Source organism: Chrysemys picta, chromosome 5 (assembly GCF_011386835.1).
Source record: "Chrysemys picta bellii isolate R12L10 chromosome 5, ASM1138683v2, whole genome shotgun sequence".
In the NCBI taxonomy this organism is placed as follows: domain Eukaryota; kingdom Metazoa; phylum Chordata; order Testudines; family Emydidae; genus Chrysemys; species Chrysemys picta.
This window is the reverse complement of record NC_088795.1, coordinates 24,075,221-24,363,578: the sequence shown is the minus strand read 5'-3', so window position 1 is coordinate 24,363,578 and position 288,358 is coordinate 24,075,221. Positions and strand designations below refer to the sequence as shown.

Sequence of the window (288,358 nt, the reverse complement as noted above, 5' to 3'; positions counted from 1 at the left end):
CTTCCTTAGAGGTGACCATACAGCTCAACTACTTAAAAAGAGAAAATTAGAAGGATGGGTGGGAGGGAAGTTCACACACACTTTACTGTTGCCTTCTTAGAAAGGGAGGATAGGTGGGCATGATGTCCTTAGAATTGGGACAGCCAGTACTCTAAGATATTTAGAAACATCAATTTCTCCTCAGATTCTATAAAAATAATACACCCTAAGAGTGTACAAGGGTAAATGTTACAACAGAAAAATGTAATAGATTATAAAGTAACCTCATTAAGACATTAGCTAGGAAGGTATGCTCTTGTAGAGCTCTTAGTTTCATAGAAAAGATCTATCATTTCTCTCTTTGGTGCTAATATAGTCTATACTTTTGGACAGAATATAGAAATATCTAATTCCTTTCAGTTTCATTGCAATGTGTGGTCTCTCTCAGTCACATCTCCCCAGCAGAGAGCCTGTCATACCAATCTCTGAGCTCTTCTTTCTCTGTGGGAGGGATGAGTCACTATCAGTTTATTAATCTCATTCTTATATACTATAGGAAGAGTTTTCTTTGATCTTTCAGGGATGGGTAAAGGAGCAGTCCTTTCCTATATCTGTTTGGCTCTCACTTGATAACCTTATTCTAAAAAACAACCAAAGAACCCCTGTTTGATTTTAGTTTTACAAAAAAATTCATTTTTCAGGCATGTGGTTTTTTAAAATCTGATCCAGACTTTCAGTGTGAAATGATTGAATTGCATTAGTATCTAACAACAATGTTCACCGAGTTAAGAGCCTAAATACCATTGTGGATCTGGGCCTATGTAAACATTACGGATACATTTTTAAGTCACTTCCCTTTTAGATCCCATCTAGGAAACTAGCTTAGAAAATCTTCCTTTTTATATGCTCAAGAAGGCAACCAGCAGGTTGGTATAAAGAATAGATGATGAGAGTCAAGTTCCACAAATTTGAGAAGAAAACATTTGCCCCTTACTTGTGAAACACATTTCCTTTTATTATCTGTCTACTGATCAAACTTCCTGGCTATCATTAAATTCATTCTAAGAAGATATTTATACCAATTTAACTTTATTTAATTTGATAGTCCAATTGTCCTGCGGTGTCAGTTTGAAGAGTACTATGTTACAACATGAAACACATTGGATACATATTTCTGTAGAGGTATTGTTTCTTTAGATGAAAAGATGTAGCGATTATACAGTAGAAGATCCATCATATCTGAGAAATACTTTTGCAGTGGCGTATCAGATGGCTCTTTAAAATTAATAAATAATAATCGCACTAGAAGAGCATATGCCATAGCTGAAATATTTGGCAGAGTCCCTTCAAATTTTCTGAGCACAAATAAGGCCAGATCGTCTTCTGGTTTTAATCAGCTTAGCTCACTTGACTGGATTTGCCCAGGCAGAGGATCTCACCCCTAGTATGTAAGCGCTTGATCCTACAAAGTGCTGAACACCTTCACCTCCTACTAAATTAGTGACAGCTACAGACTCTCACAGCACTTCCAGGAGTTGCTCAGTGCCTTGGTGGATGGAGTTTTCAAAGAATATGTTAAAGAAATGTATTTATGTTTCCAGGAAGTCCCTTTCAAGAGTCTGGATTTTCATCTTGCATTAAACCGGGAGCGCTTCATTTGGTATTCTGTACATGAACGACTATCATCATACAATCTTTGCTAAAAATGTTGGCTAGCACAACTGGAGGGCAGCCTTGCATGGAAAGATGAGAGGGGAATAATTAAAAGGATTTCTCCTTTAAGTGAACACTACATGTGGATTTTAGAAAGTGAGACTTTTCAGTAAAGGGAATGTGACCATTTTGTCTATAATTAATCTAGCACAGAGATAAAAAAACTAAATCATGGTGCTTCTTTATGCTTTCCTTCCTTTACATGAAAGTAGATAACTACTGACCTTTTGCCAGTAGCTCAAATAAATTGGTATGTTCTGTCCACTGTTTATAAGTAACAAGAAGAAATGCCCTATAACATGTACTCAACAGCATCCACCCATTTTAACACTACTTCAGACTGTATGCTTGTATGACTAAGGGCCTGATCCAAAGCCTAGTGAAGTCAATGGGAATCTTTCCATTTATTTCAATACAATTTGGAGCAGGATTTAAAGATTTTTATAGGTACAAAAATTCAATTGTCAGGATTTTAGACCCTCAACACTTCACAGCCCCAAAAGACAAATCAAAGACTGGTCCAAGATCAGATATTCCATACTCCTTGGGTAGACGTGGGAATCAGAGCTTTAGCGATAGCAGATGGATAATCCTATTTATCCAGGTGACTTAAGAACACAACTTGTTTCTTTCCTGATTTGGTTAATTTCTTTCCATTCCGGTATCTGCTATGGTCATAGCTGATGGCTGTCCATGCATTCTGTTACCCCCAAGTGTTCTTCCTGGATTATTGAGCATTTCACGGGAACACATAATAGATGGAAAGTAGCTTGTAAACTGTCTATATTCCTTTCCACCACCATGTTGGTACAATGGACCAAATTCTGTTGTCCCTTACAACCAATGTAATTCCAGAGTAACTTCACTGACTGCAGTCAGGTTACTCTGGATTTACACTGGTGTAACTGAGATCAAAACTGCCCCACTTTTGGCATAGTCATTTCAAAAGATATAATAGTTTAAGACATGTAATGCCCTCTATCATCTTAGTGCTGGCACAGAAGGGGGCTTTCCTTACAAAAAAGGATGGCCCTAGTGGGACTAGGTAGTGCATGAGGCTAGGGCAGTGACCTTTTATGTCTGGGGCATTGAATCCAAATCCCAGTTTATACTCTCACTGTAGTTCCTATTTTTTTTTTCAGATTAACACTGCCCACCCCTCCAAAACACAAAGTAGCATAATTGATTGTCTATGTTTATCAAGGGTCACAGGCAGACCTGGATTTCAGTAACACTCATTTATACCAGCTGATGGTCTGGCTTTAAATTTTTGGGTAAATTGTCACTGACTTCATGGGAGCTGGGTCAAGCCCATGTACATGAAGTGCAAGTTGATGGCTGTGTTGGAGGAAAAGATTCTTGGATTTGAGGGGCGAGTTGAGATGCCACTGAGAACCAAAGAAGCTGAGGAATTCTTGGTGTCACAGTTGGGTGGCCAGACTTAGTAGTCAGAGCCAGATTCCAGAGTCACAAGACAGGGGTCAAGAGTTGGCTGGGGAAGGATACCATGAGGTTAGAAGCAGGAGACAAGCCGGACATCACAAGCACAAGTCAGGAACCAGAGTCAGGCCAGGTCAGGATTCTAGGCAGTGAGAGGCAGGAGACAAACTGGGGATCAGAATCATGAGTCAGCTGCCAGGAGTTACGCCAGGTCAGGATGCCAGGAAATCAAGCCAGGGGAGCAGAAAGCACAAGACAAACAGTCCAGAGCACAATGGAGCCTGTTGTTCAGACAGCTTCCTAATTCTGCAGCTGGCTTAAATAGAGCCAGTGGGCCAATCAGACCTCTGGGTGGAGGCTCACACTGGGACTAGGCAACTTTCATCAGGCTGCTAGGTGGAGGTTTGGAGCATGGCTGCTCCCACGAACCCTGCAGACCTGGGTTTGTAGACCTGTCAGCCATGACTGACAGCCAAGTTCAGGAAACACTGCAGGTACTGCAGTACCACAGGTTCAAGGAAGAATGTAGCTGGCCACCAAGGAATTGGAGAGAGAGCAAGTCAGACAGGAGTTCTGGTGGTTCCTAACCAGTGGAGGTAGGAGGTCACAGCGGCATTCTACATGGCTGGAGACAGATGAGGATGGTAGGCTGTGGCTATCAGAGAGAAAAGGACTGGAAGGAATTCAACACAGCTAGAAGTTTCAAACCAATACCTGGTCCTCAATGTGGAAACTTTGGAAGATATTTCTCAAGATCCAGCAGGTCTCCATGAATGGACAGATGAACTGGACACACATGTGGATGGTATCTTGGCCCAACCTGTAAGAAATCAAGCTTCCCTGCAAAGAGTTCAACTGTCCAAGGAAAACAAATTATCCTTGTTGGAGATTCAGTACACAAAAATTCTACAAGGGACAGGAAGACAACAGGAGAGTGTGCTGCCTTCCTGGAACCAGGACATGAAATGTCACTCTAAGACTGTCACTCTGAAATCAATGGGCAAGGATCCACTGATGATGGTTTGTATCAGTAATATCTTACAGGCAGTAGATGACTTCAGGGGACTTGGAAATATGCTGAAGAAGAAGAATGTTCAAACAATCTTCACCCAAGATCCTTGCTGTCCTAGGAGCAAAGGAAGGCAGAAGATTTTGGCAAGGGTTTTGAAGCATTAACCTGTGAAACATTAATCCACCTTCTGTGGGGAGAGGGGGCAGTATAGTTTGCATGGCTTCCACCTCATTAGAAGGGGGACCAATCTCCTTGGACACAGGCTGGCTGGAGTCAGGAGCGGGTTAAGCTAATAACAGAAGGAGAAGATAAAAGATGGAAGATATGAGCACTCAGCACAAAATTGAGATGTTAAGAGCAAAATCAAGGAACCAAAGGACATGAAGAGAGAAGAAATTTTTGAATTAGCTCTACACCAATGCTAGGCAGCTGGGTAACAATCAAGATGAATTGGAATTGCTCATTTATGAGAATAAAGTCAATATAGCTGGTATTACTGAAACCTAGTGGGATGATTCCCATGATTGGAAAGTTAGAAATCTATAGTTATAACTTCTTTAGGAAGAATTGAGTGGGCAAAAGCAGAATGGGAGCAATATTCTATGTCAAAAATGGCATTGCCTCTTTCTGAGTCACTGATAACTCAGGAAAAAAATGATCTTGAATGCTAAGGGATCAAAGTCCTAACAGATAAAGCGAATGATGGAATATTAGTTGGTGTCTGCTACAGACCACCAAATCACATAAGGGAACTGGATGATTGCCTCCTTATACACCCACCCGTAACAAGCAGGAAAAAAACAATGATAATGGGGGACTTTATTTTTGAGTGACATATTCTGGAGGTCTCCTGCTGTGAGTACTAAAACATCCTTGGAATTTCTAAACATTATAGATAACAATTTCCTAACTCAAAAAGTGTTGCAGCCAACATGGGGGAATTCTTTATTAGATCTTGTCCTAACCAATAAAGAGGAACTGATCACAGCACTAAAAAATAACAGTAGCTTATATATAAGTGATCATGACTTGATCAGATTTATAATATGCAAACAGAATAAACTTCAGACCAGTAACACACACACACAGTCTTTATGGAGCCAATGTCACAAAACTGAAAACAATTACGAGTCAGATCAGGTGGGAGGAAGATGTTAATCAGAAACATGTGACTGATAATTGGGAATCATTTAAGAACACCTTACCAGATGCCTAAAAAGCCACAAGGCCACAGCTGAGGAAGACAGCTGTGCTGGTTAAAAAAAATGATCGTGCTTACAAGGGAAGTGAAGATATATTATTTTTTTTAATTATAACTAACAAATAGATAAAAGGAAAATTGATAGTAATATAAATCAGAATTTAGGAACTGTACAAAATTGATAAGCGAAGCAAAGGTACACAAGAAAAAAAATCTATGGCAAGCTGCGTTAAGTACAACAAGGAGAAGTTTCTTAAATATATTATAAACAAAAAGAATCCTAACAAAGGTATTGGCCCATTACAAGATGGAAATGGTAGAATTATTAGTAATAATGCAGAAAAGGTAGAAATGTTGAATAAATATTTCTGTTCTGCATTTGGGGGAAAAACAGATGATGTAATCATATCATAGAACACTCTTTTCATTCCATTGGTACCTCAGGAGGATGTTAAACAGCAGATACTGAAGTCAGATATTTTAAAATCAGCAGGTCCAGATAACTTTCCAAGAGTTATAAAAGAGCTGGTTGAGGAGCTTGCTGTACCACTACTGATGATTTGCAATAAGTCTTGGAACACCAGAGAAGTTCCAGAAGACTGGAAGAAAGCTAATGTTATGCCAATATTTAAAAAGGGTAAATAGGATGACCAGGGTAATTATAGGCTTGTCAACCTGACATCAATCCCAGGTGAGATAATGGGGCAGCTGATACAGGACTCAAGGAATAAAGAATTAAAGGAGGGTAATGTACTTAATGCCAATTGACATGAGTTTAGGGAAATAGATCCTATCAAACTCACTTGATATCTTTTTTTGATGAGATTACAAATTTGGTTGATAAAGGTAAGAGTGTTGATATAATATACTTAGAGACTTCTGTAAGGTCTTTGAGTTGTACAATGACATGTTGATAAAAAATAGAATGCTAGAAGATCAATACGATACACATTAAATGGATTAAAAACTGGCTGATAGGTCTCAAAACTTAATTGTAAAAGGAAAATCAGCAACTGGTTCTGTTTCCAGTGGGATCCCACAGGGATCGGTTCTTGGCCCTACACCATTTAACATATTTCTTAAGGACCTGGAAGAAAACATAAAATTTTCACCGATAAAGTTTGCAGAGGACAAACATTGGAGGAGTGGTAAATAATCAGGAGCACAGATCACTGATTTCGAGCAAACATTATATATTTTTTAATACAGCTAACTGTAAATGTATCTCTCTAGGAACAAAGACTGTAGGCCATACTTACAGGATGGGGGCCTCTATCCATGAAAGCAGTGATTCTGAAAAATATTTTGGGGGCGAGGGTGGATCAACAGATGAACGTGAGCTCCCAGTGTGATACTGTGGCTAAAAGAGCTAGTTAGATCCTAGCATGCATAAACTGGGGAATCTCAAATAGCAGTAGAGAGGTTATTTTATATCTGTATTTGGCACTAGTTCAACCATTGCTGGAACACTGTGTCCTGTTCTGTTGCCCACAATTCAAGAAGAAAGTTGATAAAATGCAGAGGGCTTAGAGAAGAATGGTTAAAGGATTAGAAAACATGCCCTGTAATGATAGACTCAAAGAGCTCAATTTTTAGTTTAACAAAGAGAAGGTTAAGGGATGACTTGATTACAGTCTATAAGTATCTATATGTGCACCAGATGTTTAATAATAGGCTCTTCAGTCTAGCAGAGAGAGATATAACAATGGCTGGAAGCTGAAGGTAGACAAATTCAATTAGGAAATACAGTGTAAATTTTTAATGGTGAGTAATTAATCATTGGATCAATTTACAAAGAGTTATGGTGGATTTGCTATCCTTGGCAATTTTAAAATCAAGATTGGATGTTTTTCTAAAAGATCTGCTCTAGGAATTATTTCGGGGAAGTTTGATGTCCTTTGTTATACAGGAGGTGAGACTAGATGATCACAGTGGTCCCTTCAGACCCTGGCATTTATTAAAGGAAGCAGCCGATAATTTCTAGCTAAGTGACAGAATATCCTATAATGCTTATCTATCTCTACAGTGGATTAAATGATGGATGCACAGGTGGAGGATCAGCTGGGGGCATTATTCATGGAATGGAAAGGTATTTAGATACATTTTTCTTTGGTCTTTCCAAGAAACAATTTAATACAAGCTTAGGTGACTTTTAGCAGAGCAGGTCAGCAGACTTTAAAACCTTATGTTCAGCCAGCTTCTGCATATGTAAAATTTAGTGTGCAGAACCCTATGGGCCCTTCAAGATACAGAAAAGATCTGAGCACAATGTCAGAATGGAAAAGTAATAACTGAGGCTTTCAGTTTGCATTTACTTTTCAGGTCTTACAGTTTTCAATAAAAAGATAACCAAGGGCCATTTCATACAATTCCCAAGTCAGTGTAAAATTGCTTTAACCCTGTAGAAATTTACTTTTTGCAAGATCCACACTACTTCACTTCTTTTACACATCAACTCAGTGGGAAACCATCAAGGAAAATGTTCTTAATAGGACTAAAATGGTGCAGAAAATGGATAGGGTTTTGCCAGTTTTCGGCAGAGACAATCATTTCAGTTTTGAGGTTTCGCTCTTGCAGTTCTGAGCAAAGGCCAATTCCACTAAACAATATCCTCCACGAAATGTGTCAATATGAACAAAAAGCAACACTGCTTTATCTACGACAGTCTTAAAATGAATTTCTGTTCTGAACTGTCAAAATAGTATCTTCTTACTCAGTGCAATGGGGTGTGACTCACCACTGCGGTGCCTCCTGCTGGCTGTCCTGGGGATTAGCTCTGCTAGCCAGTGCGCCCTCTTCCGGTGGTGTCTCGCCACCATCACTTCTGCGCCAGGACCCCATCACTCTCAAGATCATGGCATCCTCTTCATGACATAGCCCTCTGGCTGTGCCACATTCTGTTCTCCCCCCTTCCAGGGGAACTGCAGTCTGGTGTCCAATCACTTCCTTCAGAGGCAACTGTAGCCAATTGTATGGCCACTTCCTCAGTGGCTTGGGTGGGGACATGGGCCTGCCCACTACTCCGGGTCCTGGCCAAGAGACCCTGTTAGAAGTCCACCACTTGCTGGGTCCCCTCCGACTCCTCAGTTCATTTCCCTGGGCCATTTCCCTGGGGCCCCCAGCACCTTCTTTGCCCTTACCTGAGGGCTTCAGCCTGCCAGTCTTAGCAGCTAGCCAGGAGCCCTCTCTAGCTTCTCCCGTCCCTGCTGGGAGCACTGCTCTGTCCAGGATGCTGGCACTCCTGCCAGGAGACTGATTTTTCGTCCTCGAGCTCAGGGCAGCTACTGAAGCTGCTCTGCACTGCCCTGCCCTGCAGCCCTTCTTATATAGGCCTGCCCAGCCCTCACTGGCTGCTCCTGGCAGCTCCTCTCCTATTGGCTGCTTTCTGTGCAGCCTGCCTAAGGCTCTATTAACCCCTTACAAGCCAGTGTGGGGCAGATGCCCCTTCACACTCAGCATGCTTGCTCCCTGTGTGTATTCAGATTCTTAGGTGGCCACTAGAATGACCAAAGAATTTATTACATTTTACTCCCATCAGCTCTTCAGAACCCACATATAAAAATGAGAGTGAACTGGATTCTTTTCCAGCTTATGTATCAGAATTATTATCTGTCCAGTGGAGCGCCCCCTCCTGGTGGCGTCCCGTCCATCGTCTCGCCCTCGGTTGGCGTGCCCAGACCCGCGTTGCTCCCAAGCTCATGGCGTCCTCTTCGAGCCACTGCCCTCCGGCAGTGCCCCTTTGATCCCCCCTGGAAGGGGGCGAGGCTGGACTATCAGCTGCCTCTCTGCATCCTGGCCCATGTGTCCAACTGCACCCTCAAAGTCACTCCCCTCTTGGCAGGGGGTTGGTGCAGCTCTAGATGGTCCGCTCCTCCGGGTGCAAGGCAGGGGGGAAAGAGGGGGACCCAGGCCTGACCACTACTCTGGGTCCCAACCCAGGGACCCTCTAGTGGCAGCCGTCCTGCCCTCTTTCTCTCCCTCCATCTGTCTACGTCCCTGGGCCGCTTCCTCTTCAGCCCTCGCACCTGCTAGGCCCGTCCCTTCAGGGCCTGCAGCCTGACAGACTCCGGGCTGGAGTTACCCTCTGCTCCCTCGGGCCTGCCCAGCACTGCACTGTCCCAGGTGTTAGTCTCCCAGCCTGGAGACAGACCTTCCCCTGTCAAAGGCCTAGGACAGATTGACTGCGCCGTGCCAGAGCAGCCTTCTTATAGGGCTGAGCCTGGCCCTGATTGGCTCCCTCCAATCTGTCCTCTGATTGGCTCTCTATAAGGCCTTTCCTGATTGGCTTCCTGTCTGTGCAGGCCCATTGGCCTGCTGCAGCCCAAATTCAGGGAGTGAGGTAGCTGCCCCACTACATACCCTCCCGCTTAAGATCCCTCTCAGGGGGGATTCCCTAGCGCCCCTGTGTTCCTCGCAGCTGGGCCCTCAGGGAATCTCTTTCAAAGCGCAGGCCCTGCACTAACTGGAGCAACCTGCCTCTTTCCTCTATTGTCTGGGTCCCCACTGTAGATCTCTCTGGTCCTACGTGGGTTCCCAGCTCTGTTTGGGTTCCCACATCAGCCCTCCCGGCCCCTATGCGGGTTCCCTTTTTAAGGTGGGGCCTCCCTACCCCAGCCCCCTTCTCTTTGGGGGCCTCAGCCTAGACTACCCCTTCCTGGCGGCTTGTCCCAGATCGAGCCTTGGCTTCAGGCACTCCCCCTTTCTCCCTCAGGAGGCAATGCCTTTTTATGTGGCCCTTGGTGTGGCAGTGGAAGCACCCTCGGCGCCTTCCCCTGCCACAGCCCTATCCCTACTAGTTTGGGCCCTAGCCCTTCCTTCTGGGCTGGCCCGGGCCTTGGGAGCCCTGTAGGGGCACTCTCTCCTTAGGTGTCCCTGCTCCTCACAGACCCAACAAGCTGGGGGGCCCCCCTGTTACTCTCACAGGGGGGCTCCTTGTCTGGGTGGGGCCTCTTTGCTCCCTCCCAGTAGGGACACTCCTGCTTGAAGTGACCATTTCGCCCACAGGCGTAACATTTCTTGAGCCCAGGCCCTGGCCTCTCGCCCTTGGTGCCTGGTGCCCTACAGGGTCTGGGTGCCCACCCCCACAGCAGCCAGAGAACCTCTCTCTGCTGCTCGGCAAGCCGAGCCACCCAGGCTCTCCAGTACAAGTTTTTCTCCACCATTTTGTCTGTCTCTTAGTCTCTATCTGTGGCACAAACTGCCTAGTCCTTTCCTCTGCCCCTAGTGTCAGGGGCGGACCGCTATGCCCACATTCTCCACCACGTGTGACGGGGTTGGGACTCACCACCTGGCGCCTCCTAGTGGTTGTATCGGAAATTAGCTCTGTCCAGTGTAGCGTCCCCTCCTGGTGGTGTCCCATCTGTCGTCTCGCCCTTGGTTGGCACGTCCGGACCCGTGTTGCTCCCAAGCTCGCGGCGTCCTTTTCAAGCTACTTCCCTTTGGCAGTGCCCCTTAGTCCATCCTCGCCCCCTTCCGGGGGGGGGGGGGGGGGAGATCAATCAGCTGCCTCTCTGCATCCTGGCCGATGTGTCCAACTGCACCCTCAAAGTCACTCCCGTCTTGGCAGGGGGTGGTGCAGCTCTAGATGGCCGCTCCGGCAGCCGGGTGCAAGGCAAGAGGGAAAGGGGTGTTGCCGGCACAGAGTGCCCGAAGAAAGCAACAGTGGGTTTCATTGCCCAGTGTGCATCGTGCCAATGAGCACACCAGGGTGGAGAAGCAATCAAAGTTTATTTGAGATCTCAAAGCGATGCAAGGAGACTTGGCACGTCTCAGATCAAGCACACCAACATAAGCAATTTTTCTCTCTTTATACTTTACTGTAACTAAGCTCTTCCCTTCCCCTCCTCCCCCCTATAATAGTTATATTAAGCAGGTAGCAATTACATTTAAGCAGTTAAGTCATCTTGGCGGCTATAAGTCTAGCTCGTTAGTAACTCTTTTTTGAACCATTATTTTGTCCTTTTCCCTTTCATCTGTTATCTTGCCTCTCAGCCAGAAGCATGCAGGCCTTATTACTTCCGCTTCATACTGGTTTGAGCGGTGTTGTAACTGATAACTGACTGTTACACATTCCATTCTCCGTTGCTGGTTTGTCAGGTCGATTAAAGTTCAAACATGGAGGAGCTTTGGTTCATTTCGGCCTAGTGCAGGAAGGCTTCATCGACACTCGGGGTCTTCCACCCTCCTGAGTTACATAGGGTTATGCCTAGTGACACCAGCAGGGGGGGACTCAGGCCTGCCCACTACTCTGGGTCCCAACCCAGGGACCCTCTAGTGGCAGCCATCCTGCCCTTTTTCTCTCCCTCCGTCTGTCCACATCCCTGGGCTGCTTCCCCTTCAGCCCCTCTCACCGGCTAGGCCCTTCCCTTGATGGCCTGCAACCTGACAGACTCCGGGCTAGAGTTACCCTCTGCTCCCCCAGGCCTACCCAGCACTGCGCTGTCCCAGGTGCTAGTCTCCCAGCCTGGAGACAGACCTTCCCCTGTCAAAGGCCTAGGACAGACTGACTGCTCCTTTCCAGAGCAGCCTTCTTATAGGGCTGAGCCTGGCCCTGATTGGCTCCCTCCAATCTGGGCCCTGATTGGCTCTCTATAAGGCCTTCCCTGATTGGCTTCCTGTCTATGCAGACCCATTGGCCTGCTGCAGCCCAAATTCAGGGAGTGGGGCAACCGCCCCACTACAGAGCTGCACAGGCATAATTTATAAAAATATCTGGTCAGCCAAATTTTGTTACTAGAGATGATGCATGAGTCAGAAAAAAAAAAAACAGCTGAACTTTCAGTTTGCTGAACTGCCAGTTAGACAAAACAGAAAAGGACCAACTGATCTCACAGCCTCCAAACATGCATGGTTCTCAAAATGCTTCGTTCTACAGATCCTCAGAAAAAGTACTATGGCCTGCCAATTGAGAGCCATGGGCAAAAGTTTGAGAAAGCTGCTCTCGTAATTAATATCATTAATTATATGAGCTAATGATTATTGTTTGATGCTTTTCATCCTGAGATCTCAAATTGCGTTACAAAAGGAGGTAAGTATCTTATCCCCAGTAACAGCAGATTAGTGATGGATCCAGTAATAGTTGCGATTTAGTAAACTGGCAGCAGAGTTAATAATTATACATCACTACAGAGAGAAACATAATTAGGAGGAATATGGTTTATTCTGGCTGAATAGCTCCATATTTGCTGAATATAATGAAGTGGGAATTCATTTTTCTGTTTTCAAGAAACTTAAGCAACAATATTTACTGAGAACAGCAATACAGAGAAATCTAATATAAAATATCTTCCTCCATCCCCCGAGTTTCATAATCAGTTTCAATATGTCATCTTATTTTTAATTCTAATCAGAATGTAGCTTCAGATCAAACAGGATTATTTTTATACAGAAAAGTTATGCTGTAGACCAGCAAAGCTGGTCTAGATGTGTTTGGGTTTTGTTCTCTGTCATTACATTTCATAGCCTCATACCAGAATCAATATTACAGGCAGTCCATGTGCCAATTTTTTATCAGTCCTTTATTGCTATTTATCTGGCTTCTCTTCAGCTCCTTTCTCTTTGCACCTCTATAAGCTACTGGAACTAAACTCTGCTCTCAGGCACATGGGCATAAATCTATAAAAACTCACTGGTGTAACTGACAGCCACGCTTGGCCCATTGTGTTCAAAGTTCCTACTGATAACACTCATGGATTCAGGCATGAGTGTGCTAACCTGTATCCCTGTCTACATTAGGGTTTTACACTGCTGCCCAGCACTATGGCATACATGTGAAACGGATAGCAATAGTCTCTGACATTTCTCTGATGCCAGTAGAATTATATGAGCCATGAATCTGTTCCTCTTTGTTTTATCTAATATTCTTACCAATTCCCAGGCCTGCCAGTGACTATTTCAGTCCTTCAAGGCTGCTCTAATTTATCCCATCTTGTAACAGCACCCTCCCAACCCGGCATGCCCCCTACCCTGAGAGTGGTCAGGATTTGGCCCATGGTCCCATCTTATGTTTATCTTCCAGGCATTTCAGCAGAAACATTTGCTGTGTGCCTTAATAATTTCCCCCAGCATGTTTCCTTGAACCCTCAGATCCAACTAAACTAATCTATAACTATAAAATAATATAAAGTTAAAATAGAGTCTCTGAAAACGACACACACGGTAGCTACTTATGAGGCCTGTGCCAATGGCTGCCCTGTGGTAAATGTTCAAAGCAGTGCTCAAGCCCTACAGCTCCTTTAAAAGGTACTGGGAGTTAAAAAGTTGAATCCCATCTCACCACTTTGAAACCGAAGGAGAAAGGGGCCTTCTGCTGAGAATTCACTGCTAGCTGCACCCATACACATTTAGTAATCACTAAATTTCTACCCTCAGCTGTTAGGGTAGAACACAAAGAGAGAGATGAGCTCTAAAACACACACTACCCAAGCCACGGAGAGCTATCTAGATTAGAATCAACACCTTGAATTATACCCAGCAACAAACTGAAAGCTGCTAGAAGGAATCTATGTGCATAGGCATAATATGATTCATGGACACTGATGAGTTAACATGCTGCAACATTCTGTATTGTCTAAAATGTGAGTGGTCTTCATCGATAGCCCCCTCCTAGAGTAAACACTGCAGCAATTTAGTCTGGAGGTGACAAAAAGGGTAGTGTGGATACAGGACTGGGAGTCGTGACTTGAGCATATAATCACTCTGTTCTACGTTTACCTCATCTGTAACCTGAGGCTAATGAACATAACATTTACCTGCCTTTGCAGAATGCTTAGAGAACTACAGATGAAAAATTCCCTATATAATTATTAAAAATTATGGACCACTTGATAACTGTAGTGAGATCCACATAGTGAGGATACAAACCTCATAGCCAAGTGCAGAGTTAGACAAAAAGACGTGTGTATTTACTTCCTGTAGCTCATCATTTCATAGAGGACAGAAGGGACTACTATGATCATCTAATAATCTGACCTCTTGCATAACACAAGCCATAGACCTTCCCCGAAATAATTCCTGTTTGAACTAGAGCAGACCGTTTAGGAAAATATCCAACCTTATTTTAAAAATTCGTAGTGATGGAGAATACACCGCAACCCTTGATAAACTGTTTCAACAGATTATGGTTAAACATTCACACTTTATATCCAGTGTGAATTTGTTTAGTTTCAGTTTCTAACCATTGGATCTTTGTCTGGCTAGATTGACAAAATAATTTGTTCCCCATGTAGGTATTTACAGGTTGTGATGAAGTCGCTCCTGAACCTTCTCTTTGTTAAGCTAAGTAGGTTGAGCTCCTAGAGGCTATCACTATAAGGTGTGTTTTCTAATTTTTTAATCATGTTCATGGCTCTTCTGTGAACTCTCTCCAAATTATCAACACCACAGTACAGGATTTGCTAGTTTAGACTATTGCCTAAGTGGTGCTGTTGCCCTTTAAAATGGCACCATGGGTAATCATGTCAATTAGCAGTGATTGACTAACATGGTATGTAGTCAGTGATGGAAGTGTATGGTAGCTTCCTCTACTGTTCAACATTTTCATGTATTCATAGGCATGTGTCCCCTATAATTTTGCAGGAGAGGGTGCCTCCAAAATCTAAAAACAGAGCCCCAAAAGAATAAATACTGCACAATAGCAGCACATTTTTTAAGAGATCCTCTGCTGCTGTAACTGACACCTTCAAACATTTCAGGCATATTGACTTTGAATTTCTCATTTGCTCCAGTCTTACCATCCCAATTTTAATAGAGACATCAATTGCATCTGACTCAGTCCAGTGGTATGACATTGATTTTTTAGCAGGCTTGTAACCCTGAGAATCATATTAGGGAAAGCTGAACATCAGTGAAATCAGAGACTACATTTTAATGGGGTTATAGACAACATCATTAAAGGGAGATGACGCCACCATTAAAATCTCCTGCTGCATTCTCTCTCTCACAAAAGTGAAGTAACAAAGCCAATCCTGATAGGTGCGCATGCACTTTGTTTCCTTGCTTCAGCTGCTAAACATCACCGATCCATTTCAATCTCTGCCATACTTCTGCCCTTTCAATGGCATTACATTTTCTGGACAGCCTAATGAAATGAGTGATCCTGTTAGCAGCTTTTTGGTAGAGTTCACAAGAAAGCCAGAGAGATTTTTCACTTGCCTTTAGACCACAATGCAAAATAAAACTGACAGAAGAGTCTGTCAGAATCCAGCATTTCAGGATATGTTCCTAATTATCAGAATGACCTCAGAAGCAACAGTAATTTCTTCTACTTCTTTCTGTCTACTTGTACCCAATCAGTTTCCCAGGAACCTTTTGAGTGCATGCAGCCAAGTGACATCTTCCTATGGCATGCTTTCCATGTGGCGGAGAATCTCTAATAATAGTTGTTCTTATACCATTAATGATCTGTGCTGCCCACAGAGGCTTCTGTAAAATTTGGACCTAATCCTGTTTCCATTAATGTCAATGAAAAGATTCCCATTGACTTGAATGGGAGCAGGAGCAGGCTCTAAATCTGATACCAAATATTTTCTCCAATTCAGAATCCCCATGCTGAACCAGTAACCTCTCAGAGGCTTGTGCCTTTGCATAAGCCCAGGAAACTAGAGAGGCTGAGCCAGTAACTGTGTCTATGCCTTGCTTTCAGCACACAAACTGAATGGCCTGTGTCTTGGTTTCAGCACACAAGGTACGGATGCAGAGCAAGAGATCTTGCTACCATAAAAGGTAGCCATCTTACAGCAAAAAAACGTCAGGACCAGACTCCAAAGAGAAACTGCTGAGCTCCAGTTCATTTGCAAATTTGACACCATCAGATCAGGATTAAACAAAGACTGTGAATGGCTATCCAACTACAGAAGCAGTTTCTCCTCCCTTGGTGTTCACACCTCAACTGCTAGCAGAGCACCTCACCCTCCCTGATTGAACTAACCTCATTATCTCCACACTGATTTATACCTGCCTCTGGAGATTTCCATTACTTGCATCTGAAGAAGTGAGGTTCTTACCCACGAAAGCTTATGCTCCCAATACTTCTGTTAGTCTTAAAGGTGCCACAGGACCCTCTGTTGGTTTTTAGAAATGCTGAGTTATTTACCTCAGACACTTTTGTCTTCACATCCGCTCAACAAGATGCCAATGCTTAGTCAGGAGTCATAAACTCTGTACCTTGATATTAGTACAGCTAAATACAGATACTTAACCAGCAACCTCTCTGCATTGACCTCAATGAATAGAATGAAGCAGCGGAACTGGTAGCTTCGCAGGGGCCTGTGTCTTCTTCACATCGGCCCAGCAATCCAGCGTGGCTGAGCAGATGTTAAAGGGGGAATATGTGGGAATGCAGCTTCCCCTTATCTGCTTAAACAAGAAAAAGAATTTCCCTCCATTCTTTCTCCTGGATTTTGAGAAGCTCAGCTCCCACTCCTGCTGCCTCTTCACTGCTGGGTGAAATGAGGATGCAGATGACAAGAGACTCTGAAGTGCAAGCAGCAGGAGGACTTCATGCTCCATGCTCTCCCACAGCAGGTAGAGGAGCACAGGCACCTGACTGGAGAAGAAGAACTGTCCAAGCTGGGATTCCCCTGTCTACCTCCTTTCTTTTACCCCTAGCAATTGAATCCCAGAATATTTTGCCATGTCCGACCATAAGAAACTATCAACAGAAGCAACGATGTAAGAAAATAATTCCAAAATTCATACTAAGTTTGTAATACTTTAATATAAAGGGAATACCATGTAAGTGAAACTGCAGGGGGAAATTTAGGCAGGATAAATGGGGACACTGGGGTTTAATGCTCGTAACTTTTTGACAAGTGCTATGGGCTCTTTGATGACCTGTGCTTGTGTTATCCTATGAAATAAAAGACTGGCATGATTTCAGTAAACAAAAGAACCATGGTGAAATCTTGGCCCCATTGAAATAAACTGAAATTTTGTCACTGAGTCCAATGGGACGAGGATTTCATCCCATCCTTTATTTAAAAAAATATATCTATATCTATATCTATATCTATATCTATATCTATATCTATATCTATATCTAATCTATCTATCTATCTATCTATATATATATATATGTAAGCAGAGTCAGGATGAGCTCTACCATGGCGAGTGTGGAAAGGAACTCCAGGGGCTGATCTTGTTTGCATAGGCACACCCACTCGCCTGGCATGAAACAACAGCAACTGAAAGTGGTTACTTTGGCTGGTGTGGGATCCCCAGTTTCTTTGTTATTGGGGCAGGAAGAATAAAGTTTTGTTACCCTGATTCTGTGAATCAAGGCCAGTGGAACTGTTGTATGACAGAAGGACTAAGTGAGTCCTTCACCATTACCTAAGTAGCACTTGCTTGACAAGGGGCATGGGTTACAAAACCCAGTGAATTGAGGGGGGGGGGGGGGGGGGGAAATGTGGACAGGTATTTGTACCTGATGGCATGGGCCCCCTCTGAGGGCTTGAAACACCAATTGCAACATCTCCTCTCTCCACTGTTGAAGGTAAGAGCTAACTTTGATTCCATTAGGAGTCTAGTTACAGGCTGCTGAGCTGAATTCACTTTGGGCCAATGATGCACCAGCCCTAGGGCTCCCCTACTCTGAGCTGAAATCACACAAGAGTTAAAGTTATTAAGTGGGGGAGCCTGAAGCTATATTGCTAAGCAGCTGGCGGAGCAATTTGTGGGGACGACTGGAGGAGCAGAGAGCGGCGCGGAGCCTTGTGGGGACAGTTGGAGCGGCCCAAGGAACGGCGAGCGGAGCTGTTTGCAGGGATGGCTGGAGTGGCTCACAGGTCGCAGAGCGGAGCAGCTTGTAGAGCAGAGCGGTTCGTGGGACAGCAGGAAGTGGACTGGCTCGTGGTGAAGGCTGCGGTGCAACCCCACGGAGAGACGGCCAGTCAGCCTCGGATCACATAAGGTGCCCCTTAACACCCTGCGTGCCTCCCCCTTTTACTCTGGGGCTGCACTGACCAGGGATAGAGACTTTGGGGGTTGTTGGACTTTTGGGACTTTGGGTAGTTGCTGGTCCCAAGAGACTTTGGGGGTGTTGGACTTTGGGGATTCTGGGTGATTTTTGGGTTGCTGGATTCAAGAACCAAAGGGAAAGGACACGGCCCAATTTGCTGGGGTGGGTTTTTTTTTTTGCTCATGGTTTGTGTTATGAATCCTGTTTGTGGTGTTTTTCCAATTTAATGCTGATGTTGTTTACCTCATGTTATTAAACATTTTCTGCTACACTCAGACTCCGTGCTTGCGAGAGGGGAAGTATTGCCTCTTAGAGGCACCCAGGGGGTGGTATGTAATTGTCCCAGGTCACTGGGTGGGGGCTCGAGCCGGTTTTGCATTGCGTTATTGAAACGGAACCCCTAGATACAGAACCCGGCCCTTGTTGCTGCCAACTTAGGTGGACAGAAGGATTACATATATATATATATATATATATATATATATATATAGGCAGAGGGCACAGATCCTCTCCTGCTGTTGCTATTGGTGTTATCAGTTTGCATTTCTCTCAGGGTATGTATACACTACGAGAGTAGTTCGATTTTACTTAAAGCGAATTTGTGGAACCGATATTACAAAGTCGAACGTGTGTATCCACAATAAGGACAGTAATTCGACTTTGTGAGTCCACACTAACGGGGCAAGCATCGACATTGGAAGTGGTGCACTGTGGGCAGCTATTCCACAGTTCCCGCAGTCCCCGCTGCCCATTGGAATTCTGGGTCGAGCCCCCAATGCCTGCTGAGGCAAAAAATGTGTCGAGGGTGGTTTTGGGTAACTGTCATCATTCAACCCTCACTCCCGCCCTCCCTCCGTGAAAGCGCCAGCGGGCAATCAGTTCGCGCACTTTTCTGGTGATTGACAGCGCAGACGCCACAGCATTGCGAGCATGGAGCCTACTGCGATCATCGCTGTAGTTATGGCCGTTGTCAACACCTTGCACCTTATCATCCACCTTTTTCAGAGGCAGATGCTGAGAAATCGGACGAGAAGGCTACGGCAGCGCGGTGAGGACATTAAGTCTGAGAGGGGCACAGACCTATCACAAAGCACGGGACCCCCGCCGTGAACATCATGGTGGCAATGGGTCATGTTGATGCTGTGGAACGGAGATTCTGGGCCCGGGAAACAAGCACGGACTGGTGGGACTGCATAGTGCTGCAGGTCTGGGATGAATCACAGTGGCTGCGAAACTTTCGGATGCGTAAGGGAACTTTCCTGGAACTTTGTGAGTTGCTGTCCCCTGCCCTGAAGCACAAGGACACCCGGATGCGAGCATCCCTGACTGTCCAGAAGCAAGTGGCCATAGCCCTCTGGAAACTTGCAACACCAGACAGCTACCGGTCAGTCGCGAACCAATTTGGAGTGGGCAAATCTACCATGGGGGTTGCTGTGATGCAAGTAGTCAACACAATTGTTGAGCTACTGCTCTCAAAGGTAGTGACCCTGGGAAACGTGCAGGTGATCATAGATGGCTTCGCTGTGATGGGATTCCCAAACTGCGTCGGGGCTATAGATGGAACTCACATCCTTATCCTGGGACCGGACCACCAGGCCAGCTAGTACATTTACCAAAAGGGCTACTTTTCAATGGTGCTGCAAGCACTGGTGGACCATAAGGGACGTTTTACCAACATCAACGTCGGATGGCCGGGCAAGGTTCATGATGCTCGCGTTTTCAGGAACTCTGATCTGTTTAGACGGCTGCAGGAAGGTTATTTTCTGGTCCGGGAAGTAAATACTCTTGGGGCTGTGGAGATGCCTATAGTGATCCTCGGGGACCCAGCCTACCCGCTAATGCCCTGGCTCATGAAGCCCTATACAGGCGCCATGGACACTGAAAAAGAACTCTTCAACTACCGTCTGAGCAAGTGCAGAATGGTGGTGGAGTGTGCTTTTGGACGTCTGAAGGGGAGATGGAGAAGCTTACTGACTCGCTCTGATCTCAGCGAAACCAATATCCCCATTGTTATTGCAGCTTGCTGTGTGATCCACAATCTCTGTGAGAGCAAGGGGGAGATGTTTATGGCGGGGTGGGAGGTTGAGGCAAATCGCCTGGCTGCTGATTACGCCCAGCCAGACAGCCAGGCGATTAGAAGAGCCCAGCGGGACGCACTGTTCATCCGGGAAGCTTTGAAAGCTAGGTTCCAGAGTGAACAGGGTAACCTGTGACTACTGAGTTTGTTTAAACAGAAGCTGAACCTGCCCCCGTTTCTTTACCCACTTAATGTCGACTATCCTCTCCAGTTACCAACCCCCTTCCCCCGCTTCCAACACACCTTTAAAAATAAAATAAATGAAACGTTGTTCATTAACACCGTTTTCTTTATTAAGGATTTCATGGTAAAGTGTTGAAACTGGGACGCAGACTGTGGTGGGGAGCGGGTGTAGTGATGGAAAGGACGCTTCTAAACTTGAGGAATGACAGGCTCCTGCTCCTAGAGCGGTCCGCAGTGGTGGACTGGTTGTTTCAACAGAGCCTGCCACCCCTCCTTTTTGGGACTCTGTGTGTGGGGGCTATGTGACTTTGTGGCAGGGGAGGGCGGTTACAGATCCCCTGCTGTGTGGCTCTGTCATCCAGGCTAAGGACCGCTGCATAAGATCTGTAACTGCCCTCCCCCGCCACAAACTCACATAGCCCCCCCACACAGAACATGAAAACCACCTACCAGACTGACCAGGGTGCCTAGTGATTGCAATGTGTGTGTGACCTTCTGCTGAACCTGCCCCCGTGTCTGTACCCTGGTAAAGGTGACTGTCCTCTCCAATTACCAACCCCCTTCCCCCCCTTCAAACACACTCTCCTCTAAAAGAACATGACGGAAACAGTAATTAACAGAAACATATTTTTTATTAACAACTACACAGTTAGGGGATGAAACTGGGACAGGGGCTTGGGTGAGGTGCTTTTGGAGTGAAGGAAAGGACTTATCAAATCTTTGGGAATGAGAGCCTTCTGCTACTTGAGCAGTCTGCAGGGGTGGAGTGACTGTTTTCACGGCCCCTACCGCCTCTCCTTCTTGGGACTTTGGGTGAGGGGGGGATGGGACTTTGTGGCGGGGGATGGCGGTTAGAGATAGAATGCAGCGGGGCTCTGTCCTCCTGCCTCCGGTCCTGCAGAACATCTACAAGGCACCGGAGCGTGTCCGTTTGCTCCCTCATTAGTCCAAGCAGCGTTTGAGTTGCCTGCTGGTCTTCCTGTCACCACCTGTCCTCCCGTTCGCTGTGTGATCGCTGGTATTGCGACATGTTCTCCCTCCACTGGGTCTGCTGTGCCGCCTCGGCTTGGGAGCAGCCCATAAGTTCTGAGAACATCTCGTCCCGTGTCCTTTTCTTTCATCGCCTGATCTGCACCAGCCTCTGGGAGGGGGATGCCGGGGTAGCTCGGGAGACACTCGCAGCTGTGGGATGGGAAAAAGGGAGTGAGTTCCTCACAAAGATATAGTTTTGTGAAGGAAATATAGTCTATAGAGATGAATATAGTCTTTCTCTATGAACAAGACCATGTACAGTACCTATCACATGCGCACTCAGTACAAGGTCGAATTTTCGGCCTTCCCATTGAGTGCCTGGGGTCTTGCTGTACAGATCACACAAGTGGGGCCGGACAACGGAATTCGGCTAGCAGGCGGACATGGTAAGCCGTAGACTTTTGGCTGCTTAAAGCTTAATTTATAGCAGTGCCCTCCTTTCCCGTTCCAAGCAATGCTCCTAGCGTTGGCCAGTTCCTGCTGCCGGCAATCCGGCCAGCATGAACTCTGCCCCTGTCCCACCCTGCTAGCGGCTGTCCCCGGGAAAGATCCCTGCATGCTGCCCCTGTCCCGCCTCCATCGCGTGGCTGTAAACCGCCGGTTACAGTTATGTAAAGGAACAGGCAATCAGTCCCAATACTAACATTCCCCTAATGCAAAGCAGGTCACCATGAGTGATATCACTCTGATGAGGATTTCGGAGACAGAGAAAGACCGCATGCTGCGTGAATGCCAGCAAACACCAGGGCCGTATGCTGCCATGCTTTGCGAGGCAATGATCCCGGAGTACTTGCTGCTAGCCTGGCTCGGAAAAGTTTCCTACCATGGAGGACACAATAAGGCCGCTCTCTCCAGGAACCTGATGCAAAGGCTTTCACAATACCTCCAGGAGAGCTTCGTGGAGATGGCCCAGGAGGATTTCTGCTCTATCCCCGGACGTATTGACAGAATTTTCCAGTAGCTGCACTGGCAAGGACTAAAAACTAAAGCGCCTAGGGCAAACTAGTCATGAAAAACCCATTGTTAAGATACCATTCCTATTCTGTTCAAAATAAATGTTTAAAACACTTACCTACTGATCCTTCCCCTGATTCACGGTCCGGGTTACCACCTTGGGAGGGTTGGTAGGGGATCTCTGTGAGGGTGATGAAGAGATCCTGGCTGTCGGGGAAATCAGCGTTGAAAGCGCTGTCGACTGCCTCGTCCTCCTCATCTCCTTCCTCATCTTCCCCATCCGCGAACATCTCCGAGGAAGTGGCCGTCGACAATACCCCATCGTCAGAGTCCACGGACAGTGGTGGGGTAGTGGTGGCGGCCGCACCTAGAACGGAATGCAGTGCCTCATAGAAATGGCATGTCTGGGGCTGGGATCCGGAGCGTCCGTTTGACTCTTTGGTCTTCTGGTACCCTTGTCTCAGCTCCTTGATATTCACACGGCATTGCGTTGCATCCCGGCTGTATCCTCTCTGTGTCATGGCTTTTGAGATCTTCTTGTAGATCTTCGCATTCCATTTTTTCGATTGCAGCTCCAAAAGCACGGACTCATCGCCCCACACAGCGATCAGATCCAAGACTTCCCGATCAGTCCATGCTGGGGCCCTCTTTCTATTCTGCGATTGCATGGTCACCTCTGCTGGAGAGCTCTGTATCGTGGCCAGTGCTGCTGAGCTCGCCACGATGTCCAAACAGGAAATGAGATTCAAACTGGCTAGACATTCCATAATTCCAGAAAAGGAATTCAAATTTTCCTGGGGCTTTTCCTGTGTGGCGGGTGGCTGGTCAGAACATCCGAGCTCGGACTGCTGTCCAGAGCATCAACAGAGTGGTGCACTGTGGGATAGCTCCCGGAGCTATTAGCGTCGAATTCCATCCACACCTACCCTAATTTGACATGGCCATGTTGAATTTAGCGCTACTCCCCTCGTCGGGGAGGAGTACAGAAATCGATTTAAAGAGACCTCTATGTCGAAATAAATAGCTTTGTTGTGTGGACGGGTGCAGGGTTAATTCGAGTTAACGCTGCTAAATTCGACATAACCTCCTACTGTAGACCCGGCCTCAGATGCAGAAAAAACAGCTAACACTCATGAACGTCCTTTCAGCCTTACTTCCTGAAAAAGGACCGTCCCATCTGGGAGGAACCACATCTCTAGGAGATGCCACTCACCCAGCTACCATAGTAAACTCCATTATGACAATGTGTCATTGAAATAAATACAGTGGTTTCAAAACTAACTCAAGAGTTTCACCTACTCACTTGCAAGAAAATATATACATGCTGCTTATCTTGGCCAAAGGGCCATAGTAAGACCGGAAGTTAATATACTGATGTTGAATCATGAGCAGATGGGAAAAGGTTTAGGTTCTTATTCTAGACATGAAAAATTTGTAAGCGTGTGAAGCAGTGTTCCAAAAAGCAAAAAGAAGATGTACGGAATATGATGAGAAAAAAACCCTACTGAAAATGTTAAAAAAAGTAAAATCATAAAAAATGCTCTCTTGGAACAACAGGGTTCAAATTGTGAACTACCTCTGTCTCAAAGAGAATATACCACAAATAGGAAGTGTGTTAGAGATGGGTGTAAAACTGATGAAAGGCAGAGAAACTTCCATATGAAAGAATGAAAAAAATTGGTGGGACTGCTTACAGAGGACCGAAGAGTGTTTAGTGTAGACTAAATTAAAAAAATGGGATGAATGTAGTAAAAATAAGTTGTGAAAATCCTGATGCTTCCAAGAAACAACCAAACTCTACTGGAGAGGGTTATAGAGCTAATATTTCCAAAACACAAATGAGACTACAAAATGAAATTTCAAAGTTTATTGGCAGGTGGCATTGTTCAAATGGTAGCAGGTTCCTTGCATCTTAGGAAGTCATTGCTGGATGTTGTCGCGGAAGGGTTGTTTGTTTTTGCCTTAGCAGAAGTTTCAGAATGCTGGGTCCATGTCATACACAGGAGAAAGGGAGAAATTGGGAAATTAATATCTCCTCCTTCTCCTTTGAGTATGATCTCTATGACCTCTCCTCCTTGGTCCATGTCGTCGTCTTCTCCTCCTTCCATGTCGACTCTGGCGGACTCCCCTTCATCGCCTTCTGTGACGGCTCCTGCTTCTGCTCCTGCTGCGTCTGTACCTTGCCATTTCCGGGGAAGATTTTGGCTTTCAAGATCTCCACAGCGGGAGCACAACCTCCGTAGGAGGCAGCCAACCTGTCTGGTGAGATGTCCTCAGCTTGTGAGTTGAGCTGGAAGCTCTGGCCTTTATATAGAGGGGCTGATAACTATGACAAAAAGCTACCAGGTCACTCACCTGTGATGAACTATAATGGGCTCGTTCACATATGGACATCAATTTTACTGTAGAGCAAAGTGTCCATATAAGGAGAAAAACAGCTAATGTGACCACATATGCCCCCTACATATCATTATCAAACAAAATGACTAATTAGGAAAAGAGACACACTTTGACCTTTTATGGCCATAAAATGTCTCATTTTGTTGAAATGACAATGTATGTAAAAAACCTGAAGTATGGATAGCAAACAACTACATCTTTTAAAGTGACCACATAACGGAAATTAAATAGACTTTAATATAACTTTTATTAAAATAAGTGATCAATGCTCATGTGATTTAGTCTTAATATTAGAGACATTTGATCAAGGTCCCAAGTCTGGTGGAATGATAAATGCTTTATCAATCTTCAAAAGAGGGGGACCACTGTTGATTCCAAATATTAAATGAAAAATATCTTTAAGACTCTCTAAAGAGCATAGGCATTTAGGATCATTTTTAAAACTGAGTATCCTTACTATAAATGAGATTAAGGGGAAAAATCTGTAGGAGTGAACAGAACACACCTTGCAGAATAACCGCAAGAATTGTGTGTGTGTTGATCTGATTACTTGATGGGCTTCTCATGTTGCAGAGGGAGAAAGAATATTCTGGATCCGGAATGCTTACAAAGGAGGGATAACTCACTTTACCTTTAGGGAGAATGCTTTTGAAAAATCTCTCCGCAATGATCATGACATCTCTTTGCAGAGAAAAGAGAGGAGAATTAAAAGTAAGTAAAGTCCAATTAAAAGAAACATGGTGAAAATTCAGGTAATTTTGCTAGGGACAAATATTTTTCAATTCAGTTCCAAAAGGGATTATTTTAAACAGATATCTCAAAATTGCACAATACATTTATAAAACTGTCAATAATATTTCTACTGGGAAGAGCCATCACTAAATACACTCCCTAGTTAATACAGATTTATGTTTTCCAGTTTTTCCTAGACAAGTAATCTTTCCCCTCAGAAAATTGTGCTTGGTTAGACGACTTGGGAATGAATGTCTGTCTTTATCCCAGATGGAACAGATTTACCCCTGAAAATATTATAGCTGTTCTAAGAGAAAATTCCAGAAAGATATTCCAAATTAACTGAAGGTGTGAATGTAAAGTGGATTATGTAAACTGCATTGCATTCTGAATTAAAGCGGCTTTATTCAGTTTAGATTATTTTAGTTTAGCTAAACCAAATTAAGGCCAGCCACTTTAATTCTGAATTAGAGTATCCACATAGGGATTTTATGCAATTTAACTAATCCTCATGGCCGATGATGGAGGGGTGGCCAGGCAAAATTTGAGTGAGTGGGTGCTGCTTCAGGTCACGCTGCCACTCTCTCAAATTTGTCTCATTGTCCTTCCATCACTACAGAGGTGCAGCTGTGGGAAAACAGTGTGCTGTGACCTCATGGACCAATTCACAATGCCTGGAATGGGGAGTTCAGCCCAGCCCTGTAGAAGAGGAGCTGCTGCTGTGGGATGAGTTTGCTTTCCAACCCCAACTCCTATGGCCTTCCCTCCACATCAGGACCATGAGTCATGTGGAAACTTCCCACAACCTATTGTTTGGGATACATATTGCTTTAGAGGATGTTTTTGTGGGTGTGTCAAAAAATACTGACTTACCCAGCCAGCGAAGTAAACAGTTACATTACTGTATCATTCAAATAATTACAGAGGGTTCAGAACTAATTGCTATATTCATGGTACATGGGTCACTTTTCTGCAGGCAAACAGAGAGGAATAAAACTGGTAATTTTTCGTGTCTTGGCAAGGCCATATACTCCATAGTAAGGCCATAGGTCAATAGATTGACCTGAAAATATGCATATGTTGGAGAATGTATATAGGCTGTTTGTCAGGAGGTGTTCTGTTCCAAAACATCTCAAGATGGAATGGAATGGATAATACTGAAAATATGCCATCATCAAATCATAAGACCGTCTAACATCAGTGTTCAGATTCTGGGCAGCTTATCTCATCTGGCTTTCCGAGATGGCTGAAAAAATGATCAAAGGCAGAGAAACTTCTTTATGAAAAAAGAAAAAATTGGGGACAGTTTATTGAGGAAAAAAGAGGTACATGAATGATAAATATTTAGGCAGAAGGTGGTAAAAATGATATAACAATCCTGATCCTTCCAGGAAATAACCAACCTCTGACTGAGAGACTAGGAAGAAACTGTAAACTGTCATAAATACACCCAATATTTCCAAACCTATGCAAAGACCCAATGAGACTGCAAAATGAAATTTCAAAGTTTATTGACAGGTGGTATTGTTGAAATGGTAGCCGGTTCCTTGCATTTTAGGAAGTTTTAGGAAGTTATCGCGGGGTGTCACTGAAGGATAGTTTTTTTTTTGCCATAGCAGAAGTTGCAGAGAGGTGGGTCGATGACTGGCACAGGAGAAATCAGGAAATTAAAAACTCATCCTTCTCCTCCTCCTCCTCCTTCTCCTTCCAGTTCGCTCTCTACCTCTACGACCTCTCCTCCTTCGGCCATGTCGTCTTCTCCTCCTTCCACGTCGACCCCCGCGGCCTCCCCTTCGTCGCCTTCTGCGACGGCTCCTGCTTCTGCTCCTGCTGCGTCTGTACCTTGCCATTTCTGGAGAAGATTATGGCTTTCAAGATCTCCGCAGCGGGAGCACCACCTCCGTAGGAAGCAGCCAACCTGTCTGTTGGGATTTCCTTAGTTTGTGAGTTGAGCTGGCAGCTCTGGCCCTTATATAGAGGGGCTGATAACTGTGACAAAAACCTACCAGGTCACTCACCTGTGATGAACTATAATGGGATTGTTCAGATATGGGCATCAATTTTACTGTAGAGCAAAGTGTCCATATAAGGGGGCGGGGGGAAGCTATGGTACGTAAATAGTATAATGGCCAACAGGGGTCAGGCTAGAGACTCTTGCCTACATGCTCGGGGTCTTACTGATCGCCATATTTGGGGTCAGGAAGGAATTTTCCTCCAGGGTAGATTGGCTGAGCCTCTGGAGGTTTTTCGCCTTCCTCCGCAGCATGGGGCAGGGATCACTAGCAGGAGGGTCTCTGCCGATGAGGTCACTGAAACACAGGATTGGGGACTTCAACGGCAGAGTCCAGGGAAGGGTTTTGTGGCCTGCAGCATGCAGGGGGTCAGACCAGATGATCATAATGGTCCCTTCTGACCTTAAAGTCTATGAGTCTATGAGACTATGTATGTCCACTAAATACCACTATCAATTGAAATGACTGTATAAGGAAAAATCTACACATTTTGACCCTAAATGACCATCAAATGGCTCTTTGCTGAAATAACCATACAGGTACAAACCCTGAAATGTAGAAAGGAAAACACCAGCTGTCCTGATCATGCTATTAACTAACACTTTCCATTGAAATGACTATATAAGGACAAAGCCACAAGTTTTGACCCTATATGGATATAAAATGGTTCTTTGTTGAAATGATAGTATAACCACAAGAACAACAACACAAACACTCTGAAGTTTGGAGGACGCAGACAACTATGAAGCTATGAAATTGTTTGTCTCTACATTACCCTTGCCTTGTTGGATTAATTTTGTCAATTTTGGGTGACTTTATTAAACTGTAGATCTATCCAGCCTACCTGTCTTTGGTGGAATTTCCTAAGCTTGTTAGTTAGGCTGGCACTCTGACCTTTATATAGAGAGGCTGATAAGTATGGCTCACATTGCCATATTATTCAGCTGTGATAAACTAGAATTTAGCAATATATGGCCCTCAAATTTACTGTACAGCAAAGTGTCCATGTAAGGAAACAAATAGATTTTTCCCCTTTTATAAACACTTTGGAAGTTAATTTATGTAGGTCACACTTATAAAAGGGGAAAGCAGTGGCCAGTTAATAGTATCATATCTCTTCACTAAATAATGGCAACTCCCACCATGACACCCAACCATCAGAAATGAGAAGCTACCCTTCCTAATTTGATCTATTTTGATTACTACCCATATGTTCATTTATGAAGTCCAGGAGAAGGCACTAACTCAGTCCTAATTGTGTTTTCTTGACTTTGAACATTTAGGTACCTAAAATGGTTGTTTTTAATATCATGTGAAACGTTTTGGATCTAGTGCCATTTTTTTTTGCAAAGTGAGAAAAAGTAACTTATGGCCCCAAAAGCTTTCACAGTTGTTTCCTGAGGGCAATTGAAACAGTATGTGAATTACAAGTTAAAATAGATGGCTGATTTATACCGTGTGTAACATTTTTCCTGCAGCAAATGAATAACTTCAATATTGTTGTCAAATGCACTCTGTAGTATTTTGGGGTGATAAAATAATTAAGTGTTGAGATGTTGTGATCCGTGTGTCATTGAGAGGACTAAAGCTTTGTGAAAAAATGCTCAAAAGCCTAACACCAAACCCATGATTTGAATACAGAGGGTCGAATTCCCCTTTCCATTTCAGGCAAGCAGGAATGTAACCCATTACATTGCTAGTAAAAAGGAAGGTATTTTTGCCACTAGGATGAACGGTCTTTCAATAGCAGCTGTTACAATTTGAAAATAATGGGATTGATTCTCCATTCACACCAGTTTGATATCACTATAACTCTATAAACTCTTATGGAGCTAACTCCCAATTGACACTGGTATAACTGAGAGGATGATCAAGCCAATCCTTTTGCACTGGAAATGTCTAAATTCAATATGTTATAGACTTCTCCCTTCATATTCTACAAAATCTTCTTGGCTTCATCCCTCTTCTCAGTCACCTGTGTGATGCGTACCATTAGTCATGCACTCACACTCGCTCCTGTAATGCCTTTATTACATCTGACCAGGCAAGTCTCAGAATAAGGAAGGCTTTCAATAGAATCAGTGCTGTGTGTTCCATTTGGACAAGGTGGTCTTTCGAACTGATGTGGCATTCACGCCCAAAGTACTCTGTCTTCCATAAATCCCAAGGTCGTCCTGCTGTCCTTGTGCTTATCCAAAGCATTCACAGTCAAAGAAGAGACTCTAGAACTTGCTGGATGTTCACTGGCTCTCCAAATATAGATTGAATGTACTCAGTTCCTCAGGAAATCCTAGGCCCATTCATGTTTTTCCACTCATGTATGAAAGCTGAGAAAGCTGCAAATCAACTATCTCATGATGCATTAGATGGAGCATCTTGGAGGCACAAAGCAAAACACCTTACCTCTTCATTAAATGTCAAGGTCCCCTCCCTAAGTGAGGGGTGACAATATATGTTTGGGAGGGCTAGTATGCACAAATCACCTAGTCACTGGCAGTTTTAATCACAAGAAACAAACAGGCTCCAAAAGCAAATCCACCTCAATAACCAAACAGGCTTCTATAGAAGGAACTGTTTTGAGATGAATAAATGGTTATATGAGTAGAAAATTGTTAAGAGGCAAAATATTTCTCTCCTCTGTCATAGGTAAAGGTCATCTCCCCCATCCTCCATCCTAGATATCGTTGGGTATGTGGCTCATTAATTGGCTGTCTCAGTTGGCGGCGGCTCAGTTTGGTTGCTATGTTTTATTGATTTTCATACCTCTCTGAGCCTTCCTTCTGTTTCCCCACATTCCCTACACTCCACTCCCCCCAGCCTGTTTCCTCCTTCCCATGTTTTCCTGCTCCCTCATCGTTTCCTGTCCAATTTCCAAACAACAGAGCCACACTACAATCACATTCTCTGAGGGCAGCCCTGGTTCAATTTCTTCAGGAAAAAGATGGGAAACATCAATCAACTTTACTGCACAAGCCTTCTTTCTCCACATTGTTTCTCTGGCTTTCACTGAAAAAATAAAACAGTGCAGTATGAAGCATGTGGGTTACCCTTTGACTTCAGTCCAGCAAGCCAAAGCTTCTGACCTAGTAAGCTCAGAAAGGCCTGCACTAGAGACCTCGCAAAAGCCTGTGGCTTAACATTAGCCCAGAGATAGGGTTACCATATTTCAGCAAGCAAAAAAGAGGACGGGAGGAGCCCCGCCCTAGCCCCGCCCCTGCCCCTCCCACTTCCCGCCCCCCCAGATCCCCCAACCCTCCCCCCGTTCCTTGTCCCCTGACTGCCTCCTCCTGGGACCCCTGCCCCTAACTGCCCCCCAGGACTCCACTCCCTATCTAAGCCTCCCTGCCTCTTGTCCCCTGACTGCCCCAACCCTTATCCACACCCCCACCCCCAGACAGACCCCTGGGACTCCCACGCCCCATCCAACCACTCCCCACCCCCTGACAGCCCCCCCCCAGAACTCCCAACCCATCTAAACCCCTCTGCTCCCTGTCCCCTGACTGCTCCGATCCCTCTCCGCACTCCTGCCCCCTGACAGCCCCCCCCCGAACTCCCAACCCATCTAAACCCCTCTGCTCCCTGTCCCCTGACTGCTCCGATCCCTCTCCCCACTCCTGCCCTCTGACAGCTCCCCCCCAGAACTTTCAACCCCCCACCCCGCTCCTTGTCCCCTGACTGCCCCCTCCTGGGACCCCTGCTCCTAACTGCCCTCCAGAACCCCACCCCCTACCTAAGACTCCCTGTTCCTTGTCCCCTAACTGCCCCCTCCTAAGACCCCCCCCCAACTGCCCCCCAGGACCCTACCCCCTACCTGTACCCTGACTGCCCAAAACTTTCTCCACTCCCCCCAAAAAGCCCCCCCCCGTTTCTTGACTGCCCCCTCCAGAACCTCCCTGTCCCCCTTACCCTGCTGCTCAGAACAGTGTGTTGGACTCTGTGCGAGCCGGCCACGTGGCTGAGCTCCCCAGCACAACAAAACCTGGTCCCTGGCCCTGCACAACAAAACCCGGTCCCTGGCCCGGACCGGGCTGCAGGGGAGAGCTGTCCTTGTATCAGCACAAAGTGCTCTCGCTCCCGTTTTGCTACGCTGCATGGCAGAAACCGCTCCCAGTTGCAAAAGGGGAGGGCTGCACTTTGTGCTGAGACACTTGCTCAGAATGCAGGGGGGAGGTCCTCTACAGCTGCTCCGGAGTCCAGCCCGGGACTTTCCTGCAGCCCTCCCAGCCGCTCGGTCTGCTCTGCCGGGGGAGGGGGGAAATCCCGGACATTTTGAGTGCTTTACGAATTCCCCCCGGACGCTATTTTTAGTACAAAAAGGAGGACATGTCCGGGTAAATCCGGACGAATGGTAACCCTACCCAGAGAGCCAGAGGTGCTGATCTAGCAAACCTTAAAAGACCTGTGCTTTGACAAGAGTCAGTAGCCTCACAGAGGCCTGACCTTTGATATTACCAAGTAAGGTAGAGGTGCTGTGCCAGAGACCTGAGCCCTGTGTCCAGACATCATCCTAGGAAGATGGAGGTACCGAGCTAGTATCTTGAGAAAGTCCTGCTTGGCTTCAGCCAGGAGCCTGGAAGTCCTGTAGCAGGAACTCTGTGTCAGTGCTTTGACTATTACCAACCCAGCATGTCATATGTGCTGAGCCAGTGACCTCATAGCAGCCCATTCTTTGATACCAACCCAGTATGCTACATTTGAGGAACAAGTGACCTCATAGAGGCCTGTACTAGGACATAAGCCCAGAAACCTAGAGTTGCTGAACCACAAACCACATAAAGGCCTGTTGCCTTGGCGCCAGCCATCATTCTAGAGTGTGTTCAGATTTGACTTTATCCCAGCAAGCTAAAGGTCCTGAGCTGGTAACCCTCCAAGGCCTGTGAATTTATATCAACCCAGCATGCTATAATTGGTGAGCTAGTGACCTCACAGAGGCCTTTGCACTGAATTCAGCCCCTAGTGATCAGATCAGCATGGGAAAAAGAATGAGCTAGTGAACTCACAGAAAATGCTTTAAGTCCCCTTTACTCTTCTGGAGTGATACAATAGGAATTTAAGAAGAGCTGAGGAGCTGGCCTTCTGCAGTTATAAAAACTCAGGACCTCTTTATGTGGAATGACTATGTTGCCTGCCCAGAACTGGGCCCGAGATGGCAAACAGGGGGTTCGTCGCCCGGTGTGCTTGGCACCAATAAAGACACCGAGGGGAGAAAGCAAGCCAAGTTTATTTCAGAGCTCTGAAATGGCAGTAGGAGACCAGCATGTCTCAAATCCAGTGCAACAAATACAAACAACTTTTACCTTTTATACTTCAAACTGTTTGCATACATCTCTTTGTCTGGCTGTTCCCCCTTACCCCTCCCTTCCAGACAACTGTTACAATAAGCTCTAAATAAGCTTGTGAGAAAACTTTCCCAGTCTTTGCGACCTTGGATTAGACGCCTGCAAACTAACTACTCCGCTTCTTATCTCTATTATTTCTGCTAGTGTGAGTGAAACTGCAGCCATCTGCTAAAAACGCTGACCAATACATTTCTGCTTCAGCCTGCTTCAGATCATGTAAGCAGTTAGCATAGAAGTAGGTGAGAGTTCCCAAGATGGAGTCACTGTGGTTCACAGACCTAGAGCAAAAGAGCTTCATCGGCACTTTTGGCCTCCCACTCTCCCGAGTTACCTGGTAGCTATGCCTAGTGGACCCCAACAACTACAACATTTGAAATTTATTAAAAATCAATAATATTGGTGTTTTAACATGTAGTGGCAAATGAGACATACAACTTTTCTCAGTTGGCCATCTTCACAGATTAAGGCTATATAATTCAAGCCTTCATTTGTTTTGACCACAATAGGAAATTCTATCTCTCCAATTACTGAAGCTTGCAGCAACTGAATAGATTTATGAACTAGCAGTTACAATTTTATACCCTGCATTTTGAAAACTTTAACCCTCAGTCTCTCAGGATGCTGTGTTTTGTGTAAAGCTTCACAGGCCAACTGGAACCCATCATTTAAGCAAATGATTCTGTCTTGAACAAGAAATACATGCCTTCACTTGACAGAAACACTTTTCCAATTTGCATTACTGAGAGTTTTGCTACAACAAATGTACAGATAGAAATGGCATTTTGTTAAATACAATTGCTTGGGCAAGTGTGACACATACTGAATAAAACAACATGAAAGTAGGGTGGATATTTTTTGGGTTTTTCATTTTCACAGGTAAAGGTTATATTCTGCCTCCGTTACATCTAAAATTACAGTCTGTCTTAAAGTAAAGAAAAGAAAATACAAAAAAATAACTCTCACAACGAAAGAGAGTAATGTCAATTTAAGGGGAGTAAAATTTGAATAAAGGTTTCCTAACACACATTAAAAGATGAAGATGCCAGCATACATGTAATTGTTTTACTAAACAACCATTTCAGTAATTTAGTTGATTTTCAGTAGTACATCACAGCTATAAACATTATTGGGCCAACAAGTGATTGAATAATGCAAGTATTGTACATTTGTAATGCATATATTGGGCCATATTGAATTAAATGGAAGTTGTTTGTAAGTGTTTTAGAATACATTTCCGGAGAAGATTTTGGCTTTCAGGATCTCTGCAGCGGGAGCACCACCACCATAGGAGGCAGCCAACCTGTCTGGTGGGATTTCCTTAGTTTGTGAGTTGAGCTGGCAGCTCTAGCCCTTATATAGAGGGGCTGATAACTGTGACAAAAACCTACCGGGTCACTCACCTGTGATGAACTATAATAATAAATCCATAGTGTGCATGAGCTTGAAGGATGGGGAATCTGTCGGAGGGAAAAGAACACACCATAGAAAATAACTGCAAGAATTGTGTGTGTGTGCTGATCCAACCTATTTCTTAATAGTCTTCTTGTATTGCAGAGGGGGAAGGAGTGTTTTGGATCCTGAATGCTTACAAAGGAGGGATAGCTTGCTTTTAATTTTGAAAAATCGCCTGTGACCATAACATCTCTTTTCAGAGGAAAGAGAGGAGAATGAAAGGTGTGTAAGATCCAATTAAAATCCACCCCGACAGAATCCAGCCATGGTTTTAGGGACAAATCTTTCTTGGTTAAATTCTAAAATGGATGATTTTTAACACATCTCTCAAAACTGCACAATCTGTGTCCTTAAAACAATGAAGAAGGTTTCGCACTGAGAAGAATAATCTCAAAACATACTCGCAAACTAATCTGGATTTGGATTTTCCATGTTTTCCAAACCACTTTCCCCTCATGAATATTTTTCCTTGGAACGCTTGCATAGGAATGAATGGCTTTCCTAATTGGCAATGTTGTTGTAGCCATGTTGGTCCCAGGATATTAGGGAGACAAGTGATTGAGCTACATAGGGTTCCGCTTCAGTTTAAAAGAGTTTGTCTCTTTCACCAACAAAAGTTGGTCCAATAAAAGATATTACCTCACCCACCTTGTCTTTTCTTATGACACATACAAGTTTCATACCGCTATCACACTAAGGAAAGATTTTCAAAGTGGAGAGTTTGTTTGTTTTTAGCAGGGATTTGGAAAATCTAATCTCACGCTGATTTAATTTATGTCAGCGGGACGGATTCTCCCACTGCTTATACAGTGGTGTCATTCCACTGACCTCATTACAGTTATACCTAATACATATATGATAATTTTCAAACACAGCAGTAGTGGGACCCTATTTTAGACCTCCTTATGATGGATAAAAACGAACTGATCACTGGATTAGAAATTGGTGGTCACTTAGAGATGAGGGATTAGGACCTGATCGTCGTCAATATGAGAAACTGAAGACAGTCCCAACTAGTAAAAAAAGATATACATGCTGCTCAAAAGGGCAATTGGATAGATGCTGCAGTATTGTTAATGGCGATGAAGAAAAAAGCAGAGGTGTTCAATCAATATTTCTGTTCAGTATTTGGGAAGAAATCAGGTAACGAAATACTTGACCATCCCCCCATAGTCACTGATGGAGGGGAAAAAATCATCTACTAGTGAGAAATATTTTTAACTCAGGAGGCCCAGATAACTTCAACTCAAAAGTCCTAAACGACCTGGTTGAGGAAAGATCTCGAGTCCATTGATATTACATTTTAATATAGCTTGCAACACACAGGGAAATTCCAGAAGTGTTCTGATGCTGTACCATTATTCACAAAAGACAAGCTATATAAACTGAGTAACAATAGGTTGCTTAGCCCGAAATCAGAACTGGGCAAATGAACAGAAAAACTGATATGAGATTCAATCAGTAAAGAAGTAAAGATTGGGAATATAATTAATATCAGTCAACACATAAGTTTGTAAAATCTGAGAGGAACCAAAAGCTTTAGGGAATGTCTGTGGGTGTGCCAAGGAAGACCCACTCACCCACCCAGTCAGCATAGTAAACTATTAGACAACTATATCATTCAGATGAATAGAATGGTTTCAGAACTAACTGCAGTGTTCTTTACTGGAGGCAAATATCTAGGAAGAAGTGGTCAATATTCATCTCAGCAAAACGTCTTAACCATAAGTGACACAAGGTTCCATAGTTAGACCGAAGGCTAAGAGACTGAACTAGCAATATGAGATGGGAAAATATTTAGGGTGTTAGTCTCAACCTCACGAATTTGTCAGGATGTGCAACAAAATGACAGGTAAGTTAAGGAATGGAATATTAGTGAAAATATAATGCTGTTATAAAATCAGAACAAACCAGAAGTATGTTGTAGCACTGTTCAAATTCCCCTCCCCAAGGAATGGAATGGACAATAGTGAAAATATGCCATAATGAAATCAGAAATGCTTTCTCCTGGAACAGGGCAGCCTGTCCCATCTGGGGGCTCAGAGTCTTGTGAAAAAATATGATCAAAGTTGGAGAAATTTCCATATGAAAAGATGAAAACATTCTTTATAAAGAAAAACACAGATACACAAGAGTGCAAATTAGAGAAAAATGTAGGGATGAGTGTAGTAAAAGGATGCGAGAAGCCTGATGCTTCCAGGAAACACCAGCCTCTGAGAGGATGCTTGCTCCTACCTACTTCCTATCCCACAAATGGCTCGGAGTCCTTCCGGTAAATCACCTTGTGCAATTTACAGTGTTCTTTTCCACCACCTTTACAGGCTATGCAGCCTCATCCCGACAGTGAAACGGACTCCTAAGCTTCTCAGGCAAGGAGAGGAGAGGTCTCTTATGGCTCTGACTCTACAAGGCTACTAGCCAGACAGACCAGCCGGCCTGCCTGCCTCGGTCTCACCCCACTCACCCTCTTCCTCCCCTTCACTTCCTGATTTGTGTCTTTTGTACCATCTTGGCTAAGGAGTTAGTTAGCCTTTTAACTCTCTCAAGCCCATCCCAATCTATCCCCTGGGTGTATTTCCTATAGTCAGATGCACTCAGGGCAACCAAGTGGAGCTTCAGTGATCATAGGGTGGGTTCAGCTGCTGTCACAGAGGATTAGGAAGAAACTGCAACTTGAGAAAAATACAAGCCCTATTTTCTAAATCCAGGCAAAACACAAAGACCCAATGAGACTGCAAAATGGAATTTCAAAGTTTATTGACAGGTGGTATTGTTGAACTGGTAGCAGGCTCCTTGCATCCTGGGAAGTCATCACGGGGTGTTGTCACTGAAGGGTTGTTTCTTTTGGCCATAGCAGATGTTTCAGAGTGGTGGGTCAATGACTCGCACAGGAGAATGGGAGAAATCAGGAAATTAAGAACTCCTTCTCCTCCTCCTCCTCCTCCTCCTATGAGTTTGTTCTCTACTTCTACGACCTCTCCTCCTTCGGCCATGTCGTCTTCTCCTCCTTCCACGTCGACCCCCGCGGCCTCCCCTTCGTCGCCTTCTGCGACGGCTCCTGCTTCTGCTCCTGTTGCGTCTGTATCTTGCCATATCCGGAAAAGATTTTGGCTTTCAAGATCTCCGCAGCAGGAGCACAACCTCCGTAGGAGGCAGCCAACCTGTCTGGTGGGATGTCCTCTGCTTGTGAGTTGAGCTGGCAGCTTTGGCCCTTATATAGAGGGGCTGATAACTGTGACAAAAACCTACCGGGTCACTCACCTGTGATGAACTATAATGGGCTCGTTCACATATGGGCATCAATTTTACTGTAGAGCAAAATGTCCATATAAGGAGAAAAACAGCTAAAGTGACCATGCATGCCCCCTGAATGCCACTATCAAACAAAATGACTAATCAGGAAAAGAGACACATTTTGACCCTATATGGGCATAAAATGTCTCACTTTGTTGAAATGACCATATATGTAAAAATCCTGAAGTATCGATAGCAATTACATCTTTTAAAGTGACCACATAACGGAAATTAAATACACTTTAATATAACTTTTATTAAAATAAGTGATCAATGCTCATGTGAATGTCTTAATATCAGAGCTAATTTTTAAGGTCCCAAGTCTGGTGGAATGCTAAATGCTTTATCAGTCTTCAAAAGAATGGGACCACTCTTATTTCAAAACATTAAATGAAAAAAATATCTCTAAAACTCTCTAAAGAGCTTAGGCATTTTGGATCATTTTTAAAACTGAGTATCCTTACTATAAGTGAGATTGAGGGAAAAAATCTGCAGGAGTGAACAGAAACACCATGCAGAATAACTGCAAGAATTGTGTGTGTGTTGATCAGATTTCTTGATGGGCTTCTCATGTTGCAGAGGGAGAAAGAATATTCTGGATCCTGAATGCTTAGAAATGATGGATCGCTCACTTTACCTTTAGGGAGAATGCTTTTGAAAAATCTCTCTGCAATGACCATGATTTCTCTTTGCAGAGAAAAGAGAGGAGAATTAAAAGAAGTAAAGTCCAATTAAAAGAAACATGGTGAAAATTCAGGTAATTTTGCTAAGGACAAATAATTTTCAGTTCAGGTCCAAAAGGGATTAATTTAAACCGATATCTCAAAATTGCACAGTACATTTATAAAACTGTCAATAACATTTCTACTGGGAAGAGCCATCACTAAATACACTCCCTAGCTGTTCCAAGAGAACACTCCAGAAAGATATTCCAAATTAACTGTAGGTGTGAACGTAAAGTGGATTATTTAAAGTGCATTGCATTGCATTCCAAATTAAAGCGGCTTTATTCAGTTTAGCTTATTTTAGTTTAGCTAAACCAAATTAAGGCCATCCACTTCAATTCTGAATGAGAGTATTCACACAGGGGATTTATACAATTTATCTAATCCTGTTTAAATTAATACTTGTAGTTAATTCAGATTAACTTTCCTGAGTGTTCCTGTGTAGACAAGTCCTAAAATTCTAGTAGCATGCGAGGTGTACCACAACTCAGAGACAAACATTTCAGCTGCGAGGCCTTGTAAGGCACCGGCCCTCATTGGTTCCCCTAACAGCTTTAATGCATGGTGAAAGTGAAGAGATATTTTTCTAGAGCTGACAAAAAAGGGAAGGGGTGTAAATACCCCAAGTGCTGTGTCTTCAACAGTTACAACTCTGGAGAAACAATAGCAGTTCTTATTTGGGCCCCTGATTGGGAGTGGGGTGGAAGAAGTGGCAATCTAATAGAGGATTTAGGTTCTTCAGGCCTAGTCACTACTGGAGAGTCCAGTCCAGTCTCTTATTCCAAGCAAACAGCAGTTTACAGGTTTGCAGTTAGTGGTTTCTCTCACTGGAGCCTGTCTGCAAGGATTACCTGCTTAGTCGCTGCTGCTTCCACACGCACAGACCAACTCCCACTTGCAATCTCCTTCAGCCACACCCTATTCCATATGCAGTTCTCCAGCATCTGATGATGCCTGCCCTAGACACAGTTCCCTGGGGATTTCTCCATGGATCCAGCTTCTCTGATGCTCCAGGCTTCCAAACCACAGCTGTTTCCCCCCTGCTCCCCCCAAGAACGAGAGTCCTGCCTTAAGGTCTTCCCTTCTACCTGGCCAGAGGAAGGGAATGCACCATGAGAAAAAGGATAATGGAAATGGTTTCTTCCATACCAGGTGCATCACACCCTTATCACCATAAGGAAAGGTTTCAAAGTGGAGGTTTTTTTTGTCAGTTTGTTGGTTTGTTTTCAGCAGGGATTTGGCAAAATCTAATCTTACATTGGTTTAAATTAGGAATAACACAAGTCCATGGACCTGATTCTGATCTCACGCTGTTCATACAGTGGTGTCATTCCAGTCCCTGAGAGTAGTTACCCTAATTTATAGATGTTAAATTTCTAACACAAAAGGTATTTCGCCCAACGTGGGATAACTAGTTTAGACCTCAGTATGATGGGGGTGGGGAATTGAACTGATCACTGGAATAGAAATTGGTAATTGCCTAGAATCTTGTCTTCATAGCATAGTCTCAACCAGAAATAAACATACATGCTGATGATGGAGGGGTGGCCAGGCAAAATTTGAGTGAGTGGGTGCTGCGACCCTGTGCTCCAGGTCATGCTGCCACTCTCTCAAATTTGTCTCGCTGTCCAGAGGGGCAGCTGGGGGCAAACTGTGTGCTGTGACCTCATGGACCAATTCACAATGCCTGGAATGGGGAGTTGGGCCCAGCCCTGCAGAAGAGGAGCTGCTGCTGTGGGGTGAGTTCGCTTTCCAGCCCCCACTTCTATGGCCTTCCCTTCACACCAGGACCGTGAACCATGTAGAAACTTCCCACAACCTATTGTTTGGGATACATATTGCTTTAGAGGATGTTTTTGTGGGTGTGTCAAAAAATACTGACTTACCCAGCCAGCGAAGTAAACAGTTACATTACTGTATCATTCAAATAATTACAGAGGGTTCAGAACTAATTGCTATATTCATGGTACATGGGTCACTTTTCTGCAGGCAAACAGAGAGGAATAAAACTGGTAATTTTTCGAATCTTGGCAAGGCCATATAGTCCATAGTAAGGCCATAGGTCTTGACCTGAAAATATGCATATGTTGGAGAATGTATATAGGCTGTTTGTCAGGAGGTGCAGCAAAACTGATAGGTGAGACAAGGAATGGGATATTACTGAAAATATAATGCCCAATATAAAATCAGAAGGCACCGGAAGAATGTTGCTGTTCTGTTCTGTTCCAAAAAATCTCAAGATGGAATGGAATGGATAATACTGAAAATATGCCATCATCAAATCATAAGACCGTCTAACAACAGTGTACAAATTCTGGGCAGCTTATCTCATCTGGCTTTCCGAGATGGCTGGAAAGAATGATCAAAGGCAGAGAAACTTCTTTATGAAAAAAGAAAAAATTGGGGACAGTTCATTGAGGAAAAAAGAGGTACATGAATGATAAATATTTAGGCAGAAGGTGGTAAAAATGATGTAACAATCCTGATCCTTCCAGTAAATAACCAACCTCTGACTGAGAGACTAGGAAGAAACTATAAACTATCATAAATATACCCAATATTTCCAAACCTATGCAAAGACCCAATGAGACTGCAAAATGAAATTTCAAAGTTTATTGACAGGTGGTATTGTTGAAATGGGAGCCGGTTCCTGACATTTTAGGAAGTCATCGTGAGTTGTTGTCACTGAAGGGCTGTTTCTTTTTGCCATAGCAGAAGTTGCAGAGTGGTGGGTTGAAGACTTCCACAGGAGAAATCAGGAAATTAAAAACTCATCCTTCTCCTCCTCCTCCTCCTCCTCCTCCTTCCAGTTCGCTCTCTACTTCTACGACCTCTCCTCCTTCGGCCATGTCGTCTTCTCCTCCTTCCACGTCGACCCCCGCGGCCTCCCCTTCGTCGCCTTCTGCGACGGCTCCTGCTTCTGCTCCTGCTGCGTCTGTACCTTGCCATTTCTGGAGAAGATTATGGCTTTCGAGATCTCCGCAGCAGAAGCACCACCTCCGTAGGAGGCAGCCAACCTGTCTGGTGGGATTTCCTTAGTTTGTGAGTTGAACTGGCAGCCATCGCCCTTATATAGAGGGGCTGATAACTGTGACAAAAACCACTCACCTGTGATGAACTATAATGGGATTGTTCAGATATGGGCATCAATTTTACTGTAGAGCAAAGTGTCTGTATAAGTGTGGGGGGAAGCTAATGTGATTATGTATGTCCACTAAATACCACTATCAATTGAAATGACTGTATAAGGAAAAATCCACACTTTTTGACCCTAAATGACCATAAAATGGCTCTTTGCTGAAATAACCATACAGGTACAAACCCTGAAATATAGAAAGGAAAACACCAGCTGTCCTGATCATGCTATTAACTAACACTTTCCATTGAAATGACTATATAAGGACAAAGCCACAAGTTTTGACCCTATATGGACATAAAATGGTTCTTTTTAAAATGTCCTCTGCTTGTGAGTTGAGCTGGCAGCTTTGGCCCTTATATAGAGGGGCCGATAACTGTGACAGGGTCACTCACCTGTGATGAACTATAATGGGCTCGTTCACATATGGGCATCAATTTTACTGTAGAGCAAAATGTCCATATAAGGAGAAAAACAGCTAAAGTGACCATGCATGCCCCCTGAATGCCACTATCAAACAAAATGACTAATCAGGAAAAGAGACACATTTTGACCCTATATGGGCATAAAATGTCTCACTTTGTTGAAATGACCATATATGTAAAAACCCTGAAGTATGGATAGCAACTACATCTTTTAAAGTGACCACATAACGGAAATTAAATACACTTTAATATAACTTTTATTAAAATAAATGATCAATGCTCATGTGAATGTCTTAATATCAGAGCTAATTTTTAAGGTCCCAAGTCTGGTGGAATGCTAAATGCTTTATCAGTCTTCAAAAGAATGGGACCACTCTTATTTCAAAACATTAAATGAAAAAAATATCTCTAAAACTCTCTAAAGAGCTTAGGCATTTTGGATCATTTTTAAAACTGAGTATCCTTACTATAAGTGAGATTGAGGGAAAAAATCTGCAGGAGTGAACAGAAACACCATGCAGAATAACTGCAAGAATTGTGTGTGTGTTGATCAGATTTCTTGATGGGCTTCTCATGTTGCAGAGGGAGAAAGAATATTCTGGATCCTGAATGCTTAGAAAGGAGGGATCGCTCACTTTACCTTTAGGGAGAATGCTTTTGAAAAATCTCTCTGCAATGACCATGACATCTCTTTGCAGAGAAAAGAGAGGAGAATTAAAAGAAGTAAAGTCCAATTAAAAGAAAGATGGTGAAAATTCAGGTAATTTTGCTAAGGACAAATATTTTTCAGTTCAGGTCCAAAAGGGATTAATTTAAACTGATATCTCAAAATTGCACAGTACATTTATAAAACTGTCAATAACATTTCTACTGGGAAGAGCCATCACTAAATACACTCCCTAGTTAATACAGATTTATGTTTTCCAGTTTTTCCTAGACAAGTAATCTTTCCCCTCAAGAAGATTTTGCTCAGTTGGAGGATCTGGGAATGAATGTCCGTCTTTATCACAGATGGAACAGATTTACCCCTGAAAATGTTATAGCTGTTCCAAGAGAACACTCCAAAAAGATATTCCAAATTAACTGAAGGTGTGAATGTAAAGTGGATTATTTAAAGTGCATTGCATTGCATTCCAAATTAAAGCGGCTTTATTCAGTTTAGCTTATTTTAGTTTAGCTAAAGCGAATTAAGGCCAGCCACTTTAATTCTGAATGAGAGTATCCACACAGGGGTTTTATGCAATTTAACTAATCCTCTTTAAATTAATACTTGTAGGTAATTCAGATTAAGTCTCCTGATGGTTCCTGTGGAGACAAGTCCTAAAATTCTAGTAGCATGCGAGGTGTACCACAACTCAGAGACAAACATTTCAGCTGCTAGGACTTGTAAGGCACCAGCCCTCATTGGTTCCCCTAACAGCTTTAATGCATGGTGAAAGTGAAGAGATATTTTTCTAGAGCTGACAAAAAAGGGAAGGGGTGCAAATACCCCAAGTTCTGTGTCTTAAACAGTTACAACTCTGGAGAAACAATAGCAGTTCTTATTTGGGCCCCTGATTGGGAGTGGGGTGGAAGAAGTGGCAATCTAATAGAGGATTTAGGTTCTTCAGGCCTAGTCACTACTGGAGAGTCCAGTCCAGTCTCTTATTCCAAGCAAACAGCAGTTTACAGGTTTGCAGTTAGTGGTTTCTCTCACTGGAGCCTGTCTGCAAGGGTTTCCTGCTCAGTCGTTGCTGTTTCCACACTCACAGACCAACTCCCACTTGCAATCTCCTTCAGCCACACTCTATTCCATATGCAGTTCCCCAGATTCTGATGATGCCTGCCCTAGATACAGTTCCCTGGGGATTTCTCCATGGATCCAGCTTCTCTGATGCTCCAGGCTTCCAAACCACAGCTGTTTCCCCTCTGCCCCCCCCCCCCAAGAACGAGGGTCCTGCCTTAAGGTCTTCCCTTCTACCTGCCAGAGGAAGGGGATGCACCATGAGAAAAAGGATAATGGAAATGGTTTCTTCCATACCAGGTGCATCACACCCTTATCACCATAAGGAAAGGTTTCAAAGTGGAGGTTTTTTTGTCAGTTTGTTGGTTTGTTTTCAGCAGGGATTTGGCAAAATCTAATCTTACACTGGTTTAAATTAGGAGTAACACAAGTCCATGGACCTGATTCTGATCTCACACTATTCATACCGTGGTGTCATTCCAGTCCCTGAGAGTAGTTACCCTAATTTATAGATGTTAAATTTCTAACACAAAAGGTATTTCGCCCAACGTGGGATAACTAGTTTAGACCTCAGTATGATGGGGGTGGGGAAAGGAACTGATCACTGAAATAGAAATTGGTAATTGCCTAGAATCTTGTCTTCATAGCATAGTCTCAACCAGAAATAAACATACATGGCTGATGATGGAGGGGTGGCCAGGCAAAATTTGAGTGAGTGGGTGCTGCGACCCTGTGCTCCAGGTCACGCTGCCACTCTCTCAAATTTGTCTCTCTGTCCTTCCATCACCACAGAGGGGCAGCTGGGGGAAAACTGTGTGCCGTGACCTCATGGACCAATTCACAATGCCTGTAAAGGTGAGTCGGGCCCAGCCCTGCAGAAGAGGAGCTGCTGCTGTGGGGTGAGTTCGCTTTCCAACCCCCACTCCTATGGCCTTCCCTCCACACCAGGACCGTGAGCCATGTAGAAACTTCCCACAATCTATTGTTTGGGATACATATTGCTTTAGAGGATGTTTTTGTGGGTGTGTCAAAAAATACTGACTTACCCAGCCAGCGAAGTAAACAGTTACATTACTGTATCATTCAAATAATTACAGAGGGTTCAGAACTAATTGCTATATTCATGGTACATGGGTCACTTTTCTGCACGCAAACAGCTACGAATAAAATAGGTAATTTTTCATATCTTGGCAAGGCCATATACTCCATAGTAAGGCCATAGGTCAATAGATTGACCTGAAAATATGCATATGTTGGAGAATGTATATAGGCTGTTTGTCAGGAGGTGCAGCAAAACTGATAGGTGAGACAAGGAATGGGATATTACTGAAAATATAATGCCCATAATAAAATCAGAAGGCACGGGAAGAATGTTGCTGTTCTGTTCCAAAAAATCTCAAGAAGGAATGGAATGGATAATACTGAAAATATGCCATCATCAAATCATAAGACCATCTAACGAGAGTGTTCAAATTCTGGGCAGCTAATCTCATCTGGCTTTCCGAGATGGCTGAAAAAAATTATCAAAGGCAGAGAAACTTCTGTATGAAAAAAGAAAAAACTGGGGATAGTTTATTGAGGAAAAAAGAGGTACATGAATGATAAATATTTAGTGCAGAAGGTAGTAAAAAGGATGTTAGAATCCTGGTCCTTCCAGGAAATAACCAACCTCTGACTGAAAGGCTAATAAGAAACTGTAAACTATCATAAATACACCCAATATTTCCAAACCTATGCAAAGACCCAATGAGACTGCAAAATGAAATTTCAAAGTTTATTGACAGGTGGTATTGTTGTAATGGGAGCCGGTTCCTTGCATCTTAGGCAGTCATCGCGGGGTGTTGTCACTGAAGGGCTGTTTCTTTTTGCCATAGCAGAAGTTGGAGAGTGGTGGGTCGATGACTTGCACAGGAGAAATCAGGAAATTAAAAACTCATCCTTCTTCTCCTCCTCCTCCTCCTCCTTCCAGTTTGCTCTCTACTTCTACGACCTCTCCTCCTTCGGCCATGTCGTCTTCTCCTCCTTCCACTTCGACCCCCGCGACCTCCCCTTCGTCGCCTTCTGCGACGGCTCCTGCTTCTGCTCCTATTGCGTCTGTATCTTGCCATTTCCGGAGAAGATTTTGGCTTTCAAGATCTCCGCAGCAGGAGCATCACCTCCGTAGGAGGCAGCCAACCTGTCTGGTGGGATGTCCTCTGCTTTTGAGTTAAGCTGGCAGCTTTGGCCCTTATATAGAGGGGCTGATAACTGTGACAGAAACCTACCAGGTCACCCACCTGTGATGAACTATAATGGGCTCGTTCACATATGGGCATCAATTTTACTGTAGAACAAAGTGTCCATATAAGGAAAACACCAGCTGTCCTGATCATGCTATTAACTAGCACTTTCCCTGGAAATGACTATATAAGGCAAAGCCACAAGTTTTGACCTTATATGGACATAAAATGGTTCTTTGTTGAAATGACAGTATAACCACCACCGCCACCACTACAAAAACAACACAAACACCCTGAAGTTTGGAGGACACATACAACTAATACCTGGGAAATTAAACAGACTCTAATGCCTACACAAAGGGCTATTTTGTTGCTATGCTCCTGAAGACCCTCACTCATCTTTGATGAACCATTATAGGTTTTGCAATATCGGACTATCAAATTCATCTGTGTATAAGACTGAATATATAAAAATATAAACTGTTTCTTTGACAAGGGGAATATGTTCAAACTTTTTATGAAACATCTTCTTGTAGACTGTAATGAAATAATAAGAGAGAAATAGAGCATATATTCTAATTCTAGAAAGGCAGGGTTGTTTCCTTCTGAAGGTTCTATGGGCAATATCTGGGGTGTGTGTGGGTAAAGTGAAATTGAATAAAGCCCAGGATTATCAAGAGTTTTGAATATTAATCCACCATTATATTTGTATGTTGATGAAAAGAGGATCACAACATCCATTCCTCTAGAGAGAAATTCCCATCTGCAAGCACTATAATGTTGTGGATTTGCCACATCAAGAATTACATGTATCTCGAAATATGTAAAATATCTAATATTTGGATGTTAAAGTAGCTTGTTCCTTTTCATAAAATAAGTAATTCATCATAATGAATGTTTATTATTTTTTCTTAATGTTAGAGGAATCCAGTATTGTTCCATATATGATGGAAAGATGAATGCTTTAACCAGCTTCAAAAGAGGGACCATATTTTATTCCAATTCTTAAATAAAAATATCTTTAAGGATCTCTAAAAATGATCCTAAAAGCCAATGCTCTAAAGCCCAAAATCCGTAGTGTGCATGAGCTTGGAGGATGGGGAATCTGTCGGGGGGAAAAGAACACACCATGGAAAATAACTGCAAGAATAGTGTGTGTGCTGATCCAACCTATTTCTTAATAGTCTTCTTGTATTGCAGAGGGGGAAGCAGTGTTTTGAATCCTGAATGCTTACAAAGGCAGGATAGCGTGCTTTTAATTTTGAAAAATCACCTGTTCTCTGTATGACCATAACATCTCTTTTCAGAGGAAAGAGAGGAGAATGAGCGGTGAGTAAGATCCAATTAAAATCCACCCCGACAAAATCCAGCCATGGTTTTAGGGACAAATCTTTCTTGGTTAAATTCTAAAATGGATGATTTTTAACACAACTCTCAAAACTGCACAATCTGTGTCCTTAAAACAATGAAGAAGGTTTCGCACTGAGAAGAATAATCTCAAAACATACTCGCAAACTAATCTGGATTTGGATTTGGATTTTCCATGTTTTCCAAACCATGTGTCTTTCCCCTCATGAATATTTTTCCTTGGAACGGGTGTATAGGAATAAATGGCTTTCCTTATTGGCAATGTTGTTGTAGGCATGTTGGTCCCAGGATATTAGGGAGACAAGTGATTGAGCTACACAGAGCTCCTCTTCAGTTCATAAGAGTTTCTCTCTTTCACCAACAAAAGTTGGTCCAATAAAAGATATTACCTCACCCACCTTGTCTTTTCTTATGACACATACAAGTTTCATACCGCTATCACACTAAGGAAAGATTTTCAAAGTGGAGAGTTTGTTTGTTTTTAGCAGGGATTTGGAAAATCTAATCTCACACTGATTTAATTTGCTTATACAGTGGTGTCATTCCACTGACCTCATTACAGTTACACCTAATACATATATGGTAATTTTCTAACACAACAGTGGTGGGACCCTATTTTAGACCTCCTTATGATGGATAAAAAAGAATTGATTACTGGACTAGAAATTGTGGGTCACTTAGGAATGAGGGATTATGACCTGATTGTCATCAATATGAGAATTGAGGACAGTCCCAACTAGTAAAAAAATATATACATGCTGTTCAAAAAGGCTATTGGATAGATGCTGCAATATTGTTAATGACGATGAAGAAAAAAACACAGGTGTTCAATCAATATTTCTGTTCAGTATTTGGGAAGAAATCAGGTAACGAACTACTTGACCATCCCTCCCATAGTCACTGATGGAGGGGAAAAAATCATCTACTAGTGAGAAATATTTTTAACTCAGCAGGCCCAGATAACTTCAACTCAAAAGTCCTAAATGAGCTGGTTCAGGAAAGATCTCTAGTCCATTGATATTAAATTTTAAAATAGCTTGCGACACACAGGGAAATTCTAGAAGTGTTCTGATGCTGTACCATTATTCACAAAGGACAAGCTGTATAAACTGGGTAACAATAGGTTGCTTAGCCCGAAATCAGAACTGGGCAAATGAACAGAAAAACTGATATGAGATTCAATCAGTAAAGAAGTAAAGATTGGGAATATAATTAATATCAGTCAATACATAAGTTTTCTTTTCTTTTCTCCCAGATACCGAAAAAAAAAGCAGGTGACACCCATGAGCTTCTCCCTCAGTGAGACTCGCTGAATCAGGTTGTTAAATCTGAGAGGAACCAAAAGCTTTAGGGAATGTCTGTGGGTGTGCCAAGAAAGACCCACTCACCCACCCAGTCAGCATAGTAAACTGTTACATTACTATGTCATTCCAATGAATACAATGGTTTCAGAACTAACTGCAGTGTTCTTATTGGAGGCAAATATCTAGGAATAAGTGGTCAATATTCATCTCCGAAAAAGGTCTTAACCACAAGTGACATAAGGTTCCATAGTTAGACCGAAGGCTAAGAGACTGAACTAGCAATATGAGATGGGAAAATGTTTAAGGTGTTAGTCTCAACCTGACGAATTTGTCAGGATGTGCAACAAAATGACAGGTAAGTTAAGGAATGGAATATTAGTGAAAATATAATGCTGTTATAAAATCAGAACAAACCAGAAGTATGTTGCAGCACTGTTCAAATTCCCCTCCCCGAAGGAATGGAATGGACAATAGTGAAAATATGCCATAATGAAATCAGAAATGCTTTCTCCTGGAACAGGGCAGCCTGTCCCATCTGGGGGCTCAGAGTCTTGTGAAAAAATATGATCAAAGTTGGAGAAATTTCCATATGAAAAGATGAAAACATTCTTTATAAAGAAAAAAACAGATACACAAGAGTGCAAATTAGAGAAAAATGTAGGGATGAATGTAGTAAAAGGATGCGGGAAGCCTGATGCTTCCAGGAAACACCAGCCTCTGAGAGGATGCTTGCTCCTACCTACTTCCTATCCCACAAATGGCTCGGAGTCCTTCCGGTAAATCACCTTGTGCAATTTACAGTGTTCTTTTCCACCACCTTTACAGGCTATGCAGCCTCATCCCAACAGTAACATGGACTCCTCAGCTTCTCAGGCAAGGAGGGGAGAGGTCTCTTATGGCTCTGACTCTACAAGGCTACTAGCCAGACAGACCAGCCGGCCTGCCTGCCTCGGTCTCACCCCACTCACTCTCTTCCTCCCCTTCACTTCCTGATTTGTGTCTTTTGTACCATCTTGACTAAGGAATTAGTTAGCCTTTTAACTCTCTCAAGCCCATCCCAATCTATCCCCTGGGTGTATTTCCTATAGTCAGATGCACTCAGGGCAACCAAGTGGAGCTTCAGTGATCATAGGGTGGGTTCAGCTGCTGTCACAGAGGATTAGGAAGAAACTGCAACTTGAGAAAAATACAAGCCCTATTTTCTAAATCCAGGCAAAACACAAAGACCCAATGAGACTGCAAAATGGAATTTCAAAATTTATTGACAGGTGGTATTGTTGAACTGGTAGCAGGCTCCTTGCATCCTGGGAAGTCATCACGGGGTGTTGTCACTGAAGGGTTGTTTCTTTTGGCCATAGCAGATGTTTCAGAGTGGTGGGTCAATGACTCGCACAGGAGAATGGGAGAAATCAGGAAATTAAGAACTCCTCCTTCTCCTCCTCCTCCTCCTCCGAGTTCGCTCTCTACCTCTACGACCTCTTCTCCTTTGGCCATGTCGTCTTCTCCTCCTTCCACGTCGACCCCTGCGGCCTCCCCTTCGTCGCCTTCTGCGACGGCTCCTGCTTCTGCTCCTGTTGCGTCTGTATCTTGCCATTTCCGGAGAAGATTTTGGCTTTCAAGATCTCCGCAGCAGGAGCATCACCTCCGTAGGAGGCAGCCAACCTGTCTAGTGGGATGTCCTCTGCTTGTGAGTTGAGCTGGCAGCTTTGGCCCTTATATAAAGGGGCTGATAACTGTGACAAAAACCTACCGGGTCACTCACCTGTGATGAACTATAATGGGCTCGTTCACATATGGGCATCAATTTTACTGTAGAGCAAAGTATCCATATAAGGAGAAAAACAGCGAATGTGACCACGTTTGCCCCCTGAATGCCACTATCAAACAAAATGACTAATCAGGAAAAGAGACACATTTTGACCCTATATGGGCATAAAATGTCTCACTTTGTTGAAATGACCATATATGTAAAAATCCTGAAGTATGGATAGCAACTACATATTTTAAATTGACCACATAATGGAAATTAAATAGACTTTAATATAACTTTTATTAAAATAAGTGTTCAATGCTCATGTGAATTAGTCTTAATATTAGAGCAATTTGATCAAGGTCCCAAGTCTGGTGGAATGATAAATGCTTTATCAATCTTCAAAAGAGGGGGACCACTGTTCATTCCAAATATTAAATGAAAAAATATCTTTAAAACTCTCTAAAGTGTGTAGAATAACTGCAAGAATTGTGTGTGTGTTGATCTGATTTCTTGATGGGCTTCGCATGTTGCAGAGGGAGAAAGAATATTCTGGATACTGAATGCTTACAAAGGAGGGATCGCTCACTTTACCTTTAGGGAGAATGCTCTTGAAAAATCTCTCCGCAATGACCATGACATCTCTTTGCAGAGAAAAGAGAGGAGAATTAAAAGTAAGTAAAGTCCAATTAAAAGAAACATGGTGAAAATTCAGGTAATTTTGCTAGGGACAAATATTTTTCAGTTCAGGTGCTAAAGGGATTATTTTAAACCGATATCTCAAAATTGCACAATACATTTATAAAACTATCAACAACATTTCTACTGGGAAGAGCCATCACTACATAAACTCCCTAGTTAATACAGATTTATGTTTTCCAGTTTTTCCCAGACAAGTAATCTTTCCCCTCAAGAAAATTTTGCTCGGTTGGAGGACCTGGGAATGAATGTCTGCCTTTATCACAGATGGAACAGATTTACCCCTAAAAATATTATAGCTGTTCTAAGAGAACACTCCAGAAAGATATTCCAAATTAACTGAAGGTGTGAATGTAAAGTGGATTATTTAAACTGCATTGCATTCCGAATTAAAGCGGCTTTATTCAGTTTAGCCTATTTTAGTTTAGCTAAAGCGAATTAAGGCCTGCCATTTTAATTCTGATTGAGAGTATCCACACAGGGGTTTAATGCAATTTAACTAATCCTCTTTAAATTAATACTTGTAGGTAATTCAGATTAAGTCTCCTGAGGGTTCCTGTGGAGACAAGCCCTAAAATTCTAGTAGCATGCGAGGTGTGCCACAACTCAGAGACAAACGGCTGAAGTCATTTCAGCTGCTAGGTCGTGTAAGGCACCAGCCCCTGTTGGTTCCCCTAACAGCTTTAATGCATGGCGAAAGTGAAGAGGTATTTTTCTAGAGCTGACAAAAAAGGGAAGGGGTGCAAATACCCCAAGTGCGGTGTCTTAAACAGTTACAACTCTGGAGAAACAATAGCAGTTCTTATTTGGGCCCCTGATTGGGAGTGGGGTGGAAGAAGTGGCAATCTAATAGAGGATTAAAGTTCTTCAGGCCTAGTCACTGCTGGAGAGCCCAGTCCAGTATCTTATTCCAAGCACACAGGAGTTTACAGGTTTGCAGTTAGTTGTTTCTCTCACTGGAGCCTGTCTGCAAGGATTTCCTGCTCAGTCGCTGCTGTTTCCACACGCACAGACCAACTCCCACTTGCAATCTCCTTCAGCCACACTCTATTCCATATGCAGTTCCCTGGGGATTTCTCCATGGATCCAACTTCTCTGATGCTCCTGGCTTCCAAGCCACGGCTGTTCCCCCTGTCCCCCTAGAGCGAGGGTCCTGCCTTAAGGTCTCTCCTTCTACCTGGCCAGAGGAAGGGGTTGTACCGTGAGAAAAAGGATAATGGAAATGGTAGTTTCTTCCATACCAGGTGCATCATATCATTATCACCATAAGGAAAGGTTTCAAAGTGGAGGTTTTTTTGTTAGTGTGTTGGTTTGTTTTCAGCAGGGATTTGGCAAAATCTAATCTTACACTGATTTAAATTAGGAGTAACACAAGTCCATGGACCTGATTCTGATCTCACACTGTTCACACTGTTACAAAAAATCTCAAGAAGGAATGGAATGGATAATACTGAAAATATGCCATCATATAATCATAAGACCGTCTAACAACAGTGTTCAAATTCTGGGCAGCTTATCACATCTGGCTTTCCGAGATGGCTGAAAAAAATGATCAAAGGCAGAGAAACTTCTGTATGAAAAAAGAAAAAAACTGGGGACAGTTTATTGAGGAAAAAAGAGGTACATGAATGATAAATATTTAGTGCAGAAGGTGGTAAAAAGGATGTAAGAATCCTGTTTATTGAGTAAAAAAGAGGTACATGACCAACCATCAGAAATGAGAAGCTGCCCTTCCTAATTTGATCTACTTTGATTACTATCCATGTGTTCATTTAAGAAGTCCAGGAGACGGCACTAGCTCAGTCCTAATTGTGTTTTCTTGACTTTGAACATTTAGGTACCTAAAATGGTTGTTTTTAATATAATGTGAAATGTGTTGGATTGAGTTCCGTTTTTTTTGAAAAGTGAGAAAGTAACTTATGGCCCCAAAAGGTTTCACCGTTGTTTCCTGAGGGCAAATGAAACAGTATGTGAATTACAAGTTAAAATAGATGGCTGATTTATACCGTGTGTAACTTTTTTCCTGCAGCAAATGAATAACTTCAATATTGTTGTCAAATGTACACTGTAGTATTTTGGGGTGATAAAATAATTAAGTGTTGAAATGTTGTGATCCGTGTGTCATTGAGAGGACTAAAGATTTGTGAAAAAATGCTCAAAAGCTTAAAACCAAACCCATGATTTGAATACAGTGGGTCAAATCCATTTCAGGCAAGCAGGAATGCAACATTATGCATTACATACATAGAATGCATTACATTTCTATTAAAAAGGAAGGTATTTTTGCCACTAGAATAGCAGCTGTTACAATTAGAAAATAATAGACTTGATTCTCCATTCACACCAGTTTCATATAACTATAACTCTATAAATTCTTATGGGGCTCTCAATTGACAGCCAGAGGTGCTGATCCAGCAAACCTTACAAAGACCTGTGCTTTGACAAGAGTCAGTAGCCTCACAGAGGCCTGACCTTTGACATTACCCCAGTAAGGTAGAGGTGCTGTGCCAGAGACCTGAGCCCTGTGTCCAGACATCATCCTAGGAAGATGGAGGTACCGAGCTAGTATCCTGAGAAAGTCCTGCTTGGCTTCAGCCAGGAGCCTGGAAGTCCTGTAGCAGGAACTCTGTGTCAGTGCTTTGACTATTACCAGCCCAGCATGTCATATGTGCTGAGCCAGTGACCTCATAGCAGCCCATTCTTTGATACCAACCCAGTATGCTACATTTGAGGAACAAGTGACCTCATAGAGGCCTGTACTTGGACATAAGCCCAGAAACCTAGAGGTGCTGAACCACAAACCACATAAAGGCCTGTTGCCTTGGCGCCAGGCATCATTCTAGAATGTGTTCAGATTTGACTTTATCCCAGCAAGCTAAAGGTCCTGAGCTGGTAAACCTCCAAGGCCTGTGAATTGATATCAACCCAGCATGCTATAATTGGTGAGCTAGTGACCTCACAGAGGCCTTTGCACTGAATTCAGCCCCTAGTGATCACATCAGCATGGGAAAAAGAATGAGCTAGTGAACTCACAGAAAATGCTTTAAGTCCTCCTTACTCTTCTGGAGTGATACAATAGGAATTTAAGAAGAGCTGAGGAGCTGGCCTTCTGCGGTTATAAAAACTCAGGGCCTATTTATGTGGAATGACTACAACACTTGGAATTTATTAAAAATCAATAATAATAGTGTTTTAACATGTAGTGGCAAATGAGACATACAGCTTGTCTCAGTTGGCCATCTTCACAGATTAAGTCTATATAATCCAAGCCTTCACTTGTTTTGACCACAATAGGAAATTCTATCTCTCTCCAATTACTGAAGCTTGCAGCAACTGAATAGATTTATGAACTAGCAGTTTTAATTTTAATTATAACCTGCATTTTGAAAACTTTAGCCCTCAGTCTCTCAGGATGCTGTGTTTTGTGTAAAGCTTCACAGGCCAACTGGAACCCATCATTTAAGCAAATGATTCTGTCTTGAACAAGAAATACATGCCTTCACTTGACAGAAACACTTTTCCAATTTGCATTACTGAGAGTTTTGCTACAACAAATGTACAGACAGAAATGGCATTTTGTTAAATACAATTGCCTGGGCAAGTGTGACACATACTGAATAAAACAAATTGAAAGTAGTGTGGATATATATATATATATTTTTTGACAAATAAACTTTAAATTCTGCCTCCGTTACATCTAAAATTACAGTCTGTCTTAAAGTAGAGAAAATAAATACAAAAAAATAACTCTCACAATGAAAGGGAGTAATTTCAATTTAAGGGGAGTAAAATTTGAATAAAGATTTCCCAACTCGCATTAAAAGATGAAGATGCCAGCCTACATGTAATTGTTTTACTAAACAACCATTTAAATAATTTAGTTGATTTTCAGTAGTACATTACAGCTATAAACATTATTGGGCCAACAAGTGATTGAATAATGCAAGTATTGTACATTTGTAATGCATATATTGGGCCATATTGAATTAAATGGAAGCTGTTTGTAAGTGTTTTAGAATAAATTTTAGCTCAGAGTATTTTAGATTAATCATTTCATAAGAATAGGAAAATTCTATCAGCAGGGAAATGCTATTTAGGGCAACCTGCCTGTCTCTAGTATAGCTCATATTCAGTGGACAATGTTAAGGTAAAAATCACATTTCAAAATGCAAACAGATATCATTACCTCTGTTACTAATTGCACTTTAAATTATTACAACTGAAAATCAAGGCACAGATTTTTACAGATAAGCAGAAATGAAAGTGCAATTACTATGCTCATAGAACACGTGATTCGCACGTGCTGTCATAGTTACTGTGCATGCAAATTACATACAAGTATTTTGTGTGCACCGTTCCAAAAATCTGTGCTACGGTTCACTTTTCACTAATTGTGCTTTTTGTTTATGTATTTGGCTGATTGGGCAATAAAAATAGACCAGTTAATTTCATTATTGTTTATAGTCACTTTCTGGATAGTTTCAATTCCAATTTCAATTTCTATCATACCAGCACAAATCAATTGTATGTTACAATCCTCCAAACCCTTACACAGTTCAGTAGTCCCACCACAGACAGTAAAATGGATATATTCACATGCATAAAGTCAGTCCTGTGTATAAGTGTTTCTTTCAAGGCTTTGTTTTGCAAACACTTTAGGAGGATGTTTATTTGCTTTTTCTAGGAAATTGTTTCCATTTGCTTTAAAGGAAAACAAACAATTTCTACTGGAATTAGGTTATGGAAAGGCTTGTTTCTGCAGAACTTAAATTGAGAGCCAAATTTGACCTGAGTGTGTCCTTTTCAGCATATTTTCCTGCTCGTTCACTATACCCCTCAATATCTTACACCATAAAATAAACCTCTTGAGCCCATTCCACTCTTTACTCCAACTGCTTTTCCCAATAATTTATTTTATCATTTTAATCTCCCTTTGGGTGAAGTAGTACTGCCTTAATACCTTATTTATTCCTGTGTTCCTACCACTAGTTTCTCCAGCTCTATCTAGAATTCATCAGGGATGTTCTTTTTAGGATTTGAGTTATCAGTGGTAAAGCTGACTTCATGGGTTCGCTTACCCCTTACCATATCTCTTACATTAACAATTTAGTGCTCTGAGCAAGGGACTGACAGTATAAAGTCCTCCCTAAAAAACATCCTTCTTTTTAAAGTATCAGAGAGGTAGCCGTGTTAGTCTGGATCTGTAAAAAGCAACAAAGAGTCCTGTGGCATCTTATAGACTAACAGACACATTGGAGCATGAGCTTTCGTGGGTGAATACTCACTTCGTCAGACACATGTGGTGGAAATTTCCAGAGGCAGGTATAAATATGCAGGCAAGAATCAGTCTAGAAATAACGAGGTTAGTTCAATCAGGAAGGATGAGGCCCTCTTCTAGCCGTTGAGGTGTGAACACCAAGGGAGGAGAAACTGCTTTTGTAGTTGGCTAGCCATTCACAGTCTTTGTTTAACCCTGAGCTGATGATGGCCCAGGGGATTAGCGGGGAGCCGGGAGCAGCCCGCTCCGCTTCCCTCGCCCCGGCCCCAGTCATGTCGCTCAGCGTAGGGGGCTTGGGAGAAGGGATCCCCCACTCACCGGTAGTGGTGGGAAGTGGAGCAGCCCAGCCCCAGCCCACTCAACTCTGCCAGCTCCCAGCCGCGGCGCTCTGCTTCCCGCCACCGGTGAGATCCGGGAGCAGTCCTTTCCCCACCCGAGTGACATGGCTGGGGCCGGGGCAAGGGAAGCAGAGTGGGCTGGGGCCGCGTCTCTCCGCTTCCTGCCACTGGTAAGTGCGGGGGGCGATCCTTTCCCTGCACTCACCAGCGGCGGGAAGCGGAGCGCCGCGGCTGGGAGCTGGCGGAGTGGAGTGGTCTGGGGCCGGGTTGCTCCACGTTCTGCTGCTGCCGATGAGTGTGGGGTCGCTGGGGAAAGACATGGAATGGGGGAGGGCCGGGGGCGGATCGGGGGGGAAGGGTAAGAGGCAGGGTGGAGGCAGCTGTCCGGGGCCCCACACTCCCCCAGGGACGGCCGAGGGATAGGGCTGGTGCTGTTGCGTATGCAGCACGCAGCTGCCTAGGGCTGGTGCTGTCGCGTATGCTGCCTATGCCTAAGAATGGCCCTGAGCAGAGGTGTTAACGGTCCACTTACCTTGAATGGTCCCTTAGAATATGTGCTAACTACCTATGCTAAACAATCAGTTCCTCTTTGCATTTAGCTGTGATGCTGGGAATATCTTTCCCAGTCCTGAAGAACAGCTCTGTGTGACTCAAAAGCTTGTCTCTCTCACCAACAGAAGTTGGTCCAATAAAATATATTACCCCACCTGCCTTGTCTCTGGAAAAATAAAGCTTTATCAAACAATGCGGTGGTGCAGTAGAAACAATTGAAGCTCTGGCATGGTTATTTGTTTAGGCACAGAGCCAGATCCTCAGCTGGTGTTAACAGGCATAGGTCCTTATACCAGCTGAGGTATAAGGACCTATGCCTGTTGTACTGCCTACTTGGTTATTACTGGTCAGGAGTTTTCAAAGTTGCTCACCATCATTGGCCTAACTTTGCTCCTTCTGAAGTCACCTACCATTGAAAAATCCCACAATACATGTTCAGCTAGCTTTTTCCTTAACCTAGGTCACATGATGTTGCATTTTAACATGAAGGTATTGAGGACTATAAGTAGAATTTTCAGATTATAATGTTTTGTTTTAAGAAGCATTTTAACCACTGTTCTGCTTCTAAAGTTTTATGGAGTTTTAATATATTTATTGTATCTCATGATCATAAACATTATTATTTGCTGACTCTGGCAACAATAAAAGGGAAGGTCTTTGGAGCTTGTAGACAAAGGTGTTTGGGCCTGGCATGTCTATTTAATCCTGCCCCACATCCAAATATATATATCAAACAAAGGGTTAACTGAAATGCAGGAAATGGGTTTATTTGCTCTTCACCCTCATGGAGATGCCATGAGCACAGCTTGCCTCCTTCCCTTTCTTTCTCCATCTGTGGAAAGGGCAGGGTTTAAACAACCTTTTTTCATCATGCTGAGCCCCAGTTTAAAACTGCAACACGCCCTCCCTGTGGACTACAGGGGCAAAGTGGTGCAGTGAGAATATGCTAGGGCCAGAGTTCAGAGATTGATGGACATAAATCACCCTCTGCTAGGTGCTAGTTCCCTTGGAACAATTTGTTAGGTGCCCAAGGACATTGGGGATGGGCACAGTGTAAAATCCTTAAATGAAAAAATATATATATATTCCCAATGTATTGGGTGGTTCCAGCCAGTCTCTCACTCTCCTGGTTCTGAGAAAGAGAGAGGCTGGAACCACCAGGAACCTGACTGATTCCTTCACAACTGACAGGAGAAGAGAGTTCCTGCTCATGGAGCTCTATCTTCTGGCCCTAAAGCTGGGGTCAGCAGCGGAATCATCTTTGTAAACCCTAGACTACTTCCCCAAGACTGCTTCCTCGCCCTTACTAACCTCACCCGTGAGTGGAAAAGGTTCATGCTGAACCCAAATGGTTTCCCTCATCAGTCTTTCAATCCTCATACAAGTCCTATTATGCTTACAAAGCAGTAGCTGGACAATGTTGTCTTTTGCTTTTCATATTCAGCCAGCATTTTCTTTTACTTAAGCTTCAAATGCCCATTACAATTTACATCTGTGTATTCAGTTGTCTTGTTTATTCTGATTGCTAAACTATTATTGTTTCAGAGATGCTATCTTGGAGGTTGTTCCTGCTGATTTGGTTACTTACACTAGTCAGTCATTCACAATCACATCCTCTCTTTAATTTATTCCTCTATTTAGGGTAACTAGCATTGTTAAGGATCATCAGTTGACTGATATGATCATTTCATCCATTTCCTCTCTTTTGTGAAAGGCCAGTATTTTTATTAGCATCACAGCAGCTTGCTTGCCAGCGGGAAGTCACTTCTCTGGGGTTCATTGTTTTGGTCTGTTGACCCTATGATCTCCGCAGCGCCTTTTGCTGTGATCAAGGCCTCTGCCATCCCAAATCTCTCCACTGATTTTTAATAAAAATAAACTGTAGCTAAATATCCATTCTGTTGAACATTTTCTGTGCCTGCAGTTATCCAGAATGATACATCTTATCTGCCAGCACCTCAAAACCTCCATTCTGGAACCCTTTACATCTCGATACTTACTGAAACTTAGCCAGGTATATGCACCACTAAATAATTAACATGTGCATCAAAAGTATTCTCTTTGCTGCCTTTGAAACCTAGCTTCACTCCTTTCTCCTCAAGACCATATCTTCCCTGGGCTTATATGACTCTGATCTCTTGGTTCTTCTCATAGAGCCATTCATAGATTTTAAGGCCAGAAAGGACCATTGTGATAATTTAGTCTGTCCTCCCACATAACACAAGGAAAACAACCTCACACAGTAATTTCTACTTCAAACCCATAACTTCTAGTTGAAGTATGGCATATTTTTTAGAAACATCTTGACTTTAAAATGTCAAATGATAGCAAGGTCACTGTATCCCTAGATAAGTTGTTCTAGCGATTAATTACCCTCCTGGTCAAAAATGTGTTTCTTATTTCTAGTCTTAATTTGTCTAGCTTCAGCTTCCAACCATTGGATCACATGATGCCTGTTTCTGTTAAAGAGCTGACTACCAGAGATCAATTCCCCATGTAAGGACTTGTAGACCATGACCAAGTCACCACTGAAACTTGGTTCAACCACATAGATTTGTCACTACTTGCAAACAGCAATTGCAAAGACTTCAGTAATGTTATCATAGAACTCCCTACCAAGTGTGGGAAATGCAGCAAGTGGCACAGTAACATCAATTAGGCAAAGGGCAAATTTGTAAATATTTTAATTTCAACCACTATTTCTTAAGGGCCACTCAAGTGCCTCCTCCCTTGTTCTCCCTGCGGACATGCCTAGGGTCTTGTCTTTGGTTTTTATCTCTACACATTGCCAGAAAATATTACCCACTCTGACAGTTTCAGTGAGCAAATGACTCAAAAATCTGCCTCTCCCCCCCCTCTCCTATCACACATCTCTTTCATCCCCTGGGTAACCCAGTGTGCTCTCAAACTCAACTCCACATGAAGTTCTGATTTTTGTTCCAAAACCCTATCTCCTCCCACTCATATTCAGGCTCCTGTCGAATTCTGACTGTGATGGGTTGGATCACAGAAACCTCCTTGGGAACTGCCAACTGATGTGCCAAGACTACCCCTGCTCCTGCTTTCCCTGACAGCTCGGGACCCCAGCACCCTGTCTGCTGAGCCAGACAGGCCCGTCTGCTCCAACACAGACCCAGGGTCTGAATTACTTGCCCCAAAGCTGCAGACCTAACTGAAAGCAGTTTACAGAAGTGTTCTTTCCTTTAACACTCAGATGCCCAACTCCCAATGGTGTCTAAACCCAAATAAATCCATTTTACCCTGTATAAAGCTTATGCCGGGTAAACTCAAATTGTTCGCCCTCTATAACACTGATAGACATGCACAGCTGTTTGCCCTCCCCCCAGGCATTAATGCATACTCTGGGTTAATTAATAAATAAAAAGGGATTTTATTAAATACAGAAAGTAGGATTTAGTAGTTTCAAGTAACAGACAGAACAAAGTGAATTACCAAGCAAAATAAAATAAAACACGCAAGTCTAAGATTAATACAGTAATACAACTGATTACAGATAAAATCTCACTCTAAGAGATGTTTCAAGAAGTCTTTCATAGACTAGGAGACCTTTCTAGTCTGGGCACAATCCTTTCCCCTGGTACAGCCCTTGTTCCACCTCAGGTGGTAGCTAGGGGATTCCTCATGATGGCTGCCTCACTTTGTTCTGTTCCACCCACTAATATATCTTTTGCAGAAGGCGGGAATCCTTTGTCCCTCTGGGTCCCCCCCCCCCCTTCTCAATGGAAAGGCACCAGGTTAAAGATGGATTCCAGTTCAGATGACATGATCACATGTCACTGTAAGACTTCATTACCCACCTGGCAGCACACACGTATACAGAAAGACTTACAGGTAAAACAGAGCCATCTGCAGTCAATTGTCCTGGTTAATGGGAGTCATTAAGATTCCAAACCACCATTAATGGCCCACACTTTGCATAATTACAATAGGCCCTCAGAGTTATATTTCATATTTCTAGTTTCAGATACAAGAATGGTACATTTATACAAATAGGATGATCATACTCAGTAGATACCTTACAAGAGACCTTTTGCATGAAGCATATTCCAGTTACATTAGCATATTTTCATAAAATAATATAGAATGCAATGTCATACTGACATTTCTTCTACAGCACTTAAATCCATTCCTCCCCTTCTTCCCAACATCTTGGTTATCTCTTGTTTTAGTAACTGTACACTGAATACTCTACACAGCACCACCCACACTAACACGTTTGCTCTCATTTCCTCTTACAACCTCTCATGTTTTGCCCAATCCTTTCTCTTTAGTTCTCCATTTATCTCTTGATTCACATCTTTGGGCCTTCTTCATGCTGTTCCTTACACTTGAAACAGCTTCCCTTCTCTTGCACATCAAAGACAAATATCATCCTTATGCAAAGGGCCAGTATAGGGCCTATGAACTCCTCAAAGCCCACTTAAGTGCTATTTTGAGAACGTAATCACTTGGGACTTACATGGTGGATAGGTCTTGTGTTGGTCCTCTGCATGGGGGTGAATTTCACCTGCCCATCTTCATTCACATCCTAACTTAAAACATACAGATGCTCTGGTTAATGTACTTCCATTCTAGTTCTCTGTTTTCAGTTGCTCATATAAGTTTTTCAGCAACAAAATAACCACTGTGGTTTTAAACTTTTCATGCATAGCTGAAGACAGTCATGAACTTCCCTTATTGGGTTATGCGACTGGATATCGCAAATAAACTCCAGCAATCATTACATAGTTTAGCTTTTTACATATAGTAAATCCTGTTAGTTGAATCCTTTAATGTTTGTGCTAAGTTTTCCTTACATGAAGCCCTCAGATCACATCAGAAATGATGGTGGGTAAATTTATTTTTTTGTTAGTAGTAGGATTTTTCTTACTATAATGCATTGACACAAATACACACACACTTTTATAAGGCTAATTTACCACCACCCAATAGATTCCAGGGATATGGGTGCAGTATAAGAACCTAAATAAAACAGAGCAAGACACATAAAACAGGGATACCAGGAAAAGAATGGTAACAGGACACCTGATTGGCAATAGAGCATTGTAACAGATCATTCAAGTTATCTTCCTTCTCTTTAATTGAGAAAAATCATCATAATGACATGCACAGACGAAAGGAGATCTATAATTTTTCTCTGATTTTTGAATTCAGATGAACGGACTATATAGGTTGTGTTAGGAACAAAACCAAAGCTAGTAAGTTACACATAAATTAGGGTTGTTATCTGACATGCACATTTTCATTCAAGGGAGAGAAAGTGCATGAATAATGTTATTTCTTCTGCATACTGTATTGTATGAATACTCTGAACTGGTTTATTCCAAACCAAAATATTATCACTAATGACTGACAGGTCTCCTCCACTAATATCTGCCAACATGAAAGACTTGAAGGTTCTGCACAGCTGTATTTTTACCATTTCTAGAAAGGATTAGATATTTTGCTATTCCTATGCAGGCTTTGGTGCATCTCAAAAGTGAACTGCCAATTAATTACTTCCTGAGCACTCTGGAGAAATTCACTCAAACACAAACTGCAAGCATTTTTTCCTGAACTAAAAATACTTAAGTATCCTGCATTTTTAGCTTGTTTGGAAGCAATCAATTGTCCTATATACTGAAAATATTGAGAGGTTGTTTTGTAATGTCCACTTTTAAAAGCTGAATTGGAAATTGAATGGCATAGAAACCTCAAAAGGAAGATTGACTCCCTGTGGGTAGCAATAATAATTTTGCTTCATACTTACATAACACTTTCCAAGCTCAAAGCAGTTTGCAAACATGTGCTAATTAATACTCACTATACCCCTAAGGAAGTAGATAGACAACAGTATGTGGACAGAGTTCAGGTCAATATAGTGGTATTGAAATCTTTGCACTGAAATTCCTCCTTCGAATTTTTCAAGTCTAGATATTTAAAAGATGTCAGTTCATTATGCCTGGTTGCTAAGTGTTTTGGTCACATGACTTCTCAGAATCTAAAGATGTTCCATGTCTTCAAAGGATGTAATCAGCATGAAGGGAGCAATGTAATTTGGGCAACTAATTCTATTGTGTACTGGGCATTTCTTACATACTCAGTCATTCAGGGTTTTGGCTTCTGAAACAGACTTTGATGAGGCCTATAGCTTGTTCATGAACCAAACTCCCATAATTCTCTATTGTCCTGCTAAAAAGTGAAAAATACAAGCTTTGGTAAACTCAGTAACAGTGATAGTGACCTTTAACATAGTACCTGCTCTTTCAACTGAGCAAACAATGTTTTAACCACAGTAAGTAGGAATACATATAATATACCAACAACAAAAATAATGAGTAAGTAGCAGACGTTAATTACAGAATTAGGAAATTTATGAAATATGACAAAGTCTGGAAATATACTAACATAAGATATATTTGGGGGAGAAAAGAGGAACTGCTAGGAGTCAAAATTGTAAACCTCCTCTTCCCCCAAGAATTTAGGTGACAGGCTGAAAGCAGGCAGATAGAACAAGGAAGGCTGAGAGCGACTTGAGACCAGATTTGCTGCTGCTGCAGGGATCAGTTCTAATGGATTTGATCTGGCAATATATATCTTTTCTGTGAGTGCTGACTAACAATTGCTTAGTAAACTTAGTCAAGCAGGGTTATCTGAGGCCTTTTTAATTGTTGAATATATTGAAACCCATAAATTGTTTATTGATTTGTGATTATTCATTACGGATTACAAGGGCTCCTCCAACAGGAGAGGGACCTGGGCCTCATTGTAAATAGCTCAATGAAGACCACTGGTCAATATGCAGCTGTGGTTAAAAAACAACAACACCCAAACAAGATACTAAATTACATAAGAAATGGGATGATGACTATTATAATGCCTTTTAAATAAGCCAACGGTGTGGCCTTATCTGGTTACCTCATCATAAAAGGATATTGCTGGAATAGAGGGGGTTCAGAAAAGAGAGATGAGACTGAGCAAGGATATGGAAAAACTCTTATGAAGAGAGATTTAAAAAAAAATAGGACTTGTTTACCTAAGAAAGGAGATAAATAAGGAGAGACATGATAAAAGTATACAAAACAATTAATGGTCTATTGAAGGTAGACTGGGAACTTCTGTTCTAGCTGACCCATAACACAAGAACAAGGGTCAGAGTAGCAGCCGTGTTAGTCTGTATCCGCAAAAAGAACAGGAGTACTTGTGGCACCTTAGAGACTAACAAATTTATTAGAGCATAAGTTTTCGTGGGCTACAGCCCACTTCTTCGGATGCATATAGAGTGGAACATATATTGAGGAGATATATATACACACACATTCAGAGAGCATGAACAGGTGGGAGTTGTCTTACCAACTCTGAGAGGCCAATTAAGTAAGAGAAAAAAAACTTATGAAGTGATAATCAAGATAGCTCAGTACAGACAGTTTGATAAGAAGTGTGAGAATACTTAACAAGGGGAGATAGATTCAATGTTTGTAATGACTCAGCCATTCCCAGTCCTTATTCAATCCTGAGTTGATTGTATCTAGTTTGCATATCAATTCATTCTACTTTCACAATTCCTGCTTTTGGTCAAGCTATGCTATGACCAACAATTACTGGGTTCCACATATTAACCGTTCTTTATCTCTTTGTTCATCAGCGATATTCAAAATCATCATATTAGCACTCTGTTTTGGAGCAGTCACCTGGGTGGCATACCTTACACAATTCTGGATACAACAGGAGATTAACCGAAAACATACAAAAATTATTAGGATTCCAAACACGATAGTCAGGGCTCCCTGAAACAATCAGTTTCCTATGCCAGAGAAATTGAACAGGTTACTTAGCCACTTCCATAAAGAACTCGGCTCTTCATGGGGAAGATATGCGATTTGTTTTAAGTGGCTAGCGCGATCTATTACCTCATTGGTGTCGTCAGGTATAAACACACAACATTCTTTTCCAATGAGAGCACAGGTCCCGCCTTTGGCCGCCAGCACTATGTCCAATGCCTGACGGTTTTGGAGAGCCATCTGTCGGATCGCCCCTGTTTCTTTGGCCAGGGCTTTTAAACTCTCTCTGGTTTCATTTGCCATTATTTCAACTACTGCTTGTAACCTCAGGAGCCTTTTTGCATGGTGTATTACTTCCCCAAGTGGGATAAGGGAACCGCCAATGGCCTCTTCCCAGGTTAAGGGGCTTATGTTATTTACATACCATTGGGCATCTGGTAAGTCCCTTCTTCTTCGCCTGAAATTACGAAGGCGTTCTCGTGGGAAGGACCCTAGCACTCGGAATACTGGGAAGAGTCGGGCGGGATAACAGATACCTGATCAGTTAGCTGGTAACGCAGTATAAGCTTTGGTCCCACAAGCCCAATGATGGCCTATTAAGGACGGGAAGGGTCAGTTGCACCCATTTGTCACATAGGTGCCTGCAAAGGAGGAGTAATATCCTCCAAAGGACACAGGGTAATTCTCCTTACGAGGAGTGGTGTTATTTGCATGGCATTGAAAGATTGTATTGTTTTCACTAAGACTACTGTAAGGGGAACATGAGATTAATTTTTCTGTTTGATCCCAGGTTGAGAAAAAATTCATATCCCCAGACCCGGCCCGCCATTCTTTAGTTGTGTTCGAATAATCCTATACACCATTGGCCACAATATGCTGAAGGCAACGGCTTTTTCCCAGAGCCAGCCCTGTCCCATTACACACCCAACACCAATGACCTTTTCCCTCCACCACACTTATCCATTTAGATACATTTATTTCCACCACTTCCCAAGTGTCATTGCTGTTCCATGTTTTGTTAAACGGACGAGGTCCTCCAGTGAGGTCTGGGGAATTGAGTGGGATTGCCAGGACAGGAACACCAGTTTGAGAGTGGGCTGGGATCCAGCATTTAGAAATATTAAGGTCTGAGCTATCCACACTTGCTGCTGGATAAAAGAATTGTCATTGTGGACTCCCCAGACCTTAAGACACCAGCAGCCGAGGAACAGGCAGCACCAGAGGCGCATGTTGGAAGCAAGGCCCTTCTGGTTCTGACAACCTCAACTGAGGGAACTGCAGTCACAGTTTTACGTCCACCAGGCAGCAGGCGCTAGGCTCACTACTGCTCCTTCTTGGGCCTTGCTTTAGGTCGTCGGCAGCTTCTGGCAACCTTTAGGAGAGCATAGATTGTAAAGTATTGCAGGCTGTTCCTCTAAGTCTTCTTCTGGAGTCAAAATTGACTCTGCGTGGTCCTGAGGTGATGATTGGTTCGCTGGGGGGTGGTGCCTTCTTACACTGCGAAGCATGTATCCACTCTGTGATGCCAGACAGTTTAACAGCCGTCTGGGTAGTAAGCAGTACCTGATGATTCTTTTATGTCCTTTAAATCTCTTTACTTCTTCTTCCTTGACTCTGGCTATTACAATGGCCTTCACACCTTATCTTTTCCTGATGCATACATTCCTCATTCACACAGATTGAGAATACAAACAGTAGTATTTTATATCGAGCAAAAAGGCATTGCAAATTAAACCTTGCTAAGTTTTACAATCAATAACTAAGACAATTTACATTGAGACCCAGACCTTTAATGTTCCTCTAATCTACTTAACATAGACACAATAGAGAATCCTGTTTCTTATTTACTAAACCTTAAAACAAAGAAATGTATATTTAACTAGAGTGCCTACTTTGTAATACATATAGGAAACCATAGTAGACATTATAACTTATCCTAAAACAAAAGGGTGACCATAATCAGTCATAAGGATTGTTCTGGTCTGTCATTCCTTTCTGCTATTCAAAAAGGGTGGCTGACAGGATGAAATCAAATCATATATTAATTCTCATAGTACATTATAAAATCCAGCTCCTACATATCCCCCTTTTGACACTAAGATTATGAATCGCCAGTGTCACTTCTTATTTAGTTTGCGTAATAGAAAATACTGGGAGGTGATTTGGGCCTGTGGCTCTAGCTTTGCATACATTTGTTTTATCCAACAGCACATTTCAAACATTCCAATTAAACACATACAATTTAAAATCAAAACCAATTAGGGTTAGTAACATTAGTATGCCAGTAGTTGTGGGAGACCATTCAGAAAACATGTTATACCAATGGTAAGCTGTTATGTCTTTCTGCAGTGGCAATTCTTAACATGTTGCCATTTGCATGTATAATATGAATGGTTCGGTTTCCCACATTGCCTTTTTGTTTGTTTTAGGAACTATGTTACCTTTTTACCTTTTGTAAACACAGTACTGACATTACATTTACATTTGTCTATTGGAAGGTTGCTAACACTTCCATTCTTTTAAAACACTTTTCCCCAAGAATTAACACATACACATAGCCCATTATACAGTACTTTGGTCTCATTATTCATTTTATCCCAAATACAGGATCCTAGTGAGATGTCTTTACTACAGGGCTTTGGAGCAACAGGCATGGATAAGCATACCCACTTTTGAGGAGTCCACTCCCTCTCTAGCCCACTGGCTCGAGGTCTAGGGGTAGCTAGAAGGATCCCATGTGCAATATGGGGAGTGGGCTAGCTTTCCATAACTTTGCTTCCAGAGCTTGTTGATGTGCAATTTTAACAACAATCTTTCCACTTAACAAATCTGGTCTCACCGCACTGGAGAACATACTGCATCCATTTATATTGATAGGTATCAAACAATGATCTTTTCCTTTGCTTTAACAAGTGTATCAAAACCTTAGTGTTTCCTGATATTATCCAAAACATTGTGTTCCAAGGTGGACAAAGCAAGTATCTGCTTATCAGTACATTCCATAGCTATAGTAGTATGTGTTGTTGTTTTTTTTTTTAACAAATACCCTTGCTGATTGCAGGCAAAACAAGAGGAATTATCCCTATATTTTCATGTGTTTTTGTTCTACAGGCAGGCCAGGTTTCAATGGCTTCTATCTTTTAAGAGTTATGGGGAAATTATCCCACTGTTCAGTCATTAAATCCATGAGGTGGTGTACCTCAGTTTTTCCTCTACAGCAGACCAAGTTTACAATGTCTTTCCTGCTGCATTAAGCTTTAAGTCATACATCTCCTCTGTTAGCCACATGCTCCTTCCATGGAATTCATCTGCATATCTTAAAAATACCTTTCTATACACAATGGGCCTGATTGTTCAGTCACCCTTGTTCACACCCCCTGAAGGCAATTGGTTTACACTAGTGTAAAATGTGCATGAACACACAATCAGGCCCAGCGTCTGCTCAGTGTATTGAGATATTTGTAGGTATATTCATGTACGTGTGAAAAGTGGGGATGATGTTAATCTGCCTTTTAAAAAAATTATTCAGTAAAATATTCTGATAAAATTTTTGTCAGATCCCAAATGCATGTCATAAGATGGAGCTCAGGGACCATATCTACTTGTGTGTTTGTATAATGCCCAGTACAATGGGGTCTCGATTCTGATTAGAGACCTTAGGTGCTTTTACAATACAAATAAAGAAAGACCATATGCACACCCCTATATATTATTTACTAGTCAAAGCGGTCTTTATTTTAAGGTAACATTTTAATTTTCATTGCCATGATCCAACTGAAGTGTATTTTATCAGCCCAGAAAGCTAGCATCATGAGCAATTTATAAGTATCCTTCCAGCTCATCTCATGGGATAACCACTCTTAACTGCTTGGGATTGTGAATGACAGGCTCTGCCAGGATCCATGCAGCTGATTTAGGGCCTGGACTTCACCTTCTCTCAGCAGAAAGTGAGCAGAGCCTGTCTGTCCTCTAGTTAGTTTTTCATTATATAATATGGTATGGCCCTCCTTGCCACCATAGTCTGGGAGAGCCAATTCTCAGGGAAGCCCTGTCATGCTGCACCTTGTGCAGGTTGGAAACAGCAGCAGAGGCATGCTTAAAATGGCCTACCAGCTTCCAGACAAGCAGTATGTCTGCTACTCAGGCTTATTTTAACAAAGTGGGCTGTGTTAATGAGGGGCACAGTTTAGGGTGTGTTACCAGGTGTGGGCAAAGCACCCCAAACTCAGCACTTAACAGACAATGAAAGCTTTCACTGTGCTTACTACTACTATTAATCATATTTACTACAGTAGTACCTAAGGCTCAACCAAGAATAGGGCCTCATTGTGCTAGGCAGTATGCAAACACAGAGTAAACGATTGCTTCACTGAGAAACTCTCATACAGTGCTTCTCATTGCCTTGCTCATGTTCTTCCCAGAGATGGAGCCTTTGCAGAAAAGAGAGAGAGACTGGCTGATTTTAAAGACTGACCCCAATATGCACACAGATAATATGTAGGTGACTATTCAACATCTGTGCATTTATGGGGTCTGCACGTGAATGATTCCAAATAGTTCTAGAGAGGGATGGATGCGTGATCTAGGGTGACCAGACGTCCCGATTTTATCGGGACTGTCCCGATATTTCCTTGTTTGTCCAGTGTCCCGACCTAACATTGGTCGGGACGCGGGACAAACAAGGAAATGCTCCGGAGCCCGGAAGTGCTCGCGCCCCCCTCCCGCCCCGACTCCGTCCCCTCCTCCCCCCATTGGCTCCCTCCCCGAATCCCCGCCTCTTCCCCAGGCTCACCATTCCGCCTCCCTCCACAAGCGCTGGAGGGAGGCCCGGGAGACGCAGGGGAAGTGCGGGGCCGGGGTGAGTGAGAGTCCGGCCTGGCCCCAGTGCAGGCAGGACTCAGGCGGGCGGTTGCGGCTCTGGTGCCCGGGCCCAGCAGCGCGCATGCTGCACCCAGCCCGGCCCCTGGCCAGTCGCGTCTGGGCTGCTGCCCAGCTGGTGCTACCCTGTGGCGGCCCCGGAGTGGAGGCATCAGCAGCCCAGGTCTGTTCATTCCCCTGCGGGACCCGAGCGGGATGGGAGAGCTGGGGCCTGCCCCACTCCGGGGCCACCGCAGGATTGCACCAGCTGGGCAGCAGCATAGATGCGACTGGCCAGGGGCTGGGCGCAGCGTGCGCGCTGCTGGGTCCCCGCAGCAGGCCCAGGCTCGGGGGGTTCGGGCCCGGGCGCCAGAGCCGCAGCCGCCGAGCTTGGCCATCGGCCGCTTCCTCCCCCCGCGGCAGTGGGAGCTGCAGCAGCGGCTGCTCCCGAGTCCTGCTGTCCGGGGGGGAGAACAGCCACTGCCTGGCACCGCGGGCCGCCCCCCTTCTCTCCCTACCGCCCAACTGAGTCCTGCCTGCTCGGGGCCAGGCCGGACTAGTCTCACTCACCCTGGCCCCGCACTTCCCCTGCGTCTCCTGGGCCTCCCTCCAGCGCTTGTGGAGGAAGGGCGGGGTTTTTTTGCCCCGCCCTCTCCCGCCATGCCCCCCTCCCCCACCCGCATCCCGATATTTGACTTGGGTGATCTGCTCACCCTAGCGTGATCACTGAATCCACTTTGGGTATTGAACCCACCCCTGCAGAATATACAGGATATTTGAACCAACAGGTTAAAAATTAGATGGTTCTGGAGAATGGATGGTGGCACTTCACATGCAATTCTTCTCCCAACATCAACAAGACATCTTGGAAGCTAAGTCTCTACAGGACTATCATGTGGGCAGGTGATATTAATGAACATGACTAGTGAGAAATACATGACACAAAAAAGATATGCTCATAGTTGTACATTTGTCTTGGGTAGATCCTTCTCCAGTTTATGTATGAAGTTGTTTTCTGAAGCAGAATTTGGGTAACAGGTTGCTGTAGCATAGTAGGACACTCGGTGTATTCATTTACATATTAATACCCAGAATGCTCTGCCAACTGCACCACATTCCTAAGGCAGTGCTGTCATCTGGCAACAAATCGAAAAAGGTAGGTGTGTTTATGTGTGCACTGAGCTCCCTCCTGCACCGTGCTTGGAAACAGAAGGAGAAAGCCTGCATATTTTCATAAACTGACATTGCTCTTTTGACTAGATGACAGCCCATTCTGAGTTAGGATGAGAACATGCTTTGTATAGTTCTTTTCAAAGCAGTTCTCTTTTAGAATGTGCAGATTTTCAAAATAGGTAAGAAACATCATTTTAAAGCCAGCATGTACCTTTTCTTCAGAATGAGAGAACTAGAGAGAGAAAGAAAAAGAGTGTGTGTGTGAGAATTAGACAGAGGAAGGGAAATCTTACGAATTTAAAGGCTCCCGATTTTACATGGGAAGTAAGTAGAATCTTCTGTATAAAATATATAAAAACCATATACCAAATACAACTAGAGGATGAATGAGCATGTAGTTCAGGTACTGGCCTGATACTTAGGAGATCTGGGTTAAATTCCTGATTCTGCCAGTCTTGTGAAAGTCACTTAATTTTTTTTTGACTTATTTCTTTATCTGTAAATGGGATACCAATGCTTCCTTTCTCCTATTTTTAACCGTCCTGTCAATTTATATCGGAAGCTCTTTTGGAAAGGGAACATCTCTTACTCTGTGTTTGTTCAGTATCTGGCACCCTGGGGCCCTAATTTTGGTTGCAGTCTTTAAACATAAACCTAGCGGGTTTATTCACTTGTTGGGGCAGGGATCATCTTTTCACTGTATGTGTGTACAGTACCTAGCACCGTGGGGCCCCAATCCTTAGTGGGATCCTCTAGGTGCTACTGCAATAATGAATAACTAAACTATATCTTAGGTAAAGTTATTTAAGTATTTGTATATTAGGGCCTGGATTTACTGAAATAGCCAGTAGGGGCATTAACAACATGTTAAATCTTAATCTCTGCTGAGGTTTTTACACACTGCCGCTGAAGATGAAATCAGGGCAGATGCACTTCAAGCTACAGCATCTCAGGGCTTGCCTCTGCATGCAGTTGTTAAGCATTTCAATTACTGAATAGTTTGAACCAAGTTGATAGAATGCATCTGAACAACAGATGATAAATTGGTCAAGCATGAGGAATTCCTCTTTGTTTTTCTTACAATTCACATCTTGGGGACGGGGATTAATATTAATTGCTGCCTCTCTCTCCCCTCTTCCTTCTCCCACACCATAAACATATATTCAGACATGACATATACACACACATCTAATGGTATCTAAACACATACATCAACACATTTATTGGGCCATCTTTTCAAAGAAGCCTCAACACAGAAACACATTAGGTGAGCAATTGTGTCCGTTATTGGCACACACAATTACAGTGACTTTATGTACTATGATCCTGCAAGATAAGGAGCACTGATCCAACAAAGTACTTAAGCGTGTGCTTAATTTTATGCATGAGTAGTTGAACTGAAGCCAATGGGACCAGGCCCAGATTAACCATGTGCGCTCAGTACACTTGCACAGGGTTCACATCTCATTGGGGAAAGAAAAAAAAAAAAATCACACACACAAAACCTACTCAGGGCCAGGAAGGGGGCAGGGTATTGTGTGGGAGGGGACCCACGGCGGCCCTGCATGCTGTGGCAAGAGCCAATGGGCCAGAGCGGAGAGCTGGGCCAGTCCCATGAGACAGTAGCTGCTGCAGGGTAAGCAGGAGGCAGGCTCCCTCTCCAACCCTCCCCTGCTGGGGCCTTCCATAGTGCACAGGGCCCCAAAATTCTTTAATATGGCACTGAACGACACTACTCCCATAGTCACAGTCTCAAAGTCAAGGATGCGATTCAGTGCTTTGCTGGCTTGAGGCCAGAATACTCACCACTTTTCAGAACTGAGCCTAACTTGGTTTGCAGGACCTTGCACATAGAAGCACTTGTACAGAATAACATAGTACTTCCTTGCCTAACTTGTTCGATAGTATGACCCTACAGGCCTATCTGACTCGTGAGTGCAATCAGATCACTAGACATCTAGGATGGGATTTTCAGAAGTGCTCAGCATTGGCCTATCTCAGATCCCATGGAAGTCAGTTTGCCCATTCAGAGCAGAGTCACCCCTAAATGACATCCCTATTCAGTTGCAGGTACAAAATTTGATGCTGTTTAGGTAGCAGAGAAGTCTGTTTTACCTTAGCATAAAAAGTTAAAACCACTATACTTCAGTGTTGTATTCATTAAAAAATATCCTGTCCTATGACATTACAATAGAAGACTAGACAAAGACAACGCACGCTTCTTGCCTTTAAGACCAATAGGAATACACAGCCATGATTAATGACAGAAGACAATTCCCCAAGTGTTTTAGTTTATAGTATTTTAAAAAGGACGCAATTTAGGCTTGTGAAAATGAAGCCACAGTTTGGCTGGTGTTAAGGGAGTTCAGAGCCCAGAAATCAAAATTTAATAATGTGTTGTCCATAAAAACACTTTGCTAAAACTACCACTAGCTACATTTCTATTGCAACCCTGCTTTCTAAGGAGATATTTTGCCTAATTATATCTAACTATGAAGGCAATAGCATCTGATGAGGGTGCCGAAGAATTCTAATGTGAGTTGCATAATGCAAAGACAAAATCAGTTGCAGGATAATGTTAGTCAACATCAGAAGTGTTCCAGGGAGTGGCTGGAAAATAAAAATAAAATAACCCAGCAATCACATACACCATGTTTCAGAGTGGTAGCTGTGTTAGTCTGTATCAGCAAAAACAAAGAGGAGTCCTTGTGGCACCTTGGAGACTAACAAATTTATTTGGGCATATACTTTCATGGGCTAGCACACGAAAGCTTATGCCCAAATAAATTTGTCAGTCTCCAAACAAAGACTCCTCATTGTTTTTACATCCACCATGGTTCAGGAGCAGGAGTCACTGCTGTATTTCTAACGCTGGGTTGATTGTACAACATTACAAGCCGTAGTTTAAGTGCATATTGTAGGCCTGATTTTCAGCGTTGCTCCATTGGCTTGCTACACTGACTGACACCAACTGGCTATTTGTCCCTTTGTATGCAAGCTGAAGGTGATCACAGATGCCACACTTGCGGCAGAGTCACTGGGAATCAGCTGGCCCTGTTTTTGTTTGGCTATCACTTTAACCATCACACACTGAAATAATCCTTAAAAATCATAACACAGCTTCAACTCATGGTGTTAGCAAAAGGTCCAAGGGAAGGTAAGGGACATACACAGACACTCATCTAAACATTAGTGGTGTTATTTAAATTAATATAAATGCTTTCATTTTAAAGTACTATAAACTTGGAACCAACAGTTTTTACATGACACTGAAGTGTAGTGATGTATGAAATGCATTATGCATGAGACCACTGGTGGGGAAAGGTTATCATTTAGCTTTATAAAGGACAGCACCTTTCACCCAGAAAGATCCTAATGCACTTTAAAGACAATGGGCCAAATTTAGACTTAGGCCCCAATCCTATACTAAGAACCATGCAGCACCTCTCTACCCTGGAGGCTGCTGGAAAGCCCCTTTGACTTCAGTGGGGGTTTGTTTGCCCAGTATAGTGATGTAAATTAGATGTTGGTAACTGGGTATGTGAGTCCAAAGAAATCAAGCTAGTAGACCAAATACTGAAGTAGCTAGAAGAGGTGCAGGTTAGGTCTATTTAGATTCTCGTAGACTCACCTTTGAATTTGGTGCTATATTATTATATATTGGGCCAGCCCCTCTGTTTCCCATGGCTACCCTGATGTATACTGACTCACAATCTGGTCACAAAGCTCAACCACTTCCCATTGATGCAGCCAGTTCTGGTGTGGAATGTGGCAGATGTTGTGCACTAGCAACATGACAAAATAAACTTTTCATAGGGGAAAGTGCCTCTTATTCAAAGAGGTAATGAAAAGAAACATAAAAATAGTGCAGAGTACTGTAGTGACATTCATTAAGGAGCAGTCCCTTGTTTTCTGCACTGATTCTTCCAGTAGTGTTAAATGGTGAACTTGCTAACAGTTTGCGAACAATGGAATTGCTTCAAATTTTTCAGAGGTTAATCCTGTTTACCCCTTCACTTCTTGTTTGTTCTCAGACATGATGGATCAAATTCAGACATCATAGAACCCACCTGGCTTCAGAGAAGTTGAATGTTCCTTACAACTGGGCTCATGTTGTTCCTATATTCCACGTTTCCTCTTTCCTGTTCAACATCAGAGTTATTGTCCTGGCTTTCAGCTCAGTTCTATGACAACAATTGCTGCATAAAACGTTTTCATTGTCCATTTGTGATGGCTGACCTTCCTCTTCCTTTGGCACGAGTCTTCAGATTATAGCATATTCTTTCAGAGCTGAATTAATTTCAATACACAAGACTAGAGCAGACTGGAACATGTATCCTTTCTATTCAGCCTTTCTTTATAGACTGTAACTTTATTATGAGGCATTAATTTAAGAGCTTTGAACAATTCATTACTGAAACAGGAGGCCATTGCCAAGTTGTTCTCATAGCTGACACATTTTCTACTACTATAGTTCACTGTGGCTATTGGCCAAGTAAGGTACTATTCAGTGTGAGTAAGGGGCAGAATATGGTTCCTAAGTATTTACCAATCACTGGTGGATAGATTATTATTACTTGGATTACAGCAACAGAAATCAGGGCCCCACTGTGTTAGAGTACATACATATACCTTTGCAAGGTGCATCTTAGTTTGCTTCACTGTTTGATTATGCCCTAGCCCTGCCTTCTCGCTAAGCCACAAGAGGCTGGGAGAAGGCATCTCTCTTTATGACCAAGGGCCCCACTGCACATCCACATAAGGGCCTAGCAGCAGCTTGCGCTGAGTTATTTTCTCTTTAGAAATTAATTCTATTTTTACCCCAGCATTGGAAGCAAAATAAAAAAAAAGGTCTACAATGGAAATTGTTTATTTCACAAATAACTGTCTAGTTTACTGCCATAACTTTCAGAGTCTGTGTAACATATCCTAAACAACATGGCAGCAAAACGAATTCAATCCCGCGGTGGCCCCGGGGCGGAGGCATCGGCAGCCTAGCCCCTTTCGTTCCCCTGTAGGACCCAAGCAGGACAGGGGGGCTGGGGCCTGCTGCCCCCACTCCGGGGCTGCCGCAGGATAGCACCAGCTGGGCAGCAGCACAGACGCGACTGGCCAGGGGCTGGGCGCAGCGTGCGTGCTGCTGGGTCCCCGCAACAGGCCCGGGCTTGGGGGGCTCGGGCCCGGGTGCCAGAGCCGCAGCCACCGAGCTTGGCCATCGGCCGCTTCCTCCCCCCGCGGAGGTGGGAGCTGCAGCAGCGGCTGCTCCCGAGTCCCACTGCCCGGGGGGGGAGGGGGAAGAGAACAGCTGCCGCCTGGCCCCACGGGCTGCCCCCCTACTCTCCCTACCTCCCGACTGAGTCCTGCCTGCACTCGGGGCCAGGCCGGACTCTCACTCACCCTGGCCCCACACTTCCCCTGCGTCTCCCGGACCTCCCTCCAGCACTTGTGGAGGAAGGGTTTGTTTTTGTTTTTGTTTTTGCCCCTCCCTCCCCCGCGTCCCAATATTTGACTTGGGTGATCTGGTCACCCTAGACAGAAGTGGTTTCAAAGAGTGCACTTCAGTCCAGTTAATTCACTTCAAGGGGGGAAAAAAAATGTAATTTCTCCAGTCACAGATGTTACCACCACTTAGCTTTCCCTGCCCTTTCCTACAAGAAAAATCCTTGGATTAAATTAAAATAGAATGCTAACTAACATAGGCAGCCCTTATATTTTTTCAGTACAGTCAGAAGGCTATTACTGCTACATTAAGGACACACAAAAAATCCACCCCCGCTCCTGCCTTGTTTTATAAGCTCAGAACACCTGTTACTCAGTTGCTAACTGAAGATAATTACATTCCAATTATCATGTATAGTTTTCACCTGCAAATTCTTTGATGTTATAGTTTCTCTACTTTAGTCTGTTCTGATTTTCCACCTACTGACAGTTGAGAAACAATGCTTCCTCTAGAGAAATAACTCCTTTTCTACTGTTCTGGAAGCTTTGCCTCAACTAGCATTAGACTATCTGCCAAAAAAAGTACATTCCTTATGGTAACTATATGGAGTGGAAGGCTGAATGGGGCTGATCCTATTTGGTTCATGCTTTGGGATACTGTCTAGGCACCCTGTAACACTCATAACCATAGGAAAGACATTGTTATGGGCACAACCATAAAATCGTGAAGTTTCCCCAGACACAAAGAGTAAACAAATGCACTCATTCTAAAAGTACTTACATTTAGATGAAGAGAGAACAGCAAAACAGAAGAAAAGCGATATCTGTACTGAGCTGTGAGAACATGACAGCAACACTCTACCTGTGGAGAGACTGCTGCCATGTTTAAAGGTGCGGTAGACAAAAGGAGCTGCAATGTCATACCTACATACATTTCACCTCTTACGGACTGTTCTCCTTCCTACCACATCCAGCACTCACGTGGGGCTTCTCATATCACAGTTACCTGGGGTAGCAGAAAGCTATCAAGTGTGATCAGGAAAAAAGACCTGACCCTCTTCAAGTTCCTGCCAGACGGGTCTTCCTCTTTGACCTTACCAGTGGTGATCAAGCATTCCATGTTATCCTTTAAACTTTTCATTTAATTATGTTTTTTGCGTGTCCAAGTGCTTGGATACAATGCTGGAAAAGCAACCAGGAAGCTTTCCCCTCTAGGAGTTAAAGTCTTGTAAGCTCCCTGTGGTGCTGTGTTTCCACCTCTCCATGGAGATCTTGTATGGAGCTCCCTGGTCCCGCTTCAGCTTGCCTGAGCCATGCTGTCTTAGGCTGTACATCAGCCAAGCAGTGGAAAGGAACACTCTTTCCAGCCAGGCTGTAAAGGGATGGGAAACAGACTGTTGACATCCTCCTAGTATTGAATTAAAAGGACTCACAAGTGGACTGGGAATCTTCCATCTGTTTCAAATCTCCTATGGAGGGAGTGACATAAAAACACTGTAGGATACGAGGGCAGGCCCCAACGTGGGAGAAAGGTGGGTTATGAGGCAGCAGCCATCTTTTAGAGCTGTTTACATATCTCAATTACAGCCATCTACTTCAAGGCTCAGATTTTTAAAGTCACCTAAGGGATTTGGCTCCCCAGTTGGGAACTGGGAGTCTAAATTGTTAGACAGCTTTGATATTCTGAAGGGAAGGATGGTCCAGAGCTTTAGGCGCTGCATCACTGCCACGAGTAGTAAACTATATATTCCAAACATGGTTTGAATGTCTTCCATGTCTCTGTCAAACGTCCTTCAGATTGGATGACCTCACTGAAGTCTTTCCACCAAGCTTTTTTCCCACCCAACATTTCTTCTGTCACATCACAGAGAAAATAACTAGTTAGTGTAAAATTTTCAAAAAGTGCCTCAGTGACTTAACATCCTAAGTTCCATTTTCAAAAACATGTAAGTCACTGAGCCTAAGTCCTATTGACAGACAGTGGGACTTAGGCTCCTCTTAGTGACTTATATGATGTTGAAAATTTTACCCTTAGTCTCTGTCAAATACAATTTTACTACGTCAGCTGTTCCACCACTAGGTGTCCTCTGTCAATCACACTATCAGTTGAATAGAGGATTGCATTATCATATTATTCTTAACAGTTCTGAGCATCAGCTAGACACAGCTGTACAATTTTTTATATTCAGTCTTTGAAAAAGAAAATGAGAATCCAAATTACCAGTAGTAAATGACTTAATGATTACATTATAGCAGCAAGACTCATTGGTCTATAAATAGCCAGAACCAGAGACATAGTTTCTCTCCCATTAAAATTTGTCTTTTAAAAAAATGCACCTATTTCCCCAGAATAGCCTCTAATTGCTTATTGTGCAAGCCTGATGCCTTTGCTTTTGAAACTTTGCCTCGTAGGCCATTATCGGGAGACAAATAAAAAAAAAAAAGATTTTCTAGTCTCAATTCTAAATATTTTTCTATTTGGTCTGCTCTGGTTTTTCACATGTTTTCCATTCTTTGGTCTTCCAGCACAACCCAATTACTGTTAAAGTGATGTCATAGAGTTTAAGGCCAGAAGAGACCACCAAATCATCGAGCCTGACTTCCCGTACGTCACAGACCCAATGGCAGGGGACTGACTAGGTAAAATATACTCAGATAATCCCAGCAAGTAACCCAGACACCCAGCTGCAGAGAAAAGCAAAAAACGAAACAAACCTACACACACTCCCCCAATGTCACTGCCAATCTGACCTGGGGAAAAAATTCCTTCCTGACCCCACATATGGGGATCAATTTGACCCTGATCTTGTCTTATGGTGCATTAGTCCATGGGAGGGGGGTAAATTCTAGTGTGCACTGACTGGTTACACACTAACTGACCTGTGTAGACTCTGCTGACATGCACCAAAAGTTCCCTGGTGTGTGTTAATGTGGTCCTGTTTCAAACTGTACTACATTAACTCACCCTAGAGAACTTTCAGTGCATGATGGTGTGCTCCATAATCGGCCAGTTAGTGCGCAACCCACACGTGCCCACCAGAATTTATATCCCTCTAGTGCAGACTAATGCATCATGTAGACAAGCCCCGAGAAAGACAGGGAGATGGGAAGGAGAAAAGGAAATGTACTGAAGACCAAAACATTGATTGTAGCAGAGCCATTGACAGGGAAATAGTGGAGAGGACTGCATGAATTAAGCCCTTAAGTAGAATTATTTTAGACATAACAGACAGGGGGAAATGAGAGTGTGTGTGAGAGAGAACTGCAGAGTAAAATGGGAAATATGGAATAAAATGTGCACAAAACAATCCTTACAACAGCCGCTATTAATCAAATATTTTCCTATTTTACAGTAAATTGGGTGGGTCTAATGGATATTCCATTAACATTGCAGTTTGCCAATCTGATTCTCTCTCCTCATCTGCATTGCACCTACATCATCATCAATTGCATACTTGTCTTCTGATTACCATAAATTAATCTACATTTATTATTCCCCTACCTAAAGAAATAAATATGTTGAATATTGTGTTTCTTGCTCACAGATGTCACTCTCATACAGTTGGTAATAAGATATGGCCAGAGTTACCATCAAACTTCCCTGAATATCACGTACTGTCCCCAAAACAACAACACCGTTTGTGGGAGTATCCCTACTTTCACAACGTGATGGCTCAAAACCACAAATGCTTCTGGGACAAAACCAACACCTCAAAACTCTTTCCCCTTCAGTAGGTCTTCTAGGAATAAACATAGGCAACATATGGAATGGGGGAGATTTAGATATTATTAATCCTATCTTCATTGATGGCCAAGAAATAATAATTAAACTTGTCCATATCTAATAGACACCAAACTTAGAAAAATGAAAACAAAGTTAATTGTTTGAAATGGGTGAATATGACACAAACTGAGTGGTCAACTTAATAAATGACATGAAAGATTGTTCCAGTGTAGGACACTTGAATTTGAAAGATTAGAACTAAATGGCCATATTAATGAAAGTCTCGACAGAAAGCAATTGCTATTTTACAAAACTGCTCTTCTAAACCATACCTCATACATAATCTACACTTAATGAAGACTTCTTTCATTTGTAAATGTAATTGTCTTAGCTCCTTAGATACATCACTATATGAACAGCAAGTAAATATTCCTTTCTGGCTATAGGAGAATCATATATTATATATGTCTCATTCAAACCATGTATGGGTAAATCAACATTTGAGCTAGGAGATGCGATTCCCAGCTCGGCATAGACATACCAGTGCTAGCTTTGCTTGAGCTAGTGCTTAAAAATAGCAGTGTGTCTGCAGTGGCATGGCGGTTGCTTGGGATAGACACCCTGAGTACAATCCTACCCGATCCCTGGGATATGTATTTGGGCGGCTAGCCCTAGCCTCTGTCCTTGCTGCCATGGACACGCTGCTATTTTTAGGTGCTAACTCGAGCAGAGCTAGCACGGGTAAGTCTATGTAAGCTGGGAATCACACCTCCCAACTCAAATATAGACATACCCTATATGTGATTCAGATATATTTAGAACATGTTGCACTAAGGGACTGAAGACTTTAGGATGATGGTTTTGGAACAAAGTAATATGGTTTTGTTTTCTATTATTATACATAGGCAGGGCCGGCTCCAGGCACCAGCCCACCAAGCTTGTGCTTGGGGTGGCACCTGGAGGGGGGCAGTGCGGTGCTCCGGCTCCGGCCGCCAGGGAGAGCGGGGCCACGGCTGGGACTCGCCGCCCTCCCCTGCCGCTCGGGGGGGGGGGAGGAGCGCGGCCGGAGGCTTTTTTGCCTGGGGCAGCAAAAAAGCCAGAGCCGGCCCTGTACATAGGAAATTAAATGCATTTGCAAAATGACAATATCCAGGTTGCCTGCACAACCATAACTGAGCGCTCTCATACATATCTAGAATGATGGTTTTTAATTGTATGATCACAATTTCCCTCCCCAACAAGTCTTCTTAAACTAAAACAGACAATTTAATTCATCAGACATGTTTTCCCCCCAATTCACTAGAGTCTAGAACTAATCACTTCTGAGAGCACGTTTCTCTGTATTGTGTCTTTACAATAGAGCATTTTTCTCTTAGTCTAGTGTTTACATAATCAAGCTAAATTCTGGGATCCTTTTGTTTTGATTTCCCAAAGGTCACATGAAATACTGTCCATTATTTTGGGTCAGTTCAGTCACTGGTATATTAAGCATTGTATTAAAAGATATTTGTATACACATTAGTCAGTTTTGAACAAAGAATATTTACCAAAGGAATGCCTCCAAGAAATTCTCTGCAAAACATTGGAAGTCAAATTTAGCTTTACAATTCGTGAAATTCCCAGAGGCACAGGTTTATTCTTGTTATTATGACTCAGTAAACTATAGTTTTTATTATACTGGGAAATTGTTCATAAGAACCACCAATGTGACTCATATTTTTCTGGCCATTATAAGAGATGTCTGCAGAATTAAATGCAACTAACATGGAGGAACTCTGGATACCAAGATCAACAGGTGACCATTAGCAGAGATGTCAGCAAAGTCTACTATTTTACTTCATTTCTTACTCTACCTTCCAGAGGTGCACAAACCTCAAAATGTTCATAGATTGATTCAGTTCACATAAGCACCTCAAAGTCCTGATGCTTTTCTGAATTTCACAGGTCTAAATCACTAGGCTGGAATACTTACTAGGTAAAGCTGATGGGAGTTTTAATATTTCATACTTCTGAATGGACTGGAAATGCCATGAGCCTTTCTTGTAGTTAGAATTGGTCACTCATCTTTGCTAAAAGCAACAAAGAGTCCCGTGGCACCTTAAAGACTAACAGATATATTGAAGCATAAGCTTTCGTGGGTGAATGCCCACTTCATCAGAGGCATCTTTGCTAAAGACTCAGAGATTTCCACTGATCTTGAGTATCTGCAAGGTAAAGTTTTACAGTTCATCTCTTATAGTCTAGGGTTACCATATTTTAATTTTTAAAAAGGAGGACACTCCATTGGGCCCCGGCCCCACCCCAACTCCGCCCCTTCCCCACCCCAACTCTACCCCCTCCCCTGAACGCTCCACCCCCTGCTCCTCTCCCTCCCCTGCTTCCCGCGAATCAAATGTTCGCGGGAAGCCTGAAACAGGGAGGCAGCAGGTAAGCTGGGGCGGGGTGCGGCGCGGCTCAGTCCGGCCCCCCTGGCTGAGCGGCTCCCTTTGGCGGCCGGCCGGCCCAGGCCAAGAGGCTCTGGCCCCGGTGTCTCCTGCCTGGCTGGGGCCCCCGGGCAAGTGCCCGCACCCCCGGCCCAGGACTGCGCCGGCCCCTGGCCCAGCACCACGCCAACCCTGGTCCCGGCCCCCGGCCAAGTGCCCGTGTCCCAGGCCCAGGACCGCGCCGGCCCCGCACCCCCAGCCCCAGCCCCGGCCGAGCACCGCGCCAACCCCGGTCCCGGTTCCGGCCCCGGCCCCCGGCCAAGTGCCCGCACCCCCGGCCCAGCCCCCGGGGCGGCCCAGCACCGCGCTGGCCCCGCGCCCCCGGCCCCAGCCCCTGCCGAGCACCACGCCGGCCCCCGGCCCCGCACCGCCGCGCCCTACCTCCCTATTTTCCCGGACATGTCCGGCTTTTTGGGATTTCCCCCCAGACGGGGATTTGAGGCTCAAAAAGCCGGACGTGTCCGGGAAAATCCGGACGTATGGTAACCCTATTATAGTCTGTCTCTCCTAATGAACTTTGTCATCATCTGTGATGATTGGTACAATGTGTTGAAAATTTACTCATTCAGCAGGTTTCTCGTATTTATTAACTTTATAAACAACAGTCTTATACTCTAGAATACAACCTTACATGGATGAACAGCATTCAGTACAAAATATTTAGCTGTTAAGTTTAAATAGCTGCCTTGTTTAGCCCAACATTAGCACAGGCCCTGCAAGTGATCATAATAGAACACCTTGACCTCCCAGCTCTTCCTCTCCCCAGATTCGTAGGAGGAAAGATGCACTTTGCAGTATGCCTGGAATGTGAAAGAACCAATTCATACTCAGGCTGATCAAGGTGGAAAGTGAGTTCTAAAATTGAGAGGGATACACAGAGAATGCACTGGCAGGGGCCTCTTCTCATGTCAAATGAGGGAGCTCTGTTATTGGTACCTACCTCCACCAATTGCAACTGTGGTAAGTATGGCATGAGAGGGGATGCTCTCTCTCAGGTAACAAAGCCATTTGTGCAGAGCCATTTGTGCTCTATAGGTATCTCTAGAGCTCTAAAGATACCTCTATTACTGTAAAAACACCTTGCATTCTTATTGGAAATTTACTGGCAGCTAGAAACATGATTTTAGATTTCTTCTTTCCTTCTAGACTGACTCCCTGTGAATATTTTATGTGATTTATTGTGCTTAGGCCTTTTTGTGTGTAGAAGGAGACAGAAGATCATCAGCCAAATCAATATGTCCTGATGAGGTGGGGGAGATTGTTAAGGTCCCTCAGATATTGGTCTCCTTATCTGCTTTTCCACATTAACTGATACGTTGTAATAAGAAACTCTAAATCTTGGAGCCTTAGAAACAGTTTCCACTCGTTAACGATTAAAACTACTGGAAGATGCTATTTTAGTCACTCACTATTACCTTCCCCCCCCCAACGTAGAGAAGTCAGCGTGCTGTCCAGCCATACTGAAAACCATCCATACTTTCCCTTCGCATGAATTTAGTAATCATGAAAGGTGCTCTACTGACAGCTCTGAAGACCAGAGTCCTCTACTAAGCCACAGAACAGGCAGTCTCTGTACAAGCATCCCCAGTGTGTCCTTCCAGTGTTTCTAAACCTGATCTGCAAGGGACCGTCTCTAGCTCATACAGGGTAGCTCTGTTCCATACATGTTTAGTCCTTGGCCTCCATGCTAAAACTGCCAACCAGTGTGCCAGTGTTTGGAGATATGGGCATTTGTCCCTTGGGAACTGGACCAAGACAACCAAATTAATTGAATAAAACATGTCAAACAGCCATCACTACCTAAGCACTAAAAGGAAATTGGAGACATTAGCTGTACTAGTATGGGATGTGTGTGTTAGTGTAGGAAGCTGCATTCTGTACCAATAACTTAAAAAATTGGAGACCAGCCATCTCTTTTTTTGGTCTATTAAGTGACCAGTCATTTATTGGCTGAGGTGCTTAAGTTGCTAGAGCAAATACAACATTAAAGCAGGAAATGTCACTAAGGGTGGGAAAACTCAATTTTGCCAAATGCAGAACCTACTCCAAAGTTATTTGTTGTTCTTGCACTTCACACAGATCTCTGAGCGTTCGAGCTTTTGGACTGCTCAGGCAGAAAGTGTTGACGTGCTTTGGATCAACTGCCATAGCTACACACCCACATCCAGCACTGCTCTCAGTTGAAAAGCCAGAAGTTGCCTTTCTTTTCTTAAATTAAATTTTCCTTGGGGAAAAATTGTTTAAATTAAAGGAGGAAACAGTTTTGTGAAACCCAAAACTTCTGAAGAAAGTTCCAGCAGTTTTGGAAAAACTGCAAGGTCTCTTGTCACTGCTTATTCCTGTAAATCTGGGGACGGTGGTGTCTGATGACATGCCAGCCTGTGCTTACCACCGGTTATTTAATAATTGGTCTCTGAGTGTTCAGTTGTGTCCTGCTCGCCAGAAGCACGACTTGTGTTTGTGCGGATCCATACTGTGCACTTTGAAGACAGCCACAGTGACAAAATATTTAGCATAATTAAGAGAGGGTATATCTATATAGCCATACTCCAGGAGAGGAGTTACTTGCCCTGGTCCTTGGCAATACATTCAAAAATTACCTAGTCAGTTTCTAATGCTCCTTTATGTAAGCTACTCCAATCTGTCTCCTTTTCAAGGATCTCATTTTATCATCTGGTCTACGAAGGAGGCTAAAAACCATGTAAATCAAGCAAAAGTCAACACTGCAATGCACATCCGACTCAGTTACAATTTAGGTTGGTTGCTATTAGGAAAGCCAATAGCCCTTTAAAAAAATGGCTGCAATGTGTCAAAATAAAATGAAATGCGTGCAGAGCAGTGATCTGAGCCTGCATAATGAGCGGCAGAATCATATTCCATCTCAGATACACAATCGTACAGAAATATACACAACTGATTACACTGCAACTCACACAACTGTAAACTAAAGTGTATTAGCCACTTCAGTGCTGGGTCTCCATCCCTGCATTCAGGCCATTTTAACTGAGGTCACACAAAGGAGAGCTACAGCTCAGGCTGCCTAAATCGTGTTGCTTTTATTTTGCCTGGGTTTTGCAAACGAAGCCATGCAGCTTAGATTTGCAGAGGTTCACAGCCCTTCACTTTCAGGTGCTTGTGAGCACAGAAAGGCTAATTCAAGTTGGCCCAACCCAACCCCTCCCGCCCCCCGCACAATTGGCCAGTTCCAGGCACAAACTAAGGCTAGGTCTACACTACCCGCCTGAATCGGCGGGTAGAAATCGATCTCTCGGGGATCGAATTATCGTGTCTCGTCGGGACGCGACAATCAATCCCCGAATCGACACTCTTACTCCACCAGCGGAGGTGGGAGTAAGCGCTGTCGACGGGGAGCCGCAGAGGTCGATTTTGCCGCTGTCCTCACAGCGGGGTAAGTCGGCTCCGATAGGTCGAATTCAGTTACGCTATTCGCGTAGCTGAATTTGCATATCTTAAATCGACCCCCCCCTGTAGTGAAGACCTGCCCTCAGATTTAATGATTTCCCCTCCCACCCCCCCAGGCTATTCCCCACCCCCAGAGAATGCAGACAGAGCATACCACTCAGCCTAAGTGATCTTATGAGGGGAGAGGAAAGCTCTGAAACCTCTCCTAGTTCATATCTTCTGGGGGAGTTAGGTATCCTGCTCAGATGTAGTAGTCAAAAAATTCCCATCCAAACTTTTAGTCAGCAGAAAAAGACTTTTTGACCAAAACAAAAATTTTCATTTGGGTCATTAAAAAAGAAAAGAAAAATGTCATGATATTTGGGTGGGGAAAAGCCCACTTTCACCTTTTAAAAAAACTTTTTTCTACTTGGTAAGGTGCTGTGGGGGAGAGAGGGAGAGAGAGAGAACACTTACTCTCACTTTTTTATTCTCCCCATATCCTTTTTGCATGTGTGCCTTTGTGTGTGTGCATGTGAGAGGTGGGGAGAGGGGCAGTTAAAAAGTGAGAGAAAGCAGAGGTATTTGTAACCAAAATTGAATCTTAAAGAGTTGAAAAAAAATTCATTTTGAAATTTTCTCTCGGATATACTCCCCCTTTTTTCTGACCAGCCCTACTGCTCACCTCTTCTACTGTCTGCAGGAATGCTGCTGCTCCCACCTCCCATCCTTCTCTCAAAGCGTGTCAGGCTTGCCTCTTCCCCATCTTGTGTAAGTTTCCTCTTTCGGCTGCTGCCTTTGTCTCCCTGAGGCCAGAGTTCTATACGTGGCACTGAAGGGAAACCCAGGAAATGACTTGTAGTCACTACCAACGTGGGCTGGAATTCAACTTAGTTGTCCCTAGCTAGGGCCTTAAACTAATTGAGTCAGAAGCAACAGGGGAAAGAACCAGACCTGCTCCACTGCTGCAAGGCAGCACAGCCTCCCATCCTGAGAAACTTGCTGCTCTTAGGAAGCAGCAACCCCACCATGCCATTCTACCAAAGTCTGGTTTTGATATCAGGGTAGATAGATGAAATCTGATGGGAGAGGGAGTCATGCACGGCAGGGTGGTGCGGCGTGGGTGTTGGGAAAGTTGTGTTGGTTTGCAGAGGTAGTCATGGGTCAGCTCTGGACAAGCCCAGATCATCTTAGGTTCACAGGAACCTCCCCCCTCACAGCCATAAGCTTGAATAAGAGGTTCCCATGAATCTTATAAGAGTTTAACTAGGTCTGGTTTCTGGTTTGTCTCAAAACATCTACCTAACGCTTCTCAGGACATATTTTGTATATGTGTACACACATACATCAGTGGTTTCCTGAGCTGAAATCACCACTCTGAATAGTACTTGATGTGAGAGCTGGAGCTGAATTTTTTTTCCAGCAATCTGAGTAAGAAAGTGTGACTGGCTCCAGTGGAGTGCTCGCTGTAGCCACCAGATGGTGATGTAGTGTAAGTAAAATTTATTGCAATTAACTGCTACCCGCACTAGGTGATGTTCTATGTAGAGCATCCATCTTGGTAAGTAAGCACATTAGGCATAATGTCTCTGAAGTGCGCTGCCCTTCAGGGTGCACCTTTAGTAAAGTTAACTATCTGATAGTGCTGGATATTTTATCCCCCTCCACATTCTTTTTGTGAGCATAATATATTTCTGTCACAATTCAGCATGGACCCAGCTCAATATGATGCACGCTTTATTCTTCACACCCACCCTTACTTATTTCTCCACTCATGTCCTGAACAATGTACCCAGACAAAACTCCTACTGAAAGTATTAGTTTTCCCAGCATGCAGAATGACAGAGTACTGTATTCACTATATAAACTGCTGCAGGCAGTGAGGAGTAGTTTGTACCATGTAACAGGAACAGGTATGAAACTTCATTGGAACCTGAGTCACTGTTACTATAAGCTGATTGAATGTGACTAGCTAAAGTCGGACTTCCTGTGAGTGGTCTTAGCCTTTGTGGAAAGAGTGCTCCGGGACATAACCTTCTCTCCACCACACATCAGCTTTCTCATCAGAGTTCACAAATGCTTAACCATCTCAGCTGACATTAGCAGACTAGCACTGAAAGTCCTGAGAGAGATCTGAGCCTATTTAAGTAAAACTGTACTTGAACATTTTAAGACTTAATAGAAATTCCTCCAGTTACTTTCCTCTTCTGTAGGTGTAACCCATGTCTTTTGGTCTTCAACCCAGGAGATGTTCTGCCACCAAAAGCAGAGGTGGTTGAGTGAGCACCCTTGTTTCGGTTGCTCTGCTCATACTCCAGTTCCAACACATTACAGCCATGCAGACAGGTGTGAACTAGGTTTCTGAGATGACCTAACTTTTTTTAGGACACATTAAATGAAATACTCCTGCATTTTCATTATGCCCATTTTTGAATACCATAAAAAGAGTATGTCTCTGCAATATCACCATAACTGTCACGGGGCTGTGAAAACAGGTGTAATAGGGATATTGCATAGATTCAAGCAGTCACAGTAATTTCCCCCCAAAATGAGTTCAGTTTTGCTGAAAGGGGTTGTATTTTACCACTAAAGTTCATGAAAACAGGACAATTTCCTAATGTGTATTGAAATGCAGAAGCCCTCCACCATTTATGATTTCACTACAAGTATTTTGCTCATCTCTAGTGAACACAAGGGGACCTGATCGGTGCATAGGACTTGTTCTGAGCCTCTGAATGAGGAAGAGTGCAGGTTTGCCGATGATAAAGGAGAAAAGAAAAAAAAGTTAAAGTGATTAGGAAGAAAAAAAAATCAGATGTTTGGCCAGACTCCATTTGACATGGCTGCAGGGCATCCAAGAACAGATATTGAGAGACAGTCTGAGATGCAAGGCTACACAAAGGGGTAACAAAATTGAGACAGACAGGTAAATTTGGAAATCAAAGACGGGGTGGCTGGTACTAAGGGAGGGGGAAGAGGACATCTAGCAAGAATGAGAGTTATGGTGTCTGGGTAGAGGAACAGGTGTGAGGTTCACCAGAAAGGGACAAAGGGGAGAAGAACAATAACGAATAGCTCAAACCTTCTCCCCAGGTGTGGCTACTCCTAGGATTCCCCTCATGACTGTGCAGCCTACACCCAAGGTCCCCTCCTCCTTGGAGAACCACTCCCTAACCCAAGTTGGGTAATGAATCCCTTGCCTCAAGGAGTCAGCAGAACCCACTTAATCCTTTCCAAGCAGATTTAACACCAGCTAACATGGCAAACGCTCATTCCTATAAATCAATCATGTATTCAATTGTTTGGTTTTTCTTTATTCTAATTACAGTATATAACATTTAGGAGGAGAACCAGCAGACAAGATCATCACAGAAGCCCTGAACACAGAGAAAGTGAAGCAGGAGGGAGTGATCCGCGGTGCTGAAAGCCGCAGAGTTCAAAGAAGAACAGAAAAATTGTTTCTTAGAATTTAAATACTAGCAAGAGGATGCTGAGCTTCGTTCTCAGGTTTCAGAGGAACTGCAACTAGCCAAATTATGAGAGTCACCAGAATGATATGTGAATAGTACAACGGCACATATTCATCCGAATGGCTCGGAATTAAATGATCTGCAGTATACATTGTGTGGAGGGGGGGGGCAGAGAGAGAAATGAAACCATTGTCAGAAGAGCTCAGCATCCACAGCTGGAGTTGGATTTCTAAGAGAACTTGGCTTGGCTCCCATTTAGGCACCAACGTAAGTGGCCAGAGTTTAAGAAGAGCTCAAAGGACCCTGGGGCCCTTTTGAAAATCTGGCCCCAGTTGTGGTATTGAGCACTTGAAAATCTGGAACTACAGCACTCCGTCTTCCCCTGCTCCTTTCAGTTACACCAGTCTGTGTAAATCCATTGTGTGTTTAGTCTGTCTTATAAGTGACTTCTTTGTCTAATACAATATGTTGTGTGTGCTACAGGAAAGGGCAAAAGTTGCAGAGTTTAAATTAGACGGAAGTCAGTGGGAGTTTCTGCTTTCATCTACATGGGTGACTTTGTCCTGAAGTGTTTAACTCCCTTTAACTATTTATTTCATCTGTACTTCAAAGCCATGCTATTTTTCAAGAGCGACAACTTAAAAACAATGGGCAATGTTGGCCTGCCTCCATCGAAATTACTGGTGTTGTTCCAGGTATCTGAGATCGGCTTGTTAGCTGATATAAAAAGAATTTGATTTTCTAACACTGTAGTATAAAGAGAGGAATAGTTTATTCAGAACTTAATATCCAGCCATTGATTCTTCATATTTTAAATCTGGAATCTGCAAGAATCTCCTTAAACTAGGAGGTTGACTTAAAAATTCTGAAAGTAGAAGAACAGGCCTGAAAATACTTTAGGGCTCAACCTCACCACGTATGTTAAACTCTCATTTACATTAATGGGAGCAATATGTTCTGTTTATAGAAACATGAAGATGAGGTGTACATTTGTGCGCCTGGATCTATGGTACGGGTTTTAAAAGCACTTAAGTACAGACAGACATGCCAGAGTTGGACTCATTTATAATGGATGCACATTCTGGGTCACATGTATCATGGGCTATTTCTGTACCATGTAAAAATGGAGAGAGCTGAAGCTGCAGTTCCATTCATATATTTATAATTTTGAATGGACAATTGCTATTCCTGCCAGGCAAATTCAGAGAAATGGATTTTCTAAGGAATTTTTTGCTACTATGCTATATCTTGTATGCATCTAAATTAAAGCCTCTTGGTCATAATCTGAGCAAACTAATAGACATTCTAATCACTATTGATTTACAATAAGTCTGATAATGAGCTGCTGGAAGAAATTTACTAAGCTGCACATAAGTGCCTGGAAAAGACTCAGTCAGTTTACAAAGGAGAGAGAGTATCACTGGTAGGGGGAAAAAAAACAGATAAACAAAAGGTATTATGGACAAACAGTCCCAGTTTTCATGGTGAGATAAATTCTCACTTTGCCACAAGTGTGAGTAATAGGTAAAGTTTGTTGTCCCAGGAGTAAGCCATGGACCATATTGTGACTCCAAGATTCCTTCTGAGGGGGGGGGGAGTGATTTGTGCCAGCCCCATACCTGGTGCTAATTTCTCCCTCCTCCACATTGGCTTAATTATGATAGCTGCCATGGTGAGGGAGGTAGAGCCAAGGCTCCTCCCACTTCCCATACCTGTCCACCCACTCCCCACCCACCTGCACAGCCCTGTGGAGACTGCTCTCCCCTCCCATGCTGTTACCAGTATATAGGTAGCCCATCCAGGGGACTAATGGCACCCCATATACCCCCTTATTCCCCTGAGGAGGCACACAGGGCAAGTAATGATCTCAACATTTATTTTGAGAAGGAAAAGTTACCTACCTCAGAGGCAGACTGTATAATAATATGGCAAAATGCTCTTTAACTTTGTTAAATTTGCAAACATCGTGTTGCTGGAGGGTATCTTTGATGGTCTCTTTGTTCTGGGTGTATATAGTCTTTTGCCCAATGGGGGCTGGCCTCTAGGCACTACTGTAATACAAATACATAATGATTAAATAATATATATAAGAATATACTAATAATAATGTAATAAAATAATAAGTCTACACACTACGCTGGTTGAATAACATTTATTCTCTAAATTTCACATTATTTTTCAAGTACATTATTTAAAAAGATAAATAAATCTAGGTCATTCATTCCTCTTAGAGATTTATGCCAAGGATCCAGGGTGGGACAGAGAATCTGACCCATAATCTTTGATCTCTTTATCAGGAAGTTTTTTTCAAGTGTCATTAGCTATTGTTTTAAAGAGAAAAAGATACTATGGCTCAATCCCGCCAATGCATATGAACATCTTTACACATTAGGAGTAGTCCCACTGACATCAACAGGACTAGTTAGAGTGTGTGGAGTTGAGCATGTGGGTAAATGTTTGCTAGATCAGGCACTGAATTGCTCGTCTTTTTTCCCCAGGTCCAGATTGTCAGATAAATTGGCCTGGGCTACTGGCAACGGATGAAATTCACATCCTTGCTCTAGCACCTTTAAGGCAAGTACATGGTTTAAAGCAGAGAAGAGGGGCTCTCCAGACCTTGGACCTGGCCAGGATAGGATTTCCTTTGTGCAGGAACTGAAGAAGACTGTTACAGTCCAAGGACACCCTTCCAAGCCTTAGAGTAGTGTTAGCACAGAGCTTCAACAGGAAAGTCAGAAAGGAATCCTACAAAGATTGGAAACATAGACAAACTGCTAAGGAGGATGTCCTAGGGTGCATCGCTCACCGTTGGGCTAGCATCTCCTTGTGGTACTCTGAGGATTAGCTGAGGCTGATACCCCTCTCGTCCGCAGCTCAGACACCATCAGTCTTTCTCTACTATCTGCTTGCAGCCTCAGGAACCACAGCATCCTCTTTGTGGTTCAACTCTCCAGCCATGTCACTATCAGTGTTCCTCCCCTTCCAGAGCAGATTTAGCTTCTCAATATTCCTAGGTTTCAGAGTAGCCGTGTTAGTCTGTATCCGCAAAAAGAACAGGAGTACTTGTGGCACCTTAGAGACTAACAAATTTATTTGAGCATAAGCTTTCGTGGGCTGTAGCCCACAAAAGCTTATGCTCAATTTTCCTAGACAGTTTTCCCACTCACTACCTCCAGGGCCACTTGCTCAGTGACTGGTAGGGGAACCCCAGCCCACCCTCTTCTCTGGATTCCAACCCAGAGATCCTCAGCTCAACAATCTGAACTTCTCTCTGGCCTCAGTCTCTTCCTACTGCTGGTTCCCCTTTTTGTCCTGGACCTACCAGTTTCTAAAGCCTTCTCCCCAAAAAAATAACTGTAGCCTGCAGCCTCCACTCAACACTCCCTTTCTCCTAGGACTGCCTCTCTTTTTTCCCCAACAGCCCTTTCTGCTCCTAGACCTCACCTATTCCTGCCCAGCTAAGCCTCCTTAATTAGCTTCCAATTGGTTAATTGGCCCATCTGGTCTTTATTAAACCACGCAGAGTGAGTGTGGGATAGACATCCCATCACAGAGGAGAACAAAAGACTAGCATAAGTATGCAGAGAGAAAAATAGAAAGGCTAAGGCAAAAAATAAGTTATACATAGCAAGGGGCATAAAAGGCAGCATAAATAGGTTCTTTAAATATATTAGGAGCAGGAGAAAGATGAAGGAAAGTGTAGGTCCTCTACATAATATGGAAGAAGAGCTAATAACTGATGATATCAGGAAGGCTGAGGTGTCTAAAGCCTATTTTGTTTCAACTTTATTAAAAAGATTAATGCTAACCAGATATTCAACACAATTAACATTAACAAAAAGGGGGAAGGAATGCAAGCTGGAATAATGAAAGAACAGGTAAATGACTATTTAGATAACCTAGATTAGCTGAGGGAGGGATAGCTCAGTGGTTTGAGCATTGGCCTGTTGAACCCAGGGTTGTGAATTCAATCCTTGAGGATAGGATAAAAAAATCTGTCTGGGGATTGGTCCTGCTTTGAGCAAGGGGTTGGACTAGATGACCTTCTGAGGTCCCTTCCAACCCTGATGTTCTATGATTCTATTCAAGTCAGCAGGGCTTGATGAAACTCATCCTAAGGTACTTAAGGAACCAGCTGAAACAACCTCAGAACTGTTAGCATTTATCTTCAAGAGCTCAAAGAGAATGAATGAGGCCCCAGGAAATTGGAGAAAGGTACTTTTTTTTGCCAATCTTTAAAAAGAGGACCTGGGAATCATATACCAATCAACATAACTTTAATACCTGTAAAGATACTGGAACAAACTATGAAACAATTTCTAAGCATCTAGAGGATCACAGAGTTATAAGAATAGACCACATGGATTTGTAAAAAACCATGACAAACCAACCTAAATTTCTTCTTTGATAGAGTTACTGGCCTACTGGATAGGAAGGAAACACTAGACATGATATAACTTGATTATAATAAGGCTTTTGACACAGTCCCACATGATGTCCTCATAGGGAAATGCAGTCTAGATGAAGTTACTATAAGATGGGTATACAACTAGTTAAACATTGTCAAAACAGGGAGTGTATATCTTGTGGGGTCCCACAAGGATCAGTCCTAGGTCTCTTACTATGCAATATAGTCATTAATGACTTGGATAACAGAGTGGAGAGTATGTTTATAAAATCTGTAGCAACCTGGGTGGGGTTGTCAGCAATTTGGAGGTCAGGATTAGAATTTAAAACAATCTTGACAAAAATTGGAGATTTGGTCTGAAAACAATAAGATGAAATTCAATAAAGACAAGTGCACAGTACTTCACTTAGGAAGGAAAAATCAAATGCAAAGGACAAAATTGGGAATAACTGGCTAAGCAATAGTAATGCTGAAAGGGATTTGGGAGTTACAGTGGATCACAAATTGAATATGAGTTAATGTGATGCTGCTGCGTAAAGACTAATATTCTAGGGTGTATTAACAGGAAAATTGTGTATATATAAGAGGTAATGGAGTTACTTGTTCCAATCCATGCAGCAATGGTGAAGTCTTAGCTGGAGTAAGTACTATGTCCAATTCTGGAAGCCACACTTTAGGAAGGAAGTGGACAAATTGGATAGATTCTAGAAGAGAGCAACAAAAATAATAAAAGACAATGAAAAGTTAAACCTGAGCATGTTTGGTTTTGAGAAAAGACTAAGGGGAGACCTGATAAGTCTTCAAATATGGTGAAGTCTGTTATAAAAAGGACAGTGATCAATTCTTCTCCATATCCTCTAAAGGTAGGACAAGCTGTAATGAGCTTAATTTACAGCAAGGGAGATTTAGGTTAGATATTAACAAAAACTTTCTAGCTATAAAGGTAGTAAAGCTCGGGAACAGGCTTCCAATGGATGCTGTGGAATCCCCATCCTTGGAGGTTTTTAAGAACAGGTTGGACAAACCCGTCAGCGATTGTCTGTTTATTTGCTCCTGCCTCAGTGGACTTAATGATGACTTGAGGTTCCTTCCAGCCCTATCCTTAAAATCAAAGGATAAAAATCAACTCTGGCAGCAATATGTTAGAATTATTCAGAGAAGGAGATGAATGCTATGGTACCATGTTTGAAGAGAATTGGTTTGTTTTGTAAATTTCACTGAGACTACAAAACTATGAATGATGACTATATACTGTGAAATAACTTGTCCTACATGAGATTGAATAAGGAAGTCCTATAGCATATAGGCTGTTACAAGGCAAATAATTTAAAATTATATACAGAAAGCCTATAAGTTTTAAAGGTATAAACACAAGAGAACAAAGTTAAGATTGCAGTTTCTTTTTAACTGTATAATTCATGACTTCCGAGTTCTTGATTACTTGATGTTAAAGTTCATTAATATGGAGGGGGGGAAGGGCATCTATTTGTTTTGGGCTTTTGGGTATTGAATCAGTACATATGCAATGAAGAGGTGATTTTAATCCTCTGTCAGATACTGGGGCCTTGCACATACCCATCCTGTTGGAAAAGCAAACAGTGACATGAAGCCTGGGTATATTCCTAGTTCCACTTGTTTTATTTACCCAACCAGGAACAGAGAAGGTCACAAACAGAACATAGGCAATCCCCTCTTTAAGGGAATGTCACCCAACACCAATGCTCACTTCCCAGAGAGCAACTCCACCTGACAAGTTAGAGGGAATATGACAGCAAACTCCCTTGCTGCCTGCGACAGCTCCCTCAAAAGGAAATTGCAACAGAACCAACAACACGGTATTTCAACCAAAACTAAATATTTACACACACTCTTACAGGTTCTTTTTCTTAGAGTTTGAGCAAAGGCACCATCTGTTGACCCCTGCCATAATATAGTTAATTTGCAAAAAGAACAGTTAATGTATATTTCATTAAAATATACATCACTGGGGGACTGGATAGCTCTGGGGACTGTAACGGAATACAGAGCCTTCCACTCCTGTGTAGCTAGTCTAAGTCCAGCTCATATGAAGAGTGATGGAAAGTTGCTACCATCTGGTGGCCTAAAGGAAATGTAATTTGTTGAGTTATTTCTGTGCCCAGTGGACAGGGAGCCAGGTTACAAGAGAAACAACCACCACTGGAATGAATTGGCTCTGATTTTGATTGTCTCAACAGAGAGGTGGAGTATTCAATGGGCATAGAGAGTGGATTATCCTCTCATCAATCCAAGTCAGGGCTGAGGCATGTTGGCACAGTGCTGTGCTGGATGTTTTCCCTACCACTACTTTTGCTGCACCTGGTTTGTGGATGAACAAAGGACCTTTCTCAGCCATTGCATAGACAAAAATAATTTTAAAATATATTCTTTTAAAAATTGTCACTAACAGCAATGTCTGGCATGGCAAAAAAAGGGGAACCCCCTGGATTTACTACCAATGGCTGTTAGCTTCTTCACAGGGAAAAACTAAGTTCAGTAAACCTCTATAGAGGACATAAACAGACATGTTTTTTTCCCAGCTATTTCTGAACTGGGCCATGTCCCTAAAGAATTTCAGTTTCCTGTTCAGTGGCGTCTCAGCAAAATGATTGCAATATACACAAAGATCATCTGGGAATTGCTTGAAACCACTTACCTTCCTGCATTCTGTTTTTGCAATACAATATAAATCTGCTGTAGCAAAGTGCAGCTGTGTTATCCAAACCCTCTCCTATTTAATCCTGGTAATTTAAAATGTGGCTTGTCATAACTATAAAGGGAAGGGTAACCGCTGTCCGGTGTACAGTACTATAAAATCCCTCCTGGCCAGAGACTCCAAAATCCTTTTCCCTGTAAAGGGTTAAGAAGCTCAGATAACCTGGCTGGCATCTGACCCAAAGGACCAATAAGGAGACAAGATACTTTCAAATCTTGGGGGGGGGAAGGCTTTTGTTTGTGCTCTTTGTTTGGGAGGTGTTCTCTTGGGACTGAGAGGGACCAGACATGAATCCAGGTTCTTCACACCTTTCTAAACAAGTCTCTCCTATTTCAAACTTGTAAGTAAATAGCCAGGCAAGGCGTGTTACTTTTCCTTTGTTTTCTCAACTTGTAAATGTACCTTTTACTAGAGTGTTTATCTTTGTTTGCTATACTTTGAACCTGAGGCTAGAGGGAGGTCCTCTGAGCTCTTTAAGTTTGATTACCCTGTAAAGTTATTTTCCATACTGATTTTACAGAGATGATTTTTACCTTTTTCTTTAATTAAAAGCCTTCTTTTTAAGAACCTGATTGATTTTTCCTTGTTTTTAGATCCAAGGGGGTTGGATCTGTATTCACCAGGAGTTGATGAAAGGAAGGAGGGGGGATGGTTAATTTCTCCTTGTTTTAAGATCCCAGGGGGGTTGGAATGTATTCACCAGGAGTTGGTGAAAGGAAGGAGGGGGAATGGTTCATTTCTCCCTGCTTTAAGATCCAAGGGGTTTGGATCTGTATTCACCAGGGAATTGGTGAAGAGTTTCTCAAGGCTTCCCAGGGAAGGGAATCCATTTGGGAATGGTGGCAGCGGACCAGATCTAAGCTGGTAGTTAAGCTTAGAAGTCTTCATGCAGGCCCCCACATTTGTACCCTAAAGTTCAAAGTGGAGAAGCAGCCTTGACATGGCTCCTGCTGGGATTGAGGCCAAATGGAAATTTGGATAACACCCCTTTTTGTGTATAACATTTGTATTTTGCTTTGGGTTCCTATATAAAGTAGATAGTGTTGCCCCTGCTTCCAACATTAATGTTCGATCTTTCCCCAGTGTTGTCCCTCTGCCATTCTACAGCCTTGCAGGTAAGCTGTGCACTGGAGGAGAAATCAGTGATGTGGAGTCCAGGTATATTCTAAGAGTAACTTCCTTTTTATCTATCCATACACCAGTCCTGGAACAGAGGCAGTCACAAACAGCATGCAGGTAATCCCCTTTTTCTGAAATTGCAGGCCACACATCACAGCCTGGTTCCCAGGAAGCACCTACACCTTCTCTCCCCGCCCCCCGCAAGAACTGCTTCCAAATATAGAGAATAAAGCAGAGAGCAAATGTTGCTATCTGCCCCAGTTTCTCTTAAAGGATAACTGTATAACAAACAAAAATACAGCAATTCTTCAAAGACTAAAAACTTGGCTCACATACTAAGAAAAATTGTTCATAATAGAATAGTATGTGTAACAATAATATCTGGTGTCTCGCACCACAACAATATTGTGGGAAATTACAGTACAACCTGCTTAGTGAACATGTTTATAGCAAAGTTCCACTGATAAGGCCAAATCCTGAGGTGTTTACTCCATTTCTACTCAAGCTAATTTCTAATGAAGTAAAAAAAAAAAAAAAATCTCAACAAAACCTGAGAAGGGACCTCAGGATTTTCAGAGAAGTGGAATAAGTGCCTTACTTTTTTCTTTGGTGTTTCAGTGATCTTTTGTTTGTAGGGCCTGGTCCAAAGCCTGTTGATGTCAGTAGGAGTCTTTCCATTGACTTCAACGGGCTTTGAAACTTGGCTCCACTATGAAAAAGTTCCACTGTGGTATTCCCAGTGGAATGAAATAATCTACCTACAAGGCAGGTGCAAATGCTGCATTACAGTTGGAGCTGGTCAATATTTTTTAACAATTGTTTTAAATAAAGCAATGACTTTTCCAAAACTACATTTTTTTTGTGTGTGAAAGATTATAAACATTGTCAACACTTTTTGGTTGTCATAACAATGTCATGGCTTTTTAATCTCCCTCCCCCCACTCAAAATTTGTATCAGGCTACAAACTGAAATGGCTTTTTAGTAAATGAAATATTTCAATAACCTTTTTGGTACCATTTTCAATAAATAAAAAGCAAGACCTGCATGAAGCACAACCCTAATGAGGAACCTAGCGAGGATAGAGCCAACCACTTCTGTTGTTTCCTTCTGAACTGCTTCTGTCTGCTCTCTCTTGATGTTCCTGAGCTACTGACATGGGGGGGAGGGCAAGGCAATCATTCATGCTGCTAAAAATAAGAATAATACCTAAGTCTTATATAACACATTGTATCTGCAGATCTCAAAGTACTTTACAGAGGAGGTCAGCATCATTATTCCTGTCTTTACAGATGGGGACTTGCCCAAGAGCTCGCTTTGTTGATTGTCCACCAGCACTGCAGGCTACACCTCTGCTAGACTCCAATACATTGTGACATGTACCTAGCACCCAGAATAGCACATCAGAACCCAATGCCCTACTGAGGAAATGGGGGGGGGGGTGAGCTGCCTCCCCATGTATTTGTTTTTATACATCCCAGCATTTTGCAGGCTTTTAGACTGCTGAGGAAGCAAGTGAAAATTAATGGAGCATCTAAAGGGGGAACAGAGTGAATGACATTAGAGCCATGAGGAAGATAAAGAGAGAGAGAACTTTGAGGACAAAATGCTGAGCATAACAAGGCAAACACTCACTGGAGAATGAAAGATGCAAAAGAGTCAGAAAAGAGTTGTCTCTTGACGGTTCTGGGAAGCTGCATTTCTTTTATTAAAATAAGATGTCAGTCAACTCCATGAGAGGACTGAAGTCCTGAAGATGAACGCTACAATACTTCAATCCTTAGCAGATTCTCTTAAAGAGGTACCTTGAGACTAATGAAATCCAATTAAAATAGAACTTAATTATACCACACCTGGAAATCCAGTTACTATTGGCCCAGTTCATAAGATCAAATTTCAGTTTCTAGCATTAAAAACAGAATCCAAAAGCTGGGATGAAGCATATGTATTATCGTAAGAGGATTGACTAAGAAGACTTCAATGAGAATTAAATGAATCATTGAAATAGATAAAATTAACATGAATGGTATATAGTTGATACAGCTCTACCGGTCCACAGATTCACCACATGGGAAAATGGGATTCACAGACAGTTTGGGATCTGCCTTGTCTCTGAGCCTGAGGAGAGCAGGTGTCTCATGGAGTTACTGGGTAAGGGTTGTGCTGAGCACAGAGCTCCTCAACACACTGTGATTGGAGGTGAACTACCAGTGGAGATCAGGGGCTGTTTCACACAATGTTACCAAACAAGGAGATGCCATGGGGCTTCTGGGTTACTGGGTCCCTAGCCCACGACAGGCAGAACTGCTTGTGTGAAGTGTAGTGCATACTCCCTAATGCAGGATGAAAAGTTTCTGGCTAACGCAGCTTTGTGAAAGTAGCCTGAATGCCTTATTTCTTCTCCTTTATCACAAGCCCTGGCTAGGGCACATCTCAGGTTTCGCTTTCCTCCTCTTGAAATAGGAAAGCTCTCGTAATGGGGTTTACAAAACCCTATACTCAGCCTAGGCAGCAGGAAGAGGAAATTCTTCACTGCTTACAGGCAATCAGGCTGACCACACCCTCACTCAGGTGGCAGAATTTGAAATCCTGGAGGCCTTTGCCCACAGCTGTGACCAACATAAAAAACAAGCCCAGGGGGAAAACAGAGAGGGAGGGGGTAGAAAGGTAACAATCCTGGCCCAGGCTGCTGCTAAGAAACTGATAAACTCCAGGTCTTGCACTCTTCTTTTAAGTGCTGATAGACTCAGTTTAGGATAAGAGTCTATGGACTGGTCTAATTGCAGGCAAATTGAAGGGGACTAGTTAGGAGAAAGCTGGGACCCCTAGAGAGATGGCACCAAGAGCAGTTGACACTTCTATCCATTCTTCTCCTAGTTCCTCATACAAACACATCCCAGCTCTGGGCACAATAGCTATTATTCCACCCCACTTCTACAAAACTGAGTATTTCCTCCAGCTGGAATGGCATAGTAAACTAGGACAAAAATTTAGGTAGGAGAGAAGTTTGAGCATCACAGATTGGGGGATGTGGCAGTAAAATTGCTTTGCAATGAGCCCCCAAATGGCTTGAATCTGCCCTACTAGAGATTGCATTTGTCAGCACTTCTGGCTAGACATAAAATCACATGAGTTAAGAAATGAGAGGCTGAAAACATCTTCAATACGAAAGTGTTACCATTGCTGATATGTAAGCAACAGCCTCAATGTTGTCTTGATTTTAGTGCATAAAAACACCTCCAGACCATAACAATCTCACTACTACAAGATTAAGAGAACTCTACACAAGGGACTCATTCTAATGTGATCACATTGTTTCCAGTTGGAGAGGATGAGCTCCAGATTTCATTGACAATTTAGAGATATCATTTGAAATACCAATAAAGCAAAAAGACTAAATGAAATATTCAGTTAATTGTTTTAGTACATTAGTTTCATAGACATTTTTGTGTGATTTACTGCATCCATTAAAATGCTAGTAAATGTTATCTACATTATATAAATTAGAGGTGAGAAGGGGAATTCACAAATTTTTGTTTGGTCTTGCGTTACTGTTGGCACAGATGTCTTTAGACTACGATTCATGAGCTATAGTCTCAGGGTGGGTTTACTCTTAGCCTGGAGGTACACTTATATTAAATGAGCACTTCGTAATGCATTCACGACAGGTGTGGGGAAAAAAAAAGAATGCCAATGGTTAAAATCAACTCTGGATTTCAGACCTACTGTTTTCTCAGCAGCCCTGGCACAAATTAAAGAGATCCTAAAATCTGGGGACAATAGGGTAGGCAAATCAGGAATATTTATTTCTTATGTTGAACACCCCTTAGAAACATTTAATATAACTAAAATAATGAATTTTTAAAAATTGCAATTTTTTTCTGATGCCCTTGTAGGTGATTGACCATGGGTTACATGAGGACATGTGAGGCTCTTCTGATATTTCAACTTGCTCATTAATCTGTATTCAGTTATTAAATTTCAGGGACACAGAAGAGGAAAGAGAATACTTTTTTCCAGTATCAGTGGGGTGCTAAAATTTGATTTAAGGTTTCTATTAAATCTTTAATTGAACATCTGCTTATATTAAATTATAATACTCTTTCCTAGGACATTGGGAATTTGTAACTTTAGGATATTGGGTAGATTCATTAATGTTTGTACATCACTTTGAAGATGAAATCCCTTAAATCATAAGCGCTAAATGTTATTAAAGTATTGTTAGTAGTGTTGAAACAGTGTTGGTCCCAGGATATTAGAAGCAGAAGGTGGTCACCTGACCTAGAGCTCTGTGTAAACTCATTTCTTTCATCAACAGGAATTGGACCAATAAAAGATATTACCTCAGCCACCCTGTCTCTTTAATTAACATATTGGTAATTCCAAAAGTTGAGCCTAGCAACCATATTCTTTGGAAAACTTCAGATCCAGATCTGGATTAGAACTCTGGGGCACAGTTCCTTCCACCACCACAGAAAATTTCAGTTTTTGGCAGAACATAAAAAACTAACATTTAAATCCCCCAGGGGAACTATAGCTCAGGTGCCTCGAGTGCCCATCTGTCTCTATCAATCAAACTACCTCTCACAGAATGCAGTGAGGTGATGCACCATGGGAGATGCAGTCCAGCTGGAGAACCTACCCCATCGAGAAGAATGGGTATATGAGGCAACTGAACTGCAACTCCCATGACGCATAGCATTTCCAAAGTGAAATATTTTGGTATGTGGGAGTTCAGTTTTTCAGTGCTGAATCCATTTTCCCTGGAAAGCAAACACTTTGTGTAAAAAACATATTTAATGGAAAGCCCAGTTTTACTTGAAAGAACAGTTCTAATGAACAATCTTCAACTAGCCCTCATTGCACCCTACTGGTAGTCTGAATATGTAAAGCCACAGCTTCCAGCCATTGGATCTTATTATGTCTTTGTTAAACTAAAGAGCCCTCTGCAATCAGAAATCTTCTCCTCATGCTGTTACTTATAGAGTGAGATAAAGTCACCTCTTAAATTTTTTCTTTGTTGTGGTTGTGGAGGTGAGAGATGGCCAAAGTGTCAACAAGGGCTCTAACCGCAGAGATGGGCTTCAGAGATTCTATAGAAGGAAAAATTGACAGGATACAGAGCAGAGAGTGAGATAAAGAAGTTCAATATGACCACTGAGGTTGTGAACTAGGATAACAGGAGATATTGAAAGCGATGTATTAGAGAGGGAAAGAGCAGGGTTTGGAAGGAAAGATAAGCAATTCAGTTTAAAAGAGAATGAATAACAATGCAAATTGCAACCAATTTGTCACTACAAAGAAGGAGGCCATTGTATTTAATTAAAACACACTGCTATTTCATGTAAGAACACTCACTCTGCATCTTGCCAACATGCTGCCTGCCTAATTGGAATATAAAAAGAGCTGGTAGTACTGAGATAAAACAGAAGCCAAAGCAACAGCTGTTTTTAAAAATTGCCTGTCCACCTCATGATTTTTTTATACGCCGTTATTAAGCAGCCCTATACTTTATGAAATAAGGAGATTAGATCATTCAACTTGGAATTCTACAACAGCAGGAGTTGAATCTAGAGGACAGATGGGGTTTCAGTGAAGACATTTGCCATTGCACATCAGGCTATGTTGGAACAAGAGATTGTTGCCAAATCCCTGAGGTCTTTTCTCTGTTTTCCCCCAGGCAAATTTCTACTGGGTTAACAGGAGTAGAAACAGTAAGGATGATAGGGACTTGGTCCACTGAATTTTGTGTCTAGCCCTATAAAAGCAAGAGAAAGGAGATGCTACATATTGCAGAGTCTCACTAAGTCCTTTTGTAGACAATGGGTCTGATCCAAAGACTTCTGAAAGCATAGGAATCTTACCACTAACTTTGATGGTTTTGGGATTGAACCCAGTAGGCCGTTTGGAAAGCATAACCAGGCAGTGCACAATTCTGATATGTGAATTTCAGCCATGCAATCTTCTCACGAGTGAAATTACCCATGAGAGCTGGACAAAGCACGTACAGTGAAGTGCCTTGCTCCCAGTTTATTTCTATTTTAAATTTTCCTAATTTGTATAAATCAGAGCCAGTGGCTGAGAGGTCAAGTGGGTCTGTGTAATCCAAGTCCTGTCATTATGTGAAGGAGTTTATGGAGAGATTTACATTGCTTTGAAATGCCAGAAGGTGCTTTTAGCACCATTATTTATATGGTCTAGTCTAGCTTCTCTTTTTAACATGCAAGGACATTGAGAAGGGGAGGCGAAAAATGAGAAAGCATAACACCACAAGTATGAGCAAGTTTATTTTCAAATGCAATTACAACACAAAGCTAACAAGTTGGAGTAAAGCAAATTAAATGGTTGAAGTACTAGTACTTTATCCACTGATTATGCACAAAAGGAAGCCTTGAAGGAAAGCTGTGTAAGTTATACAAAAAGGGTAAGAGTACTAGTTTAAATTCTATTTCTTTTTTCTTTCAACCCAAGGTTTGCAATTTGCCCAGCATTAGCATGGAAGAGAAATTGTATGGGTACAAAGGTCTGTAAAACAAAGCCGTTAGACACTGAGCCAACAGAAGTTGCATAATTCATAGAGTTAATGATTTTTGTGTCTGGGGAAGTCTGGCATCATGTACAACAGCTTCAAAAACCAACTGGACAAGTATCAACATTAATAGCTGCAATATCAGTGGCATCTGATAGAGGAGCGATGCATAATAGTTAGCGTACGTGCAAAAGTAATATGTATAGGAAGAGTGGGGTTTCATATTTATTGAATTTAATCTGCATATGTAGATTTAATTTTCCCCTCAAAGTATTAGCATATGTCTTACTTTTATTATTTTTCAACAAGCATGTGGACAAGAGTGATCCGGTGGATAAAATGTACTTAGATTTTCAGAAAGCCTTTGACAAGCTCCCTCACCAAAGGCTCTTAAGCAAAATAAGCTGTCATGGGATAAGAGGGACAGTCCTCTCATGGATTAGTAACTGGTTAAAAGATAGGAAACAAAGGGTAGGAATAAATGGTCAGGGTAAGGAATAAGGGTAGGAATAAATAGTGGTGTCCCCAAGGGATCTGTACTGGGACCAGTACTATTCAACATTCATAAATGATCTGGAAAAAGGGGTAAACAGTGAGGTGGCAAAATTTGCAGATGATACAAAATTACTCAAGATAGTGAAGTCCAAAGCAGACTGCAAAGAGTTACACAGAGATCTCACAAAACTGGGTAACTGGGCAACAAAATGGTAGATGAAATTCAATGTTGATAAATGCAAAGTAATGCACATTGGAAAACATAATCCCAACTATACATACAAGATGACAGGGTCTAAATTAGCTGTTACCACTCAAGAAAGAGATCTCAGAGTAAATGTGGATAGTTCTCTGAAAACATCCACTCAATGTGCAGCGGTAGTCAAAAAAGCTAACAGAATGTTGGGAATCATTAAGAAAGGGATAGATAATAAGACAGAAAATATCATATTGTCTCTACATATAAAGCCCTGGTATGCTCACATTTTGAATACTGCATGCAGATGTGGTCACCTCATCTCAAAAAAGATATATTGGAATTGGAAAAGGTTACAGAAAAGGGCAACAAAACAATAAGGGGTATGGAATAGCTTCCAAGTGAGGAGAGATGAATAAGAGTGGGACTTTTCAACTTGAAGAAGAGAGATGACTAAGGGAGGATATGATAGAGGTCTATAAAATCATGACTGGTGTGGAGAAAGTAAATAAGGAAGTGTTATTTACTCCTTCTCATAACACAAGAACTAAGGGTCACCAAATGAAATTAATAGGCAACAGGTTTAAAATAAACAAAAGGAAGTATTTCTTCATACACTGCACAGTCAACCTGTGGAACCCTTTGCCAGAGGATGTTGTGAAGGCCAACACTATAGCAGGGTTAGAAAAAGAACTAGATAAATTCATGAAGGATAGGTCCATCAATGGCTACTAGCCAAGATGGGCAGGGATGGTGTCCCTAACCTCTGTTTGCCAGAAGGTGGGAATGGGTGACAGGGGATGGATCACTTCATGATTACCTGTTCTGTTCATTCCCTCTAAAGCACCTGGCATTGGCCACTGTTGGAAGACAGGATACTGGGCTAGATGGACCATTGGTCTGACCCAGTACAGCCGTTCTTATGTTCCTTCATGTGATTCCCATGCATGAAGACTCCCGAATTGCTAGTTAGACATGTTTCAGGTTCCAGAGGACTAGATTTGATCCTGTATGGAGATCTGGTCAGCAGGTGGCAAAGGATGGGTGTCAAAGAGTCTCACTGATTCTGAAGGCATAGCTACTCCAGCCCTGATGTAACTTAGAGCAGTCTAGGGTCTTGTTCTAATTTGTGACAATCAGCTCTGACCCAATGGACCATATACCAGCTGAGACTTCGCACAGCAGAGCTGTGTTCCACCCCCCTCTACCTATCCTTCCACAAACATGCCTTGATCTTTCACCATCACACCCTCTACAGTCCAGTAGGGAAGTTGATTGCTAGATGAACTAGTTCCACCTGTTTTAAGTCATCCGAGAGCTCCCCACACTGGAGGAATTTTCAGCTGGCCAGCTGCAATCAGATTCCAGGTTCTTTGGTCCCACTCAGCTGACTCAAAGGAGCCAGATCATGAAAGAGAATCCATCCCAGCCAGTTCATTCTGCTTGGTATTGCTGAGCCAAATGTGTGGGGGGAAATGCACCTAGATCAATAAATGACCATCTACAGATATCAGCACATCTATGGGTAACACAGATATAGTGGTCAGACTTGAAAACGTTTCCCCATTTTCAGAGATTCCACCATTTTGTGAGCTATTCCCTTTATAGTACTCAAAACACGGAATGCTTCAAGAGACAATTGCCTTTCCCCAAATGGACTGAACTTTTAAGGTTTGCCTTCAGCACAAAAAACAGATAAGGAAAGCTGCCATTTCTGAAATTCAGAACAGAAAGGTATCTGCTTTTACACATTCTTTTTTAGTCAGCTGTTCCTCACCATAACAGCAAGTATTGTAATCTCTGCCATGTTTACCCCCTCAAGTTTGCAGCCTACATTAGAGCTGGAGAAAAGAAAGATGAAGCTCTTGAGGCTCCTTTATAACACTGAAAAAGCCAGTGAAAGAGAACAGTGTGGTCAGCTGTTTGCGTTGGGAAGTTAATATTCCATTTCTATTTTAAAATGTGGTGCTAATGGGGAAAAGACGACATTAATTTATTTATCAATATATTCTATATTTTCCAGGGCGTGCTTTTGTTTCATAGTTCAAGAACGGAGCACAATGTGTTTCAGGTACAAACTCTCTCAACACCAGGAGAGCACAGGAGAAGTGTGGGCTGCTGCACCGCCCGGGCAGAGAGTGCAGAACACACTCCCTCGTGTGCCTAGCCGGCTCTAGCCCCATTCCTGCTCACCTGCCTCAGAGAGCAAGCAGCAGCGTTAGCGTTATGTCATCTTTGCCCTGACTCTGTCGTGGCCTCATACCATCCCCTCCCATCCCACACACCCATCCAGTGCCAGACACAGTATTGGCCATAATCCTTTGTAGGCCAAAGCACTGACCCTGCAAAGGAAGCTGCAAACATGGACCTTTCCTCCTGCACTAATTCCCACCAAAATCAATTGAGCTCCTTATGGGAGTATAGATTCCATGCTTAGAGATCTCTTTTGCAGGATGAAGGCCCAACTCTGTAGTCTCTCCACACACCAAGTCCTAGTTAAGTCAAAAGAATTTCCACATCTGGAGTGCTACAGAACTGGGATCACAATGAAACCCTTGATTTCAGTGATGTAGATAATTATTAATCAGTCTCATAACCAATGCAACTGCAAGCAGATGGTAGATCTAACAACATCAGCCTGGACAGCTGACCTTAATCCTTCACCAAGCGATCACCCAGTGCAAACAGTGGCATCTCTGTGACAAACCCATATCTAGGCACCAGGAGAGTTGTCTCACCACAGAAGTTTTTGTAACCTTAACGCAGAAGGGAAGATTTGAAGTTGGGCAGTAATTATACAGACTGCCAATGGTCAGTTAAGCAGAGGCAGCACCCTCTCTAAGGGAGATGCTAATAGTCTCCATTAGCAATCTCTCTTATGCTGCTCTTACCTCAGAGCCATCCTGCTCCATCGGGCATTGTGAAGCCTGAGCTTCAAGAAAGAAACTCCACTGATTTGATTTGTGTCCCATTGAATGACACTACACAAAACCCATCAAGTGACACCCAGTGAGTGGCCATGTTCCATCTTTAAAACAACTCACTTTTCCTTTGTCATGCTCACAGTTTAAAGGGAGAATTGGCTTTCTTTTCTCAACCTTCGAATGCAGCAACATTTGATAATTTAGGGTGAGATTTTCAAAACCACCCATTGGAATTAGGCATCTCAGTCCCATAAATTCCAACCTCACTCCCTCACATGCTTTGGAAAACCACAGCTCAAATATGATCCACAGTGTATCTCTATAAAAGGAGCAGCCTTTTGGACACGAGTCACTTTAGAGACTAAACGCAAAGTGCGTTGGGGCATGAATAGTACACCACCTAGCACATGGGGAGCCCGCAGTTTTCATTGAGCCTTTGGGTGCTGCCGCCATGATCAAAATAATAGTGAAAACATGGTCTCTGTTATGAAGAGCACACAAGTTAAACCACCAACCCCACCACGTGTTGCGTTGATAAGCAAACAGTTTAATGTTGACTTAAAATGAAATATTTTCTTTTTTCCTAATGGAAAAAAAAAACAAAAAATTCTAGCACAAAATTCCCAACCAGCTCAATCTGTAGGTTATAGATGTGTGTGTGCACACTTGTACATGCATGCATACATGTGGGTACATACACACACACAAAATACCCCCTCTTCAGGAAATTACCTCAGGACATGAAGTCACTGGGACTCTACACATGCTTAAATTTTGGCACATGCTTAAGTACCTTCCTGAAGAGGGGCCAATATTAGTGAGTGACAGAAAGGAAATGAGTATAAAAATTAATTATAAGAACAATTAGGTTTGCTACAAAAAGCAAGCTCATTTGGAGAGCAAGATGTATTGATACTTAATTTATCTTTTGCATTCATCTTCATCTTAACTAATGATGCTTCAAATTGTAGATGTATAAACAGGAAGTGAGGAAGAAAAATAAAATGAACAAACATTTCCCCATGAGTCAGATATAAACAAAAAAAAATGATGATTAATTGCAGACCTTTCAGAGAATAAATTTGCAGTCTGGACAGAAATCACTCAAGCTCTGTTCCTGGTTAAAAATAGTGTAATAAATCAGGATAAACAGATCAAGGTGCAAAAGGATAAAATACATGCTTTGCTGTGTCAAAAATATAAATACCAGGCAGGACACAGACATGGCTGTCACAGCAAGGTGATGTATGGACTTCCTCTAGTTCATGTGATCGCTTGAAATTACAATACGTAGTACTGTATCTGAGTTTGCCTGCATGTTCCCATTATCGAAGATAGGATGACAGAAGCTACTAGGTCTCAATGTTTATGATTTTTTTTAAATTCAATTGCAGGGCACAGGGCCTGATGCAAAGCTCACTAAAGTCAATGGGAGTCTATTGACTTCGGTGGGCTTTGGACTTTATATTAAAATAGCATTTCTTCTGGAAAAATACTTTCTATGAAAGGATACATGTTAGCAGGAGCAACCACATCTATTATTCATAGAGAGAAGAAATTCTAGTGGGACCTGCTTGATCATCTGTTATTCGTATATTACTTGTCAGGAAGTCTAAGGCACAGATCAGTTGGTCTTAAAATCAAAGTGGTTGTTTCTTCTTATTTAAACCACAAACAAAACACCAGCAGCTGAACCTCTTTCAGACTTTAGTCACATTTCAGAAAGAGGTGGCCTCATGAGGAAATATTTTGTGTGAATCACAACAGGCACAGATAGGATACTGCTTCTTTGAAAATTTGAACAAAAAATGCTGAAGGTGAAAGAGCAATTGTATTGCAATGATGTTTTCAAGGATTTTTTAAAAAAACACCTCTGCATTAAAAGAAAAAATGTTAAGAGGCTAACATGATTCATTTTCCCGGCACTTAGCGTATGGGTTTTAATAAAGCCACCTCAGTTAAGAAGTCCTTGAGCCTTTATTTGATGTTCTTTAAAAAGTGAAAAGCAGGAATTGAAATTCCTGCCCAGCTATCTAGTATTTCTTTCATTCACTGTCTTCTCCAAAAGTATCTCACCACCCACATGGGCTACCCGGAAGGCTGACATCTCTCTACATCACTCCATGATTATTCCTATTAGTGCCTAGAGCCCAGATGAGATCATAGAAGATTAGGGTGGGAAGAGACCTCAGGAGGTCATCTAGTCCAACCTCCTGCTCAAAGCAGGACCAACCCCAACTAAATCATCCCAGCCAGGGCTTTGTCAAGCTGGGCCTTAAAAACATCTAAGGATGGAGATTCCATCACTTCCTTAGGTAACCCATTCCAGTGCTTCACCACCCTCCTAGGGAAAAAGTTTTTCCTAATATCCAATCTAGACCTCCCCCACTGCAACTTGAGTCCATTGCTCCTTGTTCTGTCATCTGCACCACTGAGAACAGCCTGGCTCCATCCTCTTTGGAACCCCCCTTCAGATAGTTGAAGCTGCTATCAAATCCCCCCTCACTCTTCTCTTTTGCAGACTAAATAAGCCCAGTTCTCTCAGCCTCTCCTCATAAGTCATGTGCTCCAGCCGCCTAATCATTTTCATTGCTCTCTACAGGACTCTCTCCAATTTGTCCGCATCCTTTTTGTAGTGGGGGGCCCAAAACTGGAGGCAATACTCCAGATGTGGCCTCACCAATGCTGAATAGAGGGGAATAATCACTTCCCTTGATCTGCTGGTAATGCTCCTACTAATGCAGCCCAATATGCCGTTAGCCTTCTTGGCAACAAGGACACACGTTTGACTCATATCCAGCTTTTCGTCCTCTGTAATCCCCAGGTCCTTTTCTGCAGAACTGCCGCTTAGCCAGTCGGTCCCCAGCCTGTAGCTGTGCATGGGATTCTTCCCGTCCTAAGTGCAGGACTCTGCACTTTGTCCTTGTTGAACCTCATCAGATTTTTTTTAGCCCAATCCTCCAATTTGTCTAAATCACACTGGACCCTATCCCTACCCTCCAGTGTATCTACCTTTCCCCCCAGCTTAGTGTCATCTGCGAACTTGCTGAAGATGCAATCCATCCCATCATCCAGGTCATTAATGAAGACGTTGCACAAAACTGGCCCCAGAACCGACCCCTGGGGCACTCCGCTTGATACCGGCTGCCAACTAGACATCGAGCTGTTGATCACTACCCATTAAGCCCGACGATCTAGCCAGCTTTCTATCCACCTTATAATCCAGTCATCCAATCCATACTTCTTTAACTTGCCGGCAAGCATACTGCAGGAGACTGTACCAAAAGCTTTGCTAAAGTCAAGATATATCAGGTCCACCACTTTCCCTATATCCACAGAGCCAATTATCTCTTCATAGAAGGCAATCAGGTTGGTCAGGCATGACTTGCCCTTGGTGAATCCATGTTGACAGTTCCTGATCATCTTCCTCTACTCCGAGTGCTTCAAAATGGATTCCTTGAGGATCTGTTACATGATTTTTCCGGGGACTGAGGTGAGGCTGACTGGTCTGTAGTTCCCTGGATTCTCCTCCTTCCCCTTTTTAAAGATGGGCACTATATTTGTCTTTTTCCAATCGTCCGGGCCCTCCCTGATCGCCATAACTTATCAAAGATAATGGCCAATGGTTCTGCAATCACATCAGCCAACTCCCTCAGCTCCCTTGGATGCATTAGATCCTGGCCCATGACTAGTGCATGTCCAGCTTTTCTAAATAGTCCTTAACCTGTTCTTTCATCACTGAGGGCAGCTCACCTCCTCCCCATACAGTGCTGCCCAGTGCAGCAGTCTGGGAGCTGACCTTGTCTGTGAAGATTGAGTAAAAAAAAAAGGCATTGAGTACTTCAGCTTTTTCCACATCATCTGTCACTAGGTTGCCTCCCTCATTCAGTAAGGGTCCCACACTTTCCCTGACCTTCTTCTTGTTGCTAGCATACCTGTAGAAACCCTTCTTGTTACTCTTCACATCCCTTGCTAGCTGCAACTCCAGTTGTGCTTTGGCCTTCCTGATTATACCCCTGCATGCTCGAGCAATATTTTTATACTCCTCCCAAGTCATCTGTCCAAGTTTCCACTTCTTGTAAGCTTCCTTTTTGTGTTTAAGGTCACCAAAGATTTCTCTGTTAAGTCAAGCTGGTCGCCTGCCATATTTGCTATTCTTTTTGCACATCAGGATGGTTTGTTCCTGTGCCCTCAATACGGCTTCTTTAAAATACAGCCAGCTCTCCTGGACTCCTTTCCCCCTCAAATTAGCCTCCCAGGGGATCCTGCCCATCAGTTCCCTGAGGGAGTCAAAGTCTGCTTTTCTGAAGTCCAGGTCTGTATTCTGCTGCTCTCCTTTCTTCCTTTTGTCATGATCCTGAACTCAACAATCTCAGGGTCACTGCTGCCCAGGTTGCCACCCACTTCTACTTCCCCTACCAATTCTTTCCTGTTTGTGAGCAGCAGGTCAAGAGGAGCAAGGGCCCTAGTTCCTCCAGCACTTGCACCAGGAAGTTGTTCCCAGCACGCTCCAAAAACTTCTTGGATTGTTTGTGCACTGCTGTATTGCTCTCCCAGCAGCTCTCAGGGTGATTGAAGTCCCCCATGAGAATCAGGGACTGTGATCTGGATACTTCTGTTAGTTGTGCGAAGAAAGCCTTGTCTTCCTCATCCTCCTTGTCTGGTGGTCTATAGCAGATGCCCACCATGACATCACCCTTGTTGCTCTCACCTCTAAACTTAACCTAATGACTCTCAACAGGCTTTTCTCCAGTTTCATATTGGTGCTCCGAGCAATCATACTGCTCCCTTACATACAGTGCAACTCCTCCACCTTTTCTCCCCTGCCTGTCCTTCCTGAACAGTTTATACCCATCCATGACAGTGCTCCACTCATCTGAGTTACCCCACCAAGTCTCTGTTATTCCAATCACATCATAGTTCCTTGGCTGTGCCAGGACTCCCAATTCTTCCTGCTTGTTTCCCAGGCTTCTTGCATTAATGTACAGGCACCTAAGATACCTAGCCGATTGCCCTATTTTCTCAGTCTGAATCAGGAGGCCTCCCCTGTTGCACTCACCTCCTTGTGTTTCCTCTCAGTATCACACTTCCTCACTTACCTCCAGGCTTAGGTCACCATCCCCCAGTGAACCTAGTTTAAAGCCCTCCTCCCTAGGTTAGCAAACCTATCTACGAAGATGCTCTTCCCTCTCTTCATTAGGTGGATTCCATCTCTTCCTAGCAATCCTTCTTCCTGGAAAAACATCCCATGATGATTAGGGTTCCGTTGTGCTTGCTTTACGAATACGTGGTAAAAGACCACCCCTATCCTAAAGAGCTTACAGTCTAAACAGACAAGCCAGAAAGGAAGTATTATGTTTCCCATTTTAGACACGTGAGCTGAAACATGGAGAGATTTGAACCCAGCTCTTCTAAACCCCAGGCCAGTGTTTTTAACACAAGAGCATCCTTACTCCCAATGTTAATTAGTTTCTCTGTACACATTCCTAGAGGTAGTGACATTGGGGGAGATTAAAATCAGTAGGTGAGAGAGTGGTGTTAGCCTGAGAGCTAGAAGGGTTAGAGGGACAGAACTATCCGCTCCCTCTAGAGGGGAAAAGCCAGTTCTGGCCAGCCTCATTTACATGAATTATATAGAATTTCATGTATTGTGCTTGGTTACTTTAGCTGGAATTTGTCTGTGCTCTGATGGTATAAGTAAGATTGCTACTGAAACTGTACTCATGAAGGGGCATAACAATTGTGGAATATAGGCCCTGGTATAAGTGGGTCACCCTCACTCTATGGGTATTGAACTGTGTAATTTTAATTTGGCCACCTTGTGCATATGCATTATGATACCATCTTTAATGACATGATCACATAATACTTTTTCCACAGGACCTCTGACTTGGATTACTCTCTTATTGGATTACCTCCCTTACTCTTCCAGTTTACCTTGTTGAACAAATGGAGTCCTTGTGGACTTGTTTTTTGTATCATTCTCCCAGAGACTTGAAAATTGTCCGTGCACATCTGACATTATTATCTACTGGAAATGGTTAATAGCTTTAAAAAAATTCCGTACGTTTTACTTACTCAATTCCAAACATTGAATTCCCTTTGGCTGTATTCACACAGGCTGTGTCTGCTTTCCCTGAATATCTTAGTGAGGGAGTACGTTGTCAGGTGTTGTCCATCATTTTTGTGTTCTATGATATACAGGCTTTTATACCACGTCCAGCATCATGGTGCTGAAATCCTAGTCTAGAATGTGTCTTTAGACTGAGCAAGGAGAGGTGCATAAAATGCACTGCTCCAGGATGTTGTTCCTCAGAAATACTTCCTGGCTTCCCTCTTGCTCCAGGGATGAGGGAAGTAGTAATTTACTGGTGGCCTATGCAGTAGTAAATTATGACATGCCCATCACTGGCTGCTCTAGGGAAGGAGTAAATGAGCACAGATCATTTCCCCCTACACTCTCAGACCCTACAGTCAGGTAGCCCATACAAAGAGATGAGGGGAAGGTGGGTCTCATTCCCCCCATGTAGGTGTGTTATCCAACTCCCAATCTAGCCCCCTGAGAGTCATGTGTACATATCAAAGGGCTGACTTTGACCCCAAAGAAGCAGTTTAACTTTAAAAACCAGCATCTGATGTGTTATATATCCCTGCATTCACATTCCAATGCAATCGGACAGCCCTCCCTCCAAACAGTGTATACAAACACAAATATAGATTTACCCCACTAGCTATGGAAACTGCTTTGCTATACTAGTACCTGTTCTAGCAAAGAAATGTTATTAGTCTTTACAACTAGAAAACATATCCCGCACAGGTAAAATAGTTACTAAAAGCAGCATTTAATTTTCCATTTAAAAGCATTACAAATCAATTCTCTGCCAGGTCTGTAATTCCCCTATAGCAAGATTGGCTTTGTCATTTCACCCGGGTCTTAGAAACCGAGTTAATCACAAAATATTAATGGACCTCTGAAGTTCTACTGCAACAGAAGAGAAATTAACCCTTAGCATTTACTTAACACACTAAGGCTGTGATTTTCAAAAGGGCCTAATAGGACTTGGGTACCTAAATCCCAGATGCTCCTTTGAAGATTTCAGCATACACGAGTGCAATGATGATATAGCCTACTCATTATTTTTGCTTTTCTGCATTTTTTTAAAAACATTAAGAGTCACTGATCAAAAAGTACAGAGCATGACTCTTAACACAGGCACTTCCCTTCTGTAGTAAGGGTAATTGAATATACAGCAACTCATTACATAATGGAAGCAGAATGCCCTGACCCTCTTAAATAAGGGGGTCTTCTTTTCTTTAGAATAGAAGGGGATATTCTATTCTTTAGACTAGAATACAGCATATTGAACAGTCTGGAATTTTTTGTAGTTGAATATAATATATGCAGCCTATGACTTGCATTTGATTCTTACTGCTGTTAAAGAAATACCGTGAAAGAAATTCTATCTTTCTTACAAAGGTATACCTTCTGAAGTCCTACCCATTCCTCATAGTCATATATTTTAATGGATCTGCTGCATATGTGAATATCTGTAACACTGTATGGTTACGTTGTGCAATTACAGAAAATGCTGTTCTTGTGTTTATACCGAAGTTCTGTTTGACAGATCCTGTATGTTAAGGCCCTGTAAACTGCTCTGGGAGTGAAAAGAGGCCCAAATGTTGGTGTAAATGTAATGCAAGGCCACTTTACACTGCCAGAGCAATGTACAGGGGCCGTAGCATAAATGTCAATGAAACCCATTGTGGCTGCAAAGTACCTGTTTACAGGAATTGTGCACTTTTAATCAAATTGTTGCATAGGATCTTATAAAATACATTCCTACAAGTCAAGGACTGGCTCGGGACCCAAATTCAAAAGGGCAGAGAAATGCATTGAAGGACATAAATCCACACCGTGTAGAGGTCAAAGCATAGGGGTTTATTACACACAGCGCTGGCGGAGTGTCACCTGGCTTATCAGGCTTAGAGACACTGTCAATCAATTGATTACAATGGAATATATAGATTTACCATGGGCGGGGGAAAGTGATGGGGTAGGCAGTTCCACACCCCGGGAGAGGTTTTGCAGCAAGACAAGATAGCACAGTAGCCAATGGTTAAAAAGGTTACATAATGTCTCCGCCCACGGTCTCAAGTTAACATTTAATTAATACTTTGATATATATTTTACACTAATAACATTTTATGTTGAATTCTGATTTGGGGTCCATAGGAATGGAGCAACTCCTTTGATTGTTCAACAGGTACATTCCTAGGGGTTAAAGCAAAGAAACAGTGAAAGGATATGTTAATACAGATTGTTTCCTTTATGTATTAAGGCAGGGCATTGGTCCCTTGGAAGAGAGGTGGAAGCATGCCATATCATTATACTGACATGTGCCAATTTTCATAAACTCAAGGTTGGATCTGTGGGAAGACTGTTTTCCCTTCAGGAGAAACACAATAGGAACAGGGATTCTTTGTTCAGTTTGAAACATTGGATGAAACATAATTATTCAGTTATTGCTTCAACATCTGGCATTTCTACTGACCAAGCATATCTTAGCAAAGGCAATGTTATCTTGTTTATTCTGCTTTCTCTTAGCTAATCACTATTAGCTAGGCCTCTGGTCTCTTAACCAAACTCTGGACTTCGGGTCTGAAAAAGAGCTGGCACAATCCATATACCAGGTTGTTATATAAAATGCACATGGATTTTAACCCTTCAGCATGTTTGTCTGTTTTTTAAAAAAGGATGTAATTGGAAAAGAATTATGGATTGGAACTGCCAGTTTCACACAGCCCTGTTCCAGTGTCCCTTGTCATTTCCACAAACTATAATTTTTCTTGTTGATTTTTTTTTAAATAATTTTTATCTTTAAAAACGTACCTTAGTGTTGGGAATTTCCTGAGACCCCAACCTCGTGGGTCCCAAAGACTTAACTGAACTCCAGGCTTGTTACTCAGGTTTCTTTATTCGCATACAGCAAAGCAAAACTGAGTTGATTAGGCTCAAGTGCAATGGGGTGGGTATAGGGTGTACCACAGCTCCCAAAAGCAGGAATATTAAGCAGTGTTTATACATATTCTACAACAGGCTACCACATGCGCATTTCAGTCTACATCATACTATAAGCTCTATGATTGGTTTACTAATTTTTGTAGTCAATACCTGTCTAGCTCTTCACATGCTGCACTATATGCTAGACCACAACTACAAGCTATCACACATTCCTTCCTCCTCTACTATTCTTCATCTACTAGCTACATATTATTTACAAGGCCACTGTGAATTAATGCTTTGTCCATTGTTAAACTCAGTTTTCATCCTTCTGCTTCCCTTTGTCATTCAGGCTAGGCCTACACTTATCTGCAAAAAAACAACCAACAAAAAAAACCCCACAACCCTATGCCCGCCCTCCCCCCCCCCACACACACACACACCAAAAACCCAGAAGGAAGGAATATCAGCAGTCAAGAAAGCATTCATATACACTTTATAAACTAACTAGGGAAATTGAGCTGATAAATTATCACAAAAGTATGTTTGAACAGGATTCTTCATAGAAAATTGCTACCAAAGCCCGCTGTAGACAGGGCGTATTTGTGGGCCTGATCATGCCCTGGATGCACAGATATACCTCCCCACACACAGAGGGAAAAAAGGCTCTCAGACTCTGTGGCTGTGCCCGCACCCCTATCAGAGAGATGAGGGAGAGGACTTAGGAGGGGCCAGAAGGGATGCACTTTCTTATCCACCATGCCAATCAGGAAGGAAAGATAACACACAGGGCCGGCTCCAGGCATCAGCCGACCAAGCACGTGCTTGGGGTGGCACCTTGGGCCGGGGTGGCGCTCAGGTTTTTATTAATTTATTTATTGGGCGGGGGCTGGCGCAGCGCGGCGCTGTGGGGGGGCTGGCGCTCAGAGGAGGGGCAGGGGCTGGCGCAGCGCGGCGCTGGGGGGGGCTGGCGCTCGGAGGAGGGGCGGGGGCTGGTACAGCGCGGCGCTGGGGGGGCAGGGGCTGGCGCTCGGAGGAGGGGCGGGGGTTGGCGCGGTGCTCGGAGGGGGCGTGGCGTTCTGGGGGGCGAGGACTCAGGCGGCGTGGTAGTGGGGGGGCGGGGATTTCGGTGGCACTGGGGGGGTACGGCGGCGTGGCGCTCGCGGGGGGGGGGGCGGCACTCTTCTTTTTTGTGTGGGGCGGCAAAAAAGTTAGAGCCGGCCCTGATAACACAACTCCTGACCACTTCTGTAATGAGGAAACCCCACATTAAAGTACTGCCAGGGAGGTGGGGCAAACCATTGGGACACAGAGTGGTCCTGGAGACATGGGCCTTTGGGCATGTATCCTCATGGATCCTTTGGGATACATACAGATCACCAGGTATTTGTAGAGGTGGGGGCTGACCCACAACCTGTTCTGTGACAGTCAAACTCCATGCCTCCTATATGGGGACAAACGACTGAGAGGAGACCCTCACAGATGATATTTCCTCCCTGTTAGCTCCATCCCACAGGGTTTTACATGCGAAGGGGCAAGCAGCCACTTTCAACGGTTGACAAAACTCTTCTACACGTGGCAAAGCCTCATAGCGTACAGCACAGTACTGTAAGTGATGGGCCAGGGAAATGGAGTTACCCCTAATCTGTATTTAAAGTCACAGCGCTCTGGGAAGCTATGACAACAGTCTCCCCAGACAGAATCAGCACCAGCTGAGCTGCTCTAAGAAAATGAACAGCAATGTCAAAAATAGTCTTAGTCTAAGAAAATGAACAGCAATGTCAAAAATAGTCTTAGTCTATCTAAAGATGAGTGAAAGCTAAGTCTGCACCTATTAAGCATGAAGTTTGAACCATTAAAGTACAGAGGAAATAATGATTGTGTTGCCAAACAATCCATAATTCTTTAAATGGTAAAGCACTGGGTACAAGCGCCGTACTGTAATAGAGCCTGAACCGAAACTCTATGATCTGCAAAACTGTGCTGGGAATCATGTAAGAACAGGCTTTCTACAAGATATTGCCAACACTCATGGATTTGTGGTGACAATGTGATTTTGGCCTCTGCTGCAGAAGCTGTTGCTAGAGGACCCAACTAAGATCACATTACAAATATGTATAAAATTACACAAATGTGTACAAAGTGCTGCCTGGTGGTGCAGAGTTTCCAGCTTCTCCCCAGACCTCAAAATGCCAATTCATTCTGTGCCTTCCCAGCCACACATCAACTAATTTTGTTCCTCCATAGCCCTCATCTGCTGCATGCCCATGTTACTTCTACCTCCTGAGCCATAAGTCACTTCTGCCTCCTTCCCCACCCTGCCTCATACCTGCCCCTCTCCCCCACAACTGCATCCCTCTGCAGTTTAAAATTTCTTCATTCCCACCACCTCAGACCTAGTGGGAGAGCAGCTTCCGGGGCTTTTTCTCTCCTTTTCCAGAAGGGGCAGCTCCAGCAGAAATTCTCTTCTTCCCGTTCCTACACCTTGTATTTCAGGGATAGAGAGGAGAAGAAGTGGGAGAGGAGATGAAAGCTAGCTCAAGTAACAATAGCAGTGAAACTGTAGAAGTACAGGTGGCTGCCACTCAAGTTTGTACCCAGGGTCCTGGGCAGGTAAGGGCAGAGAAAAAGCCCCTTCTGTTAACTTTGTTAGAGGTAGTGGATGGAAGGGTTTTTCAAAAGTATGAGTCATTCTAAGGCTGGGCCTAAGCCACAAAACTCAGATTTCAAACTCGTTCTCTCACCCTCTTTCAAAAACCCCAAACGATGTTGAGGTTTTTGGAGCCAGGGTCTTCATTCAAACTATTCTAGAAATGGAGGCCAAACTGTGAAATTCAGAACCAGATTCCAAACCTCAAGTTTTGGGGGATGTTTGATTCTGTGATTTTGGTTTGGTCTCGTCTCTGGTCTATATACTGTGCTACTTCTTAGCATTCCTGTTGGCAATCATCATGCTGTGGGTGACATAGATGGAAATCAGACTTCCAGCTCTCCCAGAGTGACATAATATGTTAATATGAATGTATAGGAAATATGAGCTGATGTAGCCTGGATTGGAATTAGACTATAAAGTGACCAAATGATAAGGTGGATTGGGTCTTTAGAAGGATTTGCATAATGTGATGGTAGTGTTTCAGGGCAGCTGGATATATTTAATGCATGCTGACTAATGCTGAATGCTGAGTAATGTTAATGGCTGATGGGGGGATTGTAAAGTGTTCAGGCTAACTGTGTCTTCCTGAGCATTTCCTAATACTTTCTTTCTAATACCTTCATGATCATTATGTTGCTGAGACATTTGATATGGTGTGTTAAATCCTAAACCCAACATTTGTGTATTATCCTCTGACCGTCTGCCATAGTTCTTTTGTCAGAAAACACAGAACTGCTTTTGCATGCTTTCAGATTTCTCTAGTCTCCAAGAATCAGATCAGTCTATTCAATTGTGAATATTTGTACAGTAGCTAGAGATACCAACAAATATTGCCTAGAAATGGCAAAGATGTTCCACTGAACCTCATTTAGTGATGGTGGAATCTCACAACATTTGAAAGTTACAGCTGGCTAAATATGCAAATATGTGAATACTTATCAAAACTCTGAACCTTTTAGGTCTAGAAGTTATGCTGGAAATGTCATGAGAATAGGCTTATGCACAGGCTTATTTGTTCTTCACAGTTCTAGTCAGACTGGAAATATAATAAGAACAACCTCCGTGCACTAGAAAGGAACCAGATTTGTCCACTTGGGGACTGACACCCTCTACCCACAGAACAGGTAGTACATGTTCAGCATCCCTCCCCCGCCCCCACCAGTGTCCTTCTGAAGTGCTGCAAAACTGAATAAGAGAGACATAATTCACCTTTAGGCAATTCAGTTTCAATGCCTTTTAAACTGCTCAGCCTAACCAACTTGGGCGTCATTGGGAACAAGATGGTAATAAAAAAAATGTATGTCCTATAGACCACCAAATTGTTATCACAGTAATGACTTTCTGTCCCTTTACTGACCAGGGTCACATCTGAGCTAGTGATCTAGCAATGAAAAGCCCTGCCCACTATGAATCTCCTGAGCTATGCAGTTCTCCATCAGTTAAACTTTAATCAAGTTAATATTAAATGTCATAATTGTATTGCATGCTCTCACCCATCTCCTCCTCAAATATAAACAAACTCATTAGTAGAAATTAGATATAGTAATAAAAAAAATAACAGAAAGACAAAAATAGGAAAATCAAAATTTTCAAGAGGGAACTATACAACCTTGGGAACAATCTAATGAGTTTTGTAGAAGTAGAGAAAATAAAGATAATTAAACAATGTGCAGACATGATACCGCTATAATAGCTCCTCTTTAAGAAGATGCTGTGTTCAAGAGCTATAGTAATCTATCAACTTTAACATCTAATGTATGTGGCTGGTGGGAACACTGTTTTTTATGTCTCTACCAGCAAAAACAAAAATGCCAATGGGTTGCCGTTTAAGTTCTGATAAGCACCCAAGAGATAAGATGCAATATGTTCTGAATCTTTTGAATTTGAAACCTTATACAGTTTGTGGTAACTCCTATTTCCACCTATTGAAGCTCCGGGGATGGGAGGGCGGAAGCCCACCCACATCTAAATGCCCATCCCCACAGCCTAAGGGGAGGAACCACCGGACCCAGGTGTTGAATGATTACAACGGACAACAAATGAAAAAACAGGGACAGGATTGGGGGTCACACTCAGGGATCCAGAGGGGGACACTGAGCAGAGAACCCTGGACAGCATCCACTGCTCCTTGAAAGTGTCCAGGGAGCCAGTAGACACAGTCCGAAGGAAGGCTGTCTGGAGACATGATCTTGAGGGAGGATCGGAGGCAGGTCCTGCAGTCCAGTTTCCTTCACTTCCTGGTATGGTGGATGGCCCCCTTGGCAAGCTTCAGGGACGAGGTTGACGAGGAGGTCTCGCCACTTAGTGGGGCAATGGATAGGGTGAGTGTAAATCAGGAAGTGAGGGGAAAGTGCAGTCAGAACCAGAGGGGGAGGTGGTCCTGGAGGAGCCAGAAGAAGGGCTGAAACCTGGTGCACTCGATGGAAATGTGCGCCAGGGTGTCTCTTTCGTGGCAGAAGGAGCAGGCGTCGGGTGAGGTCATAAACCACGCCAGGTACACACCTGAAAGAGCCACCAGCTGATATCCATGGTGGGCTGTGGGACCAGGGTGAAATATGGACTAGCCCACTGGAGTTCTCACCATCCTTGGGAGGCATGAGGTCCCACCACTTGTGTCGGGGCAGGACATGAAGGGTGTGGAGCATGAACACATACGGCTGTTTTCTGGGCACATTTCAGAAATGGACTTCCTGTACATCTCACAGCTGGCTCAGATAGTTCATGGGGGGCAGCCAGAGAGGCTCACGGGGCAGAGGCCAAATAGTAAGATCTGTAGGGCCAGGAGTAAAGGGCTTGTGGGGAGGACTCACTTGAGGAAAGGTGTGGGAAGCAGGGGGTAAAGCTGCCCTCATCTCCTGGAGCACATGATGCGGGACACGAGGGGCAGATAGTCTTCTATGCCAGCTGAGCACCAAGGGGTCTACCCAGTCCCTCCAATCACAGTCCAGGACCAGGGGCAGCAGGTTTGTATAATTTTTGGTGGTGCCCAGAATGGGTCCAAGTCCCGCCCCCCAAACCTGCTTTGTAAGCCAATATATAGTTTTAAAAATAATGTAAAAAGGGACTGGAAACAGTAGGCGTTTAACACTTTCCCTATATTGCACAATGTGTGGGGGATGAGGGCTCTGGCTGGGGTTGCAGGCTCTGGGGTGGAGCTGGAGATGAGGGGTTTTGGGTGTGGGAGGGGCTCAGGGCTAGGGCAGAGGGTTGGGGTGCAGGGGAGTGAGGGCTCTGGCCGGGGGTACGGGCTCTGGGGCGGGGCTCGGAATGAGGAGTTGGGGGGTGCAGGCAGGCTGCCCCAGGGCTGGAGCCAGACAGGACAACTCCGCAGTCCCCCAGCCCTCTCCCCCCTGGCAGCACACTCACCCGGCACCATTACTGCACATGCTTCTAGGGACTGGGCCCCTCTCAGGTCCAGGAAACCCCCTCACCTCCCCTGTGATGGGTGCTGGGGGCAGGGAGGGGGCTGCCATCACACGTGGCCTCCTCCCCTGCTGCAGCCTGCTCACCATAGCCTCATGGGGGATGGGGCTGCCCCTTGCCCAGTGTGGGGCAGGACTGGTGGCTGCTGGCAGGGGGATGAGGATCACACGGTCGGACACTCACTGAAGTCCCAGCAGCTGCTCAGGTGAGGTCCAGACTCCGTCTCCCGGAAGCCCCTCGGCGTTGCCTCCTGGTGGATGCAGGGGAGGGGAGGGCTGCCAATCATGTGTGCCTCCTCCCCCCCCACTGCAGGTTCAGCAGCCGCCTCAGCCTGCCACCTGCGCCAGGCTGCCTCTGTTGTAGGTAGCAGCGGCCAGCGGTGGCGGCGAGGGAGTGCAGCGCAGAGCAGCAGGGCAGTCGCCTGCTTGAGGCAGGGACCCTCTGGGGCCAGGGGAAGGCGCACAGCGGTGGCAGGTGGGGGCTGAGAGACGCTCCCTGGGAGGCACGCGGGGGTGACAGGCAAGGCCAGGGGAGAGACCCAGCCTCCGGTCCCTGAATATTCCTGGAGCCTGGGCACCACGGGCCCATACAACTCGCCGCTCCTGTCCAGGATGTCTCCGATCCTGGTTGTAGCAGCGAGGATCAACCTCCGAGTGCACCAAGGGGAACTCTGCCACCTACATACAAAGATGGAGGTTGTGTAGCAGAGGCTCTGCGAGGAGATCCTCTCACTCAGTGGCCGCCATGGAAGCTAGTCTTGGTGACGAGGTCCAGGTCCTGAGGAGGTCCTGGTAGAAGACCAGCAGCTCAAAGAAGTCTCAGGGAGACATTTTACGTGGAGTTAAAAGAGCTTCAGGCCATATTGGAGCCCTTGGAGACGGCAGAGGCAAGCATCTGCCAGCATGCTCCATGCCTGACTACCTGCACTGTAAAGGAGTCTCTGCAGGGCCTGGACACAGAAGACATGGACCTGACTGTGGGAGGCAGAGCAGGCCTGTCCCCCTCCTCCAAGGGGAGGCTCAGGACGCCTGCAGAGACCCAGTTCAGCCCTGACCTGACAAACTCCAGGATTTTCCTCTGGAGATGGGCCAGGTACCTGGGGGTATGCTCAGGGTGTTAGTCCAGTGCCAAAGCATGGACAGGGCCTACTGCTTGAACACCAGCCTATCTAAGCAATCACAGTTAGAAAAGCCAGATATTTTCCATTCTGGAGAAATCTGTGTGTCACAGCAGACAAGCTTTTTGCAGGCAGTTTGTGGCAGCGTGTTGCATTCCAGGGGTAAACTCAAATGGTGCAATTCAACTGAATAGAAAGTTTGACAGTAAACGGAAAAAAAAATCAGGCATAAGGAATTTACTACATTGCTTTCCAAATCTGCTGTGACAAGGGGTGCATCAGGGCTGCCTGCTCCCTGGCCAGCCCTACACCATTGCCACTGAGAACCTTCCTCTGTCTCCTCCACAAAAGGATGATAGGGTTGGGGTTCCAAGAGCCAGATTTGCAGGTGAGCCAGTTGGCATACTCTGACAACATGCTCTTCCTGGTCCAGGCTTGCCTATTCGGTGGCCTCTTCTGCCCACATCAACTGGATCAAGAGCTCTGGCCTGATGGTCTTTACAGGTGGCAGGTGACCTTCCTCCCACCTGCGCTCAAGGCCATCCAGTGGAGCATGGGTCCGCTGCTCTATCTGGGCATCTACCTTTCTGCCTCTGATCCATCCCCACTAGAGAATCAGTTAGATCACGAGGCCAGGGTGGCTGACCTGTTACGGAGGTGGATGAGGCTGCTCCAGTGCCTTTCCCTGAAATGGAAAAAGTTTGTCTGCTGTGACACACAGATTTCTGCAGAATGGAAAATATCTGGCTTTGCTAACTGTGATTGCCTAGATAGGCTTATAGTTGTGTAAACTGAGCCTTATTTAATTAAACCTTTCCTACAGATGCATTTGATTAGGCAGACAAGTGGCTCATTTTATGGAGCAATTCTCTGTTCACTGTGCAGGTCTCCAGCTCTTTTGTAATTCTTTCTCCAGCCCACACTAGAACGCTCAGAACTCCTACGTATAGGGATGTTAAATGAATGTTGCCATCATACCCAGTCACTGTGAGCTGTAGCACGTGTGAATAATTCAGCCCACTGGCTCTGTGACTTGAAAAGCAAATGATTATCCATATTCCTGCTTGCACTATTGCTGTTCACCACTAGGTTTTATTTTCCAGTCTGCACCCTTTGCATTTTTTTAATTGGGACTTTAAGGGTCCTTTATAGTGCAGACTCTCCAAGCTCCACATGTTAGCTGCTGTGCTGGGAAGTCCATTCCTTCCCCTGGATTGCTTAGTGGACAGGCAGAAAGTAGGAGCTGGCATCTCCACTCCCGCAGAGCCCTGTTTGGTTAGAGGGTTGGCAGGAAACTTCACCCCTGACTTCCTGTGGCCAGTTCCCCACCCAAGGAAGATGAAGAGGGAACGCATGATCAGTCTGCACAGGTACATGCTGTTTCTGCCATGATGCAGGGCCCGACTGGCTATCAAGCACACAGCTGGGACATGGGCTGTCAGGTCTAATGGTCAGAGCAATAGAGATTACAGCGGCGCTGAGATGGAGTCAAGGATCTGGGTCATGGGACACCCAGGGGCATAGTCAAGAGCAGAGCTGAGATAGAGTCAGGGATCAGAAGCCAAATGCCAGAGCCAATGGGTGAGCCAGAGACTTGGTCAGGAAGCAGAGCCAGGAATTTTAAGGAGGGAGAAGGGGAAGGGTTGAAGTAGGCACAAGAGCAGGTGGGGCCGGAGCAGTCACAGGAAGTGGGACCATGCTAAACAGCCAGCAAGGGATGGCGGCTGCTGCTGGGTTTATCAGAAGTTAGTTCCACCTCTCCATCAAACAGTCAGGGCAGTCATTTGGGCAGCCCCTGTTAGGGTCAGCTGTGTCTTTGATACGTTTTGTTATCCTTCCCTTAACTGTCTTGTTTCATGGTTCTGTCCTTGCTGAAAAAGGCGCTGAGGTAGATGTTTGCATTGGAGTGAGTTCTGGGTGAATTCCTGCCTAGCTTAAGGCTCTAGGAGGGTTCCCCATCATAAGGCAAGGGCTGGGAGTTTGGAACTAGCTACCAGAGAGGGGACAGTCTGGTTTGTAGGGCATGTAAATACTAAAAGAGAATCAGGCTTCAGCTTATTTGCTGCAACAGATAAACAGGTATTAGGAAAGAAGGTTGCTTTTTTTCTTGCTCGTGCACTCTTTCTGTGGGCCAGATTTTGACACCATTACTCACATTGAATATTATCTTACTCTGGGAGTAGTACCCTTGAAAGCAATGAAATGTGACAAAGCCAGACAGGATAGATATATCAGCCCTAGAATGGTGAAGGCCCTATTCCATATGAACTGAAACGAAGTTACCACAAGTTAACTAGAGACACCCGAGTCCAATTAAGGGCTGCTGGTGACTTTTGAAAACTCCTGTTTTGGGTGTGTGCCTGAGAGAGAGTGAGGGAGAGGAAAAACAAGCTGTAGTAGGTTAACAGCAGTAGGGAGAAATGTTTCCTCTCAGGTAGAAAGCGGTCATGCCTCCCTATAGGGCAGGTAACCAAGTTAACTGCTGTTTAGGGAAGAACTGGTAACCAAGAGTTAGTGCAGACAGGCAACACACTGGAGAGGGAGCAGGAGTATACTTAAGAGCATTCTTGGGCCTTCCCTGACGCCCACCTTGTAAATATTGAAAACTAAACCAGAGTGAAGAATAAAAACCCCTTGGACTAGGATTGATTCCCTCCAGACCTCCCACCACCAGCAGGAGAAATGCTGAGGCTGACAAGGCAAAGGAGGTGCCTTGCCACAGAAACTACTAATGGAATAAGATACTATTCAATATGAGTAAGGCTGTGACAACCCAGCCTCTGTTTATTTTTACGAAGAGTGTAATTCAATGTATATTCATGTGCATCTGCCAGGTAAGCAATAGGAGGTTCCGTCACCATTCACATTCTAAGAAATTCAATTAAGTTTTGGTGTCTTATGTGATATCAGTTGGTGCCTAGAAGAGAGCCAATTCCCCCACTGCAGGATGGAAGTGTCTTACTGACATCCCATTTGGCACAAATGGTCACTATTGGCAGCAGTCTCTGCAAGAGGCATGGGCTTGAGTGGTCACGGAGGCTGCATTACACATTAGCTATGAGTGGGCCTGTCAGAATATATTTGAGGCCTCTTAGTGAGGCCAGGTCCATTGCTGCAGCCTGTGGTACAGTACCTATCCTGTGCAGAACATTGTCAGATAGAAAGCTAGGAAACCACCATGTTACTCCGTGGCCAGAGTAAAATCTCTCAGCGCTCGGAACAGTTTGACTCTTTGAGCATTCCTCGATGGACAGGATCAGTTTCTAGCAAGCAGTCAGACATGTCTCTACTGGCCTATAGGGATCTCAGAAATGTAAGAATGTAAGACAACTGGAATATGACAATCATCTTCTAAATCCAGGCAAGACCAGCTTGATAGCTCCACACTTCCACAGCAGCACATACTGCAGTTAGATTTTTAAGAACCCTACAGTGTCCTGCTGGCATTCTCAGTACAGAGGTAGAGACCACTCCATTTCCCATAGAAGTTAAAATACTTCCATGGGCTTCATTGGCAGTTCATCATGTCAACTGTCACGGGAGAATTTGTGCAGTGATGTATTTTGCCGACAGAGAACCTTGGGGCTTGTCTGCATGGGGAAACTGACTGGAACAGCTATTGTGGTATAGATCCCTATGTGGACACTTTGGAATAAAACTCACTTACCTCCAGAATAATCAGTGTGCTTTGGAAGCAGAGTAGTTTTTCTGGAATAAAATATATTTTATTCCAGAATGGAATCTACATAGGAAGCTATTCCAAAAGAGCGTATTCCCTTATAATTATGCCAGTCTTGTTTCTCCAGGTAGATAAGTCCTTAATTTCTATTGTTGTCAAGTTGGCACCTTAAACAGTAGTAAATTTATGCACTTGATACTAACACATTCAGGAATTCAGTTCTGTCAGTAAGAAATGTGACCACAACTGCCTTCTGCCCTTTGTTTTATGACTAAAAGGAAATTCAGGATGTGGTAGAAGCTTATCTTTACCAGGATGGGTGTGTTAGAACCCCATCCTGTGCCAGGGTACTTGTTTTTCTATCATCGCTTATTGTTCATTTATAATTCACCTCAGATGGAAAGGGGTCACGTGAAGTCTTGATTAAGCAGCAACGTTTTTAAAAACAACACTATTTAAAGTGGCTTGGTTAGCAGATGGTTCCCTTTTCGGTAGGCATGGTCTGAACAACTGGCTACAGATGTCAGAGCGAGCATCACCCTAAACAACCTTATCTCAGTAAAGAGAGGAAGGGTCGGCAACAGGACAAAGAATCTTGGAACATCTTTGGAGAGTCATTAATGGCATAACTTTGAGAAGCGATTAAGGTGACAGGCACTGCAGGGACTGAGCACTTTTGCACATGGGCCTTTATAATTAAGGACCAGATTTTGACATCCTTATCCACGTTCCATAATATCTTACACCATGAGTGGTCCCACCTTCGACCCTATTTGCCTCTTTAATTACCAACCCATCTCCTTCTTCATCTCTAAGATCATTAATGCACCATCTACCATCACCATTTGGCGTTCCTTTCCTTCTGTTCATTTCCTAGATATTTTCCAATCTGGCTTTAATCCCTTGCATTCCACTTAAACGGCTCTCCCCAAAGTCTCTAATGACTTCTTCCTAGCCAAAGCTCAGAACCAATCTCTAGTCTCATCCTCCTTGGCCTGTCAGCCTTCTTTGACATCAGTCATCCTCTTTTTGAAATCTTGTCCTCCCTTGGCTTCCATGAGTCTGTCCTCTCCTAGTGCACCTTCCTCTCCAAGCTTTCCTTCAGAGTTTCATCAGGAGAATCCTCTTCAGCCCCCCTCCAGCTTTCTGTAGGAGTCTCTCATGGCTCCATTCTTGGCTTCCACTTCTCCCTCTTTACCTTGTCCCTGGGTGATCTCATTCACAAACATTACTTCAGCTATTAGCTTTATGTTGGTCATTTGCAGATTTACCTTTCCACTGTAGTAGACCTCTCCCGTCCAAACTAAAATCTCAGTCTCTTTCCGACATCACCTCGTGGATGGTATCACCAGTCACCTGGAGGTCTTTATGACCCAAAAAGAAACCTTAACCTTCCCTCCAAACTCTCCCCACCATCCTTTTTTCAATGACTGTGGACAACCATCTTTTCCCTGTCACTCAGGCCCATAACCCGCATGTCATCTTTGACTCTGCCCTCTCTGAAGGCTTACACCTCTAAATGTAGAAATCATGCCAATTTTCCTAAACAGCATAAGATCCAGCCTTCCCTTTCCATTGATACAGCTAAAATGCTCCTCCAAGCCCTTTTTCCATGTCTCAACCACTGCAACATCCTCCTTTTGGGCCTGGAGGAATTCAATCTTGCCTGAGTTATGTCTGTTCAAAAGACTACTGCAATAATCATTTTTCTGGCTTGTTACTTTGATCATATAATCCCTGTCTTTGCAACCCACCGATAGTTCTCACTTCTCTACCACAACAAACATAAATCTATTGGTCTTCACTTTTAAGGAGCTGCATAGCCTATTCCTACACTACCTCTCCTACACAAACAAGATACCAAATTAGGCTTCTGTTTGGTCAGTAAGGCCAGTGTAACCCTTCTGCCCATCTAAGTTGGCAGCAACAAGGGCCGGGTTCTGTATCTAGGTGTTCTGTTTCAATAACAGAATGCAAAACCGGCTCGAGCCCCCACCCAGTGACCTGGGACAATTACATACCATCCCCTGGGTGCCTCTAAGAGGCAATACTTCCCCTCTCGCAAGCACGGAGTTTGAGTGTAGCAGAAAATGTTTAATAACATGAGGTAAATGACATCAGCATTAAATTGGAAAACCACCACAAACAGGATTCATAACACAAACCATGAGCAAAAAACCCACCCCAGCAAATTGGGCTGTGTCCTTTCCCTTTGGTTCTTGAATCCAACAACCCAAAAATCACCCAGAGTTCCCAAAGTCCAACACCCCAAAGTCTCTTGGGTCCAGCAACCACCCAAAAGTCCAACAAACCCCAAAGTCTCTGTCCCTGCTCAGTGCAGCCCCAGAGTAAAAGGGGGGCACACAGGGTGTTAAATGGCACCTTACGTGATCCGAGGCCGGCCGGCCGTCTCTCCGTGGCCTTCACCACGAGCCAGTCCACTTCCAGCCATCCCACGAACTGCTCCGCTCTACAAGCTGCGCCACTCCAGCCGTCCCCGCAAACAGCTCCGCTTGCCGTTCCCTGGGCCGCTCCAACCGGCCCCGCAAAGCTCCGCACCGCTCACTGCCGCTCCAGTCATCCCCACAAATTGCTCCACCAGCTGCTTAGCAATATAGTTTCAGGCTCCCCCACTAGTTAACACAGGACTCAGTGATCTCAGCTCTTAATAACTTTAGCTCTTTTGTTATTTCAGCTCTTAGCGATTTCAGCTCATAGTAGGGGAGCCCCACTGCTGGTGCATCATTGGCCCTAAGTGAATTCAGCTCAGCAGCCTATAACTAGACTCCTAACAGAATCAAAGTTAGCTCTGACATTCAACAGTGGAGAGAGGAGGTGGTGCAATTGGTGTGTCAAGCCCTCAGATGGAGCCCATACTATCAGGTACAAATACCTGTCCCCATCCTCTCTCAATTCACTGGCAATTCACTGGATTTTGTAACCCATACCCCTTGTCAAGCAAGTGCTATTTAGGTAATGGTGAAGGACTCACTCAGTCCTTCTGTCATACAACAGTTCCACTGGCCTTGATTCACAGAATCAGAGTGACAAAACTTTATTCTTCCTGCCCCAATAACAGAGAAACTGGGGATCCCACACCAGCCAAAGTAACCACTTTCAGTTGCTGTTGTTTCATGACACGCGGGTGGGTGTGCCTATGCAAACAAGATCAGCCCCTGGAGTTCTTTTCCACACTCGCCATAATTCACATCAGATGTCAGGGTAGAGCTCATCCTGACTCTGCTTACATCAGCTTCAATTATCTAGTTGTCAATATTTCCAACAAGCACCTTTGTGCTTTCTTCAGTGTCACCCCATGCACCAGAGGAGCTACTCAAAACAACTGCTAAACTGCCTTATTGTCCTCCTCCAAATCTCTCCTTAAAATTTTACTTTGCTGTGATGCCAACAAGAAAAGTTACAATTCTTAGGTACCTGGTATGCTGTGGTCGCTTCTCACACTGCTGACCGGTATCGTCACCTTGTTACCTGGTGCTTCCCTGTTTTTTGTATCCACTTTTTGCCTTTTCATCTTATCCTGGGATTATAAACTTGAGAGACATATTTTGGTTCTCTATTTGTACAGCACCTGGCACAATAGGGCTCTGATCCTTGACTGTGGGCCCTAGATTCTAAAACAATACAAATAATAAAAGGTATCAAAATCTGGCCCTAAGGAATTAGTCACATATTGAATTGCAAAGAAATACTATACTTTCTAACAGGTTTCAGAGTAGCAGCCGTGTTAGTCTGTATCCGCAAAAAGAACAGGAGTACTTGTGGCACCTTAGAGACTAACAAATTTATTAGAGCATAAGCTTTCATGGACTACAGCCCATTTCGGATATGCATCCGAAGAAGTGGGCTGTAGTCCACGAAAGCTTATGCTCTAATAAATTTGTTAGTCTCTAAGGTGCCACAAGTACTCCTGTTCTTTATACTTTCTAAAAAACTTTGCCAAGGAACCTTGTGACTGCATCTCTAATGCCAGTCAAGAGCTAAGGCTGCATCCATCACATATTCAGAGTTCACAACTTGTTTACTTCTTACTATTGGTCTTTTAAACCCCAATGTTTGGGCTAAGCAAAGTTAGTGCAAATTAATTTTTAGAGGAGAGGGGATTGGCTGGAATATCAACAAAGGATGTTAATGTGTAAAAATACTGTGCTATTCAGGATTCTGCTTCAGGAACCAAAGGTCACAGACAAAAGGCATTCAGCTATAGTTTTACAATGTTAGGTTTAGAAATATTTAACCTCCAATGTTTTTTTAAATTCATAAAAGCTGCAAAACATTTTTTTTTTAAAAACAATAGGCTGTGTGTGTAGACAATGGTGCTAAGTTGTGAAATTTTGACAAAATGGTTCGTGATTTATTTTCAAAAAATAGTTTGGGGTTTTGATCAGCATGTAGAGCTGGCTGGAACTTTTTTTAAAATTTCAATGACAATTTTTGGCAAAAATTGTTACCATTTTTCATCCCAATCCAGTGCTCAGTTTTACGTGCAACACAGATGTGTCCATTTAGTAATACAGTAAAATGGATTTCAGAGACACTTAAAAGTTGCAGCTGAGTAACTGAGATTCATGAAGACCCAAATATAAACTCCAAAGTTTGGGTATGTACATGAAGCAGATTGTTATATCACAACTCAGCAGACTGTTATACCATAATGGTCACTCCTCAGGCCAATCAGACAGTGCTTCTACAGTTTCTTTTCCATAGCGTATATTATCATCAAGGTTTACATGATAGCTGGTAACTCTAAATAGCCTGTAAGCAGTTTATTATTATCCTTCTCTATTAAATCCATTAAACCACACTAACCTTTGCAAACAGCTCCTTTGATCACATTCCAGGAAGTGATAAGCTTAGTTTTGGCAAACAAATTTTTGAAGTTATCAGACGACAAACTCAAACAAACTGGTTTTCCCTGATTGTGTGGGTTTAAGTCCAATTCTTGATATTTTGTGTGTGTGGCTTAAAGTCTCATTTTGTTCTTAAAAAAAAAAAAAAGACGACAGGGCTAAGACAACGTTATAAAGGGATTCTTTGCCACCATGACCATCTACTTATTGCTTATGAACCACTTCCCAGAAGGTCATACTGAGATCCAGAACCATTTCACACATCAGGGTTGCTAATTAAGGCCAATCTGATTATCAAGCCTGTTCATCCACAAAAACAAGAGAGCCTGATGGATTAAAATGCAAAATAAGTGGCTATGTCAAGTATTCTATTTTTAAAAAGGGTGGGAGAAAAATTGGTGAATTTCGTACTATACTCTAGTTTCTACTGAATCTGTGCAGCAGCAGCAACAATCCCAGCTTCCCCGCTTTGCCTCATTACTGTTTCTCAGCCTTGACACGGAGGAACAACCATTGTGTATGTGAGAGGGTTAGTAATTCTCCTTGCCCATATAGCACCAGATTGTGCATCGCTTACTCCCATGGGTAAGCAGCTACAGACTTCAATATAACTGCTCACCCACGAGAGTAAGTGAAGCACAATCTGACCCTTAAAAGATTTGTTTTTAAGGTGCAGTCTCTAGGAAAATTGCACCTGGATTTGCTCTTTAACTCTAAATATTCATATCATGGTGCAGAACAAATAGTCAAACAGCTAAAATTTGTGGAACTAATTATCCTACAGGCCTCAAATGGCAGCCTCTTAGAAAAATCTTGGCCAATGCAATTGCTATTCTTCACATGCTGGTAGATATTAGCCTCCATACTACATCAAGCAGTCTCAAAATATGTGCTGTTAACATCCATCATCTTCTACCATTATCAAAGCATCACAAGAGAGACAAAGAGCCTTTCTGCACCCTCAGCAGATTTACAAACTGTGAAGTTTTAGATTTCTTTTCAGCAGCTCTTCTTGATAGGAAGAGACAGAAAATACTGAACAAGCAACAGAGTTCTCCGTGTAGCTTTTAATAACAATTCCTTTGGAGGAGGAGGAGGTGGTGGTGGTGGAGACAAATGGAAAAAGTCTACAACCTCTACTAGATCAGCTGCATGTCAAAATCTGTAATCCACATGACTCACTCAGATGGAATTCATTTCTGTTGTAACAAAGAGGCAATTATTGATTTCCCATGCTGAAATTTTATTCTCAATTGCTGTTTCATTACATCACAGCCCTGTACTGCCTTATGCTGAAGGTCATGTCCCAGGATGCCACCTGCAGTTCATTGTTAGCATTGTAACTTCATTTATTTTTGCTAATATGAGCCACACCATTCCAGGAAATATAATGGGGGATGGGGGCGAAAAAAATCAGGCTGCAGATGGATTAGGAAACTAATATAGTGCTGTATCACCAGACAAGATATGGAGCCCTTTCCAATGCTAGGTCACCAGTCTGAATCCAACCCAATTTGTTGATGGCTGAAAGTTGTTGCCATTGTATGCCCCTTTGGTTTCCTGTGTGTAAATGCATTGGTGGTTGCAGTCATTTCCCGCTGAACATGAAGGGCAAGATTTTTCAAGAGTGCTTGGTACTCAGCTGCTCCTATTGTTCACAACTGGGGGCGTGAGAAAAGGTGGAGCATTCTCCACTCTCTCCTCTAACAATGCACCTTTCTCTGGCTCTTTTGCTGTACCTCCCCTTTGGGTGGAGAGCTCATTGCAACCCCCCCTCCCCCTCCACACACACATACACACACACACTCAGAGGACCTACTACTTCCATTGCGGTACTGTGCCTCTGCCTTTCCCATGCTAATCTCTGAATGTTTGTTTCAAAGTCCAGTTGGCTGCATATTGGGCCCCAAGCCCAGTGGCAGTCAAACCTCCTGAGCTCTAGCAAACTCTGGGGGCTTCCCAAATGAGATACTCCTGAGACTGCCTTGTGCACCCAAGTGTATAAAACTTGAGCACAGCTGCTGGGAATCCAAGACAAGCAGCTAGATCCTGTAGTTAACTTTTAAAGGGAAAGGAAGAGATGAAAGAGAAATACTGGAGGGCTGTTGTGCTGGGGTTAAGGGAAGGACAGGAGTCTATGAGCATAGGAGCTGGCCACAGGGTGGAGTGTTGGGGAGGAGGATGGAGGAGATAAATGACCTGTGAAGGGTCACAAAGGGGTCATAAGGAGGTAACAGTCCAATGGCAGGGTGGGGAAGGAGCAGACTAGAGGCCTCAAAGGAGAAAAAGGAATTTAAAGACTGGAGATCTTGCATTGTTGGCTATTGCTATGCTAACTTTCTTAGTCTGCTGGAAAGGAGAAAGCACCGATTTTGCCTTTCCCCTCTCTGTAGGTAACAGTAACAGGTTCTCTCTTTGCACCTTATCACGTCCTCTTTGAAAGTGGAAAAGATATGCTCTGGGTGAAGTTCAAATGTGTATTCACAACATGTTAGCAAATTGGAGTTCCATTTGCATGGAATTAAATCTGCTTTAAAATTACATTAAGGAGCCAGAGAGCTCCTGTTTCAAAGGGCCATGTGAACACTGTGTAATGGAAACTTGGTGACAGTCAGGAGCTGCTGCAAGAAATACTAATTCAGTAATGGGAAATAAATTCGTCTGATATATTCAGTGCGGAGTTAAATGTGGATTGTTAATAATGTTTAAGCAGAGCCCGTCTGCTTTTTCTATCTCAGCAGATGCTGTTTTCCATCTGAGCCACAGCCTGTGCATGACAGAATGCTAGCACCTTCTAATAAACAGGAATTTAAAAAGCAAGAGTACACCCCTCAATGTGTGTGTGTTTTCAATCGGACTGAGTAGGAGTCCAGGGTAACCCTTGGTGTATAAAGAAGATGCATCAAACAGCTGCATTAAAAGTTGTTATTACTGGCCGCTGCCCTGATCCCCTTGAAGCCAGAATTTGTGGGGCCAGATTTTCAAACCAGCTCAGCTCCTCTTTAGGGACCAAACTAAGATGTCTGACACGGTACTGAACTGTCCCACAGAAAATGCTCAGACAAAAGATTATATCTATAAAGGCACTGCTAGCTATTTGCATTTCTAATGTTGTCAGGAACTCATGCAGCCTATGCAGAGCTTGTAATTAAACAGCATAGCTTACCTTGGTTGATTGCTGCCCACGCTGGCTCTGTAAAAGAGGTCACCCTGACTGGCACTTGTTTTGACTACACCAGAAATGCTACTGTGACACAACTTCAGCTGTGACACCGTAGTGTAGACACTAGCATAGTGATGGAAGAGGCTCTCCAAGAGGCAGGAGCTAGGTCAATGGAAGAATTCCTCCATTGACCTAGTACTGTCTACACTGGGGCTTAGGCCGGCTTAATTATGTCATAGTGATGGAGCGAGATTGATCTAACTTTTTAGCATAGACCAGCCTGCAGCATCTGCTCAGTGCTATGGCTGCCTTGCTCTTTACCCACTAGGTGCTGTGTTGTAGTGTAGGAATAATGCCTGATGCTGCTTCAGCTGAATCTGGGTCTGTTGTAAGTGTTCTTCTTCCAGGACATGTGTCCATCATCACGGTATCTACAGCACTTATTACATTCCTCAGACTTCACAGAGCTCTGTAACTGTACCTTGCACTTTACAACAGGTTTAATATGACCAATAGAGCCCAGACTCCTGCTCTCCAACACTTAAGTGGAGGCATGAAATGGTACAATCCAGTGAACAAACTGATGCGTTTATCACTGATGGACTTCTCAGAACAGGCAGGCTTTAAGAAGTGATCTGAAGGATGAGCTAACTGGGAATCCATCAAGTTTATTAAAGTAGGCAGGAAATTTGGGGTAGGAGAAGCAGCAGCGGCAATGAGCAGAGAGAGACACTGATGAGTAAATCGAGATCAAATGCAACATCTTGTTCCCAGCGAGGTCCTGATTTGTTTAGGAGCCAGTCAATCCAACTGTATTTAAATAAGGTATAAGGGCAATCTACTGAATCAGTGGTTAGATAAGCTTAGAACCTATGTAACCTGACTCACTCCCCCTCCACTTCTCAGCCACCATTGTACGTGGCCTTCCTCTGAATGCCAAATGATGGCAGAAAACAAGATATAAAGCATGAGCATAAGAACGGACATACTGGGTCAGACCAAAGGTCCATCTAGCCCAGTATCCTGTCTTCCGACAATGGCCAAAAATGGTGATGGTGCAGAGCTTCAGCAGGAGCATTTTAAAAGAGAGGTTATTTTAAAAAAATAACCCATTCAGTAACTGAGTTTGTAGGGTAAATGGTTGCATGAGTATACCACTTAATATGTTTCTTGTTGATGTGCATAGACTTTTAAAACACCTAAGAACATAAGAATGGCTATACTGGATCAGACCAAAGGTCCATCCAGCCCAGTATCCTGTCTACCGACAGTGGCCAATGCCAGGTGCCCCAGAAGGAGTGAACCTAACAGGTAATGATCAAGTGATCTCTCTCCTGCCATCCATCTCCACCCTCTGACAAACAGAGGCTGGGGTACCATTCCTTACCCATCCTGGCTAATAGCCATTAATGGACTTAACCTCCATGAATGTATCTAGTTCTCTTTTAAACCCTGTTATAGTCCTGGCCTTCACAACCTCCTCAGGCAAGGAATTCCACAGGTTGACTGTGCGCTGTGTGAAGAACTTCCTTTTATTTGTTTTAAACCTGCTGCCCATTAATTTCATTTGGTAGCCCCTAGTTCTTATATTATGAGAACAAGTAAATAACCTACATCATGAGTGCTTGGCAGGTTGCCAAGGGATGCTATTACAAAGGTAGCACTTTCAGTACCAGATTGTAGAGAAGGAGTGTCCCACGTTGTTCAAGAGCAACCCCTGGGGACAATTAACTATCAGCAAGGGGAGGTTCCAAAAGAGTTTATTCTGGCTGAGATCAAGCATGAAATATTGCAGCTTACTGATTTAGAAAGGGATAAAAAAAGTTGCAATTGGGAATTATAGTGAAAGAGTCTTAGCAGTGCCCTCTCTACCGGAACTGTTCAGAAAAATTCCAACAGAACCATTTTCTGTCAGAAAATGTACTTCCTTTGAGATGCTTCAACAAAAGCATGTCTATTTCACCAAAATTTTATGGTGGAGAAAAGCCCTTCGCCCAAAAGTTCTGACAACTTTGAAATGTCTGTTTCCACATTTTCAGAATGAAATGTTTCAATTTTTCATTTTGAGAGGACTTTTCTTTTTTCATTTTGTATAATGTAATATCGACAAAAAACAAAAGATTTAGATAAATATGAAACCTTTCAGAATTTTCCTTCTGAGAACTTCAAAAAATCCAGGTTTCATTATGAGTCCAAATTAAGCCAAATTTCAAGCTCCTTTGTGAATCAGAATTGTCATCCTTCCATCAGCTCTATACTGTACCATTCAGTGTTTAATAGAATTTCATCTGGTGAGTCCCTTATCAGGAGTGACGGTTATTGCAGCATGGTGTATTTCCAGTTATTGTATTAGTCCCCACTCCTGAGAACACTGATGCATGTGTTTCACTTTATGCCCAAGAGTAATCACATTGACTTGACTTCAAGTGAAGCACATGTATAAATGATTGCAGGACTGGGGCCTTATTTGTTTTCTTTCATTAAATACAATCATACTCATGCACAACCCAGGAGAAACAAACTTCTGGCTCCAATTGCAACTGCAATGTTGCATTAACATCTTTTGTGCATTTATTTTTCTCACACTTAGCTTTGGGTGTTTTGGGTTTCTGTTTTTTTTTTTAATGAAAAAAAAAAAGAAGCGGAAAGAGCTAAGTTGTGAGGAAGAAATGGTGCCTAAAGTAATGTAGACTTCCACTTTTTCACATACTCAACTAAACATGCGTGTACTTATTTGAATGTGCAATATAAAATTCAGACATGTTGCATCTGGTTTCCCTAGACATCCTTCCTCCTGATTCTTCCATCGTAAATGTACAGTACATTGTTCATTCAAAACCAGTAGGAAAGTGGTCACTTTTAATAGTGTTATCTTTGCTAAATAGATACTTACCTCAGTATAGGCCTGTCACAGGGCACATCACTCACTGTCAGACTGGCACCTCCTTGTGGTCAATCTGGGGATTAGCTCAAGGCCAACACTCCCTGTCCACAGCTTGCAGACTATCACTCCATCTCTGTATCTGCCTGCCACCTTAGGAACCGCAGAGTCCTCTTTGCGACTCAAGCCTCCGGCTGTATCACCATCCATGTTTCCCCCCTTCCAGGAGTTAGTGTCTCAGTCCAATAAACATGCCACTTCTCCAGTGGCAAGTGTGTGTGTGTGTGTGGGGGGGGAAACTGGGGCTCACCCACTACTTCAGGTCCCAGCCCAGGGATCCTGTGGATAGCAGCCTCCTGCTGCACCTCTAGTTCCTCTCACTGCTGCTGCGATCCCCAGGGCCACTTCCCCATGGCCCCAGCACCTTCTTCACCCTTGCCTCAGGGTACTCAGCGGCTTATTCCCTGGCAGCAACTGACCTGTCTCTGGTGCTAGCTTTCTTTCAGCAGGCTAGGGACACAGTATTCACTCCATGGGCTCCCCGCAGCAACTGATGGTTTCTGACCTGCAGCTCCTTTTATGTGAGCCCTCTGGGCCCTGATTGGCTGCTGTGTGCGGTCTCCCTCCAATTGGCTGCCTCCTGTGCGGCCACCCTAGGCTGCTTGGAGGATGCATCTCCATTGTTCCTTTCTGGGAGAGGGTGTGGCAGACCCAGGAGGCCTCTATTAACCCCTTCTTCTCTGGTGTGGGGTGAACATCCTATCACAAGGCCTGGTCCAAAACTCATTGAAATTGTTGGGAGTCTTCCATCGACTTCAATGACTTTAGGATCAGGCTCTGTTTGCATTATTACCTATCCTTACCTAAAGTGATTAAAGGGAATATAGCATGTTTCACTGAGTTATCAAAGGCAGCAGGCAAATTTGTAAGAGTGACCAGTGTAGCATAGGACTAATCACTGCTGCTGCAGTAGCATTTATAACTCACACATGCCAATGTTTGGGCAAACAGCAAGATTAGATTGCTTGTTTCCAATGTGCACTTAGGCTATTTAAGACCACTCCCATTGTAACCTCCCCCCTTCATTGTCTGCAATACAAAGCAAGAAAGCATTTATGGTAAAGCAATACTATAATTTGGACCAACAATTGGAAACACAGTTGGATATTCGCTCTAGGCTTCATAGTATAATGCACTGTGGAACAAGGTGGCACTATATCATGGTAGAACTAGTGAGCAAAGATACAATTGCAGTTCATAATTCTTGCTAGAATAAGACACAAAACTCTTTACAGTCCAGTGTTCTGAACTTTAAAAAAAGTTCACTGTAGCAAAAGTAAATTACTGAAGCACTACAGAGTGCCAGAATCAATTTTATACTATGGTACTTACAGTAGGTTGCATCAACAAAACTTACTCTCAAAAATCATATAGGGTCTTGGCCTTTCTGTGATAGTGTGCCCAAGATAAGCACTTTGATGCCTCACTTGTGGCTTCATTATTTAATGCCCGTTTCCCCAGAAGGACATCTTGTGGTGCTACTCAAGCTTGCCAGCTGTTTCACTAGAAAATATGACACATGCAAGTGCCTATATCACAAATAGGGAAATTGAGTTTACAGAACATGTTCTTGGTGCTAAGTCAGGGCCAGATCCTCAGCTGGTGTAAGTTCAGGATCTGGCCATTATTTTTTCATATGATCCTTAATGGTTCCTTGTCCCACATTCAGCTTGAAGTGAATTGTGGAAGAGGTATTAAAATATTATTGTAGTTTTCCCCCAAAAATATTTGTCATTTGCATGACACTCACAATCTTGTAGATGCCTTAAGACATAGACGGACATGGGCTTGATCCTTATCTCCCTTACCACTGTAAACAAGGAGAAAGTCTAGTTTATAAAACTGCACATTTTTTGGGGCAGTGTCTGGCTGTCACCTTGATATTTACGGCAGCTAATACAATGGGGCCACAGTCCTAAATGAGGACTTCAGCTGCTACCATAATACAATAAATAATAAATGAAGCAAATGATTAGGTTTGGAGAAGTAACTGGAGTCATTGATGGAAAAAGCCCTAATGTTACTGGTCTTTCTGCTCTGTAGCTATATTGTTTTGTTTCTTCTCAGTTATTCAATGAGATATCCAGTGCAGTTGCCTGGAGTTTTAGCTAACAACATAATACCAATAACAAACATCTCCACAGCATAATAGCAATTTAAACTTAAGCATTACGAATAGAAACCAATTTTAGGTCACTGCATTTCAAAAAGGCACAACCCTGCATTTTCTGTGCACTCAAATCTTCCAAATGACTTCAGTGGCATTACAGGAGTACACATAATGAAGGATCAGGCTTTAAGTGTAAGCAGTGATATATTTTTGTACGTGGCATGCTTTGCTATATTCTTTATGATGAGTTCTTACATTAAGGTCCTTGTAAGTACCAAAATCATGTTCACTCGCCATTTGAATTTGCTTTTTGCTTGTGTCACAACCCTCATTAACAAAACAAACAAGTGCTTGTTCTTTTAGATAAAAGTTAGAAGAAGTGAATGGTGTATCTGATTCTCATCTCAGTCACACCAGTATAAAGTGAGAATAACTGCAATGAAGTCAATGGAGTTAGATTGGTATAAAACCATTTTAACAGGAGGACCTGTTTCCCTGCTAAAAAAAATTCTCATGGAATGACAGACCTGTAGTGGCAAACAGTCCTCTGGTCCCTTGCTGTTTATAATGAGTGTCAGAATCAGAATTCTTATTATTGATGTCACAGAGAAGGGGAGATCTGATAATTGCAGTCAAACCCCCTGGTTGACATTCTAACAAGGTGCTTTTCCCCCCTTTAATCTTACCACAAGCCCTATTGATTTTGTCAGCAAGATCTAAAAGGCTGAGGTAAGAGAAGGTGATAAGCCTGAAGAGAAAAATGGTATGGTTGCTGAGGCAGGAGCTTGAACAGTGAGATTACTTGCTAGTAATTGGAGCCCTTGTTGTAGTGTCATTCCAGAGCCAATTTGGAAGGCTGTCACCATGAATGTGAGCCATGGAATATTTCAAGGGAATGGGGGGTTACCCATAGTATTTTCTAATATCCAAACATACCCTGACAGTCTCTGGTGCCAGTATGTCTACACTGGCCTGTGTCAGTTGAGTTGGACTCATGGGGCTGGGGCTACAGGGCTCTTTAATTGTGATGTAGATATTGGGGCTCAGGGTGGATCCTGGGCTCTGGGACCCTCCCCCCTTGTGGGACCGTACACTGCAATTAAACAGACCTGTAACCTGAGCCCCACAAGCTTAAATCAGCTGACACAGACCATGGGTGTCTAATTGCAGTGTAGACATACCTATATCCATCTTCAGTTATGGTTTTTTCCATTTGCAAAAAGGTTGTGTAACCACCACTCTCACTTAGCTAGCAGTAGTAAAAGTTAGCATTAGTTGCGGTACTAGTTTTAGTGCAGTTATGTGCCTGGATCCCTGGGAGGCTGGTTAAAAGAAATGTGCATCTCTGAGAACAGGTGTTATTGGTTTCTTTGAGAGTCAGTCAATCAAGTTGTACATTGGACTGACTGTAACAAAGTGAACCAGCCAAGCATCTTTATTAGAACAGATCAACATTACATCTGTGCTCCAAACAGTTGTAAACATAGTTCGAAAACAGTAATGCTTGACAATGTAATAGCCAGCCAGCCCTGGTGTGTGAAATTACAACATTAAAGAATTGAGAGATTAATTTAATGAACAATTTCTTCACTGAATTTCACCTTTTTTGTGTTGATGATGTGGCCATGTACAGTCTGATTTTTCTCATGTGCATTCATTTTTCAAAACTATTCATCAAATTCTTGCCCTGTAGTTGGTTTGCAAGCATTTCATCGTGAGTATTCAGTATGTAAATGAGCTGATTTGAATGGATGCACAACGTATGACATGTTTCACTTCCTTAATTGCATGAATATAGCTCTTATAACCATGTTTCCTTGGCAATCACTTGTAATTAAAAAAAAATCAAACATTTATCTTCAGCAAATGTTCTGGAATCTGCACTTAAATTCAGTGCTTGGATTAACATTCCTGCCACCAGTAAACTCAAAAGTGAGTTAAAAGGGCATGAACAGAGCCAAATGATTTTGTATTGCACAAATTAACATTTATATTTTATTAAAAAAAAAATGTCAAGGAAAATATTTTTGCTATATTCGCCCAGCTCTAGTTATTAGTCTGTCTCCACACAGCGTAACTGGGGCCTTGTCCTCTGTTCTACTTTGCCTCAAGTAGATTGACAAATGAGAATCTCAGAAACCTTGAGGTTATGATTTTTTAAAGTCAGCCTTCTGTGAGAGGATATGGATAGAACTCCATCAACAAACACCAATATAACATAGCTCAGCATGTTGTCTTGCTCTTTAAATTTGGCAATTGCAAGCTCAGTTCACTTTGCCTTGTCCTCTTATTTAATTCCACATATTTTTTGTGCTTTCCTTAAGGAGTAAAGCCGTTCAACTTTAGTTTTAAAAAAGGATGAAAAATGTTAATGGATTTAAAAAAAAGACAAACCATGGAAACAGCAAAACATCTGTATCCAGTTCTGTATTGCTCCCTTCCTCCCTAGTGCACAGAGTCTATGGATGCAAATAGGCACATAAGCCTAAGGAACCTATTTAGGTCCTGCTTCAATAACAAGAAAAATTATACTTTTATTTGTTGATGTCAGAACACTTAATGAGTGTTACCATCCCCGTTTCACAGGGGGAAAACAGTCAGAGGTGAGATGTCTTGTCCATGGTGACAGTGAGTAAATGGTAGATTCTGGAATTGTCCAACTCCAGATTCAGCAAATAAGGTTGTACAACGCTGTTTGTCACCTACAGAAGCTATGATGGAGCAGAAGCTGAACTTACTAATTGTTTTTAAATGTCCGATAGCTGCCACCAGTCCCTTGACCTAAAGCCCACTAAGGAGTCAACCTTCCCAGGCCAGTCCTGCCTTGGGGGCAGTGCATGGGTATACCACTACGGCAAGGACTCAAGAAAGCACAATGCCTCCCAGAGCTCTAGAAACTACGGCAGCTCTGCAACCCTTCCTAACAATGCAGCACGTACTCTCCTCTGTCCACCTCATTTTATTGGCCAAAGGTGAAGGGGATAGGTCTATAAAGGAGCCTGTGCAGGCCTCATTCAGACTTGGGTTCAGGGCTGTCATTGTGCCCAGCCCATGCATAGGAGTGTGTCTGAGAGAGAGCTCATTGTGCCCTCTTCCCATCTTTGCACACCTGATCAGGGCCGGGAACAACCTTGCGGTAGGTCAGCATGTTCTCTGGAGGCTGAGCCTTTGCTAGTCAGTAGGAGAAAGCTGCCTCTGGAAATGCAGCAACGAAAGAGAAGCATCTCAGGTAACTTGCCTTAAACGATGCTAAACTGCTAAACGTTTCTGCAATTAAGTAAATTTAAATCTGATGTAAGGCTGCAACACCTGCTTTTTGTTTACAGACACAGTAATTAGGAGCCTGGAGGCAAATTAGACAAAGAACAGTTTAAGAATTGCTTAACGGCACTGCAGGAGCTGGAGAGTGTGTTCTGGTCCCCTGCAAAACTCCATCCACAACAGCCTCCAGCAGGGTATCTAGTGACAACACACACACCTGGTGAAACTCCACCTTAGAAGCATTATGTATCGTTGTCATTATTTATCATTTGTATTCCAGCAGTGCCTAAACGCCCCATAGGGCTAGGCATTGCATAATCACAGAATCAAAGATGGTCCCTGCCTAAAGAGTTTACAATCTAAAAGATAAGACAACCAGCTAAAGACAGACAGACAAACAAGTTGCCAAAAGTTAAGTACACTTTCTCCTTGCTTTCCACATATAACCCCCTCACCCTTCCTCCGCTCTGTTCAGCCAACCCCAAGTTCCCTTCTTCAGCTCTACCCATCTCCCATAGAGCAACGTTCAGCCTCACTCTGGTTTCATCAGCACTAACTTGCACTAGCTGGTTGATTAGGGTTAGGGTTACCATATTTCAGGGAGCAAAAAAGAGGACGGGAGGAGCCGCGCCCTAGCCCCGCCCCTGCCCCTCCCACTTCCCGCCCCCCCTGACCTCCCAACCCTCCCCCCGTTCCTTGTCCCCTGACTACCCCCTCCTGGGACCCCTGCCCCTAACTGCCCCCCAGGACTATCTAAGCCTCCCTGCCTCTTGTCCCCTGACTGCCCCAACCTTTATCCACACCCCCACCCCCAGACAGACCCCTGGGACTCCCACGCCCCATCCAACCACTCCCCACCCCCTGACAGCCCCCCCCAGAACTCCCAACCCATCTAAACCCCTCTGCTCCCTGTCCCCTGACTGCTCCGATCCCTCTCCGCACTCCTGCCCCCTGACAGCCCCCCCCAGAACTCCCAACCCATCTAAACCCCTCTGCTCCCTGTCCCCTGACTGCTCCGATCCCTCTCCCCACCCCTGCCCCCTGACAGCTCCCCCCCAGAACTCCCAGCCCCCTACCCCCCCCGCTCCTTGTCCCCTGACTGCCCCCTCCTGGGACCCCTGCTCCTAACTGCCCTCCAGAACCCCACCCCCTACCTAAGACTCCCTGTTCCTTGTCCCCTAACTGCCCCCTCCTAAGACTCCCCCCCCAACTGCCCAGCAGGACCCTACCCCCTACCTGTACCCTGACTGCCCAAAACTTTCTCCACTCCCCCCAAAAAGCCCCCCCCCCCGTTTCTTGACTGCCCCCTCCAGAACCTCCCTGCCCCTTCTCCTGCCCCCCCTTACCCTGCTGCTCAGAACAGGGTGTTGGGCTCTGTGCGAGCCGGACACGTGGCTAAGCTCCCCAGCACAACAAAACCCGGTCCCTGGCCCTGCACAACAAAACCCGGTCCCTGATCCGGACCGGGTTGCAGGGGAGAGCTGCCCTTGTATCAGCACAAAGTGCTCTCGCTCCCGTTTTGCTACGCTGCATGGCAGAAACCGCTCCCAGTTGCAAAAGGGGAGGGCTGCACTTTGTGCTGAGACACTTGCTCAGAATGCAGGGCGGAGCTCCTCTCCAGCTGCTCCGGAGTCCAGCCCGGGACTTTCCTGCAGCCCTCCCAGCCGCTCGCTCTGCTGTGCCGGGGGAGGGGGAAATCCCGGACATTGTGAGTGCTTTACAAATTCCCCCCGGACGCTATTTTTAGCACAAAAAGGAGGACATGTCCGGGTAAATCCGGACGAATGGTAACCCTAATTAGGGTACAATGCTGTATCGAACGCCTTCCAAGAGCTGCCTTTTGCAAGTTAATCCTTTCATGGCTGTCACAAATAGGAACTTCAAGAGCAGCTAGAATATGAAATTGTGTGAAAATTTTTCAAAAGTAACTAAGGCTAGATCTACACTGCAATCAGGGGCTGTAAGTGCAGCACGTGGAGACATAGCTGAGCTAGCTTATTCTAGCTAGCCCAGATACTAATAGAGCAGTGAAGCCACAGCAACACATTCTTCAGCATGGGCTAGCTGCCCAGGTAATTACCCAGGATTCTAGGCACACTTCTACTGCCCACGCTCAAGCCCAGACTGCCACGGATGCACTGCTATCCATACCCAAGCTAGCTATACTAAATCTAGGTTGAGTCTGTCTACATGTACTGCAATCACCTGACTGCAGTGTAGACATACCCTAAACGCCAACTGTGCTAGCCCAACATACCCACACTGACGATAGCAGTGCAGATGGCCTGGCATGGCCTTCAGCGTGAACTAGCAATGCATGTACATACCTGGGATCCTTGCTGTGCTTAGAGAGCCTGTGCTGCTGTGTCTGTTACTATTTTAGCTGTGCTGCAATCACACCTCGACCTGAAGGGTGACATACACCTAGAGATTTGGTACCCTAAGTCCCATTGAAAGTCATGCTTAAAAAGTCAAAGCCTCATGAAAGTCAAAGGCTACTCTGTGCACAAAGCCAGATCTACACTGCAAACTTTTGCAGTCATCGCTGGCAGTCAGGGATGGGAAGAGAGGTGATCCCTGACTATCATAGCTGGGCACCAACTGTCGGGTGCAGTTATATTGGCAAAACACTCCCAGTATAGACCTAGCCTAAATGGTTTTTGAGAATAGGACTGAGGCTTCTACGTCACTTTTGAAAATGTACATTGGATGCCCTTAAAATGCATTATTGTGTTAAATATTTGTGACAATTCCACATTCTAAGAAATACCACAATTACTGTCATTGCTGCAAACATCATACATAATGGTAGTTGATGCCCACTGGGTTGAACGTATCTGTAAACACACACATAAGTATGTCAGTACAGAAATGTTTAGGACCCGACCTACCTGTAAAAATAGAGTGCTCTGAAAAGCACACAAAAATTTTATGGGGAAAGAGAAAAGAAGGACAATTACGGAGACAGAAAACCTTTCCAAGAGGATTTGTCCTCATGAAGATATTTAAAACTGTATCTGTTACTGGACACATACACACTAACATATAGAACATTTCTGAAAATCAGAGAATACTTCCAGACGCCATGAACTCTGCCCAACCATGTTTTCAAAAAGTTCCTGAAACTCTCCAGCTGGTGCACCCAACAATAAACCAAAATTATAAACATGTAGACACTAAAGAACTCAAATATAATGGGGGGAAAACAGGTGTCTGCAGGGAAGAAACCCATCTGTCCAAGAGATGCATTAATATTTTGGAAAAGGAGCTCTTTCCATTTTGTGCACTGCAAGATTATCACCTATTTCACAGACTGTAACAGCCTGAGATTATCATCACATTTGATTTTGCTGGGTTTTCATGAGACTGAGAATGAAAAAGAAAATTAAAGGTTGTCGAATTTGTCTTCATTTCATTCACACCGAAGAACATCCAATTATTCAGCTGAAATGTGATGCTTTTTGCGCAATACTTGGTCAGGGTGTTTTTAGGTGATAAATGAAACGTTGAGCTTTTATTTATTTCAGTTTTGTTACATAGCCCCAATGCAATCTGAGTAGCAGATCTTCAAGATGCAAAAGTGCCTCGAAGAAATTGCCACATCTCCCCTGCCAGTTAAAATTGCCACTTAGTTAGGGAAGTGAGATACGATTTTATTCTGACCTCATTACATGGCATTTATAAATGGTTGTTCTTTACTCTTGCACCATAAACCAACAAAATGTATCCCCAGCAGTTCAACATAAATGTTTTGTCTTTTGAGTTAGGGTTGCTGCTTGCAAGTATTTGTCTAACATTGATTATCAGGATGACTTAAGGGTGGCTTCACTGGATGGTAGGTTAAATCTTACCAAATGCTAACATTTGCTGCCCATCCATTTTGGTTTTTAAATATTTTAGGTGGTTCATCATTTCATTGTGTATGAATAAAAACAAGGTGGACAATACAGCATTGTAGTCATATTTGCATTATGCAGTCCTCTTCAGTGCTACTGATATATAGTGTGTAAATGCAACCTGCCATATTCTCTCAAATATCCTTTTGTGATCTATTCATGTTGTGCAGAGAGTTGGTGGGGAGAGGGAAAATAGAGAAAGAAATGGAAAATAATAGAGAAAATACTCTGGTATAGAAAGGCTACTTTGCAGTGCTCTGGTTGAGCAAACATCCCTAAGTTGAGTTTAAGTGGCTGCTTGGGGATTACATGTGTAGGGGAATCTTTAAGTGGTACAGAGCCATATGCCTCCCCCAGGTAATGGACACAGGGAGTTAGTGCAGTGGAGGGAGGGTGGGGGTCACCTGTCCTTTTTTCCCTGCCCTGACAGCCAGAGATATTGTCCAAGCTCTTATCTCCAATCTTGGACACTAACTTACTCCTTTGCCTTCCTAATACCCATGATGACCCCACTCAAGTCCCGTTAGATACAGCTTCTGCGATGCAATTGTGCTGTGTAGTTCCCAGATCCTACCACCCCACGTACAGCATTTGTGCAGCCAGGGAATCCTCCGTGGCTTTGGAGGAGGGCATGAGCTGTGATCTTTGCTTTGCTCAGAGAGACAACTGTCTCCTGGCCCGTTTCCTCATGGGCTCTTTAGACCCTGCTACAGCCTCCTCACAATATTCTAGAACACTTCACCTGGAACAATGCATTCCAGTGAAACGGAAACTGGGCAGTGAGGCAAGGGAAAAGAATGGAAGAGAAGGAAGGAAGGAAGGAAACTGGGAGAAAGTAGAGAAATTGAGGGCAGGCAGAAGTATCAGAATAGTCCAACATTATTAATGAGGTCAGTGCTGCCAATCAACAACATTCTCTTTAGCAAAGATCTTAGGCAAATAATGGAAATGAGTAGATGCCATGCTCGTTTGCACATAAATCTCTTATGGATAAGACAGACCAAACAAACCAGGCATCATTCTTACTCCCTTTCCCTCTTTCCAGAGAAATATACTGCACAGGTACTGGTTGTTTCTAGAATCTGGCATATAGATAGGTTCAAACATTAATGGAAAGGACAAAGTCAGCCTTTGTGTTTCCACTGAAGAATACATTTCTAAAGAACCTCCCTCAACATGATAGGTATCAGCAGACCCAGTTTCCTATCTCGTTAATTACCTTCTGGTGATCTCTTCTGTGATTCCACCTGCTGCTTCTCCATCTGCTAGATTTTTTTAGATCAAAGAAGCCTTTTTGAATTATACAATGAATGTCAGGCTTGTTGCAAAAAGGCTTATGGCTGGTTTTAAGCAGTTTAAAAATGTTCATTATGAGTGTGTGATGGTTGCACCCCTTCTTTATATTGAAGTAACTAAATTAAATTAAAAAAAGTGAACCAGCAAATACAGATTAAGAATATGACAAACACTATGCGAAGAAACAAACATGGAGCTATTTAAAGCTAAATCTTCTCTATTGCATTGATAATTCAGGAGTGACTGTTGAAAATAATGTACTTAGGCCTGATTTGCAGCAGTATAAATGAGAGCAGCATTCGATCTTTTAATAGGCGACTCACATCTTGGGCCTTTTTTTTTTTTTTTTATTTGTATTACAGTAGCATATAAAGCTCCACTTGAGATCAGAGCTCCATGGCTCTAGACATTTGACAAACAGACACAGAGTGAGCTAGTCCTTGCCCCGGAGAACTTAGACTCTAATTAGACAAGATACACAAAGGAATTATTATCTCCATATTATAGATGGAAACTGAGGGCCAGAGGACTGGCCCAAGTCACACAGGAGTCTGGCAGAGCCGGTGATCAAACCCAGATCACCTGAGTCCCAGTTCAGTGCTTTAACCACAAGATGATACTTCATCTCACATTATATTTTAGATTTTCTTTTAGAGTGGAAGAAAAAAGAAGGACTGGATTATTGAAAATTTACCCTATGATATCCATTTTCTTAAGCAGCAACTCAGATTTGCCTTCTTTGGGGATGAAGCCATTCTCTTCGGGCACATAAAGCAGTACGCGCAAAAAGTTCCTTGCTGTGCTTTCCAGCTCTACATCTGAGTTGTGGGTACATCTGGGAACTACATTTATAGTGCTGAAAGGATTGATCTTCCCATGTTCTAGCAGCAGCAGGTTCCATGCTGATGGAAGAGGCAATGGTTTTGTCATGCTAAACTCAATCAAAAATGGATGATAGCAAACACTGATCCTTAGCTGGTGTAAATGGATGCAGGTCTACTGAAGTCCATGATATTGTACTCAATGTACACCACCTGAAGAGCTGGCCCCGCCATCAGGGCTGGCTCTCTTTAAGGAGCCTGATGTACTGAACTTCTACCATCCACACCTTCCCTCTGCATTCTAAAGGGGGAGAATTTGGTTCTGATCCAAAGCCCGCTGAATTCAACAGAAAACCTCCCATTGACTTCTGTGAGCTTTGAATCAGGTCCCTGGAATATTCCCTCAGCAGTGGGTCAACTGGTCAATATAAAAGGGGCTGGAGTGATGACACATCCCACACATTTTGACTTAACATTCTCTGAAGTCATAGGCTTCAGTCTCAGCCCTGCCAACACATTCCACTATTGACGAAGATACGACCTAGACAAATGGTATCTTAATCCTCCCCCACCCTTCCCAACAGTTCCTCCCTTCCCAATATGGAGAGAAGATCAGGAAACTCTTAGAAATCCACTGGGACCTCACCATGTTGATTTGCTTTGCCTGGGAAGAGCTTAGATATCATGTTATGAGTGCTATAGAAGCCACTAAGACGAGGCCCGTTTCAAAGGTTGTTGAAGTCCACGGGAGTTTGACTGTAACTGGGCTTTGGATCAGGTCCCAAAGTAGCCAGATAACTTTGTGTGATGTATAAATATTTTATGGATACCTGTAGGCAAGACCAAGAAGTGCAGTTGTGGACAGTATCAAGAAGGGCTCCAGTAACTGAACAAATAGCGCTTAGCATATCTACCAAAGCCTTTGGAGGCAGTAGCCTCCACTTTTGATGCTCTGTATTCGAGAATTACTCTTTGATATCCGAGTCATTGGGCTCCATTCATCGCTGCTGTTAAGCCAGGGATGAATGTAACCCAAAGAGTTTTCCTGCTAGACAGGAAACATCTGGGTTTGCTATCAGGTTTGCCAGAACGAAAGAGTCAGAACTATTACTTACATTAACACCCAGGAAAATGCAATGTGGAGATGAGTCAAGGACCAAAGAACCCCAGGAAAGCACATGCATGTCCCAGTGAGTAAAACAAGTACATCCTGAGGAGTGTTAATCATATGCACGTTATTTTTCCAGATACAGTACATTGCAATTTACCCTGACCTCATATTAATGTCTAGAGGGAATGTTACTGCTGAAGTCTCAGTATGTTATTTGTGGTGGTCATTTCTTGCATTTTTCCCTTTGGCAAATACAGTTTTCTCAAAACCATTGCATCAAAAGCATGTACAGCAAATCTTAATGACACCATGATTTACAGTAATAAAAACAATTAATGAGTCTAATTTGGAGTCATTAAAACAGCAATTAAGGATGTCAAAATAGGAAAAAAAGCATCACACTGTTTTCCCTGGAAAAATGGAATATGGAGAGATTCATTATTGATAATTTAATCGGAGGATACAGTATTGCTTTCAGTTCCCTTGATAACCTGGAAACCAGACTCCTAAGTCAAGTCTACTCACTTTAAACTATACACTATTCACCAGCAGATATCGCTTAAGCAAACAGTATCACAATTGCACTACTGCTTTTTAAATATATATATATATATGGGGCAGACTGTTTTTAAGATCACGTTACTGTAATATTTGTTTAGATCTCGCTTTACCAGGGTCTAATTCAGTTCTGACATTTGCAGTCCACACATTTGTTTTCATTGCACTGCTGGAAATAAGACAAATTGGCATTTAGCACACCTGAAAAAGACGGTAAGGCAGCCCTAGAGGAAGCTAATTAAAATACAGCACAGTACTATATGACTGGATCACACTGTGTTGCCATAGCAACAGAGAGAACTTATGGGCCTTTCAGGCCATCTGAGGGCATGTTTTCAAGAGGTACATGAACCAAAGAGATCACCTATAGTATATTAAAAATGTTATTATACTATGAATGATTTGCTGATGTTATGTTAGAAAGAAAAGAATTAACTCTTAGAGGCACAGAGGTCTGGCCCGTCTCAGGGGTGAATTTATATAGCTCATATTTTTCACGAGCCTGTCCCATGGCTTGTTTGAGGAGTTGGGCTCACTCCCAGCAGCTGGGCATATCTTCCCTAAATAATTCACTTTGATTTCCTGACTCAGAAAAATTAAGGCTACCCCCATCTGAGGTGCAGGGAAGAGAAGACACTCAGAAATGTATGAGATTTTCAAAGCTTCCTATGGAATTAGGCATCTGATCCCCATAGGTAGCGTTGCCAATCTCAGCCCTAGTGCAACAGTTCTCAAATTGTTACCCATTGCTGGTCCATGGAGTGTTTGTTGTCGGCTTGGCTCCATGGTGCTGGATCTTCTCATTTGCTTCTGTCTGCCAAACCACATCATAATTATAAAACTTAAATTGAACATTCTTCTGATATCAATTTTCCATTGATGCAATTGCTATAGTTGCCCTAGTGATGTTATGCAATGGCTAATGGGAAGGAAAAAGGACTTTCAATGGGAACGTAGGTGTCTAGTCTAAGATACTCTATTGTGATGCGGTTCATACTATGAAGATGTCTGGGAATCCCTGATCCAGTGGATAAATAAGAGATTTTATTAAACACTTTGATATGATTTAGGTCCTGAGCCAAAGCCCAGTGAAGACAATGGAGTAAACCCCATCCCTCAAATTGACATTAGTGAGCTGTAGACCAGGAGCTATATTATTACTTTTTCTGATTTTTAAATTCTGAGGTTTCAGTAAAGAACATTATTGTGGATGAAAAGTCATGAGCTGAAATGATTGAGAAAAATTTTAAATGCCATTTCAAAAAAAGTCCTCTATTCGAATTCTTTCTCATTTCAATCATTTATTTAGAAATGCAACCCTGCTAAAAGAGATTTAGGAGTGATAGCAGACAGGAAATTAAATGTGAGGTTGCAATGCAAAGTGAAAGCAAAATGCCAATGTGATTTATTTTTTTGACTGCAGACACATCACATCAAGTACACAATTCTAATAAGACCATGCCAGGAATTTACCTTCAATTTTGGGAATGCCAATACCAGAAAAATGATCAGTGTTGCCTGGCAGATAAGACACTGAGTCAGGACTCAAGAGACTTGGGTTCTATTTTTAACTCTGCTACTGACCTACTCTGTGACCTTGGGCAAGTCACATCACCTCTCTGCGATTCTGTCTCCTCATCTGCAAAATGGGGATAATGATATTTACCTGCATTAAGATCTACAGATGCAAAGCATTATATACCAGCAAGGTTTTATTGGAAAGAGAGGGTATGAGGAAAGGTAAAAATCCTACTTGTGACAATATGCAACATAAAAATTTAGATTAAAAAGTACTGTCACGCAGGTTAGAGGTAAAACTTGAATCCAAGAGAAAAGAGTATCCTGAATAAGAAGGGAAAGAGAAGTAAAATGTCTCTTTATATTTATATATCCCACTACAGAGAAGTGTACCCAGTCAGCACAGTGAATATAGACAGGTTTCAGAGTAGCAGCCGTGTTAGTCTGTATCCGCAAAAAGAAGAACAGGAGTACTTGTTCTTCTAAGTACTTGTGGTACTCTAAGGTGCCACAAGTACTCCTGTTCTTCTTTTAGTGAATATAGAGATACTTAGCTTTAATAAAGAACTAACATTCAGTGCTGTAAACCAGTAACCATACAATTGGGTCTATTTTTGGGAAAACAAATTATAGTCAAATTTTACCTGACACAAATTTGGTGCAACCAATCCATCACTCAGCTGGTTTCTCCATATCTTGGTATTTTAACCACCTCTAGACAATGATTCTTCATAGGTTCTTACAATTTCCTGATAAACTGCTGCATTAAATTGTTGAAGGCCACTTTTGTTTCTTGATTCTTTATGACTGCAAATTTATTGTCACTATCAAAACATCTATTTTGTAAACTTTTATTTAATACACCACACCCACAAACATAGAGGGCCATATCTTCAGCTGGCGTATAATCCATCCTCCCATCTTTTATAGTGCTCCTAGTATAATTTTTTTTTGCTGTAACTCCTTCACAATGAGATACTTATCCTGAATTATTTAACATATACTCTTAGAAAGGAAAGAATGTGCTGTAAATCACCACTAATATGAAAGTTCATTTTTTAGTGAATTACATTTTATTTGCTTCAGTTTAACACCATTATTTACAGACATATATTAATAAAACACATCACAAAACAATAAAAATGTTAAGTTAATATTTATAGGTGCATAGTTCATGCTCAATTACTTTATATATGTATATATAAACAATTCTCACAATAAGTTAACCCCGAGACAGAGTAATAATAAGAAACAAAAAAAAATCCTTGAATCAGAAACAATACCAAGTTACTGACAATCTAGCAATAAAACATGTACAGCTTTAGAAATAAGCAATAGACACTTAGGTGGTTTAAATTTTTTTTTTTTTACTTTTAAAACTTGAAGCCACAATATCCACAGCACGACAATGGCCCTGCCACCCAGTTGTTCATTTCAGTGGGAGGGAATCACTGGAATGAAAGCTGGGTGCAGACCCAGACACTCCAATCATTGCTGATGGAAGACTTCAAAATACACTGTAAAAACTGTAAAAATAAAAGAAAAGTTTACAACTGGGCACATTGGAACTCAGCACTTGTACAGGACAGGACGTCTTTGTTAGTAGATTTCAGAAGATAGAAAGAGGGAAGAGATTTTCATGCTTCAGGTTCATAATCTTGATACTCTTCCTATTGAGGAGAGCAAAAATCAAAATTGGTTAACACTTAGAAAAAGTCTCATTTTAGGCCCAATTCTATTCCCACTGGAGTCAATGGAAAAAAGGCGACTGATTTTATTTAGAACACAATCTGGCTATTTATCTTTATTTGGTTGGCATTACTTTAGCTTGTTTTCCAAATACCTGGTACTTAATTTACAAGAAAAAGGTGTTTACAGATTAGACTTCCCCTGAGGTTAACATGCCATTCGCCTTCCATATCAATGGCTAAGATTACTTACAGCTTTTGATATCTAGAGAATTCCCAAGAGAACTAATGAGCAAAGAGAAAATCACATTTCTGTATATAACATGCGCTTAAGCCACCTTTATGTATTGCTGTAATGTATTGAAGGAAAAGCTTCACTGATGATATGTTGCCACTGAAATGAGCAGCAATCTTAATCCTTAATCTAGGAAAGGATTTAGGCATGCACTTTACTTTAAATTCATTAATAGTCTCACTGAAATCAATGGGATAATTTGTATGCTTAAAAATTAAGTACATGAGTTTGTATTGGAAGGATAAGTACCTAGGACAGAAAACTGCTTTAGAAGAAATAATGAGGAGTCCTTGTGGCACCTTAGAGACTAGCAAATTTATTTGGGCATAAACTTTCGTGGGCTACAGCCCATTTCATCGGATGCATGAAGTGAAAAATACAGGAGCAGGTATAAATACACTTGGTAAAGCAACCCCCATCCTTTCATGTAAGGTCAGTCTAACAAGATAAATCAGTTAACAGCAGGATACCAAGGGAAGAAAAATAACTTTTGAAGTGGTAAGAGAGTGGCCCATTACAGACAGTTGACAAGAAGGTGTGAGTAACAATAGGGAGAAATTCGTATTGGGGAAATTAAGTTTAGGTTTTGTAATGACCCAACCACTCCCAGTCTTTATTCAGGCCTAATCTGATGGTATCCAGTTTGCAAATTAATTCCCGTTCTGCAGCTTCACGTTGGAGTCTGTTTTTGAAGCTTTTTGTTGAATTGCCACTTTTAGGTCTGTTATTGAGTGACCAGAGAGATTGAAGTGTTCTCCTACTGCTGCTTTAGAAGAGTTTACTGTGAAAATCTACATGACTGAAATGTCATGGCAGATAAGCAGGCTGTACGCTTCAAGTATTTTCACACTCAATAGTGAATTAACTATTTTCAGCCAGATCTTTCATATTCATTGGGACCTGATCCAATTTGTACTGAGCTAAATGGGAAACTTTCCACTGACTTCAGTGGGAATTGGATCAGGGTCTTAGTGGCAATTACTACATTTGTGAACTTAAATTATTATTCTTTTTCCAAGATATATCTAATTATAAAGTAATTGGGCATGACCTTTCGAGAGCCTGGGTACCTGAAATTCCTGTTGCACTGTGCAATCCAGTGGGAGTTGCAGGTACTCTCACTGACTCAGTAAATCACCTAAGCATATGCTTATTTATAAACACATGAGTAGCCCCATTGATTCCAATTACTCAGGTGCTTAAAATTAATTATATGTCTAAGTACTTTGCTGGATCAGGCCCTAGATGCTCCCAACCTTTCATGATCAAGCCCATGCATGGCAATTCTGTGAAACAGCCAGTCTGATTACTCACGGGGAAAGGGGGTGGAACAGGTCATATCCCTGCCAGCCCCCTGCCATGAGCTGCTCAGGGCAGGGGGCTGGGAGCACCCCCCACGAGCCGAGCACCCCAGCCTTCTGCCCTGCACCTCCCCACCCCAACACACACCCATCCCTCTGCCCTGCACCCCCACAGCCCCAGCCCTCTGCCCTGCACCTCCCCACCCCAACACACACCCATCCCTCTGCCCTGCACCCCCACAGCCCCAGCCCTCTGACCTGCACCCCCCACACCCTCCCCAGCCCTCTGCCCTGACCTCGAGTTGCCCCCAACACCCAGCCTTCTGCCCTGCATCTCCACACACCCCCAGCCCTCTGCCCTGAACCCCGCCCCACACCCAGCCTTGTGCCCTGCACCTCCACACACCCCAGCCCTCTGCCCTGATCTCGAGTCCCCCCCAACAGCCAGCCCTCTGCCCTGAACCCCCCCACATCCAGCCCTTTGCCCTGCACCTCCACACACACCCCAGCCCTTTGCCCTGACCTCAAGTCCCCCCACACCCAGCCCTCTGCCCTGAACCCCCCAACCTCCACCCAGCGGGCTGAGCAGGCTGGCAGCGTAAGATCAGCATTTTAATTTAATTTTAAATGAAGCTTCTTAAACATTTTGAAAACCTTGTTTACTTTACATACAACAATAGTTTAGTTATATAATATAAACTTAGAGAGAGACCCCTTCTAAAAAAATGTTAAAATGTATTACTGGCACGCGAAACCTTAAATTAAAGTGAATAAATGAAGACTCGGCACACCACTTCTGAAAGGTTGTCTACCCCTGTTATATATAGTTGGACCAAAGTAATTCAGCATTAGTGGAAGGAAACTATGAGACAAAAGATTTTACTTTCTTGATTGCATGAGCCAAAGGAAGTAATAGTGATTTGCTGTGTATTATAAAATGTTATCCATAAAATTAGGAAACTATTGAAAGAAGATACTGTGAACATACTTTTTTTTTTTCTTGAACTCATACATTGACAAAGGTATAATTTCCTCCCATCTCTTACCAAATACAAGAAAAAGGGAATTTATTGTGGAGTATTCTGGAATGTGTCTGTGTGTGCGCGCACATGCATGTGTAAGTACAATTGTTCTCTCAAATATCATTACTGCACAGAAAATATTTAATAATGTAATACTGTGTTTTGAGAGAAGCTGGGTGAGGGAAATCAGAAATGCAAGAGGTGGTGCTGCATATGCACTGGGTTAGGGAGGTACTATTGTGGGGGAAAGGAGGAGTTCTGGCTGCATTAAAAGGGTTTGGTTAGACTGGGTGGCCTTCCCTCTTTCTTTCAGGTCCCACGCCGCGACAGTACTAAAAGCCACCCTTTGCCTTCCAATGAATGAGCAATTCCTGTTAATTACATTAGGAGCTGTTAGCATGCTTCCAAGGACAACATTTGGCTCTAAAGAATTATTATTTTCCAGGAATTACAGTTTCCTGCTGAAGGCAGCTAGCTACACAAAACAATGGGTTGGCACTCATCCTAATGATGGGCTCTATCACACAGAAATAGTACGGATTCACTTATTAATTGCATAACAGAGCACTTATGCACAGAGTCCTACAGCCAAGTGTGAATCTGATGCAGATCTCCTCTGTTGGGTTTGATTGTGCCATTTTGGCTCAAATCAATGGGTGGTGTGGAGCCCCAGGCGGGTGTGCTGTCTTAGGGATACATTCTGACTCCTTGAGATCCTAGTCACAGAGGCTGCATGTCTGCTACTATACTGCAGCTTCATATACCCCTGCTCTGCCTCCTCTTTGCAACCTCTCAGCCACTGGACACCCATAGAGGGGAAGCACCCCTCTGTGCATCCATGTAAGTGTCATCATCATTACATTTCTGCACCTGGATCACTTCGGCATAAAGCCCCTGTGCTAAATGCTCAGATGTCCATTAGCCACATACATTCAGAGAGCACAGCAAAGGAAGATTTACCTCAGGAGGCATTTCATACGCCTCATTATCTGGGTCCACTGGCATATCTGTATTATCCATCATTCCTTCCTGCGAGATTCCTTCTTCATTCTAATGTTTAAAACAGGAGAGAAAAGCAACAGCTGTCACGGGTTTCTTTACGATTCACCTTGAAAAATATGTCTATTTCAGTGTTGTTTTTCCCATTAAGGACAGAGTAGTTGGTTAGTGAAGGCAAAGGGCCATATCATCCCCTCTGCGGCTTGACAACAGGAGAACGAAAGCTGTGGCAATCCCAGAACAGTGGATCCCAGACAGTCAGAGACTAGGGAAGAAAAGCGAGTTCAGCATCACCCTTCCATGTTAGCACGCAGCTGTCCCTTTATGAATACTGTTCAGCTTGTGGGGGTATTTTGGCTAGGGGACATGGACAGTTGGTGGTGGAGCTCTAGGTGGCATCATCTCCAGGCAGCCCCATGGAGTGACCTCAGAAAATCCGCATGGGAATTAATGTCCTTGTCGTAATTCATGTCTACAAATTCTGTGCCCTCTACCCAGGAGTGGTAGTAAATACGGAGCAGTCCAGGACCCAATGGCAGCACATCTTATTAAAGCGCCATGATGCCAAGTCAAAGGTGGCACTGACTCTCCAAACATATGACCATGGCAGGCATAGGCACCTGACTCTGTGGGTGCTTCAGGGCTCAACTACTTATCGAAAAAAATATAGGGGGTGCTCGGCACCTGCAGGTCCGGATTAATCTTTTGTGGGCCCTGGTGCCTGGACCATGCCCCCGCTCCCCAGTCAACCCGTGCTCTGCCCCAAAGCCCCGCCCCCACTCAACCTCTTCTCCACAAGGCTCTGCCCATGCTCTGCCTCCTCCCCTGAGGCCCCGCCCATGCCCTAGCCCTACTTGGCATCTTCCCCCCAAAGCCTTGCCTGCCGCTAGCGTCGAGGGGAGTGGGTGGAGAGGAGTACCCACCAGCAAAGAGAAAAAAGTCAGCACCTGTGATAGCAGGTACCACAAGAAAACTGATGAATTCCCCTGTATTGCTGGAGGGTTACAACTTCACCCCCACCTTCCCCAATACTCCTCCACATGGATGTGTCCAGAAACCGCTCACCTCATGGGAATGATATCAGTGTCAACTTCTGGAGTTTCCCTAGGAAACTTTCCAGTACCATGGGGACTTGCCTAGCTCAAAATCAGCAAATATATTAAGCTGTTTTGAGGATTACACTGGAAGGGCCCAATCCTGGAAACATTTATGCCTATGAGTAACTTTATTCAATCGAGTAGTCCCATTGACTTCCATGTAACTATTTGTGGGAGTAAAACTATTCATGTGCTTAAACATTTGCAGGATTGGGCCACTAGAGTGGGGGAGGTTTTAGGATAAAAATAAGGCAAATGATTATTCCAAAAAGATTATATTATAGACTGATGAACCAGTCCTATTTACATGAGCATCACTTAATAACAGTTCTAACATGTTCACAGTATGTGCAAACAAACAAACAAACAATCTGGTCAGAAGGAAGACATATATCAAAATACACAGCATTGTGGGGTTTTTTTCAATTTTAGAACATGGCACAAGGATACTATGGGCCAGATTCTAATACTCTTATGCATATTAAATAGAATCTTACTCCATGAGTAGTTCCATTAGAAGAAGGACATAAGAACAGCCATAGTGGGTCAGACCAAAGGTCTATCTAGCCCAGTATCCTGTCTTCTGACTGCGGCCAAAGCCAAGTGGTTCAGAGGGAATGAACAGAACAGGTAATCATCAAGTGATCCATCCCCTATGGCCCATTCCCAGTTTCTGGCAAACAGAGATTAGGGACACCATCCCTGTCCATCCTGGCTAATACCCATTGGTGGACCTATCCACCATGAATGTATCAAGTTCGTTTTTGAACCCTGTTAGTCTTGGCCTCCACAACATCCTCCGGAAAAGAGTTCCACAGGTTGACTGTGTGTTGTCTGAAGAAATACTTCCTTGTTTGTTTTAAATCTACTGCCTGTTAATTTCATTTGGTGACCCCTAGTTCTTGTGTTATGAGAAGGGGTAAATAACACTTCTTTATTTATTTTCTCCAAGCTGAAAAGTCCCAGTCTTATTAATCTCTCCTCTTACGGGCCAACAGTGAGCTGCAACTCAATCTCAAAGGTATTGGATTCAAACCCTATAATTGAAAATATTATTATTTAGTATCTACAATAAATTAAAAGAGAGAGTGAATATTCTCAGGAATGCATATTCTGTATGGACCAAATCCCATAGTTCTTGTTCAGGCAAAACTCTTATCTGTCTTCATTTGGAGTTTTGCCTGAGCAAGTTGGTCCTAAATTGAAAGATGCACAACTCTTGATACGAAGAACCAGATCTTAGCTAGTGTAAAAATGACATAGTTCTGGTTAAAACAATGCTGCTATGATGATTTACGCTTGTTAATAAACCTGAAATAGATATAAAATCAGTTTACATAGACATAGACTTTACATAGACTTTAAAGGAAACTGACTTAAAATATTTTCACTCAATTTCTAGACTTGTAGTATGGAGTTTAATGTAAAAATAACCCCCCATGAACCAATCTAAAAGGACAATTATTGATAGCCTATGATTTATATGACAGCCATGCTAAAGCGAATATATGCTGCAGATAAAATGTGGAAAACCAATTATATTTAAAACCAAAAAACACATCTTCCCAGGCTCATACAGATTAGAGACTAACAGGTCCTTAAATGCTGCCTTTGGAATGGAACTCATTTATAAAATGGGTAGCATTATACCCTGGTACCCTATCATCATGATTCATTTCTCAGTGTCTTTTGATGGTACCATGAGGATGGCATGAACACTCTGAGATCTGGATTCTGAGAATTCCCCTCCCCATCCCACCCATATCCACATTTATCACAGCTGCATGGAACAGATGCATAAAGGGAACTGAAACTAGGCATAGGACTTAAACTTCATTGTCATCAAAGATGAGTCTAACTGGGGCATTGTAACCCAAACACCAGTAGTGAACCCAATGGGGCATGTTACCTGGGAATTCTTTAAAGTGTAACATGAAAAATGCAACATTCTGGTGCACTTAAGAATGCAACACAGTGGTTTCAAATAATCTATTATTCAATTCATAATTAATTTTCTTCCTAGAATTATTTGAAATAAAGGAACACAGTGTCAAAGTGCTGTGGTGCTGCGTGGGGTTTAGCAGCACATGCTTCTGTGATTTAAGGGAGTCACATATCTAAAACTCTACGCAACACTTCAAAATGACACATTTTACAATAGAATTCATAACACATTTCACTATCATACAAACTTTAGCAGCAAGTATTCTTAAAACAAAACTCTGTGGGTCTTCTTTGTTCTCTTAACTTTAATTTCTCTTCCTCTTTACGCCGTATTCTGACATCACCAGCTACAAGCTCAATGGAACAGATCTCCTGCACTCAGCATGGAGCCTTGTGTTGCAAGAACAGCATGAGAAAGACCCCCACTTTCATACCCTCTGTGTGTAAGTTGTTATTTTCATTATCATTAATCATGTTTACTACCGTAGTGCCTAAAGACCAACCAAGAATGGGGCAATGTACAAACAGATTAGCAGACAGTCCCTGTTTCAAAGGCCTTATGCTCTAAGGTTTTGTCTAAGCTCTCCTGACGACAAAAATCTTCCACCCCACATGAGCGGCAGCAGCTTTGTTGGCAGGAGAGCGCTTTTCGTTGGTAAAACTTTTGTTATTCGAGGTGTGCATGTGCGTTTTTTTTAACACCCCTGAATGACAAAAGTTTTGCTGACGAAGTTCCTGTGTAGACAAAGTCTAAATAGACAAGATAGACACAGGATGGAGAAAGAGATAAAACACAGAGCGTGAACTCTGTCATTCAACCAAATGCATGTCAGTTCCCTGATAGCTAAACCCCTCACCAAATATCTATCTATCTAAGAGGGGATAAGTTAAATGGAAAGAAAAGTGAAGGGAGAAGGAACACTGAAGGGAAAGGGGGTGGGCAGGATAGGGGAGAAGCGGGTAAGAAGAGCAGATATTAAGTGAAGCTGAGGTGAAGAGACTGTGAGGGTGGCAGAGGGGGAGGGTTGGAATAGGCAATCAGCACAGGGCAGAGAAAGACCGCTCAAAATGTTGACAGTTCTCTGAATGTCCGAAGTTCCCTGCTTTGGTTGCTTCTGATCCTACCAGCTGGAGTCTCTGGCTTGTTTCTCCCCCCAAGGCCAAATGGCATAGGTGACAGAAGGCACTACCCTCATCCCAGCTTACCCAGACTGTGTGTGTGTGGGAGGGTCTCTCTGCATAGTTCATTGTTCTCTCCTTCCAGTTACTAAGCAGCCATCTCTGTCAAATATGCCAAGAAAAATTATGCCAGAGACAAATTGCCCATCCTGGCTATAAAATATTCTATCTGAAGGTGTGTGCCCCCTTCAAGACTGTTGTGATCAGCCCCACTGCTCCTACCAGCTGTTTGCAGCACAACAGATTTAGGTCAATCCTGGGCACTTCTCAATATTCCACGCAGGTCTCTAGCGGTGCCTTCCTTAACTGAAGAGAAACTTTCTAGTGCTTCGTCTGTGTTGCTCTCCGCAACTGCACCGTATAGGGACTCCAACTGATGTGTGCAACCATGCGTATTAGAGCCACTGCACCACAATCCTAGAAGCTGTTACTGGACATTTACGAACCATATTATTGGGATCTTTATTTAGCCTGGCATTTTCAAAAGTGACTAACGATTTTGGGTTCCCAACCTGACACCAGATTTTCAAAGCATTGCTCTAAAAATTGGGCCCCTTTCAGGTGTCAGACAGGGCACCCAAAGATTGAGGCCCCCAAAAATCACTCATCGCTTTGAAAATGTAGACTCTAACTTGTAAACCTTTTTAAAAGATCTTTTAATTATTGTTGCTTTTCTGAGCAGGGCAATGCCCCAACCCACAGCTACCCTGAAGGCTGAGCTGCCACTGACTGCTCCACAGCAAGTGGCCTACGTTGAATCTGATTGAAGCAGCTCAAAGTGTGTTCTTGGGAGGAATAATTTAAAAAGTGTTATTTAACGCCTCATCCAGCACTTTAGTATTTAGGGCCTATATTTTCCAACTACTGAACTCTTTTATTCAGAGTCAGAAATTTCATTTCTGCCTTCCCTATCATTAAAGAACAGATTTTGCTAGTAATCCATCTGCCAAGTCAAATTGTGCCTGAAATTGGTCTTGAGGCTGCACAAGAAAGAAGGCGTGCAGGCTAAAGTTATCTGTAACAGGACCACAGAAAGCAACTTAAGTTGCCAACACCATTAATAAAGATGAAGTGAATGGTGTGCCAACAGAGTTTTACGAAGGGCTTCACAGCTCATGAGCAGCTTGTCTGCTAAGTAGCTTTATCACAGACCTGAAATGCCCATCTGGATTATGATGGACAGAATGCCTAAAAAGAGACCAAATTTCCTGCCAGTCCAGTGGGAAATTCTTTCAGAGGAAGGAAAATTCCTTTATAGCTCCAAGCCCAGGAAACCAACAGAGCTGGTGAAACAGAGCACAAAGTGGCATTCGGAATAACATTAATGCCTCATAGACCAGGGGTAGGCAACCTCTGGCACACCTGCCAAAGGCGGCACGCGAGCTGATTTTCAGTGGCACTCACACTGCACGGGTCCTGGCCACCAGTCTGGGGGGCTCTGCATTTTAATTTAATTTTAAATGAAGTTTCTTAAACATTTCAAAAACCTTATTTACTTTACATACAACAATAGTTTAGTAAGTTATATACTATAGACTTATAGAGAAACCTTCTAAAAACGTTAATGTATTACTGGCACGTGAAACCTTAAATCAGAGTGAATAAATGAAGACTCGGCACACCACTTCTGAAAGGTTGCTGACCCCTGTCATAGACTTTAAGGCCAGAAGAGACCATCTAGTCTACACATTGCAGGCCACGGAACCTCGTCCACCCAATTCTCTAATAGACACATAACCTCTGACTGGGTTACTGAAGTCTTCAAATCATGATTTAAAGACTCCAAGTTACTCTAAACTTCACGTTCTTTTTCTTTTTCTTTTTCTTTTAAAGAAGCAAAAACATAGCCATGATACCAAACAAATGAAAGAGCTGGCTGCCTGGGAAAGGTTTACACTGGTCTACAATTTTTGAGAAGTCGTCTGCTTCAGAGATAAAATGTGCTATTTATTATGTATTTTGATGTGCTGAATTCAAATATGACAATTAAAACAACTGATTGGCTACTGTTTCTAAGATATTTAAGTTTTTACATTTTATGTCTATGTATATTGTGTAGATAGTAGAGTTTTAATCATAAATTGTAAACCTAGGTCTTTTCAGGTGTTTATGGTTGCTTTACAGGATAATATTTCACCTGTCCTGTTTATGTAACACTTTAAAAATCAGCAAAAGGGTTATATAAATAAAATGTATTATGAAACAAAAGGCAAAAAACTATTATGTACATAGTTTAGTCCTATTCAGTGTCTACTCGGCGCTTCTTGGCTTGCCTCTTGTATTCCCAACTGGAGGCACCATGCAGAAGTAACAATTGCTGGTATGATCTGTTGGCTCTCTCCAAATCATTGGCACTGCAAAAGGCATAGATTTCCTTTTCCTGTTCAACCACTGGCGAAGATTTGTTGCACAAGTGTTGCAGCATATGTGTGGGGCCCACCTCTTGTCCTGATCTCCATTTTTGCAGCCAAAATAAAGGCGATAGGCTTTCTTAACCATAGTGGTTATACTGCGCTTTTGTGATGCAAAAGTCACTTCACCACAAACATAGCAGAAGTTATCTGCACCGTTCACACAAGTACGAGGCATCTCTGCTCACTTTGGCTAAACAGAAATGTGTCCCTTTGCAAAATCAAACACTGACAAATAAGAGAGCACGACACTGTATGATTTCTAGAGCTGATATAGGGCAATTTGTTCAGAAGAGTGATGTAAGCTTCGTTATGATTGCATCATCCATGACTTCTAGGAATAACATGATGCAATTCATATCATGTATGATGCAATACCAGCTTCAGATTGCATCATTCATTGTTTTGCCTAAAAAGCAAGTACTGTCCAAACCCACTTATAGATTTATTCATAGATCCAGTCAAAGATGTATTTTAGTCATTTCTGGTTTAAATTGAGATCCCTTCCCTTTATAACTCACTTATCCTCCGCCATTCCCAGGTCAAGGGTCGTATATACTGACCCAATAGCACATCTTAAAAACTAGAGCCAATCAACAATTTTAAGCATCATTTTCGTTCTGTGACCCAGAATTAGTAAAGTTTGACTACATTTATTTCAGAAGCATTTTGGCTGTAGAGCAGTGTTATCAGTGTTGTCCATTTGTAACCGCCATCTCAAAATGCCACATGTATCCATTTTGAGGTCAAGTTGAACAGAACTGACATTTAGTTAAACTGCTAATGGTGCTCCCCAAGGTCACATTTCTAATTGGTTACATTGAAACACTGCTCTACAGGTTCCCACACTTATTTTTTAATGACAGCCTCGCTGCCCAAGCCATCTCTTCCCTCTGCAATTAAGACTCGAGAAGAGGAAACAATGTCCCTGAAAACATTACAATAATGGAGGTGTTTCCAGTATCATTATTTATTTAGTGTAATAATATAAATAAATGCACCAGCTTTACTTGGAGCGTAAAATCATTTCCCTACCTACCTGCATGAGGAAGCTAATAATTTAACATCCCCATTCATTTATCAAAGGGAATTGCTTCTGATATTTCAGTTCTGTTATTAGAAACTTCCTCACGGAACATTTTCCAATAAAAAAATCAACTTCTATTTTGAAAACACACAGAAAGTTGAATCCTTAGGGAAATCTTTGCATCACAAGCCTTAAAAAGCTCACATATGTGGGTTCTTGAAGACAATCTATTTTTAATACAAAAGCTTGCTCTTTTGCACAGAAACGTTTTTTTAAAATGAGGGTATTTTACAGAAAAGTAAAGCTGTGATAAGCATGCTGTTAAAGGCAGAGCATGAGGACTCAGTCTTGCCCCATAGCACCAGCTCTAAGTAACCAGAAATGCTAAACTTGGCTTTTCTACAAGGCTACAACGTTAACAACATTGGGTGAAATGGGCATTGCCTCCTTCAAGTATCTGTGACCTAAAACATGAGGTGGAGGCACAGAGTCCTAACCTAGGCATGAGGCAGAATGTAAAGTACCCACACAGACATTCCATGGCTACTGCTAAAGTTTCCAGATTGTAGTAGTGGCCAGGATGTGATATTGCCACCCCCTTCCTCCTGCCTTGGTGGAATCTGTGGCTAGTGGATCTGCTCAGTTCAAAGATTCACAGACCATGCTCCAAACAGCCTGCCTACATGCCCCGTTATATATCTTTGTGTATGGGGTTGCTACTGTGCATGGCTCTGCAGTGCAAAGGAAGCTGCATAATATTCCTTTTGGGGGTTCTCCACTTCCTGGCCCTCTCACACAGCAGAACGGTGGTCGTTCCATTTAATGTTACCGCTTTCATAATCATGCAGGTGAGTGGGCAAGGAGTCATAATTTCACCCTTTAACAATGTAATACGGTGTATTTACATATAATGGATTCCAACTACATTCTACATCCATTAATAGTTACAAGTGTATTTGACTACAGCCGAGAAAATCCAGGTAAAGGTTTCCCAAAAATCCTCAATGGCATTATCACTACAAAGTCCACCTTGTTTTCTGGGGATGGGCAAAATGTCTGGTTCCCCCTACATAACATTGTGGGGGGGAAACCTGTGTGTGGAAGTTCCCAGTGACCAACATTTTCACAAAGTATTGGTCAAACTGGTAAAGTTAATCTAGTGTTTTCTTGGAGAAAAGAAAGGGATTTTATTTAGGCTTGGCTACCCATGGAAAATAGAAGGAGCAATCTGCTTGTCCTGTCACGTTTATTATAGCACCATGTGGGTAGCTGGTCAGCTTAATAAACACATTCAGATGTCTCAGTAGAAGACAACTGCACTGAATGCAAGTTATTTCAGTCAGAAATAGGTTACCTCATCTCTACTCACTGACAAAAGCAGCTTATAAAAGAAATAAGTTAAATTTGTAATATCAGTAAGTACAGCAGCTCCCTCAAAGTTACAATTTACTAACTCTTCCAATCCTGACACATTTTCCTGCCCATTAAGAATGATGAAAAAGTGCTGTGATCACATATATTCAGATGATTCTTAGGGCTGGCTTCTGTTTACAAGATAATAGTTGTATTCTGATGCTGAAGTGTTTATTAGCCAGGATGTATTTATTATTGAGGGAGCAAAGGGCAAACAAAGTCATTTTTATACTGACATATTTAATGCTTATGAGCCATTCATGAAAAATATCTAAGACATTTATGCTGACATTTTTTTGGAAGATTATTTTATTGTAAAAGTGCCTGGAGTCCCCTGTCAGAGCAGGGGTCCCATTGTACTAGGCACTGTCTGTATACATAAGAAAAAAAGACTGTCCCTGCCCCTAAAGGGCTTACAATCTAAATATAAAACGAGGGAAAACAGGTAAATCACAACAAACAGATGTTATTGTTACTTACATATATTGTTTCTGTTTGTTCTTTTGGTTCAGATTGAATAGAGTATCTGATTAGTATCTCCTATTTCCTCTACCCTACACTGGACGGGTGTAGCTTTGATAATTGAATAGTCTTTTCCAGGCTAGATTCTGATCTCAGTTATAATAGCAGAAAGTCATGCATAATTCTGCTGAGCACAATGAACTGATTCTGGATTTATGCCCATGTGGTGTCTGTATGAGAGTCTTTTTACACCTCTTCTGTTGCTGCCCCATCCAGTTTGGAATAGGCCAAATGGCAAGTATTTTGAAAATATAAATGAGTCTTTCGACCGAGGATAACCCACTGCCCATGCCCTACTTCAAATTAAACAAGGCAAACACTGTGATACATCAGGCAGTAATAGTACTGAAAGTATCAAGCACTCTGCAGTAGTTAAGGATAGAAAAATGGTTTTCATTATAAACCCATTTTAGTTTTCAGAGATAAAGTAAAAGTATTCTCAAGAAGTTTACAGTATTATAGGTTTGTTTGCAAGTGCTGCTCCCTCATTCCTTGGTTATGAACAAGTATCTAGGTTTAAATGCCAGAATAAGTGATTAGATTCCCTCACCTCTGCTCTTTTGAGCACACATGGCCCCCAGTACATAATGAGCCATCACATGGAAAATTCCAGTATTTCCAGATTCATTTTTGTCCCAAATCAGGATTAAGAGTTATAATAGCCAAATTTTTCACAGAATGGAAAGTTCCTAAAAATTTCAATTCAAATAATTTTGTTCCAACATTCCTTAAATCAAAATGTTTAATTTCATCTTGGTTCAGCGTTAATCTGAGTTCCCCCAAGATGCAGTGGTGCCTCATGGAAGTTGTAGTCTGGGTGCCCTCATGCCGCCATTCTGCTTTACAGATTGTGCTCCCCAGGCGGACTATATCTCCCATTATGTACTGTGTTAATGAGACTCCTATGATGCACTGTGTCAATTCAGCCAGAGGGGAGACTATAGTGCATCATGGGATATGTACTCGAATCGGGGATTCTGTTCCACAGAAAAGGGGGCACAAGGCAGCCAAACTACAACTATCATGGGGCCCCTCAGCAACTCAAGCAGACAGAGATTAATATTGAATTGACCCAGAATGAAACAAAACATTTCAACAACTAAAGTGTTTCAATTTGGGTCAACCCAACCCAAAATGGAAAATTTCAATAAAACGAAATTTTCTCAGGGAACATTTTGATTTTGCAGAAGCTGCATTTTCCATTAAAAAAAAATCAATGGAAAATTCCCAACTATAACACAAGATTTATCACACAGACAGGGAAATATTTGTGGGAGCTCTTTGTTAAAATACAGGCAGCACATCAATAGTAACTTACTCCTGCTAGGCTCCCCTTTATTCTAATAGTGACAGTAAAAGTATAAAAAGTTCTTCCTGCCCCTCCATTTGTAGGTACCTGATGCGATCAGCAGAGTCAAAGAGATCAACACAGACTTTCAATATCAAACTGTCAGAGCAAAAGGAGAGCCAAGACCCAGAGGTATCCAAGCTGGGATAACAGCATAATCAACATGGTGAGAAGATCAATTTAGCCACTGACAGGTCTTCCAAGGGAATTGTTACAGCTTGACCTTCACCAGCAAGAGCCTTCTGTTTATAAAGCCCATTTAAGATTAGCATTTAGATCTCCTTCTATAGAGTCTAAGAGGAACAAATGATGGCTCATAATTAGATTAGCTAGAACAATCCTTCTCCCGTCTGTTATTAACCACAACAGTATCCCCAAATGGGACCATTAGGGCCAGATTCTACATATTGCATACAAAACGGCCTTTCAAGTCATGATACTGCAGGGAGAACTCCACGAAGAATGGGTGCTGCCTCAGGACATTCCACCCCTCCTTCCGCAGCTCCCAGGAGCATAAAGGGATGTACACATACCGTGTCCTTAGGATAGTGCCGTATGTGTGCTCTCTTCTGTTTCTCTCTACGTGGAGGAAAGGAAGGGGCCATAGCCCTGCATGTACCCTACCTGCAGATATCATGTTGACAAGTATGCTATAAGATATGCACCCCCCATATGCACTAGGAGGATGCAATCCTTGTACTCTCCTGGGTGCCAGATTGTGATTGTGCCTAGCCTTGATCAAGTAGCTCAAAGGGCAAGCCTCCTTGCACCCTGCACCATACAGAGTATGGCATCGAATGGCTGGGAAAACTAGGTTCCTACTAGCATAGTGTAGTGTCCTGCTTCTCTCTGCTCTAGCTGAAGTATCTAAATTACTGCCTTTAAGAAAGATAATTCAACTCTTTGGGGTGGGGTGGAGACATTTCTGTATTTCATTTACTGGGACCCCTCGTACAGCCCATAATAACTAAAATAGCCTGGCAGGATGTCCCGATCTCAATGATAACCATCATTATCTATTATAGAGCTCTTTTGTCTGTTTATTTTTAAAGAGCCATGTGTTCATCCAGGGCTGTAACAGGTGGGTCTGCAAAAATGGGCACATAGTCATTGTGCCTGTAAACCCCCCATGGTGCATCATGGGATACGCCTCCCATCAGGGAGCCTTATCCATACAGAAGAAAGGGGGCATGGATAGAAACTGTGACTGTAGCTGCTGCGCCACAATGAAAAATATGTCCCAAAGTGTTTCCAATCCAACTAGATAAAAACTGTGAGGGGATGCAAGGAAAGGATGTGTTTGTTAGGCAGTGAGATATGTGCTTAAAAAATATAAATTAGACTAAGTATTCATACCCGTTCAATCATTTAAAACACAGGACAGATACATGGTTAAGGCCAGATATTTTCTGATGAAAGGAAAAGTACTAGCCTCGGAGGTGTGCTTATTGCCTCCAACATTTGAGAGACGAAAGAAAAAAAAACGTTTTCTCTGATTTCATGGCATGAACCTCAATTAAAGCTAATCTACAACAGTTTAACTGAAATTGAGCAAGAGTAACCTTCCCCATTACCATGCAATACAAGAAATTACCATGGGCTTCTATCTAAAGAGTTTATAATATGCAGTTGAAAAGTAGAGTGGAAGAGAGTGTGTAGTTCACACACACAGTACTAGAAAATTGAGGCTAATAACCACACTTCTTTCTCCTACAAGTCACATTTGCAGTTGATGTGATCAGTACTGACAAGCTGTCTAGAGCAATATAGTAGTTTCAGTTTTTAAGCTTTCACTGTTGCTGCTGCAGAGCCCTTTGGTATTTTACATGTTTACTCTGATATTCAGGGCTGGGGGTGGGGGACGAGAGTAACAGGATCAGATTACCCATCATTACAAGTCCAAAAGATTTCCTGCTGCAATTGACATTAGTACATCTAGTTTGAGATAATACATGAAACTCTGCTTGCTTTCATTTCTTGCAACTTTAAAGATCATCCTCTGCGTTCATGCTAACTGCTGATCCTTCAGATAAGAGCACAAGATCCAAATTTTCAAAATCATGCAAGTAAATTGTGCGTGTTCCTTTCTGAATGCATGTTTGACACAACTGGTTGCCCAAGAGGAGTAAATGCACAAGCAAAATGATTAGTTAGATGCTCACCTGGTTAAGTTATGTACATATGCAGTTTAGAAGATTGGGTCTGCCTAGGCATAGATCAAAGGAATGTGAGGTTACCTGAAACATGAGGCTAAGAATAAATGTGGTGTGTGCACGGAAGCACGCACACACACAGAGAAAGCCACTTATGTGCTTAATCACCTGTAAATATAATCTGACTTTTAAACAGCTCATCTTCATTTCAGTTCAGTTGTGTTTTCTTCATGGACTACTATAATGGATGCCACTATAATGTAATAGTTTTTTGTGTTACATTTACCATGATTGCTCACAGACCAAAAAGGTTTACCAAGCAACTCATTTTAGCTCATTTAAGCCCTGTTCCATCAAAGCACTTAAGTGCACACTTAACTTTAAGCAAGGAATCACTCCCATTTAATTCAATGTGTTTCCAGAGGCATAATACTCAAGTAACAGAGTGGTGAATCAAGCACTATAACTTTATATAGATGAACTGTTCTCTTTCTGATTGTTTTGTTTGCTTGCTTGCTGCTTTAGGAAATTACCAAGGATTACTTTATCATCACCAATTGGTAAAAAAAAATAAAAGCAAAACCTTCACTTAATGAGTTAAATATATGCCCTTTGAAATATGAAGCAAACCCTCTTTCCACTGAAATACACAGGCTCAGCATTATCTATGTGTGTTTATACATGTTAAATTACCAACAAAAGGGCTGACCTATTGTCCTTTCTATGAAATAGCAACACTGAAAATTACAGGAATAAATTAAAAATCATATATAAAGAGATGAAATTCAAACAAAGTATATTCTTTAGTTCATAATAAGACCTATGAAGATGCAAGAACTTATGCAAATCATAGACAATCTGGTTTGATATTTTTTAATTAAAATGTGAGAAGAGAATGATTTTTCCTATATTTTCCCTGTGTATTTCTCCATAAATAGGACACCTATGGAATTAACATGATTTTTCTATGTGATGTCAATGATTAGCTCTGTGGAAAAGAAGGGGGGGGGGGGGGAAGAGTAACATTCCTGCACTTCGTATTGTCAGGGAGATACCTTCATTGGTCATCTGGAGTAAGTCCTGTGTAGACAGTAATGGTAGTTAACTTGTCCTAAATTAGCCTGTGTCACTACAATGACTCACAGCTCATTTAAAAAGTGGGAGGACTTTAGTCTTTGACATTACATCTCATACTGCTGCTGTCACAACTGCAAATATTAGATACTGTAAACCCATTTATCTTGCTGCTTTAAAATCATAAAGACTTTGATCATTAAACAGTTAGTTTAAATATTGAAAAGAAAGTCCTTTTTCTGATTGCTTAACCATTTTTAATCCCGGACACTAGTTCTGATGAATGAACTGGAGTATTAATATAAATAACATACAGATTTCTCCAACAAAAAATGACATTAGGGTTGAGAAATGACATTATTTATCACCTTTTCTGGAAAAAATATAACTAAATTTAAATGCGAAAGAGTTAGGAGTTGTCTTGTAGCTTGTGAAGATCTTTGAGGCAGTGACTATGCCTCACAATGAATTTGTTCATCACATAGTACACCGTGAGTGCTAACCTAGTACAAGGAAGCTCTGCCCCTTTATTCCTGCCCAACACCTTGCAGGTAATGGCTAGAGAGCCACTCAACTCTCATTCATCACCACAACATTCACTTTGTAATGAATGGCCTCGATTCTGTGTAGGGAATGCTGAACACCCTGCCTCCCTGCAGCAAAGCATTTGAGGATCTGCTTAACTTTAACTACGTGCTAAGTGCATTGAGTTGAATGTGACTGTGCTTGAGCTGAAAATAAAGCACACGCTTAAGTGGTTTGATGCGTTGGGGCCAGAATGCTCAGCACCTTGCAGGATTGAGCACTATGGGTCTCATCCAAAGTCCAATAAAGGCAGTGGACAGACTCCTATTGACTTCACGGGGCCCCAGATCAGGCCCTATGTGCATTCTGAGAACATTATTTTCTTATAAGAGGATTCACATACAACCTCTCCATCAAAATAGTGAAGGGCGTTTTCAGGTGATAGCTCAGTGGCTTGAGCACTGGCCTGCTAAACCCAGGGTTGTAAGTTCAATCCTTGAGGGGGCCACTTAGGGATCTGGGGCAAAATCAGTACTTGGTCCTGCTTGTGAAGGCAGGGGGCTGGACTCGATGACCTTTCAAGGTCCCTTCCAAGGTCCCTTCCAGTTCTAGGAGATAGGATATCTCCATTAAAAAAAAAAAAAATCTTCAGCTCACAGAGGTGATACTATTAAGGGTTTGGGGTCCTGATCTCAAAGTGTAGTAAGCATGGGTCATTTTCATAGATTAACAAGAGCTACAGGTTTTAACCTCTCAGGACCTTAAAAATATTCACGTATGCATGAATAAATGCCCATGTAGCCATCTTTGTACGGTATGTCAGTCAGTTATTCCCAATAACATGAAACAAACAAACAACAAAAATCTTCCTGTATCATAGCCTTATTGAAATTTCCTGTGGAAAAGAGTAAATAATGAATGCAGTGTTTTAAAAATGACTTTATTCTTCAGGAACATAGTAAAAGTGTGAACTTAATCTCTCAGCACATTCTAAAACAAGGTACTATATGACTCACCAGTTTGAGAAAGGCACTGGGAAAGTTCTGTTTAGATGTTTGAAGTCACCCATTCGACTTTTCTCCCACACAAAGTGGATTTTGTCTGTTTGTCCATCTATATGGTCGGCTGGCTCCACACCCTCCAACCATCTTACAACAGTGGGGAATAAATGTACTGCAATAGAGGAATTTCCTTCTTTCTCTTATGAATAGGATGAGTCCTGTCAATGTGTAGAGCACCCTTAAAATAATGCTAATTCATTTTTTAAAAAACGTTGCTTGCAACTGTATGTGAGATAAGACAACTCTTAGGTTTAAATTAAAGAACAGGGGTCCCTTCCATCTAGCACGCGGGTACAGAAGGCTTCCATAATTTAATTGCAAGTGCTCTGGCAGAAATAGGGAGGAGGCCAACCAGCATTGACAGCACCATTCTGGCTCCCTGAAGGAATGTATTGGGCTGGCACAGGAGTGTGGCCATGACTGACCGAGCAGCTTTCGGCACATGCTACAGGTTTAGTAACAGCCTCTCTTTGGCATGGCCTTCCCAGAATATCTGAAGCATTTGGCCAGCTCCTGCACTATTTTAGAAGAGGGCCTCTCCCTTCTGTTCCACCATGGCTGTGGCTCAGAGAGACCTTTGCCAGATGCTGGGAATCTGATAATGGTCCATACAAGTGAAGTATTCATCACATTACTGCAATTATTAGGACGACTCATTTTCATTTAACATAACCTACCTTCACAACAGGGTTCAGTCTTTAAATCCTGGAACTCAGGCCTTGCAGTTTAATTCCCATGCTGATTAACCTTTTCCCGTTTATTTCTGTACTTTACTTTATTGTTTCCAAGTAGAGAAATTATTTCCTTACGTTGGTTTGGCCTCATACTCTAGATTAAAATAGATTTCTCTCTCACACACACACGCACACACACACACACGATGGCTAGATCCTCAGCTAGTATATTTTGACAAAGCCTCATTGACGTCTATGAAGTGACACCAATTTACACCAGTTGGTCCATTAAGTCATTTTCTGCCAAAACTTCAGACCCACTGTCAGTCACAACTGAGACCCAAGCATATCCACCACTGGGACTAATGGATTAACTTTCCCTTTTAGTGTTTTTGGCAATTTATTGTTTGAGATAAGAGATTAGACATAGGAGCTCTGGCACATGCCAGCTTGCAAGAATTAGATTGCTAGAGAATTGAAACATCAGAGATTAACATTTTTTTGGCATAAGTCATTTTTCTTCTTAAATATATTTGTTTTATTGGCATATAGGGCCAGCTCCTCAGCGGGTGTAAATCTGTTTAGCTCCATTTACATCAGAGTAGAGCAACTGTTGCATATTAACTAAGGTTTTAATTTGTTCTAAACCATTATAGTCCCTAATGCTAAGTTATTAACCCAGCCAATTCTTTTGAAAAGTAAATTGTACATTGTTATAGAATTCTAATTAAACACACAGGTGTTGCATTAACCAACTTGAAAGTAAGATAGTGATGTGGCTTTGGGGAAAGATTGGCCAACCATTCAATTGTTGGACACATTCGTTTCCCAAGCAGCTTCATTTTTACTAGGTACACAATACCCGTAGTGCTGAGGCTGTCCTGATTAGGCACATGTACTTCCCCATGTCATCATATTAGGTCAGAGCAGATCTTCTAGGCCCCGATTCTACATGATTTCACTTGCACCAGTGGAAAGTAGAAGTAGCTCCACTGAAGTCAATGGAGGTTTGCTGATGTAGAAATGAGAACGGAATCTGGCCCACATGTTTAGTCATCCATTGGCTAGTTTATAAAAGAGAAAGTCAAAGTAATAAAGGAAGGGATATAAACCCCCCAGGAACAGTAGTTACATAAAAACAAACAAAGCAAATGAACAATATGGTATAGACAGGAAGCCATGAAAACAACGATTAAATATTTCCTAAATACTACAACTCTGATTAACCACTGTACTACTCTAGTATTATCAAGGGTAACAACTGCATAAAGCAATAAAGTATAAAGCACTGTAGTGGTGAGACAGACCCTAGGAGAGGAACTAAACTCATTCCTTTAACCCCTCCAATATGTTAATTGCCAGACTGTGGTTGTTAATCACTTGCCAGGCTTTGCTCTGTGAAGAATTGGGGAAATATCTATTTTCTTCCTTCCTAGCATCATAGCTAATACACAAGTTATTTGGATGCCAGCTTTTTGGCATGTAAGGAAAATTAGCCATTTGCATATTTTTAATGTCTTTATTGTTCCAGTATAACTGCATTTCATTGGCACAAAACTTATAAAAACATTTAAAACAATGGGGATATTAACATTTAAATAGTACTTTTGCAAGATATACCCCTATTGCAAAATCTCTCTCTATGGAATGGCTACAGAGTTTATACATGAGCAGACTAGATGCTCAGCTGGTGAAAACAGCATCTGGCCCAAAGCATTGGAGTGTTTTTCTAGTGCCCACAAAACTTCACTCAGCAGAGATTTCTGCCCCCCCACCGCCTCACCCTACTGTGTTTTTGTTTCCTGGATGCAGCTCACTCAGGATGTTTAGAGCTTGAACTGAGTGTTTTTCACCATCTACCAATCTGACTTGCTGGTTGCCACCGCCAAATATATTGTTATGACCTATGAGCAGTCAGGGAGGCTTAGACTTAAGCAGTGGGATATTTCCTTGTTGGGAGAATGTGACAGGCAGGCTAGAGGTGAAACCACGATTTGACATGCCTTGCTAGTGTGCCTTACTGTAAAGCAGAACAGGACATGAAAGGAATGGTCTGTCCCTTTAAAGGCCAGACAAATAGGATGTGGTGACCCTCAATCAGAACAAAGGTAAAAATGTGGCTTCTTTCAGCCAAGTCCAAATCACAAGTCTAAGTGTGATTCACTTCAGCAGAGTGTCTTGAAGGAAAAGGAACACTGTCAAACTCAGCCCACAAAAAACCCTGATTCAGCGCTCCTGCTGTGTGCAGGTGTAAGGGGCTAATTCCCCCACACCTGCATCTGAGTGCTGTTCTGCTGCAAAGCCCTGAACTCCGGGCAGGCAACTGCAACCTTTCTCTAGCCAAAGAGAAATGGTTCAGTGCTTCCCCCACCCGCCTGTGTACAGAGACATACATCCCTTCAGATGGACATGGGTAGGCACAGAATACTTCATTCCCATCTACGTCTATTCACAGTACATGCATTGGTGCATGGAGCTGTTAGATAGTGAAATCAGATGGGTGCATACAGCTGAATGGGGCAGCACACAGCTCAAAGAACTCCCAACCTAGCTGTGGGACATGGAAGACAGAGGATCCAGTCCCCCTTCTCAAGAGACTCTGTTTAGACCCAGTGGAACAGTTTCAACAGGGGAGATTGAGAGTGAGTATTTTATAGTCCAGTGAGGGCACACTCCTGAGAGGTATCAGAAACTGCTGCTCAAATCCTTTCACCCCCTTGCATCTCCTGGTATATGCATGTGGTAGTTAGGTCCTGACCGTTGAAGAACACATTCACTGTTGTGACTCACTGAACTTTAAATTTAACATTTGCAGTGGGCCATGGTGTCTTGGGACCACAGAGACTGATCAGGGCCAGAAGCTGACTGATCCCTGGGGAAAAGCAACAGGAACAGACATTTTCTTTTCAGGAGTGCTGCTTTCTTAGGTCCAGATCCATCAAAGCATGTGAGTAAGTGTGCAATCAGGTACCTGAGTTGTCTTAATGAAGTCAAAGACATCAAGAGGACTATTGGCACACTTACAGTTACACATGTGATTAAGGGTTTTGCAGAACTGGGGCCTAAATAAGGAGAACAGAAAAGATATAAGGAAGATAAAAGAGATCTGAAGTTATGTGCCCATCCATTAAACGATCTTTAATGAGCTTATCAAAACACCCTGGCGAGGAATTATCCCCATGCGGAGCTGAGACTCAGAGGAATAAATCATTTACCTGAAGTCCCCCAGGAAGTCTGTAGCAGCACAAAGATTTCAACCCAGGTCTTCTAAGTCGCAGGTTAACACCCTAACCACTAGTTCCAAACGTTTTCCCAATTGTTGATATACTTGGGGGAGGGACGGACAGGAAAGAGGGAGGGGAGTTGAAAAGAGAAACAAAAAATGAGAGTGGGGAAGAGTGGAAGGGAAAAGTGTCTGATTTGGTTTGGAGGAAAGTGCTTCTTTCTCTCTTCCCTACGAACTGATATTATACTGGCAGCACAAAATCCAAAACAACTGGGTTGATGAAATTAAAGCAAGATTGGGGGAAAGGTAATAATTCCATGGATAAACAAAACACATGAGATCAAGTGATCACTTCAAAAGAATATGACAAATCATGCATGTGTGACCTCAGGGGATGGAAGTATTAGAGAGGGGGACACTGAGATCAGCAATTGAATTCAACATTAAATTGCCCACTCCCTAGCATGTTTGAAAAGTAAGATCCTCCAAGTACAAAGATAATGAATTTTGATGGTACAAGACTGGTGTAAAGAGGTGGAGAATCAGGTCCTTCACAAATAAAGCTATCTTTCTGGAATGAACCTGGGTGCTACAACATACACTGTCCCCCCAGCTAATACAGAGCATGTGATGTTCTTTGACAGCTGTTTCTTCAATTCAATTATCGAAGTACTTCCCTGTTTTCTGATGAATCCCTCATTTCTGGTCTTTTTTCAGGCTTATATTTTGCACCAGCTACATAGGCCTATGAGTACCTCCTCCCTAACACACACACAGCACCAAAATATCTTCTAAATTGAAGGGAAGTACTGATTTCTGACTGTAATAGATACTGTTAGTGATGCAGGTTTCATATGAGTCAGACATTAGTCATACGGAGTGCTTTTGCACTTCTTAAGATACTGGCAACAATTTATTGCAGAAGGAATCAATTGATTTCACATGGCACCACTGACTCTGAAATTTTGTCTAAGATATGAAAAGCTTACTTTTGGAGTGATAAAGATGTTATAACTTGGTGACAAGGAACTTGCTCCCAGGCTGAGGGTCAGATTGTGGCTGGAATCCTTGCTGTTATTCAGGAGGAGGATACAAGGAGCGCGTGGACTCCCGCAAGTATAGGGACTGTTCCTAGCTACCAGTGCTATAATTGCGAGTTGAAGAAGAGGCAGGCCCAGGTCAACAACATGCTGGTTGGTTTTGGTGGAGAGCACCTGTTACATCCAAATAACATGAGCAGCATTGGGTGAACTCGCCCTGAGTTCCTAGTAGATTCAGGATGCATGGTGCATACTTGAGACACAATGTCTTCTGGACTTCCATCAGGACAGTGCAGATGTGCGCCACCCTTAATGTAACTCAATGCCTGCCAGGCCCAGGTGAGTCTGGATGGATGCTGCTCTGTACTGTGCTGTGACAGTAATTGCTATAATGTGACCATGACATAAGCTCTGCTTCTAATAATTTGTTCATTTGTTTAAAAAAAAAAAAAGTGTGAACCTGCTGAGTAGTACCAAATGCTGCAAGTTCGGCAGTTTAGACAAAACTTTCACTCCTGTTAATGAGATGCTGATGCAGGCTATACTTGGACTAGCAAGAAATAATGTATATCAGCTCTAGGGCTTTGCATTTCACCTTCCTTGTATGGCTGCCAGACACAATGGGCCTGATTCAAACATTCTACATCAAACATTAAACTTGGGGCTTGGGACCACATTTTTTAAAGTGTTCAGCATCCACAACTAGGGCCAGATTTTCAAAAGAGATTAACTCTCAGCATGCTGAGCTGTTTTCAAAGATCTGGCCTACTGAGGTTGGTGCCTAAACAGGAGATGAGTGTTTTTGGAAAATCTGGCCCCTTGGTGTGTATCTGACTCCACAGGTATCAATAAAAGCATAATCCCCAGAACAACAAGAGTGGCTTAAAAAACTAACTTCTGGTTTGTGAGCCGTTAGGGTCCTTATTTTCAAGCTTTTCTCTGTAATCCTGTGGGTTGAACTTCTTTTTTTTTTTTTATGAAAACTGAAATTGTCATGTAAGCACACGACTATAGGAACTGGGGTTCTAAGAAAAACACCAAACATAATGAGGCTTGCAATTTAAAAATCACAAAAGCTGGCCACTCTGATGGAGTTAAAGTTGCATGTGAAACCGTGTGGCCCTTCCAGACTTTTGAGTGCTTCTCTTACCTGGGCATCCTTACTGTAGCCTTTTAAAAATGGAATTAGGTTTTTTGTTTTTGTTTGTTTTTTAAAACAGGGGGTAAAAAAAATTAATAGCAAGCACTGCATACTCCAGGGCTTCTGGTTTACAAAACAAAGAATGTATGCATGCTGGTGACAATCTTCTGGAACTATTTGGGTTGTCATCACTGGAATGCCTAGTCTCTCACATATTTTAGGAGGCCTACAGGAAGCAGCTTGTCTCCTGAGAACGTAAGAAGCTGTGCATCAGGAGAAGGCACTTGGGTCCAGATCCACAAAAGGACTTAGGCTCTGCAATGCTAAGCATTACAACAGCTAATTTTTAAGTGCCTAGAAAATCACTGGAACAACACTGGAATTCACAAAGCCTGAGTTAGGTGCCTAGGCTTGCTATACAATGAATGGGGAGAGATAGGTGCTTGTGACAGTTCCACAAAAGCCAGCATGCTAGGCAAGGAGCGGCCTAAGCTAGCCAAGGAGAGATGTCAAGAGTATGGGTGTGTCCTAAACTCATCCCCCTCACAGAGTTTGGCACCTAAATCCAGGCTACTGGTAGGCACCTATCTCTGCTTGCAAGCCACAGCTGGGAACCCTCTCCTGGAGTGAGGTAGTTTAGGCACTTAAGTCACTTCTTGTGAGAATGAGTTTTGCACCTGCCTCATTCTACCCAAAATTGAGAGGGGAAGTGGTGGTACCAGATCTCAAATAGTAGTTGTCAATGGAGAATCATCATTGAATGGGAGTGTTTCTAGTAAGTCCCCTCAGAGATCACTTCTCACCCTGATGCTGTTCAATATTTTGGAAGAAAATAATCTGTAAGAAAATATAAAATCACTGCCAATAAAATCTGTAAAGAACACAAACATTGTCAGAATGGTGAAGTTATACAGAATGATCTGGGTTGCTTGGTAAGCTGGGCCCATTCAGAATGGGGGACTGTATCCGGGAAAGCAGTGACTCCAAAATAGATTTAGATCATTGCGGAGTAGCAACAGAACATGAACTGCCCATGCAATGCTGTTACAAAAGGGATCATGTGATCCTGGGATGTATAATCAGAGGAGCAATGAGTAAGAGTTGGGAGGTGATTTTACTTTTGTCTATGCTATTGGTGAGCCCGATAGTGGAATTCTGTGTTCAGTTCTGGTGTCCACATTTTGAAGAGCAAATTGAAAGATTGGAGTGGGCACAGAGAAGACGCACAAAAGTGAGTCAAAGGCAGGATCAGATGCCATACAGTGAAATACTCAGAGTTCAGCTTATAAAAAACAAGATAAAGATGTGACTTGATTATAGGATACAAGTACCTTCCCGGGGAGAAAATACTGGGTACTAAACAGCTCTTTAATCTAGCAGAAAAAGGTATAACAAGAACAAATGGATAGAAATTAGAGACAGATAAATAAGGCACATTTTTTTTTAACAGCGAAGGTGATTAAGCATTGGAACAATCTACCAAGAGAAATGGTGATTATCCACCTCTTGATGTCTTCAAAGAGAGACTTGATGCCTTTTTAGAAGATACGTCTTAGAAAACACAAATTATTGGATTCAATACAGTAGTAATTAGATGAAAATCAACAGCCTGTATTATGCAGCAGGTCAGACAAGATATCTAATGGTCCCATCTGGCCTTAAAAAGAAAGTACAGGCCCAGAGAGTACTGTGTGGTTCCTTGAAGGGTAGGAAATTTGAACTTTTCAACACATTATAAAATATGTTGATTTCAGCCAGAAACCAAAGAACTAGCTGAATTTTGTTCAAAACCAAAACCTGAATCTTAAGGGAAGCAAATCCCATATGAACTGTGTAGGTAGGTGAGCTTACCCCATCCCATCATCCAGACAAACATAGCTCAGTTTCCCATCTGCCAGTAGTGAGATTTGTCCCGCTGGCTAAACAAATGAAAGTTGCCCCCTATTTCCCTGGAAAAATCATGGAGCAGGTACTCAAGGAATCAATTATGAAACACTTAGAGGAGAGGAAAGTGATCAGGAACAGTCAGCATGGATTCACCAAGGGGAAGTCGTACCTGACTAACCTAATTGCCTTCTATGATGAGATAACTGGCTCTGTGGATGAGGGGAAAGCAGTGGATGTGTTATTCCTTGACTTTAGCAATGGTTTTGATACGGTCTCCCACAGTATTCTTGCCGCCAAGTTAAAGAAGTATGGGCTGGATGAATGGACTATAAGGTGGATAGAAAGCTGGCTAGATCGTCGGGCTCAACGGGTAGTGATCAATGGCTCCATGTCTAGTTGGCAGCCGGTTTCAAGCGGCGTGCCCCAAGGGTCGGTCCTGGGGCCGGTTTTGTTTAATATCTTTATTAATGATCTGGAGGATGGTGTGGACTGCACTCTCAGCAAGTTTGCAGATGACACTAAACTAGGAGGCGTGGTAGATACACTAGAGGGTAGGGATCGGATACAGAGGGACCTAGACAAATTAGAGGATTGGGCCAAAAAAAACCTGATGAGGTTCAACAAGGACAAGTGCAGAGTCCTGCACTCAGGACGGAAGAATCCCATGCACTGCTACAGACCAGGGACCGAATGGCTAGGTAGCAGTTCTGCAGAAAAGGACCTAGGGGTCACAGTGGACGAGAAGCTGGATATGAGTCAACAGTGTGCTCTTGTTGCCAAGAAGGCTAACGGCATTTTGGGCTGTATAAGTAGGGGCATTGCCAGCAGATCGAGGAACGTGATCGTTCCCCTTTATTCGACATTGGTGAGGCCTCATCTGGAATACTGTGTCCAGTTTTGGGCCCCACACTACAAGGAGGATGTGGAAAAATTGGAAAGAGTCCAGCGGAGGGCAACAAAAATGATTAGGGGTCTGGAGCACATGACTTATGAGGAGAGGCTGAGGGAACTGGGATTGTTTAGTCTCCAGAAGAGAAGAATGAGGGGGGATTTGATAGCAGCCTTCAACTACCTGAAGGGGGGGTTCCAAAGAGGATGGAGCTCGGCTGTTCTCAGTGGTGGCAGATGACAGAACAAGGAGCAATGGTCTCAAGTTGCAGTGGGGGAAGTCCAGGTTGGATATTAGGAAACACTATTTCACTAGGAGGGTGGTGAAGCACTGGAATGCATTACCTAGGGAGGTGGTGGAGTCTCCTTCCTTGGAGGTTTTTAAGGCCCAGCTTGACAAAGCCCTGGCTAGTTGGGAATTGGTCCTGCTTTGAGCAGGGGGTTGGACTAGATGACCTCTTGAGGTCCCTTCCAACCCTGATATTCTATGATTCTATTTGTAGGGCAATTATTCTATTTGTAGGGCAATGAAAAGCCAACAAAAAATTCTGCACAAATAGCTCCTCAGCCCATTTCCCCATCTCAGCTCTTTGGAGAGTCTTACTGAAGGGATCCTTCCCAGTACGCACCTCCTTCTGTGCTTCTAGCAACTGACCTCCTACATAGAGCCCACCCCTTCCTCTCAGTTGTCTCCACCGCTCGAGGGTCTTTGCAATCAATACAAACAGCTATGGGCCTTTCTAGGGAAAGTGGGTTAATTCTTTCCCTGTCAGCCCAGGAATGGGGTGTGCTCACCCTATCAGATACCTCCTCCTTCAGAGCATGGATGTCAGTACACATAGTGAAAGTCTAGCTCCCTGCCAGCCCAGGGACACCCCATCAGATGCTGGGAAAAGAAAAATAGTTTGCGCACACCCCCAGCACCCACAAACCAAAGCCACCCAGATTCACACAGGTCTGCTCCCATGCCATCAAATGCAGAATTGAATTGTATTGAATTTGGCCTTTAGACAGTGATTGTTAAAGGTCCTCAGATTTATATGGCTGGTAGGTGGTTGTTTTTTTGTAACCTCCCAAAAGGAAGATGACTGCGATCAACATAAAATGAAAACCACAGATACAGTAAAATGAGGAAGATGGAAGAAGCAGCAACAAGCTGAGTGAAAAGGTTGTTTTTTTTTTATCATGCTGTACCATCTTGTAGCCACTTATTTTAAAAAAACATCAGTATCCTATAGTCTCATAGGAGGGTAACACTTATGAGACTCTGCCTCTTGTTTTATTAGCTTTCCTATCACATTGTACAAATTTGGTGCTTTTTTTTAGGGTTCCAAGAGACACCAAGGTGATACCGGGAAAAGGACCACATTGGTGTAGCAGCTTGCAGTTAGCAATGTTTTAACCAAAGGGTCAGATATTCCTGTTTCAAAAATGACTTTGAAATGCGATCTTCACTCCTTAGACTGAAAGGTGAAGTGCGTCTGCACTAGATCTGCAAGCTCCTTTCCTAGGGCTGCAATTCAAGAAAGCACTGAAGCATGTGCTTAAGTCCATCCTTCTTAAGCAAAATATTCAAGTGTATGCTTAAGTGTTCTCCCTGTACAGAGCTGCTTTTCTGAAACTGGACCTATACAGATGAAAAATTCTCATTTGTCCAGATTTCTAGAGCATAAAAAATAAAATAAAATCAGAAATGGAGGAGCTGGGAGGGAAATCAGTGCAGGAATTATCCAAAAGAAACATTGATTTCTGGTCTGGGAAAAGTATGGTAACGTATGTGCACTGAGCGGCTTGTATTGTAGTTTAATCATACATTAAATGGTATTATATACCATGAAAACATAGATATCATTAAAAAAATATAATACTTGTATAACATTGGTCTAACAATATCCAATAAAGAGGCATGCTGTAGTCTAGACTGAGACAAACTCCTATGGCCGGACCATTTCCCTGGAGGGAATACACTTATTCAAGGCCTCCCCACCATCCTAAGGGATGGTGTAGCATGCACGCTCCCCCGGTATCCTACAGAGCTCTGTAAGTCATTGGGTATTGGAGCTCCCTGAGAGATAGTGTAGCTGCACATTATCCCTTGTTTGGGGCTGTTCATAAGTCTTTAGGGTTTTCTCCCTCCAGTCATCAAGATCCAGCTTCTCTGGGCTAGTCAATACCCTGAACTCCATCATCTTTCTCTCAAGATGTAATTCTGGTCCTTTGCCCTTTTGGGGCTGGACATTTTGTTCCCCTTTGACAAGTAGAATCTGGATCTGCCCGGTGTCATCTTCAACTCTCACTGTCACACAGCATCTCTATAATGTAAGCTTTCCTTCACCCATTTTGTCAACCTGTCTTAACCTACCCAACACAGGCTTAAACTGGTCCTCACCCCCAAGTCAGGCCATGGATCTCAGAAAGTCTAGACTCAGTTTTGAGATCATTGTACCAATACCCTCTACTCCCCTCTTCCGATCCTGCTAAACTAATTCAAACAAACTTTTCAAAGTTTGTTGAAGATATCACTTTACATTCAAAAACATGCAAGATTCAAGGGTTTCCTCCACCTGTATATTCCCAATGCTTTGCTTTCTCTTTTCTGCATTAGGAGCCTGATCCAATGCCCGCTCACATAAGTTTTTTGTTAATGTGTCTGCATACCATAAACATCCTGAAAAATCTCAGTGCACAGCAACCTAAAACCTTTGGGCAAGGATACTTATCAATGAAAGTAGATCATCGTGGGGCCCGATCCTGCAAACACTTACACACACATTTATACCTTACACACTCAGAGATCACTTCTGAAATAAATGGGATTACTGAGGCATAAAGTTAAGCAGATGCACAAGTCTTTGCAGAATCAAGACCATGTTTTTATTAGGGGAGGGACTGTTCAGAATTGCATTTATTTTATTTTCTGCATTTTCCAATTTGCTATACTGACATTTAACAAATTATTTTTTATAACACTGATTATTTTTCTCCCATTGGTGTATGAAGAAAAAAGTGTTTTGATCATTTTTAATACATTACTTTTTTCTTTGTTTTTTCCTTTCTGTGGAGAATCTAGTCCTAACACACACACACACACACACACACACACACACACACACACACTTCTAGAACTATTGAATTGATTGAGCTATTTTATGAATTCTGTGCATTGTTGTAATGTGGCTGCAAGCCTGAGCTTATTTTTTTTTGAATGTAGCAACTTTAATTTTTTTTTTTTTTGGCCATTTTCATTAACAATTTCTGTGCGTTGAGATTTCCCAGGGTGTCTGGTGTATGGAAACACATTTATCAGCAGTAGGAAACAGAGAACTAGAAGTAACTGCAGTATTAAAAATATATTAAAACATTTATTTGATATGTCAAATAAAAATTAACTCACCGGCTTCTGAAGTTGTTGGTCAAATTATACTGGTGAAAGAAATATGGACCCCAAAATCTCTCTTATTTAATACATTAAAAAAATACACCTCCCCCTCAAACTTGGCACTGCAGATTTTTAACCTATAGTTCTTCTCCCTCTCTCTGACATCTCAATCACATATATAAAATTATGTTTTGTGATGGAGTTAAGTCTACAGCACAGCAGATTCGTGTTGCCTGAGAATTAGGAATTTGATAAGCCTTTATACTTTATTGTACAACATATAACACAAATTCAGTTGCCTAGAACAGTGTATCCCACACTTGGGATGTCGCTTGTCTAGGGAAAGCCCCTGGCAGGCCGGACCAGTTTGTTTACCTGCCGCGTCCGCAGGTCCAGCCTATCGCGGTTCTCACTGGCTGCAGTTCATCGCTCCAGGCCAATGGGAGCTGCTGGAAGAGGTGCGGGCTGAGGGATGTACTGGCCGCCACTTCCAGCAGCTCCCGGTGGCCTGGAGCAGCAAACCGCAGCCAGTGGCAGTCGCGATCAGCCAAACCTGCGGACGCAGCAGGTAAACAAACCGGCCCAGCCGGCCAGGAGCTTTCCCTACACAAGCGGCGTCCCAAGTTTGGGAAACACTGGCCTAGAACTTAGAACCTAATCTGTGAGTAAGAAATACTAGGTGCCAGGATTTTCAAAAGTGACACTTGTGATTTTAGGTGCCTAATTTTTTGGGCTGTCCAATTTGAGAACGTTTTAAAGGAGCCTGTTTTTCAGAAGGTGGCTGTTCAGTATTTTCTGAAAATCAGGCCCCCTTTAAGGAGTGTCAAGCTGGGCATCCAAAAACTGAACTCCCCAGAATCACTAGTGACTTTTGAAAATCTTGGCCAGTCTTTTACATCATGTCCGGTTACTTAATGAGCATTTTTAGAAACCCAAGGAAAGATGACAGATCATGAGGAGACCTGTTATCTTCATCTCAGGCCTCTGCAGTGGTAAGATATCAAAGTACAAATGCTACTGGGAAAATAATTAGACATCTGAGATATGTGATGGTCCACTGCACTGACTCACTCTAAATGAGACTCAATACTGAGCAACAAATCTGGTATCCAACATGGTAAGTCACAAACACTTCCCAAAACATGTTAAGAATGCTCTTCAAATTAACGGTGAGCCCACAATTTGCAATATCACCATGAATAAAATAAGTCTCTATTGATTGGAGTTGTAAAGGCTCACACTGCATGAGTGCAAAAACATGTAAGGCTAAGACCTGGGCTACACTGTGTGTGTGTGTGTGGGGGGGGGAGTTACAGTCCTGTCTCTGATATTGACTTCCTGTGTGGCCTTGGGCAAGTCACCTGCTCTGAAGTTTCCCCATCTGTATACTGGGCATAACAAGACTTTACAAAATGCTATCAGATCAACACACCAAAGGCCTTATAATTGCTAAATATTAAAAACCCATTTTCTGTCAACTTTTTGGGTAATTTTCCCTGGCACTTTTGTTTCTGCAGCATTGCACAGGAGTTTCAAATACAGTACTGTGGATTGGATTTTGGCCTTTCCTGTAAAGAAAATGCTGCTAGATATTTTAAATATCCCACTCAGCAGTGGCTGCATTTATCCATGTAAAGCAATTCCTGTGGCATGAGGCAAAGCTAAGCTGGCATCAGTGCTATCTTTTGCTCTAGGAATCTGATACTGGAAATGATGGCATTAAAAACAAACATAACAGATGTTAAAAGAAAATGTATAGGTATCAAGAGAACACATCTTTAGGAATCCTGCTGCGTACAATGAATGTGAAAGGAATAAACTGACAAAAGCTATAGTTACTATTCCAACTTCTACACTGTAATGAAAGGAAATGTCTTGCTAATAGCAGGTGTGTCATTGCGTTTGATTGCGCAGTTCCTCTTTAAATTTCTGCTGGGAAATATTTATGCAAACTGAATGGGAAAACAAGAGAACTCTGGCTATTTATAAACAAACAAAAGGGAAGGGAAACCGAAAACTAAAAGAAAGTTAGACTTTTGCAACACATCCCCAGTATTCTAGCCATACTGCCATCACTCATGTGTGTGTAGTCCTTGCACTCTATTTTCAGTTACTTTCTAATATTATTAAGTGCCAACAATGCTCATTGTGTGCTTCACAGATATACAAATAATGTGGGAAGCAACATATTGGTGCACTGTCTTCAGTGAATCACTTTAATAGAAAGAGACCACAAGGCACTAATCACAGGGGGGTTAATTCTTATCCTGCATTAGTTAAAACTTCACAGATTTTAATTACTCCTGGTTTACACTGGTGTAAGTGAGATCGGAATTAAGCCCCGTGTGTTAGAAATAAGCCCAGTGATGTTCCAGCATTTGATGTCATTTTTATTACTTACTCTGTATATTATGGTAACACACAGAGGCCCCAACTGAAAATGGAATTCCATTATGCACTGCACATACATATAGTAAGAGAAAGCCTCTGCCCCAAAGACCTTAAAATCTATATATGTGCAAGACAGAAAGGTAATATATTGATACTACTCATGCTACAAATTGGGAACCAGGCCACATAAAGATTAAATGACTTGCTCAGGGCCACACAAGAAGCTTGTGGTAAAGCCAGGAATTGAACCCAGATCTGCCAAGTCAGTCAACTGCCTTAACCCTAAGACCATGCTTTCTACTACTGGAGGAGTGACTCTCTCTGGCTGAGGCTGCAGCTGCCGTGTTAGACGGGGACAGGCTTTTCGTTCTGTTTGTACAGTGCCTAGCACAACAGGGGTCTCCTAAGTGCTACTGCAATATAAATAACAATAGTAATGTTGTCTGCAAATTGATCAACAGTAATAAGTCATCAGGACCAGATGGTATTCACCAAAGAGTTCTGAAGGAACTCAAATGTGAAATTGCAGAACTACTAACTGTGGCACGTACACTATAACTTAAATCAGCCTCTGTACCAGAAGACTGGAGGGTAGCTAAATGTAAAATCTGTTTTTAAAAAAGGCTTCAGAGGTGATCCTGTCAATTTACACTCCAGTAAGTTTAACTTCAGTACCAGGCAAATTGGCTGAAACTATAGTAAAGAACAAAATTATCAGATACGTAAATGAAGACCATATGTTGGGGAACAGTGAGCATGTCTTATGTAAAGGGAAATTATGCCTCATCAGTCTACTAGAATTCTTTGAGCGTGTCAGGAAGCATGTGGACAAAGATGATCCAGTTGATATAGTGTACTTGGACTTTCAGAAAGCCTTTGACAAGATCCTTTACCAAAGGCTCTTAAGCAAAGTAAGCAGTCATGGGATAAGAGGGAAGGTCCTCTCGTGGATCAGTAACTGGTTAAAAGATAGAAACAAAAGCGTAGGAATAAATGGTCAGTTTTCACAGTGGAGAGAAGTTAATAGTGGCGTCTCCCAAAGATCTGTACTGGGACCAGTGCTGTTCAGTGTATTCATAAATGATCTGGGAAAAGGGGTAAACAATAAAGTGGCAAAGTTTGAAGATGATACAAAATTACTCAGGATAATTAAATCCAAAGCTGACTGCAAAGGCTTACAGAAGGATCTCACAAAACTGGGTGATTAGGCAACAAAATGGAAGATGAAATTCGGTGTTGATAAATGCAAAGTAATGCACATTGTAAAACATAATCCCAACTATACATACAAAATGATGGGGTCTAAATTAGCTGTTACCATTCAAGAAAGAGATCTTGGAGTCATTGTGGATAGTTCTCTGAAAATATCCACTCAATGTGCAGTGGCAGTCAAAAAAGTTAACAGAATGTTAGGGACCATTAGGAAAGGGATAGATAAAAAGACAGAAAATATCATAATGCCACTATATACCTTGTAAAGAGAAGGGCAACAAAAATTATTAAGGGTATGGAACAGCTTCCACATGAGGAGACATTAAAAAAATTGGGATTGTTCAGTTAAGGAAAGAGGTGACAGAGGGTCGGGGGATATGATAGAGGTCTATAAATCATGAATGGTGTGGAGAAAGTGAAAGTGTTATTTATTCCTTCACATGAACCAGGGAGCACCAATGAAATTAATAGGCAGCAGGTTTAAAACAAACGTACAGAAGTACTTCTTGACACACCACACAGTCAACCTGTGAAACTCATTGCCAGGGGATTTTGTGAAGGCCAAAAGTATAACTGGATTCAAACAAGAATTAGATACATTCATGGAGGATAGGTCCATCAATGGCTATTAGCCAAGATGGGCAGGGATGCAACCCCATGCTCTGGATGTCCCTAAACCTCTGACTGCCAGAAGCTGGGACTCGATGACAGTGGATGGATCAGTTGATAAGTGTCCTGTTTTGTTCATTCCCTTTGAAGCATCTGGCACTGGCTACTGTCAGAAGACAGGATACTGGCTAGATGGATCATTGTTCTGACCCAATATAGCCGTTCTTATATTCTGTGTAATTTAGGAAACGGCCAGTGACACATTTGGCTGCATTTGTTACTCAGATACAATATTGAGATAGCTAAGAAGTGCCATGAGTATAGTGTGGCTTTGGGAATCCTGACAGATAGTTCTGGAAAGCTTTATTTTCACTCTTCTCAAGCCCTAGCGATCTGTGTTAGATGCTCCCTGAAATTTATCTCCTCCACTCCCTTCGTTCCTTATACTCTTATCCAAAAATTTCACTACCACACTTCTTCCACAACCAAATTTTATCTTGGTGGTAGAACATATTAGAAACCTTTGACAGATCACACCACCCTCCCACCTCTTCTTTGCTTTTTATCTCTCTGAATAGAGTGTACTTGTTTAATTGTCATTCCATTTGTGAGAATCTCATCAACTCATTAAAACCCCAGTTCATTATGTTTTCCTGTGCTGAATATCACTTCAAGTTCTTCTCTCTTTCACAGACTCCTTCCATAGTCTTTACTTTCTGTTTCAGGAAAACTCAACCTGTAACTTTACTATGTCATGTTGTTTAGAGTAGGTGAAATCAACACCTCATCCAATTTCCAGACTGGTTTAAAACGTGTCCTATACTTTTGCTTAAGAAGAATCTATTCTTTGAGACTCTTCTCATTATTGAAGGCATTCCAATGATCCATGAATACAAGACCCTCTTCTCTAGCACATCAGCTTGTCTCTAGTATCAGTCATCCCCTATTTTCACACACTCTTGGTATTGGAAGGATCTAGGAAAATTCATGTACATCGAGCCAGCCTTCCCAGCTTCCTGAACTCATCTTTGATTTAACTGAATTGTCCTGTTCTCTATCTCACAATGGCAACAATTAGTGGAAATTCCTCAGCACTCATTTAAGATATACTACACCCTTCTTGTCACATCATCACTTTTGGCATCCAGGGAGGAAGCGTACAATCCTGGGTCCTGTTTGTCCTGGTTCTTCACTATGGAGTTACCAATCAGGAATGTTGCTGCCTATTTCTTTATGGAGGCTCCTTTTTATTACTTGATTCTTGGTCATTAACCAGGCTACTGTTCATTTTTGTCTGGTTCTCAGTTTACTTATTCCTAAAAGGAAGAATATCTGTTGTCAACAAGGTTGCAATGCTTCATTGCTGTCTCCCCTCTTCTCTTTTTGTTACGCTCCCTAGTTGGTAAATTTTTCTAACTTCATTCTGTCACCTCCATAACTATCCCTTGCATGGACTCCGCTTGCACTGTCTCTGATGGCTTCTTGGTTCAGGAGGTGGTTTGGCTTCCATGGTTTCTCAATGTGACTTCAATCATTCTTTCAACTCTTCCATCTTCTCTTGCTTGAAGGAAGCCAGATTGTGCTTCACACACACACAGCCATCCTTCTTTTTGTTCAGGAAGAGAAACAGAACATACGTAGGGCAGCTATTTTCCACCGAATCTGTTTTCCCACCAGAAAATTGGGTTTTTGACTGAATTATTTTTTTTGCATGAAAAGCGTCTGCTTGCCATATAAAATTTTGACTTGCAAAGCCACACACACCTGAACATCAAACCATTTCTATTCAGAATGGCAGCTGCAGTAACTCATGGGAGCTGTAGTTTGGTCACCTCATGTCCCATTCTCTTCTATGGGCCAGGCTCCCCAGCTGAACTGTCTCTCACATGATGCACCACAATGGATCTGCAAAAGGTGCATCATGGAAGATGCAGTCTGGCCATGGATCCTGGCACATAGAGGTGAATTTGGGCACCAAACCTCTGATAAAGCACCATAGCAGCATTTCTGACTCAATGTTTTGGGCTGAAACATTTTTTGGTTTTGATTTTTTTTTTTACCCAAAGTCTACATTTTTGGCAGGGAGAACACTTATTTTCCAATCACCTCTACACACATAGAACTGCACTGCATCCTTTGGTGACCATTCTGTATCTCACTGACGTTTTTACCTCTAAGAATCTCTTCACCTCTGATGGAACTCATATACATCCAGTCACTTCTGCATCTCACATCTCCTTCTGAACTCCCCAGTTTGCTGCTTCTCTGTCTGTTTGCTCCTTGCATCATTTCTTTAGTCACAGGCCTTTATGGCGGTCTCAACTCTTCCCCCCACCCTTTTTAGTTATCAAGAGTGGGTAACAACCTCTGCTGTTCACTCAGCCCCCACACAGACCTTCCAAACACAGGAACACAGTCCTTAAAGCACACAGCCCAACAATTACTTATCTTTAGTCACTCACTGCTCTTTTGAGTACAGTAGCTGTAGTTATTGCTGCAATCCCTGTGAAAGGCTGCTGTTATCTTACCCCTTTCTTTTTTTGTTTTTAAAAAGAAAATCGCAGGAGTATTTCTTGGATTCTGTGCCATTTGGATTTTTAACATGCATGGTTCTCTTTATTCTACTACCTAAACCCCCAGTATATACGAGTGTGACATCCCTCACCCCATGTCATAGTACTACCATCAAAGAAAGTTATTCAGCTGTGAGACAATGCTTCAGTAGGTAACTGTTTGCTGACTCCAAGGTTTGTTCAGATAACGATAGTATTCTGTTGATGAAATGTCTATCCCATATTTCACTGGTTTAATGTATTGTCAATCAATATTCCACTGGGGGTATATTTCTTTAGGATGCTTGCAGATGACTCCATCTCAGCTGCATATTGTAGGTGAATTAATCTCTCCTAGAGACAGTTTCATTTCTGAATTTGCCTCCGGATTCTTGTGCACGTTACTCCAAAGTCAGCACCCCTTATAGATAACAAACAGTTACAAGATATGACTAAGCAACCACAGTGATAAAGCTAGATACTTTGTCACTTTAACAGATGTATATATAGCCAGCATGATGTTTATAGTGGAACAGGAGTTAATTTGAAGATATAAAATTCAGTAACTTCTTAGCAAAGTGACAAAAAATTAACACACCAACATAGAGTGCAATATGTGCTGGAGTGCTTCCCAAGTAAAAGTCCCCCCTTCTTTTTTGGGTAGATGTAGTCATTTTAGAAAACCCTATGTTTGAAGTCCTCTCTTTCCTGGTCTCTGTCAAAAATACTTTAGTATGGTTCTGTTTTGAAACTGGGAGCTACTTGTATATTTCTAGCAAATGCTCATGGGAATGAAAGCTGTGCTATTATTTAATTTCCTCCCTTAGAAGGCGCAACAATTTAAAGGCTAACATGGTTCATGGAACAATATGTCCTACAAATGAAATACCAAGGGGCACAGTTTCCAACAACAAACTGCATAATGTAGTATTTAGAGAGATTCAGACTATGTTTTGCATGAATCTTTCATTGTATTGTACAATACTATTCAAGCGGTAGAGAATTCCCTGTATTAGAGAGGCTCCTACACACTCTGTGCTAACAAAGGAGCCATTTATGAGAGCTTTATTTCAAGCTTTTTATTCCCTTTCTACTTTTATAGAGGTGGGAGTGAATAATGTTGTTTATCTATGGTAGGCAATTCCATGGAAGCTGAGTTTTTTTACACTAACTCTAGGAATTCTTAGACATGTTGAACAAGATTTTCATGAGTAGCTAGTGATTCTGGATTTATCAATCTGTGGGTGTCCATTTGAGACACTTTAAAGGGGCCTGATTTTCAGAGTGGTTGGGTGAGTGCTCAGTACTTACTGAAAATTAAGCCCTTTTAAGGTATTTCATATTGGGCCCCCATTAACTGAGGAGCCCCAAATCATTGGTCATTTTTGAAAATCATGGCCATTGCCTTTAATTACTACTTTAAATTCAATACTTGAATTATGGTTTCCCAAAATATTTTATTTAAGTTGTTGCTGTACATAAAAAGTTATAGCCAATAACAAAGGGTTACCATGTGTGTCACTCAGTAGAAACTGAAACACAATAGGATAAGCAGTAATGTAAGTTTCCCTTTTCTGAAAAGGTTCAGAACTAATGTCCTTTTAGCTTTAAAAATCCTTTCCTTTAGTGCTAGCCAACCAGGGATCTGTTCCAATGACTCATAATGTACAATTGTCCTTTATAACTAACACCCACTGATATTCATTTAATCACGTGCTAGTAGGTGCTTTTACAATGTTGAATTGAAATATTACTCTCCTTCCTCAAACAGGGCCTCATGAGTAAGAAGAAAGCCCCATGAAAACTGTAAACTTCCCTTTACTGAGCTACAAGAAGGGAATAGAATAACTCACACTGGAGGTCCACATGCCCCCTCAAAAGGCTTAAAGCTGGGGGTAAAAGTAAGAAGCCTGAGAAAACTCAGCAGTAAGCCACATGGGTTTATAAGAACAAATCTTTTTTGATCAGACTGCTTTTTTTGGACAGAATTAGTGGATTATGGGCAGGAGTTAATGGATTTGGATATTAATGAAGCATCCAGTGCTGTGCCTCACAAAATCTTAACTGAAAAGATCATTCAAATTGGCTTACATAAAAACAAGGTCATGTAGATTAAACATTTGCTAAAAGACTGCAAAGAAAGGGTAATAATAAATGACAGTGTTTCCAGCTAAGGGGAGGTGCCTAGTGGCTCACTGCGGGGACTGGGTTTATTTAATGTCTTCATTAATGATCTGTAAGAGGAGTAAGCAGCATGTTAATAAAATTCACTGGTGTTAATAAATTGGGAGAAACTGTGACCACCAGTGAGAATACAGAAACAGAGACCTATAGCCAGAGCCCTTCTGCAATTCCACAGTTGCAGAATTTGTTCTAAAATCCACCCTTTGCTGCAAGCTGTGTGCTCCAGAATTTAAGTTTTTTTGTAACATCATTATGGTTGGGGAAAAAAATATCTTTGAAAATGTGAACCAGATGCAGCTGATGTAATAATCTCAGCCGGAGTTTGAAGACTGCCTGAAATGACACCTCTGAGAGATGTAAACTCTCCCATTCACTTCTCTGGGTTAAGTCTGAAATCCAGAGATGACAATTTAAATGTCAGCATAGTTATCTGTTTCACCAGGAATCTCTAATGCGCTTATCCCACAATCCCAAACTTCCTCCCACTCCTCTACAGGTGCCAAAAGCCCCGGCTTCTTCCATCCCAGCTGCCAAAAAACTCCAAGTTCGACTACCACAATACAACAGAGGGTCCTGTGGCACCTTTGAGACTAACAGAAGTACTGGGAGCATAAGCTTTCGTGGGTAAGAACCTCACTTCTTCAGATGCAAGTAATGGAAATCTCCAGAGGCAGGTATATATCAGTGTGGAGATAACGAGGTTAGTTCAATCAGGGAGGGTGAGGTGCTCTGCTAGCAGTTGAGGTGTGAACACCAAGGGAGGAGAAACTGTTTCTGTACAGAAACAGTTTCTCCTCCCTTGGTGTTCACACCTCAACTGCTAGCAGAGCACCTCACCCTCCCTGATTGAACTAACCTCGTTATCTCCACACTGATATATACCTGCCTCTGGAGATTTCCATTACTTGCATCTGAAGAAGTGAGGTTCTTACCCACGAAAGCTTATGCTCCCAGTACTTCTGTTAGTCTCAAAGGTGCCACAGGACCCTCTGTTGCTTTTTACAGATTCAGACTAACACGGCTACCCCTCTGATACTTGATACCACAATACAGTAACTTGTCATATATACAAACTTCTTCAGTACACTGATAATATGGGATAGCATAAAATTCACTAACAAACACATAACACCGCAGTTACACTCCTAATTGTATTGCACATTTCAATATTTAATTATTTGAAAACCTGCATTTTAAATGAAGCTTCTGCAGAATTTCCAGTCTGTTGCACCAGATTGCCAAAGAATCCAGGAAATATGACAACCGAATTTAGGTCCAGTTTGCCTTAGATTATGTGGGGCCTTTATTTGTAGGGATTAAAAACATGGACATAAAATAATTAAAGGAGGTTTATCTTGGAAAAATGACAACTAATACTAATTCCAATCTCACAGTCTTGGAGTAAAGGAGAGATATCTGTAGAGCAGGGATGCTGAAAAACACCTATGGTAAGGGCTTAAAAAATACTGTAGGAAATATTCAAGAACATTGATGCAAATAAAATTATATATTCACTGCAATTGCATTCAGAACTCCTTTTGTTTACTTTCTATTACCATACATATGAAAGTGTGATGCAAATAATCATGCAATAATTTATTTGCCAGAGTATTTGCACAGCCATTTCACACATGGGTTTGGATGTCCTCCAATCAAGGAGCTTGAATATTACTATGTGACTTAGGTGACCAATCACATTGCACAAATAGCAAATTACCGCTAACAAGAACTCCAAGCAATTGCCATGGGGAACAAGCTGCCATGGTATAAATCATTCACCAAATAATTTTTTATAATAAGCAAATTCTTAGAAGACAAAGTTGTTCAGAGAGATTTTGCAGCCACAAAAAGCAGCTAAACTTCTCTCCCTTTTGCCTGAGTCTTTAAACATGAGACTGAGCAATACACTAGAAATGTACTATAGGGGGAAATCCTCACTGAGGGTATGGCTGCACTGCAGCTGGGGACATTATTTCCAGCTTGTGTAGACTCTAGTTCTGATCAAGCCAGTATGCTAAAATAGGAGGGTAGCTGCAGTTCCATGAGCAGCGGCACAGGCTAACCACCCAGGACTATTCCCAAGGGGTCAAATGGAATTGTACTCAAAACAACTAGTTTGTGCCACCACCTGTGTAGCCACGGCTTCTCAGCTATTTGTGGCATGCTAGCTCTCTTGCTGGAAATTATATCCCCAGACATAGCCTAAAATGAAGAAGGACAGAATGATCCTTTCCCCCATTTCCAACTTCTGAGATTCCTATTCAGGTTCTGGTCCAATAATGGCAATGGGAATACAAAAAATTATTGTCCAAGTTCATTTATTATTATATACAAAGGTTTCTTCCAGGTTTGCTCTGTTGTGAAAGGTCTCCTTTGAACAATGCAAACCCTCCAAAACGGTGAACCATATAAAGCTCTGAAAAATGCAAAGACTAAAAGGGATTGAAAGAGGCTTATATATGGGTTATTTTGATCACACTTGCCTCATCTTGTCCCTTGTGTCAGATGTACATTTGTAAGCAGAGAAACACCCCCTCAAAATATTGTTTCCTGAGCTGGGTGGAGTTTTTGGTTGTCATAGCAACTACCACTGTTGCTGAACATCAAAGGTACCCAGTAAAGGAATGAGAAGATCTGATCTAAGCTAGCAGACCTCAGGAAAAAGGGTGAGGGGAGAAGAGTTCGAAGGTCTTCTTCATACAAAGCAAGTTGTTATAAATAGCTAATGGTCATGGGATGGAGAATAAAGGGGAAAAAGCAAACAGAGCTTTGAATGAGACTATTTTACCACTCTGTGTGATAAATATGTACTTTCATATTTCAAGATAGCATAAATTCACAAAAATGGACGCATTTCCTCTGTAAGATGAATTGATGCCTAGATCTCCACAGCGAGTATAGATGTGTGTGTGTGTGAATAGTCGGAGGATACACACTAGAACTGGACAAATAATCTAATAATATGATACATTCTTTCAATAATACTATTTTTTTTCAACTAATATTTTATGTAATTTTTTTTCCTCGTAAGGAAGAGTTAGGGCTGTGGCCTATATCAGCCCACAGCATGGACTGTGCTCACCTGGGGCAGCAACAACTGAGAGGTTAAGCAGGTGCCTGGGCTGGGATTTTAAAGACCCACAAGTTCAGTTGCGGGTTGTCTGCCCTGCAAGGCAAATTCCATTGAATAACACTGAGTTCCTGTAAAAGGGGCATTCCCTTGTTGCAGGTCAAAGGCACTAATTTCCTAGCAGGGATTAATTCAGTATGTGGCCTGAAATATTTGTGTGTTTCCATTGCAATTTCTTTCTCCTCCCTCTGTGTTTGCACTGGTGTTCACCTCCCTGGATCCTCTGAGTGAGAGAAGCAAGGATTTCCTGCTCTCCATGCCTAATCTGTGCCCCAGTCCTTCCAGGGAGAGGTGGAGATGGAAGCAAGGTTTTCTCTGGCCTGTCATCCCACCTCAACCCCAAATATGATCACAGTATGCTCCACACCACACTGGCCAAAAAACACCAGCAGTAGGTATACAGAGGAGATCAATTTGGCCAAACTGAGACTACTGATGGTCTATTTATGTATTCCTTTATAGATGTTTTGGGATGAGAATGGGAAATTAATGAAGCAATGCAAATTATACCCGCTGAAGATCTAGTGCTCTAAGTTCAGCAAAGCTGATATTGAAGTCAGAGGAAATACTTCAACAGGAGACAGAAACGGCTCAAAATGTAGAAGAAAGTTTCTCAAAAAAATGTGGTAATATTAACAACATGGTGGATTCTCTGGAACTTGAAGTCTTTAAATCCTGATGTAAGGACTTCGGTTACTCAGCCAGAGAACAGGGGTCTATTACAGGAGTTGATGGGTGAGGTCCTGTGGCCTGCTATGTGAAGGTCAGACTAGATGATTCTGATGGTCTCTTCTGACCTTAAAATCTATGAGTTTATGAGAGCAATAGTTTAGTGGTCATAAAATAATTAAAAGTCACGATGAATAATTTTCAGCTAATATTGTAACTCTAGGCTAACTTTATACTTTAAAGAAGCAGTACTAACTAGACTGATTTTCCAGACTATGTAAATCAATTGCACATATATTTTTGAAAGGGTTGTTAAAAAAGTGATACATGACCTTACAAAGAGCACCTTTTCCCACTTAAATGAAAAACAACTTAAATAGTATTGCTTTAAAAAAAAAAGTTACAAAAGATTTCCTTTCTTCTGATGTCTAATGAACTTTGTCTTTGAAATGCATGAGATAGATAACACTCTAAATATTATTCACCTTACTTAAAACTAAAGAAGATCAGTCATTTTGGGCTTAACACAGACGGAACTTCTGAATTAAAATTTTGCAAGTTCTCCACAGCTTTATTATAGAAAGGGACAGAGAGCCTTTTTCTGATCTATACACTGGTGAAAAATCAGAAATTATGCACTGAGGTCAGTATCTTGGAGTTTTCTTTTTACATCTCAATATCAAAAATAAATTATGTAAAATAATGCTAAATTAACAGGGCCACTCGCAGAGAGTGAAAGTGACAGAATCATCGTGAGTACTATTCAGCGTAAGTAAAGGTAACAGAATTTGACCTATGTGAATAGTCAGCTGGCATAATGGAATCCCCAGTATTCTGAAGTGCATTATTAATAGTGTTGTCTTATACAGTTCTGAATGGCCTGGGTGACTACTAGTTTTTCCTCCATGTGGACCTGCCACTCTTTGCCCATTCTCACTTCCCAGAAATAGCAATGTCTACCTACTAACTGTTTCTTTTTGCTGCACTAGATCAAAGCCCCATGCATTCTGCAGTGAAGTTCCTGGGGTCTCCAGCACTCTAGTGTAACAGACTGCAAATTCTTTGGAAGCCTCATTAAATTAAAATTTTAAAATTAAAATCTGAAGGTTCTTAGAATAATTGGGAACTCCAATTTGGAAACCTGGGTGTCTGAAACCATCCAAACCCTATCTTTGGATGTTCAGATCAACACTGAGGCACATAAGTGATCAATTTGTACACTTCACATGTATCCAGACATCCAGATATGGGAGGCTGTTCATGCTCCCACATTTGAAATCAGCATTGTCTACAAAATCTGTAGCTTGTATTCCTACATCTGTCCAATAGTGACTTGAAACCCAAGCTTTCTGCCCTGCATTGCAGATGGACTGGAAACACCTGCTGAAAGGTGACATTTGGCTCTTACCCTCTGAAGTAGTAGTGCATGTTTTTCAGAGTCTATAATAGAGCTGTGACGATGAAAGTCAATTTAATTGTTGTAGCTCATTTAGGTGTGAGACTAAATTCAGGCTAGATTTCTGCAACTTGTTGGTATATCCTTTGATTGTATTCTCAATGTCTGAATAACTTTGTATTTTTTCTGTCTTCCCGAGACTACTCTCTGTGGGCTAGTGTGTGTCTTCAGACACTGCCCGGATCATGGGGACATGCATAAGCTATCCCATCCTGACGTCACGGAGCAATGGGAGATCCGGGGTGAGACCAACCATTTGTAATGTAGCAGGGTCCAGGCTCTTTTACCATTTTCTTTTTTATTTCAAAATATTTGGGAAGGCACGGGGAGTGGCCCTTAATGCTCATGAAAAGTTTGACAGCACTCAAGAGCCAGTGTCTTCTTTTTATCCACCAAAAAGGAACAGCATTGGCAGCGACAAGCTCCCCTACAGTGCCCTGTCAATGTCACAGTAATCTGACAGGTAGGGGGTTGATTATTCTCTTTATCCAGTCATGCAAGCTGCCAAGCACCTCATCTCCCATTGGCCTGGCTCTGCTCCCACTGACATCAATGGTAAAACTCCAGTTGGGAGCAAGGCTGGGAGCACTGCCTTGAAATGGAGTTTGAAGGTGCTCAGAACCTCACAGAGGATTCTCGGCCCTTTCTAGGGTCGAGCCCCAGCTTTTAAAAAAGCAAGAGTCATGTTCATATGGAAGGTCTATCCATAGGGTATCAGACTGGCCAAATCTGAACATGCTCTGCAGAGCTCAGCGGAGCCAAAGTCAGGCTGGATGAACTTTTTTTTGGTAATGTGTTTGCTATCTTTAAAATGCCTGCCTATATCGTAGGTCTGTAACAAATGAGGTACAGAGAACATATTGTCAAGAAACAGTTTGCGCAGAACAATGCTGCTAATGTATTTCATCTTGCTGGAAATAAGCTCATGTGTGAAATGTTTTAATCAAGTAGAGTCCAGGTATTAAGCCATTACTCAAATCCTGAGGCCACAAATGGAATTAGTATGCACTGCAAGGCATGACAGAAGATATTCTCCTTGTGAAATTTGGAAGGTTTATGACACTGAAGAAAACCTTTATATATTTCTCATTGAAAACTTAAAAGCAACTGAAAGGTAGATGGAGTGTGTGACAGACTGACAATATCCTGTAATATACTGAACAAACCTTACGGAATTAAGCTAAAAGTGTTATTAAAGTAAGGTAAATCTTACTGAATTAGGATTAACATCTTTGGAGTTAAAATGTATTTTTATAATACATTGTATTAAAAATGCAACTGTGTATGTGTTGCTGTGGCATTGTATATACATTCTCTAATAGGGAGAGGGGATGCTAATGTACTGCCTCCATTATCAACCCTCTGAAGTCACCCCCTGGAGAGAAATACACACACACACACACACACACACATATACACACACACAATCTATTTCAAACTGGATAAAAATCTTGGGATTTATCCTGCCTCAGGGTCTTCTTCCTGCTCCAGCAAATGGACAGGACCTCTGGTCAACAGATGGCCCCCATCTTTAAGGGAGTATTGGAAGGACTTGTCCTACTGGGGCTTCATAAGACTGGGTGCTTGTTCTGAGCTGAAGTTCTGATGAACTTGTAACCACAAGGAGGCCGTTAGGGTGGGGTATTAAAAGACTGCACCTGCCAGAGCCCATGAGAGAGTTGGGATGCACTCTGATAAGCTTATTAGCATGTGTGTGGGTTCTTTTATTGTTTTTAATGTTTTCTCTGTAATGCTCTTACCTTAAGAATAAAACATGCTTGCTTAGAAAGAGCTGGGTGGTGAGTTATATCTGTAATAATTACACTATTATCTGACTCTGAAGAGAAATTAAGTCAGTGTTTTAGGGCAACCTGTCTGTGCTGGGAATTGCATAGTGAAGGCCTGGAACTGTCCAGCCTGGAAAGTTATCCCAGTCAGAATGGGGGTGGGTGGGAGGGAGATTCCACCCAAGAAAAGCAACAGCTGGAAACCTGAGAGTGTCTGCCCTTGCTGGACCAATGAAGGGAAATACAGGTGCAGTTGCCCTGAACTGTGACAGACTGCATATATTTGATTACCATGGATGAAATCCTGCAGCTTCCCTCCTTTGACAGCAATCCCTCCTGAGAATTTGGCCCCATACTTGATAATTACCAATGATAGTCTAGTCTGATTTTCAAAAATGCTGAGCACCTGCAGCCCCCATTGACTTCATCTGGAGATTTGGATGCTCAGCAATTGTGAAAATCAGACCCGATTTATCTTTAAGCCAGGGCTTCCTTCCTCACAACCTATCATCTCTGCTTAGTGCTATGACACTGATGTTCTAATACAAGACTCTGACTTCAGAGTTATTTTCATAACAATGGACTGATGTCATAAGCGCACAAGTACTACCTCACTGCAGGTTCCAACAGGAGGAGGCACTGGCCTGGGAGAAAAAAAACCCTTTACAGAAAGAGAAGTTGATGGAGAGAAAGGACAGTCTGAAAGAGAATGAGGAAAGAAGGAGAGAGCATTGCCTAAGAAGAGAAAGATGAGTTTTAAAGGGGTGGAAGGTGGGGGGGGAGAAGAGAGAGAATGTATTTAAAAAAAATTGGCATGGGACCCAAATCTCACTCGGTCCCCTATGATCATCTCCTGGCTCCTTCCATACTCCCCCACCCAGTGTAGTGGGTGTTCTTTAAGTGCAATGAGGATCTAGCACATTATAAAAGACTAGGGAATCAAAGGCTGAAAAATACATGAGTGATGCAGTGGAGAAAAAAAGCGAGAAGGAGGAAAACCAAAAGCAACACAGATGTAGTAAGTTACCATTATTATTTAGTAAAAAGATCAAAAGCCTTCAGGTAGAAAACAAGCTGGTCTTCCAGCAAGGAAAATACAGTTCAGTCATATTGATGATTTGCAAGACCTTGAACACCTTTACTGACCATACGACATACAATATAAGTGGATATTACACATAAAACAATGTTTCAAGGAAGTACATGCCAAGACTACAGAATATCTGAGGAATCATACTACTGGAACTTAGGCGATAGCGACTGGGAAGCACTGCTGTGCAGTACTAGCCTGAATGTTGTTTTATGTATTCACAGCCAAAGAAACTAACAGTTCTTCACTGATAAGAACATCCTATTCTCTACTTCATATTTCTCAGTCCCTAGTATCACAGTTACACCAGCACTGCCAATCAGGAAGTGTAATGAAATGCCAAATTAGGTTTCTGGACAGGCACCAAATTATCTCAGATGCTTATTTTCCCTCCCCCCCCCAATCTTGGAAAACAAAATTATCTTAATCGATTTTATATTTAAGTACTCTTAAAGGGAAGAGTGATAGCCCTGAGTAGAAACAGCCCTCATGAAAGACAGGTAAGTGGGATTCTCTGCTCAGCATTTCCAGCCCTGATCTACAACATACTTTCCATTCCTGAGTGCTCATTAAAATATTTTGGCATGTGCTGCTGTAATTGGAAGAAAAACATCCACTTTAGATAAAGCTGAGAACATTAAATTCACAGCACCTGTCACCTAAAATGGGTTATGTCCCAGATCCAGAGTTAACTACCCCTCTGCCACTTCCTTGGTCTAATTACCCGCTCCTCTGATTTTAGCTCCTGGAAAAGCTCAGACATCCTCCCCTGCCATGGAGCTCAAATACAATTCCTACCGCCCAAAGGCACATAATACACATATCTATATATCTATGAAAGTTTATGAATATTCTTTGGGCCCATAGTGTCTGGCAAATCTCAGTATAGTAGTCTTTTGAAGTTTCTACACTTCCAAGGTCTCACATCTGGCACAGGTTACTAAACTGAAATGCCAGTGACACCCAACTAATAGCACCCTATAACGTTCAGTGACTTGTCCTATGCTCCCTGACACAAACATGTCATCGCTTACTCCGGAGCTTCACCATCACCCAGAGATGCAGGATAGAGCAAAGACATAAGAGTGCCTGGCAGGAATACCAGTACACACGCATGCTCAGAATAGTTAGCACTTGCACAGCCACGCAATACATCCCAACACCACAGGAAGCAGCTGTTGAGTTTCACCTACAATAGCATCATTAACTTTAACATCTGTCTGGCAAGTACAATTCTTGACTGTAATAAAGCATTTCATGTTTACAGGACTAAGATGAAAGGAGTAATGGAAAATTAAGTGTTAACATTTTCCTCCCACTGAGCTGATATAATCTATGGTAGTATAAATCAGCCAATAACTTGTTTTTGACACTGGATTATTCCATTTTTTTGAATGGGGATATATGTACAACATCTTATTATAGCTTTCAATTTGTGTGTGTGTGTGTGGGGGGGGGATTTGGATTTTCAGGCTAAAGCCCATGAGTCTACCAAAAAAAAAAAAAATCTAACCCAGATTCTTTAAGTCATTGACATGTTAATTGGAAAGCTGCTTCCATATGCCTGTTGGAGCTCATTCAGTCTCTCCAGAAACAAAGGCCACCATGAGCTATACTATGACACCAGAACAACATGCCATTGCACCTACCCATCACAGGACAAGTCTCTTGAGAGATTCCTTGATGTATTCAACACAATTGCCACATATCAACATTGAGAAGCATCTGGAGAAGCTCTGACATGCCTTAAGGCCATATTCTCACAAGGTGCTCTCTCAGAACCTCTGATGGCTTGTGTAGGTCAGGGATTTTTTTCCATCCATGTAGCTACACTGATACAGCTACACGCTGAAGGCATGCATTGTTATATATGCTACGCTGGTGTGACTTATTCCAGTCTGAAAACAGGAGTTTGCACCAGTGTAACAAAAATCCCTAATGTAGACAAGCTCTTAGGGCAGAGGTGGACAAACTTTTTGGTCTGAGGGCCACATCGGGTTTCTGATATTGTATGGAGGGGCGGTTATGGGAGGCTGTGCCTCCCCAAACAGCCAGGCGTGGCCCGGCCCCCGCCCCCTATCCACCCCCGCTGCTTCTCGCCCCTGCCCCTAACAGCCCCCCCAAGGACTCCTGCCCCATTCACCCCCCCTGCTCTCTGTCCCCTGACTGCCCCCAGACCCTCCACCCCTAACTGCCCTCTGCCGCCCCATCCAACCCCCCCTCTCCTTCCTGATTCCCCCCCGGGACCCCTGCCCCTTCCAACCACCCCTTCTCTGTCCCCTGACCATCCCCTTAACCCCTGCCCCTGACTTCCCCCTGCCCCCATTCAACTCCTCCTCTCATTCCTGACTGCCTCTCCCCCTCTCCAGGAATCTTGCCCCATCCACCCTCCCTACTCTGACCCCTGCCGCCCCATCCAACCCCTCCTCTCATTCCTCACTGCCCAGCCAGGACCCCTGCCCCATCCAACCACCCCTTCTCCCTGTCCCCTGACTGCCTCCAGAACCCCCCACCCCTGACTGCCCCCTGCTGCCCCATCCAACTCCTCCTCTCCTTCCTGACTGCCCCCGGGGACCCCTGCCTCCATTCAACCCTCCTGTTCCCCGCCCTTTGACCGCCCCAACCCCTATCCACACCCCTGCCCCTGACCACAACCCCCGAACTCCCCTGCCCTCTATCCAACCCCCCTCCACCTGCTCCCTGCCTCCTTACTGTGCTGCCTGGAACACTGGTGGCTGGCGGCGCTACAGCTGCGCCACCCATCTGGAGCCAGCCATGCCACCGCGCAGCACAGAGCACCGGCTCAGGCCGGGCTCTGCAGCTGTGCTGACCCAGGAGCTCGCAGCCCGGACGCCCAGAGCATTGCGCCGGCGGCGGAGCGAGCGAGCTGAAGCTGTGGGGGAGGGGGAGCCAGCTGAGGCTGCGGGGGAGGGGGAACAGCAAGGGAGGGGCCTCCCGGGTCAGGAGCTCAGGTGCCGGGCAGAAGGGTCCCGTGGGAGTAGTTTGCCCACCTCTGTCTTAGGGCCAAGTTTTCAAAGGTATTTAGACACCTGGAGTCACAGATAGGCGCTTAGTGGAATTTTCCCAGGTACCCTTCAAATTAATGGGAGACGGGAACCTAACTTGCCAAGGCACTTTTCAAAAGTCTCACTAGGCTCCTATTTGCATACCTAAGGCTTGTCTACACTTGAAATGCTACAGCGGCACAACTCTATAGCTGCTACTGTGGTGCATCAGCGTAGACACTACGTGTGCCCGTTGGAGAGGTTCTCCCATAGGTAATCCACCTCCCTGAGAGGCGGTAACTAGGTCGTCAGAAAAATTCTTCTGTTGACCTAACGTTATCTACACTGGGAGTTAGGTCAACCTAACTAGGCCACTCAGCGGTGTAGATTTTTCACCCCTTGAGCAACATAGTTAAACTGACTTAATTTTCTAGTGTTGACCAGGCTGAAGGTACCTATATATTTTTTAAAAGCTGGCCTTTAGCATTGGCATGGTTGACAAGAGTAGTTAGCTTTTGGTGCTGGATATCAGCAAAGAGTATATGCTGCCCATATGATGAATACCTTATATCGTGTCCTACAATATGAAAAGTGACAAAAAGGCAATCGGGATCCCGGGACACAACAGCATCCGTACAAAATGTTTGTAAATGTTTATGCCATACGATCACGCCATAATGAGGGACAAAACACATTTGCCAGTTGTTTCCAGTTTCGAGACTTATTTCTAATAATTATTCAGTAGTGATCAGTGGTAAAACTTTCCTTTATCCTATTTGTTCTCAAAGGTTAATTACTGGGTTTTCTTCTTTCTTGTTGCACAACTTTATCAGTTGATTGTCTATATAGAAATCATTTTGCAAACTAGTGAATTGCAGCTTCTCTGGGGTGAAATACAGCAACTCAACGTCATGCAGCAATACCACAACAGTTCTAGCAGCAGCTCAGTTCATCCTATCTTCAGTATGATGAATATGAAGATAATTCACATGAATCACTAATTATCACTTTTCATAACACATTAACCAGATATTATTGTGTCTATCCTCATTTTATATCTATAGGTATATAGGAGATCTAGGGCTGATTTTCAGAAATGACCTCCAAGTTGTGGGTTCTCTAGGGAAAGATATCTAATCCCAAAACAATTCAGTCAGGGTAGCCAGCTGGTTTAAACAATCTATTTAAAGATTTTGACTGAAGAAATACAGCTGGGGTGGACTATTAGAATTACATTCTGTTTTGTGATTACCAAATGTGATGCTTTCACTGTATCAGTCTATACTTAATCACCATATTCTTCTGCCTCTACCAGTCTCCCCTGCAAAAGATATTTAGGGCCAAATCCTTCATTACTTTGAGTAGCACCTTACTCCACAGGTAATCCCATTGAACTCAGTGAGACTGCTTATGGAGTAAAGTACTATTAAATGCGAATAGTGGGAGATTCTGGCACTTAATATTATGAACATAATAAACAATTAACCTTGTCTGATGCTACTGGATAAAGCTGATTGCTAGTTGCATATAATTGGGTAGGCATGTTTTTAGTAAACACTGTATTCCCAAGCATTCTGGTTTCTAGACTCTTTTAGCTTAGGTTCCTGCTAAGATAAGTTCCAAATTTCAACAGTGTTAGTTATTGATACCAAAAGTGAGAGAAAAGACTATCTGAAAAGCTCCCATGCAGTGTCTGACTGTGACAGAAAGAACTCCCATGCAGATATAAAATGTCTTTCTGGGGCTGATTGTCTGAGTTTCTCAAGCCTGTCTTCACAAGCTGTGTCACATAAAGAATGACATTCTGGCAGGGTTCCCCTCTTGCTTTTAACAAAAGCAAGCACAACATCCAGTGATTGCATACAAACAACAAATAGAGCCCATAGGAGGTTTTATGCTGCATTTCAAAGTGTCCAAAGATCAAACCATCACCAATTTCTCCCTTCTCCCCCAAAACGCTCCTTAAGCTATATAATTAAATAAATCTCAACCATCATGCTTTGAATTGTATTTGATGGCTTCACAGTAAGAAGGAAGAGATAGCAGATGAGAAACTGTAATTCAACAACTGTTGATATATTATATAGAGAAACTCGAAATTCAGCCATGACTTTAGTATCAGTGTCAAAAATGACTCGTCTAGGCAGGAAACAGTTCACAGCAGAACACAAGTTGTAAATTACAGAAAACTTAGTTCTGTTCAGAATGCTGTACTGTTCAAAATGCTATCAGGGTTCTCTGTGTTTATTGTCTCTCAATGGCTGTTGGATCAAATATGTTCAGTTTACAGGTAAAACAATGGGTTTTAATAACTGCCAGCCCTGAAAACTCAACCTGGGCTCTGAAAGCCAACCTGGGATCTTTCCTTCCCACACATCACCATTAATAAAAGATGCTAGAGGCCAAACTATGCCTTAAATTACTCCTATGCAGCCACACCATCTTCAAACAATGCACTCACAACTTTGCAAACCCCATTAGTCTTCAATTGATTTGCACATATGAAACCGAAAGTATCATCTGAAGTTTCAATGTAATCAAGGATCCAATTTGGCTTGCACTTAATAGTTCCTGATTCATGAGAAGGAAAGAATCCAGCTCAACTCTCAGATTCAGTCTGCAGCACTCGCAGTTATTAACAGGGTTTAATACAGGGTTTAATATAGTTCTGCTTGTTTGGCTTAGCCTAAATTCACCATCACTTTTTGTGAATGAACATAGTGGCAACATCAGACCTACAAGTTCTCTGAAGTGCACCAGCTGGCATTGTGAGCTATGGAGCATAGTCTCAAATCCCCTGGAGCCCTGGATTTTGCAGACATAAGCCTATCCCAGCAATGGACCCCTGGAAGGAGGAGTTTGAGCTGTACACAGACCTGGCCATGCAGGAGGATGACAACAGTCATGTTACCTTCTTGGGGAAGAAGGCAAAGAGGCCTGCAGCACTCTGAAGCTCACCACTGCCACAAACCTCACATCAGTCCTAGGAGCCCTGCAGACTAGTGTTCCCAAAAGCAGAATGAAACTGGAGTGACACAGGTTTTTCAATAGTGCCTATTTACTGAGATGCATTTACCATGGGAGGCAGCATGAGCAGGCAAAGAAGAAGTGCCTCGCACTAAGACAGCATTGCAAGGACTGTGGCAAGTTGAACCACTTTAGAAGTTTGTGCAAGAGCAAAGGACGATCTCAGAAAGATTCAGTCGACTTGTATAAGAGGGAGATGGCACAATGGACATCCGTAATGACATCATGACTCTCTCCTTGAGTCCAAGAGCATATCAGGTTCAGGAAAGCAGTAATGGGCAATACCAACTTGGATGCATAACTGTGTACAATTCTGGTCACTCGTGCAAGAAAGATTAATTTAAACGTAAACAAGTGCTGACGAGCCACTAGGATGATCAGGGAAATGAAGTTCCTGTCTTATGAGAGGAAAGAGCTTGGCTTGTTTTAGTCTAGCAAAAAGGCGGCTGAGAGGGGATATGATTGCACTCTATAAATACATTAGGGGGGTAAATACCCGGAAGAGTGAAGAGTTATTTAAGCTAAAGGACAATGTTGGCACAATAACAAATGGTTATAAACTGGCCATGAACAGATTCAGTCTGGAAATTAGAAGCTTTCTAACCATAGGAGGGGTGAGGTTCTGGAATAGCCTTACAACAGGAGTTGTGGGGGGAAAGCAACTTAATTAGTTGAGAGAGAGCTGGTCAAGTTTATTTGTGCGATTGTATGACAGGGTTGCTGTATGAGAGCAATTGTATGACAGAGTGATAATAGGGGGCTCAACAGCCCAAGGTCTCATTTATGGTTTATCTTATTTTCCTAAAAGCTCATGCTTCAGGGTTCAGCTGGCCATTGGCTGGGGTCAGGAAGGAATTCCTTCCTGCTCCCCACTAATGTATTCTGAATCGGTTTGTTTTTTTTTATTGCCTTCCTGTGAAGCATCAGGAGTGGCTACGGCTGGAGATGGGACACTGGATGGGAAGAGCCCAGGCTCTGAGGTGGTTCTCTGCATGTTCTCTCTCCCAGGTGCTTGGCTGACTGGCTCTTGCTCATGTGCTCAGGGTCTAACTGGTTGCCATATGTGGGATTAGGAAGGAATTTATCCCAGGGCACTTTCCAATGTGCCGGGGGCAGGGGGAGGGTGCTCGACCCCCAGCTCTGCCCCAGGCCCCACCCCACCTCCTCCTGCCCCATTCTGCACCTTCCCCAAGGCCTCACCCTGCCCCATTCCGCCCCTCCCCCAAGCGTGCTGTGTCCTCGCTCCTCCCCCCCAAGAGCCTTCTGCGCACTGCGAAACAGCTGATTGTGGTTGGGAGGCGCGGGGAGGGAGGGGGAGGCACTGATCGGCGGGGCCCGCCGGTGGGCAGGAGGTGCTGGGGGGAGGGAGAGGTTCTGATGGGTGGTTGCTGATGGGTGCTCAGCACCCACCATTTTTTCCCCATGGGTGCTCCATCCCCAGAGCACTCACGGAGTCAGCACCTGTGATTTTTTTCCCCCAGGTCAGATTGGCAGTGACCTTGGGTTTGTTTTTGTTTGCCTTCCTCCGCAGCACATGTGTGGGGGTCACTTGCCAGGATTATCCGGTATATCTCACTTAATCATTTCCCTGCCACTGGTGGGGCCCCAGCCACTAGTCTTAAACTCTATGACTGTTATTGATGGGACACCAATGGAAACAGGGGATGCTGGAGAGTTAAGCTAGAAGCAACGCAGCCAAGCGGACAGAGCAGTCCACAGGGTTTAATAAAATTCTACTTGTTCAGCTTACGCTGCATCCAGCGTCACGCTCCGTGAACGAAACAGAGAAGAACTGCAATTAAAAAGAGTGCACTTAAAAAAGTGTCTTTCTAGGAAAATGTCAAATTCTCCTTTCCAAATTATGTATATAAAAAAGGAGAGGAACAAAATAAAGAGATACAAACCTAAAAGATACAAAAACAAATGACACTCTAAAGTATCAAGTTGGGGTTTCCATGGGGATGGTATTTGGGCCAAAGATATCTCCTTCACACTGTGCTTAAGCTTACAGGTAGTATGTTGTTTGGAATTCAGCATGATCCCCTGTGACTGGTGGCCAACACTTATTCTTCTCATATTAAGAGGCAGATTATGTTCTGCTTGCCTGGCCATGCAAAATGCCTTAGGGCCTTGGGGGTGTTTTAGGTCTCTTTATTACCTCGTGCTGGCTAGCCCAGTCATGAGTAGCTGCACAGTGTGGGGAGTAGCCTCTGCAGAGCACACAAGGCCCAACGGGGTGGCATATCTGTACTCCTATGTGAACAATGTGTGCTGCACCGAGTAGAGACTCAGTGGCGATTACCCTGGGAGGAAGACTGTGGCTCTCATGCACGATCAGGGTAGACTTAACTCAGGATCAAGCTCTAGTTAGAGAAAATATTATTAGTTTGAAAATAACCAAAATGTTGAATATTTAAATAAACGTATTTGCAACAAGTAATTCCCAACCTTCCTCAACACCTAAAATGCCTTGTCCCTTCAACATCCATATTACTCCATTCAAATGATGTTTACTCATGCACCCTAGCAGTTCAGGGATATAACCATTCCCAGTTATTTTTTCCAAATCAGTAGATATCAAATAAGTCGCTTTCCCATGAGTTGGGAAGTACAAATCAGGATCAACAGGGACATGCCAGCCTTGTGTAAACTAACAACTCCTTGTGCAGACATGATTGTTCACACACAGCTCCAAGTCTGTCCAAGACAAGTCCCTTCAGACAAACCCAAGTCTCATTTGAATCTGAGTCCCTAAAACAGCCACTCAAAGCCTTTCTGTGCTGGATAAAACCTCCTAAAATAATGCATATAAAATGCTGATGTCCATTTCTAAACCGTTAGGAGTGGGGTTTTCAAAAGTAATCAAATTCTGCTCCCATTGAAGTCAATCGGAGTTCTATTGTAGACTTCAGTGGGAACAAAGTTAGGTCAGTGCAGAGCTTTTTTCAAAATCCCATGTGAAATGTAAGTTCTTCCTCACCGTGGCATTAATGGCTGTTCCCTGACCAGACCAGAGACATCAGGATGAAACACATGTATTGGGGGAGCTGCTAGCCTTCCAGTATCTACCCACAGCCCTCCCTCCACCATTCTGTGGAAAGGATATGGAAATGGGGGCAAGGGGAGATGCTAGGACTAAGGACAGAGAAAAACGATATGAGCCCTGTAATCAAAGCTTTCTACAGCAGCATCACACGCTTGTATTTTCCAAAAATTCCCTTCCCCTGCCCCAATTGTAAATGGAGATTTTGGCAGCACTTCATCCCACTGAACAGTCTACAAAAAATATGGCTGGCAGAGATGATAAGCCATTCCCTGCCAAGCCAGGTCTAGACAGCAATCCTGAGCACAGCTGAACGGACCATGCCTGTTCAATATAATTCATCAACATTATAAAAAACAAAAACTAAAGCCCCTCCCCAAAATAATTGTTAAGAGAAAAACTAGTCAAGGAATTCAGCATTAACATAGCACAAACAACTTTACCTGCAGTTATCCTTCCTCACCCTCCACATGTAGACTAGAAGAGCCCTCTTAATCTTATCCCCCTACATATCCAGTGAGGATTATTGATCCCCTACTGCCCTCGTTCACATTCTAGATGCTAACCTGTAAATCACCAAACACTGGACACAAACCTGACCCACCTTTAAAAGCCCACTGAAGTCTTTGGTTCGTTCCAGTTACCTTGCCTGTGCTTGGATCACTCATCAGTCTTGAGAACTATAGTTAAGCTAGGTGCAAAGTACACAGCAAATGGTATATCTGCAAAGCTATTTATGTTTCCTCATCTGAGGTATTGTCAAGGAGTTTACCATTCAATATGAATGCCTAACCAACAAAAACAGATCACTTTTCATTTTCACTCTCGTTCCATTTTATTCCCATTGCTGCTCTAGAAACATTTTTGTCTCATATTTCTGAGCCTATGCGGCAGCAGAAATTTATAAGTTCCACCTGATCTTAATATAAAGCATGCATCTGAAATGAAGCCCTGAGAAAAATCTGCCAAGGGAACTCCAGAAATTTAAAAACCTTGTCTCATAGATGTATGCCGTGTAGGAGGGGGGGGAAGAAACATTGCTAAAAATGTCTCCTCTCTTGCCAATGCTCAGCCCATACCTGTCTAAAAAACATACACTAGTGAGTAAATGCTACGTAAATCAATAGGAAGAGCAATACCTCCACTGTACCAGTTTAGATACAGAGTCATTACTTTATCTGTTTTGATACATTTCCATCTCATTCTCCCTTTCTGCGCTTGTAATAAACCAGTTAATATACTAACTTCAGAAGGCAGCTGGAATGATCAATTGTTACATTTATATTCACAAATGAACCCATGTGACTTTTTTGCAATATAGTGAAGTTGCATAATTGCTGTGTAATCACCATTTGAAGAATCAGCTCTGATGTGACTGGCTGGCAGGATGAAACAAATGGCCAGGACTAGAAACTAAACTCCTTTTAGCAGTCTTTCCCCAGTTCCTTTTGGTCTGATGTCCCTGTCACAGACACCAGCATAACAATTGGCAGCTGGCTGTCAGATTTAACAGAAAGACCAAAAAGCGTAATGTGCACAGAATCTAAACTACCATCTCACCCTGTAAATTGGTATTCCCAATCAGGTTTCAGAGGCTTACTGATGGGGTGACGTGGGGATACTAGACAGACACTGGCCATGCTGTAGCTAAATATAGAGCCCTCTGGTCTCCAGAGTTGTCAATCCAGCACCTTTCACATGCACTAAACTCACTTAAGATAAATTTTTAAACATGCGGGGAAAAATCCTCTTTCCTCACTATAAGGAGAATAGTGGAAGCCACTCATATTTACATCCCTTCTTTAGTGACTTCCCCCTTGACCTGTTAGAATAACTCTCTCAAGGGATGGAAATTAATTCAGCCTCTATGCTTGTTAATCTCTGACCCTTCCTTCTATACACTCTACGCCCATCTGAGCTCTTCTAATTATGTCTTGATGGTCTTGTAAAATGAAATACTGTCAACAGCGAAATCAGAAGTGACCAAACCACTAAAACTAATACTACTAGGAGGGTAACGCTGTTTAAAAAGAGACAGATTTATTCTGCATCAATTACACAAATCACAAATTCAATAAGACTTGGGTTAAACAAGTATCTAACAACAGAATTAATGTTTAAATGATTTACGCATGCATTAAATCCTGTAATGAATTATAGGATTTAATCCCACTGTATAATCAGTATCATTTTAAATTATCGTAATATATGTTGAATTATGACACTAAATTGGTATTTATGCATAAACATTACATACACACTCTCTATAGTATATACACTGTATATATGAACTACATAGACAGCAAATTAATTTGCTATCTGTAAAACCATGCTATATTATTTCTGTACCTAAGAAGTTTGAACTGCAGTCAATGTGCTACAAGTTAAGCATTTCCCTTAAGTGCCTAGCTGAACTGCAGCCTTAATCGTTAACAATTTATAATGTTTCAGCATTGTCCATTATAAATACTTCATTATAGATGTGATCAGAATGCTGGCAGCATCCACTCTCACCACAGCCAGTTATACTTTTACATGGGTGCCAGCCCTCTGCCCCAAGGTACACATGAAATTAAGAAAACGTCTAATTCTTTAGACTTCTTCCTAATGGCCATATCTTAACCTAGCTCTGTCATTTTTTCCCTGTGTGTATTTTCTACTTTCAGTTGTAAAAGCACAGATTTCTTTAGCAACATCAAATTACCATTTGGATTGTTGATGATTCTCCTTTTGACTATTTCCCCCTTCCCTCCAAGGGCCGACGATCCTTGCACTGCTAAAATACTCATCTAATCTACTCATTAGGAAGAAGTTATTTTTTCACAAATTATACTTACTTTGCCATGGGGAATGATTTCTACCTCATTTTATAACTATATAATCACACGGGCCAAGATTGTTACCCATCTCATACACCCACCCAGGGGAATTAGTGTGCGTACAATGTCCCCTTACTCACCTGCACGGGCCACCTCCATTACAGATCACAGTTTAGAGAAGAAAGCAGCTTCTGCAGGTCCAGTACTCCCCATCATGGGCAGGTGGAAGGACTGAGCAGGGAATGGGTGGATCCTTGGTCTCTGCCCTACCCTCTCCACACAGTGGACAACACAGCTGTGCTGCTGTAAAGGAGCCCTTTAGCTGATAAAGATTACTTCGCTCCTGAAGCAAAGGAAGGGGAGGATTAAAGACCAAATTCACTCTGAGTCAATCTCTGATCTGCTCCTGGTGGCAGCCCAACTTTGAGCTGCTTCTTAGGGTTAGGGTTAATCCACCATCTTGGCACATTGATATTACAATATCTAAGGCTGTGGAAGGGGTTCTACATTAGCTATGTCTGCTACATCAGCTCATTTTGGGCTCAGTCCTGACTATTCCAGCCCTGATCCAGCAAAGCACTTGAGCAGTTCTCTAAGTTAACCACATCCTTACGCATTTGGATCAGAGTCGGAGTGCTCAATCACTTTCAGGATCAAGGCCTAAAGAAAACAGCATTGCTGGCTTGGTTTCATTTGGAGTTTCTTACAGATATCCATTTTCAGTGAACTAATGACCCATTTCGATAATTGCATCCAACTGCTCAAAAGGTAACATTTTAGATTAGAGAGCCAAAAATATAAAAAGGTTTCAGATGTCTGTTCTCAGATGGCAAAATTTGATGCGTTTCATAGAATATCAGGGTTGGAATGGACCTGAGGAGGTCATCTAGTCCAACCCCCTGTTCAAAGCAGGACCAATCCCCAACTAAATCATCCCAGCCAGGGCTTTGTCAAGCCTGACCTTAAAAACCTCTAAGGAAGGTTTCATGGATTCACGAAGGGGAAGTCGTGCCTGACTAACCTAATTGCCTTCTATGATGAGATAACTGGCTCTGTGGATGAGGGGAAAGCAGTGGATGTGTTATTCCTTGACTTTAGCAAAGCTTTTGATACGGTCTCCCACAGTATTCTTGCCGCCAAGTTAAAGAAGTATGGGCTGGATGAATGGACTGTAAGGTGGATAGAAAGCTGGCTAGATGGTCGGGCTCAACGGGTAGTGATCAATGGCTCCATGTCTAGTTGGCAGCCGGTTTCAAGCGGAGTGCCCCAAGGGTCGGTCCTGGGGCCGGTTTTGTTTAATATCTTTATTAATGATCTGGAGGATGGTGTGGACTGCACTCTCAGCAAGTTTGCAGATGACACTAAACTAGGACGTGTGGTAGATACACTAGAGGGTAGGGATCGGATACAGAGGGACCTAGACAAATTAGAGGATTGGGCCGAAAAAAACCTGATGAGGTTCAACAAGGACAAGTGCAGAGTCCTGCACTTAGGACGGAAGAATCCCATGCACTGCTACAGAGTAGGGACCGAATGGCTAGGTAGCAGTTCTGCAGAAAAGGACCTAGGGGTCACAGTGGACGAGAAGCTGGATATGAGTCAACAGTGTGCTCTTGTTGCCAAGAAGGCTAATGGCATTTTGGGCTGTATAAGTAGGGGCATTGCCAGCAGATCGAGGGACGTGATCGTTCCCCTTTATTCGACATTGGTGAGGCCTCATCTGGAATACTGTGTCCAGTTTTGGGCCCCACACTACAAGAAGGATGTGGAAAAATTGGAAAGAGTCCAGCGGAGGGCAACAAAAATGATTAGGGGTCTGGAGCACATGACTTATGAGGAGAGGCTGAGGGAACTGGGATTGTTTAGTCTCCAGAAGAGAGGAATGAGGGGGGATTTGATAGCAGCCTTCAACTACCTGAAGGGGGGTTCCAAAGAGGATGGAGCTCGGCTGTTCTCAGTGGTGGCAGATGACAGAACAAGGAGCAATGGTCTCAAGTTGCAGTGGGGGAGGTCCAGGTTGGATATCAGGAAAAACTATTTCACTAGGAGGGTGGTGAAACACTGGAATGCGTTACCTAGGGAGGTGGTGGAGTCTCCTTCCTTGGAGGTTTTTAAGGCCCGGCTTGACAAAGCCCTGGCTGGGATGATTTAGCTGGGAATTGGTCCTGCTTTGAGCAGGGGGTTGGACTAGATGACCTCTTGAGGTCCCTTCCAACTCTGATATTCTATGATTCTATGATTCTAAGGAGATTCCACCACCTCCATAGGTAACCCATTCCAGTTTGTGATGTAGTCCACTTACTTTTCTCTCAATAATTGTGATCCCGGGACATATTCTGGGAGCTTTTGACACAAACATTTTGTAAGAAATATTGGAGGGAGGGAAACCTCAACCTACCAGGTACCCTGCCACAAACCAGTTTACTCTCTCTTGTTTAGGTGTCAATTAAAGGCCCAGATATAATACAGCTGAAAGCACTGGAGGCAGTTTGCACAGATAGTTCAATGGTAGCCTTTTATACAGATGACAGGGCACCAGAATTGCTTTGCTCATCACCTGGATACCGCTGGCTTTTTATAACACAAGTGTAATCATGAGAAATGTGTGCTTCTTATTTATGAATACAAAGATTTATTTAGATCTCTCATGAGATCTCTTTAATGATTGGAATAGGCATGTTTTATAACAAACTATGTTTGTTTGAAGAGTTGTTATACAAATCCCTAAATAAACAAACTTCATTGTTGTCAAATCTATCCTAATAAATCAACTGTTAAAGTTCTCATTTTCCCCTGTTTAAATGTGTAGTGAATTTAATTCTCAGGAATGACGTTTGACTGATATATCTGAAAGCATGAATAATTCTGTTCATCCACACAACTACTTCCGCTTGATTCAATCACGAACTAGAGAAGCCATGGGTATGAGTGATAAAATAATGTATTCTCAGTATTCTCTCTTTGTCCACTCAACTCATGGCCTCTGCTTAAATGGTCTCTAACTTTATGTTGCCATCATCACAGTGGAGCTGGAACAATTTGTACAGTTGGGGTGCTGAGAGCCATTGAACCAAACCCTAAACCCTGTTTATGATGGAAACCACTTCAAGCCAGGGGGTGCTGCAGCACCTCCCACACCCTTAGTTCCAGCACCTATCACCATGGTATCTAGGACCCCAATTCTCCATTGCATATCTATTCAGCAAACCACATCCCAGTGAGGGGGGTGGATGAGAGGAGGGATAGCTCAGTGGTTTGAGCATTGGCCTGCTAAACCCAGGATTGTGAGTTCAATCCTTGAGGGAGCCATTTAGGGATCTGGGGCAAAAATCTGTCTGGCGATTGGTCCTACTTTGAGCAGGGGGTTAGACTAGATGATCTCCTGAGGTCCCTTCCAACTCTGATATTCTATGAAGTACTTTGCTGAATGGGGATGGATGGACTCAAGCACATGTTTCACTGCTTCTTTGAAATGGGGCCTCATTGCCCAGCAAAACTTTCCTCACTTGCCAACAAAAAGTACCACCTAGGATACTGTTTTTTATTATGTGGATACATATATACTAGGATCTGGACAATGAGCAACAACTAACTTTACACATCTTCAGAAGGGTAACAACTTTCAGTCATTACCAACCTGCATCCCATGTAAACTGCTGTCCTAGCAAGTGACGTGTGAATCAGGGTTAAATGTCAAATCTTAAGGGCACTTACTTTAATACACATTTTTGGTCCTATGAGGTCAGCAAGATAGGCAAAGAGGCTCTGACACAATATGTAAGAGGCAGGAAACTAAGGACGTTGCTATTGTAACTGATGATGTTTGCAGGCTTGTAAACCTACCCCCAGCACTCAGGACAGACAATACTAGTAAGTTTGCACAACCCCTGTAAGTTATAAACATTATTTCCAATCGGAGGTCATTCAAGAATCCTTTGTGCAACAGTGGGAAGGGATAGCAATAGTCGGCATGAATATGAATTATCCCTGAATGAACTTGAACTCATTCACCCTCTTAGCAAGCAGCATCCCCCTGCATATTTAATATAGGCTTTGCTACCGTATTTAGATCAAGAAAAATACATTTGTGTGAGCTTTGCATGAGATCCCACACACAGGCACAGACAGATACACAGGAAGGAGTGGGACACTGAAAAAGAACTGGTGCCACATTAACTGAAAAGGTTTATATAACACACACTAAGTATGACTAGAATTAGAGGAGACAAATGTATCAGTCTCTAGTGTGCTGGGAGGAAATTAAGTTAACTGGAAAGGATATTAAAGATTAAATGTACAGGAGTGAGGAGGAGAGGCCAGAGGAAAGAATGAGTGAGCGAAAAAAAGCACAAAATGCAAAATAAAGAGTATGAAAACTAAAAAATTAAAATACACCTCTACCCCCATATACCGCTGTCCTCAGGAGCCAAAAAATCTTACCGCTTTATAGGTGAAACCGCATTATATCGACTTGCTTTGATCCACCCGAGTGCGCAGCCCCGCCCCCCCCCCCCCCCCCCCCGGAGCGCTGCTTTACCGCGTTATATCCAAATTCATGTTATATCGGGTCGCGTTATATAGGGGTAGAGGTGTAAATCAATGGATCAAATGATAGTCAAACTCCAGAAAGGAGAGTACTGGGGGAAGGGGATGATGTAAGAAGCTAGAAACTGAGAGAATTAGACCAGAAGAAAAATAGTGATATCCACCTATTCAATATACGGCATCTATATGGCCTCCCATTACCAGAGCATCTGAGCACCTCACAATCTTCAATGTGTTTATCCTTACAACATCTCTTTGAGATGGGCAGTGCTTATATCCCCATTTTACAGATGGGGAATCAAAGCAGAGAGACTAAGTGACTTGCCCAAAGGCACATAGAAATAGTGTGGCTGAGCCAGGACTCCAACCCAGGACTCTCAAGTCCCAGGCTACCTCCTTGGACCAACCTTCCTTTCTGTACTCTCCAGTCTTATACTTAAATTGTAAGATCTTTAAGGAAGCGCTGACTTTTTGTTACATGTTTGTACATCACCTAAAACAATGCAGCTGGGACTCCTAAAATAGAGAAAACAGAATGAAGCCACTGAAGAGCCATTCCACCTACTTCCACTACAGACTGCTATAATACTTTATGATCGGTGGTATCCAAGGCAGTAAATAGATCTAAAAACATCAGCATGTTATTCAGTATCATCAATCAGCAGGAGATGAACCAGTATAATCTATGCCATCACCGTGCCAGACTCAGGTCCATTCCAAGATTAACAAAGTCCAAGTGAAGGCCAAGGCATATGGTTACTGTGGGAGTTATCTTGCCAAACCTTACTAATGACTATAAACAGCTATGGAAGATTATATTGGGGTCAATAACCAAATAGAATGTCCACATCAAGACATGGCTTTCTGGACAGAGGCTAATCATGAGCCTTAAAACTATTGGTATCCTGCCTTCCTTAAGGAAAGCGCTAACAATCTCCTCCATAAAGGGACCAGTCCTTTCCCACTGTCCTTCATCATCCAGGAAGGCTAAGGACAGATTGTGCCACAACCCCCCCCCCCCCCACACACACACACACCACTTCTGAACCTCCCTGAGCAACACCAGCTGAAACGCAAGCAGAGAAGACCTAGCATTTGCCCTCTCCAGATGCTGTCCTGCCTCCCTGGATGGAGAAGCTTTTACAGGTACCTTGGTAAAACATCTTTGCCAGCAATATAGTATGTAGGGTGGGGACGGCCATCTAAAAGCAAAGAACTTCATTTGCATTTTAACCAACCTATCAAGTCACTTCTCAAAAGAAGCTTGAACGGTATTTCTCATGTTTTCCTTCCAATGGGATTAGAAGTCAGGACGTTTTTTTCCTGCTTTCTCTGCTACCAGGAAACAGTAAATTACGTTTTGTCTTTTGAAACAATTCTATACTACCAACAAGATATCAAGTGTGGTGTTTGGTAACTGAACAGAATACTAAAATGCCCCTGCTTCCTCCTTTTTTGAAGACTATGGACAACACCACCATCCTACCTGTCATTCAGGCCAGTAACCTGGGCGTCATCTTCAACTTGGACCTCTCTCTAGGCCCTCACATCTGGGCTATAATTGAACCTTGCTGACTTTTTCTGCATAACCTCTCTAGGATATGGTCTTTCTTATTAATCCGAACAGCTAAAACTCATGTCCAGACTCTCATCATCTCAATTACTGCTACATCCTTCTCTCTGGCCTTAACAAATGCCATCTTGCCCCACCCATATCCACTCAGAGTATAACTGCAAAGATCACCTCAGTGCCTGATTTTCTGACCACATCACAACTCTCTTGTCATCTCTCGACCGGCTCCCCCTTCTCTATTGCATCAAACATAAGCTACTTGGTTTTGCTTTCAAGGCCCTTTACAGTCTATTTCCTTCATGTCTATTATCTCTCATTCCGTACTGAAAGGTTGATTCCTGTCTTTGACTGGCCCATGATGCTAGCCTTGATTGCTCACTTGTTAAACAAGTACCATTCTGCTTTCTCCCATGCTGCTCCATAAAGCCACTTCACTGTTCTCCTTCAAACTCTCTTTGCCATGACTCCTACAAATCCTACCAAGCTGACCAATATTGTTCCCTTGCACTCCCCCATCTGTCTGTATCTATCTGTTGTTATTTAGATTGTAAGTAACAACAGGCAAAGAATGTCTTTTGTTCTGTGTTTGGTCAGTGCTTACCACAGTGGGTTGCTGGTCCATGACAAGAACTCCTAAGCCACAATGATGATACTTAGGCTTAACTCTTCTATGCTTGGCTTTTTGTGTCAGGTGTGCATGTCCTCACCAGGAGCACTTGTATGGACTGTACTGTCAGTGTGGGGCACTGTGTGACAGCCCCTGAAAGCTAGTAACAGTTGATATAAGCAATGCAGAGTCTGCCCTAACAATGTGTTGACCTAACTACATCAACCTTGACTCTACACCCCTTGTGGAGGTAGAGTTATTAAGTTGGTACAGCGGGGCAAGTCACATCAGCCGGAGTGAAATTTAAGTATTGGCACTTCATAGCTAGGTCGATGTAAGTTGCCTTGCATGGACTTAACTATGTAGTGTAGACCAGACCTAACTGCTCCCATTTTGCTCAGTGGGTGTTTCATCACTGGCTTCATTACAAGCAGAGTTAGGCCAATTTCGAGCACTTGAGAAAAATTCCACCTCATATTTTCTACTTATATTTAGGAGATATCGAATTACCACTGAAATCAATGGGCATCACTCCATTGACCTCAATGGGCTTCGGAACAGGGCATAAATGAGTAATTTATATTCTATATAGTGTTGAGGAGAACTGCAGTAGAGCCTCAGAGTTATGAACACCTCGGGAATGGAGGTTGTTCATAACTCTGAAATGTTTGTTCCATAACGTTTTGTTCAGTGTTTCTTCTTTCAAAAATGTACAACTGAACATTAACTTAATACAGCCTTGAAAGTTTACCATGCAGAAGAAAAATGCTGCTTTCCCTTTGTTTTATGTAACACCGTACTGTACTGTATTTGCTTTTATTTTGGGGGGGGGGGCAGTTCTCTGCCGCTTCCTGATTGTGTACTTCCGGTTCCAAATGAGGTGTGTGGTTGACTGGTCAGTTCATAACCGTGTGTTTGTAACTCTGGGGTTCTACTGTAGTGATAATATATACACAGGGATTTTGTTTTGGTTTTTTAAAATTCGACATTTCAAATTTCGAGGCAGTTTCCCCGAGATAATAACTTTACTGTAGGTCAAATTTTGAGCCTAAACTACTTGACATCATCAGCAGACATGAATGCATGGAAGAGTTGGCTGATCAGTTTTTGGCATTTTCTATCCATTTTAAATGAGATTAAAATCATCCTGTGTACCTAGTTATTGTTTCTTCCAGCTACAGGAGTGCTAATTAGTACATTTGAAGGAATACCCAAAAGCCCTAGTTCACATTATGGGATGATGAAATCTTTAAAGATGATGCATCACCCAATTTTTTAAAATGTGTGTTTAACAGAAAGGAGAAAGAAAAAGAAAAACAAACATTCCATCAATGAAAAATTAAGCCCAAGCCATTTAAGGGATGTTGATACCTAATGCCCATTAGAATTGGAATTCAGCCCAAGTGTACAAATAATAAGTACATGGAACTCATTATGGTGCCCGTTGGCTTAATTCAAGTTAAAGTTATTCCTGTCTCATCAATATTAAAAGGAACATTCCACACATAAGACTCTATTGTGGTACTTTAGCCACAACCTCTTATTGGGCACAATGCCTCCCCTGCACACAGGGGGAACAAAGATCCATGTGTAGAGTCATTTGGTCAAGGTGACCCCAAAAAGAGATGTTGGAACTGGTTAAAGTCAGCAGGTACATGGAAAAAGTTGGTTGACCATGAGAAGTGAACAAACATAGGCAGCTGAATTACAGTAGCTTTTATGCTGTGTTCTTCAGCTGGTCTAATCGTCCCCCTTCACTGAACAGCCATGTGGAACAATGATTAAAGTCTTCTGAAGAATCCAGAGAACGATGGCCATATTATATCAGGAGGAAAAAAGGAAAGGGAACTCGCAAAATTCCTACAGTTTTTATGCTTTTGTATTCATTTTCATGTGCAATATATACTAATAAGGGCTTTTAGTTTAATAACGTTTCCTGTAGGAAAGAATTATTTAACATTGAAGTCAACAAAATCCTCACATAAGGATTTTTTCCCCAGTGAAAGCATGGTAATTACACTGATGAGCTATATCACCCAGCCCCACATACTGTATTTATAGACTCACAAGCACAATTCCGCCTGCCACTTCAGAGTCACTGTTGAAAGTGGAAAGCCTTTTTTGTTCTACAGTGGGATTTACAAGCGATCAGATATAAAAAACTAAAGACCTTCAGGAGAAGGCATGCAAGTCTATTTAATTACACAATAAGCTTTTCAGGGCAGGGACCATGTCTAAACATATGTTTATGCTGCGCCTAGCGTGAGTCTTGATCTTGAATAGGGCCTTTGGATACAATCACAACATAAATAATCATCACTACTTTTACTAGAGATAAAATGCACCTGAGATTTGTTTATGAGCTGTAACATCAGCCGAGTTAAAAACCACAACTTTAGTGTGTTCTCTCCATGGTACTCCTTCTTTAACTCCCCTTGATGCTAATGGGAGCTACATGCGGTGTGTACTGAAGCAAACAGACACCCAAGGGATTTATTGGATGGCTTTCTCTACACAGGGAAAGCATATTCTCTTACTGTGAATATAATTATCTTATTTTCTCCATTTTTCTCCTTGATCATTATGAGATTAAGAGTTATTACCAAACATGACTCATACAGCACACAGATGGGGGAACCAAACAAAAGTTGAAGCCAAACATAGAACTCAGTAACTCAGCATCTTGATTTCTCATTCTCACTTTACATGAGTAATATGTGTTATAGATGATATACACGTGGATGGCAATAGGCAATGATTATAAGCAACCTACTGACCTTTTTGACTGTATAACCGTCTATAGGAATTGTTTAACCATTTATTAAAACATTTTCTAATAATTTTCTAACCCTTTAAAATTATTTATGAACTTAATATAAAGTGTGACACTTCTTGCTTTGTTGTCCACAAGTAAATTCCTTCCAAATCATAAAACACATAGGCAGCACTGAAACTGCCAATAAACAAATCAGCCCTGTCAACCATAGTTTGATTTGTCACCTAACCACTTCCCAGTCAAGGTTTGCCTGGGTATATAGTGTTAGAATTTGGGCTGCAGTTCATGGTAACAGAAGCCTTCCGGTCTGGTCTCCAGTTAGAGCACTAACAGTACTTCTCATGTTCCCAGACCATGTAGAATGATACACAGCCAGTTTTTAACTTCTTAGAAGGAACGGAAGTATTATTAATTATTAATATTAGCACCTTCAGATGGATGTAGCCCACACAGAAAGCATTTCCCCAGGCATCTGACCAGAGTTTCTATACCACAAGTAGTCTTGCAGCTACATATGAACACACATACATTCCGTTAGGCCTATGATCCCTCTCCCTAACAAGGAATTTGAAAGGCACAACTAAACTGCTGTTCACTCATGAGAATAATGCCAGCGATAACTTAACTAGTGAAATGGTTAATCAGTGATATAATCCTTCACAAGTGCTACTGTAAATCTTGAGGGAATCAAGTCCAAACAGTTCAAATAAGAGGGACTTGGTAATGCAGAGATATTTCATTTCTATCCTGCTTTATACTTCAAGATCATCAAAAACAAAAACCCTTCCTAACCTCAGAGAGCAGTCACATGAAACAGATATTAGTGTCTATTGGTTTTAGTCCTGCAGTCAGGTATTTATAGAGAGCTGATCACATCAGTCTCATTGGCCCTGATCCTGCAATTGAAAATGTGTGGGCATAGTGCCGTGCTCACATGGGGTCCCTCTGAGCCTATATCAGTTTGCTCACATGCTGTCATCTGCAGAATCTGTGCCTAAGCGCTTAGGCAACATGAACTGGGAGACACAATTTATCACAAAGTTGGAAGCAAACTCAGAAGGTGACACCACACTAGCAAACATCCTGGATTCAAGTGTGCAAAGGAACCCCAGCTCATTACCCTCTTTCTGTCCAATTCCAATTAATATGGTTTAATTTCGAGCTTTACAAAATTGTGAGAGCAATATGCAAGCTCGGACGTTGCACACAGGGATATTAGATCATTTGTTTTGTAACATCCCTGATTATCAGTCATCCATGAGGAGAGAAGCTTGGGACACAAAGGCACAGACTTCTAACAATTGAGCTAAAGGAGTTAGTTTACTAGTAAGAGTAGAAAGTTCTTACTCGCTATGGACTGAGCACCAAACAGGGGTTATAACCCACTTAACTGGCACAGGACATATATATATATATATATATACACATACACACACACACACACACACATGCTACTTCAAGTTACATCCAAATGTCCAATGTACACCCCAATTTCATATGCTCAGACATGTGCTATTTGAAAAATATTCAGTTTTCGCTGAAATGTTCCATTCTTGTCCTCAGCCCAAATCTAAATTTACCTGGCAAATTTGAGCAAAATCCATTCACTCATTTTTGTATTATACACAGGAGAAGCCCCCACCCTACATTGCTATAAAAATATTTTAAACAGCTGAACTTTGTAACTTGCTATGTTCTAGATGGTTGCTCCTCTTCTGCGAAAACAATAAGGCAGAAATTCTCAAAGCTACCTAAGAGATTTGAATGCTAATGGGGTGGGTGGTCAAAGAGGCCCAGAGGGCTTTGACAACCTCAGCCTAAATAAATAGGAATGGATAAATAATGACAGTGTAAGAAATAGAAAAATTGGTTCTCACATTCAAAGTACAAAATCTCAACTACACTTAGAATTTATTATGCTATTTATAGGATTGTGGAATAATATAAATATACACTACAGATGTTCTTTGGTTCTATGGATGGGATTTTATTCTGTTATTGCTAATGAGTTTCATAGCTATATAAGTTTTTCACTATACAAAGTAGGATTAGACAGTAAAATCAGTACAGAATAGTGCTTTTCTTAAAAAAAATACAAGGAAGAAATATAACTGTAGATTAATGTAATGTTAAAGTTATAATTTTAAAAGTCAGGAATCACAAACATTAGGAGTAGCTAAGAATGAAACGGTAATCATATATGGTCATAAAATTGATGCCTATGACACTGCATAGAATGCTTCCAAGTTCCAAGAGCTACCCAACAGCAAAGAATGCAATTCTCTCTGTAAAGCCACTGAAGAGATACAACAAAACTTAGCAGAAAATAAGGGTGTGGGCTCTATAACTTTTCACTCATCTCATTCCCCTGATAGTTCATTAGGTATTTAATTTTCTAAATGCTACAAAATAGCTTGTAGAAAGCACCTGGGACACATTTTGGCAGCATTTTCTTTACATTTGAATTTAAAAGGATGAAAAATAAAACATGAAAATTGCTTGAAAAAACTAACAAAACCACTAATGTGATGTTTTGAGACCAACCTACTCCTATGCAACAAATGCCCACTCGCAGTGTAATTCTTCTTTTTCTAAAACAATAAAGAGACTCGTTAAAGTGCATTTCTGTCTGTCTTAAAACAGATAGTAAGGATATAGAAGAGCTACTGGAAAGAATTCAGTTTTAACAGCTTATCTTGCTATTAAATGGGAAAAAAATTACACAGCAATTTATTCAGTCTAAGTGCAGCGTAACGCCCTACATTTAAAATCCATTCTTTTGCAAATGCTTTTTTCTTTACATTCTCCTATTTTTCTATCACTTTAAAAATATTTGTGCATAATACATAACATGAGTTGTTTTACTTCTGTCTTTTGGTTGTTTTTGTCCCAAGAGATCAATATACACAATGATAGTCATTAAGAAGTCATCATCTACCAACAGTTACCACGCTTTGATATCTGAGACCATACTTTTTCTCTGGTGTAAGTACAGAAATATAATGACAGTATCAGATACCAAAATATGGGAACTGGTGGTATAGGACAACTGATAATGGCAGCCTCTGGGCTGAAACAAAAATAACTGCAATTATTTTTACACAACACGCTAGAAAAGAATCTGACCTGCAGAGGTCAGAGAAGTTCGAGGCAGCTTTGAGTTCATCTTATTATAGGTACGGAGGTAGCAGTCTGCTGCAAAATTTAGATTTGGATCAAAAACTTTCTTAATGTTTGAGTATGCCAATGTAATTAACCGGTGAACGTATGTTACACTGCTCCTTCTGTGCCCAATCCACAGAGGATATGAGTTCGCCCTTGAACTCAAGCTGTAGTAGCTTATGCAATGGTTCTTAAACTTTTGTACTAGTGACCCCTTTCACATAGCAAGCCTCTGAGTGCGACCCCCCCTTATAAATTAAAAGCACTTTTTTATATATTTAACACTATTATAAATGCTGGAGGCAAAGCGGGGTTTGGGGTGGAGGCTGACAGCTCGCAACCCCCCATGTAATAACCTCGCAACCCCCTCAGGGGTCCCAACCCCCAGTTTGAGACCCTCTGAGGTTATGCTTTTAGCTCTGGAGGTCACTTGTTCAATCCCCAAAATGGCAGCCATGACATACAGTTCCAGCATTCTAATTGGACCCATCAGAAGGCATTCAGGACCATCCTTAATGTACACTTTAATGTTTTGTAGGCTGAGATTTTCAAAGAAACCAGAAAGGAGATACCAGCTCAACTCCCATTGAAGCTCCTAACTTCCTCAAGCCCTTTGCTTCTTCATTTCTCATTCATGTAGCAGTGTCAACCTCATTACATAAATACCCCTCACCAGATCAAGAGACAGACGTACACACCTGCAGCCAGCTACCACCACCACCCAGGTCCTTTACATTGGTGGATTCACAGAGGCCCCATTGATTTGGTCACTTCCTAACCTTCAAAAATAAAAATCTGGTAACTAACACAAACCTGTTTGGCCAACTGATCCTTCTTGACTAAGCCAGTGGCTGCAGCAATATTGCCTGCTCCTTCCACTGTCTTCTGCGCTACTGCCGTCACTCCCGTCACCACAGCTCCCCCGACATTAGACACTTGTTCTTTGGTTTTCTCAGCCACTGTAGAAAAGCAAGAGATTAACAATATATTACAGTACTGGGAGATGAAGGTTAGTCAGGGAATGAGAGGATAAAGTGGCTTATTAATACAGAAGCCGACAATGCAGTACCAATGGATAGACAGTGAGACCATTACAATTTCTGTACATCCCAAGTGAATCATAAGCAATGAAACATCATCATTTGATCATACAAATAGTGGTAGCACAACTAGAATTAAGGATCTATTTGTGGCACAACTGTTGTTGCTTGGTAAGGCTTTACTGACCACATTCATTCATTCATTTAGTTATCAGGTTGTACTGTGTGGGACAGAGGTTATTAGCAGAAGGCCCTTTATTATGCCCATCTACATTTCATAACATTTACGTTCAATGCAATGCAAAAACCACATTTTGATAGTTCACAGAACACACTGACTGTATGTTACTGCAAATCACAAACAATTCAGTAAACTAGTCAAATTCCAGTTATTAATTTCTCAGGATTTTTAAAAAAATATTTTCTTAATAAACAGGAGTCATTGTTTCTCAGCCTGTGAGTAACATTCTGAAGACCTCGTTCTCAGACAAAGGTTTATATGTATCTTTACTCCAATGTGGGGTTTTAAGCCCATGTCACACAAAAAATAAATACAAACCAAACCAAAGCTATCAGAGCAAACTGAACTAGTGGCCAGACCCATGGCTCTAGGGAGACGGCAATACAATTACCCTACATACACATCAATAGTTCTCCATTCTGCCTGGTGGAATCTTACAGTGATCTTTCTGGTCATTCACTCCCAAAGGTTCTCCCACACCAGCAGCTTTCACTGTAGTGAAGTCAATCTAGAAAGCAGGATTAGGACCATATGACTCCATGCTTTAAAGATACAGGTCCAGATTTTCAAAAGAGCTCATCTCCCACTTAGTCACCTAAACAAGGGTCAGACTTTCAAAAGTGATCAGCATCTAATGCGGCGGCTTCTCTTGGAAAATCTATCTGACCGTTTATTTCGGTGTCCAAACGGTCTCTAAACTCTTCTGAAAATCTGGCCCACAAGATGTATCCACACCCACAATTTTACTAGTAAAATAACAGAAATCAGATCTAGCTGTACCCAAGTGGTGCACAAACTCACTGCTCTTCTTTTGGAAATGTTCATTTCTTTCCAGCAATTAGATTCCTTCAATTTCTTATGGAAAGAATTTCAGCTTCCGGTATCAAATGGCTCATTCTACAGATTACTATGAGCGATTATACAACATCAACAGACAATAGCTGGGGGGAAAACAAACAAACAAATGTCCCCATTAGAAAATTTTATTAACAAGTTAGGTAATAAAGGACAGCTTGCAGGAAGTATATGCAAATGAAGCATACTGTGAAGAACTTCAAAAAGATCGCACAAAACTAAGTGATTGGGCAACAAAATGGCAAATGAAATTTAATGTGGATAAATGTAAAATAATGCACACTGCAAAAAATAACCCCAACTATACATACAATATGATGGGGGCTAATTTAGCTACAACTAATCAGGAAAGCAATCTTGGAGTCATCGTGGATAGTTCTCTGAAGACGTCCACGCAGTGTGCAGCGGCAATCAAAAAAGCAAACAGGATGTTAGGAATCATTTAAAAAGGGATAGAGAATAAAACAGAGAATATCTTATTGCCCTTATATAAATCCATCGTACGCCCACATCTTAAATACTGCATACAGATGTGGTCTCCTTATCTCAAAAAATATATATTGGCATTAGAAAAGGTTCAGAGAAGGGCAACTAAAATGATTAGGGGGTTGGAACGGGTCCCATATGAGGAGAGATTAAAGAGGCTAGGACTTTTCAGCTTGGAAAAGAGGAGACTAAGGGGGGATATGATAGAGGTATGTAAAATCATGAGTTGTGTAGAGAAAGTGAATAAGGAAAAGTTATTTACTTGTTCCCATAATATAAGAACTAGGGGCCACCAAATGAAATTAATGGGAAGCAGGTTTTAAACAAATAAAAGGAAGTTCTTCTTCACACAGAGCACAGTCAATTTGTGGAACTCCTTGCCTGAGGAGGTTGTGAAGGCTAGGACTATAACAGGGTTTAAAAGAGAACTGGATAAATTCATGGAGGTTAAGTCCATTAATGGCTATTAGCCAGGATGGGTAAGGAATGGTGTCCCTAGCCTCTGTTTGTCAGAGGGTGGAGATGGATGGCAGGAGAGAGATCACTTGATCATTACCTGTTAGGTTCACTCCCTCTGGGACACCTGGCATTGGTCACTGTCGATAGACAGGATACTGGGCTGTATGGACCTTTGGTCTGACCCAGTAGGCCATTCTTATGTTCTTAACTCTTTGTCATACCCACTGACAGTGGAAGTAAAATAGAAGGGGGAAGCTGAACTTCAGACTGTTAGTATTTTGTAATGGTTATTATTTGTATTGCAGTAGTACCTAGGAGCCCCAGCCATGAATCAGGACCACAATGTTGTACATGTAGCCTTGGGGGGGAAAAGGCAGAGAGGAACCAGCCAGAGACTCCAGCCAAAGCAGGGACCTGTGCATGCCCAGAGAACTTTTTACAGTTCTGAGTGAACTTTCTCTGCCCTGAACTAATTAGCTGTTTGCTCTCCGGATTATTTAGAATGGGTTAAAGAATTGTCAAAAGCAGAGCTGGTTAAAAATGGTGAGTATATTTGGAAAACGTGTCCGAAAATGTTTCATTTAAAAAGAATCACAAAAATTGTGAAGTTTTCCATTTTTGAATAAAGAAATTAAAAACTGAACAAATTTTAAAGGCTTTTGTTATTTGTCCCCCTCCTCCCCCTTTTTCCTCCTTCCAGTGGCAAAATGGGGGTGGGGGAGAGGCAGGAAAGGTGAAAAAAGTGGGTGAGGACCACAATCCAAAACCAACTAAACAAAACCTCAATAAACAGATTTGATTTTTCAGTTGTGTTGATTTTTATTCAAAAGTCTAATGTTTTTCATTAGCATTTTTATAAAAACAAGCACTTTTTGAAAAAAACGTTTTTAAAAACTTCAACCACTTCTAGTCAAAAACAGGAGCACTGATAAAGACAAGAGGCGAAATTCTCAGCTGTTGTTGACTAACATAGCTCCATTGTTTTCAATAGAACTATTAGCATAGCTGCATTGACTTCAATCAAATTTTGATTTGCAGATTTACACTATTTAAAGATCCGCCCAGTTAATTCTGTATCACTGACAAAACAAGGAAAAATACACTGAAGTTTGGGGCCCCACAGATGTACTAATGCAGTTGTGATATACAATGGCTCGTACACAATGCCATTATTAAAACCACATTTCTTAGGTTACATTGAGGTGACAACAGTTGATATATACCAAGGGTGATTACCTACTGACTATAGTCACTAATGTTACAGTGTATAGAGAAAGCCTTCTCTCTGGGCGTATGTTTTCTTTTCCTGAAAAGGGATGCATTTCTCTTCAGGAAAGGTTTAATACATGCATGCAAACAAGGAAAAGGGACAACGAATCTGACTGCTGTCACTGGGTTTAGTAATATAATCATAAAATATATAATAAAGATGGGTTTCAGAGTAGCAGCCGTGCTAGTCTGTATCCGCAAAAAGAACAGGAGTACTTGTGGCACCTTAGAGACTAACAAATTTATTTGAGCATAAGCTTTTGTGGGCTACATCCCACTTCTTCGGATGCATATAATGGACACATATTGAGGAGATATATATACACACACATAATAAAGATGGGAACCAGAAGAGTAGCTACAGAGTTCACTATAGAGTATCAAGGTTAACCTGACAGAAGACACACAATAGGTGCCATTAAAGAGATTTACTGTTTACTGTGGAACAATATAAACAGCTTGTTGTTACAATCTACAGGAGAAATTGTTGCATTAGGTCCATATTTAATAGCACCTAGTGTATGTAAAGAAACAGGAAGACAAACCAACAGAAATGCACAGCATAATTGCATCTTGCTGGCTTAGAGGGAGAAGAATAAAACACATTGCAAAAGAAAATGATAACGCTGAGCATTGAACCTGATGTGCGCCTGCCTCCGTGCACACAATTGAAGGCTTGAGAATACCCCATCTGCCAGTTTCTCTCTTACTACCTCAGACACCATTGCCAAATCATTAGTCTGGGCTGGGATACAGAACTCGACAATCATAAGAGGCTGCTGAATAGCTTTCCTGGGGAAAGCTGCTTTCTCCAGAGACAAATGTTCATTTGAAAGTGCTTCCATCTCAAAACAATAAGCAGAGCTGATTTCTGCAGAGCGTGAGTAAAGCATGCCACCCAAAGCGTGTTCACTCCCAGAAATACAAGGTTAGTATTATACTGGGTTTGCCAAGAATAGCTTTTAGCTAATATTCAGGTGTAAAAATTTCAAAAGCATGTATGTGAGCCTTAAGCCGAATTTTAAAAGTCACTTAGTGCGGATTTACAAATGTGCCTGAAGATGCTGCTAAGTATCAAGTGGGATTTTCAAAAGCACCTAAGCAGGTTAGGTGTCTCTCACTGAGTCACAGAGGCCCATCCTTTGGCATAAGACCAGGTGCTAGAGGTGCTGAGACAATGATCTCTCAGATCTCTTCATATAAGTGCAGCAAACTGCAGTTGTGGAGAAGATGTCAAAGTGCACACCCCCGCCTCTGCTAAAAGCAGAGAAAGACTGAGCGAGTGTTTCCTCTTGTCTGCTTGTAAGGAGTATTGATATGATTACAGGGAACTGGTCATCCTTTAAGTTGATGGGCTCATATTGTCTATTCCAAGCCCTCACAATTTCTGGAGCCCGTGTTGCTTATTGAAAGAAATGGGTAATACAGAAGTCAATTTTCCCTCAAAAACCAAGATTCCTGCTCAGGCACCAGTTATATGGACTACAAGGCAGTTCTATGCACCACCACTAGGTGCATCAAAGAGTTCTCTCTTTTATTACCCTGGAACTCCTCAGGGACCCTAACTCTAAGGAAGAACCATCCAAACCACACAAGTTTCCGTTTGATATCATTTTACTATCTATACTAAATAACAAAAGTTTATTTGATTTGTTCATCAAATTAAAATGAAGTGGATTAATATCAAATTAATTTAATCAGGTTGATCAAACCATATCCTATGTAAAACTCTATGTAGTAATTTAGACTCTATGTAGCAGTCTTGTTAAGCTATCAGCCCCCACAGTAATACAGCAACAGCACACTTAGACAGCGAGGGTCCATAGTGCCAAATATCCATGGCCACATTGTACAGCTTTATTCTACACGTCTAAAAGCCCCACGGAGTTATTGCAGATCTGGTGCAGCCAAATTAACCATGGACAATCACATGGCTGCTGCCAGTCCATGGCTGAGCAAAGTCCCCTCAAGTTGATCTCCAAGACAGGCAATCTGACTAAAAAGTGCAACCAGTGGTGACTGATTATAACATCAGTCCTCTCCAGGCCATTTCTCAACAATACATCCCTATTACTGATAAAAATCAAACCATCTTATGCCCAGTAGTCGCTGCTGACAATGTATATGAAATGCCTCAAGCCTTCTGATGGTAATCAAGATATTCGCTGTATCAGCTATTTGGCTGGAACCTGAGAGTCAGAATTACTCCATGGTGAAGCTAATGTTGAGAGTACACCCTGAAGCCACTTAAGGCAGCCTGCCTGAATTATTGGCTAAGTAATAGTCAATCTCTTCCCCTCTAGTTCCAACACAGGGTTACATGAAACATTCCAATGCAATTCAAGGTGACACAACTCATCACATTTAATATTTCAATCACACATTTAGATGAAAATAGCATGATTTATCAGGATTAATTTCCATGGACTGGTCTACAAGACACTTTATTAGCATATATTATACAATCATTAGCTATAATGAAATCCACATCTGAATTCACCCACTATCTTTGCTTTCCAGACCAATTGTTCAGGTACCAAAGGTTCATTTCTTAAACCCAATTTCCCCGGTTTGTACTGGAGGGAGCAAGTTCTCTAGACACTTACTCCATATGAAACTATACTGCTTCACTTTAGAAGCAGTGTTCTCCAGCTTTTGTAGCAAGTTTGCTCTATTCACTGTAATTGTACAAAGTTACTACCCATTTCAAATTTTTAATTTACATTCAACAACCCAAGTCCATTACTGGAGCTTAACTGCACAGAATTAAACAAAAATATTATGGAATTACTATCAGTAACCCTAAGCCTTGTCCATTCAGCTCAGTGTCAGCCATTTCCTGAGCTGAATGAGGCCTATCATTAGTCAGTTATGATGTTCTAGTCTGGTTTGCCTAAAATTCATAATGATCCTTTTATGGTCAATTTTTTTCACTGAAGAAGCATTTAGCGGAACTGATGCCCTTATGTTTTGCATCATTGTCCATGTTCTTTGTCTTACAAACAAAATTTAACATTTCCCCCCCCCCCCAAACCTCTCAAACGTGTAATGCATCCAGCTGGAATCTCCTTTCTCATGAATATCAGAGATAGACTGGTACTCACAGGATTCATAATGAATCATTTCTACTTTCTTTATGATAGGCGGCTTTAATCCCTACTAGGCTGCTGCACAAAAAGATTCTAATGTTGCCACAAATTCCATAGGTTCACAAAATGTCCTTGGACTTTTCAAGTTCAAATCCAGTTGGTCATCATCACCACCACTTATTTCTCTGGATGCCCATGCTAGTTGTCTGGATACGCCACACATCAGACACACAAGTCACCACAGATCCTCTGCTAGTTCAAGTGGAGTTTCCTTTTCTTCCTCCTGTTAACCCTTAACTGAGCTCTGGCCAGCTTAGATTGATGTCAGGCTGCAAACCTTACATCAAGGACTTGTACCAACTCAGAATGCCTCAGTATGTGTCCAAAGGCTAAATTTTGCAGCACTGTCAGAGCTGGTTGCTTAGCTGTAGTTTTCGTTTAGCTGCTAAAACACCCTCCTTGCTTATTCCTCAACCATTCATTTGGCATATGATGTTAAACAGGGCTAAATAAGCCTCCCAACACGTTTTTCTTCAAAAATGTAGACTTTGTATAGTTGAGCGTCAATCAACTGCTATTTATCTCCTCTAGGCTTCTCTGTGGGGCAGTGGGCAATAGAAAAAGACTTTGTCTTATCCCAAATGTCTTTCTTTTCTAATTCCTTATCTGAGGCCTGGTCTACACTGCGTGGGGGCGGAGGGGATCGATCTAAGATACGCAACTTCAGCTACGAGAATAGCGTACTGAAGTCGATGTATCTTAGGTCGATTTACCTGGCCATGAGGACGGCAGCAAGTCGACCGCTGCCGCTTCCCCGTCGACTCTGCTTCCGCTTCTCGCCACCATGGAGTTCCGGAGACGATGGCAGAGCCATCGAGGATCGATTTTATCACGTCTCCACTAGACACGATCCCCATAGATTGATCACTACCCGCCGATCTGGCGGATAGTGTAGACGTACCCTTAGAATTACTTACTTTGTGTCCTCGCGGCACGGGATCGACGGCCACTGCTCCCCCGTTGACTTTGCTTCCGCCTCTCGCCGAGTTGGAGTTCAGCAGTCGACGGGAGAGCGATTCGGGATCGATTTATCGTGTCTACACTACACGCGATAAATCGATCCCTGATAGATCGATAGATCGCTACCCGCCGATCGGGCGGGTAGTTTAGACGTACCCGCGCCGTGGTGGAGTTCCGGAGTCGATGGCAGAGCTATCGGGGATTGATTTATCCGCGTCTACACTAGACCCGATAAATCAATTCCCGATAGATCGATCACTATCAGCCGATCCGGTGGCTAGTGTAGACATACCCTGAGCTATTAACTTTCACAGTGGTCTTCAGAACCTCTGAAATTCTTGCTCGGGTATTTTCTCAGGCCTTTAAGTGAATGTTTATGCTGCAGCTGGAAGCATGCCTACAAGCATGCATAGACAGACATGCCCTAGATCTGCTTGAGATAGTATGCTAAGAATAGTAGTGTTGATTTCGTGGCACAGGCTAGCCACCCAAGTACCAGCCTGCTGTACCCCTGGGTCCATAGTCAGGTGGCTAGCTCATGACACCACCCATGCCACATCATCCTCACTGCTATTTTTAGACCTAGTGTGTGTCTATCTGCCAGGATTGGGAGGCATGCACCCAGCTGCAGTGTAAATATGCCCCATGACAATCATTCCAAAGAAGATAAATTGCATGGAATTCAGTGTACTATGTAGATTTTTCAAACAGCTTACAAGCTTAAGTCCTAAGTGCTCTGTGTGGATATCAGAGAGTTTCACTGACTTTGCATCTGACTGATTATTGCACCATATTGCTTACTGATTTTTGCCTTACCACAGCTGTTATTGTTCAAATCAATTCAATGCACAGATTCACTGACTTTTAAACTGTACAGCTAATAAGGCCATGTACATGCCCCATGAAGCCTATTTTTCAAATTGTAAAGTGCTAATGTTGTTGAAATAGACTGTACATGTGCAAAGTACAATTTTCAAATCTTCATAACTGTGACAAATTCAAACCAAATTTCATGACGATTTTTAAAGGCACTTCTCCCAAAAGGGCAATTTTCCTGCCAGTTTTTAGCTTCCTATTCCTGCCTACTTCAGTGCCAGGCCTGATTTTTCTTAAAAATAAAATCACAATCATTTTAATAATGTGAGAAATGTTATTTTCCCCTCTCCTTATTCTCAAAAATGGCTGAACTGTTTTTGCTCAAAATTTCTAGGGGAAAAAAATCATCCCCAAGAAGAGGCCAATTTTGGTAAATTTCAGGCCAAAAAGTGACAGTTTTGTAAAGTTCTGAGCAGTTGAAAACAGAGCAATAAAATGTAAATGCTTAGACACCTTTACCTACAGCTACTAGCTAGAGCTAGAGCTCCAGTTTCAGATAGATTAAATGGATTAGACAAACACAAGATCACCTGCTGTATACAAATTCAGACAGGTATAGCTCTACAGACATATGAAAAAAATTGGGAAAATATCACTTCCACTCTTCATTATGGACCCAATCCAAAGCCCCATGAAATCTGTGGGACTCTTTCCATTGATTTTCATAGGCTTTGAATCAGGCCCTGTGAGTTCAATTCTACTGTGTCCCTTCATATATTGAAATGGTGCAAAGAGAACCATCCTCCAGTTCCATATCCTCTAGTGCCATGGAAGAGTTTCAAACCCTGTGACTCATTCAGGTTTGAGAACAGTACGAGAATAAGAGTTCATGGCTAGGATCAAAAAGCAGAGGTGCCACCTGTGATACAGACCCCAGATGTATTCTCCTCTGGGGCCTTGGTAGATCTGCACAAGGTGAAAGCATACATCACAGCAGCTCCAGCATTGCCTAAACACTCCACCACTGCTGACATTGATCTCTACTGTATGCTTCAAATGCTCCCTACTTTCCTACAGCCTTTCCTTCCCACTCTGCACAATCCCTAATTGTGACCTCCTGACCACCAGCTTCTGCATCCTCTGCTCCCGCCATTGGTTGTGTTGGTCCCAGTTCCTAATCCCCAGGTAACATCAGCACTCTCATCCCAGCCCCCAGGCCAACCGTCACCCACTTTACAACACCCTCATCCCCCAAATCATCCGGTAGCATGAGTCTCAGTCCTCCTGACAGATACACAAGCATCCCACTCCACCCCATATCCCCCAAATACATTTCCTTTCACCCTCTCCCACATTCGACACCTGGTGCCCTTCCTTGCCCACGCTCAAGGAGAAAGAGACTTGCCCAAACAAGGCTGTTAATCTCTATGGTGGAGGCTGTGCAAAAATGAAGAACCCATGTAACAGATTATGACAAATCAGCCATCCGATTTAGATAAAAAGACAGTTGAAATAATGTACTTGTGTGCTTACCTGTTGTGACACCATGAACAACTCCATCCCTAGTCCTGGAACCTAAACAAAGCAAAAATCATTTTGTTATGAGCATTGGAAATACCAGTTAGCAAATACTGGTACAAGTGAGTGGGTGATGGGAAAGCAGTAAATATAGCACAGCTAGATTTTAATAAATCGTCATAGTGTCTCGTAAAATGCTTACAATTAATTCAAATCGGGTTTGATATAAGCAATGGCATAAGGACTGAAGATCGCCTGGAGAACCATCAATGAAGGGTGAAGATAAGTGGCCATCTTTTGAGTTGTGGAGTGGGGGAAGCATCCATGTTAGGTGTTCTAGTAAACAGCTCGTTAAGTAAGCACCCAATCCTGCAAAGACTTTTGCACATGAATAACCTCACTCATGTGAGCAGTTTCACTAATGTTGCACATGCATAAAATTACTCATGTGTGTAAGGCTGTGTAGCCTCAGGACCCAGGTTAGCATATGTGACTTACAACCCAATCCTGCAGTCTTTACTCTGGTCTTAAGCAGGGGGAACTGCAAAGAGTGAGGGCTGGAAAATGATATAAAAGGGCCTAGTGGTAATAGAAACATGGTCATGAAATTCATTTTGGAAAAATGCAAGCTAATATTTCTGTAGGAAGTAATCTGAAACAAATGGTTTAATGAGAGTGGAATCTGGAAAGCATTTATGCTGAGAGACACCTAGAGATAACAGTGAGCAGTAATAGATATAATACAGGACATGAGTGTATAGTGTGATGTGGTAGCCAAACCAATTTTGGGATGCATATGCAAATGTATCCTGGCTCTTTAGGGAAAAATCCTGCATTGGAAAGGAAAGGGGCTCTGTTTCGTTGGAGTCAATGGTAAAACTGCGATTCACGTCAGTGGGAGCAGAAATAAACCAAACAGGGAGGGCTTTTGAAAATCCCACCCTCAATGTCTTTTTCCATGCCAGACTTCTAGTTCTCTGATTCTATAACTTAGCTACATGTGAAGGGGATGAGCCCATCTCTGGCCTACCATGCTTAGCAATTTACAGTGCAGAGAACGGGTATGTGATACATACAATGGAAGCCAAAGTAATAGCTTTATAATGCCATTGGACTAGGTCTTCGAGGGACAGTATTGAGATCTAAATTTTAAAAAGCATTTAGTTTCTTTATTATGCACACTATTATATAAGAAAACATTTTTCCAAGGAGTTAGTATTTAGAGACTTCTAGCTATGTTAGTTTATTAATCTGGATAATTTTTATGTATCACACACACAGTATACGCACATTATTTTATGTACAGGGCTTTTCAACAGTGTGCATGTACACTGTTTCTTTAAATCTGTAGTAGGAAGCCAAACAAGAGGATCTGGGGAAAATTCTAGGCAGAAGCTCTACAGTGAAGCAGAGAAAAAGTAGCATTAGGTTTAACATTGTTTTCCTTATTCTAATAAAGTTTCTTGTTTAGTGTCAGAAGAAAGAGATGGTCAATGATTCTTTAGAGTTGTCATATTAGGGAACCACACTAATATAAATGTAAATATGGTAGAACAGCACACAGTTTCCATCAGCATTATGTTTCATACTCTACTGGTGCCAGTTTGTTAAACCTAAACCCTGGGGTTTATTATCTGTACTATCAGATTTATGAACTTTTACATCATTGAAAGTGTCTTATTACTAAAGAGTAAGAGCAGAATAAGAATCACGTGAGACAGAGAGAGTGAATGGTTTCTTTATGTCATGTGAAATGACTTCATTCTCTAGCCCAGAAAATGAAGCTGCCAGACTTGCCCGGGGTACTTTGGAGAAGATTGTCTCTCTGTCTGAAAATTAAGTAAATAGCTAATGATCAGAACAAGGGGTGAAGAAATGGTGTCCTTTCCTCTTTATATTCATTCTTCAATTCGTGCAAGGAAAAACACAAGATTATTTTTCTCCATTCCAGATGGTATCATTGCAAGGTTTCTGAGCTATCTGATTAAAAACAAGCGGAAGAAGTCCTTTCAATGTGTAAGGATTCATCTTAGGTCATCAGGGCTTGATCCTGCATGTCATAGGTGCCCCGGCCTTAATCCAGCAAAGCACATTTCACTTTAAACATACGAGCAATTCCATTGACTTGTAGAAAGGGCCTACAAAGCACTTCATTGACTTCAATAGGACAATTCACGTGCTTACAATTGAGCACATGCTTAAGTGCTTTGCTGGATTGGAGCCAGAGCGCTCACCCCCTTGCTGGATTGACTCCCTAGCTACTATGGGCTAAATCCTTCAAGTGACATACTGTACATAAGTACATAAGAGCCTGGTAATGATGTTTAACTGTTCAACTGGGGTGAGGAGAGATGGGGTAAAGCAGCAAAAAATCCTCACAGAGGAATTCTCCACCGCAGATATCTCCAGAAAGGAATATACCGTATATCTTGATTCTTACCTCACTTACACTAGCGTTACACAGGTATAATTCCACTAACTTCAGTGAAGTTAGTCCTGATTTACACTACTACAACGGAGATAAAGAATCAGGTCTATAGAGAGTGGGGAGTGGGCCCATTGCCCACATGAGAGTTTGGCCAGTGGATCCATCCAAAGTACAGATTCTGATAAGCAAATTCATACTTGGCAGTAGATAGTAGTCAGCTATCTATGCAGTTTTCCTGGCTTCACACTTCATGTTCATACCTGACTTGTGCTGTGTTGTAGCACAACTTCCCTTTTACTTAGGCTTTGCTCAGTGTCAGAATACGGTCCTGTAAGGACAACGGCTGAATTCTGTGGGACAAATTCTGGCTGGAGAGGCCCAGGGGCTCACCTAAGTAAAGTTGCAGCCAGTAGTGGGAGCATATGACGGAAAGTGGCTGTCTTTATTCTGGCCACTCCTCACGCCCTGTCTGACAGGAGCTGTGAAAGGGTGATAAAGGGCATGAACTAGCAGTCAAAAAACATGGTCTGCACGTACACTCTGATTCAGCAATGGCCTCTCTGCACAGATTACACAATTCAGGCAGAATAGTGGCACACATACACACTACTTTTCCTATATACACTGTTCATGTGACCACACAGGAGGACGGGGGGTGGACATTACTCCTGTTTTCAGGCACTAACCAGAATATGGACCACTGGATGAAAAGTCAAGAAATAATAGCTACCACCCTTCCTTCCCATTTCAATAGTATTTGTCAGCACTATTAAACTTAAGTAGCTATTTTCTGTGTTGGCTATGAGGCCCAATCCAGCAAGGCGTTAATTTCTGAACACTTCTTTACAGGTGCCGAGTATTCTCAGCACGTCACTGAATTGGAGCCTCATTCAGATATAGGGCTGGCTAAGGCTCTTGCTGCCAGGGCCGGCTGCAGGGTTTTGGCCGCCCCAAGCAGCCAAAAAAACCAAAAACAAAACAAAAAAGCCGCGATCGGGATCGCGATCTGTGGCGGCAATTTGGCGGGAGGTCCTTCGCTCCAAGCAAGAGTGAGGGACCGTCCGCCGAATTGCCGCCGAACAGCTGGATGTGCTGCTCCTCTCAGAAGTGGCCGCCCCACGCACCTGCTTGGTAAGCTGGTGCCTGGAGCCAGCCCTGCTGGCTGCAGTGGTGTATGCACCACTTTAAGCAACAGCTAGTTGGGGACAGGGAAGCATGACCCCACGGGAGAGAGGAGATATTATTGCTTCTGCTTCTGAGTGTTCCTATAGGGAACTGTTTCCACAAGGACTTTAGCAGGAATTAGACTCCTCATTATTCCAACAGACAGAATTGGAATATCTTTGCTATCTCACTAGCTTTTCTACTGCCAAAGAAAAATAACATATGTCTTGAGAGAAGGCTGCAGCAGAGGCATTTCTATGAGCTAAACAATATGGGGAAGGTACAGTTTTGTAGCCATGCACCTGCTGTAGGTCAGATCAAATCTACACAAATATGAACACCAGAGCTTGGGTACAGTGGAGAGTAGGACCTGACCAGGAGAGGATCCATTCCCAGATACCTGATACTGAGCTAGCCAGGCCAAATGTAAGTTAAAGCTGTGGGGTTGGGGGGCATGTTGTCCTACACCAAGATCACTCACAAGCAGAGAAACCAGAGCAACAAAGCTTCACTCTGCCACACGCCATCTCTGGACAAACCCCATCCCTTTCCCTGGCGACAGTGAGAGCTTGAAGCCAAGACTAACAGACTGTACTCCCTGATTCAGAGCATCAAAGCTATACTCGGAGTCAGATTAAAATACTCTTACTTGCATTGAGTAGTACCACACTCCTCACACAGTCTCACTGAAATCAGAATCTAGCCCTTACTCACTTAAATGAAATTTGCATAAAGATAAACATGGTTAAGTAATCCATATTTAGCTTCCTAAACTCAGACGTGCAAAGCACCCATAACTTCTAATGAAGACAGTGGGACTCAAGTTTAAACAATCTGGCCTGAGTGACTTGCATAGGCCACGCAGCAAGTCAGTGGCAGAGCAGAAACCAGAATCCAGGTTTGGTTGCTGAATCCCAATCCCCTTCTCTTAGTAACCACTAATCAGCATAGTTCCTTTGTATGTTATACCTTAACTATGAAGGATCTGATGCTCAGCTGATGTGAATCAATGTAGCTCCATTGATTTCACTGGACCTATGCTGATGCACACAAGCTAAGACTCTGAACACAGAGGGTAAGAAAAAAGCTAACTCAGGGCCTAATTCAAAGCCCAACCGGGAGGGCTTTCCAATGACTGCAACGGACATTGGGTCAGGTGCTAAGAAAGGAGGAAAGAAACAATGGGAGAGTAGAACAGCATTCAGGATGAAGATAAGTAAAATAAAATCCAAACTTTCTCAAGTCTTTCATAGTCCTCTGACCCATAGATAGAAATGTTCCTTTGTGCCCTAGAAGATTAAGCCATTACAATGATTCCATTGCTTCCTAGACAATGGATATTTTCCCATGGGATTCTCTTACCATCTTTTTTTGCACTAGATTTTTTTTTACTATGCTCTGAATAATAGGTAGCGGTAATTTGGACAGAAAAACTTTAGCTTCTCATTAAACCCTCCCCAAGAACTGATGGCAAAGAGTCATTGACTAGCTGACTACTGAAATTTAAAAATTACTATCGAGACCCTCTCAATTTTGGTCTCAATAGCGTCTTTTCGGGAAGGTATCAACCAGTAGCATGACAGAACCCACTTGTAATGCACCCAGTTATAGCTGCAACTCCACATACAGCCATGTGGAATGAAAATCCTCAACTGCTTCAATGCATTTCACTCCATTATACATGAGTTCCACTGGCTAAATTCCTAAAGGATTAGTACATTCTCCTCCTCTTCCTCTGATCTGGCTGAGCAGGAGAAAAGAGAACTGCCCTGTGCTGGGTAGGTAAAAAGTGGAATACATGGCTACCCTTTTCACATCAGGGCATGAAGGAGAATCAGGCCAACCTAGATCAGTTGACATTTTTAACTACAACTCCAGCCAGGGAACTTCCAGAGGCAATACACACTAGCTATCATCATTCCTGGGCTGAAGGAGAGTGGATCTTTTGCCAGTAGCTCCTTACCTGTTACAGTGAAACTACATATATGTTTATGTTTCCTTTATGAAAGAAATCAGTTCAGTGTGGGATCACTCCTGCACTATTATTAGTTATTAGTATACAGACCCTAACCCCAACAATTCACAATCTAAGCATATTGAAGACCATGGGAATTTTGCCATTGATTTCACTGGAAGCAGGATTGGGTTTCAGCATTCCTAGTACCACAGCAAATGGAAAAGGCATGAAGATTAACTCAGCATACACTTTATGAGCATACCTAATAAAAAGAAATCATGGAAGCGCTATCATGATCTACAAGGAAATAAATCATACACCACTGAAAACTAATAATAGACAATGAAATACTAAAAGATATTCTGATAATTGTGCAAAAATGCCTACATACATTGAAACATATATTCATTTTAAATTTAGTTTGCAAAATTACTGCTTTCTGTGTTTACCTGGGAATGGAATTTGCTATGGCTTAACTGGAAAAGAATGTTCAAGATGGGCTAAAATGTGTAGTCTAATGTATCTGGAGCAGAAATAATTTGTTAAAAACTAATGCTAACCTGGAAGAGCATTGGGATTCGGGGGGCGGTGGGAGGGGGGGACAACAACAAAAGGAGTGTGTGGCAAACCCAATACTTCCATATCAAGGCAATTATTCCAGTTTCCAACCATCCTCTGAAATCTGTGCACATCTCCCTAGGAACACACAGCATCTGTACCAGTATTTACCTATAAAACCATGAAAAAACAGAAAGGACACATACTGAAAAGAATATATTATTTCGTTCACATTTTTCCATCACCTAATTTAATTTAGGAGGAAACAGAGGCATATGTTTATTTTAACTAATCAACCATTTAATCATCATGTGTTTTACTGGCTCTTTCCTATGAATTTTTCATCACAGCCTTTGGACGACACAGTTCTCTAGCGCTAGGAACCTGCTAAGCAACGAGGATAAGCCTGTGGTTAAAGCATTGGATAGGAATTTGAAATGTGAATTCTATTCCCAGCTCTGCACAAACTCCCTGTGTGACATGGGCAAGTCACTTAATCTCTCCTTGTCTCAATTTTCCCATTTGTAAAAGCAGTATAATAATTCTCCTATCTCAAAGGGTTGCTATGGTCATTCCTTCACGACCCATGCAAGGAAGGTGCTGTGGGCCTACAATGTAACAAGTATCCATTAAGGAAACTCAGTCAAGGGAGGTAAGGGAATGAGATGCTTGTACACAGAATGATGAATATCAGGAATCTTTATTTAAAATCTTGAAAAACAACTGATTATATTCCCTTCCAACTATTGAATCCTTTTTGCTTTTACAGCGAGGAAGGATAGGGTTGGATAAATTGCCAAATTAACTGACTTTTTCTTAAAAATAAAACTCTTTAAAATCTATATATTCGGTAGCATTCTGGTTATAAAGCCATCTGTCACTCTGTCTTTGTATATTGTTCATTACTGTACCAGCCTGTGTGCCCTTAAACTGTTAGGGCTCTTGGACAGTGAGCCAGTTATTTTTTTGGCACGTGTCTCCTATAGTACAGTGCCATGTATGGCACAGATCTATGGTATGGTACTAGGGTTTTAGCACCATGCTAAAATAATGGGTGGCTATCAACAATGCAATGACACACCAATGGATTTAGCAAGAATTATTTCCATCTTTACAGAGGTTTTACTTCCAGACTTAGGACTCAATTCTGATCTCATTTCCATTGCTGTAGCTTTATTATTGAGTTACTCTATACTTATAGCAAGGTAACTCTCGATCCTTGTCCTTTCACTGATCATTCAGTTCAGCAAACAGAAGCAAACAGGTTAATAGCAATTTGTTTTCTATTGCCCACCTACCTACATAGAGAACGCCCTCTTTCGTCTTTCCTGCTGCTTCTGCCACACCCTGTTTGGTTTTTTCTGCTGCTGCCACAACTCCGTCTTTAGCCTTGGAAAGCCCTTTCATGAATACATCCATGGCTAAAGATTTTCTTTACACAGACAGCACTAGGGGGAAAAAATAAGAAACATTTTGAATACAAAAATATTTTTCAGAAGGAAAGACTGTTCAAACTCTGACTGGAACTTTATTTATAAAAAGATTTTATCTGTCAATCATCCACACACACATATCTATCTACAGACATACATATCTGTATCTGTCCATAGAAGTATTCAATATTTCATGCAGAATAAAAGTGGTTCAACAAGTGGATACAACAATAAGTGCAATTCTCCAAACAGCCTTCATATTTTCAGTTTTCTCACATTCTACTACACAAACAAGTTTAACAGTGTTGCAGACACACATCAGGTTTATGCAGTACTCTCACAAACCAAGTAGGACAAGCTTAGCCTTTAAAAAAAAGGCCATATAAATGAAGAGGTGTCAATTTACTGTAGATTATAATCCATTTCTGACTGGGAGGTGCACTGGTTGACATAACAGGTCTTTTCTAGATCCTTTGATTCTTGACTGAGACACAATTCCCACTGAAGTGAATGGGAGTTTTGTTCCAAGGACTGCGGGATTTAGGTCTTTGATTAGATGATATTCCACATCTCCGCACTCAGAGGCACCAGTGTGGTTAAAAACACACCATCGACATAAAAACTAAACAAAACAAAACAAAAAAAATCACGTCTCTCTGAAAATTGTTTACCTACTATTATTACAAGTAACCCCTATTATAATTATATTATATCCCTATATTCATAGGGGTCCCTTCTAGACTTAGAATCTATGAACTGAAAGAGATTAAAGAAAAAAAACATCTATTTTCCCTATATGCTTGCTTAGTGCATCTGACAGCATTTTGCCATAGTCAGTTTCTCTTCCCACCCTGTATAATCAGTTTCCCCTGTTATTTGTGTGGGGCTTTCTGGTGGCAGAAGGGGTGAAAGAGTCATTTATAATAATTTTGAAAAGGAAAATGTGATTGCAAGGCCACAAACATTGGCAGGTGGTTTCAGGGACAGGTGTGGGACCAGGAACTTCATTAAAGACCTTAAAAAAACCCACTAGCAGTATCCCTTTAACAAATTAACTCTTGATCATTTATTTCTCCACCCACATACAGAATAAGAGTCTATTGATGCCGGTACCTCCCTTTTTCTTGCGATGCTGAGTAGGAGGACTGGGTGTCTAAAGAAACATCTGCAGCCACCACCACCAACTTGTGATCATTTAAATGCGAAAATAAAAAATAGGAGCGAGATTTGTGTCTCATTAACACACACTGCAAAATCTGTCACCCTTCCCACAGAAAGAGAACAGCTTTCACATTGCTGTAAATAGGAATCTCAGTTTAAATGCATGAGATCTCTCTCTCTCTCTCTCTGCCTGTCAGACAATCTCTCTGGGAGCTACTAGGGTGAGGCAAGATCTAACCAGACTTGACACTCACCCTTACCCGCAGGGGAAATCTCCAATTCCGTTTTATAAGACCCGCCCTTCCCCAGAAGGATGCAGCTACCTGGACACTGTGTCCTAGCGGAAATTACCCCGAGCAGAGAGAGGAGGGATGAGCCATCTCTGTGCACGGGTGCAGTGACCGTTCAGACGACAATGCCTTCAGTCCCTTATCCCCCTGTCCCCCGAGAGTTGCACTAGTTGGACACCGTAATTGCCTCCCTGGCGAAGAAGCTTGAGGCGGGATTAAGCGGATGGGTAAAAAGGAAGTTTGTGGAACACATGCTGGGTGTGGGAAAGGAGGGAGGCTCCTGCTGGGATCCACGGCAAAGCCTCGCCTTGGGGCAGCGCCGCCCTCGAGAGAACCCACAAGCAAGTGCGGAGGGAGACACCTGGCTCCCACCCAGCACTGCCCACCCTACTACACACTCACACGCCGCCGGACAGGCACATACGGACCCAGCCGCCCAGAGAGACAGGGCAGGGCGCCCAGATCATACAGGCCCATATAGCCCGGGTCACACAGAGACAGGGCAGGGCACCATGACAATATAGGCGCATATAGCCCGGGTCACACATAGGGCAGGGCGCCAGGATCATACAGGCACATATAGCCCGGGTCACACAGAGACAGGGCAAGGTGCCACGACCATAAGGCACATACAGCCCCACCATCCTGTCTCTCTAGCAGACTGGGTCTATAGGGGTCCCTCTTCCCACTCAGAAAAAAAAAATCACACTCGGCAGGGATAGGCACGTACAGATCCACCCAACACACGAGCAGCCCCACACCCATGCTTCAAGGAGAGGCTTTTTCCACTTCGCCCAAACTAAACCTCTCCTCCCCCCAAAAAAGGTTCCCCAGCCCCATTCACCTCGGGGACAAACCCTGGAGCATCCGAGCGCTCCCACCCCGCGCGCTCCATCCGTCCGGGAGGGGAAGCAGCACAGCCTTGGCCAGGCTACTTACCGCCGGCCGGGGTCTTCAATCTGCAAACGTGTTAGAACTGGCACCAAAGGGAGGCGAGGGGTGCACAGCAGAGAGTCCCCGGGGGAGCTGCTCCTCTCTTCAGTACATCCCCGACAAAGCAGGCGGAGAGAGAGTCCAGCATCTAACGCACCCAGGTCCCAGCTCCACAGGCAGAGAGTGAGGAGGAGAAGGGGAGGAGGAGAGCGGGGGAGGGATGCTCATCCACTTTCAGCGTGCAAAGCAAGCCCCTCTCCCTCCTTCCCCACCCTCTCGGGCTGATTTGCCAGAGGGAGGAGAGAGCCAGCCCCACACTCCCATCCTTGGGGGCACACACTGCTCCCGGAGGCACGAAACCTTCTCCAGATCCACTCCCGCATTCGTTAGTCCCCTGCCCACCACCCCCTCCTTAGCCTGAAATGGGGCGAGCATGGGGAGAAGAGAGGGACAGCGCAATGGCTTCAGCACCCGCATGCCTCCTGACTGCTAATGGGATTGGCAGTGGAGAGTTTCGTCCACACAGCTATTTTTAGCCCGAGTTTGCCTACTCCCGGGAGCGGCTGGCTCCTTGCTGCCATGTAGACATACCCCCAGAGACTGGGTGAAAATAATATTTCACAGTGCTCTCACTGTTGTGGACGGCAGGGACCCCGGTATGGTGTAGGTAATCATTAGCTTCTCCACCCCCCTTTGATTCATTATCAAAAATAAAGCTGGATACATAACACATGCCTGCTCTCTCATATCTATAAACTCTTTACAAAGGTGATAACAAACTGACTCTGGCAGAGTCTGGATGAATGACAGCTGAGAGAGCAGGCAGGGTTTCAAAGAAATTTCAGCACCATCGACCATATATTTACTCTTAGCCAGCTCCTAGAAAGAGCGAGGGAATACAAACTCCCGCTGTGCATTGCTTTCGTCGACTATGAAAAGGCCTTCGATAGCATCTAGTTCAATGCAATATTAAAGGTGCTCGCAGAGTAGGGAATTAACACGCAGTACATCAGTTTGTTGAAGGAAGCGAATACTGGCTGTACAACGGACATTACTCTCCTTAAAACTCCTCTCCGCATCCCAGTCGAGAAAGGTGTAAAGCAAAGAGATATGATTTCACTGAAACTATTTACCACCTGCCTCGAAATGGTTATGAACAAGATCGATTGGAGGAGTGGTGTTAACATAAATGGAGAACGTTTATCTCATCTCAGATTCACGGACGACATCGTACTAATTGCCAAAAGCACCAACCAACTGCAGAGCATGCTATGAAGACTCAACAAGAAAAGCAGTCAGGTTGGTCTGAAAATGAACTGCTGCAAAATGAAATACATGTGATCAGATGTCTTACGAAAAGCCCAAATAACGGTAACAGGAGAAGAAATTGAAGAAGTGGAACAGTACATATATTTGGGCCAAGAAGTTAATATGCACCGAGACATGAATGGAGAACTCTCGCGAAGGATTCGGGCAGGATGTGCATTTAATTCCATCAAGGACATCCTCAAAGGAAAAATCAACTAGACCGCACGTACAAATATCTTCAATTCAGCAGTTCTGTCAGCCATGCTGTATGGCAGTGAAACGTGGGCACTGATGAAGAGAGAAGAACAGCGTCTGTCGGTAGCTGAAAGGGCAATGGAATGAGCTATGTTGGGAATTTCCCTTCTGGATCGTATCCCAAATGAAATGATTAGAGAACGCAGTAGTGTGAAAGATATTGTCATGGAAAGCAGATATAATAAGATATGATGGGCGGGCCACATAGCACGGCTCACGGACAATAGGTGGACCACAATCATTACCGAGAGGTACCCGCGAGAACAGAAAAGACCACTTGGTCGGCCTCCAAGAAGATGGGAAGATGACACTGTTAAACGTTTCAGACAAACGTGGAGAAGAAAGGCAAGAATGCAAGAAGAATGCTGGACATGTTGTGATCGGCGCAGTCTTAACGACAGCTGAAGACCGATGGATCCAGGTGACATAACAAATCCATGGTGGTGGGTGCATATCTATTTAAGTTCACACACATTAAGACCATGCAAGATACCCAAGGGATAAAAGGGAAAGGTGGATCCTACTGATCTTCACCTCTAAGCCCCCAAATTGACCATGAAAAGAGAATAGCAATAAAATTTTCCAAAGTGCCTAAGGACCAGACATTCAAATGCATTTTACCATCTACAGATGCAGATAGACCACAAAAGTTTCTAGAGTTGGGAGTTAGGTGACTAGTGAGATTTTGGAAACTGCCTATCTGCATTTTTAAGCACCTAAATGCCTTTGAAAAACTGTCCCTAAGTTACTTAGGAGCCTAAGTCCCATTGACTTTCTATGGGAGTTAAACTTCCAAGTGCCTAATTCACTTTTGAAAATAGGACATAGGCAGGTTTAAAACAAACAAAGGGAAGTATTTCTTCACACAGCACACAGTCAACCTGTGGAACTCTTTGCCAGAGGATGTTGTGAAGGCCAAGACTATAACAGGGTTCAACAAAGGAACTATACAAATTCATGGAGGATAGCATACTGGGTTAGATGGACCTTTGGGCTGACCCAGTATGGCAGTTCTTATGTAAGTCACGTAAGCATTTTTTTTTAGTTGAAGTTTACTTGTTCCTACTGAACTCACTCTTCCCCCCCCCCCCCCAAAAAAAATCTACACCCCAAAACATGAATGTTGCAAAAACCTAGATCTGGCACCTTAGTTGTACCAGAGTCTTTCAATTTTTGGCCATCATAGTATACCACCACCACCCCACAATCATATGGCATGAATAGAAAATAAGACAACTCTCCTTCCTCACTAAAAAAAAAATCCAGGGCCTGATGCACTAGACATTTTTTTTTTTTTTGGCAGTGAAGTAGAAATAATCAGACTTGTTCTCTAATTTGATAATACAATTTGGTGTCACAGGAGGCCAAAAGTCAGCAGGATCCCCCAAGCACCAGCTTTTCTCTTATTTTTATTGCATCACCTAGACTGGAGCAAGGGGGAGGGAGATAATAGAGTGAAGGAGGAGAAGAGGCAGAGAGCTAGACTTCAGGGAGTGTCACACTTCCCCTTCCATCCAGCACAGGAACCAAATGCTCAGCGCGGAGATGTCTTCCGTCCCCGAAACAACAACAGGGTTTCTTCCCCTCACAACCATGCTGGCAGAAGGCTGGCACATCCTAGATCCTGAGTGAACTTCTAATACCTCTGTACAGCTTGATAAACTTTCATTTGGTTCATCCTCCTACTGGCTTCAAATCTGCCAGTTGTTCAGAAACCTGGTTTATTGCTCCCTCTAAGAGGAGGCTGACTGAGAATACAAATCTCTTCCTTTAGGTAACCCTGCCCTCAAGACGAGGTTTTTCCTCCCCTCTTCCTCCTAACGATAATTGCATTACATAAAGGTGTTTTGTCTCACTCACCAGTGCTGTACAAATATACTTGAAAAGGAGGGTTTCTTGTGCGGGATACTAGACCCTCCCTCCTGCTGCTAGGGAGAGAGGATCATAGCTGTAATTTATTTGTCACACGTTGGAGGGGACATGTCAACACGTAAGGATTTCTGTTGTTTTATTGCTAGAGTGGGATAGCAGGATTCCTGGTGAGCAGATTCTAGCTTCTTTTATATCATTTAAGCCTAGAGAAAAGCCTAAGGAATTAAAACAAGCAGTTTTATTTCCTATTCATTGCTGTATATAAGAGAAAGTATATCCAGTGGAATGAAAACATAATCTTATAGGGTTGTATTGCTTATATGTCCCAGTTCTTTCTGGACAATTTGAAAAGTGTCAGCAGTGACACTGAATTTTAAAAAAAACCACCCTCAGTAAATCAACAGGATGTAGGCACCTATCTGCATATTTATGTGCCTAAATGAAAGTGAATGGTATTTAGGTTCCTAAATCCCCTTTGAAAGGATTCCACCAATGAGCATAAGCATTGTAAAAGATTAATTTCCCAGCACTCAGGATTTATTTGCCCAGTGCAATCCTTCATCTAAGACCCAGATTAAAGTGGTTTCGAGAAATATTAACATGCTGTTAAATTGTGTTACATGACTCTGTTGTACTATGGCAATGACACACTGCTATGAGCATTATATAAACCTTTATATATACACACACCACACCAAGGTACTTTTATACATATAAGCCACACCAAGGATTGCTTTTTACATAGAAGAAATCAGCACTATGAAGGAATTCGTTATATTTTAGTATGTTATTAGGCCTTCACCTCTGTAGCTGTGAGAGCACTTTCTCTTACTATGAAAGAGAATTAATGAAGATCTAGAGATAACCTGCTAGGTTCCAGATCAATGGAGAATGGACAGGTTACAGAGACTGCACAGAAAGCCGGGTTCACTGTCCTGGGAAACAGAGAGACAATGACAGAGAATTGAAAGACAAGGAAAATAAAAGGCTGCTTGTGTTATTCCTATTAAACAAGATACAGTGGGATTAGCATCCGATTTTGATGCCTGTTTTAACTCTCCCTTGAATTTCAACTATTCAGACACCGGAGATTTAAGAGCTGTTTTTTTTAATTGTTCCAAAAATTATTTTTTACCAGCATCATACAATTGATTCTATGTAAGTCTATCCTTGTTCCCATGCCAAGACCCAGAGATTTTAATGGGGCTTCAGGCTGGCAGAGGGGCCTGTCCATACACAGTACATTATTGGGGCAGGCCCCAATGGAGAATTTGACTAAATGAATTATTTCTAACTCTCTAAAGAGATGCACGTTTGTTGTAAAAGGTATTTGTCATCCCCATGCACTCTCTTGTGGAGAGGTATGGCACAGCAGGTGCACTACGACAATTTTCTCAGTTGGTTCACCAGTAAGTTCACCAAACAGTACCTCCCTTCCAAGGGGCTGATTTATTAACAGAAAGTTCAAAAGAAACCCAAGGAAGACCTTCACCCAGGCTTCTCAGCAGGGAAGCAGACTCCATCTAAGTCTATCGGTCCCATTTCTAGACCCTTTACCTACAAGGTATTCTTGATCTTAATTTCTTTCAATAGAGCCAGTGGATTCCTGCCAACTGCAGTTCTTCTCCCAGGAACACACAGCTCCTCATAGCCTGAACATCCTGCAAGTATCTGCGAGGGCCCACTCAATTCCTTTCCCTGGAAGCACTATTTTTCAGCTGAGTTCTGGTAACCTTTATCAGGTTCAGGTGCTTGTTAGTCATTAGCTGCCTACCAGCCACCTGGGCAATTAGTTACTTACAGGTGGGCTTGTCCTCCTTAACAAACCCTGTCACAGATAAACTGGCCCTGACTTCCCTTAAGTCAGCCACTCTGTGACAATTGTATTAATTTTCAAGAACAATTCTAATAATGTAACTTAAGCTATGTTTTTTCTTCCGTGACCATATCTTTCAGTATAATAATCAAACAGACACTGAACAGTAGCTAACAGACACCTAAATTTTCTGAGAAAGAACAGCAGATGAACAGGTTGGAAAGTCTGGTGCCCTTGACTGGATGCTGTTACCACCTCTGCAAAGGGTCCCATTCCCCAGACATCACTCTTCAGTTTTTGACCCTCAAAAGATGACCTTAACAGCAATTGTCCAACACCCCCCACAATCTCCCTCTCTCAGTGCAGGAGATCCTAAATACAAGCAAGTTTTATTGGTAAACTTTTGAAAAACAGAACAAAATAAGACATAATTGGATATACTCACATCCAGCAGGACACTACAAGCACCAATAGATGCACACCTTCACTCTTGACCCTGTTACTCATTAGTTGTCCCCCGAATTCAATTGGTTCCCGGGTCCAGTGGTCTCTCCCACAAGGCTAGGGGAGGGGCCTTTAGATGTGGGCGGGCTTGTGCCTGCTCACCTCTCAGGATTTCCAATAAGACCAATAGAATGCACAAGACTTGCTTTATGGAGTATGGAAATATTACCTACTGCAAGGTGTGACCCTCACAGCACAGCACAGCAATGCAAGCGGCTTGCTGGTATCTGGTAGCCAGTTTCAGCTGGCTTGACCAGTTGATTGTATCCCAATTCATTAATTTCATAAACTGTATCTGATAAGTGTCATGTAAGGTATCACTGGAAAACTAATAACGTACTCATCGTTCATATTTTTCCATGGTGTATGTATGGTAAATGGCCAAGGGACCATGCAGCTATGGAGGAAACATGGAATTAAAATGAATTTACCAGACAAGTCTGGAGAGTGGGTAAACAGGTTCTCCAAGACAAAGGACAAGTCAATGCCTCCAGGTATCATCAGAGCTGATTAACAATCACATGGCCATCATTTGCATCTGAGAGGGCAGGAACAGATCAGTTTGCATTTTAGCAAATGGCAGTGGTGGAAGAAACCGGCATAGAACTTCCTTCTGTACCAGACTCCATGTCTTCTTTCTCACAGCTTGAATGAACTTCATTTTGGAGGGTAGCCTTCAGAAGAATCTATTTCAAAGGTTCAAAGGACTATGAAAGAGAAGAGCAAAGAACCCAAGTTATCTTTCACCCAAGAAGACACAGAAACTGAGCATGTTGTGTTTGGGTAGATAGAACTCCTGACCAGAGAGGTGGTCAGCTATAGCGCTGGAAGAAAGTGTAGTAAGAATCTTATCTGATACAGAGATAATAGCTTGTTAAAGTTTTAGCATTAGAAAGCATATTTTAACGTTTGTTTGTAATCCTTTCTAACTTTATTTCTTCTACTTCATAGTATATTCTTTTGTTAACAAACTCGTTTTACTTTTAATATAAACCAGCCCTCGGCTGTGTTTGAATTGCAGTGGTTAATTCCAGTTAAAGTGATAAGCTATGCATTCTGTCTCTTCAGAGGAACAAAGGAACCGTATTATTCCTCTGACTAATCCAGTGTTAAGGGCTGGATATTGCAGAACACACAGTTTTAGGAAAATTCAGGACTGGCATTTGTTTGTGTCACCTTTCTAGGTGAACCCAAGCTGCTGGATACCAGAGTGTTTCTGGGGTGTAACAAGCAGATGGCTGAAATCAAATTTGCTGCATTAGAGCTGCTTAACATACAGACATTCAGTGCGTCTGTTTCTGCTGGCTGTTGGTGTCCAGGCTGTAAGCCACAATAGCAGAGCATGTAAGACACCATGGTTACAGGGCAGGTAGAGACAACTCCTCGCTGGTCTGGATTGCACCCCAGAACATGACACATGGCTAAGCAGTTTAGGTCCAGCAGCCTAAAAAGATGTCTCTTGCTGCCAAATCAGTCTGTATTCCAATGAGGAAGTCTACCCCTTTCCCACTGTTGGTCAGCACTTTAAAACATTTTCATTGTCTTTTCTAAACACCCATCCCTTAATAACCAAGATGATAAGTCATCCGTTATCACCTTCCCGAAAGCAGCTCAATCTGACTCATTTTACCATAATCTGTATGAACACTTGGCGGTCTTCTCTGTAACCACCTTCTTCCAACATTGTATACATAAGGCCAAATTATTGTAGTGTGTAGAGCTACCCTGATCTACTCCATTTCGAACAGTTGGGCCACCTTGTTTACATTGGCCTCATTAACACTACAAAAGTGATTTCCACTCCTCCTTATCAACTGTTGAGAATTTCCTACTTCAACTTAAATTGAATTGGCTCGTTAGCACTGACCCCCCACTTGGTAAAGCAACTCCCATCTTTTCATATGCTGTGTATTTATACCTCCCTACTGTATGTTCCACTCCATGCATCTGGTGAAGTGGGTTTTAGCCCATAAAAGCTTATGCCCAAATAAATTTGTTAGTTGCCACAAGGACTCCTCATTGTTTTTGCTGATACAGACTAACACGGCTACCACTCTGAAACCTGCAGGAAGACTTGCAGTATTTTGTTTACAAATAAAGGCAGGGTGATTAAGATAAGAAAGGGCTGGGGATTAAATTAAGGATATGGAAGTTTAGCCCGTAAAAGTGGAATCCCTCCTTGGAGGGAGGAGGAGGAGGAGGAGTTGTTTTAGAGAGAACACAGGGGACTCAGAAAAAATACAGCAAAGCACTGAGCCAAGGTTATGTTCAGAAAAGGGGGAGATTTGGGGGCGTAGGTGAAAAGAAGGGATCAAACCCAGTGAAGGGGTGTATAGAGAAGGTCCCACTCTACCTGTGGTACTTATGCGGCCCCATCACCATGGTATCTGAGGCTGCACCTCACAATGTCTAACCAATTTCTGCTCCCAGTCCCTCTGGGAGGTGGAGCAGTGCTGTTATCTCCATTGTACAGATGGGGCACTGAGGAACAAACAGATTAAAGGCCAGATTTTCAAAGGTATTTAGGCACCTAGTGAGATTTTCAAACACACTTGGAAGGTTAGGTGCTCTGTAAACCCCACTAGATATCTAGCTGCATCTTTGGGTGCCTAAAAACCTTTGAAATTCTGTCCTTAAAGCACTGGCCTTGGGTCAGACAGGAAGTCCATGGGGGAAGTAGAACCCAGGTCTTTCTGGGCTAGCTCCTTATCCAGCAGACCAGCCTCTCTCTCTCTGCTGCATGCTGCAAAAAAAAGAGGACTCTGATAGATGGGAGCAAAACCAAGGCGGCCAGATCTCTGAGACTCCAGCAAACAGTCCTAGGATGGATGTCATGGTTGACAGCATGAAAAGCAGCACAGAGGTTAGGAAGAACAGAGAATGAGAGTCAGATGAGAGGCGATCACTTAACTCCCAATGTGTGGCAGGTTCTGTCCCATGCTGACTTATACAACAATGCTGTGCAATTTTACATTTTAACTGAAAACCATTTTGTTCAGTCATTTTTTGTTCTGAGTTTGAGAAAAGGAAGGAATGAGAAACTGTTGTATGAGTATCAGATGTGTTTATGCCTCAGATTTATAGGGTTTCTGTTGTATTCAGGCCAATTTCAGAACAAAGAACAGAAACTGCATCCACAGAGTCCATATAAAGTCAACAATTATTGTCATAATTTGCATTATTCACTGGGCACCATCTGTGTGCTCAGCACTGTTCAAAATATGCCAGAAAATCCAGTCCCTGATCCAATGCATACAGGATGTGTAACTCTGGATAAGATGGCTCAGTAGTTAAGTATGAAGTGTATAGTTATTTACCACACATGTTATCACATGTTCACTGTGATGTTTAATCTATGAGTGGAGGCACTTATGGCAATAGAAATTTTACTTGATTAAGGACTAGAAGATTTGACCCCCCAACTTTTGTTCTAGAGGAAGAGCTGCCAGGGCTCCTGTGCCTGTTTTTTTTCCTTTCCTGCCTGCAGTAGCCCTGATATATCTCAGAAGTCTCCGTTTTTTTCTCAACATTAAACTATAAACTTTTCTTGGTGTTTGGTTTTAAATATTCTGCTGTGAGAACTGCAGCTCAGTCACTGTAGTGGTGTGTTTAAGAGCCTTCTGGAAAGTAATTAGCCTTTAAACAGAAGTAAACGCAGTGTTGCCAACTCTCATGATTTTGTCATAAGTCTCATGATAATTGTTTTCCTTAAAGCCCCAGCTCCTGGAGTCAGGTGGATATGTGATGATTTCAGCCTTCATTCTTAAAGAAAAATGAAGTTTCTAGTCCTCGTGGCTGTAGAGACAGCTTCAAAATGTGACCCCAGTGCACCCTAAAGTCTCAAAAAGCAGACGGCAAATAAAAAGAACCCCAAGTCTGGTATTTTTACATAATCTCATTATTTTAAAGCCAATTTCATGATTTTTCTTGAGCCTGATTCATGATTTTTGAACATTTGGGATTGGCAATACTGTGGAATTGACTTGAAAGTCTATTATTTGTAGTGAGGTAACACCTCTAGAGCCCCAGGCAGCTGCAGAATAAACTCATGGTGCCTTACCCTAGTACAGGGGTTCCCAAACTTGGTTCGTGGCTTGTTCAGGGTAAGCCCCTGGCGGGCCGCAAGACACTTTGTTTACCTGAGGTCCTTATAGCTCCCAGTGGCCATGGTTCACCATTCTCGGCCAAAGGGAGCTGCAGGAAGTGGCGCGGGCTGGGTCATCATTTCTCGCAGCTCCCATTGGCCGTGAACGGCGAACCACGGCCATTGGGAGCTGCAAGCGGCCGTACCTGAAGACCCTCAGGTAAACAAAGCATCTTGCAGCCCACCAGGGGCTTACCCTGAACAAGCTGTGAACCAAGTTTGGGAACCCCTGCCCTAGTAAGATGTTTCCAAAGTTAAATGATCTATTCCAAGCTTGATGAACTGCAAAAAAGTGATAGAAAGTAATCTAGATTTTTCTACAATTGTTTCAATTGTTGTATTCAAGAATTAGTAACAAAGAATATACATTAACATTTTAAACCTAACCAGTGTCCCTTAGCTGACTTGACATAAGATGTGAGAACATGTTAGTATAGAGCTGAGTCAGTCTAATATTTATTAAATCCTCTTTTTTTATATAGGAATTCGATACAGTGCCCTATCAGCTAATTTCTAAATTGTTATCTGAAAAAAAAAAAAAAAAAACCCTAGAGTTTTCAGGTGTCTAAGTAGCCCTTGGAATCATGGTTAAAGTTGCCCCCCCAAAATCTGAAATGGCACCGCTACTTCTTTGTATTGTCCTTTTCTAGGAAGTAGACATCAGGATCCACCTCCAATCCTCTTCCTGTGCATATTTTATGACAATCGTGCTATTGAATTAACTCAAAATATGGATTAAGTAATCATCACAATAACCTGGTCAAGATGCAACATTCCTAAGTTACTACAGTTATTACAGGCAACTCCTAACCTATCGTAGTAACACCTACACCATTCCCTAACCTGTAGTATAGAGGTGTATGTCTGGGACAATGGGAACTATGATTCTACTGCATTCAACTGATCCCTTGCTGCCACAACAGGCTCTTGGATCTGTGGGCAGCTGGCATAAATTGAAACAGTCCTGAGGGTATTCCGATTTATACTAGGAACCAGTCTGGTCCCCAGCTGGTCCAAGGATTTGTAAAGTACCATCCGAAGAAGTGGGCTGTAGTCCACGAAAGCTTATGCTCTAATAAATTTGTTAGTCTCTAAGGTGCCACAGGTACTCCTGTTCTTCTTTTTAAAGTACCAAACTCATTTAACCCCATTTTATCCTCCTGCAGTTTTATGTGAAGTCAGGCCCAGCAAATGTAGCCCAGAAGGTATAGTTTATTCATACTGAGCAGTTATTGAATTCCCCATTCAGGCATAATTTGTATTGGCTTCAGGGGGCCATTTGACTAAGGACGGATTTAGAGCCCAATTTTGCTCTTGGAGTAAACCTGGATTAAATCCACTAAAGTGAATGAAGTCAAATATCAGAGGGGTAGCCGTGATAGTCTGAATCTGTAAAAAGCAACAGAGGGTCCTGGGGCACCTTTAAGACTAACAGAAGTATTGGAGCATAAGCTTTTGTGGGTGAATGCCCACTTCATCAGATGCAAGACTCTCTTGCGTCTGATGAAGTGGGCATTCACCCACGAAAGCTTATGCTCCAATACTTCTGTTAGTCTTAAAGGTGCCCCAGGACCCTCTGTTGCTTTTTAAAGTGAATGGATTTATTACAGATTTACAGTGATGTGCATGCGAGCAGAATTTGGCAATAAGTAAGGACATAGGGTAGGATCCACAAAAGTAGTTAGGTGCCAGCATCCCAGTTTTAGCTCCACTGCAATCCACAAAACTCCATCCGTACGTTGTAGGTGCCTAAACTCACTCAGTGTCTACTTTTTAAGGTTAAAATTCATGGGGGCAGAGCTCAGCACCGCCCCGGTCAGCATCTCCCAGTGGCTGGCATAGGAAGCTTTGAACCTAGCATGCTAGTTTTTGTAGATCACACTCTTGGGTGCTTATCTCTCCCTACTCATCAAACAGGGAGCCTAACCACTTCATGGACCTCAGTGATATATCTTGGATTTTCTAGGTGCTGCGCCACTCAGTGTTGTAATGCCTAAATCCTTCCATGGATCCCACCCTTGCTGTCACATACTCAGATATACTTGTTCCTTAAATTCTCTTAGGAAGGTGTAGAAGTCTACAGCTGCAACTCAGAAAAGCTGGGTCTCTTTTCCTTCCTGTGTTTACCAAGGGACTGCATGATATCCTGGTATTAAGCAATACAATATAGTAGAATAAAAGCAGGCATCTAGCACCAAAAGGGCAGGGAGGAGAGAGAGCAACTAACCGTGAAAATAAAAATTAAGAAGTCCAGGACAGATGGAAAAGAGCCAGTTTTAAACAATGACAGAACAGAGGAAAATAGATGGAGTCGGAAAAAGCTATTAAATATAGCAAGCCAAATTCAGACATGTAAGTGGATGGAGCTTCAATTGAACGTATGGAATTACACCAGTGATGGAATTGGCCCTACATCTCTAATGGTTAGTCACGATAAGCAATATTTTCTACAACAGCTGGTTTTAGATTGTCCCCGTAGTACTATTAATGTAACAATAGGTTCTCGCCTGCAGCTTCTCTTGACTGGAGAAAGGGTAACAGCAAACAGATTACTCTCTGATCACATTTTAAACAAATCTTTATTTAATGGTGCCGTTTACTTTGCATGAGCATCTATTGCAAGAATCAATCAATGAAACCACAATGAAAACTCAATCAATCTTGTGCTATAGGATAATTTATGGGTTTAGTTGCTAGCAATCAACTAAATCTGCCTTAATCACTCTGAAAAAGAACAATGGCCAGTGACAAATGTTGTAGAATAAAACAGTGAATTGAATTCAGTGTGTTCACTGAAGTTTTTTTAAAAAGACATCTCTGGCACATACAGAGACACTGAAAACACATTTACTTTGACACCATTTCTAAAGTTAAAAGCTTTTCCACTGTAGCTGCAAGGAGTGCCTTAAGCTTTCAATTTTACCATACGGCTCTTGTGGTGCATCACACAGAGATACAGTACCTTTGCAAACCTGAAAAGCTGCTGTATGAAAGGAAGCCATCTTAGGCTACAGCGATGATAAAAAAAATTACTAGAAATGGGCAAGCTAGCTCCAGTGACCAATTAGTACTACTGGAGGCTTTTTTACTATTTACAAAAAAATCTACAATCATGATTTTCATGACCTTGTTAATTGTGTGAAATTTGACAAGGGTTTTATGCAAACATAATTCAGCCTTTGGATTCCTCATGACTCACCCAATGTTCACTGTGAGGATTGTTTTAAACACTCATGTTCACAATTCAAAGTTTGCATAGTTTTAGCTGGACAAGATATGCTTCTATTCCATTTTCACCCTTGCATGCGTGAGGAGCTCTGTTGTCTTCACTGGGACTCCATGCAGACATAAGTGGCTGTCAGGCAGACAATTACATGGATTAGAGACTCAGATTCTTAACTTTAAGCAGTGTCTGGTGAAAGTAATGAAACTATTCATATGTTTAAAATTAAGCAGTTCACAAGTGGCTTGCTGGATTGGGGACTAATGTGCCAACCCTAATGATGCGTGCACATGCTTAACTTTATACACTGTAAGAGTATGTCTACACTGGCAGAGTTTTTTCACCAAGAGCTTTGTCACTGATAAAAAAAAGCACTTAAAGAAAACCGCTATTGTGTGGCCACATTGTCTTCCACTGGCAGCATAGTGTGTTAACACTTGCAGCGCTTGCATTGCCAATAAGAGCAGTGCAGTTTGGGTAGCTATTCCACATTGCAGCTCTCCCCCTTCTGCCGCTAGGTCTTGTGGGAAGGCGGAGGGGTTTGCGGCGCGTAGTGGGTCCAGGGTCAATGCCCTGTGATGCACTGCTTTCTGTCCCAGCATTCCACGTGCTTCCATTTTCAGTTCATGGCATTTTTCAACGTCCCTTGTTTTCTGCTTTCCCCACCACATCTATCAGAAGGAATGGATCCCACACTGCTCTCCAAGCTCTCAGTAGCACATCGCAAGTGGCAGTGGAGTTACAAAGGTAACGGCAGTCACAGTTGCCTGACGTGATCCAACACGGAAAGCAGTAACCTTTTCTTGCTTTTGGCATTCATGGAGGAGCTGAAAGCAGTGGCTGTAGAACTTTTAGCTGCGGAAAGCCACTTTCCTATAACTGTGCTGAGCTTGCCCCAGCCCTGCGGTGCAGGGATACCTACATGAGAGCTACCCTCTCAGTGGAGAAACGTGTGGCAATCGCAGTGTGAAAGGTGGTGACTCTAGACTGCTACTGGTTGGTCGCAAACCAGTTTGGAGTGGGGAAGTCAACCGTTGGGGCTGCGTTAATGCAAGTGTGCAAGGCCATTAATTGCATCCTGCTGTGAAAGACCGTGACTCTTGGCAATGTGCACAAAATTGTGGATGGCTTTGCAGACATGGGTTTCCCTAATTGCGGAGGGGCGATAGATGGCATGCATATTCCAATTCTGGCACTGGTCCACCTTGCGACCAAGTACATCAATTGGGAGGGTTACTTCTCCATGGTTTTGTAGGCGCTTGAGGATCACCATGGGCTTTTCACTGATATTAACACGGGTGGTCCAGAAAGGTGCATTATGCATGTATCTTTAGGAACACTTGCCTGTACAGAAAGCTGCAAGCAGGGACTTTCTTTCCAGATCACCATAGGGGAAAGAAAAATGCCCACAGTGATCGTGGGAGACTCAGCCTACCTCTTAAGGCTTCATGAGTCATGAAGCCTTACATGGGAAACCTAGATAACAGTAAGGAGAGGTTCGACAGGCTGAGTAGCTGCAGAATGACCGTTGACCATTAGCTGATTAAAGGCATACTGGCGATGCCTATATTGCAGGTTACACCTGAATGAGGGAAATATACTCATGGTTATAGCCGCCTGTACTACATTGCATAATATTTGTGAAGGGAAGGGCAAATGGTTTACTCAGGAGTGGACTGCTGAGGCACAATGCCTGGCTGCTGATTTTGAGCAGCCAGATCCCAGGGCTATAGGCAGCGTAGGGCAATAAGAATCAAGGATGCCTTGAGGCAATGCTTCAAAGATGAAAACCAGTAATGTTTGTTACTCTGATTGGGGCTGCAAAGGTTAATTACATTTGGTAGGCTAGGAAGTAGTTGTGATTGTTAAGGCCTAGGATTCAATATAAGGAACTAATGAAAGTGCCTGTTGATTTCCAGGAGCCATGAGGTATTATACCTTGCATAGAAACAATTAATTAAAAAACAATATATGTGTATAATTAATGCTTATAATTAAAAAACAAAAAAACAAAACAAAAAACCTTTGCTTTTATTGCCCAATAAACCACACCACACGATACACACATACACACTGTTGGTGGGGGGGAGAAGGTGGGGGTGGTGGCTGATTTTCATAGCTGAGTATGGTCCAGCTTTCATTTGAAAACCTGTCCATGGGGGAGGAGGAGTGCAGAGAAAGCGCAAAGTGCCAGAAGGCAGAAAGGAATGCACAGAGGGAGTCTGGAGAGTGCATGGGAAAGAGTTCACAATGTTGTGAAGGGGAAGGCAGGCACGCATCTGCACAGTCTGCAGTGTTATGAGAGTCTGGAGCATGTGAGATTGACACTCCAGAACTTTAATCAGCCTCTCTGTGGCATCCCTGTTGTAAGAATACTTCTCTTGTCTTTTCTGCTTGTCGCTTTCCCTCCACTTCTTGCATTCAGTGTTTTCTGCCTCTGACTGCTGAAAGACCATCTTGAACACATCTTCCCTGGTCCGTCTTGGCCATTTTCTTATCTTGCACAGATGTTCAGCTGCTGTTGGAGGGTGGGTTCTCAAGGTGAAGTCTGGAGAGGCATAATTCACAATAAACAGAGCGCTATTGTCAACTACCCACAGAGCATTGAAACAGTAACATTAATTCACTGCTGGTAACATACCTAGCACTGTCTCGGTGACCCTAGGCAAGTACACGAGGCAGAAGACCCCAAGAATGGTGAGTGAACTCTGGGGTAGAGGCCTTGTGTATTGCAGAAAAGCAATCTGAAAAGGTTGCAGGGCACTTATAGGTGTGTGCGCGCAACACTCTAAACTTTCCCACCGTTTTCCACAGGTAGTGGTCACTATAGGATATATTTCAGTCCCGAGAATAAGCAGGGAAGCAAGGGTGCATCTGCTACACATTTGCAGCTTCTGACCTGGTCCGTATGTTGCTCACCTGTGTGCAGCTTTGGTCCCTGCCCAAGTAATTGCAGAGTGGCATGGGAGAGTGTCTCTCAATGGGGGAAGGAATAAAGCAGCTCTCCCAAGGAACCTCTGGCAGACGATTGCTGAATACCTCCAGGAAAGTTTGCTAACGATCTCTCTGGAGGATTCTCATGAAATCTCAGAGTGCATCAACTCCCTTTTCTGCCATACTGCTTAACTGTGTGGGGAAATGCCCAGCACACAGAAACAAAGCCAGCCTTCTACATTTCCCTGCCCTCAACCTGCTTCAGAACTTCACAAAGCAAAACCACATACTAGGGGTCTCCTCTCCTGCTTCTGGCTTGCCAAAAAGCAATTGCAGAGATTGGCTAGGCATCTCTGGAGTGGAGAACAGCTTTGACTGGACACACCACTAGGCAACTCTGCTGTGGGCTCCACATCTTCATCAATGACTTCTTCCTCTGGGTTAGGTCCACTTTCCACTGACTCCAGACCCGCCAAAGTATCCACGGTGCTCTTTCTGGTGGAGGTGGGGCCGCCACCTAGGATAGCGTCCAACAGCTTATAAAAATGACAGGTCTGGGGCGCAGCATCGGAGTGATTGTTTGCCTCCCTCATCTTGTGGTACGCATTCTTCAGCTCCTTCACCTATGCTCCTCACTGCAGCGTATCCCGGTCAAATCCCTTTTTGTGCAAGCTGTGTGCAATCTCGCCATAGGTATCGAAATTCCTATGGCTGGAGCACAGCTGGAACTGGACAGCCTCCTCTCCCCAAACACTTATCAGATCCAGTAGTTCTGCCATGGTCCAAGCAGAAGATGGTTTGCGGCGTGGAGCCACCATGTTCAGCTGGGAAGATGCGATGTGAGCTCTGCACACTAAGAAAACAGGAAGGGGAATTTCAAAATTCCCAGGACTTTAAAGAGGGAGAGGCATAAAGTTGTTTACCTGGCATCAGATTTGAAACTGCTGACCAGTGTGGTCAGGATGGGCATTGTGGGACACCATTGTGGGCCAACAACAGCACTAAAAATCAAGCATGGTGTCTACACTGGCACTACAGCTTTAAAGCCTCAGCACAAAAATACCTTAGGACTCTTGTCGGGGTGGTTTTATTACGGTGCTGTAACGGAGAAGTTTTGGCACAAAAGAGTGGCTTTGCAGTGTTTACACCTATGCTGTTTCGTCGCCAAAAGCTGCCTTTTGGCGAAACAACTTTGCCTGCGTAGACCAGGCTTTTGCAGGATCGAGGCCTTAGGCCAAGTCTACACTATAAACTTACATCAGTATAACTACATAGAATCATAGGTTATTTAGTCCAGTTCCCAGCACTCATGGCAGGACTAAGTATTATCCAGACCATTCCTGACAGGTGTTTGTCTAACCTGCTTTTAAAAATTTCCAATGATGGAGAGTCCACAACCTCCCTAGGCAATTTATTCCAGTGCTTAACCACCCTGACAGTTAGGAAGATTTTCCTAATGTCCAGCCTAAACCTCCTTTGCTGCAATTTAAACCCATTGCTTCTTGTCCTATCCTCAGAGATTAAGAGGAATAATTTTTCTCCTTCCTCCTTGTAACAACCTTTTATGTACTTGAAAACAGTTATGTTACCTCTGTCTTCTCTTTTCCAGCCTAAACAAACACAGTTTTTTCAATCTTCCCTCACAGGTCATGTTTTCTAGACCTTTAATCATTTTTGTTGTTCTTCTCTCGACTTTCTCCAATTTGTCCATATCTTTCCTGAAATGTGGTGCTCAGAACTGGACACAATACCCCAGTTGATGCCTAGTCAGCATAGAGTAGAGTGGAAAAATTAATTCTCATATCTTGCTTACAACAGTACTGCTAACATCCCAGAATGATGTTTTTTGCAACAGGGTTACACTGTTGACTCATTTAGCTTGTGATCCACTATGACCTCCAGATCCCTTTCTACAGTACTCCTTCCTAGGCAGACGTTTCCCATTTTGTATTTGTGCATCAGATTATTCCTTCCTAAGTGGAGTACTTTGCATTTGTCCTTATTGAATTTCATCTTATTTACTTCAGACCATTTCTCCAGTTGGTCCAGATCATTTTGAATTTTAATCCTATCCTCCAAAGCACTTGCAACCCCTCCCAGTTTGGTATCGTCCACAAACTTTAAGTGTACTCTCTATACCATTATCTAAATCATTGATGAAGATATTGAACAGAACTGATCTCTGCGGGACCCCACTTGTTATGCCCTTCCAGCAGGACTGTGAACCACTGATAACTACTCTCTGGGAATGGTTTTCCAACCAGTTTTGCACCGACCTTATAGTAGCTCCATCTAGGCTGGATTTCCCTAGTTTGCTTATGAGGTCATGCGAGACAGTATCAAAAGCTTTACTAAAATCAAGACAGAACACGTCTACTACTTCTCCCCTATCCACAAGACTTGTTACCCTGTCAAAGAAAGCTATCAGGTTGATTTGACATGATTTGTTCTTGACAAATCCATGCTGACTGTTACTTGTCACCTTATCTTCCAGATGTTTGCAAATAGATTGCTTAATTATTTGCTCCACTATATTTCCTTGTACAGAAGTTAAGCTGACTGGTCTGTAATTCCCCAGGTTGTCCTTATTTCCCTTTTTATAGATGGGCACTAGATTTGCCCTTTTCCAATCTGGAATCTCTCCCGTCTTCCAGGACTTTTCAAAGATACATCACACAAGGGTGAGAAAAATCCAGTTATATTGACCTAACCCCCAGTATAGACAGTGCTATGTTGACAGGAGGGCTTCTCCCATCAAGATAGCTATAGCCTCTCACAGAGGTGCATTACCCACATCCCAGGCAAGTGTTCAGTCCACTGGACTAACAGTTATAAGGTGAGCACTGGTGGGGGCACCGCCGCCTCCTCCTCCAACAACATCCATTTTGTGCAGCATGAGGCATGCCCTTAACTCGTTCCTGCAAGAAGTGCCTTATGTGCATAAGCCACCTGACTCCAGGCATAAGGTTCTCATTTGTGGATCACATGCAGAGATATGTTCCTCTCCCTGTGAGATGGTGTGCCAGGGTGCTCCACCTCCTCTTGGCCACTCTGGGGATTAGCTCATGAGGTCAACACCCCTTCCTATGGTCACATGCTATTATTCTGTCTCTCTCTCTCTGGTCTGCAGCCCCTCTCTCACACCAGCAACTGCAGCATCCTCTTCATGACTCAGCCTTCCAGTCAGGTCACTAAGTGTTCCCTCCATCCAGGGTAGAGTCCTTCAAAATCTCTATCACTCCCACAGTGATCTAGCCTGTCTTTCAGTTCACTGCCCCACCAGTGCCACTTCCCCAGGGGCAGGCAGGGGAACCCAGGCCCACCCTCTACTCAGTCTTAATTCCCCCATCTTGCTGTATAATAGGCTAATTGGCCCCTCTGGCCTGCCTTAACCCTTTCAGGGCAAGTGGGAGGAGGATACCCCATCCCAGATGAGCAGAGTTTAGCACACGCACCCTTCTTGTTGGCATCTCCTTTTGGCTAGCTTAGGCAGCTCTCCACCTAGTATAATGGCTTTATGGATTGCAGTGTTGTGCCTGTGATTTTTCTAGGCACCTAAAAGTTAGGCTTTGCAACACTGAGCATTGCAATGCCTACATCTTTATGGATACCACCTTAATTGCTTACATATTTCCATTAGAGTGCTAACAACTTTTTATAGATATTTAAATGTGGTGCTCAGAGGGAGCTAAACTTGTGAATGTGCACGCTGAATGTTACAGACCTGAGTGCAGTACTGTATTCATAGAACGGATGCTGTTGGCACAAAGTTGAACTACTTCTGATATATTCTTTTTGAAGCAGTACTTTGGATTAGAATTTCACATAATTGATTCATCAGACGAAATTCTGTTCTTCATTATGCATCCGTGTTAACCCATAGTAACTCCACTGACTCTAGCAAAGTTACTGTGGATTTACACTGGAGTCAGTAGGAGCTGAATTTGGTCCATCTTCTTTTCCTAGTCTGGGTTATTTTTGCTTCTTGGTTCATTTACCTGCCAGCCATTTCTTACAATCTCCAAAAGCAGCAGGAATTACCAAAGGAGTCTCACCAATAAAAGTGTTCCCTGGATCCATTCTTCAAGCGAAGACTTAATGGAGAACTGAAAGCAGCAGTGTCTCTCCATTCTCTCTGACACCTGTTAAGTACAAAGCCCTTTGATGTGGAAACACCACCCGGGGAACTTTCTTTAAAGGCCTTTTTTGTTGTGATTACCCAATTTGGAGCCTAAGATGGAGAAAGATGCCCGTAGGTTCTCAAAGCTGGAATCCATAACTGGGAATCTTAAAGTAGTGAGATGTTCCCAAGAGGGGTTTAAAAATTAATTCGGGTAAAGCTGGTATTGATTCTGTTACAGCTATCATGGTTAATCATAAAAAGGAAAATATGTCTGGTTTCAAGAAAGTTAGATACTGGAAAATTAGTCTAAAAGTCACAATACTTGGATTTTCTGTCTGAGAGGTGGTATTGATAAAGCTGTCATCCAGCAACCAGCTATCATGTTTGTTTGGTACCTAACTAAGCATTTCTAGTAGCTGAAAAATATTTGATAGTAAATTCATCTTTATTGAAAAGAGTCTACTAAACTTCTGATTAATGCATTTATAGGATCCAATCAGGCAGTCATTACCAGTGCATAGCTCTCGCAGAACAGAGTGGCATTTTTGTATACTAGATCATGCCCTTGTTTGTGTGTGCTGGGCAGACTTTTAATGTTATTGGAATATTGGAAGATAGTTGATTGTGGACCTCTGGGTCTCAGCATAACCCACCATGAGGTAAGCAATAGTACACAACAGCAAGCTGTTTCAGACCTGGTCTCTCAGAACTATTCCACCAGCACTGCTGAAGCTTACACACAATACAATGCAAAACTCTATTCAGTAATAATTGGATGCTAGCAAAACGTTGTCGTTTCTTGCCCAAATCTCAAACAGAAATACGAATACACATGCATGAGAAAAACCAAACAGAAAACCTGCATTAGAAGATTAGGAAGGCAAAGCCAGTCATTCAAAAAAGTTAGGAAAAGCCAGAACTAAGGCTGCCTTTGTTTCCCTCTGTCCACTGCTGCCAGACTCCAGTTCCAGTTCCCTCCAGGCTCTGTCGCCATCTACTCCCCAACACATCCAGGTCTTGTCCCCTCTGCAGTTGAAATAAGCAGCTTCATCCTAGGCTGCCTGGGCCCAGGAAGGGGATGATCACTGAGAGCACAAGAGAAACAGGCTACCTGCTTTCAGCCCAGAGCTGCAGTTGCAGAGCAAGTCCCACTCAACCCCAGGCTGAAGCATGCTCAGTGCACATGGAATCTACAATTAATTTAGCTGCTAAAATCTATGTCTCTTCTGAGCATGTCTGAATTTTTCAAAGACACATAATTTGGCCAAATGTGGGTGAATTTTCACAGGAATGGCAAAAGGCACATCCCTGACACCAAAGCCATTCCCATGCAAAGCTATACAAACAAAAAGCAAAAAACAGACCATTTTATCTAGAATATTTCACTAGAATAGTTTAAGATGGGCAAAATGTATTTTTCACTTAGCTTCATTTCAGAAAGACAGTGACTATTATTGGCAATTTGTTTTTTAAAACAAAAATTCAGGCAGACACCTGGCATGAGAATTTCACCCCAAAATTATAAGCAACTGAAAATGAGGTCTAGTGGGCAGGGCTGGACAACCTTAATAGGCAGTGCTCTGCCACTTCTGAGACCTAAAGTGCTGCTCTACCATGAGAAGTAACTATTGATGTTCCAGAGATGCCATTTGGCAGCCTGTCTACCTAGCTACAACCACTCTTTCAGACTAGACTAACCTAAGCACCCCTAGCAAGCTGAGTGCCAAGTCCAGCATTTCCTCTGAGCATCTCTCCCCCTACAGAGCACATCAATATTGTAGAATGAAACAAACCATGAGGAGAGACACATACGAGAATCATCTCTCTCTCTCACACACACACACACACACTCACACACACACACTCCTACCTTCCTTTAGGTCATACCACACCTGCATGCTTGTGTTAACTGGGAGCAGTTAGTTAAATACTTGGAACACAGGAATTGCCATTCTGGATCAGACCCCCGGGCCATCTGGTTCAGCAGCCTGTCTGAGGTCAGTGGCAGATGCTTCAGAAAAAGGTGTTAAGAGACCTGTATTGCCTGCTGCAAATCTGAGTTTCTGAGCCAGTGCAGATACGGTACATTACCTGGATGGCAGCACTCCACCAGAGATTGTCTACATTGCCTTCCTAGTTAATGAGGTTAGTCACTACTACACCCACTGCATTATTGTAACTGTCAGAGAGGATGAATACACTTACTTTTATCTAACCACTCTTCTTTCCCTGCCTGGACTTCCCACACCAACTCCTCCACCGAATGGGTCATACAAACATTAGTCTCCTTTTTTTGCTCCTGCGAATTGCAGGCGTTAATAACTTGGGACTCAATTTAAGCATTTTACTGCACCCTTGAGAGGAGAGCCCTGTTTTCAGGCTGGAATGCATAGCCTGTGCAGGTGAAACAGGAGTGCTGATGTGTCAATATGACTACACTTGTGCCACAAGTTTCATTGCTGTTTCATTATCCCCTCAGGTACCTTTAAGCATATATGCTATTTTAATACATACAAGTTTTCACATATCTGATGGCACTTGCATGTTTTGGGGGCTCCTGCCACATATCTTTAGATGACTTGACACTTTCCTTTTGTTTAATCTTAAAAGATTTTCTTCCACTCTCTGCTGTCACACACCCATTTGAAGGGACCTTCAGTCTACTGCCTTTCCTACACCTATTAAGTTAAAGGTCTTGCATATTATATATTCAGCTGATATCCTGTATGGTACTATATGAGTGGGTAGGCTCATGTTTCCCCTGCTATATAACACTGCTATCAACTCTTCGAGTATGTGCTATCTCTGTAACAGTTGGCCTTGTCCTTTTAGCAGATGCATCACCACTAGAAGCAAAGGAAACGATGGACTGTCAGTACCAATAATGACAAACAGTACAGTTTTCCTATCTACTGAACATTGTTTACTAATTATCTTATAACCAAACACCAATTGATACAAAAGCAGACTGAGAAGTCCCTTAAAGAAAACAAGAAAGAAGAGCTACAAAGAGCCTGATCCATCATGTCCGTGCTTGTATCTTGGGCAGTCACTTACACCAGTGCAAAGTGGTTGTAAATACCTACCAAATATGAATGGCAGAGTTTTACATCCATCCATGCTGTACTGTTGTAAGTGACTTTAAAAGGTGCAGGAAAATTTTATGTCAGACCCCTATGAGTATTAATTTGTTGGGTTCTTACCTAGTATTATAGGACTGGAATTAAGTGTTGAAGACATGGTCATAAATTAGATACGGGCAGTGAAAAGAATATCGCATAATAAAGTTAGTTATCAAGAAGGATGTAAAGAGAAATTACTCATGTTTTTCATTTTTGTGGCCGCAGTCTAGTACTGGGAGCTCATATTCAGCTGATTGTCCACCACAACCCTGAAAAAGATTTGTGGATGTTTTGGTGCTTTTACTTTAGGCACTCAAGTTTGAAAGTTTTGGCCCAAGCGTCTGCTGGCTATCTCAGCAAGAAAATTCTAGAGAATTACTTTTTCACAAGAAGGCAGAGTTTAGGTCTCTGCCTGTTTGCTCTGTATAAGAAATTCAAAGAAGTTTACCTGAAACTGCTGAACTTCCTTATTATCAATATTATCAAACTAGCCTCCAGATGTCTCAAAGAAAATATTCTATTCAGCCACTATTCTGCTTACATTTCAGGCATCTATGTTTCTCCTGATGAGGTTTTCAGATTACTATGCCTGCACACAGAAACAGGATCTCCGTTTCTTGGGACTTCATCTGTTCCTAATGCCCATTACTCACTTGAAGTAAACAGATCTTCTTTAAAATAAACTTATCTTACCTGTCAATGCATTTCTTATTGTATTACAGTAGTGCTGATCAGGGCTCATGTCCCCATTGTGCTAAATGCTGTGCAGACACACAGTAGAGAGACACTTCTTGCTCAAAAGAGCTTATTAGTTTGGTTTTATGACAAGATACTGACAGCTGAATGAAACGAAGATGAGAGAGACGAGAAGAGTCAGTGACAATGAAACAAGCAAGCTTTTCAGAGTAAACACCACAGTTCACCACCTGTCTAACCATGAGCTGATCTGCGAATTGAGAATTTCACATTATTGTATTTTTCTTCTTCAGTGAGCTCAGAATATAGAGTTGCTCAATTCTCTTTCAGCTTCCTTTCCCCCCACCCCCATCTTCTTCTCTTTTCGTGGTCAAGGTCCACATACACACATCACAATGCATATGCCTTTGTTGCCCTCACTTCAAGTGCCTCTTAAAGAGATGGATATCATTTGGCAGATAATTAAATGGTTCCTGGTTATGCCATTGCAAAAAAAAAAATGCCTATGTCATGATGTACTGAACTTTATCCTTCCCTTTATCCAGCATACATCAACCGATTTAATATCTTCTTCATCTCTCTAGAGTCGGGCACAGTGCTGTTCTCATTAAGAGCACTTTCCATGCACCTTGGTTTCAGTCATCATATGTGAAACATTGATAATATAAAGAGTAATATGTTAAAAGGTTTCATTTTACAATGAGTTCATAAAGGGTTAATAAATGATTAACAGACATTTTAATAAATTGTTAGCATCCAAGAGGTCAACAGGTTACTTACAACTACTCACAGCATCTCCCACTGAGGTGATCATAACAATCTATAACCTGCTTATAATGTCTAGTAATCATTTATTACATCTTTTGTTTACTAGAGGAATGGAAATAATCCCAGAAAGACAGGAAAGTTTGGGAGCCAAACTCTGACTACAACCTGGAATTCAGGGCCTGAGACTGGAATGCTGAACTGCAGGATGGTTTAGAATTTCCCCTCAGCACTCAAGGGCTGCCCTGTGTCTGTCACTAGGACCTGAGCCACTAAGAAGGCAGCTCTGACTTTTCTACTATGTATATTGTTCATTTAAAAACTCAGTAGAAAAGGGGAAGTATGTTACAGGTCAATGGAAGTTGACAGTTCATGGCAGCTTTCAAGGTTTCAAAATTTGTCTTCGTTCTGCATTGAAACAAAAAGCAAAACGTTCTGAGGGTTTTTACAAGTAGGAACTGTGCTGAAATGGCCACTTTCAGATCAGCATGGTGCATCTTTTGCTTTCAAACATCCATGCTGGACTGGAGAAACCATCCACTCAAAACCTTAGTTGAAATCAATATGAATTTACTGGTAAACTAAAAGCTGTTTCTATATGGTTAAGGTCTAAAGCAATATGCAGAACTGTTAAAAGAACATAAGGTTGCTAAACCAAGCACTAAACAATTAGGAAATGCCACCATTAAGGTTGCCTGTACAACCATAACTCATCCCCCTTATGTGTATGTATTACAGTGCACTCTTTTATTACATGATCACATACTACTTCTCATAGGATCCCTCTGTCACTCAATGCACAAGAAGGACCATCCTCCAGGATGGAATCAAGGTTGTGTAATGAAAGAGGCTATTGTCGCCGCCTGATTTGTTGCGGTGGTTGAAAGGTGTGTGGTGAAAGGGGTAGGGTACTGCAGGAAGAGAAAAGAGGGTGGTTTAATGCCACCATGGATAATTGGATTCTATTCCTGCCTCTGCCATGAGTTTGTGTGATGCTGAGCAACTCACTTAAACCAGCCTTTTCACAAGCAGCTACTAATTGCGCATTCCTTATTTCCTGGATGTGCAACCTGAGATACCTGAAGGCCAACATTTGTAGCAGTGCTAAACTCTCTCATTTGCTACTGAAATCAACTGGAGCATTGCTTTGAATGTACAAAGTGCTAAGTGCTCTGAAGAGAAAAAAAAAAAAAGTCAAGCCCTTAGTATTTCACTCCCAAAGTTAGTGGACCCTTCCAACAATTTTGGCCTACTCTTTCTGTGCCTCAGTTTTCCCACCTGTAAAATGGAGATAATACCACTTAACTACACAACATCTGTGAGACTAAGTTCATTTTTGTGATGTACAGATAGTGGGCTGAGCACAACAAACACCCATGAGAAAATATGCAATTTCATATTCATTAAAGGGTTTAAATGGTGTGCATTAAATGAATGAAGACAAAAATGTTAAATCACTATTCATTCATTGAGGTAAGGCTCCTGTGTGAAAAATAGTACATGTTCATGTAATTAAAGACTGTACCATAATCCACAAGAATGTTGAATTAAGGTTATACAACCAACCTTAAATCTGGTATTTCCTAACTTCTAGGTACTTGACTTTGCAATCTTTATAATGTTTTTAGCATAGTTTTTAATGTAATTCCTATACACTCCGAAATGGCTAGAACCAATACAAGTAAAAATTTTAACAATCAAATAAGCTGGGGTTCATCCAAATCAAGATCAGATCTGTATTTGAGAAAGGAGTTAATCGTGATTGATTTGTTTATAGTGTTTGGTTCTGCTTTCCTGTTCAAAGGCAGATCTGATTATTTAGCACATTCAAAATTAAATTACAAATAAAACTAAAGTCATCCCTCAGTTTAAATGGGACCATTTTAATTTTTTTTTTTAAGTTTCCATGGCTGATATTACATTAGCAATTTAGGCTTTTATGTATGAATGATACTGAATAGCAATGCATGGAAGTCTCATTAGTTTGAGAAGGAAGTAGGAGCAGTATTTTGAATAAGTGATGTAACTTTTGTTGTTTCTCACATAAAATAATGTTCTTTTAAAAAAAGTAATACTGGTAACTCCTTTGCTCTCAGAGTTAATCTATCCTCCTCTTGTAAAAGCAATGAATGGTGATTTAACATTCTGATCATTTCTTGTTTTGAGCACATTTAAGTGTGCTGGTTGCTTCATAAAACAAGTAAAGACACAATCCCTCGGCCACTATAGGGCAAAAAAAGGCTGGTTCCTTGCACGTGTGTAGGGAATTGTAAAGAGTCTTCCTCCTCATGTGCCCCAGTACAGTGCTTGCTGGCAACAAAGGCCCTATTCCTGGCCAGTCCCGCCGGCTGTGCTAGCCTCCCATAGGGGTACGAGGAACCACAGCTAGAAACACTGGCAGTACACAGGGAAAGCATATGTTGCCCCTTTTTAAGGATGAGGAAATAGCTGGTGTAGCACACACTCCTCTAGTACTCCTGGACGGATGCTGGGTGAGTTTTGGGGCATTAGTTAGCATAACCTTCGGTTCTTCTTGTATATCTGTCTGTGTGCAGGAAATTGCTTGCCCATATAACTGACATTTACTTACATGGGGGGAGAAGTTTCTGAACTTCACTTAAAATTAATAACGTTTTACAAGAATGTATATATCAAGTGTATATAAAATACACACCTAGCATTGCTATAGTTACTAGATCTCCTACCTCCCACCCTTTGTTGCTTGTCTTCTACGATTGAAAGCACTCACAGGAATTGGTGCGTGGATGGTGTGATATCATTGTACTGGAGTGGGATATATAGCTGCAACTGTATTAAGGTCACTTAATTATAATAAGCCTAGAGCCGCCAGTACAATGAGTTTTTATCTATGCAATGTTTTGTTATAACTTTAGGTGAGGGTTTCCTACAACACCTATCACCATAGAATTTAAGCGCCTCCCAGATAAAGTTGAGTTTGCACATTTCCAATTAGAATAATTCATTTTGCTGCTAAAAAACACAAAGGAATTAACTTTTTGAAACAATGGACTGGAGAGTATTTTTTTTTCTCCTATCTAATCCTTGGTGACAGATTTAGAATACATTATAAACCCATCATTCTATAATCTGATGGAGTACTTGAGGCATCATTCAAAGATGTGCCTCACTGCAGGATTAAGTGCTTTGTTGAATTGGGGCCTTAACAGGTCTGACCCAGAATTAAGGAAGGCTGTAATCATTGCAAGGAGTTTTTGTTTAAAGTGTTTGTTTATAGGTTGTTTGTCAGAAAAGGATTTTTTTTATAATGTTGAAGAAAAGACAATGGTGACATGAGAAGATCACATCTGGGGCACAAATTATGGTGGGTTTTATGTTAATATAGTTCTTATAAAGAGTACCAGATTAAGAGCCCTACAGTTTCTCTCCACAGAAGTACACGGTCAATAACCCTTCCCCTCCAACTCTGACCTGAAGGCTCCAGGAAAGTGCTTGATCACATTTAGCTTTGCTGAGGTTAATAGGATTTCAGCATGTCCTGAAATTTAAATTTTTACCTGTTAAAGTGCTTAGTTGAATTAGGACCGATGAACTGGACAGAGACTACCAGCTCACTACAGTAGTGAGACTACAGTGTATTATGAACTATGCTTTTACACAATAATCTGGATTTTGGTGAGCTCTGGAATCTTAGTTTGACGGTTTTCCTGTAGCTCTGACTGCACTTTGACTTTGGAGGTAGAATTGTGTTAATAAATTTCAGTTTGCTGGCTGTAAAATATTTTTTTTTTTAAATGCGAGAGAGGAAGAAATTGGTTCAGGTCAAACTAGATGTTTCATTCAGCCCAAATCAAAAACGTTTCATTTTGAAGTTGTAATAAAATTGAAGTTTTTAAATGGCATTTCAAATTTAAAAAATTGAAATGTTTTCAGAAAGCATCAAAACAAAATGTTTGGGGGTTCTTGGGGGGGGGGACCACAAACTCAGCCAAGACAATTGGGTGAATTCAACACAAATCTGCATTTTTTTCAGCAAAGTGTTTCACACACAAAAGTTTACTAAGCTCTATGTGGTGGGTTAAATATAAATATAACTAAGAAATCCTTTACTTTTAAAAAAAATGTGACTAATGTCTAATAAGCCAAAGTTCTGCAGTGCCTTTTTGCAAGATGTCATATGTGGCACCGTTACTACAGAAAGGGTGCAGTCTCCACGCATATCTCCATGCAGCATGGCATTCTACTGCAGTGCCCTGGAAATAATCCAATCACTCAAAATTCTTTAAAATATTCCCCTTCTCTTGGGATCTAATTTAGTCCAACTTCCAGAAGAGCCCTCTTTACCCACTCCTAGGTTCAAGGCCCCACAGCCCTCCTTCATAGGGCTGTGTGGTTCAGATCCCGCCTCTCTGGCCAGCAAACTCATCCCTTTTGTTCAGAGCTTCTACACCACACTTTCTGGAACTAAGTACTAGAACCGTCATCCTCCTCTCAGCAAGCTTGTTCTAACTGGGCTTGAAGCCTACTTGTTGAGTCACCGATGTCTGTCATCAGACCACTCCCCTGACACTTCCACAGTATGTCTAATTATCTCAAACACCTGTCTGGGCCTGTTGGGAGAGAGGGGAGCCTTGGCCCACCACTCTACAGTGTTCCTGGTCACTGTCCCTTTAAAGGCACAATGGTCTGGGATGGCCCAATACCTTCTCTCTCTCCCCCGCAACACTAACTGCTCCTTGAAGTCATCTTCCTTTCTCCCAGTGACAGCTTCAGGGTTTTTTTTTAAATGGACTTCATCCACTTTCTTTGGACACCTGGAACAGAGCAACAGGCCTTCCAGACTGTTCTCTAGCCATAAAGGGTCAATGTCCCATTACAAACACTAATACATTTTTATAAAAGGTGAATCAGGGAGTGATAGTTACTTCTGAGCGTTTACTGGTCTCTACTGACAAACTGTTTCTGGAACACTTGTGACCTGATCCAAAGCCCATTGAACACAATAGAAAGGCTCCCATCAACTTCATTGGCTTTGGGTGGCAGTGGTAGAGGCAGAAACCCTTACCAAAGAAAAATTCTCCATTAAAAAAACCACACATCCCCATCCCACCCTCTCAGACACACACACCCACCCCAGTGAGTTTTGCCTGGCTAAGGACTTCATGATCTGGGCAAAAGTTTGTAAAACGGAAGCAGTTAGGAGGAACCTACCACAGGGCAAATCCTGATATGTTTTGAACCAATAGTAACTTGGCCCACTAATGTGATTCATTGACTTTCACCACAGCAGATAACGCCTGGCAAAAAGCTAGAGTGTCTTCCCTCTGTCCCACTGTTCTGTAGTGACTTGCATTCACTTCTCCATTTAAAATAATTCCATTGATAAAATGTAGCAGGCAATAGAGGAGCTGGAGCAACCACCAAACAGCAGCAACCAACAACAGCAACATTTAAAAGTCAAACCCTGGACAGCAAATGCACTTGGCTGGGTGGGGAGACAGGCACAGTATGTTACCCGCAGCTGAAGTTTAGTTTGTGCCCACACCCATTCTGAAGAAAGACCTAAGTTAGTTACAAAGAGGAAGCAGAGATGACTCAGGCAGAGGAAGAGTAGAGCCAGAAGAGAGTGCCGATAGCAAAGCAACCATACTGTGACCCTAACCCAGCGAGATGGGTTCAAGTCTCCCTGACCGCCAATGTCACTCAAAAGAGACTTTACCCTACAGGCAGCAGCATTCACAAGGAGTAGTGCACAGCAGCAGAACCATATGAACAGGCAGAGGAAGGAGACTATTTAAAATTATTCTTTGTGGGTGTCAAGCATACCCTTCAATCAGTTAATGTGGCACTGTGAGAGAGACACTCGGTGGGGAAAACTGGGAAATGCTTGTCTTTATTTTTATAAATACCGTATGCCCCCAAGGGAATCAGAGAGATATCAAAAGGGGTTGTTAAAAGAAACCAGGCAGGAAAGAGCAAACAATGGCCTAGGTAAGGAACATCACCTCAAGCCAACAGCCTGGTTGAGAGTCAAGCAACCTGTCCTCCCCACTCCCAGCTGAATGGTTAATGTGCTGTTATTTCATGCAGTCTTGGCTCAGTCAACTTCATCTCTCTGAACTGATATCTTTACAATAGTGTCCGTTATGGGCAATCTGTAAACAGATAATAGAAAGGACATCTGAGATACTGCATTATAACTTATGCACTCAACACCATTTGCTGAGGGTTCGATGCGCTGTGCCATAACATGATTCCCTTTGTGTGTGCTCATGTAGTTTACCTTCTTATGGTATAGGTTTCTGACTATGTTCACTGAGCCAGAACTCTATATCATCTCCAGATCTGTACTGCTGCTTATCTGGAATAAAACTCTAAGATCTTGTGGGGATGTAGTGCTTAAAGGAACAAATGAGTTCATGCTGTGACTAATACTATGGGGCCGTGTACATGCTAATACATCTAATGAAAATGGGATGTATCCCATTTTATCCTATAAAATTGTATCCTTCCCTTTTATCCTATAAAATTGCTAGCACTGTCTGTGTGGATGACCTGTCCCAGTGACCACTTTTACTATGTAAAATATGTGCAACATGTATTTTATTTTCAAAACTTAGTATTTTCCTTTCTCCCCGAGACACTTTTTCCCTAGAGCTTCACCCCAATGGCACCTCTTCTCATGGTGAATGTAGGAAGAAAAGGACATAACAGTAACCGATGACTTACATGACAATAGGAAATGCTTTGCAATATAAGCCATGAAATTTGACTCATCTCCTGTACAAAAAAACCCAACATAATTCCATAATGACTTCAGTGTGCTGATCCTAGTTCTAATGAAGTCAACTGGAGTTCTGCTGTTGACATAAAAGAGGGACGAATAAGGTCCTAAAGATAGTTTACTCAAGTCCTGAATTTACCCCTTTTTGCAGGAAAGAAAAAAACAGCTGTGTAAAAGGGACAGTGTTACTTTGCCACTCTACAAACAGTTAAAAGCAAGGTAATAGTTTGTATACAGATAGTGGGAGCATTTGTTTACTCCAGATGTACAAACAGACAGAAAAAATAGACTATATGGGCACCTTATTTAGCTGGTACTATTACTTCTATTCTGATCCCCATGGCCTTTCCATTATGCATACAACAGTTTGAACAAGTTAAAAAGGGTAGGGCTAGCTGAAGCAAATGTGAATATGCATGAACGGTGGTAGCATATGCCTAACACCAGCCATTGCAATGTATCTTGTAGAAATATATATTCAGTATCCATTGCCTTAACATCCTTCCCCTTCATTGCTCCATTCTCTGCCAAAAACTGCCAAAACCCCCAAATTTCCAGTCCTGAATATTTTTTCCTTCCCTTAGGAGGGGAATGATGGGACAGAGTTTGAGAAACCCTAATGAATACCCTTGAAAAAGGGCAGCCAGGAAAGTTTGTACTCATGATGCTCATTGCAACAGGTTGTGCTCACCACCGTGGCACCCCCTGCTGGTTGCTCCAGGAATTGCTCTGTCCATCAGCAGGGCACCCACCTCTAGCGGTCTCACTCTCCATCACTGCTTCTCCACCATCTCCAGAGACCTCCATCGCTCCCAGACCACAGTGTCCTCTTCAGGGCATGGCCCTCTGGCTATGCCACAACTCCATTGTCTCCCCCCCCTTCCAGGGGAGCCAGCAGTCCTTCACCCAACTTCTCACCACAGTGGTAAATTGCAGGCTCTAGTCCAGCCCCTCACTCAGGGGAAAACTGCAGTCCTTTGGCTGGCTACTTCCCTTGGCAGCCAGTGGGGCAAAAGCGGGGGAGAAGGCCCACCCGCTACTCTGGCCCCCACCCAGGAACACCATAGTTGGCAGCCACTCACAGCCTCTCCTTCCCCTCTGCCGCTACCTGCTTTCCCTGGGCCACATCCCCATAGCCCCAGCACCTACTTGGCCCCTGTATCAAGGCCACAGGCTGGGAACCACCCAGGCTGGAGCTCTACTTCCTCCCCTGCCCAGCACTGCTCTGTCCCAGGTACTTCCCTCTACAGGTAGCCAGGCTTTCTCCCTCAAGCACCAGCAAAAAACTGCTCTTCTCTGCCCTGCAGCCCTTCTTATAGGACCGAGCCTGGCCCTGATTGGCTGCTTATAAGCCTTCCTCTGGTTGGCTGCTATTAACCCTTTGCCAGCCAGTGATGGGCAGCTGCCACGTCACACTCTGATACAACTTCACTTTGGATAAATACATGTCCCATTGACCTTTCATGAATGCAAAATTCACTTTTTATTATGTGAAAAAAAAATCAGTCACTCAAAGACAAAAAGACTAACAAGGCAACAGCCACGGTGTGCTTGTTTACACAGTTGTGGGGCATTGCATGCTGCTTTAGCTATATCCAGTATATTGAGTAGCAGTAACCACAAACCCAGAGACTGGGCCAGGAAAGTTCAATTATCTTTTTCTAGCACCCTTGTGTGCTAGAAATTTATTATACTTTGGATTAATTGAAACTGAACAAAAATAGATGGAGATCAAGGAAAGGACGTATACAAGCTCCAGTGCAACAACATGTAGAAAGTGCATCCAAAGGGAAGAGAAAGAGTTTTGTTGCGGCTATGAATCAGCACAGTTCACATATAATTGTAAGCAAATATCTTAGGCCCTGGCTTCCCAGATTACTATAAGAGGTTTTAAAGTGCACTACTCAATTTCAGGTAGAATGAAGAGCCTGTAATAAGTCATAGTCGTTATATTTTAGCACAGCCCTGAACTTGTGGAGTATATATTTCCCTGTAGAGCTCTTAGCCCACTTTACAGAACTCAATAGCTTTCCTGGAAGCCAAGCACGATAGAGTATGCTCTGTTTTGTTTACATCTTGCATTTGGCCTTTCATCACGAACAGCATTTCATTAGCAGCAAGTCCTTTTATGAAGAATATAATTCCACTGGGCACTTTCCTATTAATCAGGCTCATGAATTCCACCCCCTTCAGGCTCGGGGCCCTCTCTGCTGCTCAGCCCAGCAGCAGGGCTGGTGCAAAGACGGAACGCTTGTTTTATCCTCCTTTGCTTCTGTCTGTGCTATTCGCAGCACAGGTTGCTGGTCAATGCTAGGAGCAGCAATGGAGCACAGACCAAAAAAACCCTGCCAGCAGCCATCCTCCTCTAAGCATTCTTCTCACAGGGGACAGGTTGTGACAAATTGGGAATTTCTTGTAATACGTGTGTGAAGCCTATGTGCCTCACTTTCCCCTATTTGTTACCTAGTGGATGGAAAAGGTCTGTTTGCTCTCAGGACAGGCTAAGACACAGGTGTGGATAGCGCCTAGCTGTCTGGGTCTAAGTGAGCCTTATTCCCCATATCAGTGGAACATCTGAGAAGACAATAGCAAATCTAATGGCCCAGACACAGATTTCAGCAACCAATGATCCAGAGAGAGATGGACTTCCCTGCCTCTCAGCAGGGGGCTGAGCAGCATTTCCCCAGCTGGAGAACAAAGGACTGAAGGGTCTGAGGTGGGGGTTAAGTGTGGGCTGCAGGAAGCAGTTGGGGCACACCTGAGAGTCTGATGAAGGAGGTCAGTTGGACGGAGAGAGATGGAGCTTGGACAATGGGGTTCGCTACAGCATGGCTGGGCTCTGAGCTAACCAGAATGGACTATGCTTTAACCTTCATTCCTCTATACTAACCTAAGGACTTCCTATGCTATGTTCCAGAGGACTAATAAACCCGACTGTTTCGACAATGCTGTGTGAGCATCACTGCAAATGCTTGGAGAGGTGCATTGGTCCCTAAAAAGTGTACAAGTCTCTAACAGGTGGCCTGGCTCACCTGGACTTGCTGAATAGAACCCACAGTGTGAAGCAGGAGTGCTGAAGTCCCCGAGGTCCAGTCTAAGGAGGCGGTGAAGCCGCATGACTTACCCTGGAGAAAGAGCGAGGAGACCTCTAGGGGATCTGGCATACTGAAGTGGTTCCTCCTAGAGACCATTCCAAAGCTGGGGCATAGCACCAATTCTGTGGATCTGTGTCTGGGGTGAGACCCACCACTGGCCCAGTCCACCTTTCCTGTGGATGGAGGAAGGGAGGGAAGGAGAAAGGAAGGAATAACCATTACCTACCACTATTATTGTAAAGGAGATGAGCTCTAGTAGTTTCCGCCAGGGGCAGAGACAACTTTTCTTTCCTATGGAAAATTCTTATTGAATTTAATAGACGATGAAATTCTCTTTATTGGATTCTTTAACTATCCTCTAGAATTCTATAGCAGGGATTTAATGTTCTTTTAAATTCTATAGGACTGGTTTAAACATATAGAAAGGTTATGGAGCCTTATTTACCTTTTTGCAGCTTTTTTCCCTTTCCAGTGATACAAAGATATAAATGCAGTTTAGCAAATCACTTAAACCAGATATATGACTGCTTGCTGTTGCTGGAGCCGTGCAAAGCAGTCAGGACCTGCTGGTTAATCTGGCCCATTGCTTTCTTCTAAATTGGCTCTCTACCCTCTGTAGGGAGAGAAACAGGAAACCTGAGAGTGGGAAGGGGTGACCTTGAAGTTATGAAGGAGGGGAGGCTCATTCTTAATTTTTGCTTGGGGTCTATCCCAGTATTGTTGTGCACCTTACTGTTAATCAAAATGCAAACGAAAAAGTGTATGTAGTTCTTTCTGTGTCCATCCGCAGAGCCTGAATGATGCATTGCTTGTACTATACTTAGTTAATCTCTCTCTTGGTCCTTTCCCAGCAACTGTGTACTGACTGGAGGTCTTTGGACTCCCAGAAAACTTAACAGTAAGAATATGGAAGGGCACAGAACTTTTTCTGTAATCCGGTACACCCTCTCTCCAGGTGCTAGTTTAGTAGCTCAGTGGATTCCCTGTAGTATCGGATCTCTTGCTGGGTGTTGCACTGGGGTCTTTCTTTCCATGGGTCTTGTAGCTGGAAAATTCTATAGGCAGCTCTTTCCTTGATAGCTTCACGGAGATGCAAAATGTCAGGTTCAGTTCATCCCTGATATAACTCTATGGTAGAAATGACTGAAAAAAAGTAAAGAGTTTCACAAGAAGCTTTGACATTTCGATTCCACCGATTTAAAAAAAAAAAAGTAATTTTTCATTTTTTTTAATTTTTAAAAAAGTTCTCTCTCTGTTCAGTTTGTTTTCTCTCCCCTTTAGTTTTCCTTTTCCTTTCTCCCTCTTGTCCCCTCCCCACCTCTGCCTTTTTCCCTTTTGCCATTGATACACAGGATGAGGAGATGTAAAACCAAAACACTGTTTTTTCCATTTTGGGGTTTCATCAGAAAACAGAATTTCAAATAAACGAGTTTTTTTTGTGAAAATTTGATTTGTTTTTAAGAGGAACTTTTTCAACAAAAAAATATTTTGTTTGAAACATTTCAACCAGCTCTGTTCTATAGACTTACATGGACATTACACTAGGCATAAACTTGGCCTACTGTGTGAATGGTAGGATTGTGGAAAGCAGACAGAGTGGAGATGAGGTAGAAGGCAAAGAGGAACGGGCCCAAGGTTTCTGTGCCCAGTCAGAAGGTTTTTCTGCTATTATATTTTTGGGAAATATGCTTTTAAAATATAGGGAACATAGTGCAAGAAATATGGAGTAATGGTTACAGGGATGCATATGATCAAGGCAAATTGTCTATTAAAAATCTGTACATGTTTTACTAAAGCTAAAAGGATTTTTTGCATTTAACTCAGCTGGGACAACTGACACTAGATTGCTCACTTTGATTTTATGGTCTGTTACTTTCTTGTTCTTATGCGCTGATTAGCATAATGTTGTCAGGGCCTCAGTGTTGGAAAGCTCAAGGCAATGCTGTTCTAATCAGTCCATAAGAACAAGAAAGTGAATTTGACTATAAAGTCAAAGTGATTAATCTAGTTCCAATGTCCCAGCTGAATGAAATACAAAAAATCAAACACTGAAGAGTAAATTAGATTTTAAAATTCATTTATCTTTAGTAAAACATACAGATTTTTAATAGAAAATTTTTGTCTTGATCACATGCACCCCTGTAACCATTGCTCTTTGTATCTCTTGCACTATGTTCCCCATATATGAAACACATATTTTGGGAGTAACTGTACTTCTTTTAAATTCAGACTCTTACAAGCTTTAATGTTGCATCTGAGCCTTGACTGATAATTCAGAATGAATGACTTGATTTGCCTCTTCCTGTATCTTTTCGACCCTATGAATCTCACACTACACTGAGCTGTTTGAAAAAAATATATATTTTCCCATGAAATACATAGTTATAAGAAAACTGATAAAAGATGAGCATGCCTGAAGAAAGTCTAGCCTGCATTTTTGCCATGGAAACAGCAACCATAAGAAATAAAATGAGGGGACTATCAACTATCACTTAAATCATCTTTTTACACCTTACAGACATAGCCAACAGTAACTTACTCCTTATACGGCACAATAGACCCATCAGTTTTATTGGGACTATTAATCTTTCTGATATGGGTTGTTGTTACTTTTAAAATGTCCTGGCTCTTCTTTACTTCTTCAAATGCAGGAAACCTTGGGAGAGACAGAGCAATGGAAGGAAAGGGTGAGAGAGAAGTTTGGCTCACTGGGACTGCCCCATTAGATACACACCTCATTTTTGTGAGGGGCAGTAGCCATAATCTACTGCAACAAATATCATGTTCTGAGCTTTGTGTTCCCCAACCAGTGGGGCATCCCTGCATATTCTGACACAGAGATGTGGTGAGAAGGGGAGCGGTATCTTTTACAGACTTCTGGAAGAGGAAGCACAGGACCGGTTAGTGCCCTAGTTTGTACATCTCTTTCTGGGGATCCTTCTACCAGATGTTTTGAATTTATTTGAACACATTGGATTAGAATGAACAATCCTGGATCCTTAGATAATTAGGGTAGTTTAATGACTACCCTAGTCATTAACCAAGTGCTCCATCTAACAAAAAACAATAACTTGGGAGTTCTCAGGACTAGGCAGATACAGGGCCAGAATAAGGTGTAGTGATCCTTTCCCCAAGTACAGGGTATCTAACTAGTGCTCAAGATAATATTAAAAGGTGCAGTCAAGGTACCCCACACTACTACATTGCCCAAGGAAATGTGGTTCACCAACAAGGGGCAAAGCTATGCACCAGCTGGTGCATTCCAAGTTGCTAATACATAGTTGTCATCTTCTGCACAGAAGCACAATGTACGTGCATGGCCATGAACAAAATGATGCTTGTTTGACTAATGGCAAAATTGTCAATTCCATATCCATGCCATCTTATTTTATCCTTTTGTCTGACCACTTTTCCTTACCAAATTCTAAAGCAAAGATCAAGAAGAGGGCACGCTAGCTGTTCTGAATAACCAAGATAAATCAGTTTGATGTCAAAATTGCAAAACTGATATGGAGTGAGGCTAACCCAGGTATGATCCCATACTTTATTGCATTCGATACCATGCCACACAGAATTGAAAATGGTGGTATATTTCACTATAATACAAAAAAGTAGCATCTTGGTTTTTCTATATTTCCCAAACTTGGATGACCTGCTGAGGGGGAAAATTGCTCTAATAAAAACACTAGAGGTTAGCACAAGGGTGGGCAAACTTTTTGGCCTGAGGGCCGCATTGGGTTTCGTAAATTGTATGGAGGGCCAATTAGGGGAAGGGGTCGTGGCCTGCCCCCCCCCCCGGGACTCCTGCCCCATCCAACCCCTGCTGTTCGCTGATGACCCCTCTGGGACCCCTGCCCCATCCACACACCCCTGCTCCCTGTCCCCTGACTGCCCCTGGACTCCCGCCGCCCCATCCAACCCCTCCTCTCATGCCTGATGGCACCCCCCGAAACCCCTGCCCCATCCAACCTCTCCTCTCATTCCTGACGCCCCCCCCCGGGACCCCTGCCCCACTCAACCACCCCGTCTCCCTGTCCCTGACTGCCCCTGCCGTCCCATCCAACCCCACCCTTTCCTGACTGCCCCCCGGGATCCCTGCCCCCATTCAACCCACTGTTTCCCCCCCCTGACCACCATCCATACCTCCACCCCCTGACCACCACGCCGAACTCCCCTGCCCTCTATCTACCCCCCCCCCCCCCCGCTCCCTGCCCCCTTACCGCTCTGCCTGGAGCACCAGTGGCTGGCGGCGCTACAGCCGCACCACCCCGCTGGAGCCAGGCCACACTGCCGCCGCCACCACGCAGCTCAGAGCACTGGGTCAGGCCGGGCTCTGCAGCTGCGCTGCCCCAGGAGCTCGCACCCCTGCTGCCCAGAGCATTGTACCGGCGGCGGAGCGAGCAAGTTGAAGCTGCAGGCGAGGGGGAACAGTGGGGGAGGGGCCGGGGGCTAGCCCCCGGGCCAGGAGCTCAGGGGCTGGGCAGGACAGTCCTGCAGGCCGGATGTGGCCCACGGGCTGTAGTTTGCCCACCCCTGAATTAGCATATAAAGTGTAGACACTTTACTTTGACAGAATGGGCAAGAAAAATATTGGCCCAGCCAAAGCATAGAAGCAACTTTATGTAACCTCTCTTCCAGCAGGCCATT

The 288,358-nt window shown here is 42.7% G+C and overlaps 1 protein-coding gene and 1 long non-coding RNA gene across 5 annotated transcripts; one reads left to right on the top strand and one right to left on the bottom strand.

Moving 5' to 3' along the window:
• Positions 1–97,025: 97,025 nt before the first annotated feature.
• Positions 97,026–102,161, top strand: LOC135984099 (uncharacterized). Its single transcript, XR_010602008.1, has 3 exons — positions 97,026–97,106; positions 97,850–98,002; positions 99,176–102,161. It is a non-coding gene; the product is annotated as an uncharacterized LOC135984099 (long non-coding RNA).
• Positions 102,162–154,497: 52,336 nt separating this feature from the next.
• Positions 154,498–281,388, bottom strand: SNCA (synuclein alpha). Of its 4 annotated transcripts, XM_065596116.1 has the most exons (7): positions 247,821–248,063; positions 247,114–247,329; positions 246,573–246,722; positions 239,183–239,224; positions 229,188–229,333; positions 158,710–158,799; positions 154,498–155,113 (listed from the first exon to the last, which is right to left on the bottom strand). In XM_065596116.1, the coding sequence occupies exons 3-7, from the start codon at positions 246,691–246,693 to the stop codon at positions 155,081–155,083; spliced, it is 432 nt and encodes a 143-aa protein (XP_065452188.1). In that variant the 5' UTR covers positions 246,694–246,722; positions 247,114–247,329; positions 247,821–248,063; the 3' UTR covers positions 154,498–155,080. The 4 variants fall into 4 exon arrangements, with proteins under 4 accessions (XP_065452188.1, XP_065452190.1, XP_005292053.1 ...); XM_065596118.1 differs by lacking the exons at positions 247,114–247,329; positions 247,821–248,063 and adding an exon at positions 281,369–281,388; XM_005291996.5 differs by lacking the exons at positions 247,114–247,329; positions 247,821–248,063 and adding an exon at positions 249,098–249,694.
• Positions 281,389–288,358: the final 6,970 nt, after the last annotated feature.

Bases quoted from the DNA above. Each gene is read 5' to 3' on its own strand.
- SNCA (XM_065596118.1), bottom strand. From the start codon at position 246,693: ATGGATGTATTCATGAAAGGGCTTTCCAAGGCTAAAGACGGAGTTGTG. The intron at 158,800-229,187 runs GTTTGTGTTAGT...TTTAAACATTAG, and splicing joins AGGATCAGTTGGCCAAACAG to AATGAAGAAGGAATCTCGCA. The intron at 155,114-158,709 runs GTAAATCTTCCT...TCTCCTCAATAG, and splicing joins CGTATGAAATGCCTCCTGAG to GAAGAGTATCAAGATTATGA.